The sequence below is a fragment of the Aythya fuligula genome, chromosome 9 (genome assembly GCF_009819795.1).
Source record: "Aythya fuligula isolate bAytFul2 chromosome 9, bAytFul2.pri, whole genome shotgun sequence".
NCBI lineage: Eukaryota > Metazoa > Chordata > Aves > Anseriformes > Anatidae > Aythya > Aythya fuligula.
The window spans coordinates 12,726,398-12,936,249 of record NC_045567.1 but is presented as its reverse complement, the minus strand read 5'-3'; the positions used below and the strand labels follow the sequence as shown (position 1 = coordinate 12,936,249).

General features: G+C 45.8%; 1 protein-coding gene across 1 annotated transcript; it reads left to right on the top strand.

The window, feature by feature from the left end:
* Positions 1-20,810: 20,810 nt before the first annotated feature.
* GPC1 (glypican 1) lies at positions 20,811-209,349 on the top strand. Its single transcript, XM_032192909.1, has 9 exons — positions 20,811-21,393; positions 112,504-112,662; positions 182,599-182,990; positions 200,611-200,776; positions 204,693-204,823; positions 206,739-206,858; positions 207,429-207,562; positions 208,395-208,570; positions 209,040-209,349. Exons 1-9 carry the CDS (start codon positions 21,237-21,239, stop codon positions 209,255-209,257), a joined length of 1,653 nt encoding a protein of 550 aa, XP_032048800.1. The 5' UTR covers positions 20,811-21,236; the 3' UTR covers positions 209,258-209,349.
* The last annotated feature ends 503 nt before the right edge of the window (positions 209,350-209,852 follow it).

Below are 209,852 nucleotides of genomic sequence, written 5' to 3'. Positions count from 1 at the left end.
CTGTTAATAGCAGGTTCAGCATCAGCATCTTTTTGCCCCTGCCTCTTTAAGGGCTGGCCCTCGGAGTCCAATTTGCATATATGGTTGGCATAATTATATATTCAAATTAGACATTCTTCTTTAACTTCCTTGCATATCTGGCTAGCCCATTGGAGAGATTTAGGGGTGCCTTGCAGTCGGTGAAGTTGACTCGAACTAGCTTTTTCCACATCACACGAGCGCATGTAAGCCGTTTCAGCTGGCTCCTGACCACCAGGAATGTCTTGAACCATTTCAGGTCTGTTTTCAGCTTGTTTCTGATGGCTCAGGGCCAACATATCTGTATATAACTGTATATCCGTTTCCATTTATATAAAAATCATTTTTAATCAAGGCTTACAAAGCATTTCAAATATTTAGAAGAGAAGGGAAAGTACAAGTTTCTTTGCAATGAGGAGAACTGAGTCTCCCTTGAAAACTGAGCAGCATGATAATTTTCAACACCAGTTATCTTCAACACCAGAATTTGGCAGAACGTGATCGAATTAGGGCCTAAGGATTCGAATTCCATTTTGAGAGCATGCTGGAAGAAGGAGTCGGCAAGCACAAAGACACCGTACTTGCCGTGTAAGAACTTGGGAACAGAAGGGATAAGGTCAGGAGAAGGGGCAGCATCTCGGTGTTCATGACAGGAAACAGAGTGGCAAGCAGAAGGCCTGGCCCAGAGCCCCCTTGAAGCATGCAGCAGAGCCAGGCCGGGGCCAGCACAGCCTCCGGGTAGGGCTGCAGGCAGTGCCTGGTGGGAAGCACACTCACTGGTCAGGCTGAGGGTGAGGTGGGTTTTTCTCATCCTAGCCCACTGTTTCAACAAAGTCCTTTACTGTCAGGCTAACCCTGTACATTTTTAAAGAAACTATGACTATTCTCTCCTGGTGGTGGGATTTGGGCATTGTCAGTAAATGGAAATGAACTTTCTCTTCCATGGAGTTGAAGACCACCCAACCAAAAACAACACTAGAGGAGCTGCTGATATGTATGTGCTTAACTTGGCCCACCATTAAGCTTCAGCAACTTGCATGGTATCTTTTGATATGCTTTTGATTACTGTGTTACTTTTGTTATTAGGGAAATCTGAAAATGTTTTATTGCATCGAGATCTTTCACATAACTCGCTCTCAGTTTCTGCAGTTCATATCTCTGATGGTTCAAGAATGAGTTACAAATAGCATCATTGCTAGTGAATGCAATAACAAGGTATTATTTGCATTAATATCGGTAATATGCCTGTACTCTGGGAGAGAAAACCTTAAACACTAGAAAATTGTCCTGTTTATTTCTTTTCATTAATTAGGTTCCTATGGGAGTGCAATTAGGGCAAACAGGAACTGACGATCTTTGTGGTGCTTTCACCATACTCACAGATAGAGAGGCGTCACTTCCTTTTACAAAGCTGCTCAGCGATCGCCACTAATGTGTTTTAAATGAAAGCATAGCAACAACAGAGATGATTTTCTTGTCACTCTGAATAGGTTTGAACAGTAAGTTTTAGTGATAAAGGTTTTGCACTGCTAATGGACTTGGGTGAGATCGAGTCTCAAGCAGTCCCAAGGAGTAAACTCACCTGTGCTTCAGGGTTAGAGCTCTGCTGATAGGAACTCAGTAACTCGAGGCACATGGAGAGGGAACCATGTGCAGGAGGAGAGACCTTCAGAGAGACCTTCACCTCCCTTTCAGCACCCGGGTCTCCAGGGTTCCCGTTTCTCTCCCTGCTTTTTCTGCATCCCCCTGTTGCACTCTTCCCAGGGACAGGACTGGCACAACTCCTTATGCCCAGAGCAGGAAAAACTAAACCTTATGAAAAGGCTGCAGCAAACTTCAGAAAGGGTAAACATCTGTTTGGTTGGAATTGCCTGTAAATCCCCCAGGAGGCGGCACCCTGTAGCATGATGCGGTGCTCCAGAACACACCTGATGCACAAGCAGTTGTAAGGAGGGGACAGAATAATTGGTGTTTATTACTAACCAAAGTACTTTTTGAAAAAGAATAGCTTTTCAAAGTAGATTAAATGTGAGACGTGCTGCGTTGAGAGAGGTGCTAAGACAATAAGATACATTTCTCTCTAAAGTGCTGTAAGCATCTTGCTTTAAAAACATGCATTGTGGGGAGCTGTAAATTCAGGTCTTGGCTGTGCATCCTGGCTGGTAGGGCCCAGGGACTGTTTGGAGCCCACCTGACTCAAGTCAGGCTGCCAGTTCAGACTGCAGAATTGGACATCTGCTGAGCAAAATGTAGGGGAGAATGAAAAAGTACCCGTCTTTCTCTTGAGGATCAAAGCACAGTGAAAATGCACTTCTACAGAAAGTAACAGAATAAGATTAATTTTACATGCTACAGCTATGATTGTCCAAGTGTTACAGGGAAGGCAGGATAAATTCAGGCAGACAAGGTTTCATTAATTGAGGGAATTTCCAGGCTAATTTACAGGTGTTCAGGGACCTGACCTATTTCAATCTGAATAATGTCTGATGGCAGAGTTCGATATCCACAAACATTCTATTTAAAGAGAGGGGAGAATGTTTTGAGTTGGGTTTTCTTAATTAGCATTCCACAAATACGCCATGGTTTTGCTAAGCCCAGCTAACACTTATTTCCCTGTGAGACTTAAACTTAAAAGAAAATCAGCATATTTCACTCTGCTCTGTGTAGAAGAGAAAAATAAATTCTTGTACTGCGTCTGCATGTTGGCTTAAGTTTTTATCTGAAATAAGGAAAACAAAACTAAAATTGTCAGCTACATTTTACACATTTCCATTAACAATTGGACTCTGATTTCCAGTTTCACTTGCGTAATGGACAACTACCTTGGCCATTAACTTTATCTAAAGTGGATGTTAATTGGCACTAAATTACAGTTCCTAAGGTGCCTAAATATTGTACCCACCTGAATAGGAACAGTCACCTGCCATTTGTGGTATTGCTGAGAAGGAAACAATGAGTAAAAGGAAGAAAAGAAGCTAGGGAAGACATTTCACCACCAGCTCTGGTGTTCCAGTTAATCACTGTAACTTAAAGTTATATGCTGAATTTTAAAATGTTGACTACAATTTTTAACTTTTTTTTTTTTTTTTTTTAAGCCTACTTAGAAAGAAATAATCTTAAGCCCTTTGGGAATCAGTTAATATTAATGCTATTGTGCCTTGATGCCAAAATTGAGTGAGTAGCTAACAAAGAAATGTGTTTGACTCACAAGTTCCATTAAGAGAGGTGAGTAGTGGAAGATGTAGGTTAATTCAGCTGTTTCCAATTCACTTTTCTCTTCAGATAATACCAAATATTATACTTGCCTAAGGTGACAGTGGCACCAAGCAGTTACCTCCTGGTAACTCCTGTTTGTATTTCATTACAGCCTTGAGTTCCCAACAAAGATAGTGCTGCTGGTCCTGCCTGCTGTGCAAATACGTGGATGAGGAAAGCTCCTGTCTCTGGCATGTTTGCAGTCTTCTAGATGTAATCAGAAGGTAATGCAGTGACTTCGTAGATCTCTGTAATAAGCTTTATATAGTGGGAAGGTTACTTTAAATGTGTAGTCACTCACTGAAAACCAGGCTTAACCTTTTGTATGGTACTGCCTGGCAGAGCCATCTATCTGTTAATAATTTAGATTCTCTGCTGACTGTTTTCTAACCATTTTCATCTTTCTGCTCTGGCTTCTCTTGGCTATAAGGGAAATACAGTATTTCTCACTGTCTGACCCAAAATCTTGCCATAAATCTTCCTCAGAGGATAGAGACTCAGCATATACCAACATTTAGAAGTGGATTTGTGCTAATGCAACCCTGCTGCTAACAGACAGAGAAGTAATAAAATTGATAGGTAGACAGCCCCAAACATGTCATCAGATTAATAACAGATATCCACTATGCAAAACAATACAAACAGGCTCCTGAGAATTGCTTCTGCTCTCTGTAGGATAATTTAAGAAATTGTTAAGCATAGCCAGCTCCTGTGAATGGCATTTCTCCATCTCCTGGCAAAACATGTGCAATCATGCCCAGTTCTCATACACTGTATCACAGACAGTATATGTGACTATGACTGGGAAATATAGTTTCTGTGAAGTTAGCTAGATACCACAGCTCTCCCCAGATCTTGGCATTTGTAAAATATTAAGGTTATAAAGAATAGCGACTTTGTTTTGCACAAGAGATGAAAGTTGAGATCTCCCATGCCATCTTTATTGGTGAAGAGTTCATTCTCACAATGGCTAATCTTATTTAGCTCCTTGACTCCACTGTAAAGTAGATTTGCAACTTCTTTAATCTTTTCAGGATCAGCAAGCCAGCCAGAGGCTAAATAAGCACTGACAGCTGCTATTAGATGTGTTAATCAAATTTTTGTAACTGTTTAGAAACTTAAACATTACCAGAACAAGGTAGTTAGGACCTTTTTTTTTTTTTTTTTTTTTTTACCAGATTTATCCAGAACTCTGTATTCTGCACGTTTTCTTCTACACAGTTTCTCAGAAGTAACTTGAAATCTTTATCCTCCTCTTTCTTACACAATCATAGAAAAGACTAGGTTGGAAGGGACTTTATCTATTCCAACCTTCTGTCAAAGGCTAGGCCTACACTAGGGATGCTAGCTATCAGCTCTCATTTTGACACTGCAGGTACATATGGAGAATCAAGGGAGTGACATCCATAGAAAATGAGGCTGGACTGTGCAGTTAAGCAGATTCAGTACACTGTGGTAACTGCAATGAATGTATCCACAGTACCTGTGCATACTTGGTGAGTCCAGCTGCAGCATGCTGCCATTAATTTAGACTCCATCACCCCACCTTTGTAATTCAGGTCAAGCTAGCAAAGGAACCAATAGCTTTATAAGCTGACACAATAGCTTTATAAAGCTGAACCAGTATCTTTGCAAGCTCTGCAGGAGGAGCTGGGGTTATTCAGCCTGGAGAAGAGGAGGCTCAGGGGTGACCTTATCGCACTCTACAGGTACCTTAAAGGAGGCTGTAGCAAGGTGGGGTTAGTCTATTCTCCCACGTGCCTGGTGACAGGACTAGGGGGAATGGGCTAAAGTTGTGCTAGGGGAGGTTTAGGTTGGATGTTAGGAAGAACTTCTTAACTGAAAGGGTTGTGAGGCATTGGAATGGGCTGCCCAGGGAAGTGGTGGAGTCACCATCCCTGGAGGTCTTTAAAAGACATTTCGATATAGAGCTTAGTGATATGGTTTAGTGGAGGACTTTTTGGTGTTAGGTCAGAGGTTGGACTAGATGATCTTGGAGGTCTCTTCCAACCTAGATGATTCTGTGATTCTGTGAATTGAGATTTAAGATTGGACTACTATGGAAGTGTATGTGTTTGGCTGGTGGCAGGAAAAAACAAAGATAGTGCTTACAGTGGGTGGCTGCTATTTGTGACAAAACCAGGTCCTCTCTGTGTTTTCCGGGTGTCCCCAGGCAGGTGGAGCACAAGGAACCTGAGCCCCAAGGTGCTTCATTAATCTCATTGCTCTGCACTGAGGGAGCTGCACCAAAGACCCTCCAGCCCTGTCACTTGGACAACTCAGTGTACTGATGGGGGAGGTGCTGGGGGCTTGTGGCCAAAGCCTCCAACTGATCTGGCACACTAATGAGCCTCCAGCAAGCCAGCAAAACCCATCTTCTGCTGTCTCTGCCTGGTCCCTCATTACCATCACATCAAGTCAGATTTTCTCAGGCCCACCAGCCTTCCTTAAATCCCACCCTTCACGTAGCTGTTACTCTGGCTCCAGGAAATGAGAGCAAGCCTTGGGTCTGTCAAATGATCCCAGCAAAACTGAGATTCCTCTGGGCAATGACTCTAAAGTAGTCACATTTTTATAACAGGCATCACAAAAAGGAGTAAAAGTGAAATACCTGTTTATTCCTATGCCATCTCAAGGAACATTAAATGTGAAATCAGATCTCGGGGTTAAAACCTGGTCATTGCTGCTTGTTCCACTGTCACTTGTCAATTTGCAGCTGTTCCCCCAGGATTGCTGTGCCTCGCTGTGTCAGTTTTGCTGTGCTCCTTGTCAGCTTCACGGTAAGGAGCAAGGGGGAAAATTGGCAACAGGCACACAGGGATCAGAGGTGGAATAAATTGAGAAGGAGTGGTAGAAAAAACACCAAGGTCTTGGAGCTCAAGAGCACTGAAAACCAACACAGAATTAAAGCTGTATTTGGCGTGCAGTTAAAACTGCACAAGTTCTGAGATATCAGGTGGTGTTCTAAATTATAGCAAAAGGTGAAGAATCTGTGAACATTGCTAACCAAAGGGGTAAGATGAGAGATGGTACTTGGCTGTAGCAAAGGGAAGCAGGAAGAGACAGAAATGAAGGTAATCAATTACAAGATTACAATTTTTCAGTCAGCTGCACTGGTAAATACTAGAACAGAAGCTGTGGAAAGCCATAAGGTTTTGCAGAATAACTGCTGTGTGCCTACCTGTGGCTGCAGAGACATGGGAGTGAGTTTGGGGTACACAGTTTAAGCTATACTCATACAAACTAGGCTCATACTCAGTACAGCCATGCTGAAACCTAGGCAAGCACTGTGCTGCTGCACCTATTTCCCGCATGGGTCAGCTGCAGTTAGAGCATCACTTTGTGAAAATGTGGGAGAGATTTGGGGTGTACATTGAACAGGGGAAAAGGTTAGCAGTCTTCTGACTAGGCAAAAAGCAGTATCCATACATTTCAGTAAAAAAAAAATAATCTAATGCCTACTACCAAAGTTAGTGGTGGTTATTCAGTGTGTTAAATGTGGAAAGAGTAACGTTTTGGGGCAGAAGGGATTCTGCAGCCCAACATACTACAAAGCTCTGGCCATTTTGCTGGAAGATCCTAGCATTGATATCCCAGCATCTGTTAGAGCCGATGTATTTTTAGATGTACATATGTTATGGATTTTAAGACTTCAAGAAATGGAAACACATCCCTGAATGGGCTGCTTGCAGAGCTCCTTCCAAGGTGGTTTAAAAAAAAAAAAAAAAAGGATCTCATCTCATCTGAATTACTCCTATAAAGATTTTTGTTATGCCCTTCTCTCCCAGATAATGAAGATGTCTGGTTTGAGAGATTTCCTTCCCACAAACACATTTAGCACTAAACTCGCTCTTTAAGAGTCTCAGGGATACAGACTTTGAGCACCCTGGTCCAGTGGAAGGGACCATGGCAGGGGGCTTGGACTTAGATGATCTTTAAAGCCCCTTCCAATCCAAAGCATTGATTGCCATATATAAGGCTTGGTTTACATGTCCTACTGTAGGATTCTTTTCTTAACAGTTGTTTATCATTTTGTTGAACTGGAACCAGTTAGGTTGATTTTCCAGTCAGGGTTATATTCCAAGCTAAATGAATGCTTATGGCTGCATTACTTTTTTAGTTACTTATTGTAATTTTCAGCCAAAATTATTCAGATATTTGCAAGAATAAGCCAAGGGAAGCACATCATTTGGTTTGTTTGTTTCTAATGTTTAAAGTAAAAGAAGCTTTGACAACCATAGTTGTTATCTTTGTTGTGGAAATAAATTCCATCATGTTTTGAAGTGCTCTGATACCATCTTGCCATTTAAAAAAAAAAAAAAAAAAAAAAAAGTTCTGTCTTCAAAGCTGTTCAAAGCTGGGCTTGGTGAATGTACAGCATGCAACACAGAGTTTTGGGGGCCTTGCTGAGGGGAACGGGGTTAAGACAAAATGTTGAATAACTACCCAATGCTTATGCGCTCACTGTCTGTCTCATGGCCCAGCAGAAGTAGATGATTAATGCACCAAATACATATATCTAAAGGCTGCGTCCAAATGTTTAGCAGAGTTCATAGGCGTAGCCATTCTGTTCTTCTTATTTTTGACCCTTTAAACGGAGCTGTTTCCATGCTGTGTTGCATGTGGTGAGCCAAAGGCTACTCGCTGTGGTGCCACGGCAGGTGCCCGGTCTGCGAGCCACTGCTGCAGCTTTTCTGAAGAGCATAGGCTCCGTCAGCGGCCTTCTTTGAAGGGTGGCATGGTATCCCAGTAATGGCTCCTCCGCAATTGCTCTGCATGTATTTGAGGCCTGTTCCTGCTGCTGAGGGTTAAGATGTGCTGAGCACCACTGTCTCGCTGCGTTCAGCTGGAGCTGACAGCTCCAGATACCTTGCAAGAGTAAGCACTTGACATGTTAGAAAAGTGGAGCAATCAGCATTTTATGCATGTCAGGATGTGATCATGCTTGTTTTACTTCACTCTTCAATAGGCTTTCTCTCCAAAAAACAGCTCTTGTGCTTAATAAAGTCCATGTCTTCAACCAAAAGGCAGCGGGTTTAGTTATGGACTGGTTATGAGCAGGCTTTTGCGTGAAAAAGTTTTCTTTCACTTCAGCTGTGTGCCTAGCACATTAAATTTCAGATGAATCAAATAAGATTTTCTTTTATATTCATGTAAAATATGCACTGTCAGTTCCATGCAGGAACCATGCGTTCCAGAAATGTGGGTTCCTCACACACTTTCTTATTGAGGTGTGCTCTTAATGCCTGGTAGGAGTCATAGCCGCAGAGCACCTGTGTGCATTTACATGGCTGTGTGGCTGACAGGATTTGCCTGATGGTTAGCGGGCAGAAATGAGCACCAAAATCTTTCCTAAATCAGTTCCGCTGAGGCCTACCCAGGAGCAGAACATTCTAGAACCATTTGGACCCAGCCAGGACCAGCTGTGTCCTACAGGCCGCGCCACACCCTCCTCACACATCGCCTCACGGGCTGCCTGCTGACACGCAGCCAACAAGAGGATGTTGACACCCTGGTACAAATCCCCAACCAGCAGGACTTTGCAGCCTCCTTGGGGAGGTTCCTGGGGCCAGGAGCACCCACCCCGCACACCTTGGGGCCAGGTCAGCATGGCGCTGCCCCCCTCACAGCCCCTGAGGCGCAGAGGCAGCCCCACACAGGGCCGGGGAGCCGCACTGCTGCACCCCCATCTCCTCAGCTCGCTGCGGGCTGGCCGAGAAGGAGGTGGTGCTTGGGCAAGCAGCAACGGGGAATATGGGTTGTAACAGCCTTTGGGAAGGCTCCCAACAGTTCTTTGCTGGCTGAACTCCATTTAAATTGTGTTAATGCAGCAGAGACTTGTGTGTGTTATCTGCTGATGAGATGTGAATGATGCAATATTGATAGAGAGGGACGAAAGGGATGACTGTCTGACATGGAAATGTGAGGAGACGTAGCTGCTTTACCCTAAATCACATGATCTGTTCTTAAGACAAATTGTGTTGTGTCTAATGTGGAAGTGTTACACTGACATCTAACACCATTCCTTTCTGTGGAAGCATGAATGTTGGAAATAGACCCCTGTGATCAGTGAAAAATGTATTGAATTTAATTCCTCTTGGCACTGGAGAATCATTTGTATTGTCCCACCATGGCAAGTCAGTGATAGCAACCTTGGTTTTGAATAGAGAGCATTTTATTATTTATCATATTTAAGCATGCTCTTCTCTGAAGAAGTACTGCTTTTAATGATAGATATTTGGTGATGTGAATATAAAATACGTCACAATTTCTGGTATCTTTTTAATTTTATGGATGGCACAGCTTAAAACCGGGAACATCAAATAAAATAACTGCTGCCGAGAGTGAATGAAAGTTGGCAGGTATGGCAGTTTAAAATAGCCCAATTTTCACCCTAAATATAGGCTGGTTTAATTGAAATCTAGTGGTAGCTATGAGACAGCTGCTATATCAAAGACCAGTGACAGCCTGCTGAGGTTAAAAGAATACAGGCTGCCTGTATCTCTGCTGAGATAAAGTGGCATCACAGAGAGCAGAGCAATAGATAGATTGATAAAAAGTTGAGTTCTTTAAAACACTGATTTGTAAAGCCTTTATGCAGTTTTATTTATAGTTTGTTTGTCTCTGTCCTCCTAATAGAATAGGTTTCTGCCTAAAGTCAGAAGTGTGATGCAAATCCTTAGTTGCTCTTAACTGCTTTAGCCCAGCAGGAAAAGAAGCCACCGATATGTCCGCTCAGAAATTCTGCTGTTTAGGAACAATAATAGAAGAATTTCAACTTCTTCCTGTTAGAGACTTTCTTACAAATGGATATTTCAGCTCCATGAGGTCAGCCTTCAAATGTCACATGGTTTAGGGGAGAACCCTTAGTATATTGAAGCACAGTCCTATGCTTGCGTACCATAAACTGAGTGATCTAATATAGCGATCCTCATCCCCAGCAGTGCAGTTAGTAGCCCACTATCCGACCCCAGTAACCAATAGGACCATGTGCAAAGAGACCAGAGATTTAATTCTAGGAAGCAGTTGTCCCTGTTTGTTGCAGGTGAAAAGTGAGCATTTCTCATTATGCTGCTGCTTTCAATATTCTCTAATTAACAAGTACTTCTTTTAATTTCCATGCTTTCTGGTTATTACTATTTTTTCAACCTCATACAGTCTAAACCCTGAACTTTCAGACTTATCCTCCCTGGCAGCTATTGCCATTCTTTTTGCTTTCTACTTCTTAATTAATATTTGCCTTGTTCTTACTAAGGTAAGTCTGTATTTTTTCATTATATGAAATTAGAAGTAGATAAGCTTAGTTTCCAACTAAGAGAAGCTTTAGAAAGCTATAGGACACCTTCATATCTGGATTTATTTTCTTTATTTTGATTCTCAGAAGTGCCCCTAAGATCTTCTATCAACCCTATCAATCAAATGAATCATCGAGTCAGAGATACGGTGTCTTCCATGGCAAGTTCTGTGGTGAGTTCCTGATTTGCTTGATTATTGCACAAAAACAACACCTCTTCATGGCTATGGGTTACTGCTGAATGAATACAAAATAAGGTGATTGAAAGTTCATCGACCTCAGTATTTGTGATTGCTGTCAGGAAGATGTGATTTCAACTCCTTTTCTTGGCCTCTTATGCTCCTTGAGCTGGCAGAATCAGAAGGAACATTAGAAAGGCAAAGCAATCTGCCTAAGCAGGAGGTAGAGCATCCTAACAGCAGTCCCTCTGGCTGAGTAAAGAGCAAAACAGGTGGGCTAGGAAAGGAGGAAGAGAGCTTTCTCTATGGGAGAAAAGAGAGACAATCCACGGAATTACTGAATGGTTTGCACAGACAGGCCAACAGGTGCCGTTGTGATGGATTAATTAAGTATTCTGATTAACTTATTTGGATATTTATAACGTGTTCTTTGCTGATATCATTATACATATGTTATACAAACAAAAAGCAGTTTGGGAAGAGGAGCCAAAGATGTTGAGATACCTCAGAGGTTTTCTTGTACTCATTACTGCCCCAAAGATATTCCTAAGTATCACATCATGCAAGTATACTTCTCTCCGCTGGACTGCCATGAAAGTTAAGACATTCCAGGGAGGCTCTTTGCACACTGCAGGACGGGGCAAAGAGGTGGGAGGCCATCCCAGCATGACTGCCCCACGTGTGCAGGCTGCCCAGAGCTGAGCTGCTTGACCCCAGGAAACCAGTGTGCTTCTGCTGAGGCATCTAACTGCACAAACAGCTTCCTCCCTGGCAGTCACCTGATTTCTTAATGCTGTTGTTTATGTAACTAACTTTAAATGGTTTCAGATAACCGGATTACTAAGGTTAGACCTGTAAAGTGTATATGAGAATGCGTTAGAGTAAAAGGCTGCCTCTGACAATGACCACTAGTGGACTTAGAGAGTAGGTCGTACAGCAGTGCCTCCACACAGTGGAAGATGGTAGAGCAGAGCTTCATCAGTCTGTGCCTCAGGATATCTTCAGCCAAGAGTGATATCTGTTTAATAGCTATGTAAAATTCCCACTGATGTTTGGGTGAGTTTTTCATGAGAAAAGAGATTCCAGTCATCCCTACTGAGCAAACAAAGAAATAATTTTGCATGATTTTTCTCTGCATTTGGCCACCTCCAATTCTGCTTTTCTTACACAAAAGCAACAGTTAAAATCATGACATCAAAACTTCCAAAGCCATATGAACAGAACATTTAATCAAAACCCATAAACAGAGAAAACAAGGACTTTCACTCATAGACTACGCTGCATCTCTTGAGGAGCAGAGAGTATATTTATTAGGCTTCTTTTTGGAGGGAAGGATTTTCAGTTCCTCAAATAGATAGTTTTGAACAGTTCATTTCACAAAACATGAGAAAAGAAAGATTGGGGAAAAATTGTATTTCTCTGCCTCAAAATTGAGTTATGGGCAGAGTGTTTGCCAGCTCATTTTTCTTTCTTGTGTGAAACAGACATTTGTGAGTTGCAGAAAATGAGCAACAGGAAAAATTGTCTAAGCCTGCATAAGGAGGTTAGATATTTACCTGTATAATTTACAAGGACTTACAGACACTGCTTTGCTTTTATACCTAGGAAGGCCATTGTGGACACACTGCACAGTATTTTCACCTTATAACGAATCAAGCCAATGGCATGCCCAGATGGGTCAACTCTTGTCTGCCTTGAAGAAATGGGAGTGACAGCAGCTGTAAGTGAACCACTCTAAACTCTTAATACTCATTTTTGTAATCGAACTTGAGCTATCAGGCAGATGCAAGTAACATATTTTAGTGACTTGGCTCGCAAATAGAGCCCACAACATTTATGAGGACTTAAGAGCTCATTACACGGCCATCAGCACTCTCATTCAGATAATGGAGGGTCATAGGAGTGAAAACAGATCTTTTGGAATTACTTTCATGATGGGTGCTGCATGGGCTGGAATGGTTTGGGGTTATTTCTTTGCCAAACTCTCCACGTAGCTAATTGAACCCAGAAACACGGGGGACCACTTTGAGAAGGACACGATAAAAGGCAGTGGAATTACAGCATTCACCCTGGAAAAAAAGTGAATGCTTGAGGATGGTTTTGAGGCTGTGTTGCTGAACTGCCTGCTGGGGTAAACCCACAACAGGATGTCACAGTGGAAGGCAGGTTACAATTTTTTATAGGTAAGTACTGTATGGGCTGTTTAACTGAGATGATTGTGTGTTTGTATGTTAAGAGAGTCATGAGAGGGTTTCCTGTTTGCTGCCAGGCTGGAGCTGGGAAGGACAGCCCTTCAGAGATTGCAAAAGATCCATCTCCTTAGCAGTCGACACTGTGGATACATAGGTATCCAGTACAAGTCCTCACTTAGTTAAGCAAATGCATGCAGTTTCTAACAGTTTGGGTTTTTTTGAATGTGCCCAATAAGTAAACTCTTACTGGTCGGTTTGCCCTACAGTTGCCTTTTACTGGGTTACCTTAGAGTTAATGAACCTTGTTATCATGACAAATTTAAGAAAGCACAGAAATGGAAGTAGGCTGGTGAAATACATGGTTGTGTTTTATTACGGAAAAACTGTGAGGACAGCAAGAAAAGAGTACAGCGCTTCATTGCAGGAGCTAGTCTTTATTTTCTTAAATTCTGAAGACACGAAGTATAAAAGAATAATTTCTTCTCTTATCAATTGCATGTCCCATTAGGCAAACACTTTGTCTTTTTCAGTTTGAGGAGCTATAGTTATGAAGGCTCACAGTGCCTAATTGCTTTGGTTTAATAACAAATTCTCATACTAAAGATGTATGGTTTGTGTATATTGCATCAGCAAATAATATTTGTTAGCTGCTGCTGCACTGGAAGCAAAAGGGAACATAGCACATTAGACCTCTTGTGTTTTTGTACATCCATTTCTAAATCCACTGTTAATATTTTTGGGTTCCTTGGTAAAGGAAAGAATGCTGTATGTCATTTGGCATCTGAAAGACGGTCTCTATCAGACTGTAATTATTTTATATACGCTTAATACGTGGAAGAAAAAAAATAGCATCCTCTTTTGGGGGGAAAGAAAAAAAAGGAATGCTTCATGGGTTAGCAGTTGTGGAATGAACTCAAATCCAGAAAATCTAGCCTAGATTTTAGTCTCAAGCCTGAATCTGTGTTAAAATCTTTTCAGGGTGCAAACAGTGTGGAGAACAATACGAGGATTACGTTTGTTTTATTATAAGTTTTTTTTTTTTTTTTTTTCCTTCTTTCCCTTTAGCTCTGATGGGAAAATCAGGAGACTAAGAAAGGGAAAACAACGGTATTGATAGAGCAGAACACATCAGCCACAAATAGTCTGATATTTCATTATTTAATTTCACACTCACTAGGCTGCAGAGGCATAACAAACTGTGGGGAGAATAATCTAAGAAGGGTGTTGGTGTCTACTTGACAATGGTAACATTAGAGTTTAAAGAGGTCTGGCGGCTTTCTGAAAGTAAGTGCATGTCCTTCCTTCTCCCTCTCCTCCATTCAATATAGATTAAAGTGACCTCTGGAGATAAACTCTACCCCCTTCCCCCCCCAGTAGTTCTGCAGTGTAGTTTTTATTTGTACAGTATGTGAAAGAAGAGTTCAGATTAAATTCCTGGCCTTTCAGAAAAGTTTGTCTGTTCCTTAAAAAAAAAAAAAAAAAAAAAAAAAAAGGAAAAAAAAATAGAAAGAAACGGAAAGAAAAAAGGCTATTTTATTTTAAAGCCGGAGCCTCTTTCATGGTCCCATGATCTCATGAGTTCTTTGGCTGGCCTGTGACCTTTCAACCTTGCACTACATGTTTCTTTTCTAAATTAGCCAGTGTTGAGACATCAAGGGGGGAATATCAATGTTATTATAAAAGGCATCATTCTCTCCCAAAAATGTCAGCGTGAGTGAGTCATTGCACCTAACTGCTTAGCTTTTGTAAGGCAGCAAGGAAGATTTGAAAGTGAGATCCAGAGTCCCCCAGTCCACCAGCTTCTATTTAAGCTGCTTTAAAAAGCAATGTTCCTGCATCTGCCACAATAGAGGCAAAGGAACTAAGCTTTGCTCCATCAGCCACAGAAGAAAAGGGCTGCTTAAGGCAAAATTAAATACATGTGATATAAAAATAGGTATTGCAAATAATTTATTTTCTAGGCTACGCTCAAAAGTAACACTGTAAAAACAAGGAAACAAAAGTAAGTAAGAACTAATTGTGCTGGGTGGTTCTGTCATTTCTTACACCCAGTGTTTGTGCACCTCCTTGTATTCTGGCTTCTAGCAGGTTGAGGAAATTACATCAGATTGAGAGCTCTGTTTTTAATCTTAAGAGCACGTGTTGCCTGGCATTTTGAAAAATCTGACACTGCATGGTTCTGTGGTCCTGCCAAAATAAGTGGTACGGAGAGAGACAGTAACATTACAAGAGGATGTTGGATTATAAGAGTGCTGAATCCTCAGCAGAATAAATTGGTGTACCTGCACTGTCAGTGGGCTTGGCCTTTGAGCACCTAAAAATGTACATTCATACACTGTTGCAAAATCCATCCATCTTAAAATGAAAAGCATCTCAGACCAGATCCATTCCAAATGTAACTTTATTCACATGTAAAGTTGCATCAGGAGTGAAGCTGGCACCCATCAAAAACTGTGTCACCTATTCATCATCTTACTAACAACACGGAGAAAAATGCACGGGAAGGATGCATTTACATACTCAAAATCAGATTTTCTCCTCTGCATGTGAAAGTCTGCGAAAATTTGCTGTTAGCTGTCCTGCCAGGTCGCTTTGCTTTAGCCCTAGTTTACTCAACACTGGGTAATTTCTTTAGCGCAGGCAGTGTCTGCGTGTGAGAGCCTCTGCTCGTAACTAAAGGTATCTGGTGCTTTTCAGTACAGTGTTGTCACTTTCCTCATAGTCAATTTCTCTGTAAAAACAGGTTATGTTGTACCTAAATCTGCGTGAGAAAAAAATAAACACTTGAGCAAAACCTAAGATAATTGCATTAATTCATTCAAGTACTTTAGTCTGTAGTGTTTAATGTAGCAACAGCTGAGGATAAAGTGTCAGCTGAGAAATTCCATTAGCATTGCCAGATGCCTGTATGGCAACTGTACACATTTCTTTCTTCATGGCTGTAACTTTTTTTTCTTGCTGAAGGCTATGGGATGTCTATCCCAGTTCCGTGTGCATTGGACCAGTGCTCAGGGACATGCTTCCTTTGAACTTGTGTTCATAAGAACAGCGTGTGTTTGTTTCCACGGGCATTTTTCTTATGCCAGTGCCCAGAGATTGATGATGGTGAGAATGAGGGGAGATTTATACTTGATAAATCCCTCTAAAATATAGTCAGCTTCTGTATAGAACCTCTTAAATGATAAGAGGAAGTCCTCCAGTTGTGACTCGTGCAGGTAGTGGGAAAAATTTTGCCCTGTAGTGGCATGCTAAAATCACAGATTTCTAACCTAGTAATTTTGGGACCTATTTTGAGCCATTTCATACTATCGAGCTAAGCTCTGTTTATCAAACATAAAATAGGTTAAGTGCTGTGTCCGTCTTCTTCATTCACTGTTGCATACAATTTGGGGGAGCTTTGTTGAAAGTCATATCTACAAAGGATGAAATGTACTTCCTGGGGCAGACCCAATTAGCAGCAGTTTTTCTAATTTTATGGCCTTTATTTTATTTTTATTTTTTTTTTGGCCTTTAAGACTTCTTTCTATTGGGAAATCTCCGCATTATGTATAACACAATTACAGTCCTGCAGAATGGAGTGATTTGTAAGAGGTCAGTAAAGCAACACGTTCCCTTCAGTCACTGCTGAAAAATTGGGTTGTTCAATTCAAAATATAGCATGGGGTGGCAATTACCTACGTTAGCCACATTCTCTGTCTGAAATTATTTGGTTGTTTGTGATCTCCCTCTGAAAACTACTAACCACACACAGAGGAACTCAGCATTGCATTGAAAGGGAACTGGTCTGTGCCACTCAAGGGTGGAACAGCAGGTTGGCTGAGTCTTGGCTTACCCTGCTGCACTTGTCCTCAGTGTGCAACCCCCACAGCGTCTTTTCCTCAGCAGCCAGGTTTGTGATCATCCTCCTGGAGCCCAAGTCTGGCTCCCCTGAGATCTGGGAGGGATCTCCAGCTCTGTACACCTGTTGAGTGATATTCTGGGTTAACTAATGTGGACACGCAAATCCTAACGAGTCCTAGCATTTCTGTAGGGCAAATGGCTTCTTACCTAGACAACTGAGATCAAACTGGATTTGTCGGTTGTACATACATCCCCCAGCAATTCCAAGGGGATAGTCTGGTTTTGGTGACCAAATAAAACAGACACTCTTCCTGTGTGTGGCAGATATGCTTCAAGGGGCGAACTGAAGGTTTGCAAAGAAGGAAATCCTGTGAAGAAGTAAGCAGCTGTAGATAGCAAGGTGTTATCTGGTAAATCCTCTGGATCACTTAATTAGATTTGATTCAGCAAAACACATGTCCAGCTTCTGCTGAACACCAGCCAGTGTTGGGAAGGGGGGGAACAGGGAGAGCTTTCATGAATTCCTGTAGGAGGAGGATACAGCAGAGATGAAAAGAGGCAGAAAAGTGACTGAGATACTCCTACTTTGATGAAGATTTTTAATCTGAAGGCACCAGATTTTCTGATGTTTCTGCAGAATGAGAAGTAGCATAAAAGTAAGGGAAAGGTGCTGAGGATTCCGTTATGTGGCATCAGAGAGAGGGAGGAAGTCACAGACCACTTGGGTTTTGCACATCTCCTGTCCCTTCTTCCTCCTTGTTCTGTGCCAGCTGTGTACTTGACACAGTGAATTCAAGTGGGAATGCTCTTTTCTTTTTATGTGGCATCAGAGATACAATGCAGTTTGATAATGTACGTGGATTTTTTGCTGCTCCGGTTTTGCTCTTATTCTCCAGGTTGCAGTAACTCAGCATAGGTCCATTTTAGAACCAGATGGAGATCTGGTGGGTGTAATAGCTTTGCTGCATGAACAATTCTTGATTCGCATCAATATGAAAAAGATAAAGATGTCCAGTGAAACACAAAACTTTTTGAAAGCGCTAGAGAAACAGCAAATGTCCCTGTGAAAGCTGAGGTTGTATAAAGCCTCTGTTCACGTGTGCTGTTTTTTCAAGTGTAGCTTTCCCCATTTGTGCCAGATGATTTGGCTCTTCTTCATCATTCTTGTCTCTTCATAATGCTTGGATCAGCTTTTCAGTGGACATCACTTCTTGTCAGGACTGTCAAGAAGTGATCTCCACAGCAGGATGGATTTTCTGTCTCCCTGACTCTTGCTGGCTGCCTGCGTGCTTTTCTCTTCCTCTGCATTTTGTCTACTCATCCTGTGTTTTACTTTGCTCTTTCGTTTCTACCCCAGATCTAGCTCTTTCTGCCAGTCATTAGACAATCTTTTGTTCATATTTTCCAAGCTCCATTCTTTTAACTGAGAATATTTAGAAAGTGGATCTGGTCCTCAAAAACACAAACACATTTTTATTATGATGCTTTGAAGGTGTTTGTTTCAATGTTTGTTTGTTTGTTTGTTTTCCAAAATGTACCTAGCCACAATCCTGGGTATGCATAAAAAGTTTATCAGTGAACTAAACAGATGTGCCTCGTGTGATTTAAGATTTGTTTGCCCAGGATTGGATCCTAGTCAGGCTTACAAATAGATCCTTTGTCAAAAAGCTTAGATCGACTTTTTTTTTTTTTTTTAATTTGTCTATTTATAAGCGTCTCATTATGATATTATGTGAGCATCTCACAGGCAGATGGTCAGATAGAAGCCTTGTTATCCCTATTTAGGAGGTAAGTAACCTGATGATGGTCATTTAATCAAGAAAGTTTGTGGCAGAGCTTGTACTTCTAGTTGTGCCTCCTGAAGTGGGTTGGGGAGTTACCAGCGTAATCTGTGCTGGCGGTTGGTGGCCTCGTGTTTCACCAGAGGAAGAGCAGAGTGCATGTGAATAAGCAGTGTGTGCTGAGGTCTTAGAATTTTATCAGCAATTACATGACTTCAGTCCTTGCCATGGGCACTGTTGTCACCCAGCTTGGGGAAGTGAGATGTATATGAACAAGGGAAATACCTTTGTCTAGGAAATGATCTACAGCTCAGGGGATGGTTCACAAGGCCAAAAATCAGAGGTTTCAGTCCCAGTTCTTTCCTTGTCAGCAGTTAATATTTCAATGCACTTCAGCAGCTGTATGACTGCAGAGGGCTTTGTGCTGCAACCCGAGGGTGCAGCCGTAGCTCACAGAGCTTCCCCAAGGTTGCTCCAGGCAGAGCTGGAAGCAAGCCCACTGTAGACAGCAACTATCCAACCTCGGGCTTGGAGAAGAACAGAAAAGCAGGTATTACTGGGGTCCCTTGTGTGATCCCAAGTCACTGTGTATCAGCCAGACCAGATAAGAGGTTTCTGACTCTGCCTTTCTTCACTATCAAGTACTTTGTCTCTTCAGAGTTTGTATTCCTAGGGTCTGTTCCCCTCTACAACCCCAAGTGAGAGGGTTGTTAACGGTCTGTCTGGAAGTATTTAATTTTCACTCTGGTAGCAGGAGGAGAAACCAAGATCCTGGTGTTCTGTAGTCCTGGCAGTACAGATTCTTGTATGGATTCCTCTGGTGCTTGTAGTCCGCTGGCACAGTAGTTGGATTAATTAAACAAGATCTCTGAGATAGGTCTCTAAGTGCTGTGTTCAAAGCCCAGGGTGTTGAAAGGGCGAGAGAATCATAGAATCACCTAGGTCGGGAAAGACCTTCAAGGGCATCAAGTCCAGCCATCAACCTGACCTACCAAGTCCCCATGAGTATAAAATTAGAATAAACACCCAGGAGTGAGGATTGAAATAACCCCACATTGTGTAACAGACTTGGTAACCTGTCACATATGCGGTACTCTTGTGCTTACAAAAGAAGTCCTTTTTAAAAACAGGCTGGATCAGACTTTATATTATCCATGGCATATTTTTCCATGTATTTCTGGGAACAAGACCTATTTCCATGCTCCAGAAAGCCCACAAAGTGAGCTTCTGGCTGAGACACACCAAGCTTCGGGCAACTCCAAGCCTCAGGTTTCCAAACTGTGTGCACCACTGAGAGATGCAGCAGGGGACCAGCAGGCGTGACCATCAGATTTCCTAGGAAAGCGACAACTTTCTTCTTCCTTACTGCCATCCTTCTCCCCGGGGCTATTATTTTGCTGTCACTTCTCTCTTACTCATTCCTCCAGAGAGGAAGCAGTTCTGAAGAAGCAAGCTGGATGACCCTGCTTTCCTGTGAATTTTCACAGCTGAGAGGTTTGCCCAAAAGCTATGATCTCCCAAAAACTGTGCTGGTTTGGTGCCTGTGCATGGCCGCGGTGGTTTTTCCGTGAGGGTTTTCTGACACCTCTTGCGGTGTAAGCTCACGCGAGTGCTTCAGCTGAAGGTACGAGTAGGTTCCTCTCCTTTTTCCAGCGAACACAACTGCTCTTGGAGAAGCAATCGGTGGGTTCTCCCCGCGTTGTCAGATGTGCCAGACGGCGGCCACAAGCTTGCGGGCTCATCTGTCGGCAACTCTTGGCCATCACCCCACCGCACGGGGGGGGGGTCGCAGAAGCCTCGGTTCTGCGGGCGGCGGGCAGAAGAGCCCCAGGAGGGCACCGTGCGCCGAGAACGAAACTCCACAGCAGGGACCGCGGCTGCAACTCCCCTCGCTTGCCCCGCTCTCTTCTCTATCAGGGGCACCCGGCGCCTCCCGGTGTTCCGCACCCCGACCCGGCACGGCGGCTGAGACCTCGGCCCCTCCCGCGGCCGGGGCAAGTCGGGGGGGGCTCCGTGCCGCCGGCTCGCATCCCGCCCGCCTTCAGCCCCTTCCCCAGCCCGGGGGCTGCCCGGGGCCCCCCGGCGGGACCCGCTGCGGGCGGGGCGGGGCCGGGCGGAGGCGGGGGCGAGGGCGGAGCGCGGGGCCGGGCCGGGCGCGGGATTGGCGGCGGGCGCGTGATGCCACGTCCGGCGGGGGGAGCCCGGCCTCGCTCCGGAGCCTCCCCGGAGCCTCCCCGGAGCCTCCCCGCCGCCCGGCTCGGCGCGCAGGTGGAGCGGTGCCGCCGCACGCACGGAGCGGCCCGGAGCGGCGCAGCCCAGCCGCGGGAGCAGCCCCGCAGCCTGCTCTGCACGGCCCGGCTCGGCTCGGCTCCGCTCCGCTCGGCAGCATCGCGGCGGGACTGCCCGGGGATGCAGCCGCGCTAAGAACAAAAGCCGTCTCCGCGGTCACGCTCCGGGCTCTCCGAGCGCGCCGGGGAAGCGGCCCGGCCGGCTTGGGGTCTGCGCCCCCCCGGCCCGCTGCGCTCCGCCCGGGCTGAGCTCCCGGCAGCCGGGCTCCCCCTCGGCCAGCCGTCCCGCAGGGCTGCCCGGGGACGGGGCCGCGCCCCCACCCCCGGCCCCCGCCGCGGGACCTTGGCTTTGCCCTTCGCACGGCAGGTGGCGGGGCCAGCGCAGAAGGATGCGTTTCTTCCCGTGGGGATTTTGGCTGCTGTGTGTCGCCTCCGCCCCGGCTCGCGGTGACAGCGGCAGCAAGGCGAGGAGCTGCGCCGAGGTCCGGCAGCTGTATGGGGCCAAGGGCTTCAGCCTCAGCGGCGTGCCCCAGGCCGAGATCTCCGGTGAGTGCGGCGGGGAGGCGCCCCCCGAGCACCCCGCGCCGTGGGCTCGGGGCTGGGCTCGGGGCTGGGCTCGGGGCGCTTTCTTCATTGTCTCCTTTCTGCTTCGAGCACGAGCGAAACGGGTTTGGGCTTCGGGGGCAGAAATCGGGATAATGAAACTGTAACGGGTTTCGGTCTTAGAGCCGGAAAATGCTCCCAGCTTACGAGAGAGAAGAATTGTGTGGTTTTTTTTAATCTTTTCTTAGAGGGGAAGCAAACCCGTAAACGGCGCGTGGCAGTTGTTAAAAATGAAATGGGAGTAAAGTGACCCTGTGTCAAGTGTGTAAAGCGCTGAGGAAACCTGAGCAACCTACATCAGTGTGCGTCTTGCCTACCTTTGTTTTTTGTTGGTGTTCTGAGAAATCCTGCTTAATTTCATTTTCTTTACAGAAAACCTCCAAATTACCAAAGAATATTCAAAGTCTGATTTATGTTTGGTTTTTGTTATTGCTGTTGCTGTTCCTCCCTATGCTTTCCCTCAGAAAGCTTAGGGAAAATATATTAAGGCTTTTTTCTTTTTTTTTTTTAAATCTTGTACAAGTTTTGATACGCTAACATGTGACCCATATCTGAGAGCTTTCTCCTCACTTGCGGGAGCTTCTTTCTTCAGACAAAGCATAAAACATGCAGGCGTACGTGCCGAAGCCAACCTACAGGGACATCCCAGTAAAATTGCAGTTTGTAGTTCGCATCTAAGCTACAGAATGCCTTATGTTGAATATTTCATTGTGTAGTTTTACAGGGAAACCAATTCATTGTTTGACCCGTGAGTGGGAAAGGCTGAACCATATAAATGTCTCATAAATGTGAACAAATTAATACTTTCTTAAGTTACAACCAAGAGTGAATATCCAAAATAAAATGAGCAGTCCTTGAGGTTAAACAATGGGGAATTTCAAAATCGTTTGAACATCACTATTAATAGAACAGTAATTCAGTTAAGCAAGAAAGCGGCTTGCTGTAAATTTGCATCTACTTATTAAAAATGTGAATGCATTAGCAGTCATGTTTCAAGTGGAAAGTTCGTGGAAGACAAACTGCCTTGTTTACAAATACTTGGGGAGATGGCAGTGGCATTGTATGCAGCGATAGTACTGGGGGGGGGCAGTCAGGATCTTGTGAGCTGCAGTTATGAGCAGCACAGAGCAGAGGTTAGCTGTGAGTAAATTGTCCCTACACGTTGTTGTGATTCAAAAAGCGACACAGGACACAAGTGCTCCTAGGAATCAGGAGTTTTGTCTCCTGGGTGCTTTGAGTGCTCACCTTGTTTGTCTTAAGCATCAGTAGTTAAAATTGTAGTCTCAAAATGGGCATCTCTGGTTGTTGCTGTAAGCAGGGGAACTTTACAGATAAATGCTATAAAAATTTGAGGAATACCACATGGAAAATAATATAAAGAAGTCCTTGTAGGGAAAAAGGTTTGACGTGCAAACTTGGCTCTGCTGCTGTTATTAGCCTGGTCTTTAGAATGGCTAACGGACTTAATGATTTTCATTAGTAATTATCATGTCTATCTTATGACTGATAAATATCCAGGAACGCCCTTTTCTGTTGCTGTAGTACTCACCCAGTGCAGTTAAAACATCAGTGTGCTTTAATACTAGCCTCATAAGCGTTCCTATTAACGTGTAGTGTTGTGTGTTGTCCATGCCTTTTAGCAGTTGTGCAGGTTAGTGCAGAAGTTAATTCAGGTTTTGTTGTCTAAAAGGAAGAATCTTGAGACCTTCCTGTGGTATCCCCACAAGTAGTAAGTACAGTATCATGCAGTGTCTAACTCGACACTTTGATGGATCACTTAAGGCTGGTTTTAACAGATCTAGTTCAGTTTGTTGATGATGGGGGTTGTAATCTGTAGAGAGTCTTGTCAAGTTGCACATGATTGACACCTGTAAGTGCCTATTTTAAAATGCTGTTGAAGATGGTTTGTTGATGGCTCCAGTTGGACACGTGTCAGGTTTCCTAATGGTGGCCTTTTCTGTGTTGTTAGAGATGTTCAAGAGCTACCCCAAGAACCGTGTTCTTATCTCATTTCCAAGTGCCCCAGAGGCAACAGCCCTTCTCTTCCCCCGTCTCCAAGAGGATCTTTCTACTCCTTCTCTTTCCATTGCATTGCAAAGGGGAAAACTCATTCCTTAGCACTGTGGCCTCTTCCCCGAAGCAGCGCTGCCCTGCTGGGCTGACCGTCCTCCTCCCTGCTTTCAGCTGGCTCCAGGTGTGGGTTGCTGTCGCACCAGCCTGGCACCAGGAGCCAAACCACTCGCTGCGTGCACCCCCGGAGCTGGAGTTCAAAAGGAGTTTAGTGTGCTCCCATGATGTAGACCGTGACTCAGGCTGGAATGGCTGTGTTTGTGTTGGTTTTAGCATATTTATTGCATGCTTTACACCTTCTAATCTGTGTTCTTTGTTATGATTTAAGAGGATTATGAGTAATACAAAGTCTCCACAGCTCAGCAGAAGGTAGTCCCTGCTTATGACTGTTCAGATCAGTTACAGAAGCAGTCACACAACTATTAGCTGGCTAACAGATAGGCATCTGATTTAGGGACAGACTCTTGGCGTACCACATTTCTTACAAAACACCTAGATGGGGGTGCCTGTTTTTTTTACTAGTACAGAATGCCTTTAGCGTGCCTCAGCACTTAAAATGTGTCAGGTACTGCTATTAAGTGTGTTTAGGGAATACGCAAGGTGTTATATATCTGCTTTGAAGTCAATGGCAAAATTCCCAAACGTGAAAGAAGCGTCTGTTCATATTAGTAATCCTGACAGGCCCATGTACACCCAGATTCTCAGGTGCAGATCTGCCTAGAAGAGAGTTTCTGATGCTGGGGGAAGTGCTCCCTGCCCCTTGGGTTTGGGAGTTACAGCATTTGCTTCCTATGAAGCCAAACTATCTGGAGCAGGGTTTTTCTGGGTGGGAGTGTTCCAGCTCACTGTCTGGGTGACCTGCGCCCACCTTCCATGATTCCTAAAAAATACGGGTAAATGCTTCAAGAGCTACCAGTTCTTCTATTTCTCTTGACTCTTCTGGAGGTAGCAGACCTGTGTCTGCTTTCCCATATTCTCACTAACCATGTGCTGTTGCAGGTCTCCTCTGGTGACTGAGCCCTGCTCTAGGTCTGCCTCTTAGTGCCAGTGCTAGGGCTGGTGGTCTTCTTGGGTTCACAGTAAGGTTTGTGACCAAAGAGAGAGCCTACTGCAGAAAATACTGCTCTTTGGGGAGCATATCCAGCTTTCTCTGATGCCTTATGTGAGTGCCTTAGCGTTGTTGATGGTGATTGCTCTCAGTGTCTCAAGCTGTGGTAGTTCTCCTCTGTCCTGGAGAAGACTTAAGAATTTTAATTCGACATGGATATCCTTGGCCCTTGCTCTCTGCTTAGGCTAGACTTGTGCTTTTTACTTCTGTTTCTTTATTTCTAAGATTAATCCTTCTTTGACTTGCCTTACCCTTGGGTTTTGCTGGTTGGTGTGGGGATGGGTATAATGTGTCAAAAGAGCAGGGCACAGAAGAACTCCAGGCAGTGGTATCACTGTTGGTTCAGTTAAGTGTCACAAGACTTTCCCTGGTTCCTTAGCTGAAAGGTGTCAGAACCAAACTGTTTCTATCTTCCAGTCCTTACAGGCCACATAAAGCCTTGGTGTAAGGAAAGCATTGCCAAGCACGTGTGTGAAGAGTCATTTGGTGGAATGTTAGCGAAGTAAAGAACAGGTCTGGCTACAAGGCTGGGCTGGACGAGACTCTCAGAGTATAAAGAGGGTAATGAAATGAAATATTGGGCATTTCAAATTCCGACAGATGCAGTACAAAAGGCATAAATACAAGGATGGGCAAACCTGCATCTGTGGTACAAAAATTCAGATCTGGGGCTCCTCCACTCCCAAGGAAGGATCTTCGCTGCTTAATTGAAAGGGGAGCCTCTCTGAGGTTGTTGCCACGTTTGGTTTGTGTTTACTCGAGGCAGACACAACTTCTCAAGGTTAGCTGCTATACGGTGAACTCCTGGATGCAATATGAACCAGTTTATGCTAATTAATCTAAGGGAAAATTGGAATGGCCATTTTAGCCTGCTGGGTTTAGAATGCTATTTTTGATGAAGCAAAGCACGCTGAATTGTGCCTTTTCCTCCATCTGGTAAATACATTGGTGCGAATGTTGGAGTAGGCTTTGCTTGAACTGTGCATCTCCATTTCTGTTTAACATATACAAGTTTATATGAATATGTATAGTTTGTTTTACACTTTGATTGTTGTGTTAATTTGTCAGCACAGAATGTGTGCATACAAAACAATTATGAAAATTAGATTTATGGAGAAAAATGGGCTCCCTCTAGTGGTTAGCTGTCGTTCGGAGCAGCGCGTGTTTTAGCGGACCGAGAGCTTGCCTCTGCTACATTTGAAATCTGGAAAGCTTTATACTTAGATATTCTTTAGAGTTCTGTGTTGGTGACGTTATTTTAAGAGAAGCTGCCTTTCTGTCACTGTGATATGGATGACTAAGCTCTCAGCACATAATTATCCTTATCAGCTGTGTCTGACAAAACTATTTCAACAGCTCCTTTTTGTTGGTGAAGCAAAACATGATTAAGCCTGATATTTTCCAAAAAATTTGCATGCATATATAGCTGGAGACGCCTACCACCTTGTGAAACTAGTGCTCACCTTGTCTCTGCCTTTTCTGTTCTTGCCCTGTGAATGCCCTGCTTTGTGTACGAACAGATGTCAGTCAATCTCTAGATATGCCGGATGTGTTTGAAAGGAGATGCGCAGCTTTTGGCAGGGATCGTGAAACAGTTGGTTTAATGTTCTATCGCTTGCAGTACGATTGTCTCGCATTGAGGGGACCGGATAGAGGTATTCCTCTGGGTAATTTCAATAATTAAGTGTGCTTTGACTTAACCAAAGGCAGGGAGGGAGCTGCTAACTTGATTATCAAAAACGTCGACGTAGAGCCAGAGGTTTTATTTTCCTCACAGATCACAGCACTCGCTGAAAAGAGGGGGCACAGAGCACCTACCCATCACCGGCTGCTGAGCGCAGGCTCTGCACCCGCCTGGGGTGAAGGACTGAGCATCGTGGGCTTTTAGTGCAGCACCAAATCACATTGGGTACAGTATGGACAATGAGGGCAGGACAACAGGATGGCTGCTGCCTCACGGAGCTGTTGGTCTGAGGGGCGATCTGCCCCTGCCGTGTGCCACAGTCCTGGCCCTGTGTGCCCAGGTCAGTGCAGTGCCGTGCTGCAGTCTTGCAGCTGGCCCAGGGGTCGAGCATCACCATGCTGTAGTTCAGGTGTTCCTGTTGCTTGTTTTGTGGGATTGTGGAAGTGAAGAACAAAGTAGGCGGGGGGGGAATTGCCAGGTGTGGCTGGTATAGGGAGAATTCCTGCATCTATTTTGTGTTCTGTGGAGCTGGAAGTAGTGGTTGGGAATTTCAAACAGGGAAACAAACATCACAATTCTGTGCAAACCTGCAGGCTTCCTTGGAGAAAACAGGTTTAATTGCTGTTTGCTGCCCTGGCAGCTACTGAGCACAACATTTTTCTGTATATTGGGTTTCTTTCTTTGTCCTGTGTCTTGCTTTTTTGTACACCTGGTGGCTGGTAGCCGTACCAAGGGGGTGGTGTCAAGCAGCATGCTGCTCCGGTGTTCAGCTCGCCCTGCCCAGCTTCTGTGCTGGGGCTTATGTTGCCGCCAAATGCAATTGCTTTCCTGCAAGAAGCTTCCAAGTTGGTGTGTGCACGTGTTGCTGCTGCTCAGAGAAGCAGTAACGAAGCCGCCCCCCCCCCAGCAGGCTGTCTCCAGTGAGGCTCCCCATCCTGCAGCAGCTGCACACACCGAGCTCCCTGTGCTTGCTGGGCTGCGCAGCTGCTGCCTGTGCCACCTGGGCTCAGCTCTGATCGTCTTTGATGTAGGCTAAGGTCCTCCAATATCCACTTGAATGTTTTGTGCTGCTGCAGGCACATAGCAAATGTATAGAGTCACCTATTCTGCTTTTCCCATGGAAGAGTGTCTGTGGTAGTTGGGTGTTCTTTCAGAAAAGCACTGGAAGCGCTGCTTCCCGTGGCGTGCCAGTAAAGGTGAGGGGGGTGAGTGGTGCTCACTTTCATCCGTCCCTTCTGAACTGTTTGCATAGATTGAGTCTTTCTAAAAAATCCTAAGCAAGTTCCTCACTTCAGTGTCTCCACCTCTATAATTTTGGTCAGAGTTGGGCTTTTTCAGCGCTTCTCCAAATGCACAGGTGTCTGTTACATGTGTAGGAGCTGACTACCAGTCACGGCTGTAAGAAGGAAAGTGATTCAGTGGGCAGCATGCTGGGGTGGCCACACCATCTGCTTGGGTGGTGGCATGAAACAAGTCAGTGCACAGACTCTTCATCTTTAAATCCCCCTAGAAGAATTACATTCTTGCTTTTTTTATCTGTTCAACGAGGATCGACAGTGTCATCCTGGCAGCTGTGAGAATGGATCTGTCTCATCATGATAGGGGGAGACCTGCAGAAGTAAGAATGTGAAGCTTGCCAAAAGTGTAGTAGCAGTTGCTAGAATTTTACGCCATCCTGTCTTGGAGTTTGTAGAAAGTTGCCTTAGCTTCAGTTGTGTTAGGACCTTTACCCTTGAAGTTACCAAAAATAAAATAAAATAAAAAAATACATGTTTTTGGTTTAACTTTTACACATGTGAAGGACGGAGTACTCTCTTCTGTGCTGCCAATGTGCTTTGATGCTTTATTGCTCACAATACGCTATATCCCCTACAGGTGAAACCTGTCTTTAAGAAAGCTTTGATTCCCAGGGAATCAGATTACCTCCATTACCAGATTGTTTCACAAAAAATAGCAAAGCTTTAGACTGTAGAAAGTTAACATGCTTGTCTAGATGTGACAGAGCTGTGAGTTGGGTCTGTGACGTCTTCCCAGTAATGTGTTCCTGTCTTATGTGGAATTTTTCAGACATGAAAAAGTCTGAAAATTTCAGAAAACTTTTTTTTTCCTTTTATACAATTTGAATAAGCAGACCGTGCTGTGAAAGTTATCCACAGTGTTGTAGCTCTGTGTTTTAGAAAAATAAATTAGTTTTATAATCTCTGTACAGTCAGCACAATGGTGATTAATATCATGTTTTGTGCCTTTTCATTTACAGTGCAGAGTGAATCAAAAGGACAGGATTACCCAGCTGTTAAGAACTCCTATGCTAGCAACATGAGTAAAACAAGTTCTTAAATTGCTGTGCATTCTTCTGAAGTATTAAAAAAACAACAACTAAAGTTTCACTTTTACTGCATCTTTTTGGGAACGATGTGATAGTACGTACACACACAGTCAATCTTTTATATGACTAAAATGAAATTCTCTATGACAAATAGTTTTGGCTTGCAAAAAAAAAAAATTGGTATTTTATAGGATTGTAAAATGATACTGTGTAATTTAGTTGGCGTGTTTCCACTAGTTTTACCCAAGTCTCTTGCCTTTCAACTGGAGCAGACAGGCATGTTTCTAAAATAGAAGCATTTTAGAAATTCTTCTGTCTGTACATTTTTGTTCATAAATAAAAATATAAAAGTGCTGTCAGGAATTAAAATTAATTTTAAGTTTTTAATACAGATAAGAAACTACTTCAGTCCCTTCTGGTCCCGGTTCATATCATTGCAGTGAATCCTGCAGTGCTGGGGTTGATCCTGCAGTGAGGGCCACGTGGAGCATTGGGGGAATTTTGTACAGGTGGCAAAGCAGGGCTGTTGTGTTAGCATCTCCTGTCTGTTTCTGCTGTCTTTGCAGATGAGCCAAAATCAGGTGACATAAAATGTGGCAATCAGGTGCTGTAATTACCCCGGGGTCTGGTGGGATGGACATCTGAGTACTGGTTCCCATCTGTTTGCAGATTTTCACTGTCAACCTGGAAAAGCCTCTTCAGTTGTTTCTATCCGGTGGATTCCTCCAGTGTAAACGCTATATTGGGATGAGATAGCGTGAATAACTTACAGGAAGTTGGGTTTATTAAGGTGTATATCAAATCCCTAGATGTAACAACACCTTAAGAGAGCCGCAGTGTTCTTCCCTGATGCAGTTGCTTGGCTGTGCACAGCTGTGTGAGTTTAAAACAGTTGTATAACAGTTTATATTTCACAAACATCTGTTTGGCTTTGTGACAGACTCCAAACAAGCCCTGCAAAACTCTCACTCCCCTTTCATTTGTGGGAGGTCTCATAGAGGCTTACACACTGAAGGAGGATGGTATTTTTATTAGAGAGGCTCTTTAAGGCCAAACCAAACTTGAGACTCATCTGCTGTGAGTTTAAGGAAGGGCTGCACAATAGTGGGAACCCGTGGGCAGAAGTCTCATTGATGCAGGGACAGCCTCCCCAGGGCTTGTGCCCCCTTCTGTCTGGTGGGGAGCATCCTGGCTGCTTGTGCTTTGGGGCAGAGGGAAATGCCCGGGGAGGTCAGAAAAGGCAAACTGGAATGCTTCTTCCTTTCATCTGCCACTAGTGTGTACCGTAAATTAGTTTAAGCTCAGATGAGCAAAAGTGATGATACGATGTTATATGAATATATGCATGAATCTCTGTAACATGTCGGGTAGCAGAGTACCTGCACGGAGAGCAAGAGCAGGGAAACCTTGTTCCTCAGTGCTACTGCCCTCAGGTACCTCCTGCCACTACAGGGCAGAGGCTGTGTTATGTCTTCCTAGGTGAGTCTGTGCATTTGTCCTCTTTCTAGGCTCTGCATTATGCTGGTTCATGTCAGTGACTGTTGGACTTGCTGTGTCTTGGGAAGTTGTATTTGATTTTACTTGATCAGTTAATAGTAAACAATGACTGAAGTATCTCTGTGACACATTAATGTTAGGGGCAGGAAGTCTGGGTAGGGGAAGTATGGCTTAAACTGTTCCGTGCGCTAGAGTTTATTTTGGTGATGATATGTGATAGACGTGGGAAGATGGAATGAGGTGTGGGAGAGTAGGGCAGAGTGCTGTGAATTGCTCTTCAGGTTTGGTTTACCTGGTGAGCATCTTAGTTGACAGCTGCAGTGTGAGGGAAGTGAGTTATCATGCTAGAGAATGACTTGCTGAGGTAACGGATGTCCAACCTCAGGCATACACTGGGCTGGTGGCCCAGCCTGTGCTCTTCTATTCATGAAATATCAGAGCCACTTCTTGCCTTCTTGACCTGCAGCTTGGCTGTTCTGTGCCCGAAATACAAGCATCTGTAGGTGCATGGTGCATGTAGGCTGGGCTTGTGATGAAGGGGAGCCCTGTGTTCATAAACAAGCAACTGGGTAAGTCACCACTGCTTATGGTACGCTACTGAGATGTAGCATGCACCTGGGACTTAGTAGTGTGCGTGAGGAGCCACTGGTACGGCTTAAAACGTGTCCATAAATGCTGAAAGGATTCATCCCATTGCAAGGCCAGGGCTCTGATGCTTCACTTCCAGTTCTGGTGCCATTAGCCATGGAAGCAATTTTGTGTTTGAAAGGGACAGAACATACAGCTAGGTTTCAATGAAAATCTGGCGGCTGCTGTTGTATGAAATAATGTCATGAGAGGTTAGCACATATTGCCATGAAACACTTCCTGGGTTAAAGGCAATTTTAACAAGCCTCTTTTGAGCCCACTGAGCAATGTAAACTGGTCCGTTGTCAGCTTTGGCTGGGTGAGGGGCTGTGGCCTATTCTAGGCTTCTAGGTTTCTTCCTGGTGCTCCTGGTTCAGCCCAGCCTGTTCTCCGACCTGCAGAGGCCTCCCAACGTGAAGGTGAGCGGTTACACGCAGAGCCCTGCACGTTTCTGACGCCAAACAGGCTGTCTCATCCTGGCAGCAGCATGGGAGGCAGTTGATTTTGCCTTGTCCACACAGACTGCTCTGCAAATGCTTTTTGTGTCAGGATCACTGCCTGTTGCTGAGTGAACCGACTTTGCTGCTCCGTGGGACAGTACTTTAGGGGGAAACCTAAAACAAATGTTGACAGCACTTCTGTAGAGATAATTAAAGTGAAATTTTCATCAGTAAATCTTCACAGGTACTAGCAAAGATGATGCTGTGACTTTGCTCTTACTAAAGCAAACAGAGAGCAAATACCTTCTGATAGCAGGTGCATTTCAATTGAAAACCAGGAAAGAAAGCCACCATGTTTAACTGCTGTACTGTTTGTCCCAGCACCCTGGATCAGCTGTCTGGGGACATGAGTTGTCTTAATAAGTGACACTGCCACTACTGTTTGTGTTGCACTGAAGCAATCTCCTGTCACGGTCATACATTAAGTATTTTTTACTGTTAATAATACACTATGCAACAGCGTTTGGGACACAAACTCCTAAATATATCTACTGATATATGTATATCCAGCACCGTGGTGTCTCATGTTACCCTGCTGTCACTGATGCATTTTGACCATGTTACATCACTGAGGCTGACAGGGCTACCCTTTTTGCCAGCTAGAGAAAAAGGCATCCCAAACGCCCTGTTCTCAAATTCGCTGCTGGAGCAGCGGTTGCTCTCAGAAACTGATGTGTCTGTGTGTACTGAGACCCCAGCAGAAGTGAAATTCCAGAAGTGGAATACAAAAACAACGTTCCTGTGCTGTTTTGTGAAGTGAAACAAAGCAATAATAGTTGATTAAAGAAAATAACTATTTGCATGCTTCATAGAAAAGAAAAAGGGGGGAGTGGGGCAATTAAATTTTACCCTTCTGTTCAGCACTTGTGAGATTGTATGCGGAGCACGATGCCTGGTTTGGGGCTATCCTGTAAAAGAAAGGTATGGCTGTACTGGAACAAGTCCAGCAGAGGCCACCAAGATGTCTAGGGTGCTACACTACTTGAAGTACTAGGGGAAGCGGTGAAACCTAGACTTGTTCAGTGTTGAGGAGTAAGGTCTAGAAAATCTGCTCTGGTTTGTTCTGCTCTGAGCAAGGGTTGGGTTAGATGGCTACAGAGGGCCCTTCTGCTTAAATTATCCCGTGTTTCTGTGTAAATGATGCATCCATGTCACATGTACGTAAATTGGGGATGCGTAGGTGAAGCTCCTTCATTAATGAAGGTCTTCAGAGGAGTAGGGGTGAAAGGAAATCCTTCCAGTAATACCCTGCAATGGTTGTGTTTTCTGAATTTACTTGTTAGTTTATGAAATACGATATCTAGTAAAATCAAGGAGGAGAAGCAAAGTTCTCATATGTAAGACAAAACCTGTGCTGGTTCTCCAGAGATGGGAGTTCAGGTTTCTGCTTTGGCACACATCTAGCATGACCTTGGGCAAGTTGCTTAATCTCTGTATCTCCAATCCCCATCTGTGCGTTACCGTCTTTAAATTATAATATCTTGGGTTTGTAATTTGTCTTTGAATTACAAAGTCTTGGAGTACTGCATCTCACTGTTCCACTATATTTCACTGTACAGTACTTATCACAATGGGACCATAAATCTCATCAGTCCCATGGTACATGAATAATAAACAGTAAGGACATAATTTAGGGCCACACTCCGCCTCTGTTACTCATCTATAAAGACGATTTTTTTGGTTTATTAAGATGCTGTGCTGTTCAACTCAACCAAAATGCATGGGCCTCACTAAACAGATTTTTACAAGCCTGTTGTTGGTGGCTCTTCTCTTGTTTTTGTTTTCCATTGTTATTAATTGATTACAGATATCTAAATTTAGTTAGATCAGATAAAAAATTCCTCAAATCTGTATCTATTTCAGTTTAATTATCATTAACTCATTGCTTAGTGCTTGGTTCAGCAGATAATGAACTCTGCTCACTGTGGGAGAAGAAAGTTGCACTACTCAATGAGAGCTGGATTCTCCAGTTCTTCTGAAGATACAAACGAAAATCGCAGAGTCACTGAATGTTAGCTCTGGGTTACGTTAAAGTGTAGGTGTACAGCTGGTACCTTTGCAGGCTTCAATATAGGTTAACATTATTTCGGTTGGTTCTGTGCCTGGCACTGCACTACATTTGTTGCTTTATTTTTAAGTCAGCTGAGAAACTGGTGACTGCATGTAGCTGGCTATTTTTATCTTGGTTATAAGATAGCATCTAATAAAACCATATGTAGTAGAATCCTAATTATCACAGACAGACTTTCCATTTGTGACTGTGGTAATACTTACTGTGTTAAACTGCTTCCTGCAAAGTTTAATAAAGTGTTCAGACCTTCCCATTTCAGCTATAGCCAAGGGAATAGAAAACTCACTGAGGGTGCTGCAATCTCTGGTGCTATGCCCCTGAGCATGTGCAACGTGCTTATAGATTCCCCATTTCTTTGTTTTTTTTCCATCGTGAAGCTGTCATAGTCTTTCCATTGTGAGACTTGGTGAGCAATGTGTGGCAGGCTCGGGCTGTGGTGCTGCATCGTACCAGCAAGACGCGCTTGATGCCGTGGTGGCAGTGCTCCGGAGGCTGTTGCTGACCCAAGAGAGCATCGGGGTCACCCCTGTTGCTTCCTTTTCATGTCAGCACCTCCGCTCAGCCCCCGAGGCCAGCATCTGCACTGTGGCATGTAACAGAAATCCAACTACATCAGCCTATTTTTAAACACCTTCTTTATGTATGTTTAGCTTTCTTCCTAAGACTAAAAGCTGAACACCAGAAGTTACTGGCGAGTAGGGGAGTGATGTACCAGGGTATGTGTGGAGTAACCCTAAAAATGAGGAGGAGATTGTTCATTAATTGCAGCCTGCTCTCATGCCCTGGCAGGCTGCTTCACACACACGTGCCTCTATCAGTTCTGCAGCTGTTCGTACAGGAATTTGAAAGAGGGGAAAAAGTACTACCAAGGCTTTCCCTTTATTGCTGAAGCCGAGGCTCTGGAGAAGCCCGCGAAGCTTGCAAACACAGTTGCTGTTGTTAGAAATGTAATTTTCCTATCAGGGTATTATCAGCTTTTTCAACTAGACTGAGATAAAGGGAACAGAGATTTCTGTAGGAAACCGCTCTGAATGGCTGCTGAGGGTTTGGCAGCGTGTCACGGAAAGGTTGAGTACGGCTGTACGTCAAAGATCAGTGCTGAAATGTTTATTATGGGCTTGCTACTGTATTCTGCTCAGTCATCGGGAGAAAACAGTTGGTGGCACTTCTACTGTCTGACCATTTTCAGCCCAAATTTAATGCAATAGGCTTTCTTGCAAAATAAGCAAGGAGAGAGATCCTGTGCGTCCTAGAATACTAAGCTGCTGCTCTGGAGATGTTTCTCCACTCCTAGGGAAGGAGTTGTGCTTTGCACCGTGCCCCCCACAAAAGCCCTCTTAATATAAATGATGTTACCCAGCGTTTGTAGAAAGAAAATGACACTTGCCAAATTTACAAATCACAGTTGTGTTTCTGTCAGCTTTGGCAGTTACATGGCTTCTGGTAACACTAATGAAGACAATCTGCTTTTAATTTAAAATCCTCCCTGAAGAAAAAAAAGCTGGCAGTTGAGGGATTCGGCAGTGTCCTTGTGTGAAACTCCTCTTTCCTTGTTTTCTATGGTTTGCTTTAGCCAAGGAGAAACAGTTAATTAAAAACTATTCCAAAAGTAGCCAAATATGCAGGAATGTACTTATGCAACAACTACCTGTACCAGTTCTGCAGTAAATCATTCCTTTGTTTTCATTTGATGAGCAATTCTAATTAACCAAATAAAAATACTGCTTGCTTTGCACTTAACTCAGCATGTTTGCTGCTTCTAATATGATTGAGGAACTGAGGATGGAGGGGTTTGTTTAGGTGACTTTTTTTGGATTCAGCAGAGCTAAGGTGGTCCAGCAGCATAAGGAGGGGAAAATGCCAGAGGAAAACTTGGCCTGCAGAGTAGTTTCTTCTGGTTGGGATGAGCAGGCAGGAGCTCTGAAGGCTGCAGACCACCCCAAAAGGCATTGCTTAAGGTGTGCGCCCTTCTTGGTGCAGAGGGGACAGTCAGAGAAGGGGTGGGAGAAGACACGTTGTTCAGACCACATCGAATGAAGTTTGTTTGAAGTTATTTTCCTTAGTTTAGAAGGATCAAATTGTGGATCCTGTCAGAATAATTCTGTGCTTTGTACAATGGTGAAGTTGGTGCCTGGAGGAAAGCATAAAGAAAGTGTGTCTACGTGTAAAGAAGCCCTTGTACAGTGATGTTGACGTGGCCCTGCAGCAGAATCATCCAGAACTGTGTAAAGTGCCTGTGTGTGGTGCTCACTTGCTTCAGTTCTGCCCTAAACCCTTTGCAGCAGTCGAGATGAGCTGCAGATAGGATCTTCAGCATGGCATTCTGCCTTTTTCTGCTCTACAGAGTTTAGGACACATTTGAAGCTGTAGAAATTTGGGGTTTTTGCAGGGAATGTCAGAAGATTTCTTAGCAAGTGTAAAGCCATCAGAATGGCTGGTCAACAGTGTGATGATCCACGTGTGGTGCTTTCATAGGTGTCATTTAATAAAGCACCATTGGCTGGAGCCTGCGTGCCAGCACAGAGAGCAATAGTGTGTGTTTTTTTTTCCCCTTTCTTTAGTGAGAATTGCCTCTTTAGCTCTAGGATAAGCAAAGTAAAATCTGTGAAGTTGTCTTGAGCTACTCAATAACTAGGGTATCTATGCTTCAGAAGCATTTACAGTGCCAGATGATAAAAGCATTTTGCACTTTGTTGGACTGTAGTGGCTTCTTCAGCATCGCATTTCATGTGGAAGAAGGGTTTGGTTTGTTTCACGAGTATTTCACAATGATTTGAAAAGTATGTGTTCCTTTTTTTTTTTTTTTTTATCACAAGTGAAAATGTCCCAAGCTGTTATACCCATAGCTTACTTCCTCACACTGACACCCCTTTCGAAAAGGATGGGGAGCTATTGAAAGTGCTGATTCAACCTGGGGTGGAGTACTGGCAGCCTTTGCTGTAACAGAAGGGATTGCTGTAAGTCAGAAGCTGGAGCAAATCTCTCTCCCTAAAGTTTGGTCATCCCCTGAGAGCCCAGGCCCCTCGGCCAGTGCCAGGGGAGCAGCAGCTGGGACAAAGCTCCAGAGCTGCGGCTGCCCCCAGGCAGCTGAGAAGCTGGCTGCAGCACTTCAGGGCTGCACACGAACCGTGGTTTGCTCAACAGCACTGACTCCGTGCTCCCATCTGCTCTAAGGCTGTACCAGAGGGAGGAAATTCTGGTCTTATTGCCTTCTTTCTGAGGATTTATCTCGGAATTTTGAAACCTAACCTCCTGCTCCAGCCCTAAATTTAAATCCATGGCTTCTGACTGAAGACAGAGCCATATGCCAGTGAAGCACTGGGGCACAGCCGTCCTCTGTGTATTTATAATCTCCTGTTGCATTAGGAGCTTGCCATAGAAACAGGAGGTGGAAGAGGCACCAGCATTTTATGGGATGTTCACTAGGGCTGCTGCTCTGCTGCCCCATTAATGGGCATGCAATTAGCCTCTTCTGTGCTTGGCAGTGGAGTGCTGGGAGTGGTGCAGAGACATTTGGCATCTCACCCAAAGGGCACCTGAGGTAATCCAAGAGCGTTCTTCTGTTCTGTGGAGGTGCCAGGGTCGTGTTTCCAGAAGCAGCCATGGGCTGGAGCCTCAGTGCACGGCAGGAGGGGCTTGAGCAGAGCGTGCACAGCCCCAGTGTGGCCTTGGGGAGGCTGCAGGCCCACTGCATCTTCCCTGGTGACCTTGGGGGGGGCAAATACCTAACAGATGGAGAGAATGTATCCTTGTAATTAGTTGGTGATGGGCTCCTCCTAAGCAGAGGTCTGTTTTTTTAATTAATTAGCTGTTTAATATGTTTGTGCAGCGGCATGCCTAACTATCTTGCAGTTACTATGAATACACATACAAACGGTAGCGCTGGGTGCAGATGGCCCTAATTACCCATGTTGATTTCTGCAGTAATCACACATGCAGCACATCAAATCGGGCATAAAAAACAGTGTGTTGGGTGACTTTTTTCCCCAGCCCACCCCTGCATTGTGCATGGACGTGTTTGCACGACCATCCTCTGTACAGCTGCGTTCCCTGGACTTGCTGCTGAGCTGCACCCACCAAAGTGAGACACATGCTTTAGATGTTAATGGGTGTGCAAACAACTCAGAACGAAGAAGACTAGTTTAGCTTCTTTCTGCGGTGCTTTGGGCTGTGGGTTTTGCCTGATGGTGGTACAGAAGCAGGGCTCAGCAGCTTCTGAGGGTTTCATGGTGTCTAACCCTCACAGGGCAGCTGTTCTTGCTCTTACAGCCAAGCCTAGGAGTGGCACATCAGGGGCTTTGGTACCCTGCAGTTGCCTGATATGAGCATAAGAAGCATCTGACTGGGTCAAATCGTGGTCTGTGTGGCTGGGCAGCCTCTCACAGTGATGGCAGAAGCTGGCATTTAGGGAGGGAGTGTGGTCGTGGCACCCTTCTGAAGCCTCTCACTTTGTAGTCCCCAACATCTACAGTTTCTGAAGGGGAAATATCAGCAAGTACATCCCTTGCCCGTCCTTTAATGGACCATGAATCTAATCTGTTGTCAGGCCTGATGGGTACTGTCTGCTTCCACAGAGCCAATGGCAGCAGGCTCCAGAAGTTTACCACCCAGTGTGTCAAGAAGCACTTTCTTTCATCTGTTTTAAACTGAAAAGGTGTGCAAGCTTGCATGGCTCTTCTTCATTTGGATCATCCGGTCAGCTGAATCCATTAAAGGCCTTTACTAATAAAGCTTAAATGGTAGGGAATGGTCACACCCTCTTTTCCCCAGGGAGATGACCAGGGGAAGAGGCAATACCAGCTGGGCATAGTGGTACAGCTTTCAAAATGAAATGGAGAGGCTTAAGGAGTTTGAGGATCTAGAAGATCCTGGTTGGCAACAGGAGTGGCTGCTGCCAGAAGCATTTTGCTCCCACACTGAATAGTACTTGTCTGCATCGGATGATGGTCTCTCCTCAAGCCTGGTGACTGCGAATCTACTCATCTCTGAAGCTGAACTAGTCTAGGAAATGTCAAAGACAAGTTAGGAAAAGTATTTCTGGGATTGCTAAGCACTGCTCCAGGTATAAGCACCCAATGCCATCTGCTCAGGGGTAGCTCAGCGTGGAGGAGGAAAAGCTCTGGAAACTGCTGTTGCTCTGAGCGTTGCAGATCCAGGGGGAAGCAAAACCAAGAGGGAGCTGCCGGCTGCTGCCTTTCACCCTCGAGGCGGCTCCATTCCAGCGGCAGGGTGTGTGCGTGTACCTGCCTTGCAAACTGCCGGGGGCAAAAGGCTCTGTCAGAATGAAAGACCTGTGGATAATTCATGTGTCTGCACTTCTTTGTAGAGTGGCATTAATCTTTGCATCAGGAGACTGCTCCTTTGTCTCCTAGGGTTAAATCTTGAAGGTTTGTGATGGCAGTTAAAAAGCTGGGGCTACAAAGGGAAGTTTAAAGAAGACTTGTAGGAGAAATTCGTGTCAGGGAGTGAATAGTCTGTAGACTGTGCGGTGTAATGGAGAGCTGATCCCGGGCTGATGACTTAACGTAGGCAGTAGTGCAGAAAAGAACTGTAAGTACTTCCAAATCCTATGGCCGTGCTTTCTTTGTACAGCAAAAAAATCTCTTTTGTGATCAGTTTTTTTTGGGATGCTTTTTGTTTTTCTCTTAGTAGAAAAGGGGACTGTTAAATATTTACATTTCAACTAATGCTTTTCCCTATCTGGTTAATTTGTTTAGGGCCACTGTTTCTTGTTTGTTTGAAGCCTGTTTCGTTAGGCAGCTGGGTAAGCCTTCCTATTTTGACAGCCTTTTTACTCATTCTTTAAAGCTGCTCTTTGATGTGAGCTCAGAATCACAGATCTTATTCTTTTCATCGTTTTCCCCTGTCAGTTTAAAACCAGTTATGAGTACCACAAACTATTGAAAACAATCTAAGCTAACCTCTCAAGTGACAGATATTCGGGGCCTATCTCTTATTTTCAGGACTGTCTACAGAGCAGGCTTTGGCTTTGTGGAAACAAGAAAGGATGCTCCTTGATAAAGAAACATGATTGGAGCAGCTCAAAAAGCTGTTTTGTAAAATGCATCTGGAAAAAGGCAGAGTAGTGAGATGTCCTGAGTTTAATATACCCAGAAATTAACTCTCCCTGTGGTTGTGCCTATTCTGAATTTGATTTTTACAGTGTAGCTGATTCTTTTTGGTAAATACAATTTACTGGACTTCATTCCTGCCTCAGACAAGAAGGATTAAGTCTGGCAGGCTAGCTCGTAAATACATAGAGTGGGAAAGAACAACTGGATCATGAAACGTAGTCCTGTGATATCCCATTCAGCCTCATGCACGAAGATCTGATGAATGTCTTCACATGTATTCAAGACACCCCCAGCCATGAAATGCTGCACGGATCGATAACAGGCCAAAAGAGAAGAGATGACAGGTGAGATCAAAAGCATCGCTGTTGTCCTGGCACATGTTAAAAATGAAACTGTAGAGAAGAGTTCCCCAGCCTTTTAACCTTCCTTCATGAGACAGCAACTATGCAGTTCTCCTAATGACCTGTCTTTGCCGCTCCATGGGACAGATGTTTATGGTGGTACAAACTGAGGAAGGTTGTACACTGTCTGGCTCTGCTGCTGGTTTTTGCAAATAATTCCTGCCATCCTGGAGGCAGGTCTCTTTCTGAAGAGCAGTGTGCTGACAACCCCTCATCGCATACATCAAAAATGTCCCTGCAGGCCCAGAATTGTCCACAGCACAACCAAACACTGCCACTCTAACCCAGGGCTTTTCATTGTAACCCAGGAAACTTGCAGATGTAAGTTGTCCTGCTCAGGGCAGGGCAGGCCATCCTGCAGAGGGTCCTCAGTGCTGTGGGAGTCTGTTCAGTGTAGGAAAATTAAAGGATTCTTGGCATCTGTGAACCTTGGTAAAATACTCAACTTTCCAGACTTTTTGTCCACCAGAAGTCTGCCAGGTCCTAGTCCTAGGCTGACTGGTAATGACAGCTGGTAGTGGAGGATAAGAGGGCCAAGCATAGCACCAGCAAAAGGATATCAGCTTTTAATATTTCCACTAGAAGACTTCGATGTCTCTTCAAAAGTAACTTTTCTTACATCCACAGACATCTCAACTCTTAGGTGGACTCATGCAAGTGGATGGTGGGGGACAAAAACCATAAATGTTTTAAACAAACAAAACAAAAAAACAACAAAATATTCTAAGTAGATAGATTAATTACTTTTTTTTTTTTCCAAATGTAAGTATACTTGCATATAAATTTTTTGAACTGGTTTACAGTTACCCAGCATTGCTCAGCCGTCCCTGGTGTGCTGGGAAAGCTGTTTCTCTAGGAGCTCGCTGTTCGGAGGTGCTGCCGTAGCTGTGAACAGCAGCAGCTGGGCTGAGCTTGGCTGGTTCAGGGCTCTGGCAGGCCAGAGCAGTGTCTTTCAACTCTATCAGATTGAAAGTCTGGATACTGGGAAATCCAGTAAGTGGGGCTTGTAGCTTTACTCTCAGAAGATCTGCCAAGCTCTTTCGCTCCTGCCTTTTTGGTCTGAATTAAGCATTTTCTTATGGGCAACTTCCTCGTATTCCTTCTCCACAGCTGTTTGACAGCACTTCACAGACATCTGCAAAAGCTGGGGTGTTTGTTTGCAATATGCTGTACGTGTTTGAGTTGCCAAATCCCATGGGGCCCTTTACCCCAAAATGGGGCTTACTTCCTAAGGTCACTTCACCACCTCTCAGTCTTCCGCTGATAGCATACCGCGTTTTCAGATGCTTTGCCCGTGATGCCTTCTTCCAGCTTCGTTCCCACGGCAGGATTTTGCAAGGCTCTTGGCACCGAGCACCTCGCAGGAGGAGGGGGACCTCTCCCAGCAGCGTCACGGGGTGAGGCTGTGGAAGGGGGAGCAATGGAGCTGGGCGGCTCTGACCCAAGTGCCATTGCCAGAGCTCTCCCCAGTGGCCCACGTTTCGCTCTCAGCTGCCGCTCTCAGCTGCTTGTGGACACGGGCAGCTGCTGTTGTGTCAGCGTGAGTTTTGCTTTGTTTTGTTTTAATCTGTCCACTTCATTTATGTGCCTGAATCAGAGCTGAGCTCTTTGAAGATCTAACTGCTTGTTAAGATCCGTATGGGAGTACTTTTGAAAGTCTGGCCCTTAGCCTCTCAAAAAAAATCTTTGATTATAAACTCACACCAGATTGGAGAATGAGGTGTCTCGGCGTGTTTTTTTCTACCTCTTCCCTGGCATTTATCTGAGCATCAGGATATTTGGCATTTGCTAGATCAGAGAGCTTATCTATAATTCATAACGGAAAGCTCTCTACCTTGTCCACTCTGGTAGTTTAACAGCTCCTTTTAAAAAGCGCTTCGAAGGCACAACCTGATCATAGATCCTAACCTCTGTTTAAGCTCTCAGGGCTGTCTGTCACCGCTGCAGCCTCTGCTTTCACTTTGTTTACATAAACACCAGTCTCATGCAAAGAAACCAGAAGTCTAGACAAATTGAAGCTGCTTCCTGCTTGTCCAGATCACAGCTTACAGGGCTTCCCAACCCAGCTGTCTGTCTGGGCTCCTCTGCTCTCAGCAGTATTTCTGCAGCATTCGGTGAGGCCCCAGGAGGTCTGCCCGTGGTGCGCAAGGACAGTCTGTAAAGACCCTTTGTCAGGATTGACAAGGTGAAAATCTGACTTGTCACACACAGAGGTCAGGGGCTTGAGTTTTATTGAATTTAGTCACGAGGAAAGGATACGCACTAATGGTTCTGGAGCCAGAAATCTTCTCTTTCTGCAACAGAATCACAGGCAGGGGTTTATGATTTCCTTGGTAACTTTGAGCAGAAGCAGGTCAGTCTTCGTGTTTGTTTTGCATCCTCTCACATACACCCCTGTCAGCTATCAAAGCTCGGGGCAGGCAGGAGGTCGAGTGCTCAGAACAAATGGGGAAGAGCAACTGGGCTGAAGCCTTAAGGCTTCTCTGTTGGCCAATTCAGTTACTGGCACACAGAACGCTTCAGGAGCAGGCTTTCCAAAACCACCATACTCTGCAGTTTCAGCCTTGCACCTGTTGCCAGAGACACGACGCTTATATGGGAGCATGCAAATCATCAGTCACACGTCTGCCTGTGCTAGGGAAGCATCGTGTCACCGATACATAGGAACCACCAGAATCCACTACCAAATGCATACAGTACTACCACAGCATCAAGAAAACTCTAAACTCAAACATTGTGTGGCAAATAGTGGATTTGGCACAGGCTGCCTGAATGTCTCTCCATCTGCAGAGCCTGGCTTCAGAGGGTTTGGTCTGGTGATTTGGCACAGCGAGATGGGACCACTGACGGGGGTTTGTGAGGAGGAGTGAAGGACCAGGGTGACAATATTGGGGTTATTTGCCCCACAGTACTCTAACAGACTTGAGATTTGTGGCTACAGGTAGGTCAGGGTTTAACAGCCTTTTTGGAGTTTTCCTTTAGGACTGCAGAACGAGTACTGCACAGTGTATTAAGGCAGTTTCAAGCACCTTTTCTCTGCTACCTCGGGACAGAGAAATACAGCACATGAATTACTGCACAAATTCTTTCATCCTGTCAGAGAGTAAGTAAATTAAGAGGTCTGCCCATCTAAAATACCAGATCCCATTTCGTCAACCCAAGCACATGAAATAGCAGTGCAGTTGGTATACTCTTCAATTTCAAGTCTCCTTGAATTTCTTTCTAAGAGAGAAATTTGCTGCAGAAAAGTTCATCTGTTTCTGTGCGGTGGGTGCTGGCTGCCTGCAGCCCGAGGGGCCGTAGCTGCACAATTACACCTGGCAGAAGCAGTCCTCGGGCTGAGGAGTCCGTGTTCATGGCTTTTCAGGGACCAGATGTGTCTTCCACCACAAATGGAGAGTGTTAAGTGTGCCTTCTGCTGCCTAAAGGGCATGTAAGGATCATTTCTTTGGGCCATCTTTACCATGTGCTGACTGCGTGACTTTTTTTTTTTTTTTTCTTCAATTCATATTTCTTTTGTCAAGGAGATGGTCTGATATGCTGTCCCTTTGCCCTATGGCCTGCAATTATGATTCCTTCATTCCCTTTCTGCTGCTGAGACTCTAGTTTCTTGGAATTAATTCCCTGTCTAATGTCTTCCATTGCTAATGTAGTTGTAAGTGATCCCTAGACAGCCACAGCTATAAATGCATGTAGGTGGCTGGGCGATTTGTCAGGGCTGTGTCGCTAGGAAGATAGTTTCAGTACTTTTACAAAGTATTTTAAATAGTATCGTCTCTTTTACGTCTGCACAATGAAGCAATCCTGAAATATTGTTTTTATTTTCATTTTTAAGCTCAAACTTGCTGATTTCTATTAGCGGTTCCAGTTTTCTGTCCTGCCTGAACCATCCATTTCAAAACCTGGCCATCTCTGAGAGCAGGGCTGGTTGTGCCCTGCTCAGTGCAAGCAGCCCACAGGAGCACTGTCACCTTTCGGCCTCGTGGATGCATTCGTGTGAACCTGAGCAAGAAACATCCCTTGCTTCGCTCCTGGCTGGCACAGCTGTTGTGGCTGGCTGGTGCCTTGGCCTTCCAGACGCCCCTGGAAATCCTGCTTAAGACATGCCCCTCACTGATACAGTTTTCACTTTCTGGCCCTCAGCAGTCTCCACATGCCTCCCATTCAAAATCCATCTTCATTATGCGGTTGAATTGACTAAATAGTTCCTTGTTAAAGGGTCTTGCATGGACCTGGGCTGCCTGCCTTTAATAGTTTAAGAAAAGATGGAGAAAGTCTACTGGGAGGTAATTTGAAAATTAAGCATTTAGGAAATGTACTCCATCTAGTGCTAACAATTTTAGCTGGAGACATTTATGCAATGTTTTGCAGGCTTATTAGGACCTCTGTTCCCACAGGTCATAAAAGTATCTGCTGTCTTCTGCCTTTGAAGGATATTTGTTTCTTCATGTTCCTCCAGGCCGTAAAACAGGGATGTTTCTAGTGACTAGCAATAAGGAGGAACTGGCCCAAGCTGGTAAAATAAGATCCTGCCTCAACTATGCGTGATGGTTTTCATGCTATGGGCTGTAATTGTGCCTACAGGAGGAAGGAGCTCATGTTGTTACACTTCCAGAGCTACTGTCCTGAAGCAAATTTTCTTTTTGATTCCATTACTGCATTGCTGCTCTACCATATTGGAATCCCAGCATGTTTAGGCACTTGAATGTATTATACGTGCATACACATACATAAGTATATATAAAAAAAATTCTTCATCAAGTTTTCTATCTGCAAAGCATATCCTAAGAGACTTAAGAATAGCTGCTTAACTAAAGTAACAGCAAAGTTATTTGCTGTCCTGTTTTGTGGTTTGGGAAATCAAGTTGCTGTGACATGAAACGATTTACTCAAGGTTCTGTTGAGAGCTCAGTGTTCAGAATTCAAGTTTCTGAAATTCTTTGATTTCCATGAGTAGGATTTCACTGTTTATGGTGTTCTTAAGCTTTGTAAGTTTCTGCGGATAAAAACTAGTGATGCAGGATGCTAAGACAGACGTTTGAGATTCAGACAGGATAAGAATAAAATGGGGCTATATCTGCCACATAGACAACACAGAAATAATACTTCTTTCTCTTCTTGTACCAGTGCAGCTTTAGGCTTGCATTTAGCATTGCCTTGTCTCAGGACAGCAGCAGGGTTCATGACTGGCCATGTCATGAATCCAGCTGTTCCCAAACTGGAGATGCAGAAGAGGATCCAGACAGGCCATATATTCAGGGATGCCATAAAGAGCCCAAAGGGATAAAAACCTGTGCTACAAACAAACGTGCTAGAATGCTAAATAACTGAGATTGTACAGCTATGGTGGTGCTAATTAATGTTAAGTGAGAATCAGGTTTTGCATGATTTATAGCTTAGCATGAAATTAATTAGCCTTTAGTGCAGACCACGAATAGGTAGAACCATTTTTCACTGACGCTATGACAGTCTCTGTTGTGTTGCTGGCCAGGACTGGGGACCTGAGAGCCTGCACCATGCAGAGCTGTCCCCTGTGGGCATCACCGCACACTGGGGCATTTCTGCGTGGAAGATGTCGCCTCTAGCTGCGGTTCAGCCAAGCAGCAAGCACACCTCTCACCTGTGCTGGGGCGTGTGATGCTCTGAATAAGCCCCTTCTAAAAATATGTTGTCTGGATGACCCTTAGCATTTCCCCAGGAAAGCCAAGTGGTGGAGAGGCTGCAGTGGTCCTGACTGTCTCACAAGCAAGGGGCAGATTCCTTCCATGTGTCCCATGTAGCTGCGGTGTCTCCGGTCCATTTGTGACATTGGTGTGAGGACAGGAGAGGAGCCGGGCCTATGGGTAGGAAGGGAAGGCTAGGGAGTAACCGGTTTCGTTTCTCATTGAGCCCATGTCATGTATGGCACATGTTACAGCTGCAGTCAGGCTGCCAGCCTCCTGGTGACCTGCTGCCTGAACTAAAGGCAAATGATGTTTCTCAGCTTCTCCTGCAAAGGTGGTTTTGTGCAGGGCTTGCTGGTCTCCAGCTGCAGTGGAGAGAAGTGTTGGGAACAGTGATAAAAACTACGCATACAGCCTGTAAGGAAAGGAGGAAGGCAAAGGTCCATGTCAAAATGACATAATCCTCATTTTGGTTACCCTCAATTTACAGACAAAGAGATCATACACCATATTTTCCTAGAGCGTGAGAAAAGCATATCTTGTATCAACACAAATGTTCAATTTGTCATGTATCTTAATGGGATATCCCCTTCAGTGTAGCCTGGTCATTGAGTTGGTTCCAGCTGCTGAACCAACACTTTATGAAACGCCATTAAAAACAACAACAAAAAACCCTCTGTATGTTTCCGTACTTTCATATGTCCACTATAATGTTTCAGAAATGGACCTCCAGGGCAGCACCTTTGTGGGAAAACATCTGCTTTTTCACGTGGACCTATCTCATGGTGATAGCAACATTAAACGTGAGGGGTAGGTGGTCCTTCTAACTATGAGGAAAGCTGTAAAGCCCGGAAGAGACAAGCTGCTATGAATCATGTGTGTAAATTTAAGTGTGTGTACAAGAGCTCGTAGATTTTAAGGCCAGGAAGATTGTCCCTTTTTTAGATGGATCATTGTTCCCTGGAGAACTGCAAAAAGATTCGAAGGATAGTGGGCTGTGAATTATTATTAATCGTTGTGTTAAGGTGGTGTGTTTAAAAAAAAGTAAACAAAAGCACTCACCAGTTATTATGAAAGGAAAACAAGATAAAAATCAAAATCAATACAGTTAAGTGATTCTAAACACATTTTTCCTTAAGTGCTGGTCTTGAAATTTTACCCATTGTTTCAACTGTCAGTGGCTTTTATGAAGATAGATGAGCCATGAAACGAATCAAGCTTTCAGAAAGTTTGATAAAATCTCCTTTTTTTTTTTTAATCACCTTGCATAGCTCTGTGTGTAAAATTTACACAGAACAGAGTTTGTAGATTCAGAGACTAAGTAATCATTTTTCCTGGGTTGTAAAGCAAGCCCCAGAGAGCTGTTAGACATTCTAAAATAAATAAATACCGACCTCAGGGGAAAAATGAGTGCATAATTACCTGAGGTCTCACTTTTGTGTCCTCTCAGAAACTTAATTTAAACTTCAGATAGCTGAAAGCTCTCTGCAAGAAAGGGGACACAGTTGGTGCTGACTTCCACCATTATGCTTGTGAAGAGATGAACATGTGGTTGCTCAGGAGAAACAGACTTCAAACACGTTCAGTTAAACAAATGCGAGTCATTGGCACGCTGCAAGTATTGAGTACAGAAACAAAATAGAGAGTTGAATTGTGTGGTCAGGCTTTGGGAGACTTGTATGAGCCAGTTACTCTTCAAATCTGGTGTCACATCATCATGCGCTGATGCAGTCAGACCTTGCAAATCCCATTTGCTGTGGTGGGAATATCCTCCTCTAAAACTCAGCAGTTCACTGGGGAGGAGCGGAAGCTCACTGCACATTTATTTTCAATGTGTATTTGACAGTGTACTAACTGATCCCTCCTAATTCCTCTCAAAGTATTTCTACTGCAGCAGTCAGCCCAGACTTGAAGATTTGAGTAGAAAACTGAAGTGCTGGGTTTCCTTTTTCTTGCTATTTTTAATCCCTTCGTCGTCATTGTATCCAAGCATGGGCTTGGCAAGCGCAGGAACCAGGTTGTGTTCCTTTGGTCATTTCCTTCACTTCTGTTCAACCTTCCAGTCTTTTTATATTTTGCCTGCTTAAGGCAAGCAGCAGCTCTAGCTCTAGCCCAGTGTGGAGGAGGTGGCAATTTCTGCATGTTGGGCACATAAATACTTCTGTTCGTTCTCCTAACGTTACAGCAAGAGAGGAGTAACTGGTGTCATGATTTGTTACTGCTGCAGCTTTTGAAGCTCTGCCCAGGTCTCCGAATCACATAACGCAGCAGAGCTGGGCTGTAACGGGAACACTGCGGCTCACGAGCAGCGTCCTTGGGGCAGGGAGCCATGCCTGCCCTGGACACCTTGGGAGCAAGTGAGGGAGGATCCAGGTTTTTGACTGGAGCTCCGAGATCCTAGCCAAGTAGTAGTAAAACACCAAATCTGTAGGGTGGCTGCATCCAACACAAAGAGCTGAGTACTATGCAGACACAGCTGCAGCTGTGAGGAAGAGGGAGGGTTTCACCACCCCACCCCAAGCCACCAAGCAGTGCGCAGCTGGTGCTGTGACTTAGAGAAGCTCCAGGATTTCTTGTGATACTCAGGGGAGTGCCTTGAAGGTGTTGGTGAGTGAGCACCAGATCATTTTTCAAACCTACCATATACAGTGATGCATATGAGGCTCCACCAGACTAGTGCTTTTTTGTTCCTCGTGCTAATCCCATTTATCTTTTAGACAGCAGAGCCCGACAATCCCATGCCACTTTTAGAGTCCCCACATTCAGAAACATTGCACAAGATTTGGCCATTTGAGATGCTCGGTTTGGGAGATTTTCCGAAGGTGTTCTTGTTATTTCAGATGCGAACGTTCTGTACCAACAGAAGAGAAAAGGTCAGTGAACCTGCATTTCTTTTCCAGCTACTGAAGCAAGTGGCAATAGTTCAGTGCCTCAGCAGCGATGCTCAGAGGAGGACATTATTTTTATCCTTTCACGTTTGCAGAATTGCCTTGTTTTTTGGAGAAGATATCTAAGCTATTGCGAACAAGATGCTCGGATCCCAACTGTGCCTCTTGTAAATGTGTCTGTGCGGCCTTTGGACAGTGTGGGGGGTTATCACTCACGAGATTTGTCTCTTTCAGTGCCTTTCACTGCTATACAAGTGCATTAGCACTAACTAGGGTGTTTTTTATCATAGGCTTAAGCACATCCAAACTCACAGGAAAATCTTGGTAAAAATCCTGTACCCCAACAGCACTACGCAGCAAAACCCATGTAAGGCTGTGGATTTTGCATTTTTATAGAGCAAGAAGTCATCTTAAGCTGCTCTGAATTGAAAACAGAACCTGAAGAAATGTTTGTGCTGTGAAAATACTTCTGTTGCCCCCATTTGGCACAGTGGTTGACTGTTGCATTTGAGCACGTACCTGGTTGTCTGTAAAACTCAGAGGAATACTTCCACAAATGCAAGTGTTTCCACGTTTCACCAAAATTCACCCAGGTAATATGGGATTCTGGCACCTAACTTCCAAAGTCATGCAAGAAGATCATGGTCTTGATCATTAGTTATTGAATTAGCTGTTGTATTTCATGTGCATATCATGAAGAAGGCAAAGTGCAAAGGTTACCTTGCACGGATGCTCCTGGCCCTGGCTTGTGCATGGTTGTACTGCCTGTTGGAGTCTGATTTGAACTGACAGATTTGAAGTCATTAATTCCTGCACCGTCTTAATGCTCTTGGTCCTTTTTGCATACTGTCCTCGTTTTTATAAGTCAGGAATTTGAAACCATTCGAAATGAGGAGCTAGACTTTGCTAGAGCTTCTTTAACCTGAAAAGCACCACCTGTTTGCGTTGGCAGTACGGAGCTGTACAAAGCCCTCCTTTTAAAATGCAATTCTTCATACAGCACTCAACTTTAAAACCCTGCACACAGACTTAGATAGAAAATATGAGGGGTTATAAGTCTAGGTATAATGACTGTGTATCAATGTGTAGAAATAAGGGCAGCTCAAAATGTGTTCCTCTGCTGTATGTACCATTTATGACCGTTCTGTATTGTTTCTGCTTCAGTTAAAATGAAATCTCTCTGGGGAATAGACAATATCTTCTCCATTTCTACATTAGAAAGCACACCATTGTGGTCTATAAAAAATAACTGTTTATATAGCATTCGCCTTTAACCTTTCCATTCCCTTTGCAAATAAATAACAGTGTTGCTGTATTTGCAGTATTCTTTATATTAAGCATTGGGAGAAATATTGTTATGTAAAAAGTAAGGTAAATTGCAGCTTCAGGGCACAATATATTTAGTGTGAATGACCACTGCAGTAGTTTCTGGTTTATAATGAAGGAAGACAAGATTTAAAACTAGTGATTGATGGTTAATAGAAGACTATTGCAGAAGTCCTGTGATTAAAAATACACAATTTGCATAGATCTCTCTGGACACTTTCCAGATCTTCAGTTTAGAAGGCACTATTACTACTCTATCATTTATTTTTCCTGGCTGCTTTCATTAGAACATAACAAGGTGCTTTGCAGCAAGTGTCACTCATGAAGTTCATGACCAGTATGAAAGTGCACAGGAAATACCCATCTCGAGCTCCAGAGGCTGGCAGAAGCCCCACCAGGATGCTGGTGTAGGAATGTGGTGACACACTACACTGACATCCCTTTCTGCCTTCTTTCTTGGGCCCCCTTTGAAACCAACAGACCCAGCATAAGGGAGTATGCCCAGGCAGTGCCACTGCAGAGGGACAGTTGTTTCTCTTCACTTTAATTATAAGTAAATAGGACTGATGATGGGGAGCACATGCTTACATGGCTATCCACATTCATTGCTACTTCTTCCCTCACATCACCTCCATTTTAAGTCAGCTGAGACAAGCCAGTGGCTATGAAAGTGAATTACTGCAGGGGTCTGTGCCCGGCACATCTGGGCTCCAGTTTCTATTGTGCTTTATGTTGTGGGCTTTTGCAGTGAATTTCCTTACTGCTTAAGTAGAATCCACAAGTTTGCGTTTCTTAAGCACTCAGTACTTTCAGGACTTCTTAGTGTCCTTTTCATTACCAACTAGAAGGACATCGCTCACCTGAAGATGGGAAGCACTGAATACACATGGGAGTTTTCCCTGCCACTCAGTAAGCTTTATTTGATTGTAAAGACCAAGTCTGTAACGCCTTTCTGTCAAATATCTGGGCTGAAAATGAGAGCAAACAGCTGAGTGATGAGCTTGCATTTCCAGGCTTCACCAAAGGGCTCCAGAGTTGAAGAGGACTACTAAGTGATGCATCTGCCCTTTTCTTACCTGTGCAAGCCAAGCTTTGGAAGTTTATAGTGTTTACATAACCTGATGATGGCATACAATGTATAGGGAATTCTTGAAATACTTAACAAGATTACCTATAATGCCAGAGACTGGAGACCAAAATGTGGTTCTGCATGTGCAATTTCTGCCATATAAGAGAGGGTGAAAAACCAAAGGGCGGTCCTGGTGGTCAGTGTGACTTCGGGGAGCTGATCTGGAATTGATAGGACTTACCTTCACATGTGATGCCATACCATACACAGAAAGCTAATCACAGGGCCATCTCCCTGTATTGTACACAGGCCAGCCTGTGTTTGGGTCTTCCTGCTGCCCAATTTCTGATCCGTCTCCATCAATTATACAAGGAAATTAGCCTCCTAAAATGGAGCCTTAAAATTTGTCAGGGTAAATATGCAATCAATGCTACTGTATATTTATCATTTACTTACCTGTAATGCTTTCACTTTGACTTACTTTCTCACCTGTGAGAACAAGGAGTAACATGGAAATCTTTTTCATTACGTCCCTGCATATGTGTGTATAATGTGGCTTGCACAGTAAATGCAGGTATAAATTCAGTCTCCCAGGCATATTGGCTTTTGAAGTCCTGAAACTGCTGGATCTCTACACACAGAGCAATCCAGCCCCTTGGTTTAGGGAAGGTTCCTTGAGGTATTTATGCTGAGGCTCCCTGTAGCAGTGTATAAAAAAATTGCTGTTGTTTACCTCCAGTCTGACCTCTAAAGCTGTGCTTCTTTACCACAGTAAGTTTCTTTCTGGGAGAAAGTAGCACAGCTTTGGCATCCAGTCCCAAAACTGCATGGGGGTGGGGATGACTCCTTTTACTGAGTGCTCTGTAGTGCCTTGAGCCACTGAACAGACTCAGAGTTGAATAAAATGACTGTCTTGCGCTAAAACTTCTGCCCAAATAAACCCTTTACAGCCGAGCAAGCTCTCCTCGCTGGTGGTATGCTACATCCACGAGCGTTAATGGCAACTACACAAAGCAATAGAGAGAGGTATTTTTCCTTTGAATTCTTGAAACAAGCGTTGGGAATTAGCGCTTGCAGCTTATAAATAAAATATTATTTTACATGCAACTGTTCATTTGATTGGAGGTCTAAAAATGCATGTGAAAAAGGTAACTGGTGGCACATACCCAGTTTTCTGGGGGGAAATTTCCATTAAGTCAAACCACCACATCACAATCACAGAGAAGAAAAGAAATTAAGAGAACAAAGAAGGTTTTGAGGACAGTTTGGAAGCAGTTGAAGGACTGATGTAGCTGACGGATAAGAGGGCTATTACAGGCAGCAGAGGTAGGCAATCGGGGATGCTTTTTTATGAGTGGTGGTTAAGTAATCTGAAGGGGTAAGATAGAGGGTAGAGAGATGACCTGGGAGAAAGGGAAATGTGCTTTGCATTGAAAACACAGACCCAGTGTCCACTGAGCAAATGGGAGTTTCCTGCCTTGTCCAGAATTTGATTTGTCAGCTGCCATTGACTGTAGATCGGCTGAGGAGAAAATACTTTGCAAAATACATCATTCCGCTGTGATATTTACAACAGTTTTCTTTGTTGCTTTAAAAAAAAATTTAAAAAAAATGTGGATGGAGAATATTTGGTAGCCTTTCAAAGAGCCTCAGGTGATAGTTTAAGGGTAGTTTCACCACTGTTAATTAGCTGATGGTATGCAACTGTGATGGTAGCACAAACAAATAATATTAGAGATTGAGTTCAAAGTAAACAACTGTTCTTTCTCTTCTGATATACAAGATGTGCAACATTGAGTGAAAACCGGTTTTGAGTGTCAAAATGCAGTTTCTGATGTATAGAAAGGTATTTTCTTGCTGCTATAAAACTTGTAGTGAACTGTTTAGCTGCAGCCTTGGTATTGGATGACGTGACTCTGAAAGAGAAGCGTGTATTTTATCTTGTTAAATTCATAAAACACCAAAATGGTTTCAAGAGTTAAGTACTGTAAAAATTTGAGATCTGATTATTGTGGGGAAGATACTGTGAAAAGTGATCCTAAGGAATATTAGCTCACCTAAAGGCAATTTTCTTAAGAGAAAGGAGTAGGAGCAGGTGACCTTGGAGTTAGTTCTGTGGACAGAGGTCACGCTGTGAAACACCTGAAACCATTGAACTGGTGATTGTGCTAAATGAAGCACTAACTCTTGATGATGCCAGTGCACAGCTGCTCTAGGAAAACAAATTTGCTCCTCACAGAGGAGGACAGTATATGATTTAGGGTTTTTCTTTGAAGACTCTGCTCCATCCAGCGCTTGGATGAACTGGAATGACCAACAGGTATGAGTACAGTGTATTTGCTGTCTTTGTGTGACTTTTCCTCTCCTGTTCCCTTTGTACATGGAAGTAATTAATGTGTTAGTGCCTTTGCAGATTTAATGAGCCTCCCTTCTACTGGATTTGTCCAGCTGGCTTTAGCTATATTCATTGTGTAATAATCACTCTGATATAATGCAACAGGATGGCAGGTCTGCTGTGGTTTGTCCAATAATAGGTTTTAGATAGAATACTGAAGCAAATAAGACCTTTCTTTGCAGAGCAAACATTTTGTTTTTAAAACAACCCACAGGAACAGGAGGGCAGTACTAGCTAGGAGGAGGGGAAAGGATAAAGCTTTCCTGATGTGGTGATTTATGTCTAGTAGCCTTTCAGAAAACCGCACTGACTTCAAAGCGGTATGCTTTGTGCTGACACGTACCTTGAAATGGAGGTTAGCACTGCCAGGTGTTGTCTTGTGTTACTGTTAGTCGTTTGTATTGCAACAGCACTTGGTGGCCTTGTTCAAAGCAAGTGGTGTTCAGCATGGCTCGGCTTTGGCCACAACAACCCCCTGCAGTGCTACAGGCTGGGGGCAGAGTGGCTGGAAAACTGTGCAGAGGGAAGGGATCTGGGGGTGCTGGTTGATGCTCACCTGAACATGAGCCAGCAGTGTGCCCATGTGGCCAAGAAGGCCAACGGCATCCTGGCTGTGTCAGGAGCAGTGCAGCCAGCAGGGCTGGGGAGACATTTCTGCTCAGAAAGAGCAGTCAGGCATTGGGACGGGTTGCCCAGGGAAGTGGTGGAATCACCGTCTCTGGGGGTGTTCAAGGTAAGGTTGGACATGGTTTAGTGGGTGACATTGGTGATGGGGTGATGGTTGGACCAGGTGATCTTGGGGGGCTTTTCCAGCCTTTATGATTCTATGGCACCACGCGGAGTTCTGCTGCGGCTGAAGGAGCAGCCCAGTCCTTACTGCTGAGCAGAGGAGGTGAGCAAAGGATGAAAAGGGATGCAGAAATGGAAAGACGTGTCTTGTCCCAGGTCGTTAAACGAGTCATTGGCGGAGCTATGAATAAATCGTGGTTCTTATGAGACTAAAAATAAATAACACATGGGTAATATCAGTTTTAGCGCTTATTCCCAATGTAGTGCACCATTTCATAGTTTAAGGTGTTTGATTCGATCCTCTTTAAAGATTTGATATCTTTAATCTCAATGTTTGTGAGTTTATGGAAAAAGTTGGAAATGTAACAGGAAGATGGCAGTCTCTTGAATTTGTTTTAATCCCACGCGTTACAGTAAATTTGTGGTGGAAGCATATTGCATATCATGGTGCTGTGCATGACTGCCCAGCTCTGTCCTTCCCATGCTAAAAACTTCAGTCTGGTTAATCTATATTCCTGTCTGATGAATACAGAGCAGTGCTGGCTGAAGGATTAGGGAAGAATTAAGTATTTGTTCTCTAATTCTGAATGCTTATAAATCAATATTAATTACTTTAAAAGGAAGCGTTCATAGTTGAGTGCTTTTAAAGAGTTTACATCCCAGTTTTTGTAATAATTTCATCATCCATCTGGCTAATAAAAATACGCTGCAAGAGAAGAAATAAAATCTGTTCCTGCAAAGGGGAAACATACAGATCTTTTGCTTAATGGGGGCTAATTGCTGTTATTACGGATTATTATAAGTTAAAAATAATAATGGGTCTAGCCACATCTCACAGCACCGACTGTAAACAGGTTGCATAGATTCAGTGCTGTCTGGGGTGGGAGGGGAGAAAGGAAAGCAGAACCCAGGCCATTTGGGCCCTCGGTTTCTAGAAGTGAACTTCCCCTTAAAAGTGCTGGATGTGTGTTTGTTGTGGTTGCGTTTGTTTTTTTCCCAGTGCAAAGCGGGTAACTCCCGGGGATGTCAGAGGGAAATGAGCATCCTGCAGGGTTTGTCAGCTGGCTGGCAGTGGCATGGCAGGCACTGTGCTGTAGTGCAGCAGTGCTGAGGAATGGGGTGGCAGGAGGGAAGATGGAAGTCGTCTTCCCAGTGATAAGGGCGGTGGTCTTAAGGAAAAGAAAATGGGGCTGGGCTGGAGCAGGAAAGCTTGCCCTAAGCATTAGCCGGGCTATTGATTGCCCCAGATTCAGCATTTAATCCTTCCTTTAACCACAAATCAATTCCACAGCATGTTTGAGTTTTTTAAACTTTTCCTCCACGTGCTTCAGAGTGCAGAACAGCTCAGTGTGGGGCTCGGAGGTGTTGTAGCCCACCAACAGCAGGTATTCCTGCTGCCTCGGTGCAACCAGGAAAAAAGACATTTTGTACAAGCACATCTATCAGGGCTTGCTGTGTTTGTGTCTTTATCTTGGAAGGAAGGGGATATTTAATACTTTTCTTACAGTCCTTAATCAACTGGGATTTTGCTAGAAAGAGTATTTGTTTTTCTCCCCTTTGATCTGCATTTAGCTCGCAGGATAAGTGGGCTGAAAAGGGTTGCACTCCTCCTGTGTAATGCTCAATCTGCTGTATTAGCTTCTTACACTCAGCCCCAGAGCTCGGCTTTTGGGCCTGCTGGGAAACAGCAGAGCTGAAAAAACAGCATGAGTATGTGTGAATCAACACGGCACGCTGCCGTGCTTCCAGGATTTCCACGTTTGCTGCTGCCCCAGCTTTTCCTGGCATTAGGATGCATCTCATTGCAATTTCTGTAGAAGTGGTGTCGTTCAGCCTGGGTACCTGGACCTGCGTCCTGCTGCTGACACATCTGCCACCAGCAAAACAGCAACAGGCTTGTGGAGTGCAATCGGCCTGCTGACAGCTTGCTCTTAAGGTCCTGTTTCCAGTGCATTGGGTAGCTCATATTCATTACTCTTTTACACTGAATGAGAGGGAAGTGACTCAATTGTCATGCGTATATATCGCAGAAGTGCTTTACAATGGCTAAATAATAATCTCTATGAGAGGAAAATTACCTGAGAGAAGAGAAAAACTTTGAAATTTAAACTTATTTTATGGTAATATATCAGGTGTATCAATCTGACTGGAACATATTATACAAAGAACTGAAGCTCAAGGCTTTTTTTTTTAAATTATTTTTATATATAGCTAAATATTTCTCTTTATTTCTCTTGGACTTGCTTAGTGGGGTTGGTGGCCATGTCCACATTCATGGTTTCTGCATCGAAAGCAGGGTGCATAGCCATGTTGGAGAGGGTGCAGCAGTCTGTACCGTGTTCAGGGGGCTCTGCGTGCTGGGGATCACAGTGCTGCTTTAGGGCAAGGCAGCTCTGCACTGTCCCAAGCCCCAGACCTGCAGCAACACTTTAAACCGTAGCACGACACTTGTGCGTCCCCTTGCCTATCGCCGCTGTGTAGCACAAATACTTGGTATGATTCATTAAGCCGTCAGTCTTGTTTGAAGCCTTTTTCATGCCTGGTTTTATTTACTAGCTTCTCATAAAATGTTTTGAACCTCTTTTCTATGCTGATAAAATGCACCTGCCTGTATGGAGGCAGGGGAGAAAAGTAACGAGGTGACTATGGGTATTTAGGTTTGTTTGTTTGTTTTATTGCCATGGTTTTGACACTAGCATGTGACTTCCAAGCAAGACAGCCACTGTTGAGTTACAGAGTTGTCCTTGTAGTAAAACTCCAGATTTTACAGTGCCTCATGCCTTCATGTTTGTGTTTGTGCTACATCTATTTGGTAGCTTTAACTGTCATCTGGCTTCAGTATTTTCTTCTCTTTTCTTGTGCTGTAGTAGAAGGCATGACATTCACTGGGCAAGCATTGGTGTTGATATTGATATTATGTTGGAACATGACAGTGAAAGGTTCTCTAGATCGCTTATTTGGCTGGTGGTACAGCTGAAATGTGGACTGCTGTCTTGGTTACAGAGCAAGGTCCTAACTGATGGACCCTGCTGCTCGAGAACTAGCAGCTGTGTTGCAGTATTCTTGTAGGTTTGCATCCCTTCTGGCCATGTTTTGCAGGTGTTTATCATCTGTCTTGTAAGAGGCTGTGGAATGGTTTTTAAATGTCAATCTTGACATCACCAGAGATGCGCCAGACTGTTCTCCTTTTCCACCATTCTGACATGCCAGCCACTGAGACACAGATAAAAATAAGGGACACCTATATAGGGTGCACCCAAGCTGGGGAGTGCATCTGTTTGAGCTGGGTGGTTGTTTTGCTGTTGATATATGGGGGGAATATTTTAATAGCTTGCAAATAGTTTTTATTATACACTAATACTCCGTGTAGCTTTTCTTTACTCAAACCCTGACACCACAAGAAGTCTCTTAACCCCAAGCCTATCAGAGTCAACAGGAATTTGGGTTTTCTGTACTGAGTTTGATACTGCCTCATCCTGAATGTCCTTGCCTGAATAGCCCCCCTAAACAGTGTAGTTTTAAGAAATGCCAAATTGGTCTTAAACACTCCCTTGTAGGTCCCCATTTATTAACGGCTTGTCCTCCTTGTCTTAAGTTTCCTGCAGTATTGCTTTGACATCAGAGGCCTCTCTGAAGAAGTAGGTGGACTCTGAGGACAGGATAACCCTGACATAAAAATAAACACAGAAATGGAAAAGGAAACTGCCTTTAGCAATTGGCAAAAGGAAGAGTGTGAAAGGTGATGAATGGTGGAAGGTATAAAGGGCTGATTCTCAGCTTCTGAATTGTGCTGGCATGCGGTACTCAGCAGCACTGTGATGTATGAAAATAACAACACTCAGGCAGAGGCTTCGCTTCCGAAGCAGCAAGCTAAGGGCACCGAGTCACGTTAAATTTTAATGAGAACTGAGATTCAGCTCTATGTATGTCACTGCTTGAAAAACAACGCTCAAGACTGGTAACTGCAGAGAGCCTGCGAGTTAACACCTGCAACCCAGCGTGCGGCCTTGGAGCTGAAACCGTGGCCACTCTGCGAGGAGTTCGGGGGGAAGCAGATCCCCGGGCCAAGCCCCCTGAGCTGCTGTGCAGGTGCTTTGGCTGCTGTAGCACCTGTGGTGGCTTAAATGGCAGGTGGGGCCTGCCTCCCAAAGGGAGGACCAGTGCTCATCGTTCCTCTCCAGCCCAGAGTCAGAGGTACGCGAGCAGAAGAGTGAAGCCTTGGGGTTTTTCACTACTGCAGTCGTAGCTTGGTCAATATGTAATATTTTGGGGTTTGTTGTTGGCTGTGGGGGCGGAGAGGTGAGGTCTTACCTTCTTCTCGTTTCTTGGCATGTTTGCTTAACAGGATCCTATTTTTGTGCCAGGCCTGCCTCTTTCTGAGGTGTTTGCAAGAACTGAAGTGTTCCTCCGCTCCTCAGGTGTAGAAAGCAGCATAATAAGAACGACATCATTCAAGTGAATGAAATTTGTGAAAACACCTCTATTTTTAATAAGTTTTTGCAAAAGAGCGTTTGTGAGGGCTGAGAGGAAGGAGAAGGGGGATAAGAAAGCTAAACTATTTCAAAGCATCACTTTAAATTCTTTAAAGTACCAATACTCCGTCATTCTTTTGGCGTGTATTAGAATAATATTAATCCTGATGAACTGAAATGGTATTAGTGCAAATGTCATAAGTACTTCTACAGGCATTCAACTATAATTTAGCATCAATTAACTAGACTATTATTTGAAAGTGTTATTTTAATACATTAAATTTCCCAGTGTGTCCTCAGGCAGTTGCTAGAGCTGCTGTTAACTTCTCTTATCACTCTTCATTTTTCTTTGTAGCTGTCATTCCTGTTCTGCTTTACTTGACAGTGTCGGCATCACACAGCCACAGGACTCCTCATGGGTGGCTGGAAGTGTGGTTTCACATTCTGCTGAAGCTAGTTTAGCTGTAGGAGGCTGAGAGGGATGGTCCTGCCTTTCCCCACACCCTCTCCTCATATTCTTTTCTCCTCTGCACAACATCCAGTGTTTCCCAAGCTGGGATTTTGGAAGCTTGAGAGCAACTTGGAAAATGGATCTCAGGAAGTTCCGCACCAACACGTGAAAGAACTTCTTCACGGTGAGGGTGACGGAGCACTGGGACAGGCTGCCCAGGGAGGTTGTGGAGTCTCCTTCTCTGGAGATATTCAAGGCCCGTCTGGACGCCTACCTGGGCAGCCTGCTCTAGGGAACTGCTTTGGCAGCGGGGTTGGACCCGATGATCTCTTGAGGTCCCTTCCAACCCCTACAATTCTGTGATTCTGTAACTTTTGATCCGTTTTGTGACTTTGAATGTGTCTTCTGGGCCACAGCAATGTGGCTCTGTGCAGCAGTGTGCTAGGGGCTGTGTAGCCAGCACCCAGAAATGTTTGTTCCTGTCCCCACACAGAGATGCATGGAGATGTCACTGGTGTGCTGGAGGCTTTGTAGCTGTGCGTGTGCCCTGCTGGAAGGGGCTGTGTAACTCCACTGGTCAAGGTGCAGTAGCAAAGCAGCTTCTTGCCTGATGCCTGGGAGCACCTGGGCCTCCAACTGCAAAGCAGGTGCACTCTGTCTTTCTTCTTGGAGAATGTCCTAAAAACAGCTTCTGCATTCAAAGATGGACTCTTACAACATATGTGTATTATGCCTTGTGCAGCAAAATCCTCACAGAAAGTTGCTCAGTGTTTCTATAAGCTTTTGTAGTACAAGTTAATAATAAGACTCTGGTATGTGGGAGTGAAACAACCTTTTTCCCCCTAAAAGCTATAAGGGCTAATTCTGCAGTTGCTCACCACTGTAGAACAGTCCGCAGTTTTGCATGAAGGAGTTTAGGATGTGTTGGGTGTTCTCATCTCAAGAAAATACAGCTGCTGCCTTGACTTTCCCCAGCAGCCTAATTGATGGACCTCTTGGTTGGCGTGTGGGGAGCAGGGATGCCACGTGTGGCGAAGGGCAGAGCCCTGCAGACACCTGTACTGCCATTTGGATCTGCTCTCCTGAGGCTCATGAAGCTCCCAGAGAAGCTTCAAACAAGCTCCTGCTGTGCCTGGCAGCTCCTGCCTGATGAGAGCTGTTTCAGGGCACATGCGACATGTTAAGCAAAATACCACATTTGTTAAAAGTGGTGTTAAATGCTTTCTTTAGCCTCTGCCTCCAGCTGCTTCTTCCCATTCACTCCCTTTGGAAGATAAATCTGTGTCCCCTCTGGGAAGGAACTTAAGGGTTGAGTTAACGCCTGCAGCAAGCAGGGGAGTGGCGTTGTGGAGACGGTGACCTCTGGGTCTGGCTTTTACCCACAGGGACAGACTTCTGTCTGTCTTTCTCACTCATCTCTAGCAGTGTTTCAACTTGCTCTGTTCAGTCATGATGTAGAGATGTATTGTTAGGGTTTTCTGTTATATTTTCTTCCAGTTTTACTGATTGTTGCCGGTTTGGAGTATGACAGAACAAGACCATAAGCAGGGCTAGTTTTGCAGGGAATGTAATACCCCCCCCAAAACCAGCTGATAAAGTTAAGAAAATACAGCTCCTAACCCTTTCCTTAGGTCTCAAATGGGAGTTCCTCCAAGCTGTCCTTCAATCAATACCCTCAATATTTTTACAGTTGTCATAGTAAGCAATTTTTTTTGTGAGTAGTAGCAGACCATGCCAAATCATTGAATATAAAACTTATAAACATACAACAATTGCTATGAAAAACTCCTCGTTTTCAATAGAACCATCAAAATCACTGAAATAAGATGTGCTCGCAACATTAGCGGACTTCATCTGCTGTACCAGATGCTTTTTAGAGACTGTTGTAGATGAAAGCAAACAACTGAATGAACTCTGAAGTCATCTATAGAGGACAGAAATAACCCATTTACTAGTGGGAGAATATTTTTCAGCAAACCGCTACACCACCTCATTCTTCTCAGTAGCAATCTTCATAGGAGAGCAGTGAAACAAATCTGTAAATGAAAATTTGTAACTCCACTAAATCTATGATTTTTAGTTGCAGTAAAGATGATGGGTTCTATGATATTGTGGGTTGTCTTTTTTACCCACACTCCTCACCTTCCTCATTTATCCCTGATATGTGGACAGTAATAGATGGTCTCTCCCTTCTTTTTCTAGAAACACTTTGCTCTTAAACAAGATCAAAGTAAGTAGTGTTCTTAATCTGTAGTTAGCTTTTTTTTTTTTTTTTTGCTTCAGTTTTAGACTTCAGGGAGGCCCTGTGACCGTGGAAGTTTGTCATTTTCCATTAAGCTGATAATGATACCTCTCGCTACCATGTATTCCTCCTGCATTTAGTTATGTTTCATTTGGTACCAACATTAGTTTGTATATGCTGTATTTTTTGCCTTTTAAGCACTAAGAAAGGGTGTTTTGCAACTCCTCCTTTGCAAAGGGGAAGTGAGTGGTGTTTCCCCTGCTTCTCTTTATAGGAATGTCAGTTCTAGTGGACATTGAGCATCAGCGCTGTTTATCGGGCTGGGACTTTGGTCTGCCATCTGGCCTATGCACTTGATTGTGTTTTTCCACATAGTAATGTGGACTGAGATACTTCAAAAATGATGGTCTTTTGTGTTGTTTTGCATGAATATCTAATCAGTCGTTTTGTAATTAAACCCCTATGAGCAATACAGTGGTTTCACTTTATGCACTTGTGGCTTTCATACAGGCTTCTGTGTGCTGGGCTTGCTTGAGTATTTCAGGTTTTGTTTTGTAAACCAGCAGCATCCCCTGTCACTGATGGCATCTCCCTGCCTCTGTGGCTCCTCCTGTTGGACTTCTTGCAGCCAGTCCAGGCTGACATCACGTCTTCTAAAGATTTCATCACAGTGAGAACAGAGTTATTAGCTTCCATCTTTTGTCTTCGTGAACATCAAAGAGTTGCAAGTTCCAGCAAGTGAGGTCCCAGAGAGTGAGGTTTGGTTCAAAATTCCCATAAAGCCAAATTGGCAAGTTTGGTTGTTTTTACTTTGCAAATTGCATCAGGAGTCTCTTCTCAAACATCTGAATGGAGCAGCGGCTGTTGTTTGTCTGTCTCTCTCCGACCCAGCTGCTTCTTGCTGGTGCCCGTAGGTGCTAAAATGGTAGCTGACAGTATAACTTATGCTTTCTGAAAATTCATGTAATAAAACACTGGGAGCTGACATTAGAGTAGCAATCCCAAGCGGCAGCTACTACCTTGTCTGTAACCATTGGTTATGGCTTTTGGAAATCTGGAAGTAGCTCAAGTGATCAAGAGGTCAGACACTGGCATTTATGAGGGCAACCCGCACAAGTAAATCTGTATATCATAAAAATAAGTCAGTATCTAAGGCCCTCGTTGCAGAATTAAGGGATTTTCTAGTTTTACTGTTTGAAAGCAGAATAGATCTCTTATTCAATTTCTGATACACACAGTCAATTGGGATGTTCTTTACTTATTTTGATGTTGAGGATAGGCTGCGCTGTAATGCTCCCTGGAGACATTCAGCTGTCTCATCTGTTCTGTTCAGGTTTTGATGTTGCCATCACTGTGGTTTTTGAGTACCTTCCAACCGCGTGTTAAGCAATATAACTAGCATATGTCTCATTTAATTTCTTTCAGGTCCTTGGGGATGAAACCATTTTGGATATATTTCGCTAGTTTTTTTTGTTTTTTTTTTTTTTTTTTTTTCAAATTTCTCATTTTTAATGAGCTACAGATGTGGCCAGTTGAGCCAGTAAAATCTGACCAGTTGACTTAACAATGTCAGTCTGCTGTGCATTTGTAAAGTTGCTGTTCCTAAAGGTTAATCTCAAGATGTGCTGAGTGTCTGCAGCTCCTCTTACCTTCAAGAATGGCAGTGGGTGCTCAATGCCTCTCAAATTCAGCTCCCAGACTTTATACCACCCCATGGCCAATTTGTTGAGATGCTTTCATTATGCAACATTCATGATATGTAGAACTGAATTAGTCTGAGGGCTTGTTACAGTTCATTGAGATGAAACAGCCTATGAATTTTTATCTCTGAAGGACTTGTTAGGCTGCCTATCCTATTCATCAATTTTAGTAGAATTGTTTTTTCCTCGTTTTGCAAATAGTGCTGTAATATGGACTGCAACTGAATACTTGAAAATACTTAAGCTATTTTGTGGTCCTGTGTCTGTCAGTTCAGCTGTATGCTTGTGTTGTCTTACCGTGGTCTAACAGCCTTCAAAGTTCAGTGGTTAGAGCTTTTACAAACAGAATTACACAGATACTCTCTGCCCAACCCAGCGATCAATGTTCTCACTCAACGTTTCATAGTGGAGATTGCAGAGCTTGAAGTTATGTTTTAACTGCTTACATTATAGCATCAAGATAGGTGGTATCAGGAAAAAATAATCTTTCTGATAAAATTTGCTGCTTCATTGATGCTCAAGTTGAAATAGAAGGTTATGGGGAAGCATGGAGGTCTCGACCTCCTGTTAAGCACGCTTGTAGTCAGATGACTGTGTAGAGGGAGAGATCTGGAGCGGGTGCCGGTCATCCTGCCTGTTATTTGCTATTGCATTGTGGTAACTTGCAACTTGTCATCTTTTCAACTTAATGTAAAGACATTCTCTGAGCTGTTGGCTCTCTGTTGTTCTTGCACAAATTGAGTGTAATCCTTGAAATGGTCGCATCGCTGCCACATCTCTCAGAGTACCCCTGGAGACATTTGTGCATCGGTGACTTCCCGAAGAAATGTGTGACAGCTTCCCTCAACCCTCAACTTACCTTTAAGATAGTCCCCTTGAATTGTGGCTGATTCCTGTAGCTGCAGGCAAGGGGGGAGCCCTGAGGAGGCTGCAGGGACGGAGAGGTGCCATGGAAGCAGCACGGGTGTACGGGACACTGGGGAGCAGAGTGGGGAGGTTTTTGGGTCAGGATCATACTCATTAACTCACATGATGTCACTGGACAAAAGAGGAGATTTGAGGAGAAACTGGTGTGGACAAGCAAGGAAGGACAACGCTAACAATGATAGCCAGGTGCAGCGCAGTGATGAGGAACCCATTTATGTCTTAGTTACAATGCAGAGCCACACGTGTTTTCTCTGGGCTGTGCAGCTATGTAAGCAGATTGCAGGTTTTCTCTAGAGACAGCTTAGTTCCAGCATGTCTTTGGTGCTTACTCATGGAGAGCTCCAGGAGCAGCACCAGGAAGATGCTGAATTTCAGTCTGATGAAGTGACTTTCCTGCTGGTTATGAACTACAGCAGGGTCAGGATGTGAAGGCCCAAAAGACAACGGCTGGTGCTTAGTCACGTAAAGAGGTGAGGATGTGCAGCATCTTTTTGTGAATGGCCGCTCGATATGTGGCTGCTGAAGTCCTTCTCTGAGCCCATCTCTACTGGCAGAGTTCTTAACTGCAAACTGGACTGCTGGGTGGAGAAACAGCCCAGACTTCTACACGTGTGTGACTGATAGCTTTGTCATAGCTGTGCTGCGGCCAGGGTCTGAACGGGAAGCTTTTGTCCTCTGCTGCTCTGTGTAAGTCCCAGTGCTTGGTAACTCATGAGGTTTCATCACAAGCCTGATGATAGGGAACATTTGATTGCCTAGAATGGGCTTTGTGAGAAGTCTGGCTCTGAGTAAAACAAAATCTCATACAATAGGAAACACAACCTCCTCATGATAAAGAGGAAGAGTTAAAAGATACAACCCAAAGCATTAAACTCTGGAAGGCACTTACAAAAGGAAAGTATAAACCATACAATGCTGCTTGTGTATTGATTTTGTGTGTGTGCTGTTTCTTTTAATTCCCTTCCGTAATTTGCTTAAATCTTGGGATTTTCTGATTTATTTTTTTAAGGTCTTGAAGTGCCTTTCACTTTTTGAGTGTTCTAGGTTTTACAATTCTTGGGATCAGCTCCACTGAAATATTCATCTCTGTAAAAATGGATCTTGGCGTTCTCTGCTGGACGTGCTGCCCTTCCAGAAAAACAATGAAGGGATGGACAGAGGCAGGAGGACAGGGTTCAACCCCATGGCTCTTGGCTTTGCTTCAGGTACCCCTTGGCTCCCGTACCAGAAGTGGCTATGCAGTGCAGCAGATCACATATTGATGCCGTGGCACCGGAGGGGTGCCAGGTACGCTGTCCCTCTGTGTCTGACGAACCAGACAGGCACACAGTTGGTCGTCTTGCCTTAGTGGACGCCTTCCAGCAGGATGGCAGGTGGATGCTCCACACTCTTCATACTCATCTCTGGTTCTCTGCAAGACCTAGTCTGAAAAGGGGTGATTTGGGGTCCTTTTCAAAAAAATCACTTAAACACTCTCCTTTGGCATGTCTTGCTGATTGTCCATATTTGCTGAATAGAGAAATTCTCATTTTATTCCTTTGGTTTTGATCACTGCAATCAAGTGAGGGTAATTTTAAAAAGAAAGAGCACTGTTACGCGTCGCTGAACAAATAATGACTGACTACTTAGATGGAGATAACGGGTGGTAGGAGAAAGAGATTTGAGGGGGGGAATGGATTCAGGAACTAAATAAATGTAATGAATACCATCTTTCAGAACTCTCTGATGCAACTTTAAATAAAAATCTTCATCTGGCATATGAAGTAATCAAGAATTTCATATAAAAGTCTATACAGAAATTGAGTTGAACTTTCAGACTGTGGCTAGATGTGACATTCTCCATTCATTCAGACTCGCTTTCATTACTGTGATCTTACTGTGAGCACTGCTGAAGTGGGATCTGCCCACACAGAGCATATTGCTGCTTCAGTGCTGAAAGCAGAATTCATCCGCTTTCATATCTGAATTTGTTCAGGGGTGCGGGAATCCCCTCTCTCCTGGATAGCAGATGCCAGTTCTCTGTGCCCGCAGCTCCTAGAGTGAGCTCTGCCTGGCTCGTGTTGACATAAAACTTCCTCCTTTGTGCTTCCTCCACTGAAGCCAGCCTTCATGGTGCGGCTCTGTCAGAACAAACTCCCCTCTCCTCAGGGAGGGGAGAGGAGAAGCAGGATTTTATGCTTCTTCACTGGACGGATGATGCAGCCTGATGAAAGGAGCCATGTCCACGGCTGCCTGCACTCAGCCTTCAGGACAACTGCCCAGCACCAGGTGCAAGGCCTTGCAAGCCTCCTGTGCTTACCTTCAGCCAAAGCCCTGTGTACCTGCCCTCTGCGAGAGCTGTTAATGCTCCCCCAGCCCTGCCCTGGGAGCAAAATTGCAGATGGCCACATAACTAAGCCAGAAACACTTAAGTGTTTTCTGGAATAGCCTTTGGCTGCAGTATTGAATGGGAAACCCTCAAAGTGTTGTGGGTTTGTTCAGAGAGGAAAGGTTAAGTGTGTGGTGGGTGAGCAGCCTGTCCGCATGGGCTGCTCACATGGGGACCTCGCTGCTGCAGGCAGGCTCACATTTTCCCTTCCAAGGGGCAGCCTGCACTCTCAGAAGACAGACTAACTGTGCTGCAGAATTTGTACCCGCAGGGCTTTCATGGATATGTATATATATTTCTTTTTCCCTGTAACAAATCATGCCTTGAAGTAGCAAGGTTCTGCCTCAGCCAGGCTGAAAATTACCTTGTGATCTTAATGACTTGAAGTTTTAGAAATTAAATTCCAGCAGCAATTGATGTGGCAGATGCAGCTTCCTCAAATATGGAAGAATTGATGAAAAGTAAAGAGGAATGAATAGATTATTGTTTTTATTTAAAGTACTATGGAGGAAGAAATTCTTTTCATGAACAAACTTTTTCTTCTTCCCATCCTCTCCATAGATCATTGCCACAGTGGCAGTTAACACTGTCAGGAGTCTTGCTCAGTAACGTTTCAGATTGGAAGAAAGAAATCCATATAACAAAACAAGCTGCCTCTGCACACATCATAAGAGCTACTATAGTTTAGAGAAAGTAAAATATTTACCATCTGATTCACATAATAGGTGAGATAAAGATTGAATGTTAAGGTGAGGAGAATAGCCTGATGGCATAAACCACTCCTACTGATGCCAGCCTGGATTAAAGAATGACCTTTGTTTTGCTTGATTTTCTTCACTTTGTACGTGAAAGCCTTAGCTGCAGTAACTTCAGACTGTAATCAGATTGACTTGAAAACTGAAATATCTGCAAAGAGCTACTCAGATCATGAAGGAGGTGCATGAACTTCTTGTCCCCCCCCTCTAAGCATGTGTCACCTTCAACAAGCGGCAAAATAATTTCAGCATCTAATAAAATGAAAGAAACTTAGGAGGTTGGATAGAAAGACACGGCAGTGTTAATGTAGAGAAAGACAGAGCATCATGGCTTCTTCAGCATGACAGAAGCACACGAACTGTTTTGTTCATTAAAAAACAGAGGTTTTTGAATGGCAGCGTGATTTTTAAAATGGTGTTTGCCTACCCTAAGTTGCAGTACTTACTGTTGGGATAAATAGATTTGATCAAACGGTATTCTTTGAACTTAATTAGACCCCAGAAAAAACACTTCCTAGGCCATAAGAAGAGCAGTTTGATGATTATCTCAGTCTTCTTAACGTGTGTATTTTCAGTGGCCACTAGATTTTATGTAATGCTCTTACACTTCTAGTAAGGTGTGTGTGACGTTATTAGACAAATGTTTAGGATCCGTGCTCCCCTCTCTCTAGTGCTGTTATTACAGACATCTGATGTTGCTCAGCAGCTCAGGAAGATCGCCCCTTAACACTAGCATGCCGAAAGCTCAGATGCGTTTAGACACCGTTCCATAGAGTCAAACTCCCACGGGCTCTAGGGAAAAGAATTGAGTTTGAGGTAACCGAACTAAATGTCTAGAGCAGTTCATCTTGCAAAACCGTGCTCCCTGGGGAAGCTTTGCCCACAAGTAATCCAATTTTTGCTTGAAATGAGCTTCAGGTGGCTGCAGAGCTAGTTTGCCTTGGCTTTTCTTTGACAGCACCCGGGAGAGGGCTGCCGACCTCTGAGCCCTGCCTGCATCATCCCTCCCCCCCAGTACCACAACTGGTCGGATTGCAAGAGAATCGATTTGCTTGAAAACCCACGTTTTGAGGGGGTGAAGCTGTCACGGGGAAAGCTGAAAAATAGGTTTGATCACTTCTTTTCCTGTGTGGTGGGGTAACCTGGAGGAAGGCCCCAGTGCCTGTAGTTTTTGCCTGCCCGCCCCTGCCAGCTGCAGCATGGTGCAGCACCAGCACCACCACAGTGCTCCGGGTGTGGGCTAAGGGCTCGGACAAGGTCTGGCAAATAAGGGCAGGAATTTTACAGCAAAGTTGAATGTGAAGTCTATAAACTTAATGGGGCTTGTGTTTTGCATTACAGTGGAATAAGTTTTCCTTAAGAAGAGAAATTGTCTCACTGCCGACTTTCTCATGTGTTTTACAGGGTTACAAAGGAAAATTCTGAGTGTGTTTTGGCGTGGTTCACATTCTGTGGTTCTGAAGGTTCAGAAGATCTTTTTAATTTCCCTCTACAGTTAGCTTCCTCTCAGGGCATCTCCACTGGCTACCTTTTTGTGTTAAGCCCCTAGGAAGTCAGCAGTACCCTTAAAACTTCACATACGTTTGTAGCAAAGGCTCCTGTTGGGACATATGAGTGTGATCAGATGTGAAACTGAGTTTGAGTGATTTCTCCTCTTGAGATCACTTACCTTCAGTTTAAATGAGACAAGTTGACCCCCAAAGGGTCCTTTGAAGAGTTTCTCTTGCATGTTCAGATGAGGTACCTGAAGGAAGAAGAGTTAGTCCGGTGGTAGGAGGCCAGAGGTTAGCAGGCATATTGTATGTTGCCGTGATTTTTTTTTTGGTGCAGGTGGAATGCAGGACCAAATTTACCTCGGGTACCTCACCTTTGAAGTTAATGCTCTTCTTTGGCTGCCCTCCCAAGTGCCTGTTAATGAGCTAACCAGTGGCAGCATTGGCACCCGTGTGCCACCCAACTGAAGGCAGCATTGGCGCTGTGTGGAGACCGAGCCCCACGCCCCCTACATCGTGTGGCAGGGGGCTCTGCAGTGGAAACGTGCAGCCTGGCCTCCGAGGAGGGGGGATAAAATAAAAAAGAGAAAATAATGCAACCTGTAGTCATCATGGATGTCTGTATTAAAGAAGGTGGCAGTTGTGGTGTGCTGCCTAGCACATATAGCATAAGCACAGGCTGCTCCCCCCCTACGCGGAGGGCTTTGAACGCAGCCCAGGTGCAGGGGCTGGGGGCTGCTGCCGCTCACTGGCCTCCCCGCGGAGTGTGGTTATCAATAGTGCCATTCGCTTCTGCCTTTCTGGGACTCCGTGCTTCCTATTCTCTTTCTGCCCAAATTCAAATATCAAAGGTCAATATAAGTTCATGTTACTGTTTTACCACAGGAGTATTTTCTGGTTATTGGGAAATAACAAGAAAGAAAGGTAATGAGGGTCTTCTGCATACGTGGTCTCCTTTGAGGAGGCATCAGTTTGTTCTCACGTTATCGCTGGCGAATGTATTGCTATGATCTTGAACAGAATGCTCTTAAGTGCCTTTATATATCTTCTAGATGCTATGCCTGTGACTTTATTTTCTAGCTTATTTGCGCTGTCCCTCCTCTCGGTGGTAAAGTGGAAACAGTGAAATTCCCATGCACCACTTGTAACATACAGCTCTGGTAATGAATTTTGGTTTAGTCTCTAATGAATTGCAGTGGAGTTGAAGGAATGAAAATAAACGTGGAGAGCAAACACCTGTTTTCTCAGGGGGCAGCAGTAATATGCGGCTCTTTCCCGTAAGTCCAGTGCCTTTGGGTGCTTATGGAAATACTGGAATATTGTGGCTATTTAAAGTGCTTAGCATTAAAGGTTAAAAGAGAGGGCTCACCTCAATATCCACAGGTTTCTGGCTTTCCGTCAGCCACAAAACCTGCTTGGCTTAAAGCAGCCCCATTCCCCACCCAGCTGTGGTAGGAAATCTCAGCCCCCTACTTTAACGTCAGTGTCACTGTGTGGCTTCTTTTGAGAGTACGCTGCAAACAGATGGAGGCCTGTAAAGTCCCTGTAGAGGAATGAGCTGAATGCTCCAGCTTAGAGCAACACAGCACTATGGGACCTTACCCCTAAATGGGGTTTCCTAACAGCAGTCCCTTTAAAGTGTTTTCTGATAAAGAACTGATGCAGCATAGAAGAGACTTAACGAAAGTAAAAGGAATAAAAGTCAAATTTGGGAAGGAAATAAAAAAAAAAAAAAAAAGTAAAGACCAAGAAATGAAAGAGGAACTGTGCACTAGGGTGAATGTGGGAGAGAGTAGGAACTGAGATGAAGGGGGGAAGAAAGGAAAGAGAAGAAATCTAAGAAAATTTAAGAAATAATTCAGCTCTTGATTAATACCAACTTAGGTGAGGGAAGGTGGCCTGAAAGTAGCATCTAGGTCTATGGAAAATTATTAATTTTCATAATGTAGGAGCATATAAAAGTCTGAGCCACACATGCCTTTTAAGTATTTTTTCTTTCCAAGTAAAGAGCTACATAATTCTAGAATTACTGGACTGATGCATCTCCAGACTCATTTCCTACTCCTCCGCTCTTCAGTTTGACATAGGCTTATCTCAAGAAATAAATGTTTGAAAACAAACCAGTAAATAACACTGTTGTGTAAAAATTCTCTTGGATAAAGGTTTGTTTAGCTCTGGGTGTGGATCCAGGCAGCAGAGACAATACTATGCCTTGTTGTTTAAGATTCTTCATTTGGAGAATTGTCCTGGTTCAACTTGGTTTCTACTCCTTGATGTTCACTAATGTTTTTATGACTTTTGTTTGTTTGTTTTTCTTTTAGAACATGAATAAGAAGCTAAGGGTCAGTATCACATGTTGGGTTTGTGTTAGAGTTCTGGACTCTGCCAAATTCATTTCCTGTCCTAGTCATGACTTAGTTTTTTGAAGCTTATTGCAAGTCAGGTCACACAGTCCTGTCTCATTTCTTCCTGATGGACCTGAATAAATCTCTTCCAGACCAAGAGGTGCAATGACTGCACCCAGCTCGCTTTCACCTCTGCCTGATTTAGCTTTGTAATCGTGTAGGACCTCTGGTGAATATTGGGTAGTTGCTTCCTAGGTTCCTGGTGTTTATGGTACAAGTCTTATGGTACAACCTCTGTCCTCTTGTGTCCCATTGTGGCCCCAAATGCCCTTCTCTTGAGTCTGTTAGCCTGATCGATGTGCGAGGGGTTTGCTTATGTGCTGGTGGGATCAGATCTGGCTGTTTATGCCAAGTCCAGAGTGTCTGTCCGTGCGCGTGTATGCACAAAAAGAGCCTTGGAGATACTGATTGCAACTTCTGTGAGCAATTCCTTTGTCCCATTCTTCTCTTACAAATGCTCAGTTGCATTTGTGGAACAGCATGGAGAAGCGGGGTCAACTCCAGGCGGGGAGATGTAAAGCAGAGGAGAACACACCTCACCTTGCACTAATTGGCCTTCACAGTGCTTGACTTTATGGAGAGGTCAGGGAGCAAACAGGCAAGGTGATTACATATTTCATAGGCTTCAGAGACTGAAAAGATGTAATAAGATCTGCAGACCATATTGATTTGAAATAGGACTGTGTTATCTTTTTAGCTATCTTCCAGCCCAGTTCCAACTAGCTGTCTATTAGCGGTACTTTTGGGACACCATTGTGTTGTCTGACACATCTCAGCACTACACTTCCCTGATGCTCGGTCAGAATTTATTTCTGCTGGTTGTTTTCATCGTATTTTACTTCCCAATACAACCTACTATTCCACCTGAGCTGTTCTTTCCTCTCCTGTGAGCCAGTCCAGTTTCCATTTGGGATGTGCTGTAACAACGCAGCTCGCAGGGTCTTGCACCAGGCTGCTGCCTGCCATGTATCAATTGCTGTTTCAGCACCTCTTTGGTGGGTTGTGACACTGGGGCTGGGCAACTAACAACAGGCTGTTCTGTTTAGGTGGAATTAGGGGCACGAGATGCCACACTGATCAGGGATGAGCTAGCAAGGAGGCATTTGCAGCATTTCCTCCTTCAGTAAATATCGTAGGGGGCAGGTCGCCAACAACCGCTTCATATTGCGCTGTATGATTAACTGCAAACCACTCTGCTGGCCTCTGTCCCCCATTTATATAGAACAAAACAAACTGCTAAGAGCACTCTTTGATTATAACAGTTCAGAAAATAAGTGTATAAAGAAATGCTGTGTCCCGTAACTGCTAGCTTTTAGGTACCACCATGTTTTTCTCATCAGACTCGCTGGCAGGCACAGCTTTAGTCAAAGCCTCCCTGCCTTGACAGTCCTCTGCTCCTTCCCCAAGAGAGGGAATATTCTTCAGCCGTCAGCACAATCCCTCTGTCATGCTGAGGAGTGGCAAGCCCACAACACAGCTGAAAACGTAGGAACTGTACTTAGTTCCTGGCAAAATGCATTGGAAGGAAGGGAGATGATTATCCTGTTCTTTTCCATGTGTATATCAAAAAAAAAAAAAAAAAAAAAAGTGCTCAGAATTCTAATATAAGGTACTTTCTTCCCTAGCTAAAAACTGCACTGTTCTGGTCGGACATGAAAGAAGTTGGTCGTTGCATTGCTTGACTATAAAAGTGCTGCTTATGTTCCAGAGCTGCAGTTGCTGGTTTGAATCAGAACCAGAGTGGTGGTGACCAGAAGTTTAGCGGTGTAATAGCTGTTCATCTGCATCCAGTATGTGCTCTGAATTACTGACCCCGCTCCAGTTTCTAGCGGACAGTCTTCCACATCACAGCAATACCCACCTGGCAGTGTTACGGGGAGCCTCGGCTGGGAAGCCAGGGAATGGAGGGACCTGGAGGTGTGGAGGATTCCGGGTGCCAGAAGCGGTCCTTTTGGATCAAGATTAAAGCACAGTAGTGCATAGAATTCTGATTCCACGCTGCCTATAAGGTGTGTGTCCTAGCTATCAGTAACTTTACTGATAATTTGCTGCCAGCACAGATTTAAGGGGAATATATTTCTGAAAGCAGTTACTAACATGTCAGATTTCACTACTCAAAAATCTTTATTGTATTTCTGGTATCACTTATCTCCTGTATGCTTTCCTCTAGCAGAGTTTGCGCCAGCTTTCCAGTAACCTGAGTCAAGATCTTGTTTCTATCTTCTTCCTACGCCTCAGACCCTGCTAGCGGGGAGATCATGTTTTATTTTCCCTCTTTGGCCAGACATTGGTGGCTCTGCAGCCCCGTGAATGCCAGCTCATTCCAGCAGCCAAAACTTATTTTATCAGTCTCTCAGTTGTGGAGCATTTTGCAGTCAAAAATGTCCTGTTTGGACTTTTTCTCCCTCTCTAAATTCCTCTATAGTTAGCTTTTCCATGTTGTTTAGCCAGACTTAACTTTTGAAGTGGCTGTGTTCTGTGTAATTACAGTGCTGCAGGGTCCCCTGAGGAGTCGGGGCTTGGAGCTCCCTGTGCGCGATGAGGAGCAGGGGACAGGGCTGGTCTGGCAGCGCGCTGGGACTCAGTGCAGAAAGTGTCCCTAGTGCCACATCAGCAGAGTGGGAGGGAAGTGGCCCCTTGTGCTTTATTTTTTTATCATTAGTGAAACTAATTCCAGACCCTCAAAAGAGATGTCTCAACCCTTTGTTCATTCTTCCCTTTTTTTTTTTTTTTAAGCAAGCCTTAAGAAACGTGCAGGCACCCACACGTGCACAGAGTTAGATTTCAAGTTCGAACAGGACATGTGTAATCTGCTTGAAGATTAAAGTACCAAGTGCTTCTCTTAAGATTGGGAACCTGACACGGATGTGATTATGAATTAGAGATTGCTTTGTGGTATCAGTAGAGAAGAAAAATTAATGTGAAAATAGAAGGGTACAGACTTGTTGAGTTCTGCAACTGTCTTCAAACAGATATGTGAAGCCTGGAGGTTTTGGATCTGAGGGCATGTGCGGAAGTAAAGGCAGAGTGTTACAAGAACACATTTTTCCCTTTTGGTAAGATTCTGTGATAGGAGAAAAGTACAAGTTTTGGATAAAATGCTGCAGAGCAGATGTCTGAACACGTGTCCTCAACATTGAAGGTTAAAGGTGTAGTAAGTCAGTTTTCAAAGAAGAGTTCCTTGCTGCTGTAACTCAGTAGGGCAAAGGAACCTTCCCTGCTCTTAAAGCAGGGGTGGCAGAGAAGATAGCACCATCCAGCCAGGGGCGGGCCTGCTGCTGTCTGGGGAACAGAGTGCAGTGGCTGACAGATTACACCAAGTTGACTCCTGCTGCCTACTTCTACGAGCTAAAAATAAACCTCGTCAAAGAGTACCCCAGCAGAGTTGGAAGGTTTGTACCTAGCTTACAAGATGAAGCCAAACTACAAAGTGGTGAGCCAGCAGGTTCAGGTGCTCTGCCTGGTGACAGCTCTGCCCATCGCGACGGGATGCTGACCTCAGTCACTGGACACTTGCCCAGCCGCCAGCACAGTAGGAGCTGGTGTTCTGTCATGGAGCATGGATCTGCAGAGCGAGCAGCTCTCTCTGAGTTTGCTGGAGCTGATTCCTAACTATATCCTTCGTTTGCAAAGTATACAAATGTCTTCTGTACAAAGTCCTTCTTTGTTTTTTAGCATGGATTCAGGTCTAGTCAAGGAAGTTGCAAGGTCTGAGAGGAGCCTTGAGCACAGTGTTAATGCGCTAATTACTTTAATCACCTTTAGAGGGTATAAAGCTCTGGGTTTCTGTTGTTTCTTTTAACTAGAATGCATTTGGGTTGGGGGAGGCCCTTTCCTGCAGATGGGCTGGCCAGTAATGCAGGAGCGTGCCTGGCACGTGCATACGCAAACAGGCGCCGGCAGAGTATGTGCTGACCTCCGCACCCCAGCTTATCACAGCCCCGGCATTTTATCTTGTGACGTCCGTATCGCCTGTGGGGTATCTTAATGGGATTCTGTTCCTGTGCAGTGCTGTCAGGCTGCTGCGTATACAAAGAGCAGCGAGTTGTGTTCTCCCCGTCCCACATGGCAGGTGTTGCAGCATGAGCACAGTAAACCAGGGAAGGCAAAGCTGCACCCTCACTGCTGGCAAAGCCCAGCCCTTGTGTTCTCTGGCCCTGAAGATTCCTTAGAGAAAGAAATGTGGTTATGCAGGCAGGTGTATGCAGAAGAGGGGTATCTCGGCGTTAGCCCTTCTGGGTGCTGGGCTCCCAAAGAGGTCCCTGCTCAATGTAGCCCCTGGTCTCTCGCATGGATGCTGCCTGGGACTGCCTGTGTTGAGGCCGGGAGAGTGGCTAAGCAGTCTCTGAGACAGGTGGGCAGCTGTCTGCTATGGCAGCACTGCAGGAGCACAGATTCGTTTACTTGGAGAGTCTCTGCATTCAAAGTGGGTTTTGAAAAGGATTTCTGAATAGCTGAGAAGTTACAATACTGCTTGTTTTTCTCTGATTTTTAAATTAGAGCATGAGTCCAATCCACAGCATCTTCCTCTGAGCTGACTGCCAGTACTGCGATGGACTCTAAGGACAATCTGACCAGTAAGTTTAGGAACTGAAAGAATTATAATTAGAAAGGAAAGCTAAAAGAACAAGGATACCTGTTTCTGAAAGAACAAATGTATGATGAAAGGCAGTTTCTATTGCTTTCCCCAAAGAATTAAGACTGGCCGTAGATCTGCAAGGAAGGAGTCACAGAAGTAACAAGCTGCCTAGTGCGCCTCAGGGTGAACGGTCCACGTAGCAGTGGTTTGCCCCCTCGTAATGATGGGGACAGCCACTAAATACGCTCATATCCGTCACTTGCTCTTCTAGAACAATTTGCCTACTGCAGGCTTTGCTCAGGAGCTGCCTTTCTCTTGGTTCACCCGTGCTGGCTTATTTTGTTTGGCACCTCTATTCTTCACCTTACTTCTTAGCTCTGCTGCATCCTGTCTGCTTTCCACCAGCCTTCCCTGCTATCTGAAACGAGCCGGGCCCTGAGAGATGCTGAGCACAGATGTCAGGTCTGGACCATGTTGGGTGTGTGTCTGAGCTATATCCCACATTTGGTCCTTCCACCAACCCCATCCCAGCCACCCTGTTTCTTGGTGTCTGGGCCAGAGATGGGCTGGATGAGGGGCTCCTGTGGCCGCTGGCAGGAGCAGGAGAGCTCCTGCTGCATCCTTAACCATGGCCAGGAGGCCCTGCAGACCAGCCGTGCTGGACTGCTTGGCTCACTGGCTCGGTGGCATCACCAACATAATCACCTGGGTATACTGGCAAGATCTAGCTGCCGAATCTGTCCTCTCCTCTCCGTTCTCCTTGGCATCAGATCTGAGAAAAGCCAGCTCTCTCATTGCCGAAGAGGTGCTCTGAGCTGATGACTGATGGGCATATTATTGTAGCTGCTCCCTTCCCCCATTCTGTTCCATTATTTATTCTCATAAGGGCAGGATGAACCCAGTCAGCCCCAATAATAGAAATGTCACAGACTGCCGAGGATTTGCTGAGATAAATGCTTATTGGAATTTTAACATGGCAGGAAGCATCAATTCCGATAGTAATTTCCTTTGTGGAAGAACTTGCTTGATTTCTTATTTAGGTATGGTTTTGTTCCATCTAGACTCCTTCTAAAAAGTGTTTTAAAATCCAGATTTTTTTTAAATGAAACCAAAAACCTATCAATATTGCAACACATCAATATTAATTCACTGATGCTGAAGTCTAGGGAAGTGCTGGAGCTGCTGTCATGACTTTTTTTGTTGTTGTTGTTGTTTTCCGTTCTTGTGATACTGTTTCCTTCCAGAAGCAACAGAATAAATAATTACCAGAATTATCAGAAAATATTTAAGGAAAACAAGAAACGTGCTCGCATTTTAAGCCTTTCTACCTTGATTGTGTACATGAGAAAGCTGTTGTATTAAGATGATGTCCGCTGTTGTAACCTTGCACGTAACCTTCCCTTATATGCTCACTGCAAGAGCACCTGGGGACAATGGGGGAGGTTTCTGGGATTTCTTTTTTATTCTTTCTTGGTTTTGTTTGTCTTTTTAGCACCCAAATCTGTTGAGAAATATAAATCATAGTGTCACAGCTCCCTTGCTACAAAGTAAAGCAAACCTAACGGTTGTTATCAGCTTATGTGTTTGGAAACCAAGTGCTGCGAAGTCTTGATGTAATTTGTGATTTTGGAAGAAGTGGAGAAGCAGAAGAGAAAGCAGTATCTGCCAGGACAGAAAAATTGAAGATGAAAGAACAAAGATCTTCCTGGACTGGTGTGTGCTGGTAGGCTCACCTGGGGGTCAAAGCCGGTATCAAAGTGTCATGCTTTGGGACCAAGCCCAGGAGAGAGATTTTGAGTATAGCTCTGTTAGTTTTCATTGGGATGTTGTTGTTTGGGTCTTTCTAACCCAGCACAGAGAGACTCGGGAGTTCTTGTACAGGTGAATGTACCCCATGAGGCCAAAGGGACCTCTGCCACTTTTCATCCTCTTTGCAAAGCACAGCTTCGGTGGTTTTTGTTTGTTTTTCCTTGGTCAGGCTGCTTTGTGGATAGCTTTGAACCAGAGCATCCTCACCCCTCGGTCAAGGATTCCCAGGGAGTGGCCCTGTCAATGTTGGTTTTTGTTTGTTTGTTTATTTGTTGTTGTTGTTTTAAGTATTTGGACACTGGGACACAGACCTGCAACATCTGCGGTGTCCTGCAGTGTGTGCAACCAGTTGTGAAGGCTTTGTGGAAACTTCTTGATCCCTTTGAGTGCTAAAGAAAAACAGGATCTCTGAGTCTCTCTGATACATGGCTGCATCTTCTCCTGCTGCTCTGCTTTCATTCCATGGTTTTGCTCAGGGTCCGTGGTGTCCCTGATGTATGGGTAGTCAATGGTGGCAGCATCTTCTGATTCTCTCACTCGTCCTTGGAATGAATCCCGAGGAGCTGAGCAGCCATCCGTTTCCAACAATCACAAGCATTTCACTGTCATCCCTCTTCCACGGAGATAGCGGGCTCATTTCCCCCCTGGGATGGTTCTGTGCTGACGTGCCTGCAGCGGCATTTCGGCTGCCAGGGGATGACGTCCCACCGCGAGCCTGTGCTGGGCTGATGCGTGCTGACAGCTGGGGGGGGGGGCTCCAAAGCTGCTGCCCTGTTTGCAGGGGTCACTGACTGCCTGGGGGCTTGCAGAAGGAGAGCAAACCCTCGGGAGTTTATTGCTGTGTCCTGAGCCTGCTGGAGGGACTGCCTGCCTTGAGCCTCTGCCCCGCTCTGTCAGCACTGGCACCCTCTGGGTTGCCACTGCCTCCTCCCTGCATGCCCACTGAGGGCATGCAGCGTTTGTGCCAGTCCTGCACGCTAAATGAGGCTAATTTGTTTTGCACTTGGCCGCCTACCTCAAGTGCTTACTTGGATGTGAAGGTTAAGTTGCATTATTACCGAAGGATTGATTTCACGTAGGCTTACTGGAGAGATTTACTACTCGTACGGCTGAGGATTTCTCTGCACATCTCTCCACACAAGCACACCTTAATCAAGTACTTACTTGAATGTAAGAAGTGCCTTCGCCAAGAGGGCTGGCATTTCGAAGATGCCCTTTGCTTAATTCCAGTTGTCTGCTTAATTAGACATTTGAGAGTGCCGTTAATTGATTGATGAACAATTAAAACAGCTCCAGCTTTTCCCTGACTAAGATGCATTCAGCAACTAACCCTTCTTGTCTTCCCCTCTGGGGATTTGCTCTGCTGTTGGTTAGATGTTACCTTGCCTGTTTTGGTCTGTAGCTCTAGAAACACACAACACAAACACGTTGGAGGTGTCTCTAAATAAACACACGTTAATGTTCTGCACTCGCCATGCACTCGGAGCCACAGTTACGCCCTGGGAAAAGCAAGCTGGAATGGGAAAGAGTGGAAGCTGCAGAAGCCAGGGTTTTTCTTCGCCGGGATCCTGTGCTGGTGGTTCCGCATTATATTTTATAATTAGACTCAGGGTCATGGAGATGTTGTGACAGTTATGCCAACTCTAAATTGTCCTTTATCAAAACAGGGGAAAAAAACCTGAGTGAGCATGTATTAATTAACTCCAGTTCAGGCTCTCCGTGACCGTCAGCCTCACCCTAGTTTCTGTTGCTGGCTGTATTGTAATAACCCTTTTCGCTTAATATTTAGAATCCCTGAGGGATTTGGCAATCCGAAGACATTTAACAGCTGAAGGGATGGCATTAGAGGAAAAGGCTCAGCAGAGAGCTTGCACAAAGCATGCGTGAAGCCCAGCCTGTGTCCAGCCTGCGGAGCAGCCCCAGCACGCAGTGGGGACACACGGTGGCCGCTGATGGCTGCAGCGGTGCCAACATGTGTGGGCAGGCTGGGGCTGGCTGCCCTGGGAGGAGCACACCGAGGGATCCAGGCACCCTGGGCAAAAGAAGAAAACCTCAATTAAAATTAAGATTAGATAACAGAGCGAGCAGCTGCTCTGAAGTGTGCTCTTCACAACAGCCTCAGGGGCATCTATTCCTTCCTTCTCCCACACAGCTTTGTAACTGAGATCTTTGCTGAAAAACAAACCCCGCTGGAAGGCTTTTGGTACTTTTCTGGAGAATGTGGCAGGCTCATTTCCAAGCCGAGGAGCCTTTCTACTTCTTTGGGTTGTTTTCCCCTGTTTGTAACTGTGATCTGTAGCTGCCGTATCCCAGCCTGCAGAGGAGTGAGCTGGCTGTGACTGACAGCTTATTTCCAAGGCCAAGCGTGCCTTTGTGTGCTGGGCAGGAAACAAGGTGTATGCACGCTTCCATTGCTCTTACTGTGCACTGGCCTCAGGCTGGCACAGTGCTTTGCCGTTGTCTTACAGATAGGCCTCAATTCTCTTTTTGCTAGAAATAAAAAGTATTTTTAAGAGGTGAGGATGAGCTGGCAGGCATGTGAGGGACCACCTCGTGTGGGTTCCCCATCAGCAGTTCAGTAGCTGAAGAGCGGTGGATACAGCTGGAGGGTTGGGATGATGTTGGGAGAAAGGAGCAGGCTTCTCCTCCTTAGCTGTCTGTATTTTCATCATTGTTTCATATGAAAACAGCATTGGCAGAGTTTTCCACAAAGCCTTGCCTTCTGTAGCATTCAGTCTCCCCCAGCACGCCTTTGGCTGCGTTCCCCTGAAGATTAGAGGTCTGTCCATCTTTGACAGTAGAGTGAGACTAAGTGGACTATTTGTTCTCTTTTTTCCAGCAGTGAAAACACAGTCAGCCTCTGTTTGTGTTGCTGCCTTTATCTCAGTTTTTCTGGAGCTGCGCTGTGCTTTCCTACTACAAGATATGTCACACGAAGCAGTTGGCAGTTTAGAAAAGCTGTTAGGTTTGGACAGGGCTTGTAAATGGGTAGAAAATCATCTTGTCTGCCTTATGCTATGAGCCTATGGCTTCAGGAGGGTGTTCCTGTTCCGTAGAAGCTGTTAAGTTCCATTTTCTTGGTTTTATTTTCTACAGGATGCTCATCGATGATTCTCAGCAGTTTGTGAAACCTGCCTACATGATATTAAAAGGTGGGGAGTGGGCGGTAGGGGAGTTAGCTAAAACATGAAGCAAGATCAGAATGTGTTTTAATGAATTTTCTTGTTCAGACAGATGTGATTGAAGTCCCTCTTAAGTGGAAAATAAATATATCTGCCATGCTTGAAAAAATTCTCTTGACTATTGCAGAGTCCTTGCTAAAGAAAGGAAGAGGATACTCTCCGTGATTGGTCACAGGTTGTGATGTTACAGGCTGATCTTACTCTTTACAAGGCAAAAAAAAAAAAAAAAAAAAAAAAAAAAAGTCATTGCATTTAGAAGCATTAATAGAAAAGCCCAACAGAAGATAAGAACCTTTTTTGGATGCCGAGCTGACCAAGGACTCAAGGGCTTGGCTCTTCACCCCTGAATGCCTCCCCAGCTGCTCTGGTTTCCCACCAGGCGATGGGAGGTGAAGCTTTCACCACAGGCTCAGAGGTGTAAGGTTCACTTGGTTTTAGGGCTGGTTAATAGCCTTCATGTTTCGGTGATGTTAACATTGGAAGTCCAAAGTTGGGTTTGTCCGTGGTTTTGATGAACAGTACTTTGCACCTCTTCCTCTCAGGTAACTCTGCCACAGGAACAGCTATAGCATTTTCTGATTTTCTTTCCTACTCCCAGTTTTGTCAGACCATCTTTCGGGTTGAAGGTGTAATGGCTTATGTGAAGCTTGGGGCACTGCACTGGAAGAGCTTGTAGTAGCCTTGACATGAGTGTGTATTGTATATACAGATCTTCAAACGGGAAAACTGAAACTCAGCTCATTTGACCCAAATTTAGGAATTTCACTCAATTTCAGAAGGGCGGACTACTCAATAGGCTCCAGAGGTCTGTATATCTCTTGGTATGACTCTAATTTTAAACTTCTGCACTCAAAACCTTAATGGTTTATTTCTGAAGCTTTGAAAACCATGACGAGGTCTGTGTTTGGGGAATTAACATTGTGCTAACCACTGGAAATCCTTTGTTTGCCCTTTCTACGTGTATAACAACGTGAGCTCTCACTGAAGCCCCATTTCAGTGCCTGGATTGCCAAAATCTCCACAGATAGAGGACTTCCCACTGCGGCAGAACAGCCATGGGAGCGGGCTTCCTGTGGCCCTTGGGTGGAGTCCCCTGAAGCATGTTCAGAAATATGAATGATGTTAATGTTTAATTCATACCGCTGAAGGAAATTTTGTTGGGATGCTGGGTGTGAGTCAGCTTGTGAGCAGTACTACAACCAGGTTTGAAATTTGTTGTTAGCAGCTCACTTCAAGTAGGACATTTTCTATTTTTGCAGACAGAGTGGATGTTGATCTGATACCGCATTTCTCTGTCAACAGCTGACCTTCAGTGCCTTTGTAGCAAGATAACAAATAGCACAGTGGATATAATTTTGATCTAATTATATGGTGCCACTTCGTAATGTTGTGAAAAGCTCTCTTCTTTTTTTGGCTTAATACAAGCTCAAGTTGCAGTGCTTATTGCAGCAGTAGTCAACAAGAGCAACTTTGGAACAGTGTTTTTTTTTTATTTATTTGGGTTTATAAAGTGGCTTATGCAAAAATAAGGACTAGTTTTACAAAGCAGTTGTCATAGACTAAATACCAGATTCCCCAAACATCTGTTCCAAAAACCCTGTTAAATTCTCTTTCCATTCCACAGGGAAAGCCTGAGAAAAAACAGGCAGACCTTTCAGTATAAGCTAAAGGAAATTAATTGCAGACTAAGGGAGGAAGGGAGTTGAGGTTCCCAGGAACGCTGTCCTCCTCTGATGTTTGCTGTGGTGAACTGTTGGCTGGAAAATTCCAGCTGCCACAAATGTAAATGGACAGAAAGCCAGTCAGTCTGTGAAACGCATGCATCTTTAAAAATAAAATAATTTACTTAACCTACGCATAGATGGGAAACGTCTAATTTATTAAGACAGACACCTGCCCTCACACATGCTCCATTTTAAGCCAACGTGCCCAGTTGTGCATGTGTGCTGACGCTGTTGGAGATGCTCTGAAGTGGCTTTTGTGATGCTGAGGCCAGAATATAGTCCCATGCACAAGTCCAATTTATGTAGTCGTGTGCCCTTTCCTTCACGTTTAGTTGTGCAGCTGAATCACCAGTCCTCATTCAGCCTTCTGATGCATAGACAAAATGGCAGCACTGACTCTCTGATTCCTTAATTTTCTGAAAACACAGCAGAAATGCTATTATTTGAACTCAAATGGACACATAATACGTACAGTGCATACCAAGTGCAGCTCAGGTGGTACAACCAAGTCAACTGCTGTAGAGAAGTGGTGCATCTCAATTTTCAAAATCTCTCCTTTCTTAATCCCCACATCCTAGACTATATTGAGAATTTAATAAACAGCATTAGTCTAGTAAACTGGTTCAGATAGTTCCTTTCTCCAGCTTCCAGCTTTTAATCATAGTCTATGTTTTCATGTTAATAAAAGAGCAACTTATATAAGCAATTTCACTAATATCAGCCCCAGGCCTCTCTCTGCTGAAAGTTTTGCAGTACTGAGCTATTCTTTGAATCCCAAAGCTATGTGTAATTGTGTGATACAAAATTCAGCTCACCATATGCACCTTATATAATTGAGAAAATGCACTTAATTTTTTCTGCTATTAAAACACAGCTTTGAATGAGAAATTAAACTAATTAATACAATGGACAATTCCTCCCAGCTCTAATGAACTCTGTGTTTATGTTTGGTTGGGATCAAGCAGGGTTTTGTTTTTTGTTTTTTGTTTTTTTTTTATTAAGGGAGAAGAAATATGGCTGGACAGCCTTGCCGTTTAGTCAGCGGACTAAAGGATAGACAGGATTAAAAGGTATTGCTGACTGACCAAATGAAGTTAGACAAACAAACATTATTCTCTGAGATCTTGGGTAGGTGTCAAGTGATGCCTTACTTACTTTGATTGGAATGATAGACGGGGTACTTCCAAAGCAGCCTATGTGGGGCAGGAAGGACAGTGCCAGGCCCATTTATATTACTTAGAACTTTCTGGGGTTGTTTTTTCTCCATGTTCTCCTGCTAGGCTATAGTCTAGCCAAAAATAAGAATGGGTATGGTCCCGGACTCAGAATTCAACAGATAAAACTGCCATTAATATTGAGTTAGATAATGCCCACCATTTCCCCCACCAACAGTTGTCATAATCCAATGATGTTAAAAATAATAATAATAATGTACTGCATCAATATCTGACTTTGCCCATGTTTCTGGTTGGTAGAAGTTGCATTTGTCACACTTGCTGCATGCAAGTCACAATCTACTTTGCCGGCAGCTAGTAGAACAATTTCTTGTAACAACCTTTGCCTTTAAAGTTGACCTGCTCTTTCTGTTGTTGGCCTCCACAATGAGTTACTGGCTTCTCCGCATCTCTCCCAACATGTGAGCGAGGTTGGCTGGGGTGCGCCAGGTGGGGGCACATCTGTCAGCTCCTGCTTCTGCTCCCTTGGTGGAGACCTCGGCGTGGAATAGCAGGTGGAGAAGTTGCTTCCCTGAGCCTGCATGATGTGTGCTTGCTGTTCTTTTGGCTTAATTAAATAATTTAGTCAAGGTATCGATCCAAATACTTCTCGCTCGTTACCCACAGTGGCAAAGGGTGCTGTTTCTGATGTGTAGGGTGAGCAGCATGTTGTCAGATCTTCAGTCACAGTAAGCAAATAAAAAGTGTGATTGATTGCTGTCTGAAAAGTTTTTCCCAATAAATTAATCTCCTTCATTTCATTAACTCTGTTGACTGGGTACCAAGCGGTCACTGTGAGCCCTTCTCTGTGGAATATGGTTTAATTTTGCTCTCCTGCTCGTGACTGGCAAATCTACCTCTCAGTTAATAACTGATGTAACAAGATAGTGGAAATAATGTGTTTGACTAAAATATATTCAAAACAGGTTCCCAGCTAAGTAAACCCTCTGGTAACTCGGTGTTTGATATTAAGGCAGTAAGAAGATTAAATAAGATTTTAAATCTATATTTGACCTTTAATTGGCCTCAGCAAGGCAGAGTTGAATTAGGGTTGTGCATCTAAACAAAGATTTTGATTTCCAGAACAGTGTGTGAGCCTTGATATCATTCTGCAATTTTGGAAGCCGTGGCCTAGTAATGAAAATCGCTCCCCCACTCTAGCCCAGCCTGCCTGTTTGTGGAGTAAATGTTAATGACACATTTCTCCCCCTTTTATGGGCTTTTACTTGTGAGTGCTATATCTGATACCATGCTCCATGGCTGCACTCACTTGGCGTATAAATTAGGATTTATAACATGGTTTAACTCTTCCTAATGATTGCAAGGTCAGAGGTGACTGCTGCTTTATGGTATGGTTTCCAGCACAGAATATTGTGATGTTTCAGCCCTGGTAGGAGAGTTTATTATATGAGCTTCCTGTGGTAACACAATATTTAAGAGGAAAATAATTCTGTGCATCCTGGTAGCTCTAAACAAGAAAAAGGCTTTGCTGAACAATATGTACATGGCTGTCTTCAATCTTTGATACCTTAGTGAGGCATTTAATATATGTGGCATTTGGAGGGGGTTGGTCGCAGTGGAGAACACTGTGCAGAGTGGCTGCTTCATTGCTCTTCAGAGGCATTGGAGTGATCTCAGTAGATACAAAGGGAAAGAATAACTTTTTTTTTTTTTTTTTAATTTATCTCCAAGGCTGGGAAGGGGGCTTGGGGCAGCTCCAACAAGTTCCACAAAATGGCCCAGCTGGGGCAAACGCCAAGCCATCAGGCAGTAGAGCCAGCCTAGGTCCTGTTAGTGAGGATGGAAATGAATGCATTTTGGCACACGCATCAGCATGCTTATTTTGTTGAGCTGATTTGTGATTTTTATTTTTTTATTTTTTTGGACAAGGGACAAGGAAATTGATACAAGGGAGCTGGAAGTGGCCTCAGCAGAGGGTTTATCATTAGAATTTAAGTGCAGAGATAAGAGTCCTGCTTCTGTCTTCATAACTCTTCAGTTTATATAATTTGCTGTGCTTGTGGTTTCTCTGAGCTTTTGTTTAAGAACATGGGAACACGTGAATGTTTATGTAGAAAGGTTTTAAAAATGACTTGGCTAAGAAATTCCTTAAATAACGGGAGCAGTGAGCCCCAGAAAGATGAAGTGTTTTTGTTTATTTGTTTTTTTACAATTACTGCAGTTTGAGTCAATGAAGACCGCCTGCTTTTAGTCGGAGAAACTGTGACTAGGACATGAAAAAACACTGCAAGGACTGTTAAGGGATTTTTAAGATCCTCTGAGCCCAGGAGGCTTTCAGAACGTTGTTGTTGTTGTTATCATTATTATTATTATTATTATTAAGTTGTTTTATATTGTGCTTGGTCGTTATATGGAATACCAGAACTGTCAATGCTTCAAACTCTAATTAAGTTGAAGAGAGTTACTGGGCTCAGTAGAGGGAAATAGTACTTTACAAGTGGTCACATTCAATGATCCAGTGGCCCCCTTCTGGTCATAAAAATGTAGGATTTTTTTCCCATTATCCTCAAATGTAAAATAAGCACTGTGCTCTTTGTTCGCCTTTAAATCAAGTTACAGAAGGTGCTGAAAGCAAAGCTGGAGTTTTATACCAGATTATGAGAAGTATGAAGAGAATGAAAATGGGAAACAAAGCATGTCTAAAACGAGCCCATACCCAGCATGGGAGAGCTAAATCTGTCTGATATATTATCAGGCCTGAATACAACACAAAGCATAGCAAACTGCTTTATGAATTGCCATGCCTTCTGCTTGCTGTATTGCTCTGATGCTCTGCCACCCACAGGTAGGCCTGCATGAGGTGCCATGAGGGCTTGGTAAACCCAGAAGGTCAGGAAACCTTCTCTGCCCCTGGAACATTGCCTTATTTGCCTCATTTGCCTTGACTGCTTGTCCTCTGTACAGTGTCACCAACAAGACACTTTCCAGGATTTCCCCACAGCTCACTCAGCTCGCCACAGTGCCCCGGGGAGCGTGTGCCAGCAGGCTGTGGGTGCCATGGCCTACACACCTCCCTCGTGAGGGTGTTCTGGTGGGGGCTGCAGCACAGTGCTCGGGGCTGGAGGGCCTTGTCAAAGGCGCTCAGCACTGAAGGGCTCTAAGTTACATTCTGCTACGTAACGCGAGCACAGGACTTGTTAGTGACAGTGGGAGTCAGCCCGGCCTTGACCGCTGCCACACCTTGAGGTTAGGAGTTCTACAGCTAAGTCTGTGCCTTGCATCTGCTCATACGCTGTCAGTAAAAGGCTCTGGGCTTTCGTTTGTGACCTAATGTTGTCTTAGGTTTAAAGATGATTTGAGTTTTTGAGGAAATGCTTGGTAAAGCTGAAGTGTATTCCTAGTGGCGTGAATGTGCCCACCTGTGGCTGTGTGAGACTGAGTGGAGAACGTTGGCGGGAAAGAGAAGTCACTGAGGTAATTTAAACCAGATAATTTAGCAACCAAAAAAAAAAAAAAAAAGAAAGAAATCTGTATGCACCAGATTTCTGCACAAAGCAAACTGTTTTGAAGCAGCTTGGCCTTACACCTCAGAAAACAACATCTTTCCGTATAACCCCCCGTGAGAGCCTGGAGTGCGCTAGTTGTTAGCTCAGCTGCAGTAGGAACTGGCCAGGTGCTTCTCCCACCGCCTCAAGCTGTGGCAGCACTGTCCCTGGTTGCTCAGTCAGATTTCCTGGCTTTTTGTCCTCAAGAATCTCTTTGGAAAGCTTAGTTCTCGCTGTGCAGTTTATGGGCTAGGTGAGAAAACGTAATCCTCTCTTCTTATTACATCATTATTTTCTTGTGAGTTACAAGGTCTGTCCAGACACACACGTAATGAGCCAGGCAGTCTGTTTTGTATAAGCTGTGATCACACCATTGAGCTACTTCTCCCAGAAGGCCTTCAGTCCTTAGTTGCTCCAGACCGCTTCCTTCTGGACTTGCTGCCTATCCCAAATGGCAGGCTGGGATTTCTGCTCATGCTGAGAGGTCAAAGACTCTAAAATAGCCACTAAAATGACGTTGACTGTAGTCCAAGGTGTGTGAGCAGAATCCAAATCCACCACGATTTGACCTGCAGATGGTGGGAACAGGTCACAGATGTTTATGTCTCTGCTGATGTCGGTGGCAGAAAGGTGGCCTCTAGCAATCTCTGTGACGGTTAATAATTTTGCCTTCTCCTTCCTCTTTTCCATCTAGTAATAGTCTCTCAACTCATGAATAAGGCTCAGAAAACTGTCAGGCATGCTTAATACGCTGCTTGAAACCTTTTTCAGGCGTGATGTCCCTGTGTTTGGATGTCTGGGCAGAGGTTTCACTTTAAATATATTGGCGTTAACTGCACTGCCCTGGTGAGCGAGTACAGATATTTCAGACAGCTTTTAGAAAGGGGGAGGGGAGGCAGGAGGAGAAAATGCTGCACAATTGTTTGATGTGCTGATCAAAAGATAAACTAGAATCAAATTAAAAACCCCAAGGGTTTGTACAACCTTGCTTATGTTTTATGCAAACCCTCCTGTACAAAAGGCAATGGTGTTTTATTTCCTTTTGAGGCAGATGGGGTGCAAATGATGAGCAATTTTTTCCTATTTTATTCAGCTGCTTACATTGTTGTTTTATGGTTTCTTCTTACCTGTACCACTTCATTTCTGATCGCTAGGAACACAGATATGGTACTTGCTACTCATTCTACCACTTCAAATTAGGAACAAAGTTTTTTTTGGATAGTTTAAATTGCCATAATAGTGGGTCTCCGCTGAATTCAAACGTGAAAATCTGGCTCATGGTATCCCATACACTGAGGATTGTGAGCTTTCTCCTGTCTTTCACTAATGCATGGTATATGCTTAGAAATATGGCATGTCACTTTATACAGAGAGCAACCTTATACAATATTTGTGCTGCTTTGTTCTGGAATATGTTAAACACTGATGTAACCTGCCATCTCCCTCCTGGGACTGAACGGCTCAAACAGCCTTAAGCCAAGATCCACGCAGTGGATTCCCCCTCTCATTGCAGCATTTGGATTTCACTGAAGTTTCCTGAGATATAAGAGGCACTAGAGGTGAGGTATAATCGAGATGGCAGCTTCTAAAAAGTCTCAGTGCTGACATGAGTCATGAAAAATCTTTCCTTTTCCAGCCTTTATAGATTAGTGCCTGGATTTCACAGCCCGCAAGGCACATGTGTTTGGTTGGCACTGGGCTGGGTTTGCATGTCAACGTTGTGGATGCTGCAGCAGACGTGACAGCTTTTCCTTGTCACACCTATTGTGATGGAGCCATTTTTCTCTTGGCTTCTCATCAAAAGGCTAAAAGTGCACAGCTGGAGGGCATGGAGGCATTTCTTTTTATAATTTTGTTTGAAATGCAAGGGGAAGTCGAGAAGTGGACTCTGTCAAAGGCAGACATAAAATCTCAGAATGTGGCGGGGTATTTCTCTCAACTGAAACACCTCTCAAATGTTCTAGGTCACCTAAAAGCACCATGAAAGCATGTAAGAAGCAGTTTGCCTTGGGTATGGACAAGCCTGAGAATGTCTCAGAACTGGAATTGACAGTGCTGCAGATAAACATGGGGCCTCTCTGTAAAGCAAGAGAGTATCAATCTTACAGCTCAACGTACAGCACAGTAAAAGGCTATTTCAGTGGGCATACTGGGGCTGGCTGCTTCCTGCTTATCTCATTTGCAATGTAGTTAAGAGTTCAGCTTGTGTCAGGAGAGCCATATTGGATGTACACAATGGTTTCCATCTCAAGAGCCATACTTCCAGCTCTCCTTTCCAAATATCAGGAATCAGTGTTTTCTTTGGACAAAGGACAGTATCAGTCAGTGCTTTCAAATTTCTGGTTCTTTATCTTATCATAAAGTACTGCAAGATGGTTTTATGAAGGTGGCTATTGTCGTAACTACTGTGATCATTTTACTTGCTTATCTGTATTCCTGGCCTTTTGTCTTTTGTTAGCTGACAGACGAAATACTAAAAAAGCTGCTTGTGGGTTAAATCCACAAAATGGCAATAAAGGGAGATGTAGGCAGGATTGAGACACAGTCTCATTTTTGATGATACTGCGCGTGCCCCTTCTTTACTGATGCCAGCATACTTAATGTTTGAGAATAGCTGTGTGCTGGCCCTGGATATTTTACTCCTACAGGACAGGGATGCACTGCTGGTGGAACACAGCTGATACACCAGCATTTTGCTGTTGTAGTCTTTGCATCTGTTAAGGCTGCTGCAGCTGGGTGAGTGCTATGGATGGGAAAGGTAAAGCAGAGATTATGGTTTGCAATGTAACGCAGTATGCACTGGGTACGGGAGATGTCCCTCCCCTGTGCTAGGTGTGCCAGTTTTTTCTGGGCTCTCATACCGGGGGGATGTGCTGAAGTGCATTCTTTGGTACTGCACTTCCCTTCCAAGCATCTGAGTTTGTTGAACATGTTTAAAAGAAAACAGATGAATACAAAGTAATGAGAAATTCAAGGGGCTGAAACTGCTCAAGACTGTTAACTCCAAACTGTTTTTTAATCTTTAAATTGCTTCTTCTTTTTTTTTAACATCTTTTAAATTCCCACTGCCATAGCAATCGGTGTACAGACGGTGATAATATGGAAATGATGACATTCAGAGAACCTTTTTCTATCACAAAAATTCTGTATAAAGTTGAAGTTTCCAGATTCTGGATCTGGATATACTGCATTTTCCTAACCTGTGCAGATGGCCATTCTTTGTACACTTCTGTCAGTCACAGCACAAGGATCCACGAAGAACAGGCCTGGTGGTTAAAGAGCAAATACAAGATGCAGGAGCAGTAGCTCTGCATTTTCTGGCTCTGGTGCAGTGTTCCTATGTAAACTTGAGTAAATTGGTACTCCTTCTGCTCTGCCTTCATCTGCCCTTTTCCTGTCATGTCCAGTTAGGCTGTAAATTCTTTGGTATGTAGACAGACTTTTTTTGGAGCTCAGAAAACACTTTTGTGTGTCCATACAAGCATCCAGCCAGATCGCACGTTAGATGTGGGTGGCTCTGACAGTAGTGATCTAGTCGCTCATGAGGAGCGAGCGCTTCCCCATCTGCCTGCCCTCCTGGAATTTGCCCCTGGACTCCCTTGGAGCAGGTCTTGCAAGGACCAGGCAGTCGCACAGCTCCTTCCAAACCATCTCTTATCTATGCCTTCTCTCTCCAATCCATGCACAAGGAGATGAAAAGCTCTTCCTTGGCAGTGGCATGGAGGAGATTTGCTTGGGATTAGCCCTTGCCATGGAAGTTTGTGACAGTGGAAAATGATGCAGTGCAGTTCCCTTGCATTTGTGCAGCACTTATACATACTCCTCTGCAATAAGGATAATTAATGGATGCTAGCTATTAGTAAATGAGGGCCAGCTGAATTGTTCTGGCTCATACCAGCCAATTCTCTGTATCAGAACTGCATCCATTAGTAACAGTCTGTTGCTTTTGTTACTGTTAATGAAGGTTAGATTTGGGCCTGACATCCACCTGGCCATCCTTGACTATTATTCAAAAAAATAAAAATAAAAAATCAATCCAGGTATAGAGGAATGAATTTTTAAAGCAGCACCACACACACTGCTAATGGGGCCAGATCCCATATCCAACAACTCTGTGCTGAGCTTACTTTTCATCTGAGACATGTACGTGGTGTCCCCTGGGTCAGCCTGCTTCGTCTGTGGCACAGGTGGGTTATCGATATGCACAGGAGTTGGGATCCTGCAGCCTTCAGTAATGTGTCGGCTCGGAGGAGCAGAGCAGACAGGTGGAGGACAGGGAAGGCATGGTGGAAACCAGGACTTGAAAATATGCTCACCAGTAGTGAGCTGAAGGAAAGCCACAGGACAGGAGTCCGCAGCCGAGCACAGGCTTTCCTTGGGGAGCAAGGGCTTTTTTGCCATGGTGTAAGTGGTAAGCCAGCCGCAAATCTGCTGCTTCTAACTGCAAGGTAGAAAAAAAAGACAGGGAGTTAGGCCTTGCACGAAGGACACAAAATTATTTGAACAAGAAACATAGGGCACAGAAGTGGCTGAAGGTAGAAAGGTGACAAACTCTTTCCTTTGGACTGTGAATCTTAATGTTTCCCTACACAGTGTGTCAAATTTCAATTTAAGTGAACTGATACTTTCAAAAAACACATCCAGTTCTTAAATATTGTTTTCCAACTGGTGAAGCATGCAGTGGTTTCCAGTGAAGCATTTAATGGTCAGGAGTAATCACAATTATCTGTCAGCTGTTGTTGTCATTTGGGGGGGGGCAATAAACAGAAGGCGGGACATGCAGTTTGGTGGGGACATGTCCTTTGTCCATCCTTCAGGATGGCGTTGGCTGTATTGAATGAGGAATGGTAAGTTCACAAGAAAAAGTGGTGTAGCAAGAATTCAGCATCACGGTCTGTGTTGGGGGACTGTAGGACACTGAGCAATTTCAAACTGGGCCGTTGCAATCGCAGGTTGCAAAAAGCTGTGGGGCTCAAACGTCTGATTTTAAGTGAGAAACATTTACCCGTCTGTGTCCCAGCCTGTGCTGCCAGCCTGCCTGCTGCATCTTCTCTGTCATTCGGTCGTAATGTTGTTTGACAAGGATTTTTCTCTCTGGAAAACTTGGAAGAATTAGGCTTTCATGTTCATTCATGGAGATCATTTAGTGGCACCAGTACTGGGTCCTTGGTAGATTTGAAGCAGTTTATGTGCAATAGGCCCTGAAGTAACTGCCTGGGTGCACTGCTGTTTTGCAGGGCACTCTTACGTGATTTAGTTTAAACAAACAAAAAAAAAACTTGGTTAAAAGTCCTGAAGAACAGTTCTGCTCTGAAAAACGACTGTGTACAATAGATGTGCAGGTAGGCTGCATTAGGAGTCAGACTTGCTGAAGTATAGGGCAAAATAAACAAATGTTGCTGTTTGCACACTGCACGGCGTAAAGCCCTCCGTAGCCCTGAGGATGAGCAGGGTTTGTTTCTGGGTTTCATGTCTTCAGGAAAGGGTTTACCCAGTGCCAGCCAGGAAATGGTGTGACTGTACCAGGCCTGCTGAACCCTTTTGTTTGTTCTATTGGTTTAGTAGTTAGAGCAGATTTGGGGTACTGAGGGGAGCCTCCCACGACTCCAGTTTGGAAGATAACCAGCCGGGGAAGGAGTACAGCCGCACGTGTGCCTGCACACACAGGTGCGTGCGTGTGCCTCCTCCCCGAGCCCTCTGCAGGAACGGGGCCACCACACTGCAGTCAGAGGGAAGGAGGGTCAGCCCCTACTCACTCATGAGCTGTTGTGCTTGTGAAACAGCCCTCACTGAAACGTGACAGGCATCAGGCTGCAGACCACGGTGCCGTGCAGGTTATACAGGTGCTGAGGAAGGCAGTGGTAGAGATGTATTCAGCGTGGATGAACTCTGCTCAATGCTTGATGTAAATGACAGCTTTCACAGTGCCGGGGGAGCATCGGGGGACTGGGGATTTGGCAGGAAGGCTGTCTCTTGTTGCCACTTGAGTGATTTGGATGAAACAAGAAGATATACAGGCTTAACTCCGTGGCGTGCCTTTGCAGCTGAACAGTGGCTATGCAATTGCTCTCACGGTGGTCAGCAGGCGAGGCTGAAAGCAGGGGGGAAGATGAAGCGTTGGTTCTTGAACTTCTCTCATGGCGTTGCAGTGAATTGAAAAGGTGTTTTGAAAGGTTCCTGGTGTGTGCTGCTGGAAGTGAGCTGACGGGTGGATGAGGAGAATTTAATCTCATCAATAATGGCTTGAAAAGAGGCACTGGAAAAAAGAACGCAGGGGAGGCGATGTCTTTGGAAACAAGCAGTGTATTTGATCTGCAGTGCCCATGCTGGGCTGAATGCATAGGATTGTGGCTAATCCTGCAAGCAAAGCAGTTCTAGCCCTGTCCAGAGCTTGGATGGGAGATGAGAAAGAAATTGCAGATATTGTTGGCATGTGGGAGGGAGTCTTGGAGGCAGAACTAGGCTGCAGAAATGAAGGGAGTCAGGACTGCATTTTGGGTACTGTGGTTTCTGGAGAATGAGGGGTGGTAGGGAAGGAGGCACATGCTGTAGTCTGAAGTGCCTTGGGTGGTTTAGAAAGGGCTTTTCAGATGCTTTTGTTCTTGCTTTTGGATTTTTGAAGCTGCAAGTATTTTCTAAGTCCAGTTACTGACTTAAATGCTTTCTTTACATGTAAATTCCTTGTTTATGTATAGCCCAAGCAAAGAACTGATAAAAAAAAAAAAAAAATAGATATGCAGAGCTGTGTCACATACAAGAACGTGTGGCCGGTGATGTCTTTTCTCAGAGCTGTTCCTCTGGATAAACCTAAACAGCAAAGAGCAAACTATCCCTCTGTGTCCTAGTGCACATTTTCCCAAAAGGTGATTTAGAAAGGAACTTTGATTGGCAGTGGTAGGTGATATCTTTAAAGCAACCTTAGCTCAGGGAAAAGCCTGCTATTGTAATGTCAAGAATGCTGGGTTTATGACTGCTTAAACCAAGCCAGTTCTACCTGGGAGCCATTGGACACCACTTGCGCTGTCTTTGCAACTTACCTACTATAGTTCGTTATATTAGTCTATTAAAATATGTAAAACCAGCATAAAATGAATACACACTGTATATGAACTTCACACCTTTCCCTCCCATGCCATTCACAAATTGTCACCGTATGGAAAACCCTAGCACAGTATATGTTTGAAATGCTCCTTGAATCAAGAACACCCATTTCAGCTGATCTAAGGAAGTCATGTAGGAGATGGCAAAGTTGGGGGCATTTCCTGGCAAGATGCTGCCCACTGTCCTGTATGGTTATGACTGTTTGCTCACCGTGCACTTCGTGCTGCCATGGGAGCTGCAGTCTGCTCTCTAAAACCGAACCCCCCAGAGGCTCCTCAGCTCCGTGTGTGCAGCTAGCACCCATGAGCTTAGGGTTTTTACCCCCACAGGACTACAGAGAATCTCGTTTGGAGATGAGCCAGCACATGAAGCGGGAGCCGCCCGGGAGCAGTGCTCCCCATGGGAGGATCAGCAGCCAGGCTGGTGGCAGGGGACACTGCTGGGTGGCTCTGTGGCGTGGCTGCAGGGCAGGGGCTGGCTGTGGGGCCAGCAGGCTGGGGAAGCTGGCAGCAACCTTGTGGCTGTGAGCAGTGGAGCAGTTATAAGGACAGGGAGATGCACTGTGGAGTCCTGGCAGTTGTCTGAGGAAAGTTTTGAACTCATCCAAATGACCCAGCGATGCCTCCAGGGCTTGCGGCACGCACCCAGGGTGGAGCAGGAGGGTGTGTGGGGAGGGAAGCAGCTTTGGGCTGGCTTTGGCTCTGTGTGGTGGGTGATGGCTTCCCTCAGCATGGCCTTCTGCCCCCTGAGCAACCAGAGCCGCTCAGCTCATGGCTGCGTGATTCGGGCTCAGCAGCATCATGTATAAGCCCACCGCTGTCCTTAAAGACACCACTTAGCTCCCTAGTGCTTTCTAAAAGGCTTCATGTGGTGATTTCTCTCCTGTCTCTGAGCAACATCTGCTATTCCCAATCAGTACTGATCCAAAGCCTCTGCTCGGCCAGGAGCTGTGGCGGCACGCCTGCTCTGCACCCTCTGCTGTGCCCCTCCTTGGGATCGGCCTGCATGGCTGAGTCCCGCCTGGGAGGCGCAGTTCAAAGTACGTTGCAGCCCTCGTTGTGCTCAGAGAAGATCTGTTCTTCCCTTGTGGCGAGGACTTCAGTTTTGCTGTCCCAGCACAGCTGCTCGCCGCCTCACTGTGCTGGGAGAAAGGCACACCCTGTGGGTGACTTGTGTCCTCAGGGATTTTGAAGGTGTTGACAAGGCGCCTGCCGGGGAGCCATGCCCCAGGTAAGCTGGCAGCTGCCACGCTGCTTTCTTCTCCTGCTCACTCAGCGTCCCAGGCCCAGCCACCTGGCCGGCCTGTCAGGAGCATGCTGAGGGCCCTCCTGTGTCCTCACCTCAGCAGGCAGAAGGGCAGGAGCATGGGCCGCCCCAGCTGGCTTGAAGGGACAGTGAGGTGCTCAGCCTGTTTTTTCTCCACGAGTACTTCGTTTTTTTTTCTCAAGAGGGAATTTTTAAAAGAAATTCAGCTGGATTGGTAACATGGGAAGCGTGGAAAAGGGTCCAGAAGCATGGCTGCTCCTGAGCAGCACGTGCTTCTCATTTTCATCATTTGTTCCCAAACGGCTCCTTCCATTGCCTTAACTTGTTGAGTGTGCTGCGACAAGGAAGGCTCTGAATTTTGGAAGGTGAGCTGCAGCACTTTTTGAAAACAAGGCCTCTTTAAGATGCCTGAAGTTCACTCAAAATAACACGATATTCTTGAAAATGTTGATCAGCTTATCTTAACAGGTAGGCACCCTGAGGGGCAGGAGAGTAGACTCTAAGTATCCAGACTCAGGAATTCCCTTACCTCGTTACCTGCCCTGATCTCAAGACATGTTTAATGACCTCTGTGCTTCAGGCCAGCCCAGTGCTGCTTTGTAGCAGTGACCATGCAGAGTGCCCCGAATCTATTGCCCCAAGCAATACAAGTTTTCACAGATTCAACTTCAGGATTCTGGGTGTGATCTAGAAGCAAAGGGACAGCAGCTGCTTCCCTGCAGAGCCTTTCAGACCCGGGGTGCTGACTCTAAATCAGCCATGCAGGTCTGAAGGGTGTGAGGGATACACACACGAGCTGAAAAGCCTGAGCTCTGGAGCTAGGCGTTTGTTGTTAGTAAGGCCCTGGGGGAAGAACGTGACTGACCAGTGGGAGATACAAACACCAGATACTGCTTAATTTCCTGGCACAGAGGTTATTGGCAAGGGAGCTGAACCAAGAGCAAAGCAGGGGCTGTGCTGCTGGGAAAGGCGAGGGTGCTAAGCTCTGGTAAGGGCCTCCCAGAACCTTACTTTCATCGGTTAGGATAAAGAAAAAACACAGCCTAGCTGACAGCAACCCTCTACTATGCAGGAAACAAATTGTGATCACAAGCAGGAATGACAGACAGCCCAGGACTGTGCTTTCTACGTCTGAATAGAGCTGTTAAGCAGCTTCTGAAGGGCTTGAGCAAGGATGATTAAAATAGATGCTATCTCCCAAACCAAGCAGGCTACAAAAGGCGTATTTTCAATGGCTAAATCCTGAAACAGTTGTGGCCTGTAGTGTAGACAGGTTATTTCTTACTTTTCTGATGGTCTGCTGGCAAAATCCATTTTCTTAAACAAGGTTTGTCATGTCTAATGCTTCCACGGAAAGGTGGTGTTACTGTTTTTATGTGTGTGGTGGTGAGGATCAAAATAAACATTGCAGGCTTTGCTAAAACTGCGTAGGCTTGTAATTAATACCCCGTTCCTTGGGGAAGTGATATTTTCACTCAGGTTATGGAGAGAATTATTGCTCACTATGTCAAGAGTGCTGCGGATTGTGCATACTCCAGCTTTCCCACCCCACGTCCACTCTGTATAAGCAGACTGGACGTTCACATGGGAATTGTTGGACTCGTCCCCACTGGGTTCTCCAGCTGCTTCTCCAGGGGAGGGGGAATCACTGCACAAGACAGTGGCATGGGTGTGTGTCTGTGCACAATTGCATTGCCTGTGGATGGGTGGCTGTGCTGACACGACCCCTAACTCCATGGCAGATTTCCACGGGGAATGTGATGATGAGGATGTGGTCATTTTTTTCTCCTCCTGGTCCATGACTATCTTTTCCAGTCAATTTGTTGTTCGCATCCAAAATGGATGTCGTGTCAAAGGCTTTAACCAGCACCATGCCTCTCACCTGAGGTGGACGGTCTGCGGGTGCGGTGCCAGCTGGCAGAAGTTCACTATGGGGACTCCCCTGAGCCTGCCGGGGGCTGAGGATGCACAGCAGCACTGCATCTTAGATCTGCAGCTCAAAGTAGGGAAGCGGTGCCTTTGCATTGCTTTTATTTTTTTTTGGTGAAGATAAGCACAATTTACTGTTACAAACCACTTGACTGTAAACCTCAGTGCAACATGCACTTTCAGCAAGCCTGTTCCATTAAATGTTTCTTTTCTGAGATGCTGAGAGCTTTCCTATGGGAAGTTTGTTTCCTTTTAAAAGGAAGCACTGCAGGGTTGCCCATTTGCCTTGCAGAGACAATGAATTCATAGCAGTGCAGCTGATGGGTTTTACTTCATCCTAGTAAGCAAATGACCTCAATGTTGCATTCAGGTAATTGAAATTGCTAGTGTGCCTTCGTCCAGCTGCTTATTTATGAGGCAAGCAAAAAGGGACAGATGATGGCAAAGAAGCTTGAATGGCTGAAAGTAGAGGAAGAGAGATGGACAAGAGATGCAAGAGAGAGACAGCCTGCCAGGAAGCAGAAAGGTTGACTGAATGGCACGGGTTACTGTAATGCAGAAGTTTCCCAGCAGTAAACTAGGAAGGCCTCAGGTGGGGAAGCCACAAGGGCTGTGATCTTCTGGGGTGCCCTCCTGTATGACCTGAACCACAGGACCACTGTGCATTCATTTCATGTTAGAGCAAAGCCTCCCTGCTGGCATCTGCTCTCAGCCCCCTGCAGCTGAGCAGGGAGAGGATTCCTGCTGGAAAGGGAGCCGTGACCCACTGCCATGAGCAGTGAGGGTTTGTTCAGGGGGAGCTAAGAAAGTAAATAACCTGAAGGGTATGGAAAGGAGAGCCAGGATTGATGCCACAGAAAATGAGTGGGCAAGTGGTCTTTGTACTTAGTCCTTGGTTTGTTTCTGCTTGTTGCGCTCAGGAGCGGCCTGGCCTGGTACTTGCTGATATATTGGGGTTTTAGAGAAAAGGTTTACATGAACAGCTTTCCCACTCTCCATTTAGTTAGGAGAATGTGTGAGTATGGTAGAGAGTGTTTTCCAAAGGCAACAGAGATCCATCAGAACTAGAATAGACTTTTGTTGTTGGTATGATGATGCATCTGGGCAGCAGCAGAGGGGGAGTAGGGTATTCCAAAATGACATCAGTCCTGAAAAATACAGTGCTTGTGCTGCATTGCAGGCTGCTCTGTATGGCTTCTCTGAATACAAATCAGCAGTGAAAGTGGACTCTACTAGGAGTTAAAGGGGACAGTGTGAAAAAGGGATACATTGAAAAGTGCCAGTGTTATTGATAAGGCTTTGGGATCATTTTCCCATCCCAAAACTGTTGTCTTGTTTTGCTTTCATGTGAAATTTTGGTAGCTTTGAACTGCCTGAGGAAATCTGTTAACTTGTTCTTGTGAGCCTTGTATTCCTTTATTGAACTGTCACGTTTCAGGCTGAAAAAAATATTCTAAAATCCATCTAGAAGGCCCTTTTGGCAAACAAAAGTATGAAATCAAAATACTATCAGGACTTGTGAAGGAAGCTCATCTTTCCCAGTTCCTTTCATCGCAGAGTCTAAAGGGCCATAGCTAGGAACAAGTTAGCTGCTTGGGGCAGAGAGTGCAAAGTCTGTCTTGGAGGAAATGTTGGGTTTGGCCAAGAGTGTTTATAGAGAACCTTACTTGCAGCATGCTTCCCTTCTGAAACACGGCACTTTGTTCAAGCTCCTGACATCAGGACAAATTGCTGTGTAGTGGTAGTGATTAAAATAATTGAGCAAAAGGCCTTTCCCTGTGTTTTGGTGAACCTCTCTGCTGCTCAGAAAAGGGTTGATGGATATGAAAGCCCTCCCCAGTTTGACCAACATGCTGTTAAACACGTAGGTGGGACATAAAAGAGTTGAAGGCACTGAGGGCCCTGTCCCTCTGCCTTTGAAGTCAGCAGGAGTTATGCCGTTGACTCTAAAGGAAGCAGCTTCAGGTGCTGGGTGGGCAAAAACGTGAAGTCCCAGCTAGTGCTTTGCATCACGTTGGAAAGGCACCGGATTTTTAACAGCAGCTCCTCTGCAAGTAGGTCTGATCCCTTCACGTTTGTTTCCAGTGTCAGCTGTTGCTTCAGAAGTCAGCAGTTCAGTGTGTCTGTCGGCTTGAGGCAAGCACCGATCAAAGTGTGGGTTTTGTTAATTGTGCACCCTAAGTCTCTCATTAAGGCGAAGGCAAAAGTTAGAGTGTGGAGGGAAGAGCTCGTTGTTGGTAGGGGCTGAGGGAGCACTGAGGAAGCTCAGGGAGCCAGTCACACGCAGAGGGAAGGAAGGGGCTTATCCCACCTGCAGGGGTGTCCACTGCCATTTTCCTGCTGGAGCAAGGCCAAGCGGTGCACATCACACATCCCAGGGGGCTTTCTGCAGGCATGGGAGGAGTGTGCTCTGCTGATGGTGAGGATTTCACCAGGATCAAAAATGGCATGTGAAGTGAATTAATGAAGGGGGTTTCATCTCTCACGGCCAAAGAGGATGCAAGTAAAGGTGCAGATCTTGCTGCTCCCTTTTATTTCTAATGCTGCCTCAGTATGCCTGACTGTCGCTGTCCCAGCCTGATGGATCTGTTGTCTGCATTCACAGACAAGCTGCAAGAGCCTCCCTTATGATCTCTACTATTGCCTGACACCACAGCCAGGGAGATGGGCAGGTCATAACACCTTGGGAAATGGAGGATGAAAAAGTCCTCTGAGACCGTGTGATCTCAGCGAACGCAGCAAATACAGAGCTGATCTGTAGGATATAGAGAGAGCTGTTTGCCCAGCCTGTTTCTCAGCATCCCCAGTGACAGCAGCTGTTCCCATGAGATTTCCACTCGGATTTTCTCCCGTCTAGGTTCACTGCGACTCACTGTGACTGGCGTTCAAGCTGTGTGAGCACATATGGTGGGTGGGGAACAGTCCCCTAGCAGTACTCTGGGGAAGCCTGAAGACTGGAACATGACTTGCTTATAAACACCTAAAGCAAGAGAACTGTGTAGCAGTTACTTCCATGAGTGCTCAGAGAAGCAAATCCTCTCCAGTTTGCTATCCAGCCGGTCAGTGATGGCCAGGTAGCTAACTGGTGGGAGGCAAGCTACCTGCACACAAGTGTGATTGCTCTGCAGAGTGCAGCCCTTTGCTCTGGGAGCCTTTGCTTGTCTGTGGATACCTGGTTTTATATCAGCAGCTTAGGAGTAAGCTGAGAAGTGTGTAGGGAAAGAATACTGCAGGGCAGTGCTGGAAAACATTGATTGTGGTGGTAGTTGTAGTGGCATTTACTTACTGGTCAGACTGGTGGTATACTTCTTCTAGGATCTCACAAAAAGAAAAGGTGAATTACATTTATGAATTGGGTCAGTGTTAATAGAGGCCAGACTGGTGAACATGTGGAGATGGTGGATTGCATCTTCAAGAGTGCCAAGGACATTTCTAACCGGCTTAGCTGAATCTGGAAGTGGCGTTAATTTGCAGACTTGACAAAACTGCTCTCTGAATCCTGGGGTTGGTCCCTTCTTTCTTTCTAGGACAAGAAAGAAAAATCTGGTGATAATTCAAGAGAAAAACATAAGAGCGAGCTCCTAAAACAAAGGATCAAAAGGGAGTGTTTGCCACTTTTACTGGGATCCTGGATTTCAGGCTAGTTAAGTACCTGGGACTTAGTGTATGAAATACACTTTGAAATGCTACAGATTTTCTCAAATGGAAGTAACATAGCTGCTTGGATACACAGTACTGGGAGAGCTAAATTCATGTTTTCGTGTTTTTCATTATTCATGTTTTAAAAGTGCTGTCTTACTGACTGGCCCATAAAGTCTTTTAAGGTGGCTGCTGAATACTGAAAGCTTGTGTTCTGAGGAAAAGAGGTAAAGAAAAAAAAGTGCAGTTTGTATTTTACCTGAATCTGCTGTTCCTTGGTGACACTCAAGTGAAAAAGACCCAATAACCAACCTGTGAAGAATGGACCTTTTTCAAGTTTTAAATGCCTGAAATTGCAGCGCTTTTCTGTCACCCATCTTTATGCATTTAGCAGAGTACTTAATGAATGGCAGCTTCTCCAAGATACTCCCTAATCATAACTATTCTCTGTGGAGACTAGTTAAAGCATCGTTATCATCTGTTACTCTAAGAACATGTTATGTCAGGGTAATAATTGTTGCAGTGGGAAGTGTGATCCAGCCCTCTGAAGCCAAGGTCTTGCTAACATTCCTGTAAATGATTGAAGGTACATGAGCAATCTTATTGCCTCTGAATTCCTAACTACCACCTTGAAAAGCAGTTTCAAGTGTAGCTGGGAATTTTGCCTTGTTCTTTTTAAGGCACGGGAGTAGTCCAGATCCTCACTGCAACATAAATAGGGTGGTTGCTAGAATTTGTGGCACAGGTAAGTATGTTCAGTCCCAATCAGAAATGATAGGATGGTGTTGTGAGGCCTGGTTCTAGTCCTCTGAAAGTACATTGAGGTTGCAGAGTGCGCTGGTGGCAGCTGCACAGTGCCTTCAGTGCCTTTCAGGCACTCTCATCTTTGTCACTTCTGGCTGGCTGAGGGGAAGGAGGCTCAGTGCCAGCACAGGGATCTCCAAGGATAGCAAGAGTACTGTGAGGTGTTCAGACCTCAGAGGTGGACAAGTTTCCCATATGCCAGCATGAAGGTCCAGGAGCACAGGGTTTGAAACATGGTGTTTCAGATGACATCTGTTTCACTGGAAAATGAAATTGTGTGGACAAATTACAGGTTTTTAAAAGCCTGTGTACCAAAGATTTCAGTATGAATACTCAGCATATTCACACTAATACAGTTCCAAACTGAGTCTTGTAAGTCTTTAAGCTCACAATTTTACACTGTTGTGTTTTTTTCTGAGCCGGGCAACTGTTCTCTGAGCTGGGATTGCCCTCGAAGCAGCTACCTTCTGATGTGCGCTGCTTGTGGCACACAGCAACAGCCAGGCATAGTGCCCAGAGACTGCTGCACCTTGCTAGAGCATGGTCCGTGTGTGTGAAAGTAAAACTCTTCTGTAGCTGGGGGTGCTCAATCTCCACGAGGCTTCACCCAGAGCTAGTTGGAGAAGAACAAATGCATTTTGTTGATGTTCTTAGGCATACAAACAGCGGTAAATTTCTCATAAATGGTTGAAAATGTCGTGAAAGTCTCTATTTAATATTGCCTGGGAATGTCCTATCAAGGTATTTCTCCTTTCCCTTTGTCTTGTTTCCTCTTCAGCAGCCCCAGCCATGCCTGTGTGCATGTCAAAATGTGAGCCCTAAGGGAAGAGCCAGGCGGGTGGGGAGGCAGCAGCTGGGGGAATGTAGGGCTTAGGGGCGAGTCCAGTAGAAAGTAATCTTTTATAAACCCTGGAAAATGTTGTTTCAAAGAAGGACGTAAAGGAATGTAAAGAAATCAACAGCTCTATCCCATGAAGAGTAAACCCATCTTTGGTTTCTCTAGGTGGATATGCAGGGTTTACTCTGAAAGTAAAGGCACCGTAATGCATAGTAATCAGCACCTTAGATAGTAATACTTTGAAACGTGTCCAAAGGAAAATTGAGCTGTAATTGTGGGAATCATAACTTCAAATTTTTAAGACTTCTGTAGTTGGAGATCCCAGCTACATTTACATTTTGGTCCCATTAACCACACAGAGACATGCACAGAAACCAGACATCAAAAAGAAGAGTTTCTCTGTTTCTTTTACTACTGCTGCTACAGCCCCAGGAATACGAGAGGAATTGAAAAGTGGGAAAAACATTTTTAAATAGTTTAAAAATAAATAATCCAAGCTCTAGAATTTCTCCTGCCAGATTTCATCATAGACTAATTTCTTGCAGCTGAGCTGCAAACCTCCATGAAAATAGGGGTTTACAGTGGAAACACTGACTAACTATAGCTGTGCAGCACCATGAATAATGACGCTGTAATTACGCCTTGTAACTTCCCAAGACCTGGTTTCTATATAGTTTGTGAGCTTTTGCTGTGTGCTGGTTTGGGGAGCAAGGTTTTTTTAACTGTGGTTTGCTTCCTTTTGTTCGTATGATGTTGGCAGATACTTCTTGAAAAGCATTCCTCTGGAGGGAGCTGGGCAGACAGCTATGATTAAGTATGAAATGATTGGGTGAGCTGTTTGTCAAAGTTATAAATAGGATACCACACAAACCCGACACTAATCTCGCTGAAAGACAGATACTGGCAACATTTCTTAGTCATCTGTTCCTTGCACTCTGGGGAGAACAACTACACTTCCATTAAGTTTTCAAACAGAAGTTGCCTAAAATAAATTTCTCTGGTAAAATTTTAGGCATATGCTCTGTGAGCCACGTTGAGATCCAGCAGCGCTGTGGCGTTTGAATGCTGAGCCAGGTTAAGCCTGGTCCCAAGTTACCACGTAGGGGTGAAAGGTGATGTTTGGCTGTTGTGGAAAGGGACTCTGCTCACAAAATAGTGGTGCTATGGCTAGAGCAGGGCCCTCGTCTCTTCATACCCTGGGATTAGTTTTAAGAGTAGCAACCACCTTTGGGTTTATAGCCAGCTTTCTGTAATCTGCTTGGCAGTTCGGCAGATCAGACGGAGGCATAAATAGAAGAACGAGGGCACGGGTTTCACTGACGTGCTTCTGCGAGCAGGGGTGAAAGGCAGCAGAATTCCTACCGATGCTGAGCTCTTGCGTGGTCGGAGGCTTCTGCGGCCCCCGGCCTTGATCACAGTACTCGTTCCTCTAACTTCTGCATCAGCTGCACAAGTCTGGTCCAACTGGAAGTCTGCAATTCATGTTCCCACAAGATGACCCCATACTTTCCATTTCCTTTCATGGTGGCTTAAATTGTAGGAAAGAGCTCTGCAGTCTTGCTGCCTGCCAAAACATTCGCAAAACAAAGCAAAGCAATAGCTAAGGGGAAATGGAGCGTTTCTGGAGCTGACAAAAGCTTTGAGTTGTAAAGGGAAAAAGCCCACTGCACCTAGAACTTGTCCCCCTCAATCCTGCACCTTCGTACATCCCTGCCAACACATAGAGCAAACAGTTTTGGAAGAGGTATAATCACTCCTCATTTACAGCATAAACCAACAAATTTGCATAGGGAAAGTCTCTTAAATTTCTGCAGAGATCTGAAAAGGGTAATCTTGAATTCGTGGCATTCAGACAATTCATTACGTGCATCTTTATACTTCCAAAATTAAGAATACGCATTTATAGAATTCAAGATTAATGACTGTCATTAAATGTAATTTCTTTAATTTTTAGGCATAGGCATTTTATTTTTGCAAACTCTTAAAATCAGATTCTGATCCAATAGCTTCATTTGTTTAATGACTATTTAAAGACCGAGCTTTTTTGTATGCTCACGAGTCATTTTCACTCTTACCAGCAGACAGAGCGGTTGGGTTTTTTAGTTGTGTTTATTTTCCCTTGGGAGATCTGTGCTGCTGGAAGAGAAGATCCTTCTTGGACATATGCATTCTCCTGCAGGGAAGGAATGAGCCAGCCCTGCAGCCCTGGTGATGCTGGGCAGGAGGGAGGCAGTGCCTGGTCCTCGCAGGGGCAGCCTTCTGTTGGGTGTCCTGTCCTGCCTTCATCCCCTCTGCTGGGTCTGTCCCATCGCAGCATCCTGTGGGGTGACAGAGGCTGAGAAATAGGGGGGTGCCTTGCAGGAGCTGGGTGCTTGGCACGTGCCTGAAGCCCAGGAAGGTGACTGTCATCTCTTTGCATCAGTATCTACTGCTTGAGGAGCTTTGCTTTGAGTAAAAGGAAATGGTCCCTAAGTGGTAGCTCCCATACAAGAGTCCAGATGTTCCTGTTTTTTCCACTGAAATGATTGGGACTGGCCACTGGCCACAAGCACTCATTGTTCTTCAGCAACAGTCCTGTAGGCTTGCTTTCTGCCTCTTTATCCCAAAGCGCAGTGTTACCATTTCCCTTGCAGGGTTTCAGCAAGGGGACTGGAGAAACCTTTCTTTTTGGACCAAACCCAAGTTGTGGATTGTATGAATAATTGTCTTGACGCAGTTGCTGCTACGTGTTTGTTTTTTGTTACTGAAGAATAAAGGAAAAGCTATCACCCTATCACCTCTTAAACCTCTTAGTGGGGACTGCATCTTTACTCTTAGTTTAGTACCAAGATTTCCTTTTCCAGACTGATGGAAAAAAGCTAGTAGAAATTTTTCTGAGAAGAAATTGAAAAAGATTGGTTAATGAATTGCTTTGCCCCTTATGTGCTAACATATTTACGTAGTTACAAATGAAACTGCATCCGATAAGAGTGACAGGTTTCCAGTTTGATCTTATTTTAGTTTGCAGCGAGCTGAGGATAAAAGGACTCTTTGTTTCAAGAAGAAGAAAAAAAATAAATGAAAACATCTGGCGAGAAGCTGATGTGCTCAGGACAACTTTGAAAGAGGTTGATAGTGATGGATTATGACACACAGCTTCAATACATCCCCACAAGTGTTATCTGAAGAGACAAGATAATTCTTCCCTTGTCTGAGGCTCTTTTTAAGGAGTTTTTTGCTTTTCAGAGAAAGGGAAAGAGCGTAACAGTCAGCTCCCTGTGCGTTCCTCCATGATCCTTGCAACTTTTCTAGCCTGAACTGAAGGCTTCTTCCAAGACTGATATATTTGGAGGGTGCTAATTGTAGACCATGACATGGCTCCCTTATGAAGCCTTTCATGTTGGATCACTTCTCCTGGAGCAGAGAATTGCTTGGCAGCTCCCTGCCAGTGGGTCCAGTGTCTGGGAGAGGATTTTGGGAGCACAAGGTCTCGGTGTGTTCAGGCAGCACTGTGTAATAGGGGTTACCTTGCTCGTGGTACATGCGGATTTGGCCTTAAAGCATTCCTTCATTCCTCCCTCAAACCACTGAAAAAGATATTTTCTACTGCAAATTATAAAGCGCTTCCTGCTTTGTCCTTAAACATAGGCTTGGATCACTGCACCCTGCACTGATTTCTGCTGCGTGTGCACAGCTTAGAGTCAGAGAGGAGTCAGGCCCCTGTGGCTAAGGGCACATCCAGACCCAATGAGAAACTGGGGGGGGGGAAGTTGATGGGAAGGGGTATTCTGGAGTGGTGTGTTCATTTGGAATGGTGCTCCCAGAACCCAAAGGAGCAATGAGTGGGTAAAGTGCTTTCATGCAGAGCTTTTCACTAAGAATCAAGCCTGTTGTCAGCACTTGTGACATTTTCTCTGTTCCCTTCCTTTGGGCAGTTTGCCACAGAGACATACACAGATGACATTAGGATTGTCAGACTGTCATTTCTGAAGGCTCTCTTATCTACTCTGCACTTAATATTTTTCTAGGACACGAAGGTGGCTTTTTCTCCTCTGTTAATTAACTTTTTTTTGCCCATGTTTGCCTGCTTTATAAATTCCTCTGACATCAGGGTCTAGGATTAAACAAATTGATACCACACTTCCCATGTGTGAGCATGACACTGAGCTGACAGCTTGGAGTCTGAGCTATTTCAATACACGAGCAGAGCAAATAGGAGGAAATTCCCATCGAGCCCTACCTGCGCTCTCCCAGCTGGCTTGCCGAGAGCCAGGCTCCTGGTTTGGAGGGCTGTGGTCTGCAGGAGATGGGGCAGCCCCAAAGCCTCACACCCCTTTTTGGTCTTGTGCCCAGAGTATGCCAGTTGTGGTCTTTCTCAGAAATACCTGTGTCTCTTCCCCGTGTCAGGGTTTCGCTGTCTGGGTTTCACTGTAATGCAATTACAGGGCAGTGCTGCCCTGGGCCGGAGCCAAATCCACCCAGCAGCCAGATTAAGTTGTCTTATTTGGTTAACAGTGTTTTGATAGTTTATTAAATCTTGGTAGGAGTAAAAAGGAAAGGAGTGGAACAAGCAGATCTCACGGATTATCTGCCCTTGGATTTTCACTTTTGTTAGTATAATCCTGGTCTGAACGATGAGCTGTGTGAGCAAGCATTCAGTGTTTGCTGATGTCTCGTCTTAGACGTGTGCATTGCTTAAACAGAAGCAGCATATTCTCTAGCTTTTTTTTTTTTTTTTTTTTTTTTTTCCAGTTTGCTGTTTTTATCACTGATGTGGAACATAGTGCTTGTTTTCTTTATCTGGAATGAAAACATTAGTTCATCTCAGATAGCACAAGCCATTTGATCAGCCATCAGATGGTAAGACATTATAAAAGCTGCTGACACAGGACAAATTCAGACCTGTGGTGTGCAGCTTGAAAAGACTCCATGCCTTTGTTGTCAGCCCTCTGAGAAACCCAGCTGCTCCCTCAGCAGCACCACAGAGAAACAGGGATGGGCTGTGATAGAGCCAAGTCCCCCCGCGTGGGGAGGTCGGCGTGGGCAAAGGAGGCAGGGCAGCACCTGCCTTGCCCCGTAGTCCTCAGCCCATGAGCCATGCCACTGCTCCAAGGTGGCCTTGGGCTGGCTGAGGTTAACCCAAGTCCTGCTACGTGCTGAGGTCTGCGCGGGGTTCCTGCCGGCTGCTGGAGAAGCAGACAGCTCCTCGCTGGCTCTCCTCTCCCCCAGTGATGAGCCAAAGCTGCCCCTCTCAGCATTGGCTCCCATATTCACTAACCTGTGTTCGTTGTCCTCCTGTTCCTTGACCAGCCCCTGCCAGCCACCATGTGCATCCTCGTTTGTGGGTATTGCACCTATAGGTTGGTGCATTTTGATCAAAGCTTGCAATTTTGCCACACAATACTTAATATTCAGGCCTGCTATGCCTCCCCTGGTGTTATGTGCAAAGCTAAGCCAAACGGGCCGATACTCTTAATACATAACCTGAAAATAGAAGATAGCACACTTTGCCAGCAGCTAACTGCAAATCAAAGAAGCTGGCCGCCCAGCACTTAGCTGACACCAGCCTCTGCAATATGGGAAACCTCCTGAGTTGCCCTCCCCTTACCAGAGCAGCGTGGCTTTCAGTTCAGTCTGATGCCAGCAGTTCCTGCGAGAGACCGGCTGTGTCCCCCACCACCTTACACAGATGTTATGGGGCAATGGTGTTAGGAAGAGGCTTGCCAGCTGGTGCATCTGGAATGAAAAGTGCAGAGGGAGAAGACCACTGAGCCCAGTGCCTACCAGGGACAGCAGGAGAGGAGCGGAGCTCACCCTGTGCTCTCACTGCTTCCCTGGCTGCACCTAGTCCCAGGGCTGCGTCCTGGCTTCCCCATGCTGCGTGCAGGGGGGTCTCAGCAGTGTGGGATTAAAGCAAGCCTGGCTGTGTGAGACCTGCCCACCCTAAGGAGGGGGTTTGGGTGGGAGGTGCCAAGGGAGCTCTTGGGGGTCAGATTTGGATTAGGAGCATGAGACGAGTTTCTGGAGCAGTTTGGAAAATGAATGGGATGAGTGTTACAAATAGGTGGGAAGACTTGTGATGGATTTATCACAGCCTGAAATAAATTATTCTTCCCAGAGTTTAATTTTGTAATAATTTGCATTTAGATACTCTAACACATCCAAATAACCCCAAACCTTCTGCAAACACTGTGATGAATTCAGTCTCCTACGTCATGTAGGATAGAAATAGCACTGTTTACATGGCCGGAGGGAGCTGAGGGCTTTGTTATCAGCATTGCATGGTAAACTCATGGGTCTTCCCTTTTCCCCCCATGGGCTGGGGGCTGCAGTTGCCTTGGGACCTGGGGAGAAGTGGGGTGGTGAACCCACTCCTTCTTGCCCATCCTGGCTCTTCTCGGGGGGCCCTGCACAAAGCACCCGGTTCTGTCCCTGAGGAGGGAGTGGTGAAGTGATTTAATAGTCAGCACTCTCAAACACAGTAATGAATTTGATAGACAAAATGATCTGTAAACCCAGCTGGCTGAGAGGGTATCTGAAGGACAATCCAAGCCCGTAACCAGGCAGTGTGATATTTTCTTGTCATCAGCCTCCTGTCTCTTCCTTTCCACTCCAGGGCAGTTAATCATAAGCAAGATATTTGTTTGATGCTGTTCTCATGCATGCTGTGCCCTGTCTCCATTTCCAGGAGACAGTACAGTCTGTGGGTTTCGTCCCCTCCCAGCTTCGGCAGCTTCTTGCCATGTCTGTGGGAGAGCCAGCTCTTCCAGCGGGCCACAGGCCACTTTCCGAACCGCACATTTTTGGCTGCTTAAGGTAGGGTAAGCTGATAGCTTTGTGAGGGAAAGCTGAGTATCCCAAAGTGCAGCTTCTTGTACTTACAAGTTCGTGTCTTAAATCTGGAGCGTGTAAGACAGCATGGAGCTGGTGCTACCTGAGCCACCCAAGATGCGCCGGGTGCCTCTGCCATGCTGCCCAGCGCAGCTACTCCTGTTCGAAGGCTGGGCAGAGAAGGCTGGTTTGGAGTTACAGGCTCTCATGGGACAGCATAATCCCCCTTGGACCTCATCAAGTTGGTCTGAGTCACAGGCAATATATCCGTCATCTTCAAGGGGATTTGGCCCAGCCTCTGTTGGCTGCCAGTTTGGCTTCTGTCATGCTCACTTGTTTTCTGCAAAGCTCTGCCCAGGCTGGGAGCATGCGCTATGAAGCAAGCAGTTCGCAGTGTGTCAGCTGCAGACAACGGGAAATTTCTGACACAGCAACAGAGGAAAGCACGCTGTGTCTTGCAGATTTACTCCTTGTAAAACACCTCTAATTTTCCATAGATATCTGCAGGTAATCTCCAGCCAAGTGAACCCAGAGGTATTTATAGCACAGCTTCGGCAGTGACATAATGGCAAGTTAGCAAACAAATGAACTTTGATATATAGGGAAAGCAAAAGTATGGCCTAGAGTATGTTTATTTTGAAGTCAATAAAAAAAAAAGTTGAAATAATAATAGTGAGTGTTTCCAGGGTGGGTCAGGTTAAAAAGTAAAGCAAGTGAAGCGTTCTCATAGTACTGTAAGACTGTTTTGTACACACCAAGGTTGAAATACAAAAACAAATCATGAAAACTTTGCTTCCCACTGATATAAAATGCTGTGGTGCTGAGTACCATATGAACGCCTGTAGAAAGCTAAAATAAATGTTGCATCAAAAGGAATTGAGACTGCTCTGAATTTAAGCATTTTGAAAAACTATATTCAGTTCCCAAAGCTGTGTAAAATGAGGCAATTTTAGTTACTTCTCTCTTTTTTTCCCCTTTTTTCCCCTCCAGTTCTTTGCTATCTGGTGGCTGCAGGTTATCTGATGCTCTGTTAAGGAAGGCTTGGAGCGATGCCACTTTGCGGAGACACACCCTGGGCTGGGAGCGTGGAGGTTTCTGTCTGGTCCTGTCATGTTTTAATTAGCACGCCTCAGACGTGTGCTGCTCCCCTTTGCCGGTGGGGAACTCGGGCGCAGCATGGGGCTCTTCCTCCCAGGACACCCTTCTCCTCCTCCTCTGGGACAGGCCCCATGGATGTTTTGTCCCCGTGTTTCATTTCTGGAGTCCAACGTTTGCTCTCCACGGCTTCAGACTTGGCAGCCACAGCTGTCTGGGTGACCTGTCCCCCTGCCCAAACGGGCTGCAGCTTGAGGGAGAGGGGCAGGAGGCCCTGACAAGGCTGAGGCCTGCGTGCTGGCAGCGGGTCAGGAGAAAGGGGGCTCCCCAAGTGTTGGGTTTCCACCGCTTTATTTTGGCTTACCAAAACGTGGGGATTTATAAAGGGTGGGTGGTGGCCTAGGCTGACCCTGCGGGCTGTGGTGCTGCAGGGGCCATCAGCTCAGCAGGCCTTTCAGGCGGCCTGGCGCTGACGAGGCCTCGCTTTGTCCTCAGACGATAAGGGTGGCGTGGAAGGACGGGTACCACAGTAAAACAACTGGAAATAAAGCCTTGATCCTCATCAGGAATCCTGTGGAAGCAGAAAGCAGACAGAAGAGGCTGGGCAAAAAGAAAGTTTTTAATTTGCTGTGACAGGAAACAAAGCTGTGTCTTGTCAGAAAATTCCAGCTCCCTTTTCATGCCTGTCTGTTGCGTGTCAGCAGTCCTCACAACAACTTTCTCGTACAAATGCAGCTTGAGAGAAGTGAGCTCGGAAGTAAATTCCAGGAATCTGCTTTATGAAAGGAAACACATGAGAGAAAGTCTCGGCCGAATGTTATAACTTGAATTTCATTTGGTATGGGAAGCCTTGGGTGACATGGTGCTCTTAGTTGGCTCTGTTCTTATATCGGGTGATGGTGGTGCTTCTCCTGCTGCTCTGCACCTGCAGGGCTGGCAGCCAGCAGGGCCCGCTGCTCTCCTTAATTACATGATATCAACAAGGGTAGGACCCGTGCCCGATTTTAAAGACCCTTTAACTCGAGGCACCTGTTTGCTAAGGGCTCTGTGCTGGATATAGTTTGGGACTTTAATGGGAAACTGGAGGACTGTGCAGGTTCGGGATTTGAAGCTGTCAGTGCACACAAGATAAAACTTGATCTTAAATATATGTTTCAGCTCAGCTCTGACATTAAGACAGCAGTCCTGTAAAATTGCCAGCAAAATCACTGGCAATCGCAATCAAATTAGATTAAGCACATTAACTTCTTTGTAATTGGTTTATCTCCATGCGTGCTTGAAACAAGGGGGTTTTTATTCTTTAAAAAAATAACTGTGATGTTTGATTTCATTCAAATGAATTCTTACTGCTGGATAAGGAGAAATGTGGGGTGTATTTTCAGGTGGATTTGTCTTTGTTTGTAAGGACTTATAAGAACTTAGGCAATTATTTTCAAAATGATGCTGACTCTGCCCATGTAAATGTTTGCCTCTTCACAACAAAGAGGTTGTGGAGGGACAGGAGGAGCTCCCATACTGAAGAATTTTTTAATTTAACATCTGAGTCATTTTACCTTTCCTGTCCTTCTTCCATAGCAAGGGGTATATTCAATCAGTACTCGTCATAGCAACCTTTTTTCTTTTTTTTTTTTTTTTGGTGCGGTTCTCTCTCTTTCTGGGAGATAAGATTTTTCATCAAAAAGAAAAAGAGTTAGTGGACAAATTTCCAAATGTGTGGATGGGAATTAGTCAACCAAGTTCTAGTGGCATTCAGCATACCTTTGTCTTTTGAAAACTTCTATTCTCATCTCTCTGGTTATGGAAATCCCTTCTCAGGATAGGGATAGTGTTTAGGGAGGTTGTTTTTTGTTTCATTCTGTGTTGTGTTTTTTTTGGCAAAGTAGTTTCAAACAGTTGCTCTAAGAGATGTGAAGTCTAACGAGGACAATTAATGTGTCATTTAATGAGAGACTTTTATGTCTTCTAGGCTCTGTCTAGGGCAGACAGAGAAGGAGTTACTTTTATTTCCCTTTTACTGGCCCAACACATGGATTTTATCTCCTTCACTTTTGCTTCCCTCACAGTCTCCAATGAGAGAACCTCTACCTGTTTTCAGACCAACTACTACAGTAATAAAGGATAGCTCAAACTAGTGGGTAGGCACGTAAGCAGCTCCAGGTTACCAGGGAGTTGGAAAGTTTTTATGCTGAGTTCAGCTGGGTTGAAGTCCTTCCCTTTCCAGAGCTGGCCATTCACCTGTGTATTTTCTCATTTAAGGGGAGCACCTGCGAATCTGCCCACAAGGCTATACCTGCTGCACCAGCGAGATGGAGGAAAACTTTGCAAACAAAAGCCGAAGTGAATTTGAAGCCATGATGAAAGAGGCCGGTCGCTCTGTGCAGACGATCCTAACGGCGCAGTACAGAAGCTTTGACAGTAAGTAACACCTGATCTGTTCACTTTCTGCTCAGAATCCAGTCACTGTGTAGCTTCCCAGGTGCTGTTAGAGCAAGGGGTTCATGTTCGATACTCATTCTTCTGCAACTTGTTCAATAGTTTGTGTAAAACGTTGGCCTTCAATAGCAATTGTACCTCAGGCTGTGTCTTTGCAAGGGCAAGTCATTTTGAGAACTCCACTTTGGTGAAGCCATGGCAGGAGGCTGGCTGGCACTCATACCAACAAAGTGTGTACCTTGGCACAGATGCAGCTTTTACAAGCATAGCATAATCAGGTCTTACCACAGCAGCATAACTTCAGAGGTAGTGATGTAAGACTTGGCACTGTGCCTTGAGCTGTATAATCTGAAGAATATGGTAAAGGTGACTGGATAGTCCTCAGCAGAGGGGTAGGATATAAGAAGGCATGGATTTTTCTTGTTCGTTCCATACAGATTGCAAATGAAAAGGAGGTAAGTTTGTGTTAGTTGCTTATAACTTTGAGCGTCCTACAAACATCCAGAAGTGGTGTACAGCAGTGAAGATCTTAGAGGTCATTGCGCTTTAGATATTGTGGACAAACATGCCCTCCTAATGTGCTAAGGATGGCTCTCTTACTTTTATTGTTCCCTGAAGAAAACATTTTGCAGTGCACAGGAAGCCTCAGGGTCTGAAGGCTGCTGGAAGTAAATGGTTTATTGGCAAAATTGAGGTGACCTATGAATCAGAAACTGTATCTATTATCAGATTTTAAAGAAGGTCGGTCATTTAGAATCATGGTGGTCTTAACGTTATCAACAGTCGTCATATGGAGTTACTGTGAGAAGAATAGGAGTTGGAGAAAGAAGCTATAATAGCCAGAAAGGTGGAACTGGAAATTTCAAGCAGTACATAATAGATCTAAAGAAATAAACCTGACCTTCAGGGAGCTGATAACCAAGATTAAGTGCTTTTGCACTGAATAGAAAGAAAAGGCAATGCATCTCTGCAAAATGTATTGTGACTGTGTGGCCAGGGTTGACCACAGCAAAGGCATTCTTTTAAAAGCCCAAAATTAATTGATTTTCACCTGCATTAAAAAGCGATAGCCAAGACTTTCTAAAGAGCCTTACAATGCTGGTTGCTCAGGCTGGCACCTGAATGGGCCCTGATGTAGCTGTTGCTGCTGAGCACATTCACTGACCTCTGAAATCCAACCCCTCACGGAGATTAATGCAGAACATCCACCAGACCTCAGCACACTTTCCCTCTTCTGCCTGTTTTGGCAGATTTTGGCTGGTACATCTGGCCTTTACTTTTTGCCCCAGACACTCCAACATCCTTCTATCTGTATCACGTGAGTGTAAAACTTGGTGGAAAGCTTTGAGATCACGTTGCTGAGCAGAAATTAGCTAGTGAAGGACCAGTTTAATGTGAGTGCGATGGTTTGGTGGATTAATAATAACAGCAATAAAAATAATAGTATGCAAAAACAAGCTTATCGGGGGTGGGGGATGCTTATGTTGAGAAGCCAATTAAGACATGTGAGGGTTTTCTCTATTTTTTTTCTAGTATTTTACAAAAATATACATTAATTTTTGTGGTACGTAGCCAAGGGTTTGGGGTTTTCTTTGTTTTGTTTGTGTTTGTTTTTTTAAACATCGAACAATATATACGTTCAATAAGCTAAGTATTACTTCAGCAGACCATAATGCACTGATCACTGGTGCTCTGCAGTGGGAATAACCTCCATTGAGCCCTCAAGGCCAGGAAAACGTTTCCTGCTCCCATTATACCTTTTTCTGTTTAATAATTATCCTTGCAATCAATAGAGAGCTTATAATTTATGCAAGACAAGATTAAAAAAAAACAGTATTCATCATATTTTGTCTGCATTTCAAGCACAGGTTTGGCTATAATAAGCAGTTGTTTGGGTTTTGGATTTTTTTGTAGCTATTGTATAGATGGTTTAAAATTAAGGTAGTTCTGGTGATGTGGCAGTGCAATCATACCAGCTGCTGAAACACTGCAGTAGAAACCACCCAATTTCTAAATTAACTTTACACTTACTAAGACTTCTTGCAGGTAGCGCTATTTAAAGCTGTTGAATAGAAAATCATAGAATCATAGAATATCCCGAGTTGGAAGGGACCCTTAAGGATCATCAAGTCCAACTCTTGACACCGCACAGGTCTACCCAAAAGTTCAGACCATGTGCCTAAGTTCACAGTCCAATCTCTTCTTAAATTCAGACAGGCTCGGTGCAGTGACCACTTCCCTGGGGAGCCTGTTCCAAAATCTTTTTAATGTCACAAGATCTAGTTTTTCTGCCACTGGATGCCTGGTTTTGTTGGATTTTCTTATCAGAGGTTTCTGTGGTTACTTGAATAACAGAGACCTTTCGTTGCCTTTGTTTTGCACATAGCCCTTCATCTGGCAATAATGTGATATTGCTTTCTCACAGGTGCTTGTCTGTTGTATTCTGGAAGGGTTTTTCCTTTCCACTTTCCCCATGTCTGTGTTTGCCCTGCAGGGGAGAGTGCAGCTTTTGAGGTTGCAGAGATATCGATGCACGGCTTGTCTTTATACTCGCAATTTGGTTTGGCTGCAGGAGGACATAGCAGAGGGCTCCACAGGCTGGGGATGTCCAACCCTCCCTCAAAGTATTTGCAGCCTGGAGGTCAGATTATTCATATGTTCTCCACTAGCAGGTGTGGCACATTGAACTTTAGGCCTGGAGCTCTCTTCTTCAGATTCATCACAGCAAATCTTGATTTTGTAATCTCACTGCTGATCGTGGCAATAGTCCCTACTTGCAAATTGCCCTGAAGCTCCAGCTAGAAAATAGCAAGGCTACAGCAATCTGCTTCTGAAGTAGTATTCCCCATGCTGCTGTTCAACACTTTGCATTGGAGAATAATTCATCCTGCAGGTGGTGATCTGCAAAGCTTAAGTTATCAGAGGGCCTCTTTTCTGAGCCATGTTTTTCTCCCATCACAAGGAATTATAGAATCTGTAGTTCTGGTCTCACTGGCTGCTTTGGGGACAAACACTTTGTGGCCAAGAGTGGATTGTCCTTTTCCTTATACAAAGTACTTGTAGGGAAAATATATATATGAAATACGGATGACATATGATAGGTAGAGACGTATATAAAACTGATGTATGTGGAAGAGGATCCCATGGTTTGACTGCTCTCCCTGCATAGCAGAGGACACATGGCTTCTGGGATGCCCTTCCCGAGGATCTGCCAGGGCTAAATTTAAAGTTTAACAGCCTACTGTACAGCGTATCTCCTTTCCAGAGCATTTGTTGTTTTGCTTTAGTTTAGTTAGCAGGATGTGGGGGCATCAGATTTGAGCTCTGCTTACGGTCATTGCCTTGCTGTTAACCTTTTTGGTTGAAAAGCTGGTGTTTTGCTCCACAACCGATCGTTTTTAATTAATAAAAACCACACACACACACACACAGAAACACAGACCACAAATGATGAGAGCATATGCTTTTGTTAAAAAAGTGCTAGGGCAAACAGAGATCCGAGTAGTGGTACTTCATTAGCAGGATTATGTGCACGGCTGCTTTGTTAATTGTGATGTCCCAGGTCTCCTGCTCAGGCAAGGAGCAGCCCATGCGACTGGAGGCTGCTAGGTGGGTTTTAGGAAGAGTTTACTTGTCTGGAAAACTGTACATAGCCCAGACCTTGAAAGCAAGCTGTGAATAATACAGGTGATAACAGTATTGGGAGTCTTGGCGGGAGCTGGGATGGTCTCTGTTGAGAATGGTACCAAATACTGTTTTAAAGATGCTACCAGCATTAGAAATACTTCTGAGATTTTAACTGCAGAATGTGTTTGTTTTAAAACTGGTATCATCTCAGTGGATTGGAAACTTTCAGTACATAATATTATAAAATGAGATACTTTGACAAGGAACTTTGCTCAAGTAGATGATTTCAAGAAACGGATGAGAGCTGCATGTTGCCCCCTCTGCCGGCTAGAGAAGAGGAGCTAGCCCCTGAAGTGCTTTGACTTCATGAATTGTGCCAGGAGAGGGTTATAAACACTGGGCAGGCTGTGGGGATCTCCCTTGGGAAAATTAATGTTTTTTCTGGCGTATCACACAGCTGTATGTCAGCGTTACACAAAGCCATGGGAGTTTTGAACTCCCATTTCTCAGTGAATCTTGTGCCTCTGTAAGCAGTTAGAAATCAGCATGAGAGACCCCTGCACCGCAGGAAGGGCTGGAGGAGTGATGGCTGATGACACGGCACTGGGTGCAGGAGGTCACGATGCGAGTGCAGCCTGAAAGCCCCTATCTGCTGGGACACCCCCACAGGCTGGGGTGGCAGAAACAGAGCAGGAGCAAGTGGCACTTGGGGTGACAGCGAGGGGCTGCGAGCAGCAAGGCACAGGGCTGTTTTTCTGGTCTTCGTGAAAGCTCACTTGTCATGAGTCTAATCCATGCCTGTCTCTCTCTCCTCTCCCTTTTCCTCCATTTAAGTAACTTTTTAACTGTATTGCAATATTGTGCCAATCTTTCCTTCCCAATCATTTGGTACGCTTAGCAAGCACTCCCTGTGTGGCTGCTGACCTTTAGCTGTGAGCCAGCAAATCTGTCCTTTCAGAATTGTTTCCTTTTTTTAGGAAGTATCAACAGGCTGGATCAAAAATCTCTGCTTTTATTCCACATTGCACAGTCTAAAAACTATTTGTAGCTCTTGCAATTCTGCGATTTTTAAGCTGTAGCAATCAACTGCAAATTAAAATGTATGCATTTTATAGGTAGCTGCCCATTGGAAAGCTGGTGTCATGTGAAAGCTTTCATAACTTCAACGGGTGGTAGCTGGAAATCGCATATGTTGGAACACAGACTGTACAGATAATTAACATTATTTGAGAGTTAGTTTTAGACAGTTACATATTTCTTGTGAAAATGAATCGTTGTTTTAAATGTTACAAGGTGGGGAACATCCTAGAAGCTGTTACACACTGATGGTAAAATTTTAGAGATTTCTAAAGGCTTCTGTTTTAAAGTTCAAGCAAATATGGCTTTGTCAGAGGAACTGATTTATTTGACCAGCAGTGCGTGGGGTTTCAGTCCCTAAAAGGCAGTCTGGGGCTGCTCCCTTGAGCCAGGCGTTTGGGTGTGGACTGTAAATGTATTGCTTTTGACCCAGAAGCCCCTAATTAGCTGGGGACGCTTTTTTTTTTTTTTTTTTTTTTTTGGTGGCAATTCCCCATGCCAGGGCTCTGCCCCTGTGGTTTGGGTGTGTGGGCTCAGCTCTGCAGGAGAGAGCCGATGTCTGGGATGTCCCCGGGCAGACGGGAGGTGGCAGTGGGTCCCAGCTTGCCAGGTGGCTCAAGGATGGAGGAACAAATAGGGGGGTCCTTGGAGGCCTCCTTAGGAGGAAGGCGGCAGGCGCTTGCATTTGCTTCCTCCCTTGTTTCCCCTCAAGGAGCCACCTTAAGGAAACCCCGGCATCCCAGCATGAGGTGGGATTTATGCTAGTCCCTGCAATCGTGCTCTGCAGCAAGAAGATGCTTTCATGTGTGGTGCTGAGCCTCTCGGTTGGTATTTATGGTTTCCTGGAATGGGGTGCGGCGTCTATCAAGGTGCATTCCTGGGCTCGGCAAGATTACTCCTGACAGGTAGCTGCCTCAGGGAGGCAAACGCTTAGGCTCACCTGTAACAGCTCCAGCACCTGGAGTTTTCTCTCCCCTTACAGCCACTTCTCTTCACATTTAATCTGCAAGTCTGTTGTGTGCTGCAGGGTATCTCACGATGTACGTGCAGCACTTTTCTGAACAGATGGCATAGGCACAATATTCTCCTTAATAAAAACAAAACAAACAAATAAATAAGGCACTGGCACTGGGACAGGGGCACTGAATCGGGCTGCCTTCTGCAACGGCTTGCACACCCCAAAAAGGTGAGCTACTTCATCCCTGCAGAAGTCGGATTAAGAGAAAAGTTAGATCAGGCATCTGAGTTTCAACAGCTGTCACCGCGTTTGTCACACACACAAGAAGCGCCTACGAGTGCTCAGAAAACATGGAAATGTGCATCTGCTTGAGGACATGAAAGAAATCACCTGCTCTTCTGAGATACCGAACGCCGCAGGCATATTTTGCAAGAAATTAGTGATGACCACATAATCATTTGAGAAAAATGTCTGGGCAGAGTTTATTTTACCGTTCACGAGTCTCTGAAAACCTGTGATTTCCCACTGTCAGCAATCCATCGGCCAGGCGTTTATGACGAACGCTGGGTGCTGCCCTCTGTGGCTGAGGCAGCATTGCACAGAGGCTTCAGTCAGATGGCCCAATGGAGGGCAGCGCGGTGAAGCAGGAGGTGAACAGCTGAGGTTTTTCTGCATGGCTCAGCAGAGGAGCCTGTTTCTTGAACCAGTTTACACTCAGCCATATTCCAATTAGTTGACTAATTTCTACATGAAGTGGTTCCCCCCTTTTGGCTCTCTGCTGTTCCATCTTTCTCATAAGAGGAAAATAGTGGACTTTCCTGGTCTACTGCTACTGCAAAGACTTGGAGGTGTTCTGAATCTGCTCGTGAGCTGGTAATTCCCCCACAGCTTGGCATGAATCAAGTCTCTCTTCTTGGTCAGGTGCTGTGGTAATTTGGGAGCATTGAGGGCTGCAGAGGCAAGGTGCTGTCCCAGCACAGCGATCAGCACACACGATAAGCTTGAAAACACGATACTGAAGTATGTGGCGTGTCCTGACATAGGAGGTTGTGCTATTTTGTGTGCTTTGAGATAGCTGTTCTCATGTGAGATGATAGAAGCACTTTGTTCTTTCTAACTAGAAATGCTCGCAGCAAACTGTTGATTCTGCTTTATTAGTTATTGCCATTGAAGAAGCACATCCATTCAGCCCAGAAGTTTCTTGTTACTGTAATGCACCTCAGGGCATCCTGTCTGTCTGAGACTCTATGGTCCAAAGCCTTTGTTTAAAAAAATAAAAAAAAAAATCAAACGGGTTTGGGTGAGTGGACTGTGGAGAAAGTGATGCATTGTGCAGTAGGTTTGTGCTAGAGGAGAGAACAGAGCCTGGGTCCCCAGAAATCCCTCTCGTCCATAAAAAGCAGTGATCCTCTTCTTGCAAGAGAGCAGAACACTTCCAGTCATCCCAACTCTTACAGGGGTTTATCAGATTTCCATACATTCATTCTCAGCACCTCCCACCTAAGAAAAAATAGGTACTTTTTCTGAATGCTCCTTTAGTTGTTGTTATGTGTGGGTTATTTGCAAGGCCCCTTCCAAAGTGTATGTAATGCTCAAAGTCATGCGAGAGGTCTGCAAACAACCTGTAGAAATGGGTGCAGGGAAGGAACAGAGTTTTTTGGCATGTGGAACCCTGTGGGATTAGGGAGTGGGGCTGATTTTTAGAGATTAGCATGAGTAACAGCAGTGCAAGCAGGAGCTTGAAGGTGCTTTGTGCCTACAAAAGCTGCCAAGGAATGATTTATCTATAAGGAGAATCAAAGGTAATCCCTTTTTGGGGTAGAAAGAAGCAGGATAGCTTCACTGACAAGAATTTCACCTTTACATCTGCCATGGCTGCTTACAAATGCTTCCCTTCTCCCCTCCTTTCCTGTTCTCATTTAATTTCCTCCCTTCAGACCAACACAGCCTCTCAGATTTAAGAGCACAGCTAACATGCCGTAATGTGTGCAGAGCTTTTTCCAGTGCCTCACTTCCCTTAGTTCCTATAGCTCTGGCTGTGTCAGGGTGTTTTGATTCCATTGCTTGTATTTTCTGAAATTAGACAGGTTAGTGAGGGAAAAATAATTTTTTACAGTTTGTGGCGGATTTGGCCAAGACACCAGTGAGCTGGGTTTGTTCTGCCACTAAGAGAAATGGGAATCAGCTGACCCAGCTTTCAAAGAACCTGAATCCACCTAACTGGAGTTGCAGATTCCTCAGGTGCAAGCTATGTAAATCTGATAATTCAGTTGTGAGCCTGTAAGGGTCTCTCTTTAGTACTTCTCCCTCTGATCCACTGCTCTCCCAGCGGGAGCTGTCCTTGCAGAAAGCCTCTCCGTGCTGCTCAGCAGTGATCCCTGCTGATCGAGGGGTAACATCAGCACGCGCTGTGCCTGGAGATTGGCTTGGAGGCAGCTTGTGCAAGAGCCCTGGCTAGAAGACAGTGAGAGCACTCACTAGCAGGCAAAAGAAATAAGGACACTTTCTTCTTTTTTTCCTCTGAAACACATCTTCATTAATTATCTAGCTTTATTTTTGCATGTAATGCTGGAAATACTGTCTCTGCTTGCCATAGCTACATCTCCAAGAGGGATACATACATTTCAGTGCTGATTGCTACACCTGCTGCTTAAAACAACAGGCATAATCTCTTTCCCAGGCTCAACCTGTAAAAGCTGCCAAATGATGGTCTGAAACAAACCTAAACAAAATAGGAAAAATGATCATAAAGAGAATGAAATTGCTTGGATTTTCATTCTTACTCCAAGCTGCATGGCGGTGGTAAAATAAAGAAAACCCAACTCCCCAACACTCCCCAGAATCCTGAGGCAGCTGCAAGCTGTGGATCAGACTGTTGGTTGGCTCATCAAGGCTCTGGGAAATAATGTTTGTTACAGTTTAAGCTCAGTATAAGGTCTGGATTCAGCTGTTAATACACTGGAGATAATTGCGCGGCTTCCTGCAGCCCCAGCAGTACAGCGATTCACTTGTGAAATGCAACCTCTGTTTTAATGCTGCTAAAAAGGAATAAATTGGTCCTCGAGGACTAATGAATGCCAATGAAAGTGTTGTGCGGCGGCATGTAGTAAACTTGTCCCAGGGGAAATGGCTGGAAGAGCGCAGGATTTCGGCTCGCTTCAGGTGTGGTGGGACCATGCCCGGAGCCTGCCCCCCCGGTCAGTTGAAGCAGGGCCACCCCTGGCCCCACGTGGCTCGGCCTCTGTCCTGGGGGGCTCTTGAGATGAGGGACACGGGGCCATGGGAGCAGCAATGGGGCTGGGGGTGAGGGTTTGCCAGCATGCATGTGCAAGGGCACCTGGGGTAAGGGTGGCTGCCAGCAGGGTTGGGGTGAGGAGGGAGCACTGGGGTGATCCCTCGAGCCACCTGGACCTTCAGGTGGGACCTCTGAGCTTACAGGCAGTGATAGCCAAAAGCTGTTTCCCTCAAGCTGGGAGCAAATCTGTCTGAGCAAGCGGGGACAAAGGAAGAAGGCATCAGCTTGGACAGGGTTTTTTTTGAGTTGAGAAGTACATTTCCACTCGAGGCATGTGTGTTTGCACATATGCGTGTGTATGCATACATCCTCCCCTCCCTCAGGCAGAAATATCCAAGAATAATGTATAGCAACAGTTTGTTGGCTCTGTGCTGTATTTGTGACATTTGAGGGCAGAAGTAGAGCATCCTGTTTTTCTTGGTTTGCCGTAAATTGAGGACTTGTTTGGGTCTTCACCAATTTAGCTCCTTACAATTAAGAACAGCAGAGAGGTGGCATTCCTGCTCCTCCAACCCTCACTGTGTCAATGGCAGCAAGTACCCGGCAGCACATCGATGGCATCAAATGCAGGTAACACAGAAGGCTCTGCCCACGAGGGACACAACCAGCATGTTAAACTCTGGGCATGTGTTTCCTGAAGCAAAAAAATCATGGCTAAATCAAACCTAAATGTTGTCCATCTTGAGGAGCTCTTTGAAAGCAGTGTGATTGTTCTTGTTTCTGCAGGACTTGGCATTCTCTGCTGTTGGTGTCAGTTGGAGTGGGGTTTAGCCAGGGTGGAGAGGACATGTTTGAGCTGACCTGGGTAGCTTTCCCCCAGTCCCCTCGCCCCATTGGGCTCATGGTGAAGCCCTACCTGGTGGCGTGTTTGCCTTTCTGGTAGTGCCAAACCTGTCACATTAGGTCACGGGGCTGCTCTGCAGTGCAGCTTGTGTTTGATCATGTCTGCTGTATGAAACAGATCAGAAACTCAAAATATTTTCATGTTTACGTAGTCCATCCTGAAAAATCTAGAAGGCAAAAGACTAAAACTGAGATAGATTTCTTGTGCAGTCTCAGTTTGTACCTCCCTCGCTGGTACCAATACTCTATGATATTCACTCTTTAATGATGTGATCCTAGACTTTTTTTTTTTTCTGCAGGCCTCTGGCCTCTTGCAGGGCATGTGATAGATGATGCCTGCTGAATCATCATCATTTATTGTGTAGCATCGTGCATTATTTACTGTACAGCAGCCAAATCTTGCACTCGGTACATAATTATTAATTTCCTCATAGGCTAATTAAGGATTGTATCATAATGCATACACATCAGGGAGCTGAATTAAGGGTTCAGGACCTACTCGAATTTTTTCATTTCCCTAAGTGTCTCCACACTTAGCTTGGTTTGCAATTATAAGGTGAGACTTTTCCCTTGCAGAGGTGATGTAGAGCCCTGCTTTCAGCCCAGAGGCTCTGGTTTGTGGCAGCAGCGACCAGCTGGGGCTGAACCACCGCAGCAGCCCCTGCCCAGGGCTGGGGAGGCTGCATCATCAAAAAGCAAAGGCAGCTATCAGGTACTGTTGTAACACACCAACTCTTTCACCTTTTCACAGCCTTAACATGTTTTGTTGTTTTTTTCCCAAAAAAAATCAGCCTAGTGCAGATCTCCCACATGGATGATCTGGGTAAAATGGGTAACTCAAGTTCGCTGTTGGTTGTATAATGACGGCAGCAGAGTAGTCAGGGGGCTTTTCAGTCTGCCTGTCAGAAGTCTGCACCAAGTATGATGACTTAAGTGAAATCTTTAAAGATCTCTTTATTTGATTGCCCCCTTGTTGCTGTTGTCTAAAAGAGAGAAAACCATATATTTAGATAGGAAAAGCTTTGGAGAGGGAGTGATTTTATTTTATTTTATTCTATGTTCTTTCGGTGTTTGGCACAGTGGTGTTGAGAGCTTCCAGCCTATAAAAATTATAATAAATGTTCATTGCCAGTGAAATTTTATTTTTGTACTTCAGACATCACAGGTAAACTGATAGAGACTCAAACTGCTACCAAAAAATAGCTTTTCTTTGTAGTTCCCTTTAAACTCTGATAAGCATTTCTGCTAGAGAATGAACAAGTGGGGGTTTTTTTTGTGTTTTTTTTTTTTTTGCATTTTTAAAGTTAATGCCCCAAAAGTCTTCAGTTGATTAGCAGAGGTCTTGTGTAGGATGGCTGTTTCATTACCCAGAGTTTAAGTGAGCTATAAATATATTTTATGTCCTTGTACAAGTTCAGAGCGCCATGAAATATAATTAAAAGATTCTGAGCACATTGAGCATAGGAACAACATAGGAAATAAATGTTTGACCTCTCTTACCTTTGGTCACCAGTAAGCAATTGCTCTCCATGCTTCCTGCCTACATTACTTACTGTTTTGGCTTAAATGCAAGAGGAAGCTGCCTACTGAGAGTGCTGAATGAATGTTCACAATTCAGTACTTCTTCCGTCTGTATTTTTTTTTTTCTTCTCTAGAAGGTGCAGTGGAAAATGCCAAGCTATTAAGAAGCTAACAATTACCTTTAATTATGCGGGACACCTTCAGTAATGAACAAGAGAAAGATTTGGAGTCTGTTGTTGTTTCCTTTTATTTCTGAAAACAAAACAAAAAAATGCTAATCAAGAAATTTTGTACAGCTGAAGCAGAGTGTGTCTGAAGGAGTTCTCTTTTATTTCTGGCCAAGGAAAGCACCGTGCATGTATCACACCGTGGTAGGATCCACCTGCAGATTTACATCCCTGAAGGTGCAGTGGGAAGCTGGCTCACCAACGGGCCCTTCCTGTGAAGTGTTTTGGCACTGGACAAGTCAGTGTAACTGGGTTAGGACACGGCCTGATGATTTTCAGGTTTGCACTAGGGAATAAAGTTGTGACGGATGTTATCATTCTGAAAGAAACCCAGAAAATTAAATACACAGCAGCAAAAATAAAATACTGTCTCTCAGGACCAAAGAAAATGGAACAAACCCTTGTCTGCTGTGTGTAAGGCAGAGGAGAGAAAGTATTGGTCAGCTGAGCTAAAGAAAAGGAGTTTACAGGATCTGATTGCCTGGTATTTGGCTCTGTAGTTACTGAGCTCAGGGAGCGTGTCTGTAGGGCTTGCGGAGCTCTCCATGCTCTGCCTGCTGCTATAGGGTTTTCTCAGCCCTCCTCTGGGCTGTTCCTTGCCCCCGCTGTGCCACCAGCAGGACTGCTGCACAACCTCAACGTCTGGGGGCTCGGGGGGATTCCAGTCAGCATTGGTGGTGCTCCAGAAAGAGCCGACAGCACGCGTGGCAGCAGCTCCTGCTGGAGGTGCTGGCAGCCAGGCTCGGTGGGCACTTGCCTCGAGGGTCCCCGGAGGGAAGGGAGGAGGCAGCCAGCTCGAAACACTTGCAGTAAACCCGCTCTCGCTGCCCAGCTGCCTTGGGAGCATGCCCAGGTGGGTGAGGGTGCAATGTGAGCCATCCTGAGAAATCATCCCATCGAACTGGCTGCTGAGCAAGCAGCAACAGCAGAAATACGGTGGTGGGGATAAACGCCTTTATTACACCAGAGGGAAGCATTGTGGCGAGGATTACTGCAGGAGGGTTATGGGTACGGCCATTAAGTGGTTGTAGTGCCAGGGGGCAGTGATCCCTGGAGCCGCTGACCTTGCCTCAGCACGGGTGCTGGTGGGGTGCAGGGGTAGGGAGGATGCCTCGCATCCTGGCTGTGTGGCACGGCCAGGCACCTCCATCAGGGGAGCTCAGACTTCTCCCCACAGCAGGCAGAAATGTGCACCACCAAAAAAAAGGCTATAGAGGCAAACTGGGCAGGCGTCCCAACAATTCTCTCTCTGCTCTTTGTTCCGATCCGAGTAGATACACTGCTAGTGCCACGGCCCTTCTGATGGGGTGTGAAGCCTCCCTTCTGCTGAAGTAAACGGGACACACAGCAAGGATCTGATCCAGAGGTTGTGGGAATTGCTGGAGGGGTGCTTCCTTGTGGGCACGGCGTGGGTGAGGTGAAAAATCACCTTGAGGTTTGCATGTGAAGAAGTTAGAAAGGCTGAGTTTTAACAGGGAGTCCCTCCTGGGCATCAGGGCTGAGGATTTTGTGGCTTCGCAGGCGTTTACAGATCAGGAGGATTCTGTGGAAGGTGACTGTTCTCTGAAGATGGGGGTAGCTTAACGCCAGGAGAATACATAAATAACCTGTAGCCAGTAACACCTGCACACTCTTGATTCCAGCTTTTTAGAGGCAAAATCCTGAGCACACAGGAGGAAGACATTGGCAGACAGAAATCAGGAGGAAATAGCGTGATGAGCAGTAGTCATGTTGGGACATCGGTGGGGCTGGGGTATGTAGGCAAAGAAAGAAAAGAGATGTTTTGCAGACATAAAAAGCACATTAAAATGAGTTAGGAGAGAGATACAGAACTCTGTCAGCATAGTTTAGGTTTGGTCTTTTTCCATTTATAAAAAAAAAAAAGATTAATTTTCTTTAAAAGGACTGAAAGATTTGGAATCTGTGCTGTCAGAAAGCTTGCAGCTCTCTGTTAAGCAGCATACTTTAAAAGGACGGGCATTTTTGATAACGGACGGTATCAGTGCAAACCACAAACCACAGTATGGATAAAACGCTTCCCTGCCAGACTGGAGTGATGGGTCGCAGTGTGTTGACTGAGCACTTTCATCACTGTAATTGGACTGTTTGATATTTGTTGTGCTCTGCACCAAAGCTTCCCAAGCAACCCAGGAAGCAAGCAGCCACCAACAGCACATTTAAATCTTTTCAGGCCTTTCCTGCAGTCAGAGCCCTGCAGTAAATCGTGCTAATTATTTCACTAGAGTTTTGTCCTCTTTGTATGTAAACCCAGACATTTATCTGTAGAGTCGCAGATTTAGGGTATTTCATAGCAGTGTTAAACTAGAAATAAAGCGCGTTTTCTCTCCAGAGATTCACAATGAACTGAAACAATCTGGAACCTAAAATCAAATGTTAGGAACTCTTTTTCTCCTGATAATAGAAATTTGCTCTGTTAAGCTAAGCTGATAAAATACCTCCATTTCAGATTGCTGCAAACAGGCAATTCAGGCAAGGAAGCAGTCACTCTTTGAACTCCTATTAGGAATAAAATTACTTTGCAGTGCTGTCAAATTAGCAAAACTAATATCCAAGGAATAATTTGTAATTATTTACAAGCATTGAAGTTCTGTTGTACAGGAGCTGTGTTCATGTTCTGAGGGACCAGTATTGTGAACAAGCTAGCAAGTTAATGTTTGAGACAAAGCGGACAGTGCAAGTCCAAACAACCCATATAATCCCTTATAGGCAAGCTCCAGTCTTCATCCTGCATACCCTCAACGCTCATGCAAATGTCAGAGTTGTGTTCATAGCTGAATACAACCTCCCCTGTTTGTCATATCCTAGAGTATCTCAAGTTCATAAATAAATAAATAAATCACCTTACAATATTAAGCCAATTTTCACATGTGCACAAGCTAATAAAATATTTATCTTAGTCTGGAAATAGATTATTTTTTTTCTCAACTCCCACTTTAGGGAATTTAAGTGGTCAATTTCCAGACAAAATTCTGTGGCTTTTAAGTAACAGGCATCCAAGACAGTCTGTTTTTCAAATGTTGAAAAGGCATTGAAAGTATTCAGGTAGTTAGCTTTGGATGATTTAATACTTGGCTTAATTTAAATCCTGGGAAGACTGAACTAACTCATGTATCTGAAGAGGCAGTCGCTTAGTGGAAGTGGAAAATCCCATCTCTTCTTCATCCAAAGGTGCATGCCTGCGGCAATTAAGACGGAACAGTAATTTGGGGTTACTCTAGGCTCCTTGGTGACCATGCAGGAACAAATCGCATCTTCCTCTGGTTATAGTAAGTAAAAATATTCCACCCATGTTGTCCAGAGGAACACCTAGCCCCTGCAGGTGGCTCGGTGTCTTTCTGTCAGCAGGCTTGCGGTGCTCTGCCTGAGCTGAGAGGCGCACAGCAGCTGTGTGCGTGAAGCACAGCTTTGAGACTGATCGCTTTGTGTCTTTTGGCAGACCATGTGCCGTTACCTCGTGGCAGACTGGCTCCCTGTTTGCTTTTGGGAAGGCTGACGTTCGAAATAGATGCCTGTGTTTGTAAGCAGGGTATGTTTAGACGAATTCCCAAGTGCGGAGGACAGCAGCTACGCTGCTCCTGTTGTTCCCCGGGTGGGTGGCTGGCCTGTTTTGTACATCTGTTGCTCAGAATTGGGCAGAGAACTGGTAGAGCCCTGTAGGGAAGATGGAAATTTCCTTTCTAAGGCATTTGTGCCTGAAAGGGTGCGTGCGTGCAGGTGCTGTGTGCCTGGGCACACTCCGCTTCGGAGAAGCCGCTTCTCCAGTGCTTCTGCAGAACAAAGCAAAGTGCAAAGGGCAAGAAAAGTCCATTTGCTGCTCTGTGGAAAAAGAAATCAGGAGTGTTGAGCTAAATAAGAGATTAGTTAGAGTTATTTGTGGGACTCTTATGCAGAGCCTTTGGGGAGAAAACTGAGCTGAAGTAAAGCAGAGTGTGTCAAGAGAGTTGTATCCAGTGTGCCAGCAGTTGAAAGCTATTAACGGAGAGATGTGCGGGCAGAAGAGAATGACATGATTTTTACCTTATCTAATTTCTTCATCCTTTAGCAATGTGAGACTGGATCAAAAGGTCCAGAACTGAGCCCCCCAGCCACAGTCATGAGACTCTCAAGAGTTCCCTGCTTCATTTAAGATGTCCTTTGTGGTTTTAGGGACGCAGTGGAGGCTCAGAGCTAGAAAAGCCATGGGGCAGCTAATCCCATTTATCTCAGTGGCAGGCCCCTAAATATCTCTGATGTTCTGAGCCAGAGACTCTAATAGGACTTTCCCAGCTCCCACAGGTATTATGAAGACAGATAGACTAAAAAAGTGCACACATCCTTTAGTAACAAGAGCCATATAAGTATCTCAGATGTACTTAATTATGCATGGAAGGAGTGGGATACAGGAAGGATAACATTATGTGTTAAAAATAGAGAATAGCTCTTTTAAAAAGGAACAGCTGAGAAATAAGCAATAGCCAGGAGAAATCATCTGAAGTGTTTTTTCAGACATGCCTCTGCCTCATTTTTCGTGTACCTTATTTCTCTGTGTTCCAAAATAAAGTGACTGTTTCCTTTCAGAAGGCCCAGTAACTGGAAATCCGGCTGAAAACATGACTGTACAGAATGAGGGAGAACCTAAAGGACATCATCATAACTCTGTGAGGTAATTTCCAGAGCTTGATGGTCCTACGTTTGTAAATGTTCAGCTTACAAAGCTGTTCACTTACAGCTTTCTGTGACTGTCTGGGTTATAGGATCCTTACCATACAGAAATATCTGTTCGTCTCTGCCTGATTTCAGAGGTGTGTAACAGAGCTCAGGTACTCACCGGTGTCATTTTGGGTGCTCTGCACTCCCACCAAAAGCAATGGGTGTTCAAAGGGAGGCTCAGGACGGCCCAGGACGGGCACAGTAATTACAACTAAAAGACATTTCCTAAAGCTTTGAAGTGCTTGCAGTGACGGTACTTGTAAATGGATTTCACTCAACATAAGCACGCTGGGAAGATGAAACTAAATCTCTAGGAAGTAAAGCTTTTTTATATTCTTCACATTTTAAGGATATTTTGGGTTAAAAGGCTGTCAAACTTATGCATTAGGAAGGAAACTATATGCAGTCAGGCCTCTTTATGCACTAGTGCTTCATGGGGCATTTTTCTGTCTTGCTTCCATATACTCTGAGGAAATAATAAAACGAAGACAATGAATTTAGCATTAATTCTGGAAACAAAACCGAGGCAATTTTAATATTTTCATTTACATCCACTTTTGTTAGCTGTTCAGCCTGCAGTAAATTGTATGCAATTCTATCTCGCTATAGCCTTATCAAGTGGAGTTGTATGCAAAGATTTGCAAAGCATCCACAGCACAGGCTATATAGACTTTTTTTTTTAATTTAAATAGATGCAGAAATCAAGCCACAGTGAGCGTGTCAAAAAATAGTCCTTGAAATATTTCCTCTTCCAGCTCAGAAAGTAATAACATTTCTACTGCAGCTAAGCCCAAGCCCGGCAAATAGTTTTCTGTCATTAAAATAAGCATTTCCCAATGCTATTTCCTTCCTGTCACACTGAGTATTAGGCTATAATTCTCCCCACTGCTGTTTTTCCTTGTGAGCAGGTGTAGGGGTCTAGACAGGCTGTAGTTTTGCAGGCACACTCTTAGTTTATGTCCCCGAAGTATATAGGTCTGATCTATAGAGTCCAGCAGGTGTTTGGTGGAGGTATCTCCTTTGCTATTTGTTTGAGGTTACATATCCTACTCTTTGCTTTTGCAAATAGACCCTTGGAGCCAGTGGGAGTAGTTGTGTGCTTTAGGCAAACAAGATTTGGTCTTAATATAACAAAATAGCAAATGTGCAAGTTCAAATGGATGGCTCAGTGGATGAAAGTACCAAAAAGTACCTATAAGAATTAGTTGCTCACGGATTAGAAATTTCATGCCCTGCAACCCTCGCTGTAATCCCATCTATTTCTCACATATTTCAGGAGAGATACCATTTAGTTTACATTAGCATGAATGATGAGTGCTAATCTGAGATGACAGAGCAATTTAAAACTGGCAATAAATTGCTGCGGCAATATTTAAAATGTGAAGTATCTCATTCATTAGGAGAGGTGAAGACAAAGAGCTGAACTGCACCCACTCTCAAACTGGTTTTATGCCAAGGCAGGTCTGCTGGGTTTTGTAACGTCTGTGCTCTTTTCATACTGCCTTCAGTTCAGATTAGAGTCAAGGTCCAGACCTCACTTTCTTCATAGTAGCTCAGCAAGGTGGATACAGAAACCCAGAGATGTAGATACGTCAGCAAAAATCAAACCAAAAATGCTAACAAGGACTCCACCCTTTCTTTTCCTAGCAACAGGTAAGGTACAGAGGGCAATCCGAGAAAAATTAGGTCTCTTAGGCGAGGCTGTCTGCTTCCTGTCTTCAGAGAAAGGGCATGACAGCTGTCCTTCTCCTTGAAAGCACAAATGACACGGGGGCACAGCTGGCATAATTCAGTTTTAGGTGGATGTGCAACTTTTCATTACAGGCCTCACTAAATGATCCTGGCCAGAAACATAAGACCATATGGCAGTAGAGCTCTTTTCCCTATAAGATTACAAAGTGCCACTGTTTGCGATCTCAGCAGCTGAGAGATTATAAATTACCGGTACAACTGGTCACTGCTTTTTCAAGCTCGTTTTTTTGATGCATTGGGGGTCCTTAATTTTCTCATGATAATATCTTCAACTTAGACGTGTCAGTGCTTACTGGTTGCCTGTTTTAGCTCTTACCCCCCACCCCTCTTTGCTGTGAAATTGGTGTGATGTTGCATCCTCATCTTTAACCCTTCCTTGTGCTGGTTGTCTGCCATCCATGGGTTTTCTCCATGTTTTCACCCTGTTTATTGATTGTGGTGCCTTCTTCTGGCCCGTGTGTTTGCCTTCAGTGAGTATCTTTAGACTTTTGCTAACTGCGACACGGGCTAGGATGTTCTCTGCTGACATGCAGGCACTGGATAGGAAGCAGTGCTTTCTTTGCTGTTTGCATGTGCTTAAATGATGATTTCAGTAGGCAGTTCTATCAATTAGCCCCGTCGGTCCATATCAGGCTGCTTCGTAATACTGTGGAAAACAAGGATGAAAAAACTGTATTGTGGATTCCTCACTAATTCCAGGGATGTTTTTAAGTCAGCTCTAGAAGTGTTACATGATCCCAGAGAAACAGAGGAAGAAGTTCAGGGGTTGAGTGAAAGAGGATTTATGGGTGTAACCTGTACTTTGGAAAGATGCCTTTCATCCCTCTGCATTTCCAGTGGCATAGCAAATGAAACTGAGCTTTTCTGTGGGGTGGGACGCAATTAGTTTCTTACAGGTTTAATAGCAGCAATATTTTTCAAATGTGATGTTTGAAAATGTCTGCCTCTGCTGAAATCCTTTGAAATGGAAATGAAAAATACTGCGTTTGCTGGCCCACTAACCCTAGTTAAGCACGAAGCACACCAAGTCTTAAGAAAATAGGTTTAGAGGACCAGAAATAGGTTTCTCATTAAGCATTCCAAAGAACGTTTTGCAGATATGTATTAAAAGACATCTCCTATCTATATACACGTTTGTTTATTGCCTGTAATTTTCTCTGCACCATAATTCTGCTTGCACAGTGCAGCTGGGCATAAATCTCATTTTTAAGAGCCCTGCTCGTGTTATGTTTCTTGACTTTCTATAATAACGAGAAATGGGATGCTCTGGGGTAATCCAAAGGAGCATGGAATGTAATACCATGGAGAAGAGTTGCAAAGGGCTCGTTAATGCAAGTAGACCTAATGGCTGAAGCCAGATCCTCTTTCTGATGTGAAGGTGACCTGAACTGGAAAACAGTTGAAGTTGCGCTGGCCAAAATGTCCATTTGAACTCCAAAGCAAGGTACCAGGTGCAAGGTGCCAGGAGTTGGACTCGATGATCCTTATGGGTCCCTTCCAACTCAGGATATTTTATGATGCTATAATGTGAATAAGTATCAGCTGGCCTGCATGTAAAAGAAGGTACTGTCTGGGCATGTGGCTGTGGGGCCAGGAAGGTGGAATAGAGTGGGGGAAAACTATGCCAAAAGATTGAGGAGGTGAGTGAGAACAGAGCTAGACCAGAGCCAGGATGAGCAGAAGTGGTGGTGGTGTAAGGGGCTGTTCAGGGGTGGACCCAGGGAACGGGCAGGAGAGAAGGTGGCCCCTGAGTAAGTGGAACAATTTCATCACTACATTATAGCATTATTATAATTACTATTGTTGCTGTTGTTGTTATTAGTGCTGTGGGTGTTAGTGTACATTAGGGGAGTGCCAGAGTCTGGCCCTTCCTTGTCTTCACCCCTGCATCTCATCCCCTACACCCATGTTAGCCCTGTGTGTGACCCAAGGCAGATCGTGGCAGAGGAGAGAAGAAAATCAAGCTTTATGTATGCAAGCAGTGATTAATTCTAGCTGTGCTTGAACTGATTGTGGAGGGAAAAAGGAATCAAAGCTGGGATTAGAGGCTTAGCAAGCCCGAGTGCATACTTGAGCAGCTACTGCTCTTTTACAACTCTGCTGCACTTGGATGTTGCTGTAGTGGTATTGTGCTATTGTCAAAAGGCACCTGCAGAAGTCCCAGTGGCTGCACCAATTGAAAAAAGCATCGTGGTTGTTCTTGGCTTCCTGATGCTCTTCTGTCATGGCCTGCTGGAGACAGGCTTGCTTACTTCCTAATAACCTTCTGTATTACATTTTGTTATCCCCTTTGTGCTAGGCTGATTTTCACCTGCTCCTGGATGTGAGGGATTGCAATTTTATGTGCAGGTGAAATTTTAAGAGTCCAGAAAAGTTCCTTGATAATAGTCATTGGCTGCCCCAGTGACTGCTCATAGCCTGCTATGTTTTGCATTAATGCTTTACGCTTAGAGTTGATCTCTCCAGTACCAGCCTGGAAAAGTTGTTGCCTCTTTGCGCATGTCATACTGCAAAATAAGGTCAATGTTGGCTATGGACCACCCTCATCCCACCCGGCCCAGCACGTTTGCTTTCCTTGGAGCACATCCTTCCTGCACCCTGCTGGTACCCCACCAGCTGTGTGCTCAGAGCCAGCACCCGTCTGGCTCTGCGGGGCAGCATGAGGACATGGAGCCCAGCTGGTGCTGCCCGCAATCCTATAGAATGTCCCACGTTGGAAGGGACCCATAAGGATCATCGAGCCCAACTCCTGGCTCCACACAGCTCTACCCAAAAACTCGTCATACATCTTCCCCTCTGGGCCCTCCACCATCTTCGTAGCCCTCCTCTGGACACTCTCCAACAGTTTCACGTCCCTTCTGTACTGCGGTGCTCAGAAGTGCACACAGTGCTCGAGGTGAGGCTGCACCAGCGCAGGGCACAGCACAGGGAAGTGGATCACCTGCTCCTGCCTGCAGGGACTGCCATGGTATCGGCCATCTCCACACAGCCGTGCCAGCCTCCAGCCGGCTTCTTTCCCACTGGGCGGTCTGCGAGGGGCCCGGGCAGCTCCCAGGCACACACCTCCACCTCACTGTTAGTGCCATAGCTGTGCAGCTGAGGGGGGGATACCTGAGAATAATAAGCAGAAATGAGGCATATACCAAATAAGTGCCTTTTTCTATTTAATTAAAGAACTACAGACGTTTCCTCCCTGGAGTACAGGAAGGACAGACAAGGAGCAAGTGTTGGAGTCACTGTTGTCAATGAAGCGCGGTGGCTGTTGTACGGGAGCTGCCCACAGCCCTGGAGCACCGGCCCTCAGGGACAGGATGGGGCAGGGGAAGCTCGGCGGGGATGAGGAGCATCCGTGAGGTTGGGTGGCTGGGCTGATTTTTGTGTAGTGTATCTTCCTGGGGTGACATGCTCCAATACCCAATTCATCTGAGTCGTCAACAGCTTTCACAGAAATTGTGTTTCAGGCAGCCAGGAAACACGGGCATAAGTTATCTCCCAAGTCAAGATTTGATAGTTTGTAGAGGTTCCTGGGCTTCGTCTGCCTCCAACCCCCATTTTAAGTAAATTAATAATTGTCAAGTTTGATCTTTGTTCTTTGCAAGAAGATCTTTATGGAAAAAGTATTAACAAAAGTTTATTCAGAGAAATTTGCTTTAACTTGCTGGTTAACTTGGTGTGCAGGTATTCTTAGAATTCGCTGAATATTAGCAGGCAGTGTTTTCTGAGCAGCAGAAGAGTTCTCTGAAGTTGCTCTGAACATTCTAAAACATTACTTAAATAGGATCAAAAATCTTGGGAAAAAATAATTGTTGTAGGCTTTACATTGTTGCCTCTCATACCTTTGCATGTCTGTTTTTCAAGCAGCATTTTTTAATCTGCGGTAAGCCCTGAAGGGTGCATAGCTGTTACAGTTTGACTTAATATGATCTAAAAATGGTTAGTAATAAATCCAGTCATTTCCATGTAAAGGAAACGTGGGATTGGATCAGTGGAACTCTTATACCTCACTTGAGGGATGAGCCAATAAATCCAATTTATTTGTTCAGATCCAAAGTACCCCACTTAATTTGGCACAAGGGGGGGAATTAAAAAACACAAACCTATTTTTTGACATACAGTACGTCAATATTGGGAACAATCTCTCAGGCTATATAGCTGAGAGAGGGGCAAGAGGGAGAGAGGAACGAGGTTTGGTGTGGTAAATACCACACTGGGGATACAGCAAGGAAAACAGAGCCGTCTCCCAGAGGCTGTTGATCTCTGCTCTGGGCACCTGGCCAGTCTATCTGTCTGCTGAAATGATTGTAATTTCCTGAATTATACAGAGCCAAACTTCCACTTTTGAAAAGGACAAATTAGGCCATAGGAGAATCGCTTGTCTTTACAGCTTGTGACAAAGTGCTCCCAGCTTAGAGGTTGGCCTCACCTTTCCTTGATTTTATAGAGCTCTTATTGGCAAGTACTAGTCTTGTTATGGTTTAATCAATATTAATCTCAGTTGGAAGGATACTTCTGGTTGCTAATTGAGATCAGGTTCAATTCTATCTCGTCATATTTGCTGTATAATTATTAGATGCTTTACATCATGTCAAAAGAGTCTTGGCTAATAGCATCAGTACAACGTTCCCATATGCTGGCACGATGTACAGCACAGAAAAAGCTTTTGCGAACTCGTCGCTGTGTAGGTTAGGGTATAATTCACTGCAGTTCTCCAAACTATGGGAAGGTTCACAAAACCTCGCAGCAGCTCTCCTGTTTCTCGTAAGCACATATTGGTGCTCTCTCATTTATAGCTTAGTTCTTCTAAATACTCGAACGTGATGAGATGGCTGGATATTTCTGATATGTAGTAAGAACATTATAACCTTCCCTGCATGCTTTCCTTCAAATGAAAAACAGGTTACTGTGAGAGAAAAGATAATTGATCGGTACCACCTCTAAGATATCTGTGATGTGAGAGATGTATATATCAGAAATAATATTTGTCTGCAACCATTTTTTCTCTTTGGAAAATAAAAGCCCCCGCAGAGCATGGGGTATCACACCGTCCAGCTGTCTGCATGCCACATGCAGCAGAGATCATGCACGTTTTCATCATTCAGTCTCATCTGACCATCTGCATATCATAAGCAATTTTAGTCTGCACAGGTGCTCCCAAAGAACTCTCTTCTCTCTCGGGAACATCTGCTTCCTGGGATGCACCCGCATTCCTGCTGCGCATGTTGCACCCCAGCTGCTTGCTCCTGTCCTGCTGCCGGATTTCCTGGCTCTGGCTCTGTATTTTTCGAGAGCGCTGCCGGATCCACTGCTGGGTTGTGCAAATGGTTCAGCCATCTATGTGAGCTCGCAGATTCAGGAGCGTGCAGGAGCATGGCGGTGCCAGCAGGGCCCTGGGACACCCACTGGGCAGCTGTGAAAAGCCCAGGCTGGAAATGCTGTCCTGGGAAAGCCTAACTCCACATCGTCATGCTGTGGTTTGCTTGAAAATACACAGCCTAATCCTGTTAAGCTGCTGTTCAGGAGACCAGTTTCTTTGATGCCAGTGGGATAGCTTCATCCCTAGGTGGCTGGCGCCAGGTTTGGAAGTGGTGTGCGCCAGGGGGAGCGGCTGCAGTCAGTGCTTGTAGCTGCTTTGGTTCCCTCCTCAAGGTGTGCGATGTGTCCATACCAAGGGAGTCGGTTTGGAGGTATGGGGCTGTGTCAGGCAGGAAAAAACATAGCTATTGCCTCCTCAGATGTAATGTTCTTGCTCAGTGAACTGAACAATTTCGGTGAAAACTGGAAGGTTTTGACAAGAGCGAGATTTATTTTTTCCCCCTCTTTGGCACGGCTGCGCAGCCGTGGCTCTGCCAAGCACTGAGTCAGGCCTGTGAGTGACAGGCTGGCTCTAGCCAAACGACTGAGATGAACCCAGAGCAGGGAGCCCGTTTTGGCATCTCTGTGAAATGAGAGGCAGCCGTGGGCCTGGGGGAGCCTCTTGATGTGGTGGGTGAAGGGGGTCCAAGACGGGGCTCAGGGCAGGTTGGGGGCTCCCCAGCCCCGGGTACCGTGGGCTGGGATGCGGTCCCAGTGCAGGGACTGAATCCATCCTTTAAAGAACAGGCTGTGCCTCGCGGGAGCTGGGATGCCGAGCAGTCTGGCCACAGTCTTGGGGGATGCACACGGGTATTTTTAGACCAGTATATTGCAACATGTGCAAATTTATTAGAGCTTGTTAATTAAAATTACTGTGGGGACTGCTCGTTACTATATCTGACCCAAAAGCCTCCACAGGCAGTTGAAAGAAAAACCACCGAAACCCACAACGTTAGTGCAAATGCAGGTTGGTGACTAACATGGAATACCTAAAAATAGTTGCACTGCGAGTAAGTTAGGTACTTGTGTGGTGGATTTGCTTCTTTTTCTGCTTTCATTTTATGGGTTTCTTTAAAGATTTTTCTGGTTTCTTTTTTGTCATAAATATTTTTGTATTCATATGTCCAGAATCCGTTTTTATCTCCATGATATTGATCCAGATGTACAGCAGACAGCATTGATTTCTGCTTGTATGTAATACATACACATTAACAATGTCATCGACCTTTTGGAATAGCAAGAACCTGGCTGACTGTGTCTATAAAAAGACTGAAGTGATTTTGTAGGATGAAGTCTAGGTGTAGGCAGGGATACAGATCGCAGAAGAGTTATCTCACCAGTGTGGACTATTATAAATGGGAATTTCACAACTGATTTCTAAAGAAATCCACATGAAAAACAAATAGATGAGGGAAATTTAAACGTAGAAGAGCAAGGAAGAGAACACAAATGAGTATGAATATTAGGACAAAGAAATGGCATTTGAGAAGCCTAGGAAACTAGAGAGGGTACAAAGAGGCCAAAGCAGCCCTGTCTCTAGCATCCCTCCAGTGTCTCTCATGTGTCCTTAGCTCTTCTCTGCAGCAGGGCAGCCCCCACCGCTCGGACGTGACTGCTCAGAGGTCCCGCTGGCCAGGCCATGAGGCAAGGGAGAGCCCTGGGGATGGTGCTGGGCCTGCATTTTCACCTGCGAGATCGCTCTCCTGCCAGAATTCCCCGGGCTGCACTCCCCCTTGCTGCGATGGGGCTTTGAGCTGGAGCTTGCAGAGTGACTCCGGTGGTTTTCACCCTTACGATTAACGCATGACTTGATCCTCTTCACCGACTAGTCACTGGCTATCATCGCAGCTTTTTCTTCTGGCAGAAAAGCTTTTTGTAGGTAGCTGCCTGCATTGAGTTGCTCTGGCAGGCCCCACACAAGTGTTCATCTTTTAATTCCTTACGAGTCGAGCCCCACATCAGCCGGGGCACTGGCATGGGGCTGTATCTACTCATTTATTTCCTTCAGTTTTTGTTCAACACGCACAGTTTCCTTCTTCTGAAATTAATCCAGTGCTTTATGGGTTACTAAAATAACTATAAAAGCTACCACAGTTTTAGACATCACATCACAGATACTGTGTAGCCTACGTGTTGTTGTTTTTTTTTTAATGTGCTATTTCAGTTTTTACTGCTTTACCTTTACTACTGGAATGAGAAATACTTGGTCATCAACCTGTGATGGCGCTGCATTCATCTGTATTTCTAAATAAGGAGTAAATAAAATTACTGTCTCCTTTGCGTTATCCTGGGCAATTGTGCTAATTCTGCACAGAAGTAGCTCCGTGCAATTACGGAGGTTTTTTTCAGGATGCTTAAGCTTTTTTCTTAAAATCTTTGTCTTTTTTGCTTCTGGCTATAAATTTCTTCTCCTCCCTTTCTTCTGCAGTGGAGCATGGGCCAGTTGGGGCTATAAACATGAGAAGCCTCACTCAGAGGGTCTGTCAAAGGAATTCTGTGGGACACCTATTTTATTCAGGTCATGCTTTCATTCTTCTACAGTCCACAGTAATTATTATTTTTAATAAGCAGCTGCAAAGGAGAGACAAGTAAGGAGATCTCTCGCTATCAGCTTCAAGGAGGACTGGAGAAAATGCTTTTTTAAGGTCTTTCCTACCCTGAGGTAATGTTGCGTTTGAACATGAACTTTGAAGACTATTCTGTCAGAGGTTTTTGGAGTGCAGGACTGCGCTGCTGACAGACGGCATTGCTCGCTGTGCCTGACGCTCCTTGAAAGCTCGTCCAAAAGGCAAAGTCACCAAGCCAGCCCTTGTGCGTGATAGAAAGGAGAGGCTGCCTGAACCCTGCTGAAAGCACAGGATGCTTAAGCAGGGAGAAGGGAGGTGCCTGTTCACTTCTAAGGCACACGTTAAATATTAAACAAGGTTTCATTGTTCTCGAGGTGTCAGAAAGCCTCAACCAAAGCCTCTGGGATTGAGTGACCCCAGAACTTTACAAAAACCACATCATGGCTGGAAATAAGAATTGTGTGGTGCAGCTCAGCGCTGCTTCATGCAAGAACCTGGTGAGCACAGGCAGCCTTGCTGCAGCCCTTCACATGTTTGTCTGCAAGCACTGGGACCTCGTGGATGAGAACATGAGAAGGGTTTGTGACTGTGTGTTTGTCTCACAGCTGTGTAGCGTTTAAAAGTCATTATTTCTTACAGTACCCAGCCGTGTGCCAGGCACTCCACAGCAAGATGATGCCATACAGGCTTCTCTGTCAGGACAAGTTGTAACAGTACAGAAGATAGGGTGGGTGCAAGGTGTAGAATAAGAAAATACCTCTGATAACCAGAGCTCTGCATAGACACATACACAGCGGGGAGCATGGTTTTGAAGAAACACAATAAATTGCAGAGTAATGGAAGAGAAGAGGGAGGAGGAAGGGAGCAGTGGCGGAAGAAAGAGCAAGATGACTGTGAGAGGAACAAACATAGCTTTGAGGATTCACCTTACGCCTTTTGTGGGTATTTCTGAGTTGCCTTCGGGCAGTTCGGGATATGTAAGAGAAACGGGGAGATCAGAAGTGGGTGAATAAAAAGTCTGTGCTCAGCCTCCTTCATCACGAAGCACAGCCTGTTTACATGTCTGGTGGATCTGCTCACACTGGGCTCTTCTTGCAGCCAAAGAAAAGGCTTTTTTCATGTGTTTTTTTTTTTTTTGTTTTTTTTTTGTTTTTAAGGTTTCTTGTTATTTTCTTGCAAAGGATAAATACATGGTAGGGCTGAGCAAATGACTTAGAAACGTGGGCCTGGAAAGGCCAGCTCTGCATGATGGCAGGTGAGTCTCGCGGCAGCACAGGGGCTGGGAGGCAGATGCAGAGCAGCCCCGAAGCAGGAGGAGAGCTGTGGCACACAGCGGGCACAGCACCCTGCCGGGCAGCACTGGAAGCTGGGCACGCTGTCCCACCCTGGGGATGTGCTGTCTGGGAGCAAACAGGCACAGTGGTACCAGCTGGCAAGTGTAAAAATCAAGATAACTTCTTACTGCAGCGTTGCAAAGCATGGACTTGATCCATCGGGGTGGGTTCTCAAGAGCTGTGGACATGGCAGGTGCACGGCCTGTATTTTCTCAGGTGTCCCGTGTGAATGCTCAGTCAGGGCTTCTCGTGGAGACATACATTGTAAATGTACTTTAAAATTCAGAGCTGGTTATCAGAAGTAATTGGGGAAGAAGAAAATGTAACTGTAGCCAGTGGTCACTTCAGCTGTGTCAGCATTGCCTCAAAAGTGACCTCCCTGGACCGCGGGATGTTTGCTGTCACTGAGCGTTAGTGTCTTGGAAGAGCCTCTCGTCAGATGGTTTTTATTCATTATTCCCCGTTCCAATCACATTCCCTGTTAATGCCATTCATCACGTTGTCTCTTGAAGAAGAAATCCCAATATCACATGTATTCTTAGAGTTGAAAAAAATTATTAATAGCTGGAAATGAGACAGTAATACCATTTTCTCGTCCTTCTGTGAGACATCATTCAGCTAGATCTGAGGAACCTGCCTGATGTCAGGCTGATGGGACCAGTGACCTGACCTGAATCCCCTCGGCCCAGCAGGTACACCGCAGGGCCTGTTTGTCACAAGTGTTTGCTCAGGAAGGAGCTGCCTGCCTGAAAAGCAAGCAGGTTGCAGCCTGTTAAGCACTGCTTTTAGAGGCCATTTGTCAGCAGGCCTGAATTTATGGAATATTTCAGTGAACCCAGGGAAAAGAAAAAAAAAAAAAAAAAAAACTGCGTCAGAGTTTTCTGTAAACATATTTGTCTTTTCAACTGCAAATTGAACGTTACAGATGTAATTGCAAATGAAACATCGGGCCAAAACCCAGACTGCTGCTATCTGGCAGCGGTGCCAGGAGCTGCGGCTGCCTGCTGGGGCCAGGGGCAGCGCTGCCCAGTGCGGTGCGGTGGCCCCAGGGATGCACCTGGGCTCCTTCCATGGACAAAGACATTTTTTCAAACTGTGTGTCAAAAGCTTTCTTCCATCGCTACAAGTTCCTGAAGAAAAAAAAAAAGAATACCATCCTTTTCCATTAAAAAAAAAAGGCAAAGTAATCCGTACCTGTTATTTTATAGAGGGTGATGGCCATACCAGCCCCAGGCAACAGACCCACACATTGTCTGTACGAGCAATAGCTAGATGTGTTCTCTTAGTTATAAACTAAATAATTTTTCTTCATTGTGGTAATGATTAACAATAGGAACAAATTCTGTTGTGACAGCAAATCATTGCAAAATATTAAGATGAAATTATGCTAAAATGTGTTGTAAATAAGAATCCATAACTTATCAAAATTGCATAGGTTATTGAATTTTTCCTTAGTCCCAGGGCAAAAAAAAAAAAAAAAAAAAAAGAAAGAAATTTTATTAAATGTCTTTTTGCCTCTGAAAGCCTAAAGTTCACATTGCTTTCATTTTTACTAATAAATTCAAGATGTCCATATTAGCTTAACTTGAAATGAATTTGCTTTATTGCTGAAACTGAAATTCCCCTGTGAAAGTCTCGGTGGATTTGATGTACGGAGGTTATATTCTTCTGTGATTAAGTTTTTATTGATTTTTTTTTTTAAGCCAGTCAGTTTATGCATGTTGCTCCTCGCCACCCGCCCGTATTCTGCTGTACCGCCCTTGACACGTCAAAAAGGATGATGCGTATTTAATTTACTTGGTTTGTCAAGAAGTTATTTATCTCTGTTTAATGCTCCTGGAGGTATGCTAATTTGGTCTCTAGACTGGATGGTGTTTTAATGCGTCAGGATTCACCCAGCGCTGCTAATCAGCAAACACTGCAGCCCTTTCTTCTCCTGTCCTCTTTGTGAACCGCAGCAAAGAGCGGCCGTTCCTTCTTGCCTCCCGTGTCTCTGTGATGCTGCGAGCAGAGATGGCACCGTCTGTGTGCTGCTGGCTGGCCCTGGGGCTGCCTCTCCCTCTGTCCTTTCCAGGAAGGTCCGGGCTGTGCTGGGAAGGGATTGGAAGCAGTGGCCAGGGTTCTCTTCAGCAGAAAAAATTCCCCTTTCAAAGCTGATTAAAATCAGCTATGGTCAAGCATTTTGGAAGGGAAAAAAATAACTGGACTTTGCTGAGCCTTGGTGTGTATTGTGCTCCTGCAGTGCTGAGCTCCAGAACCACAGAGCTGAATCCAGTACAGAGTGTTGTGCAGGAGTGACCATCCCAGCACTGCATGCTTATGCCCAATAAATACCAGGAGTCATCAGATGTTTCTCTGTGTTTGATTCAGATAATCCCTATCAGTATCCACTGCCTGAAATGATTTTCTTCCCAGATAACATGAAATAGCTGAGTTACTTTTTCCATTAGGTCATGACTCAGTAGCAAGGATTTGAGCATTGAGCACTTGAGCATTGCTTTTTTTCATCCTCACCTAGCGAAATGCACTCTTTGCTTCAGCACAAACTAAAAGGCTTTACTAGTAATAGGGTCATACCTTGCACTCTGCAGAACTCACACAGTTGTACATCTCCCTTAGCTGCATGTGTCACGCAGCAGGAGTCCAGGTCCTTAAAGCACTGGGTCAAGTCTTGTTTGGCATTGTTGTTTTGCTTTGTTTTGTTTTCCCCTGTCAGAAAAATTCATAGCTACTTGAGCAGATTAGTGATCCTGATTGTCTCCATCACATGGAATAATTTAGAGGGAGGAGTACCACGAGGAGATCTGCCCAAATGTGCATTAAAAACCATTCTGCTAGGAAGAAAGACTATTGAGATGCAAATATTGTTTTCCTACAATTTGAAGGTCATTTTCACACCGCACGGAGATTATCAAAACGCATCCACGTATAACTCATTGCCTGTTAGCATTCTGCTATCATAAATTTATATTGATTGTCCTCTGTAAAGATTTTTAATAACAGCAGTAACATAAATTCACCTAATGTGAATAAAGGCTAATTAAGAACAAATGTGCTGGTCTTGTTAGGAAGCTATTTATCACTAATTACGTACCCTTCATCTGTGACTTGCCATATGTACTCTCTTCTAAGCTGTCACTCCAAACAAGCCAGTCCTACCTGTAGGTAAGTGGGCTGCCCCTGCATCAGCAGGAGGAAGGGGCAGGCCAGCCCCTGGGTGGGAGCCAGAGCATCTGCCAGCGGAATCCGGCTCCGCTGGGAGAGCTGAGGGAAGCTTTGGTTCTAACAAGAAGACCTTTTGTACACTTGAACATACTTTGGCCATGTAAAACCCCTGAGAAATGTGTGCAGATGTCTCAGCCCGCTGCGAGTATCGCCAAGTGATGGCCCTCAGTGTCTGTGTTTTGAAATCATTATTCTTTAGACATTTTCTCTCCTTTGCGCAGCTGAGACAGGGGGCTTGATTTGCAACAGGGCCATGCAGAAGAGAGTTTAAAATGTGCCCGCTCAAGCATTTCTGTTGGCATTAGCATTTCCTCCAAATCAAGGGACACTGCTCTACAAAGACCTGCTGAGGAGCCCTGGCGTCAGGCAGGAAAATGGCTCAGGGCAGCAGCTGCCAGCACCTTTTGCCCTTACCCGTCCCGTCCTTTTTCTGGGATAGGTGCCTCTGCCAATGTAGCTGGCCCTGAAAGGAGAAAGGTACCTTGTGCTGCTTGTCCACCACCTTTCCCTCAGCTGTTGAAAAGCTCCAAAGCTTTCTCAGGTCCTCTGATCCAGCTGGGGAGCTGAACCTGGAGCTGGAGAGACCGGCACTCCCTGGAGTTCATAATACAAAGCCACAGTTCTGTGCAAACAGTCTGTGTTAAAGGTACTAAAATGAAAAAAGCTCATAAGAAATATTAGATATCTTGAAATAAAAAGACAGTACAGAAGAAGGATCATTAATTAAATAACAGTGTAGTTTTTCTTCTCTGTAACACGGTTATTTGTCCCTTGTCACAGGTTCTTAAGTCAGATTTTGTACAGGAATAAAACCCATTGTTTAGCTTTTCACAGGAATGCACGTCTGTTCTTGGGCAGTGCCGTGTTATTGCAACACGCCTTTTGCTATCGACTTGTTTATTTGCTTGGAGCAGGGAGCCTGTGTGTGCTGTTGAGGATATCCTTCATCTGCAGCCCTTTCCTGGCTCTCCCAGGACTTCGCCTTGCAGCAGGGAGGTGCTGCCTGTCCTGGTGCACATGGTGCCCCCGGTGGGCCTGGCAGCTGAAGGGAGCTGGCTCACCAAGGGAATGCTTGAGACTTTCCCACCGCAGCTGTATTGACAAGGAGTGAAGCTTGGGTTTAAACAATGCTGTGCTGGTTTTGAAGGATGATCTCCAGTCACTGGTGCAATAACAGCGTGATATCATGTTGTCCAGTGAAATCCCTTAGCAACCGATTCAATATTTACAGGAAAACTGTCCAACTGGTGGAGGCCAAGGCTGCTGACTGACTGTGCCCCAGCTTACGAAGCTCATGGCCAACTCTTCCTCATGGTGGTTTTTTTGCCCATTGGATCCTCAGAGCTTCTGGGAAGCTTTTCAGACGTGATGGTGCAGCGGTACCTGTAGATAACAAACTGATTATTTATTGCTTTTTTAACTAACATTTGTTTAGTGTCTGAAGCTTGGCTGGCAGATGCCTGTACCATCTGAAATGCCCCAAGCTCACATTTCGGTGGCACAGCATGGGGAGGCTCACTGGGGACTGCCCTGTGCTGAAAGGCGCAGGTCTGGGGGAAGCATGCAATGGCTGTGACATTTCCCCTAACAAAGAAACGCGGGTTTATCAATGTAGCACAGCGGACCATAATAATGCCTGGCTGATGTTTGAGGCTGTTCTTGTAAGGGTTTTCTCTCTACCTAGTCTTTATGCTTGGTTTTGTTGTGTTTTTGTTGTTTGTTTTTTTTTATTCTTTCATATTAGTGGGAATGAGGAGAAAAAATTTCTCTCGAATCCGATGGGACCTCAGCAACCCGTGGTGTTCTAGGGGGTTTTAAGATCTATTGCACAAACCATTCTGAAAAACCATGACCACACCTGCCATGCACTCCCCAGGAGCTGGGGGAGGAGCACAGGTTGCCATTCAGTGCTGAGAGACCCCCAAAGAAATGGAGCAGGTTCTCCAAGTGGTTGAGAGCTTCCATCCTGGTTGAAGACATTCAGAGTGTTCATCATCATGGGCTGTAACGAGCAAGCCTGTTAATTTGAGGTGAAACAAACTTTCTGAAACCCAGCTAGGGTCAGGCAAACAAGCAGGATTGCTGAGCTGGGGAAGGGGAAACCTTGGGACCCATAGCTGGGGCAGCAAGCAGGTCACACAGGATTTTGGATATGTTCTACATCTAGTTCTTTTTGGAGGTTGTGCTCTTAGAAATATTCAGGAGTGGTGACAGAAATGGGATACATGAATCCTGCCTTTCACCACAAAGCGTCTTCCTTGTCTTCCCCATCATCTCATCCTATATTAGCGCTGTCAGCACTTCTGCCTTCCTTACTCTCCAGTTTGTTTTCTTTTTGGCCCAGCCATCTTTATCTCTTCTCCTGTCTTAAGCTTTTTGAGTGCTTGTCACTTTCCTCATTCCTCCCCCCTCTCCTTTCAGCCTGAGAACACGCTGTAATTCTTCTTTATCTGATTTCTCTTTGGCGATATCTGGCTGGGGAGTACTGAGGCAGCTGTCAATAGCACGCTTCCATCGCACTGTTCAGACTGTTGGTTACGACAAAGAGGCTTAAGCTTTGTGTTTTGAAGTGTATGTTCTGTCCGGTCACTTGGACGTTGACATCTTCCCTTATCTACTGCTTCTGAAAATGCATATTCCTGTTCTGCTTGTCTTCCTTGCAGTGTTGAAATTTGGAATTTGAGGGGTGGAAGGGGAAGTCAAACACGACTATTTAACAATAAAAGCAAGCATAGAAAAAATACGAAAAAAATTAACATTGTTTTCTCAATGCCTTCTGGTTGTACTTGTCTATTTCAGTTATAAGAGGTTTTGATTTGGTTTGATATGCCTGTTTTGATAGTGGAATTTTATAGGTTTTTTAATAGCATGACACTGCATAGGCTGAAACTTCCTCAAAAAGGAAGGCTGTGATCTTATCATGAGGCTGGTGTAACAACAGTGACTAGTTCTCTTTCTAAACCACAGGTAGGATAGATAGCAAAAATTTTGGGGCACGTTCAGCATTTAGGCTTTTTAATCAATTGTCCTTGATAAGCAACCTCCTTTAAAAATGCACTGCAGGAGCCATCTGCAGTAATTATTGGTTTCATTTTAATGCACATGAAAGGAGAAACCAAACCAAGATGTAATATTTTTGTTACATTTGTTGGGTTGTTTTGGTGTGTTTGCTTTTGACTTCATAGGATGTTGTGGCACAGTTGCCATGCATTCCTTCAGGTTGACCTGTGGCAAAGGGTACTGGACATCAGCAAAGCTCTGCTGCAGATTTGCCCCTCTGATCCAAGTAGTTCTACACAGCTGCAAAAAGATCTGCTCCAAGCGTACTGGGGGCTTGTCCGACTGAATACCAGCTGATTCGATTTTGCTCCAGATTTCCAGAAACAGGGAAGGTTGAATGATGAAGGGAAAAAAAAAAAAAGCAATGAAGGCTCAGTCAACCAGAGATATCTCAGGCATATTCTCTGTTTCGCCTCTCCAGTGGTCTCTGAAGAACCCTTACTGTTATGTGGGTTTTCAGAGATGGGAATTAACCTGTGGTGCCCTTGGTGAAAAAGCTGAGCACGTGCCTTCTCCTTTGGCACACTGCTCAAAGCAGGCAGCTGTGTTACGTGGGCTGCTGGGAAAAGCACAGAGATGTGGGATGCTGCCATGGAAGAAGTCTTGAGGTCTCCTTTCCCAGAGGAACTGTTTTCTCCAGAGGAGGAGAAGGTCAGTGTCCCTCTCTGTGTACTTCCATGGGCCCATCCCCAGAAGCTGGATGTTCAGAGGATCATCAGGAAACTGATGCCGTTTGTGTCAGCTTGGTCTTAGCAAGCTATGGCACACCAGCCATTTCAGCTGCCAGGCAGTTTGATGAGCCCAAAATGAGCTCATGCATGCTGGTATACACTCTCAGCTCCTAAATGTTTGTGGACATGTTAGGAACAATTGGAATAAGCATTTGGTTTGGGAAACATGCTTCACCCTCAATTACAGTTCCAGGATCGCAAGCTTATTGAGGCATTTTTTCCTGTAACCTTCTGTATTCATTGCCCTACTTTCATTTCCACTTTCAGAACTGAAGTACGCACACTAACATGTTAGCAACAACTTCTGCCAAACTTCTTATGCTCTCTGAAGCCTCCATTTCCATAGGTGTTCGCTCTCTTTGGTGAGTCCTTGGTATCTTCCTACTCCCAGGCTATTCTTTAGTTCGTGATGGTGAACCCCTTGTTTCCCTTACTGGCACCTTGTTTCCCTTACAGTTCCCTTCAGAAACCTCATCACTGAAGTCACCTTGCTCTTTGTGCAGGGAGTGGAGGATTTTCAGACTGCCACTCCATTAGCAATGTGCCTGTGTTTGCTGAAAGCTGGATCAGGGTGGATAACAGTACAGATGTGTTAGCAGGACCAGGGCAATACGTGCCCACCGTGCAGCCTGTGCCTGGAAGGACCAGGCCAGTGTGGGAAGAGCTTTTACTTCACTCTTCTCATGCAGAGGGGTACAAAGGTTCGACACATTAAGTCTCTTAAAAGTCATCTTTCTAAATCATTTGATGCTTTTAAAGATCACGTTTCTGCATTAACTTCCAACTTAAAACCAATCTTCTTGAGCAACCCGTGAAGTCAGAGAGGGAAGGAGAGGACAGCTGGCTCTCACGCAGCACACCTCGTTAGTGTGACCTGGCAGCACGCTTTCCTCGCTCTGCAGTGATCAAAGCCCTCGCTACGCCAGGCACCAGAGGTATCGCTGAGCTGCCTCGCTAACAGAGGGCTCTCAGCAGGGCTCGGGGCTGGCTCCCTGGGGCAGGGCTGCTGGCGCAGGGAGGTGCGCTGGGGAGGAGGCCATGCACTGGTGGGGTCCGTGTCATTGAGCCACGTCTTGCTCTTCCCCTCACACTCCTTAAACTGCTTTCCTTGGCACGTTTGTCCTTTGCTGTAAAGATACCGGGTCATTTGGAGGAAAATCCCAATTTCAAGACCAGCCCCACTGAAGGCATCAACTCTTGGCTGTTTGAGAAATAACAGAGTTTTTGGATACAAGCACTGTTTCCTGGAGCTTTTCCCTGAAAATAAAAGCAATATCTTTTTTTTTTTTCTTTCATTTTTTTCTAAAAATAACAACCCACATTTCCAGGAGAAATATAGGGCCAATGTGTTTGTTCACGTAAGAGTAAGCCACATGTTCAGGAGCTTGGCAGCCTTGGTTACAGGTTTGAAACAGGAGTGTGATGCAGTCCCCTGGTACAAGAAGGGCTCTTGTCAGCCTTGTGGCCAAAGACACTATTATTTCTGGTGACCGGCCATTCCTTTCCATCGTGGAGGGTGTTTTTGGTTATTATTGCACCAGAAAAAGGCTGGTGCAATAAAAATCCCTTTGCAAAAAAAAATCCTTTTCCAAAGGCATTCCCTTCCCTACAGGGCTGCTGGTCACCAGCCTGTTCTTCGGGGGAAAAAACTGCACCTTTGGAAAAGGATTTCAATAATTAAATTACAACTTACAAGACCCTGTGGGATTTGGGTTGTTAATGTTCCTGAGCATATAAATTACCTTGTTGAGAGATTTTTATTTTTGCCCCACTGGCGTTTTTTTCCTTCAGCGTGTTGTGTCCAACTGCTCCTCCAGATGGGGGAGAGGAGCGGTCGCAGCCCCCTCTGCAATGGGACCGGGATGGCGGCGGTCAGCGGGGAGCTGCCGTGGCACAGCTCTTCTGCTGCAGGCCTGCAAGATGCCTGGGCAGCCACAGCCACGGCTCCCAGTGCCATCACCAGAAGGTTAGATGGTGAGACTGGTTTGTCAGCGGCTGGACGCATGGCTTGTGGCCCCTTGGAAGGCGTGCCTGTCTGCCAAAGCCCAGCTGGTAGGCAAGTTTTGGAGGCACGGTATTTGTGCTGGCTATGTTAGGTTTTTCCATATTCTGGCTGCTCTTAGAAAAAAAAGAAAAAGCATAAGGAAAGAGCAAAGTCCTGGAGATCCTTCCTACACACTGCTCGTCTTTTCCATAATGTTATTTCTGATGTGGAGAAGCCTTTCTGGGGAGTAGGTAGGGATTTTATCCAGAACCGTTACTGTCATTTCTGCTTCCCATCAGGACCTAGCCTGGCATGCAGTGTCCAGCAGGTGTCAGCAAGCCTTCCTTGATCCTCTCAAGCAACTTGGCCTTGGTCAGTTTGTTGAGGTAGTGCAGTTCCCCTGCAACTCGAGCCTGTTTCATCCTTATGGTTCCCAATGGGCTACTTTCAAGGTGAAAATTCCTCCAGAGTTTGATACCAATTTTTACCCCTCCTGTCTTCTCAAGTTTTTCATTCCAAAGTACGATTATACCTTTTCTAATTCATAAGGTTGATACAATGCTATATCATACTTTGTGTGTCCAAATTAGCTAATGTTCTGTGTTTTGTATCGTTCACTACACCTTGTGGGGACAGGGAAAGGGTTTCAGAAGCAGAATAGATGCCATTCAAAATTCTGCCTTTGCATCAGGTCATGTGAAGTTTGTACTGAAACCCAAAGCACAGTGAAAAGGGATGAGGGCAAGACAAAGCTGGCAGTCATCATCCAGGCTCAAGTCAACCGGCGTTACCTTAGCATTTCTGGCAAGGAGACAGAGCAGCATGGAGCTACCAGGCAGTAGGCTTCTCCTGGAGGTACCAGGGCAGAGCTTGGCTCAGAGCAGTGCTCCATCTCACAGCCTTTCACACATAGGTAGTATTTTTCTCATTCGTGTCTTCCCATTACACTCTGTAGACTGAAGACTACCTCAGGCAGAGACGAGCCTTGATTAGAGAGAGATGTGAAGCCTTTGGGATTGTGATGGTTTTGTCTTCCCTTCCAGTCCATTTCCAGGTCTCTCTCCCTGCCATTACTTTCCACCTGACTTTGATTTTATGTGCTGCATCCCATCAAATTGTGTTTATCCAGACTCTAAAGGTACCTTTCCCCTTTGATTTTGCTTGATTGTAAATCAAACCTGACCATGTGTTCTCTTGTAGTGCTTTCCCATGTCTTCAGGTCCAGCCTAGTTTGTATTTCCCCTTTCAGACACCACAGGCAGGAGGCTCAGTACCTGTGAAACTCATCCTTGCTCTCCTTAGGGCTGTCACATTCTAGTGCATTTCCTTTCCTCCACTGACACAGCAGTGAATTGTTTTCGTGTCATTGTGATTCTTCTTCCAGCACTGCACCATCTGAATAAAGTTAGTGAAGTCGTTACTGGCATAAGACACAAGATGCTTACCTGATAGGAGGCAGCCATGCGATGCTGAGATCTGCCAGGCTGCACCGTCAGGGGGACCTGGCTCTGAGGCTGAAACGGCACAAGCATAATTGAATATGGTGAGTGGATGTAGATGGGGACACAGATGGTACAAGAAGCTCCAAATTCCCTTTAGCCAAAGGCACTTGACGAACAGGACAGCTTTTCTCAGCCTGTCTCGTAATATTTATGCATTCTACATATGTGAGATGTTCCAAACTTTCATCTCCAGAATAGCAGTAACAGAATGAGTAGCACTGCCAGCCAAAGGAAAATTAAATCCCTAAAGAAGTGATTTATAGGATGTAAATCACTTACGATAATGAATGTAATCCCGTCGAACAAGTTCTTCATTATAATAACTTAACAGTCATCTGTTGATTTTTTTTTATCATATCATAAATGCAGTCTCTGCAGTTTTGTAACAGCATTTATTCTCAAATGATGTTGAAAAATATCTGTCAGAGTAAGTCTCATCCTATACACAAAGGGCAAAGCTCTGCATTCTTTCTAATTTTTTAAGAAGAGCTTGTGAGGCTGCCCATTCTTCCCGTCTGTGTTGAGCACTGGTTCTGTGTGCAGCATCTCTGCAGCACCAGTCTCTTGCTGTGAGCTGTAATAAGCACACACGTAGTAAGGTTGTCCAACGTCGTGTGGAATAAGTCAGTCAGCAGAGACCCACATAGCAGTTTTCAGCAAAGGGTATGTGCGTGTGGTGGGCAAATAAGTAATTATAATGCTGAGAGCTACAATTAGAAGTTAGATATTTATTTTGCAGACTTAGCTGTGATGTGCTAATCCCTTTCTTAGTACAGAAGAATATTTATTTTCTTCTGTACCTAGCGTTCAGCTTTGAAGTTGTGCAATAACATCTGCTGCTGACCAGAGAAGATGTTTTAATTCTAATACATCAATTGCAGCTTAGACTTTAGTTGAGACTCTATTAGAAGCCTTGCTTTTCTGTCAATTCCCTGGTTTGAATCAACATCCTTTTCCCTCTGAAGACCCTAACCCTTAAGGCAATGGATAAAAATCTCGTATTTTTTGGTGCTACGCTAATTAGCTATTTTAATGAGCATTTAATTACCTGACTGCTTAAAACACTGTTTATGATGTCAGGAGAAAACTTCAAGTAAGAAAAAGGAAACACAATTTAAACAAAATCAGAATCCATCCCAAGTTCTTTATCCTAACCTGAACTAAACACGAGCACATTTGGAGAGCTGGAAATCGGACAATACTTTTATGGCTGTTGTATCAGCTTGTTTTCCTGCACCTCATCTGGACATGGAAATACAGCTGCATCAAAAGAGCAAGTAGGAAGGACAAATGTGAGCAGCATAAGAAAAGCAACGTGGATGTGTTTGCATGTATGAGATTAAGCAGTGATTTTTCTGCCTGTTTCTCTGAATCCAGACTTTTGAATAGGTTTGTGTGCAGACCAGGAAGCCTGTAGTTGAATTTTTGTGCCTTACGGTGTGAGAACCTGAAGCCATAGCTCAGGCTCTCAGCTGTTTCTGAGCTGTGTTCCCCATCAACAAACTACCCAGTCAGTCTTAAGAGTGCGAATGATTTGTTTCCATTTTTTAATCTTGATTTTTACTTCAGTAGTTCCTCTTGCTTATCTCTTTCATTTTACCCTCTCCTATTTTTTCTGTTTTTAAAGTTTTTAAAAGGAAACACTTTTGAGTATTAATGATTGTGTATGTTTACATCCATCATATGATGAAGGGTAGAATTTAGGATCTGCTGGATGTTTTCTGAAATCCCACTGAATTTAGTAGGAACACTTCTGTTTTCAGTTGGACCTCTAGCTGTGAATACTGCCTCCCTTTTCACAAAAATAGCTACTGCTAAGCAGCTAGCAGTGTCTTGTTTCATTCAACCTATTATACTGTTTTTTATATCTGTTGCATTTCTTTTCTTTCTTGACATGCATTAAGGACTTTTTTTATGGTTTGGTTAATGCCTTTATGGAAAGCACTGTGTGCAGTGCAGATACAATTAGAGCACGTTCAGCAGACTGCATATGTGCAGCAGCATCTGGCTTTATGTGTGGGGTGTGTTTATTTCTAAGCTCAGCTCAAACATTTTTCTTTGACTACTTTTTTTTTTCTTCCATGTGCAGCAATTACATATCTGATTTTGCTGAAAAGTATAACCGTATCTTGAGGAGCATCATGCTAAGGGAAGTGTCTGTAATCCTCTGTTAACGTTAAAATGGGTTCTGCCATGAATACAGTTTATTTTCCTGAGCTGATACATAACAAACTGATTCATCTTGACAGACTCACTTGTATAGCAGCACATCATCCAAGTGGTTCCCACTGTGGCATCGCTTGCATTTAATTATAAAAAAATGTTTTGAACAGTTGAGAATGGAAAATGTTGGCTTAAGTACAGGTTCAAATCCCAGAACATCACTGAAAAATTAAAAGATCTGAGCTGACATGGGAACATTCACATGCACAGAAGTATTCCTGAGGTTTAGACCTCACTGCTCATCTGTTACACTCCCAGGAAGCTTTTTAAATGTTTTGATATAATTAGTTTTCTCAACTGGGAACAGGGATGAGGTTATGAAGAGAAGTCTGATGCGCAAGCTGAATTACATTAAAGACTGTGAAAAGTAAGTGATTTTAATGAAAACAACCGAGAAGTGTTATTCCCTACCACAGAGCCCTCCATGCCCTTGGCTTTCAGCGTGGACACTATTCATCTGGCAAAGGCGCAAATTCCAGATTTCCTGCTGAAGAAGAAAAAATACTAAATGTTGCTGTAGGCAACTTGCCATTGCACATTATTTCTTATGAAACATGTTTTTGTAGCTTGAGTTTTGAGTCATGCCATTTTTTAAGGAACGTGGAGGGTGTGTCAGGGTAGTGGGGCTTGTACTCAGTGTGAGATTGGGCAACGCACCGCCAAGCTTCACATCAGCTTTTTTTGTTCTCTTTCTTATCTGTCTGTCACTTGCCTCTATCTTATGAATCATTTGCCTGAAGGGCATTTTATAAAACCCCCCACAACAGGTGCCTAATGCTAGATTTAAGTATAAGAGGGCTTTTTAAATTTTTATCTTTAATACTCTGCTTTTCTCGTTAGCTTTAGGCTTAGCAAGCCCCTGAATTACGCAGCCTCACCTGGAGGCTCTCCTTGAGGTTACCACAATGCTTTAGTCATGGCTTTGTATGTAACAGACACGTTATAATGAAAGCAACCCCAAATCCTGTCTGTTAAAGCCCAAATCTTGTCATTATTATTTCTTTGTATCTATGTGCATGTATACATGAAACAGCATAATATATATATATATATATATGAACTTCAGGAAAAAAAAAACACCACCACCACCAAAAAAAACAAAAGCATATACCATATGTAAAATACACCCTAGAAATTTTCCTGGGAAATTAAACTCAAAATTAAATACTGTTATGTCCAAATCTTGCTGCATTGGCACAGTGCTCATTGAGCACTATCAGCAAGGCTGTAATTTCACCACTGCACTCCACCCTCAACCTCACCTTGGCCAACCTACTCTTGCAGCTTTTTATGTAACGGATCTTTTGGCAGCTTCTCACTCATTCTCTTTTCGCCTTCACCAAGCAGCTTGCATTCCTGGCTCACCACTTTTGCCCTGCTTAAATGGTTATGGTAGACCTGTCATAAGCATCAAGCTCTGTTAGCTGGAAGCAGGCTAAGGAGGAGCACAGGCAGCTGAGTGTGCATTATGTAGGCATGGGCGCAAACAGGTAGGCGGACAATCCCAAGGAAGATTTGTCAGGTCATGGATAAATTATTGACAACACGTAAAACAATGGCTAAATTAATATTTCACTGGTTCCAGAGGTCACTTTCAGTTGCTTCTTTTTTTTTTGTTTGCTTGTTTAAACCTTGCATACCTTGCTGGGTTGTGACTTGGCATGAAGGGGCAACACTTGGGAAGCGTTGCAGCTTAAGTAGCCAAGACTCAGGAGTGGCTCCATTATAGGGTTATATTATATATTGTGTTTTCAGTTAGCTGCCCAGAGTGAAAAAGACATATGGAAAGTTTGCTGTCTGCCTTTAGCTGCTGCTATATCTGCTTTTGTTTGCTAGGTCTTAAAGTCAGCCCTAAAAAAGCATTATGTGCAGGCCAGGCCAGTACACGCCTCCTGAAACCCCATTTCTCCAGTAATGAACTGGTAAGAAAAAGCCAAGCCTTTGTGATTTATGAGCTGATTGCTGGTAATGCGGTGTCAGTAAGGTGGTAATTTGCATGACTTATCCAAAGTTATGTGGAAAAATTGTAGCTGAGTGTTAAAATTGAATAAAGGTACCTTTAAAAAGTAGGTTAAAGGACTAAAGAGTTTCCAGTGCTGCTGCCCAGTACTCAAAAGTGATTCTCACCCAGCTCTAAATGTACATTTCCCTTGACAGAAACATGCATCGGTAACAAATGGAATGGTTGGTTTGCTGGTTTGTATACGGTAACAATTACAGAGCATGCTGCTATCTTGCTCAGGAGGAGAAAAGGACTCTTTTGTTTGTACTTGCTGTCACGTATGGCAGGTGATGGCCCTCTGTTTGCCATTTTCTATTCAGGGTGGCCGTGGGCTGGTCCCCAAGCCACCGTATTGGCCTTGTGCGGGTGCGAGACATTTTCCCCCTCCACAGCATGGATGCCACAGGAAACCGTGGAGCCTGGCAGGGTGAGGGGGGATGCAATCCATGGCTGCAAGTAGAAAAGATCGATGGCATTTTGGGGATTGGTTTTTATGGAAAAAAGCATAGGTCAGAAGGAGCAGCCCCTGTGCTCTCAGTGAGGCTGGGATACGCACGTCAGCCTTGCTCGGAAAACAGCATGTGCCAGCTTTCCCCAGGTGGGATAAGCTTGTCACATTATTCCAAGGTGGTAAATACCCAGTAACAAACAACTGGGAGCTGATTTGTTGAGGGTCTTAGTTTTGGTTGACAGATCTCTATTGCTTCTAAATGGCTGCATCTTTTTGAAACGGTCAGGCACTAATTTGGGCTTGTTACAGCTGCAAAACAGCCTTCTGTGGGCAGGTGCTCTGATGCTGCCCAGGGCTGAGGCTGAGTTTCGGAATGACGTGTGGCAGCCTCTCACCAACTATCAGCGCTTGCCAAGGAGCGCCTGAAAAATGCAGGTTTCTTTCACTGAGATCATAAAGAACCTAACAAAAAGACACACTTCTCAGACAAAACAGGGGGGATTACATCAGTTAGAAAGCATGCTATGCTGAAACCTCCAACTCAAACCAGCTGATGTAAGCACAACATATCTGATTCCACCTAGGTTATAGAGCTGTCATCAGCTTTGGTAGGCTGCAGGTACTGGGAATATTTCTGTAATGACCACGGGCACCAGCACTCTCGGGTCCTGGAGAAAAAGAGGGCTTGTTTGGGAGGGTAAAGAACTGTTGAAGAGGTGTGGGATGAAGAAATGCATTTCTGCTATTCCTTGGCACCATTTGCTGTAGAACTGCAAGCACATGGTTTAAAAGAAATAAATATATCCCTCCAGAGAAGATAAACATACTAGAGTAAATGTTCATGTTGTTGCTGAGAGATTCTGTAACAGGATTGAATGTGTGCTGAGAGAGAGATGTAACACTTGTTCGAGCTTCAATTCAAACGTAATGGGTGCTGTTTAAGCACAGGACAATGAAGCAGCCCTTGGTCCTCACAGAAAATGCAGTAGGGGACAGGGTGGAAATGCTAATCTGAAAGACACAATCACAGCATCGCTGATACTTTGGCAGGCTTAGAATGATTTAGAAGAGAGGAATTGCATGGATACTTGTGTAAAACATGCCTTACATCCTGGTTGGCCAAGTACTGCAGACAGGATTGCTCCAGAATACAGTGGTGACCCTCACCTCTGTCCCTGGGGTCTGAGATGTTCCCTGTATCCTAAAGAGAGCGAAACTCTGCTTTCCGCTAAACTCCTAGACAAGCACTTCCCCACCAGAAACGCAAGTTTCTACACTTCTTGGGATACAACTGATGAAATCTAACTGCCTGTGGCATGAAAGAAGGTCAGGCTCTGTGACCTCCAGGCACTTCTGCGTGCAGGCTCTCTGCAGCTGGGAAAGCATCATGCTGATGGGGACTTGAATTTCCTTGTCAGCAGCTTGTTCTTGGAAGTGCCCTGCTTCCCAGAACCCAGCTTCAGTCCGTGAGACAGGCTGGGTCTAAGGGACTCGTTGCAAGATGAGGGTGATGCGGTGCTCGGAAAGATAGGCTTTGGGGGCAGGCATAGCAGGTCTGATGGTTTCAGTTCCTGTGCAGCCTGCAATGTTTAAACCTATGTTATCAGTGCAGTGCGGGGGGAGGACTGTTTGTAAGCCTCATCCAGCAGATCCTTGCTCTTAATGAAACACATCACAGGATCTCCAGCTTTTACCATGCCAGCTTCTACGTGAAGGAAATACCTGGAGGCAAACCTGTCTGGCAGGGAAGTAGGTGCTTCTCTTCTCCAACAGCTATTGAGTCCCGCAGGGTTTGCTTTATATGGGCGGCTGTTCTTTGAGGCTTTTCTTCTAAAAGCAACATCTGCAGTGTTTCTGTGATGCATTGATTTCATCTGGAGAAATGCAATTTATTGTTGCCATCAGCTTTTGAAGAAAGAAAAGGATTGTTTAGCATGGGACCCCATAGATTAGGTCAGTTAAAGCAGATGTCTCCTGAGGTTTCTTTAACAAAAAGAGTGGAACCATTAAATTGATGAGGAGTCTCCTTTGCCAAAGCTATGTAAATTCTTTATGAGCAGCTTATGGTTAGCTCCTGTACAAGTTGATGGCACTAAGTAGAATGAATACATTGAGTGGACCCCATCAAAACCCCACAAAAGCAATTCTCACTTCCCAGTGACGTGGTGCGCAGTGTGTGGCGCGTGCTGGCAGAGCTTGCACCTGCTGGCCCCTGGGTGTCAGTGTTCCTGAGCAGGAGCTCAGGTTGGCCTGAACCCTGCGTGAGCAGTCAGTGTTAGGCTGTGAAGCTGCAGATTCACTTCTCTGGGAGAGGAGCTCCCTGGTTTGGTTTGCAGTTGTGTTTGTGTTTGCTGTTTTTATCCCACGGGAGAGTCTTGGGTTGTGACTCAGCCAAATCTCTTGGTGCTTCTCGAATGTTAGGTGGGACCAAAATTCCTGGGAGCTGGTGGTTAGTTGGTAATGTAACAGAGCTTTCTGGCTAGCAAACTGCACCGAAAGTTTATTGAGTACTTCTGCAGAAGAATCTTCTTGAGTGCAGTCAGTACCCACGTCAGTCTGTTCTTCGAGGCAATGAGATGGTTTGAAAAAGCCACGCTGTAAACCATGCTTTGCTGGTTCTGTTGCACAGGAGGAAACCCCCCTGAGCAGCAGAGAAGTTGCTTCACCAGGCTGGTGCCAGTTTGTGGATTGTCCCTGGGAACACTGGCCACAGCTTGCACAGGAGATGAGGAGTGTCAAGCATAGGAGAGACTTGCCAGTTAGGGTGTAAAATGACTCTAGTCAGATATTTGTAATTCATCCAATCAGTTCATGAAAAGGCTGGGACGGAGGAGTTGTCAGAGCTTTGTAAAAGAGTAGACCTGATTTGAATGTCAGCCCGGGATAGATTCATAGTCCTTTCCTGAAGAGGTTCTGCCTGCTGGCATCTCGCGGCCTGCCCTCAGGACCTGTGTGTATGCTGGTGTGGTTGGTAGCTGGAAGTTGACTCTAAGTGCTGCTGGTGCAAGGTGAAGCACAGGAACACAAACAGCAACAGCAACAAAGTTCATGTCGAACCTCTTGAAAAGTCAAAAAGCAGGGCCTCAGGTGCAGGGTCATGTTTCTTAAGATAGAGGTGCACTTAAGCAAATCATTTCTCTTTATTGTCTTTAAGCAATGTTTCACGTATCTTGGGCAAAACCATGGCTCAGAGGCAAAGTGCCTCACACAGTGCTTGGCTTAACCCAGCTGGCAGCGCAGCACCACGCGGCCGGGTGCTCCCCCCCCCATGGGATGGGGCAGAGAACTGGAAAAAGGGTAAAACCTGTGGGTTGTGTGACCAGCATCATGCTCATCCTGAATCCAAACCTCAGCACCGTACCGGCTGCTGGGAGGAAAATTAACTCTCTCCCAGCCAAAACCAGGACACTCATTAAGGCTGGAGATTGTATGTCAGCTGCACGGTCTCAAACACGTTTACACTGTTTAGACTTGAAGTTACCAGCTCATTTCTTCAGTGATAACTTTCTCGAAATGTTCTCATCTTCCCCACAGAGTTCCCTCAGGGCGAGGAATACTTTGCAGTACGTGGGAATTGAAGGGATTCGTCTTCATACAATGTTTTGTTAGTCCCATTGTTTGTATGCACTGGATTGCCTAGGAAACCCTAATAATCTCGTTAAAATAAAGATTTAATCTTTCTGCAGCGTTAGGGCTAGTTCAAAAAGCCAGGCTCACATCGGCTGCTCGTCCCCCTTAGAGAGCACGTTCCTTTGGATGGGCTCGCTGCCTGGAGACCCCGCAGAGCTTGTCACAGGCAGCTGCCCAAGGCTTTGGTCGGGCAGAGGCTAAGCACCCGCAAGGACCGGCTGCACAGACTGCTGTTTGGACAGGGCCATGTGCAGCTGGAGGAAGCCTCCAGGAGAGCCCAGGGCCCAGGATGAGCAGATTTTTGTGTGGTGGCCACTCCTCAGGATGCCCAGCCGGCTGCAGCAGTGCCCAGCTGGTGGCTGTCTCCCCAGACCTCTCCTGCTCCCAGCAGAACTGGAAGCGGTGGCAGCCGCATTGCTCTGCATTTCCCAGGCTGGTGTGGCCAGATCCATCAGCCACCCCTCACGGTGCTAAAACACCGCAGTTGGCTCTTCCTCCTTTCTTGGCCATAGCTCTTAATTTTGGATTGCGCTGGGTCATTTGTCCACGCGTAGTTAAGAAATCAAAACCAAAGCGCTGACCTCTGTTGACATCCAGCAGCTCCTTCAGACAGCCCCATCCTTTCTTCTCTTTCCCGTTTCTTCATTTGCACTTTAAAGAGCAGGCTGCTGCTCCGAAGGCTACTGAGCTGCTGATGGAATAAAACCTGCCACAGTTTGAAGATAATCAACAAAGTTAGTCCATGAAACAATTTCTAAGATATAAACAAGATCAAAGCACTATCAGATGTGGACACCAACAGGCTAGGCTTTGATAATTTAATCTACAAATTACCAGTTTTAAGGCAGTTGATGTGTTATTTCTGCAAACTAGGGGACAGACCCTGCTGTACTTTCTTAATCCATTAAAAATAGAAGAGATTATGCCCGAGGAATGTGCCACTCAGGCTGAGTGAGGCTGGTTAACCCTTTCTCTGAATATCCCTGATTGCAGCTTGCTGTTTCCCTCTATGCCGATCTAACTGTGTGCTCAGCAAGGTTGGTGCAGACAAGGCGAACACACGGCAGCTCTCAGGAGTGTGTGCATTCCGTGGGAAAGACCTGTGATGATCTCAGCAACTTCTTCCTTTGCTGGATGTGCCTTTCTCACTTCTGCTCTCAGCCCAAGAGACCCATCCTGCTTATTCGCAGCCTGTCTCTGGTTGTTTTCAGCACATCTCCTCACTCTCCTTTCTGCCTGTCCCATCTCACGCTAACCCCTTGCTCTTATTTTCCACCTCCAAGCAAAGCTGTACCCACTGCCCCATTCTCTCCCCCTGGGAGGGACAAGCAAGGTTTGTGTCTGGGTGGGAGGGGAAGAGGAGCCGTGCAGCTCGGTGCGAGGCGAGCAGTGCTGCAGGACTCAGCTCAGGTGTCCAGGGCCTGCTCTGCTCAGCTCCGCTGGGTGCTCTGGTGCCTCTCCTGGTGAACTGGTGGTGATCCCGGCGGCGACAAAAGCCATTCACCTTGCACCTCTGGGTGGAGGAGGCTGATGAGGAGGTGGGCAGGTCTGCGAGCATTTCCCTCTGCTGGGCTGAGAGCTGGTGTTTGGCCTGGCCGCTTCCCATGCTGAGGGCTGTTTGGAGAACGTCCCGTGGGGAAGGGAGGTGTCTTCAAGCGGCTGCGAGTTTTCTTTTCTTTTAGATATAATAATACAGAGTAACCCCTCTCATTTTGTAAGTCAGTCTGTTTTATTGTCTGTATTTGCTCAGCCCAAATTAATTCAGTGTGTTCTCAAGCCAAGAGAGGTTAACTGGGCCCCGCCAAAAGTCAACAGTGAATCTGGTAGTAGATACATTCTTTTCTTTCAGTAATGAAAACACATTAAAGATCAGGAGGAGCAGCTCTGAGGGAATGGATTTTGCTGTGGAAGAGAGACTTGGAAGAATTGTAAACCTCAGGGCAGAGAGCCTGGGAGAAGCAAAGAGATGACACATCTCCTGCTGCCCTGCTTCCTCCCCAGTGTCCCGAGAGCTGCTCTTGAAACACTTCCTCCTGCTGCTGACGAGCATTTATTGTGGCCTTTTTATGAGAGAAAGTTCAGGAGTGAGCATTTCTATTTCTGATTATCAGTGCCAGCCTCTTCCCAACCGTGTGCCACCCAGCACCCTTCTGCCAATTAATTTTCTCAGTAATTTCCTCCCGTGCAAATGCAGCCCTTACGGGGTGATGTGCCAGTGTCACCGTGTGGCCGTGTCATTGCAGAAGGACAGGCACCGGCACCCTGGCTTTTTGCACCTGCTCGCATTGAAAAAAGCAATTTTGGCAGCCTGCAGGGTTGCAAACAAAGCAAAAGCGAGTGGGATGCAGCTTAACATGCAGCCCTGTGCCATAAAACAAGGCAGGCTGTGTGTTTGAAGGAAACATCGCGTGTTCAGGGCAGCTCTTCCCATGTAGCTGATGCCTCCGTCCCTGCCAGCTCTGGCCACGCACTGCCATCGTCCTGGCGAGCACGGTGACATGGGGACTTCATTTAACCATGTGCCCAGGGCTGGCACCAAGGGATTATGGTGTTTTTTAAAAACAAAAGAGTTCCCAGGCCTTCAGAGTGTAATGACTGACCCATCCAGCAAACACACATAAAAATAACAAAGCCTTTGGTTTTTAGAGATCCAAAGGGGTGCCTCAAGAACCCTCTTTAGCCTGAGCTAAAACCTGGCCCAGCAGCAGGCAGCGCTGCATCAAGGGGTTTCCCAATAGGAAGACAAAAGGATTCACTGCCGTGGCTCCTCACCACCGGGACCTGGCAGCCTGCAGCTCCGTGCTGAGCTCCTGATCCCATATATATTAGGATTCTCCCTTTCACACAGCCGTTGTGCCGCACAAAGTTTCCCGTCGCTCCTGCCCGATCCGGCAGGCAGTACAGCAGTGGGGCAGTGAGGCTGCAGGACCCCGCACGCCCTTGGTTTTATGGCTGGGTAGGGCAGCAAGTGCCACGCTCGGCTGCAACCGCAGCAGCAGTGTCACAGGTAGAATGTAAATGACAGCAATTAGCTTCCATGGGGTTTGATCATGTGATTTATGGTGCCATTAATAATAACTGGGTGTTTGTTATTGCAGTAGATCAACAGAGCTGCAATCCATCAGATCTATACCAGACATGAAATTATAGATTATGGGTGTGGAGAAAATTGGAAAAGGAAAGAAATGTTTGTAAAATCTGCTGATCTTACACATTCAGCGAATATTCCTGGGGACACTTTGCTATCTGTTGTTTGCTGTATGAAAGCACCAACATCCTCACTGAGCCACTGGGGATCCTTTCTCTTTCGTGCTTGCCTCAGGAAACCTTTTGCCCTTGTTGCTCAGACCTGATGTACTTAGCACACACCAATTAACCACTCCAGAGAGCAGGTTTGGTAATGTTCCCCCCTAGGTGGAGGGGCGCGGAGGTGCAGGGGGGCTCTGCAGCTTCCCCCCCACACCTCCATGAATGTCACTGCAGTGGCCCAAGGTGCCGTGGTGCCAGGGGTCCCTCCCTGGGGGTGTTTTGCCCTGCCACACAGAGAAGCGAGATTGGTGCTGGCACATGGGGACTGGTACAGGGCAGGGGAAGGTGAGGGCAGCAGTCAGGGGACTCCCAGGGGTGCTTGCCTGCACCCTAAGGCCCAGGGCTGTTGGCGCTGTCTGCAGTGCTTGAGAGCATCCCTGGTGGCAGTGCTCTTCTCCCTGGGGGCCGGTTTCCAGCCAGCAGCTTTGCCGTGCTGTTTGTTAACAAGAGGGCCCTTCGTGTCCCAGGGTGTGTTCGGTCTGGCCCCTGTTCTTCATGCTCAGGGACCTGTGTGCCAGGGCCCTGTCAGCAGCATGGAGCAGTTGAAGGCAGTGCTAGTGAAAATCGCTTCTAAAAAAGCTTCTCCTGAGGCTTTCTGAAATGGTTTAGGAATTGTTTACAACTGCGCTTCATGTTAAAACTGGTAGTAAGCTCCAGCACAAAGGCTGGTGTTCCCCCCCCACCTCCAATCACCCCCCTGCCCCACGAGAGCCATGCCACCCAAACCTATCAAAACCTGTGGCAGGCAATGAGAAAACAAAAGCAAACTACAAACAAAGGCTGTAGTCCTACAAAGCTCAGATCTCACAACTGGTTAAACTGAGACCTCTCCCATTGCCTCCTGTAGGACAACCAGCATGCTGCAGGTTAAGCACAGGCACACATTGTTCCTGAAAATGTCAATTTGTGGAACAAATAAGTTGTAAGTTCAATAGGAAATGGCATCTGCGTTAGTTTAAGAAAAGCTGTATGTGTACCAAGCGAGCAGAACGGGTGCTTGGTGGTCTGGAGTGGGAACTGAGGTGGGCTCCCAAGGTGCGGGGTGGAGGCACCGCTGCACTGCAGAGTTCCTGTTGCGTGCCCAGAGGATGCACAGGCTGTCAGCCTGTGGTCTTGCTATCACTTGAGTGGTTTAGTGGGAGGATTTAGTGCACTGTGAAGCCCCGGGCTTGCTTTTTTCAACTTACAGAAACATCCAAAATGTAGAAGTAGAAGACCTATGTGATGACCCTGACGTTCTTTTAGGAATTAATGGCACCCAATGTAGCCTTTTAAGACTGTTGAACAGCAAAGAAGGAGTAGAATTATGACAGTAAATGAAGAGAAGTTTCATATTTTAAAAAGATTTAAGGTCTATTAATGGAACAGTTTCAGGCAGAGCCCTCTGCCCATGTTGGCTCCTAAACCTTCATGAGCCTGAACACAACACCTCGGGCTGCAAGTTCGACATTGCTAAAAGCTTGCGAGCCACAGGACTGCGAAACTTTCCTTGTAGCCATAAATGATTATTTTGTCTTCCCTTGCAGAAAATTGTGCCTTAAATGCAGTGTTAGCCAGGGGCTGTACCTGCAGCGTTCACTTAGTGGGTTGGGATGCCTCAACCACCATGCAGGGATGTGGCAGATGCCCGCTGCGGCCCTCGGGGCACGGAGCAAGGCCTACAAAAATGGTTTTTTATTACTGTGCTGCCAAATTCTAATAAGTAATATCTTAGCAAAACAAAAATCTTTAAAAAAAACTGTGAATGCTGTTTTCAAAAGTCATGGTTCTGTATGCAGTGTTTGTATCAATAGCAGTGTTGATATCAATAGCAAACACAGTGAAGTATTTGGAAAACTCAGTACTGCAATGAATTGATATTTTTCATATCAAAACAAACAGAAATCCTAAAGCTGATTTGATTAAATCGAAGAAACTGATATTACAGATTTTTCATTTGCTTTTTTTTTTTTTTTCATTTGCTTTTATGTGTAGAAATTGAATGTCATCTAATTTTGCTTCTATTTGTGAAATTTCATGTTTGCCGAAACCAGCTCTTTCCAATCATTCCCTCCTTCCCCTGGGATAGAGCGGTGTTAAAACGCAACACCACACATCATTTAAGTAAAAGCAATTAGCGGTTTTGCTTTGTTTATGGACAAGATGAGCAGTACTTGATATCCTACCTAAATTATCACAGATTTGACTTTTATGTAGTGTGACGTTACTGGAGAACCGAGCCTTCTGCAGTGGCAGATGACCCAAGTTTGCAATAAATTCTCAGGGAAAAGAGTTCTACCACATGTTCTTCACCCGTTCCTTGTGTCTGCCAAATGCTTCCTCAGTAGCATGGGTTTTGTAGGAAAAAAAAAAAAGGCAGAAAACAGCACAGGCAGCAGTGCTCCCTCATTCCTGCAGGGAGTGCTGCAGCAGGAGATGTTAGGATGGGGCTGGTTGCTGCCCCAGTGGGTCCTTGCTGGCTGTTTTCAAGTGGAAAAGGCGTATGGGCTGGGTGTCAGAGGAAGACCTTTGAAGTGACACAACCTGCGGAGTAGTGCCCTCTTATTTATGCAGTAAATATACCGTGAGTTTTATATTCAGTGACATATGGTGATTTAAAGGACTCTGAATTGCTAAGGAAAACTAATTTAATTGAAGTCAAACATGAAAGTACAGGGCAGAACCAAATACCACTTTAGAAAGCAATTCAGAGTATTCAGCTGATCTTACTCTAATAAGGATTTATTTTCGACTTTATGATTATGGATTTTTATAGTGTCACATCAACATAAAGGGCTTTCTTCACAGCAAGAGCAGAACAGAGGAAGTCCAAGTATATGAGACCCAGTGTCCTTCAGGGAGTCAGTGGTAAACATGGTCTCCGAGGCAGAAAAGTTCAAATATAAACCAACTGTGCTCACTGTGGGGAGGAAAAAGAATACAGTGGCGTGATTATACTTGAGAATACAGCTGGTTGAAGACCAAAATCAGTATCATTATCTCCAATGCCTACTACTACAGAGATATTTCAGAAACCCATTCAACCCTCATGTGGCACACAGAGACAAAAATAAATCTGGAAGTGATCCGGCATTGTTTTCGAGAGGCCTATTCTTGGATATCTGTTTAATACCGGACAGCAAAAGCCCTTCAAACCCATTCAAAGCCACAAGAGGGAGAAAAAAAAAAAAGTGGATGGGGGAAGGGAGGGCAAGGCAAGGCAAGGCTTGGGTTTAGGGGAAGTTCTGTAAAACCTAATAATGTACATGGCTGGGGGTGTTCAAAATGAAGCTCCAGGTCAGGGACCTGTACTAGATCCTCACCAAATGGCTGCCATGGGGAGCTGCTCAGAGCCAGGGAGCCTCTCACCTCTTCGTTAGCAGCGGCTGTGGCTTGGCGTCATTAGGCACTTTAGATAAAATTAGCAAGGAGGCACAAGTCTTGTGATTCAACCTACACTTGCTTTTCATCTAATTGTCATCCTGCTAATGAGCACCAAATAGCTTTGCTAGTAATAACAACGCTTTAGCATGCTCTAAGCATCATCTCGAGTGAACCTTTTAAACAGCCTGTGTTAAAAGGATTAGAAAAAGGAGTGCTGGTAGATCAAACCAAATGATAGAAACGCCATGGGCTAAAAATGTTAATTAGACTTAGTTAAACATTTCAGTAATGCAGCTGAAAGTTAGTTACAAAGCACAAGCTTTTGGCAGTGCGTGTCTTCTCCAAGCAGTCTCACCCATGTGTCTGTTGTATGACTGGAGCATCTGCAGGCAGGGGAGCAGAGAGGAATGGCTCGGCTTATGTCTGGTTAAAACTGAACCCACATTTCTTTCTCCCATCTCACACTGAAGCACAAACTGTTGCTGTAATTTAACAAAGTTAAAAATTCAGCAAATATTCCTTTCCTTCCCATGGTCAGCAGGGAATTATAACACTGGACATGTGTGGGGCTCCAGCTGCTTTGGTAGGAAGGTGCTCACACCTGATTGCCTAGATCCCATCTGTGCTGGTGGGCTCAGGGGTTATCAACCCTTCAGACATTGATGGCCTCATGCTCTGATGGAAGGCAGCTTCGTTTCTTGCTGCTGTTAGTGTATTTACAGGAAAACACGGATGAGCTTTGTTCCCAGCCACTCGCATTCAAGGCTCAATTCAATTGCATTCCCATGCGATCTGCCAAATTAGAAGTATGTTAGTAAGAGTGTAACAGTTCCTGCTCGGCCTTACGGGTTAGCTGTTAGACTTGACAAAGTAGTACAGCATAATCAAAAAATAATAATAATCACAGATAAGGTCTCCTTTAATGTTCCTACCAATTATTTCACTCTAAGGCACTTCTTTAAGGAAACAGCTTTTGCTTTCTCATTTGTTGAGCATGAATTGGTACAGTAGTTCCCAGGGCCATTTATTCAAGAGATCTCTAATAAGTAAGTTGCAGCTATTTGGCTTCTCTTTCTTGTTCTGACTCTTTAGCTCCTGGACACGTAGATCCATTCCGCCAATATTTTGTGACAAGTTTTTCTGTTGCTTTTTTTTTTAATGTATCACGCAAGTAGTTCTGTCAGCATAAGAACAAATGAAGTCAGTTTTTCAAGGGGATTGTATTTCATGCACAATTGACTTTCATATCAAAGAAGGTGCAGGATTCCAGTGGAGCTGTTCCCGCACTCAGTACGTTTGTATCAGCTGCCTCCTGCCTAAGTCCTTCGGGAGTCAGTAGGCTGAAAGCTCGCCAAGCCTTTCCCATGCAGGCAGCGTGCTGAGGGTCCTCCTCCAACTCCTGGCCTGCTCGTCCTCATTTCACAAAGCTGGTAGGAGCTGTTATCTCACTCCCTCTCTCTGTGTTGGTTGGAATCTGCCTGCAAGTTCCAGCTCCATGCTAGAGGACAGAGCCACCCAGGCAGGAAAGGGCTCTGTTGCTTTTTCCTGCTTACTCTATCTAGTTGCTCTGATTTCCTTGTGCATGTACAGCCTTCTGTGACAATTCATCTTGTTTGAGAGATGCTGCAGACACATTGCACGCTGTCAGCTACATCAGCTACATGAGATTGCACACACACACACACACACAAAAAAAAAAAAGCTTGTGAATGAGAGCCAAAGCCTGTGTTACAAATCAAGCAGCTACAAAGACCTTAAATGACTTCACCCATTTTGTCAACACCACAAAGAAGCAGTGGTTTGTGTCACTGTAAGATGCTGATTAAAGGAACTGAAGCAGTAACAGGCTTGCAAATGGCAGGGTTTTCCTTCCCGAGACATTTATAATGAAGGGCAGCAAGCTGGCCCCCAGGATTATAGCATGTTAATGTAATTGATTGACTAGGAGACTGAAGACTGAGGGTGGGTTTCATCTCACCTCAGCTAAGGCCTCCAGGTTTCTCATCATCACAATTGCCTAAACTTCCTCTGAAGTTAGTAAAAAGAGGTGTCTGCACTACTGATAAAGTTACGCTTAATGTTAGAGGAGGGCTTGGGGAGATGGAGATCACGCAAAGCAATTCTTTGTTTGTCAAGAGAAAATGACACCTAAAGATCAAGACAGCCATGCCAAATGCTTCAAAGGCTGAAGGTTTGGTTATCTGGTACATGAAACGGGGATGTTTCTCTTCTCTTCAGCTTACTGACAGGGCCACACAAATGCTACCCACTCCTTATGGTCCTTATCCTTTTCCATATGAGAGCTGTAAATGAAGCTAAATTGGCTTTTACCTCATTAGCAAGGCGCTGAGCTGCCTTTCCCTATTTAAGCGTGGTGGAGCTGTGTAAACAGAGAGTTGCCAAGCACGTGATTGAAGTGGGAATTAAAAGGGTGGAAAGCCTGCCATGTAAGTTGGTGGTTATATGCAGCAGTTAAACGGTGTAAGCAGGGATTTGGAAAATGGACAGTGAGAGCACGAGCCCCAGTCAGGGCAGGGGGGTTGTTCTCCTCCAGGGCCCCTCTGGCCAGCAGCTTCTGCATCCACCATGTGCTGGGAGAGGATTTTCTGCTCCCTGGAGCATCAGGAGAGGGCTTTTGGTTTGCTTGATCCATATTCAAACTGCACAGAAAAGTATTGTGTGTCCTTTTGAAAAGCTCACGGAACATAACCCCCTAATTGGTTTTCCCTGACACAAATGACTCAGATGAAATTCTCTGGGGAATGTACATCACTTGGCCACCTGAACATGCCCAAAATATATGACTGCTTTAAAGTCCTCCTGTTGAAAGGAGACTGGAGCTGAAACAGATGATTGGGCCATTGATCTGAACCCAGATGGAGCATCCTGAGGGAATCAAAGGAAAATTGTCAAATTACTGCCCACCCCAACAGGCACGAAAATGTCAATACCTAGGAGGTTCCCCTTAACAGAGTTCTAACGGGTACTGCTCAGCTTGGCTTCTCATCTAGTGCCTCTGCCCAAGGCCAACAGTAAGCCCCATTTCTTATCATCACAGTGGTAGCAAGACATCTTTGTGGGTTTACTTGGATACGTACACATGCAGAGGAGATTTTCAAGTGTTACCAGTGCATTTGTAAAGAAAAGGCCACAGCTGTGTCACCTGAATAAGCTACTAATGAGTTTTAGGTTATAGCATGCTCTGTTCCACCCAGTCTGAGCTAACATTAGAAAGTGTGCCTGCAGATCATAACCTGCTGGAGTATCACAGCCTTCCATTAACGGGAGATACAGAAGTTGCTATCATAATTAAGTTAATCACTTGTGGGTTATAGAAAATGCCTGGGGATGCATTTACTTACAGTGAATGCATGGCGCAGAGATGTCACAGGAGGGGAATTGCAGCCGAAAGAGCTTGTCCGAGCCCCGGGACCTGGTTACAGTAGGCTGCCGGGCTGCCTCAGCCCTGGTGAGCCAAGCAAGACCCCGCAGTGGCTCTGGGGAACTACTTGGGGCCAGCACAGTGTGGGCTCTGAGCGTAGTGAGGAACTGCTGAACTCTTCTTCCCTTAGAATCAAATTCACCTTGGTTGTTTGTATCGATGTTGACAGCCTCCCAGAGTGGTGCAGGTAGCGGCAGGGCGATTAATAGGGTTCATCCACGCTTAGGGAACAAGGAGTAGAGAGAGAGAGGTGTCTTCGGCCTCACTCTGCGCTCTGCGGCTCCTCTGCTACCCTGGACACCCTGTTCATTCTGTTTTATGTCCACCACATAGACTTCCTTTCTCTGATTTGGTCATCTTTTGAATTTATTTTAGTCTCCAGCATCCAGGACATTTTGTGACAAGGACAGGGCATCCATAATTTGTCTGTCGGACGCAGTATTTCTTTTGGGCTATTTTAAATCTTCTGCCAGATCTGAGATTTCTCTGATTCTCCCCAAGCTCTTGTGTTAAGAGAAAAGGTGAATGACAGTTTCTCATCGTCATCAGCTCTGCATATCCCCCCTTTCTTTATTGAGTTTGAGCAGCTAAGTGAGTTAATTTATCTAACTGTTTAATGAGGATTTCAACCTAAGTTCATGGGAGAGCATTTAAAAGAGGTCAGAACTTATTACCCACATCCAATTCCTTGGTGCAGTGTACTTGAGATAACACTTGACACACAAAACAAAAAAAAAAAAAAAAAAAAAGGAAAGAAGAGTTTAAGTTGGCTAAAGTGGGACAAGTACGTGCTTCTAACAAGCATCCACTTCTCCCATCTTTCTAACTTGGACATGAGCCAGAGGTGCCTCAATGGCAGCAGAAACTCCAACTCAGGCATGAGGAGAGTTGCCAACATCTTGGGGTATCCAGAGCCTTTTTACCATTATTCTAGATGAATTTTTAAAGAGGAGGAGCAAATGTAGTTTCCTCTCTTTTTTTTTTTTTTTTTTTTGCATAACTGCAGTCAGACTGTGGTTAGCATTCCAGTTCTCAGCTAATATTTTCTTTCATATACATTTTCGATCTCCGTTCTGTGAGCATGATGACAGCCCATGGGGGATGCAGATGTTTTTAGTCATTGATGTATCCAGCTGATAGTCCTGAGAGGCACAAGGCATCCAAGCAGGTCGTCTTCCAAGGCTTTGTAATGTTTGCAATCTCTAGGGTGATTTATGTTTGATTCATATAAAAGTATAAATACATGTATTATACATACATCTTAAAATGAAATTAGTGAGGCTGGGAGACCAGAGACATTTCTCAAATTCTCCCAGACTCTTTCCCAAGTCTTAAAATTATATTTCCTCCAGACGAGGTCCTGATGAGGTCTAAATGTCTGCAGATAGCACGGAGGTGTCGGGAGGTCTGGAAGTCAGCCCTGGCTGAGGGAAGCATGCTTGGTTTCTGCTTTGCTTTACTGGGGCCCCTAAATAAGGATTGAAGATGCCGCATGGGCCAGTAAAAATGCAAATGTCCCATCTGCCCTATTTATACAGAGCGAAGGCTGAGGGAGCAGAATTCCCTCTCGCCATGTGTATAGGTTGCTGCTGCTTTACACACCGCTACCAGATATACGTGGCTGTACGCAGTGATGTTTCTGAATTGCTGGATGGGGACCTGTCACTCAGCACACCTCATCTGAGAGTGGTGTCAGTGAACAGCTGAGGGGTGGGGGTTCTCTAGATGTAGTTAAGATGAAATGGCAGCTTCCTCCGTCATGCAGCTTTCCAAAGCAAATAGATTTTGTGGCAGAATTTCCATGCTGGTCACAGTCACGATGTGATTTTACTTTACAGATTTATTTACAAGTAGTAAGTCAAACTAGTAATATGTAATGTATATATTCCACCGACAAACAAAAATATGTTTTACACCCATTGATGCCTGTTAGAAAGCACATTGAGACGTAGTTGGAAAAGGCCTAAACACTGGGCAGGATACTTCTGTGACTCTCAACAAGGTGCAGTGAAATCAGCTAGCATTACTCAGTAGTAGCTGTAGTAAAATACCAACTGATAATAGTGTTACTCACATAACAGCTATGCCTAGTATTGTGTGTGTGTACATTCTTGGCACTTCCAGCTGTCAGATACACATACATATACGCATAGTTTTGTTTGGCTGCTAACAGTAGTTCTCTTGTCTCATCTTCACTTACTTCTCCTTTTCATACTGGTTCTGTGAGTGGGAATGTCCTAAGCAAAATTTTTTTCCAAATAGACAAGGAGGTTCCTTTCTGATGGCACTGAAAGAGGAGGGAGAGCTAGAGATTAAGAGCTTTATGTGGACTTAGATAAACTCCTTCAGTAATAACATGGGAACTTGGTCTGTCCAGAATATAATCCATACAGCTGGCAATTTCTGTCTTGCTTGCTCTTTTGGGAAAGCCCATGTGTCAGATACTCAAGATGTTTAGATATTCAAGCAACATGTGTCTGAGATACTCTATACTGCAAAAAGGTAGTGGCAAGCTTAGATTCAACGACCTAATTAACCCAACAATAAATAGTTTGTCTGGAGGCCGTTTTGAGCAGGGGGCAACACTAATGAAAAAGATAAAATGCTGAAGTTAGTTCTGCCTCACTGCCACCTGAGACCTGTCACTTCTGAAAACTTAAAGAAGTTTTGACCTTGAAAAATATGCAGTGAGGATGTGCGAGTGCCTAAGTCCATCTTTGAATGTGGAAAGCGTCAAAGATAGGCACAAACCACGTTTTTCTTCCTCTGCCTTTTTTTTGCAGAGACAATGAAATGCATTAAATTTTAAAGAGAATCATTCACCAATGCTTTGCTCAATTAAAATATTAATGCATTATAAGAGCCTGGCTTAATGACAATTTGACTCCTGATAATGGTATATTTTATAAGTAAGGAAGAAGTTAGAAAATGCATACTGAAAGTTACGAACGCTTCATTATTTTCAACCTTTGACAGTGCCTAATTTGAGGAGAGGGGTGGGAGCTGAGATATTGTGTCCTGGGAGTTTCCTTTTTGAAGCATCTGCTGTCTGGCGCTTGCTAAGAGGGACAGAAAGTCAAATCAAGCCGCTGCGAGACTGAGCAGAAGATGTTGGAAACGTGACAATCTGCACTGGTGTCTCTGGAGCCACAGAGCCTCTCCTCTCCTCCATGATGTGTCTCTTCAGCTGGTTGCACGTTGTGAAGGTTGAAAGTTGCCTTGGTGTGCAGGTTGCCTTGGCGGTGTCCTGGTAAAACACATTGCGTGTGCCCGTTTCTGTGTACCTGCTGCCTTCTTCCAGCGGGTTGAAAGGAACACTTTTCTTCCTGGAGTGAAAAATACCCCTGCCTCATAGATATGTACCGTGCATTTATCCAGCGTGTACATCACACCTTTTATAACCGCCAGCAACCCTCGGTACTGGAAGTTACTTTGGTTTATTGTGCTGCTGGAGAAATACAGCCCTTCAGATCTCACTGAATAAGCCTGGAAAGGAACAGGCGGTGCTAACAATTACTTTTACCACCTTTCATGTTTCCGTCAGTGATAGCTATGACACTTGTTGGTTCGCCTTTAAATTAGTCTTTCTTAGAAAGGAAAAAAAAGAACAAGAGTGGAATTGATCTCACAAAATTTCATTTATCCACAAGCTTAGCCTAGTCTCCCTTCATTATCCCAGCTCCTGCGGTCGCTGGAGAGAGACGAGCAGCCCTACAGAGGTGCTGAGGTGCCTCGGGAGGTGCCTCTGCTGCCTTCAGCACAACGCCTGCTTGGTGGAGCCCACCCACGCACCTCCCCGGCCCTTATCTTGCAATGGGATTGCCACAAGATCGGTTTGATAAGAGCCTGCTGGGGCAATGCTCGCAGTTCAGTGTTTGCTGCAAGTCTGTAGTTGCAGCGCAGATATATTTAGCAGGAGCCCTGATTAAAATCCCTTGCCAGCTCAGATCCTGGGAATGCATGTAAAGATTCTCATCTTTTGTGCTTGCTTATCCCACCCTGGATGCAGTCAGACCACATCCCTCCTGCAAAGGCTTCCAGCCTCCAGCAGGTTCCCCGCAGGGCAGGCTGCAGCACCACGTCCCTCTGTGGGGAGCGGGGACCTCATGTCCCGCTGGGCTTCTGAGCTTCCTGCACTGCCAGAGGAGCTCGTGCTGGGGAGAAGAAGGGCGACAGTAAAGAAAATGGAAGGATGTGCTTACTTTCCATTGGTAAGGCTCTTCAGCTTAGCAAAGGCATGGAGGTATGGCAGAGGTCTGTGAAACATTTAGAGATGGCAAGTAAGGGTGAATGTGTTCTGTTTCTCACACTAGAAGGTGTGTGGTGTGCCTGTGGTACAGAAAAGATTTAAAACCAGCAGAGGAAAGTACTTTTTCCCAGAAAACATAACTAAACATGGGCCTCAGTGCAAGAGCCTAGTGGGGTAGCTCAGCCCAGATGGGCTCCGACAAGCCCACGTACACTGCTGACCAGCAGCAACTCTTAAACACAGAGCTTTGGTCGGGAAACTTCGGGAAACACGGGTGTGTTTTGAGAGGCAAGATCCTCCCTTGCGCTGTTGTTGGTGCCTTCACGCAGCACACAGGGTCACCTCCTTCAGGGGCCAGACCACATAGCTGGGGCAGGACCCAGTGTAGCCCCATATGTAAATACTCAGCATATCCAGAGAGGACATGCGTTTCTCTGGCACGTTGCACTGTACTGGATTACGGGCTTCACACAACAGAAGGTTTGAGAAATGTGCAGGGTTCAAATTCAACACAGAAACCACGTAAATAATCGAGCATCTGGGCAGTTTGTCTTTCAGTCTCACGCACGTGGCCAGGGTCGCACACAACTTTTTGAGTATTTCCAGCCGTGTGTGTACAAGGGGCCGTGTACACGCCACATGCAGCCCCTCTGGCTGTTTGATCCCGCAGGGGCACACGCAGGCTTGGTGCAGCTGTGCCCGGCACAGAGCAGGCGCTGAGCCGCCCTCTCCCGTGGCTCCCTTCCTCCTGCCACAGGGTCACACCGCAGCAAACTTCCTAAAATGGCGATTTCAAGCCCAAACAATAGAGGAGCGACCCAGGCAAATGCTTTGGATGTCAGCTGCGTTATGTTTCATGGCATGTTATATCCCACGGTCTGCGAGGGTGTTGTGTGGCGCCTGGAATCGCTTTCCGAGCAGGTGCATGCCATTTGCTCTTGCTCCCTCCTTATTATTTTTCCACCAGGCAGAAGGGAATCGCGCTCCAGCGTGGGGATGCTGGCTCCTGTTAATGCTGCAGCGTGCACGCAGGCTTTGCTCGCCTGTCCTGCCACTCATACAGCCTACTCAGTCTTCTCTGCCCCGCACCACCACCTTTTTTGCTTTGTACTTGCAAAGTTGTTACGTGAACTTGTATTCAGGGAAGTCTTCAGATTTGCACAGACATGTTGCCAGGGGACATCAGGAAGGTAATGCTGAGTGCATCAGAACTGACAAATTCTGTAAAGTGGTTTCTTGATGAGGCAGGCTTTGGAGAGAGCTGCTGCTGAGGCTGGGCAGGGTCTCAGAGGCTGCGTTTATGACACCCAGGCTTGTTGCTGTCACCTTGGGTGACTTTCACTAGGTCCCCAGCAGCTGTGTCCCCAGCATCCTCACCAGGAGGATGAGCAGAATGCCTGCCTCGCTGCAATTCCTCATGTGAGGATCACTTCTTTCCTCTGAAGAGCTTTCCACCAGGGAGCTTCCTCTCCTCCCTCACTTCAGTGGCTGGGATCCACGTCTGCCGTCCCTTGACACATGCAAACTATCTCAGCAAATCACACAAACAGAGGGGGAATATGTAGAATAAAAAATAGGTGCAGATAATTGCATCTCTTTGACTGCCATGCAAAACAGTGCCAAATGGGCACAAAGCTTGCATTATAAAGGACAAAAGCATTATCCAAGTGCTGGCTGAACAAGAGCGCTTTCCCTTGGAAGTGACTGGAGGTGCTTACTCCCTGTGCTGTCACTTGGAGAGCCATGTTCCAAAATGGTGTTTCATGCAATAGCAATTTTTTTTTTTGTAAGAAGTTTCTTCGTTTTCTGAAAAAGCTTCTTTCTTCCTAACAAAAGAAAGCATCTGTCTGCATCCGAGCCTAAAATCAGTTTAAGCAAGGCCATGTTTAACTCTCACCCAAAGCCAGCTATTGCAGAGATTAGGCAAAATCCTATATAGCTACCTGCTTTCACTGCTGCTCATGTGGTGCTGGTTCTATCAACTAATCTTATCTTCGGAGACTTCAAAGGCAATTGCATCTGTGCCTAGAGAAGTTAATTAAACTGAAGAAGAAGGAAATTAGTAGAGGAATTATCAGGTGAAGACCTAGCAAAGGGGGAGGCAGCAATACGCTGTGTGGAAAGAGGAGCTCTTGGGCTGGAGGGAGACCCCAGTTGTGGGGGTCAAAGACAGCCCAGGTAAAGGCTGGAACAAATGACAGTAAATGTGCTCATGAAATCAGTTGATGACACAGTGCTGGGAAAAAGTTGTTACTAGAGAAGAGGGATAACCACAAAGACTGAAATAATAGAAACAGAATGATACTCTGTGTTCCGAAGTGCAAGGCATACGGCTGGGGACAAATTGGTTGTAAATAAAGGAGAAGGGTTTGGGACATACCCCGTTTGGTGGCACAAAGTCTGTGAAATGCTAATGTGATGCATTCCTAAACAGGGTCAGTGCAGTCCTTGCAGTATTCACAGCACTATTTCCAGTGGTGGAAAGGAGCTGTTCCTTGTAGTTCTGATCACCCACAGTTAGGAAAAGTTAGTGCCATCCAGAGGAGGAGAGTTAGTGGGATGATCAGAGAACTGGAGAGTCCTTAAGTGGGAAAAGTGAAAAGTGGGAAGGACCTCCACTTGTATAAGCAAGACAGCACAGATACTGAGAAAACAGAGGCCTTTGGGTATGAGTATCTCAGAGTGAACCCCAGGAAACAAAACCCCCATTGAAACTAGAGGTGCACACTGGCAAAGATGAAGCAGCTACAGAAGAAGCCTAGGCCAGAAGGTAAGGAGAGGAGTCCCTCTGTCTGAGGAGGACGATCGGGACCAGCCTGCCAGTAGGAGCAGTGAGGGCAGAACCTGTCTGCTCTTCTGCTGGGCACTGAGCAAGCTGAGGAGAGCACTAAATGGGGTGATTGCTCACTGACCACATCTCTCCTGTGCTATGTCACTCAGGCTCCCCCAAGTATCTGGCTCCCCACTAAACGCAAAGTGGCTTTTTGGAGAGTAGTCTAAAAGTTAGCATTTGTGTTACCTAAAAGCATCCTAACTCCTGCATCCTTCTATGTTTCTTCACACTGCTTGTCCTTTGGCTTGTAGATATAAGCTAATTTTATCTCCGTTTGTTTGGGCTTTTTGAAGTCTGAGTCTCGGTTTGTCATTATGCCTCTTAGGTCACAGCCACAGCGCAAAAGGGCAATGTGCAACGTGGGAGGGATGTCATAGGTGAGAGTGATCCAGCATATGCAGGGAGGGACTGCATTCTCCAGGGCGGGTGGGGACTAAGGAGAGGCTGCCACAAGCGTGGCTGCTTCACAGGAATGTGAAACTGTGAAGGGAGAGGTGACCTCCAAAGGAAAATGCCATCAGGACTGCTACATGCCAGGCTGTTCGCACAGGGAACCTGAGCCTGCTGGGACTCACAGTGGTTACTGCCTTTGATAAGAGCCAGCTAAGGTGCAAACCAGAGCATGTTGCTGCTGTTGTATCAGTATCAGCTCTTCAGGCTAGGCATGGGTAGTACTTAAATTAATAATGAGTAATAACAATGTTATAAATAAAATATCACCGTACTAGCTGAAGTGAATAAAATAGACATGAATACATTAGCGTTGGATTTTAATGGCTTAAGCCTATTGCTGAATTATTCTCTTCTAATATTAGTTTGACTGCAAGGACAGTATTAAAACCAACCAGAGAACCAAATTGGTATCGGGATGTGCGGCAGTATATTAAATGGGAATGCAGCCCAAGAAAACACCGTGCCTCTGTGCCTCTGCTCAGACCGACACGGCCGGCTCAGAGCAGGTCTGCTCTACTAAGCATCTCCAGGCTGTTTCTTTCCCTGCTTCTGCTGATGTACAGGATACCACAGAGTTGGCTTATTTTTCTCTCCTGTTAGTCCAGTCTTCTCAGAACATGAGAGTGGTGTTAATGGTGAGCACATTTCACTTGGACGCCCATCAGGGCTGCAGAGATGCTCCCTGGCCCTGCGTGAAGTCCTCCAGAGCCTTGTGTACTTGCTCAAACTTGAGAAGCTGCAGTATGACATTTGGTACTTCCTCCTCACACTGCAAGTCTAACTTGCCATGCAAAACTTTGAAGCCAGCAAGTTCTCACCTTGCCCAGCTGCTGAAAACTTTCAGTAGCGTTTGCACAAGGCCAGCACCTCTGCAGCCATACAGCACTGCGGGGTCTCTGTAAGCTGCTGGCACTTCCCACAGGGACTGCTCCAGGCTTCTCAGAAGCAGAACCAAAATGAATTTTGCAGTCCAGGAGCAGTCTGCTCTTGTCTTGAGACAGGCAGAAGTAGGGGAGAGCTTGGATCTGGAAGGTGGAGGCCTGGCAGAGCCCTGGGTGCTGCTTCTGCTGCCCTCAGGGAAGGTGAGGGGCTCAAGGTGTCGCCTGCCACAGGCTCCCCCCTGCTGGGGGCTGACTGACTGCGGGTGGGCGAGGAGATGGTCACTCCACATCTTCACCACATGTGGTCATCCAGTGCTAAACTTGCCTTTAGGAACTGCTTTCTTCTCAAAACCCGGGATTAACGTCCCCAACTGAGCAACGTGTTCTCCTCCCTTGTCTCTTCCAATCTGGTTGCACTCCTCCCAGTCGGTCATAAAACTGTTTATGCTTCAGTTTTCCGCTTAAGGCTTAAGTAATATTCAGATTGAAAATAATTCAACTGCCTTTCTCCTGATTTCATATTTTTCTTCTAACATGGCCTCTGTTCTGTAGGTTTTGAAGAAACCCAGGTCTGCTGCTTGCCCAAAGAGCATTTGGATGCTCATCTTTCAGTGGCCTCTTTGTTTTCCCCTACAGTCATTCCCACTCCATCACCATTTTAGTTGAAGGTACCCCAGTGTCTTCCAGATGTTGAGTGATCAAATGGCATCAAAGAGCTTGGGAAAGTATTTAATGGTGGCAGAGGGAGCTCAAAACTTGCTGTCTTCACAGAGAGGAACTGCTGGGCCCTGCCTTGCTCTTCACAGATTCCCAGTCTGAATCCAGAGTTGTGAAAATGTGGAAACTGTGAAAATATGGGCTGTGAACACTGGGAAGCTGTGAAGCGGAATGGGTGGGGATTTCCAATCGCTATCAAATGCTAAGTTTATAGATTCTGCTTGAAAACTTAATTCTCTGATAAGTAGCTTTTTGTCACTACAACAGCAGAAGAAACAGTGGCCAAGGCTGCAGAATTGTTTCCCTTGTAAAACCTTTCAATTCTTTCATCAGAGTTTTTTGGCATTTTTAAATTTCAGGCAGAAGCTTTTGAGGCCTGGCCTCTGACAAAAGGCAAATTTTATTTGAGCAAAACCTGTTGTCTTCTTTCTCAGCCTGGAAATGAAAAGAAATAATAATAATAATAATAATAATAATAATAATAATAATAATAATAATAATAATAATAATAATAATAATAATAATAATAATAATAATAATAGCGATGCAGGCTCCCGTTGTGTGATTTTTCTTTTGCATAATTTTGCAGCTAAATTGCAAATGTGATGTTTTACATAGAAACTGCTTTGGCAGAGGAGCTGTGGCCTTTCACTGGCCCAGGGAAAACGGAGGTTGGTTTGGCTGGAGGACTGGCTCTAGAAAAGCAGTGGCGTGGCTGTGCCTCACAGGCAGCAAGGAAGGACTCAGCTGCCCAATGGCTCTTTGAGAAAACCCTTTAGGAAGAGCAGGAGTACAGATTTAGCAGGTGGCTCACAGGATGTACCTCTGGCTAATCTGCGTCTATTGGAAAATTTTTGAGAAAAATTAGAAATTCTGCTTTTTTTTTTTTCTTTTTTTTTTTTTTAAGCTCTTTCTTGCGTCTCAGAGCAGAAACAGCTGCATGAGTTGCGATGTTGGCAGAGCTCAGGGGCCCTGGGGATGTGTCAGGGCTGTGGCTGGGCTCGAGCTGCCTCTGCACACCCATGCCCTGCCTGTGCTCATCACCCTCGCTGTCTCTTAGGAGCCAGGGCAGACCCAGCAGAGGCAGGCCCAAGCAGAGTTAATAAATCCAAGGGACCCCCAGGGGGTTATTTTAACTTCTTATATGAATAGTGGGGCGGCTGAACTACAAGAAGCTTCACACCTCCCCATGTGCCCGAGGGCACCCCCCTCCACCCAACAGCTGCAGATGCTGGGCTGCTTAACCCAGGGTAAATCATTGCTTCTACCTGAAACCAGTAAACCCAGGTGCCTGGACTGGGCTTCAGCAGTTTGTTTGATCTGGAGGCCCTGCACATCCTTTTTGACACGCAGCTAATTACATGGAAGGAGGCAGGGGACGTTAAGGAGGCGATGCAGAGTTAATTGGAGGTGGCTGTACTGAAGCCACAAGCAGTGCAGGCTGAGGTGGTGCTGGGGAGCAGGGCACTCAGCATCTCTCAGAGCATCCCTCTTGACAAACCCCACTTCTTAGTGCCTTCTAATGCTGCAAAATGTGCATTTCAATTCCCTGCCAGATTGGCTATTCATCACAAACACATTTAGGCTTAATTGCTAATTAATTTTCCCTAGATAGTGTAGATATATTTTTTCTCACTGTGTGAAATCTAGAAGAACTTTCTGAGAACCAGCCACAAATGAGTTGATTGTAATTGGTGTTCTCTCTCACTTACGTGAGCAGTAACAGTTCATCAGCTCTTAATTAGGTTGGACTTTTTTGAGAGCAGTTTCCATTTTTTTGACAGAAAGATATACATCTTGTTTCTCCTATTTCAATAATAGTAATAATAATAAGTCATTTTACCTTGAATTGACAAATCAGGCTGTGTTTGCTGGTGTTTTATTCCTCCTGATCGTGAGTGCCAAGCTGCATGTAATACCTGGATTGCTGAGCAATTTATTCAGTTAGTGTCACTTGTCACAAAGCAAATAGAACTGTTTGTGCAAGAAAGAAAGTCTGCACTCATTGGAATTAAATTGTGAATGGTTGACCAGCAGTCTTGGGAGTGATACCCTGAGATGTGGAGTGCCTGTAGGTGTCTCACAGCATCAGAAGAACTCTGAATTTTGTGCCTGTTGTCACTGAACTCTCTTCAGGCCATTACACAGGTAGGAAAGCCGTGGCAGCAGAAAAATGAAGCCACCTCAGATGAATCTGATTATTAAACTGTATTAGCAACCCGTGGTGCAGATGCAGAAGGCATTTTCATTTGTTCAGTCCACTTGCCGAGTTTTAGCTTCACTCAAATCTGAGAAACCACAGGGAAAATAATAATGTAGGAAAGACTGTACCATCCTTCCAGTGAAAATAAGGCCTGGAGAAAAGAGTTGTGCTAGTTATAAAGTTTCAGAGATGTCTACTTGTAGTCAGTGGCACTCCCTCAAAAAATAATTCCTTTTAATAAAGCTTTGTATGTGCAGTATGCATTTTTCAGAAGCCTTTCTTTCTTTTCTTCTATACCTTACACAGTGAAGTTAATTTATATACCTTAGATGCATGCTGCTTGATTATTAATGCATTTTAATTGAATAATGGTTTCCTTCCAACTGCAGCTTATCGTACATCACCCCAAAAAAATGGGGTAGCTTAGATTTAAAGAACAAGATAATCAGGTTTGCTTCAAAAAAAGCCCCAAAAAGCACAAATGTAATTGAAATGAAAATGATACTTTGAATCATTTTTCCTCTCACAGACTTAAATGATGATTACAGTTCCTCGTGTAAATCAATAAATTAAATCAGGCCGTTCCTGCTATGAGTTCCCCGCGGTGTAGTCTGAAGGTAGCTGGCAGAATGGGAATACCTGCAGATGTTAGAAAGGGAAGAATTTAATCTGCCGTCTTCACCCTGCTGTGTGTACAGAGACGAAGTCCCGTTTCTGTCGCTTCTGTACCTACTGAACCTAGGATGTAAAACCATTCAGTCGTTTATACCTAAACAAAAGCAGGATGCAAATCCAAATAAGCAAATTAATGAACAGGCTAGAACTGCAAACACGTTAACATTGGCATCGGTTCAAACCCACGTGAGCCTGACCCTGGCATGGCAAACATAGTAAGATGTGCCCATTCTGCAGCAGCGCGTGGGACTGGGACACATGCTCAGGGGGCTTCGAGGCAGAGAGGCTGCGATGGCTGAGGTGGCTCTCTGGAAGGGCTGGCACCACTGTTGGTGGCAGCCCTGCTCCACCTCTGCAGGGCTTTGGCAAAAACGTGCTAGCTAACAAGCACCCATGCGCTCGTCTGACTAACTGCAGGCACTGCAGGGTGGGCCTCCATCACCTGCATGGCATCCGGGCCTCCTTGTGTGCACTCAGAGCTTTCTGGTGATGTTTAACAAGCACCAGCTTCTGTGCCAGAAACATCGAGTTCTTGATTCAGGCTTGAGTGCCTCCTGTGGTGGTAGCTGACACTTGTGGCATGTTATGGGGTATGTAAGCAGTGTCAGTTGACATGTTCTGTAAGGAAAACCTAGAAGTAACACTATGGCACTTTACTTTTTCTCCTCAGTTATATAAGAAATTCCTCAGATTAATGATACCCAAGTTCCTGTCTTCACTAATCAGTTGAGGTTTTGTGTGGTAGCCTGAAAACTACCTGTGTGATTAGCTGCTTATTAAAGCCTCCTGAAAGCCACCGGGAGTTCATGCAGTTGTGTGTGTGTCTCCGATGGGCAGTCCCACATGTCTGGCCCGGTGAAGTGAGCACCAGCACGATTCTTCTGTGGATTTAGGCAGATTCAAAAAGTGCCAGTGCTAGCACTTAGTGCTTGACTAAAACCAAATGTTGTGTCTAAACATTAAGAACTAACACGAGGATTTTGCTATTTGGAGCCTTAATGTTGAGCCTACTAAAAAATCCATTGTGGTATGGTTTGGAAGAAATACAAAAAAATATGTTCATTTGCTATTAATGTGCTTAAGGACAACGTGTTTGTTTCATATCTGCTTGGCATCTTTTATTGCATAGAAACCTTTCCTAGTGAATCAAGTAAGAAAGTAATCAAGCAAATATGTAAAAAGTAATCAAGTAAACTGTAAACTGATTTAGTTTACATATGTACAGTTTACATATGTGTAAGTACGGTTAGTCAGGCAGAAATAAAGATGGCATTTGGTGATGACAAGGCATGATTGTTGTAAGATTTCTGTAGGCTGCACTTGTACGTGCCTACATAAACCCCACTGGTCGTGAGCCCTGGCTGGCCTAATGCCTGGCTAGGGACTGACCAGGGGAAACAGGATCCTGCAGGTATCAGCCTGGCCTTTTGCTGCTGTAGCAATGCAGGGAGCCCTTGGGAAACACCCTCGGGGAAGAGTCTCGGTTGTGTGGCCACCAGAAGAGGTGGAGAGGCCTGGCCCCCAGTGCCCTGGTACTGGCAGTGAGGGGTTCTCCTTCAGTCTCCTCGGCCAAGGCTCGGGACGGAGAGGGTGGGTGAGATCAGCTGGAGGAAAAGCTCTGTTAGTGCCTTCTTATTTCAGGGCAGTCAGTTGTGCTGCCAGACAGCGCGGCCTGTTAAATTCCTGCTTGTCCAACTGATCTCCTTTTTCCTCTCTCTTCAGGTTATTTCCAGGATTTGTTGAACAAGTCAGAAAAAGCCCTTTATGATGCTTTCCCAAGCCTGTACGGAGAATTGTACACTCAAAACATGAAGGTCTTCAAGGACTTGTACAGTGAGCTACGCCGCTATTACAGGGGCTCCAACATCAACTTGGAAGAGGCCCTCAATGAGTTCTGGACACGCTTGTTGGAGCGGCTCTTCAAGCTGATGAACCCCCAGTACCATATCACGGATGAGTATCTAGACTGCATGGTGAAACATGCAGAGCAGCACAAACCCTTTGGGGAAGTTCCCAGGGACCTGAAGGTGAAGGCAACCCGAGCCTTCATCGCAGCACGTTCCTACGCGCAGGGCTTTCTTGTGGGCAGCGACGTGGTCAAAAAGGTCTCTCAGGTATGTCGGGGTTCTTCCTTCTCTTCCATCCTCAATTTGGTTGGAGCCAGTCAACTACTTTTGGTCAGGGACAGGAGGATTTATTTGCCGTTAAGTTTTCGTTACAAGGCAAGCAGATATTTTTAAGTTTTGTAAAACAAACTGCTTGAGGGTAACCCATCAGTGGAAGGGAGCAGCAAGCCTGGGCTTCTACAGTCACTGGAAGCGCTGAAGAAGCAAGGTATAACTCACCGCAAGTCAGACTTTACCTCATTTTAACCTGTGTGGCAGAGTGCCAAGGAGATGTCAGTCGCCCAGGCTGAAAAGCTGTTTCGTTGCTTGCCCAGATTCCTCGCGTTTCCCTGGCAGGGAAATGACATGCCTCTAAATCACACTGCCTTAGTTTTCTCCTTGATGGAGATATGATGTAGGGTATGCAGAACTGGCTTGCCAAGAGTGTGCTGGGAATACGTGCAGAGAGATGTGTCTCGGTGGCTGGTGACAGGATTCCTTTGGCTGTTTCTGTAGCCGTGTATATTCGTACAGCCTCTGTGTACAGAAAGGGTGAGTCTGAAGAGTGTACTGGGATCTTCAGGGATGAAAGGTGCTATATAAATGTAAATTAATGTGGCTGAATCCAGGGTTTCAGGAGGAGGAAAATTGTCTATATTCTTTACTGCAGAAGCAGCCTTTCATAGCTAGAAGGTGATTGTCCTGAAACAACATATTCAGGCATTTCACACAAGTAGCAAAGAGAAAATCCATACTAAAAAATGACTGCATACTGCATGTGGCGATGGCAGTCAGCAGGTATGAGAACCAGGGTGTGATTAAACTGTGAATGTAAAAATATGGAATCACAATTAATTTCCTTGCAAGGTAATGTGTAGCAGAGGACGGTACTATTTGATGCAGCAAATCCAGACTTTGATCTCAGGAAGAAACATTAATGTAGTAACAGTGACAAATGCTTTAATTTATCAATGTGGGACTATAAAACCGTTCAGCTACCCAACAGCCTTTGTACATCTCATTAACATCACACTCTCCTGACACTTAAGACAGATAAAAGAGGAGAATGGTGTAATTTCAGAGAGACCAAAGTAAAACATTTTTCATAAATGCTCTGAATGACAGAGAGCATTCCAGCTTGCCATGCGTCGCTGCCTTTTGCCAGGTGCGGTGGGTAAAGCAGACTGGTAGGGCAACTGCAGTCTTGGTGTCAGTGGAAGGGAAGGACCCAAGGTATGGATGTGCAGAGTATATTGGTGAAGAACCTCTTCCTGATGTCCAGCCTGAACCTCCCCTGCGTCAGCTTGACACCATTCCCGTTAGTCCTAGCACTGGTGACTAAGGTGAATAGATCAGCACCTGCCTCTCCACTCCCCCTCGCGAGGAAGTTGTAGACCACGATGAGGTCCCCCCTCAGCCTCCTCTTTTCCAGGCTGAACAGGCCCAGTGCCCTCAGCCGCTCCTTGTATATCTTCCCCTCTAGGCCCTTCACCATCCTTATAACCCTCCTCTGGATGCTCTCCAGCAGTTTTACATCCTTGTTGTACTGTGCTGCCCAGAACTGCACACAGTGCTCAAGGTGAGGCCAGACCAGCACAGAGCAGAGCGGGACAATCACCTCTCTCGACCGACTGGCACTGCCATGCTTGATGCACCCCAGGGTAGGGTTGGCCCCCCTGGCTGCCAGGACACACTGCTGGCTCATGTCCAGCTTGCTATCAACCATAAACACCGGATCCCTCTCCTCATGACTGCTCTCCAGTGTCTCGTCCCCCAGTTCCTACGCAGAATTTTTGTAGAATTTCAATTCTGGCTCTCTTTTTCTGAATCCTTCTTGGCTCACCTACCATATGGCGCATGGACAGAGCAAAGGGCAGACGTTCCTCTTCCTTCTGCCTCCCTGCTCTCCCAAGGCATCCCACCCTGTTCCTCCTGGCTGTTCCTCTCGCAGCAGCACTCCCTGGGCTTGCAGTTAACCCAGCAGGTTGCTGTTGTAACACAGTCTGCAGGAACTGAGTCAGGAAACCTCAGAGCTCATTTTGTAATGAAGGCCAAAACCGGCCCATCTTCCCTGTCTTCAGGAATGGGTTTACTTAAGGCAATGGGGGATGAGAATGCTGAGGTGGGAAATTCATTTTGTGCCTGCCCCGGTGGCCCTCAGCCATGTCTGAAATAAAAAGCCTGATTTACCCACTTTCTCTCACCTGATGTGGACTTAAACCAGTGCCAACTGGAGTGCAGCGCTGTGGCTGACACACGGGTTGATTTTTGTGAATGGCCAAATGCCTGCACGAGATATAGGGCATGAGTGCTGTCTTTTGAGGGATTTTCAGTAAATCCCCTGTCAGTAAGTACGAATTTTCCTTCTTTTTGTCCTGATGACAAGTTCCAAATTTTACCTCGTAGCTATTTGTCTCATTGCCCCGATTCAGAGCCCCTGCGCAGCCGAGAGCGGCTCTGCCCTCCCCAAAGGGAGAAGCTGTCCCCGCTCAGCCTGCAAGCGCAGCCGCAGAGCATCCTCTTCACCCGAACAGGATCTGCAACTGGGGCTTTGATTTTAGTCATTTTTCATCTTGCTTTATATTTATGACATTCAGCGAAAGCTTGCAAGATCAGAGGCTGGGATCAGACTTTCCTGGCAGCTGGCAGTGTTCTCTAAAAATAACTCTTTGAGCTGAAACTTCTCACAGAGCACTGGCATTTTGGTCAAGAAGTCTGGGGACAGCCTGTTGAAGTGGACATACAGAAATAAATTATCCAGCTTTGTGCTTCTGAAAAAAAAAATAGATTAATTAGTTTTTATTTGCGTGTATAGTTGCAAATCTCAGAAAAGCCACTGATTTCTAGTAAATGACATCCTTGGCATGCAGCTTGCCCTCAGCAAGGAATAAAATGCTCTAAGATCAGGAAAGTGTTTCTTCAGCAGCCAGGGAGGCTGCGCTGCAGACAGTTGCTGCAAGTGCACATTGCGCATTGTCTTCAGAGGGTCAGACGCTCTCAGGAGATACCTGCCCGGCGGATGGTGGGGACAGGGAGGCTGAATGCTCATGTGGGTGTTTTCCCACATGCCAGCTCCATCTGAAACAGATCCCTCTGCAGTCCTCCTGGTTTCAGCAGCTCAGGCGGTTTCATGTCAGTGTTTGTCACCTGCATCCTACCAGTAGCCCAGGTCCTCAAGCAGAATACTGCAGAGGCCGTCATCCCATTGAAAGACTGAAGCTGTTGGCCACACGTTGTAAAACGGGGAAGAGTCTGCCCAGACGGAAAGACAGGCAGGATTCTGTGACATTTCTTTAATCTCTGCTGCCTCTCCTCCTTGCCCCAGGGGCTCTTCTTCCTCAGCCTCCCTTCCCCGGGCTGATAGGAAGCCGTGGCTGCAGGCCCGTGTGCGCACACTGCCTGCGAGCGGGGCTGCTGGGGGCTGGCAGCGGGGGATGAAGAGATGGGGGGCAGCAGGAGGGAAAATGGCAAGAGCGTTTTTCATCTTTACTGCCGTCCTGGCTTTTAAGGCAAAGTCACCCTGACGAACTCCAGGCTCCGACACCAAGATCTAAAGCTTTTAATGCTGTGGTTCCTGCCACCAACCTGGCCCCACGCTGACAGCAGCGGAAGCTCTGCCATCTGCACAGCGGCTGCGGGAGGGGGCCGGGCACGCAGGCAGCTGGGGCTGCTCTCAGCAGCCCTCACGGGGCAGCCAGCACGGGGATGGATGTGCTCGGAGCAGGGCTCGGCTGTGCTGCTGTGCCATGATGGGTGGGGGTGTTGGGGCGGCATCTTTGTGACCGCATTCGGGTTGCGTGTTTCTGTAGCTAGTCTGTTAGCCCCTGGTGCAGGTTTTCCCTTCGGTTACAAAACAGGAATTCATTTTTCATGGTCTGCATGGAGAGGCAGCTACCAAAACAGCAGCAGCCACAGAATCCCTGGTGAAGGGCACACAGAGTAAGGAGATCCCCCAGCGCTGCGTGCCTCCACTGCCTGCTGGGGCAAGGCAGACAAAATACCCCCGTTTTGTTTAGGATTCTTTTTTTTCGTTGTGTGATTGGCACCTGTCCCAAACCACCATTTGCTGCGACACGGAGCTTCCTTTGGACAGGTGAAGGCCTTGTGCTGGGTGGCTCGCTGGCTGCCAGCTGCTTCCCCAGGGACCCCACACTTAGTTCGAGTGATCGTCAAGTTCAGCGACGAGAGCATGAATCTGTGCTCCTGTGACATATGGGGTGCAGGTGCACTGAGATAAGGCTGGAGGGGAAGCAAAGCTGAGACAGTAAAAATGGCAGTGGTTGGGAGATAACCCCTTAAACCAAGGCAGAAAGTCTTTGGAGAGATGCACCATGATGAACAGGAGGATCCTGTCTGCTTTTGTTATCTGTTGCTCTCACAGTATAGCCCAGATATCTAAGTCTTATGTCAGGACTTCTGCACAAAGTGCCGTGGGGACAGGTAGCAGAGGTGATCTCATTTTCAGCAGGGCACCCCAAATTTTAGTGAGGCTGCATGTGGGTCATTACTGGCCTCCTGCATCTCAACGTGGGAGCAGGGGCTGCACCAAGGGCAGGGAGGAGAGCTGCTCCCCACGTCAGAAGATGTCCGGTGGTCTGGACACCTCAACTTCCCCTTGGAGACCTGGACACCCTGCAAATGTTGGGTCAGAGTGTGGAAAAAGTGAAGCAATAATGCTCATTGAATCATAGAATCACTAAGGTTGGAAAAGCCCTTCAAGACCTCTAGTCCAACCACCCCCCTACCACCACTGTCACCACTGAACCCTGTCCCCAAGCACCACATCCAGCCTTGCCTTGAACACCCCCAGGGATGGTGACTCCACCACCTCCCTGGGCAACCCGTCCCAGTGCCTGACTGCTCTTTCTGAGCAGAAATGTCTCCTCATTTCCACCCTGAACCTCCCCTGGCACAACTTGAGGCCGTTCCCAGGTCCTATCACTGGTTACCTGTGAGAAGAGGCCGACCCCCAGCTCCCCACAGCTTCCTTTCAGGCAGTTGCAGAGAGCAATGAGGCCTCCCCTGAGCCTCCTCTTCTTCAGACCAAACGCCCCCAGCTCCCTCAGCTGCTCCTCACAGCACTTGTGTCCCAGGCCCTTCCCCAGCTTATGTCAATCATCAGTTTTAAGAGTTGTTTGCATTTATTTTCCTAAGAAGATGTTCTTAAAGAAGGCAACTTTTCCTTCAAGGTTGAAACAAAGTATGATGATTTTCTTTACTAATTATAAGCTTTTTCACTAAATCCTGTATTTCATTTTACTGATGGAAGTCGTCTATCAGTACAGTTTTATTTAAGCAATGCTGTGTCTCGCCATATATTTCAGTCTCCTTTTTTAAACTTTTATGTTGGTATAAGGTAAGTGGCAGATTTCCTATTTACCATATGAGTAATTTTTAAACACATGGTAGGTCAAGCTACACTTGGAACAAAATTGAATTCCAATTAAAAAGGCCCCAAAATAGAATTTTTAGAAGTGTTTTTAATCGTTAAATGGGTGTGCTGGATGCATACGGAAAATAATGATTATCCAAATATGCTTTACACTTCCAACAAGTCAATAATTTAACAAAGACAATATGGTCATCCCTGGTATTCCTGTCCTTTAAGGCTGTGGCTGTTGTTCGTATCTTGGGTTTTTCATAGGTTGGCAGGACATAGTTGGTTTCTGCCTTTGAGCTTGCAGTTGCTTTTTGGGTGAATTAGCCATAAAATTGATCAGAATAAAAATGAAGTGAAGAATATAATCTCTTTCCCACAGATATGAAATCACTTTGCTAAAACAGCTTGAGTGCAGTGAATTCCTGTCCCATCTGCACAGTGACACATCTCCATCCTTTCAGTGGCTTATCTTTATTCAGAGCATCGGCAACAAGTACATACAACCATAAGTAATACTTTATTTCACCTAAAGGCTTTCACTTTTTTAATAAAGTTACATATTTATAAGAAGTGCCCTCCCCTTGATCCAGAAAAGACAATAAAGCCCAGCTGGCTTACTGTTTGTACATAAATGTTCTGAGAATGTTGTCCCGTGGTGGAGCATCAGCAAGTGGCAATATTTATTATTTCCTTCTCACGGAGCGGTGTCCCACCTCTTGCTCTGGGGCTGTTCGTTTCTTGCATGGCAGAGGTGTGTTTTTGTGTTATGGCACTCAGCGGCAGGATACCATTGTGCAGAGACTGTCTTAGCCCCAAGGAGCCATTAGAAGCCAAAGTAAATTCGCTCTCCAGCTGACGTGCTGCTTTGTAGAGCCAGAAGCTCTCTCCTGGGACCTGCTTTCACCAGGGGAGGTATCATTCCCTTCAGAGAGATCATCTGTTGCTCTCCTGGGATTTAATAAGCCTCCCCCGTTCAGACTGCAGTACCTGTGCTATAGACAGCTCTGCAGGTCTTAGTAAGACGCTGTTCATCCAGTTCAGCCTTGGACCTTAAAAGATAAAGGGTGATGAGACAGAACCCTGCAGGATCTTCGCGTGGGGTGCAGGCAGAGGAGAGCAGCAGGGCCCGTGGGTGCTGGCATCCCCAGAGGGGACAGAGGTGGCATGCAGCTTGTCCCAGCCAGGTACAAACAATTGACAGAGCCTGCTGCTGCCCATGGGATGCAGCCACCTCCAGCAGGAACCTGGAGCAGGGAGGAGGAGTGCCTCAGCTGCACGCTGAGAAATCACATCCTAGCCAAGGAGCTGGAGGGGAAGCAGCTCCTGGGAGGGGGATTCGTTTCCTGCCTTTTGACTGTCAGGGGTCTGGATAAAGATATTGCAGTTTTCCAGAACGAGAATCATTTTAGATTAAAAATATTTATTTTTTTTCTCCATACTGTCATTGCAAACCACTGATTTTTGAGTTTCCTGCAAACGAGCTGGTCAGTGATTGTGCTAAGAGTTTGTGCTCCTCCAGACCCAGCAGCAAGTCATAGGATGGGAAACGCCACGGGCAGCCTTGGCGGATCTGGCTGTGTTCAAGAAGAGGAGGACTGAAATCCCTGTGGCTGGGAAGCCTGTGGTACTTCAGATGCCTCTGCCTGCGAACAGCATCTTGCACTACAGGCTGAAATAAGCTGCTACACTTCGGGGACCGGTTCTGTACTCAGTCCTCCTGCCCAAACCTCTGCCTTTCCCCACTGAGGTCAGGGCTGCCTCTGAGGAAGCCTCCCATGTCCTTGGAGAGCCCTCCTCCCTGGGCGGTGGGTAACTGGGATTGCATGGCTTAACATGTCTCAGATGTAAGTCCCAGTCAGCCAGATCCCTCTGCAAACCCAGAAGCCTAATGTCCCTTTCCCAGAACGATTTCACAGGGCTCCGCAGAAACAGGCCGTGCCTGCCTGAGGGAGCAGCCCGCCAGCAGGTCCCTCTGTGCTTCAACCAGCCTGGCTCAGCCGCAGACCCACCGACACCGCTCGGAGCCCGCTGCTCTCTTCCAGCACTGCTGCCTGTAAAGCTGGGGAGAGTTGTGCAAGGAAGTCGGGATTTGTTTGGGCAGATTCAGATGGAGCTGCATGGGGTGCACACGGTGTTGAACATCAGACCTTATGTTTCTCAGGTGGTGCTTTCCAGTATTTCTATCCTGTGTTACATTTAAATCACAAACCTTCAGAGATAAAAGCCTGTAGGTGTTCCGGATATAATAGAAATGGCGCAGGCAAACAGGTACTCGTCTCCCATACGTATCTGGTGGTTAAAATCAATTGAATAAGGTTTTCAAAGGATTGAAAATTGTACCAGCTGGAAATCACTGCGTCAGGTGGAAGGAGAAGGGAGTGTGTTGAACAGGCAGCAGTGGCTTGCAGTATTTTTCTCCAGAGGGAGAGGAGCGTGGCAGCCAGCCATCTAACCTCATCAGTCTTCCACTCATTTTAGTGTCTGGACAAAGGGGAGCACTGGGCAGGAACCCCAAGGCCTGCATCCTCCCAGGTGGCTGCAGCTCCTGTCCTCTGCTCTGGTTTCCCCGTGAACCGTGCTGCCTGCTGGGGCTGGGAGTCATCATTGCTGCTCGCAGGAGGTGCCGTGATGCTGGCTGCAGTGGGGCTGGGACTGACTGCTCCCCAATCAGCTGCCTCCGTTTGGGTTGCTCTAGCCTTCGTTTCTTTCCTTTTTTCTTTTTTTTTTTTTTTGAGTTTGCAAAATGGCCATTTGGCTGCTGGGCTGGCCTCGCTTCTGTCCTGAGCTGGGAAGAAGCCAGGCAGTCTGTCTGTCCTCAGGCTCAGCACCAGCTCTGGTCCACTGGAGCGCGAAGGGCACAGCTTTGGCACCAGTCTTTATCTTCCGCATCCCTCACCCTGTGCTGAGCTGATCGCAGCGAGGAAAAGCATGAGGGTCACTACCTGCAGGGTCATCTCTGCCCTGCTGCTGCACCCCAGCCCGACTGTTTGCTTTGGGATCCCTGAAAGAGTTTTTGGAAGCACGGTTGATGCATCTTGAGTGATGGACTTGGTGAAGCTCAGAACTCACCGTGCTCCATGGACTGATTGGTGTGCATTTGTGTAAGGGAGATAATGACTGAAGTGATTATACAATTCATTAGACTTCGAAAGAATCATATTTGTCAGCCCTGCAGCTGTTCCTTACAGAGTTTTATTCTAAAAGATGGGAAACCTTGGTTCATTTAACACACACCGAGGTGCTAATTATATCAGGACTGGCACAAATATGCTCAAGGCAGCTGCTGACCATGTGAAGGAGGGAGCCAAGGCTGCTCCTGCACAGGTGAGCTGGGTGCTTACAGCCCTGTGCACACAGCAGCCAGGCCCCAGTTTCCAGCTTGCACACCTGGAAACAGAACCCGCAGCACCCCCCTGCTTGTTTTGATCACAGTGCTCAAGAGTCCTTCCTTGGAAAGACTGAAAATGAAATGCTTCCCAGCTCGTAGTTGCCACGTTGCAGGCAGCCCCCGTCACGGAGCCAGGCGGCCACAGACCCGTCCTCCAGGTGCCCTTCGTGGAACAGAAGCGAGGGCCGTGGTTGCGTAGCGTGCTGCTGGGCTCTGCCACTGGCACGCTTGGCAGCACCTGCTCCCCTGCTCGCCATTTCTTTGTAGCTGCGTTTTTTCATGCTGACAACCTTATCCCAGCAGTACAATTCAGGCTGAGGGGTTTGGAGTAATTCGAGTGGCTCTGAACAACCTTCCCAGTGCACACAGCCAGATCTGTGAATTGAAGAGTTGACCTAATTTCTCTTAAATATTACTCCAGAATGTGTGTGGGGTTTGTTGTTGTTGTTGTTGTTGTTGTTGTTGTTGTTGTTGTTTCAGCTGGCAATAAAAAACTTCCCTTACTTCCATGGGTTGCCTTTAAAATACCCCTCAGGAAAGTGGGCAAGGGTGCCACAAACTCAGCTGCCCATGGAGCCGCCTGCCTTCAGCCCCTGAGGCCTCCTCCAAAGGACGGGGAGCAGAGCCCGCTCTGATCCCAGCCCCATGTCAGGAGCTGTTCTCGCAGTTTGTAAAACTACAGGTCGATGGGTGAGTTTTAAAAACATGCAGTGAACAAGAACAGCGGTAAACTTGCTGCGGAGGCATCCGGCTCTAGGTGCGTTCTCCCACTGGCTGTCAGGACATGCACCTGCCTCAGGTTTAGAAAGCTGCCTCTAAGCTGCTGGCTTTAAAGCATCGGTAGGTTTGGGAACCCAAGCTGCCCGATGTTGCTGGGTTCAATTGGTGTTTCTGGAGGTCAAAATGGCCATTCAGACAGTCAGATATTCTACCTGGAAAAACACACCTGTGAGTTAGTGCAGGCACTTTTTGTCATATATTTGACGTTTCTGGAGGTATTTTGTATTCTCCTCAACCATCCCCACGTCGTGTCAGAACAACAGCCTGGTGCTGCAGGTCCATGTGCCTGTGTGCGTACCTCAGACCTGTGCTGCTCCTGGGCAGAGAGGGCTGGGAAGGGACACGACAGGCTGGGACCTGATCCCACATGGTGAGCACCGACAGCACCCCGCTCTGCAGGGAGCTCCCTGGGGCAAAATGTTTCAAGGGGAGAGGGCCGAGAGAGCTACACCTCCGCCAGAGGCGTTATGGGCTGGCTTGGTCTTCTCCTTCCATCAGTCAACCTGCCTGCACCCACTGTATTTATCACCCAGGCCTCTCTTCATCCTCAGATCTCTCCCCCCTACCTGACCCTGGCTCCTGGGGAAGCAAGGCACAGATGGCTCCCAGCAGCCTGGGGCTGAACATGCAATGGGAGAGGGGGGTAGGAAAATAGCAGCAAGAGCTGCGCTTCATTTATTGGTGTTAAATACCTTTCAGATGTACTTAAAGGCCCTCGAAGGCCAAGGAGTCCCATCACATTGCAGCTCAGCTGCAGGTTCTCATTTGCTTCTAAGCCAGACTTCAAAAGGAGAAAGGATTTGGGTGGGGATTTTTGTTTGTTTTTGTTTTGCTTTTTTTTTTCTTTCCCTTGATTGAAGCCAACATTTCAAAAGCATCTGCAGCTTGGCCACAGGTTCTGGGTGCTGAAGAAGCTGCCTACCTCCTCATGGGCACACAAGGAGCTTTACCAGGGGCTGCAGGAGCAGCAGAGCTGGGCTCACCCCTTGCAGCTGGCCAGAGCCAGGCCTGCTCTGCTCGTGCTGGGGGTAGCAGCGTGACGCTGCCGCTGCTGAAGTGGCCTTCCAGGTGCCTGCAGCTTCCTTCAGCCTTTCTCCAGAACTCAGAAAGCTGGGGAGTGGGAGGGAGGATCAATGCTCGATCCAAAAATCCTGGATGTGATGATACAGAGCTTGTCCCGGCACCAGCACCTCGTTGTCACTTGTGCCCGGGGCCATCCGCTCTGCATCCCAAACTTCGTTCTTTGGTCTTTCCAGGCACCTTCACAGAAAATAATTGGCTTGCATAAAGAAATGTGTTTTGGATTGAAGGTGTAGCAGCTTTTAGCTAAAAAAGAAAGACTTTGTTAAAAAAAAAAAAAAAAAAAAAAAAAAGAAAGAAAGACATGGTAATGCATTAAAATTTAAGGCTTCTATCATTACTTCAACAGGCCCTTTTGTGAGGGTGTTACCCTCAAATATTTTCCAAGCCATAGGCATTAAGGTAACAGCAGAAAACACGGCTTTTCTTTGCATCTCTCTGTTCTTCTCTGTGACCTGTCCTATGAGGCTCCAGTTACTAAGGGTGAAAAAAACCTTCCACTGTGATAGTTTTAGAGCAGTCCAGTTCTGTGCCAGGAGGAATTGCGCCGTGCTTTCACACCCCGTGTAGCTTGCACCAAACCTTACACTGAGATATCTACAAACCAGGCGATGTTGTTTGGAAAATGAACAGATAGCCTGGGTGAGTGATTCACTGGGAAAAGAACAGGTGATGGTGGGGTTCCAAGAGGAGTATCCCATGGCTCTGTAAAACATGCTTTACATGTTTTGTAACATGTTTTTTACATATTTACATAGATGCTTTTAGTATCTATGAGCATGTGTATTTGTGCAAAGATGGGTGACTTGGACTGAACATGAAAAACACAAGTTTGAGCTGTTCTTTTAAGGCTCAGAGGAAGGATAAGAAGGCTTTTTCCTGTGCTCTGGAAAAATCTAGCCATTTCAGCCAGAGTGCTTCCCAGTTGTGCATCCCACAGAGACCAAGGCCTTGGCAGATCCAAGAGTTGTCTGCACTCAGGTGTTTTCGGTGCCTCCAGTGTTGATGCAGGAGAGCCTCACGTGGTTGAGCTCTTTCTCCCATTCTACAAGTAGTTTCGCCTCACCTGCGTCTTCCCTTCAAAAGTTTATCCTGGATGTATGTTTTAGGTAATAGTAAGGACAGCTCAGTTCTCCTTGAGCATGTCTCAGTGCCAGGAGACAGAGTAGGTGACTGCTCGTCCCTCAGCTCCCTGCATTTCTGTGATTCTCTGCCTTGAATCATAGAATCATAGAATCATAGAATATCCTGAGTTGGAAGGGACCCTTAAGGATCATCAAGTCCAACTCTTGACACCGCACAGGTCTACCCAAAAGTTCAGACCATGTGCCTAAGTTCACAGTCCAATCTCTTCTTAAATTCAGACAGGCTTGGTGCAGTGACCACTTCCCTGGGGAGCCTGTTCCAGTGTGCAACCACCCTCTCTGTGAAGAACCCCCTCCTGACGTCAAGAATAATGCCTTGGAAGCATATTAGTAAACTACCTGGCAGGGGCCTTTTTGGTCAGGAGCCTTCCAGGCTGAATGTTTTCTAAATTGTCTGTTGTGGTTGCAGGGAACCCAGCCTGGGACTAATCCCCCAGCCTATCCTCTCAACAAATTGCTTGCAAAAGTCATTAATTTTGCTGTAATTGATTTAAACATTGCTCAGGAGGAGGAAAAATGAGGGAAACAAATGCCACTTTGAATGCTGAGGACGACGTGTTCTCAATTTTCTGTCGTATTATCTCCACATGTGCTCATTCCCTGCTGGCTCTTCCGCAAGCGCCGGTGCCGAACAGTCGCGCGGTGAGTCCCAGCTCAGCGGCTGCGCCGTGCGGTGGTGCCACGAGCCGTGCAAACCCACGAGCTCCCCTCCCACCCCAGACATGATACGAGGGAGTCTGCGGAGATTTTTTGCTCTGGCGAAGTGCTTGCCTCCGGCAATTCACATCTGCTCGGGTGGCTCCATCTACCACGCATGGGAACATCAGGCTTTGGAAAGTAGCCATGGAAAAGCACAGAGCTGGGCTCTCGATGCGAGCCGCAGTCGCAGGATAATACCTGATGACAAGCTCCTTGAAATGTCAGTGCCGATGGTGAAACGGTGCTTTTTATGAAGCAGCCACCTGTTCCCGTCGCATTAGCTCATTGCTACTCAAATCAACTACTGTATCCCCAGCTGTAAAGTAGCTTTAATTAAAATGAGTCATTGCTCAATACCAAGTTGTCCCCCATTTTGGGTATTTCTTAGAAATTATATTAGTTTTTCCTTATCACTTCATCACTGGGCTTAGGCTTTCAGGGACTGCACCCACTGATGTCATTGGGATCAGAATACAGTACACAGATTTTAACTGAGCAATGACATAGGAAAAATGTATTTTTAAGTTGGGCTTAGCTTTGTTTGGCATATTTATTTATATCTCTGACAACTGAATGAGGAGTGCCCTGGCTCCAAGCCATATCTCTCAGTAATGTTCTTTTTTCAGATCCTTGGTAAATGGCTTCTCAAATGTATTGTGCATTTCTTCCTGACATCTTTATGCAGTTTCTAGGTCACTGACCTAAGACGGGACTATAGGTGCCACTGAAGCTAAAGGAGAGCCATGTCAGCATGGAGAAGCAAGGTTGTTACTGAGACCCTGCAGTTGGAAATCATGTCTGTGTAAGATGAGCTCTAATACGTGTATATCAAGATGTGCAGCATGTTTAGTAAACGCACTGGCATGAATCAGAAGATGCAGGAGATGGGATCCTGGCTGCCTGGGGCCGGCTGGGTGGACTGTCTTAAGCTGCTGTGGGTGGGCCTGGTTTCTGTGGAGGTGAACAGTTTGAGTAATGGCACCACAAAGACGTAAGACATTGGGCCTCTCAGCTGATTCTTGGTAGGAGTAGGTGGTCAACTTACACTTGCTTTTTGTTTGCAGGCATCATGTGTTTTAGCCAATTTATAAGCAGGTCTTTTAATTAGGCCTTCCCACCAGGAAACTTAAGGAAAACATCCACCACTGACACCGAAGAGTCCCTCTTTGATTCTTCTCTTAGATTCTAAGTCACACGGAGCAGGTCTGCACCAAGCAGCATCCTCTGCAGCTCTGTGCTGTGGCCAGGCAGGGAGCAGAGCCGTGCAGGCCCTTCTGCCAGCTGCGAGATGAGGGAGGGATGTCAGGGCTGGGCTTGCACTGAGGTGGCATTGCTGGTTTTCCTGCCTGACTTGCTAGCTGCTATTAGGGAAAGTTTGAGTCCTGACGACTTGGTGTTTCCCAAAGTGCCCTAATGAAAGCCCCCTTGTAGTGACAGCGGCCCTGGTGGGAGCTCAGTCAGGCACCCCCAGAAGTCACAGGCTGGGCCAGACCAATAGTACTCAGAGAAAGCAACTGCTGTCATGTCCTGTCATCACGCTGTGCCAGCTCATTAACGATGAACACACGATGTTAGCTTTCACTTCATCTGCAAGAGTTCGCACACTGCTGCTTCCAGGCCACCTGTGCTGCACAGAGGACGTCGCTGATTGATCCATCGGTTATTGCAGGGCTGGAAGGGCAGAGGGGCTCGGCAGCAGGTTGTTAGCTGCTGAGCAGGGGGGTGGTCAGAATGTTTTAGGGCCTTTTGAAGGCTTTAGGAAAAAAACAGAACAAGGGAGTGTCTTAGAGTATGAGGGTGTTGGTGGGTGGGGTCCTTTATTTTGGATTTTTTCCTCTTGTTGTGTTGGCTCCTTTGTCTGTGCTGCTCTGTAGCAGTTTCAGGGAAAGGTGAACGGGCTCTTGGTTAGGGCCAAGAGACAGAGAAGCACTTTGGACATCCTACACCAATGGGCTTTCCATTCTAGCTCTCCAAGAGCACATCAGCTGAACTAGCAATGCTCTGGTAGCAGTGGCCAAGGGAAATTAATACCCACCCTTCCCTGGGAAGGTCTCTATCAGGGCAGCTGTACTTGTGTCTGTTGTGGGTGAGGTGCTACCTGAAAAAAAAATGGGAGTTTACTTCAACAGGGACTAAAGAGCTGTGAAGGGCTCTATTCCAAAACATGCTCCAAGACCCACAGAGGGACGGTGCAGGGTCAGTGCCAGGAGGAGCTCTGGGAGCCCCATCCCCTCCCTCTCCTCTCCTCTGTGTGGAGCAAAAGTCCATGGGCTGGGCTGTGGGGAATGATGGGGAGCTGAGCTCCAGCCAAGCGAAACATGCTGAAAATGCTCTGAAATTCCTCCTTGTGCCCTCTCATCCCTTTGTTTTCAGTTCACCTCTGCAGTCCACCTATGAAAAAGGAGTGCTGCTGCAAACATAGGTGGCTTGAGTAATTCTTTGGAGAAAGGGCACGGAGCCCGGCCTCTTCCACCTGCGAAAATTGACACTTATCATTTCTGCCACGAGGTTAAGTTGAACACTTGGCCCCTGCCAGGTTCAGCAGAGCAGCAGTTGTGCAGACATGTGGCCTGTTTGGCCCAGGGGACAGGCTGCAGGGACAGAGCCACCTCTCCCAGGCACCACAGTGCCCCCATGCCTGGGGCAGTGCGGCCCTCCCCTGTCCTCCAGGAGGCAAAGCCACCTTGGGACAGTGACAGGCAGGCCCTTTGGATAATGGCAGGGCTCGGGTGACCCTGGTTAATTACTGTCCCTCCTGTGGCACTCACCAGTGGACGAGGTAGCGCTGCCCTCCAGTTGCAAAGGTCCTCTCTGTTTTGTTGGGAAAAAATAAATAATAAATAAATAAATACATACATACATAGATAAATAAATGAATAAAAGAGTAAATCCTGCAAGCAGAAATGCCAGTGAAAAGCCTGCTGGGTGCACTGCACACTTCGTTTCAGTACAGCCTCACTGCATTCACGTGAGTAGCACCAGTACAGCTGCTGGGTTTACACAGTGCTTTAAAGCCAAGCGTGGTGTAGATGCTTTTCTGAGCCACGATCTGTCACTTATCTCTGTCTCGGTCCCCCGTGGGATCTGGCCGGGCACTGAGTAGCTTTGTTTTCTAAATATTGGTGGCTTTCCTCTCCACTGCTGGACGGCCAGCCTTCACCTGCCCAGAGGGGAATCCTTGGTGGGCAGCGAGCAACCCCACTGTCCTGCTTCCAAGCCCAAGTGGGTCAGCCTCCTGCACATCACAAGGCCTCGCGGTGCCACCACTCACCCAGGACAGGCACGAACATGGCAGCATCCAACCCAGCCGGCCACCTCCCAAAGGTTTCCCATTGCCCCTGCTGACAGTCCCCATCTCATCTGGGTGCCCAGATGGGACATGGCAGGTCCCAGGGCACGCTTCGCCAGGCTGAGAGGGGGGTGCCTGTAAAACAGCGAGACAAAGTTGTCTTCAGGACATCTTCATGCTGCGGAGGGAGAGCTTGCAGCTCCTTTCCTAGCTGCACCTCCTGCTTTATATGTAAACATTCTGCTTTCGGAAGGTCTTCACCACTGAGTGTGTTAGCAGTCAGTGCATTCAGACCTGCTGCCTTTTTGGGTACTGTTCAGTCGCGGCTATTTACACCCCGAGCCAAGAACAGCCCTGAGGCTGTTCTGTTCGCCTGTCCCTCTGCCCGGCTGTCCCCACGCATCATGGGGCCCTGGTGCTGCCTCCTCCCTCAGTGCTGGCTGCGATGCGTGCGGCCCTGCTGGCTTCTGTGGGACGAAGCCTCCATCTCCTGGCGGCACGGCCACACCGCAGCCACCACCAGCTGCTGGTGGGAACTGGCCCAGAAACGCAGCAGAAAGCGCTCCCGGAAAGCAGAGCACGGCCTGGGCTCACTCGGTGTTTCCGTCAGGCCGCGCAGGAGGAGGGCTGTGTTCAGCCCAAAGCGTCTCAGGGTGCGTGCTGGTGGTGAAGTGTTCCGAGTGTGGGTTCTCTCTGCGAGACCCAGAAAGTCTTAGCCTGGTTCCCAAAAGGTCCCCACGAGGCTCTCTTAGTGCATTCCTGCCAGACAAAGCCCAGCACCGTGCCACCTCTCTCGTCTGAGGCTGGCTGGAGGTGAGGTGCTGCACCACAGGCAGCTGAGGGGAGGGGGAACTCTGCAGGGGTTTCTCTCTCAGCCTAGGAACTGGATTTTTCTTCCCAGAATTTCTTCTTCCAGAAGAAGCTTGAAAGGCTGTGTTTGAGTATCTGTCACAGTCAGTGAAGAGGTCAGGGGCTGTTCCCAGCCCTGCAGCAGCAGCCGCCCCCAGAGTTACCCCTGAAGAGCATCGGCTGCACGTGCGGGCTCTACAGACTGCTCACACCGTGTGCTGGCCCACTTCACTGGCTCCTGCAGCTCCTCAGATGCTTCCAGAGAGCAATCTCTCTCCAGTGTCAAGTGCTCTCAACAGCAGGCAGTTCCAGAATTCCCCATGGTTTTGCAATTGTTCAAATCTTTCTCCAACACCATCCTCCTTTCCAAAGATGCCAGCTGAGAACTTTTCACGTCCTGGCCCCTGCTGTGCTTCCACCGGGAGCCCGGAGCTGCGGTTTGTGGTGGGACACCTGCACCTGCAGCAGCATCCATCCTGCAGGGAGGGCACGGCTCACACTGGGCACGTGGCAGGGTCACACAGCCAGAGCCTGCGGTCACAGCACCGGGAGGGACGGGCTCAGTTAGCACAAGCCTGACCTCACCACCACAGTGCTCAGCCTTTAAACGTGGTGTGATGGCGTGCTGGGGCCCAGTGCTGCCGAGCCCCGTGTCCCTCAGCTGTGGTGATGAATCTGAAGGGGCTCTTTGGTTTCAGTCTTGTGCTTGTTCCCTTTTTGTCTGCTGGGGGGCAGGCCTGGCCTGGAAGGGGGATGGTGCCTAATTAACAGTTTTTTCCTGTTACAGTGAAAAATGATGGTGCCCACTTACAGTTTTTCCCTGTTTTTCCCCAGCAGGACTCTGAGGTCCCATCCCTCCAGTGAGGGGTGACACCGAGGGCGGGTGGGGGGAAGGAGAGGTGGTGAGAGGGGACTCAGCCTTCCCAGGGCCACACACCTGGGAAGCCACACTGCCTTTTGGAGCAACGCCTTCTCCCCCTCGCCTGCCAGTGTTTCTGACTGTGATTCGTCTCCCCCAGGTATCCCTCAGCCACGAGTGCACCCGCGCCATCATGAAGCTGATGTACTGCCCGCACTGCCGGGGCATGTCCAGCGTGAAGCCGTGCAACAACTACTGCCTGAACGTCGTGAAGGGCTGCCTGGCCAACCAGGCGGACCTCAACACCGAGTGGAAGTACCTGATGGGTAAGGAGGCCTTAGCCACAGCACAGCCACCTCTGGTGGCGCCTCTTGAACTCTCTGAGGTAGCGTTTGGCAAGTAAAGAAAGTGCCATTGGAAGCACTCAAGAAGGCTCTTACACTTCTGTTTCTCTGCCCATGATCCAAAGTCTAGAAGCTATTGCAGGACATTTTGCTGGGCTTTAAGACCATCAGAAAGTGACACTGGTATGGCTACCAAAGAGTTCAGGCATTTTCATCTTCTCTATCTTTGTTAGGGGTTGCCTACACACAGCATTCAACTAACTTGTCCTTCCCTCCCAAATAGTGAGGCTCAGGGACACGTCCTGCTGCCACACTGTCCAAGCTGCCTCCTCATCCATATGAGACCATTTCTGAGAGCACATGGGAAGCTCTGGGCAGCCCTCTTTGGGAGGTCATCTGGAAACGTGAAGCCATAAACTTTTTCCATGGGTGGAGAGCAAAGGGATCAGAATTACTGCTAAATGGAAAGAGGCCTCTTATGTGCATGGGAGGGAGGGACTAAGGTCACATGAGGAATGGGAAAATTAGACTTGTATTTTAAATGAGAAAAGAGCTCATTTCTCTTCTGTTTGGTCACACAGCTCAGTGGGTTGTATGTGTATAGAGGTGTCCATTTCATTGAGTTTAAAGGCAGAAATATCGCTGTGCTGCTGTGATCTGATCTCCCGTGCAACACAGACCAGAGAATTTCTACCAGGCATTTCCATAAAAAGTTCTGCATTGCCTGAACAAACTTGAGTGCCTCCTTCAAGAAGACCTTGCGTATCATTCAGCTGCTTTTCCAGAGGCTGTGGCCTCTGGTCTAAAAGTGAACAACTGTCAAGAGTGGCTTTGCAGAGCTGGAGTTTGTGGTTTAAGGCTGGCAAGGGTCTGCATTTAGAAAGTGGTGTGACGGTGTTACAGCACGTCCTTTCCCAGCTGCAGGCCATCAGGGAGGTTGTTTGCATTAGTAAAGCTCTCACTGCTCCTTGTGTGCCCAGGAAGCTCCCATTTCTCTCCCTGGTTATACATTCTGACCCAGAGTGATCTGAGACCAAGGGAGCCTTGGTGTGACGGTCTGGGCTCACAGTTTGCAGCAGCAGGGCAGATCAGCTTCAGGCTTGGCCTTTCCCCTTTTTGGTGCCCACTGCCAGGCCATTGGGACGCCAGCTCCAGCAGCCAGCTGCAACCCCGTGGGCGGGCTGGGGACTGAGGTGTGGTGGTGCTGACAGGGAGAGTCCCGCTGAAGCTCAAGGAGTGTCACCTACCTCCCCAGGGACACGGCACACTAAAGATCAAACTGCTGCAAACAGAGGCCAGGGCACTTACTGAGGGAGGTGCATTGGCCAGCTGCCTGCCCCCTGCTAGGGGCTAACGAACCAAAGGGCGATGCACTGCAGCTAATTGCTCGTGCTCCCCGTGAGAGCAGCTTGGGAGCCTGCTGTAAAAGAGGGGGAGGAATATTCCCTTCCCCTGGGGCTTTATACCAGGATTTTGATTAAGCTTTGGCCTTTTGGACCAGAGCAAGCCAGTTGTTACCTGTCAGTGCTCTCCTGGCAGGGTGACTGCCCATCTCCTGCAAGGTCAAGGTACCGCTCTCGCTGATGGACAGGGAGCCAATTCTGGGCGCGTTTTGCAATTATTGTGGGTTCCTCTTGCCCAAGAGACACCGGTCTTGTCAGGAGCTGATGGCTAGGAGGAAATTGGAGCTTCTTACAAATGGCAGCTGTACCTTTCAATGTCATAGTTTGATCAAAGACTGGAGCAAGACATGCAGGCAAAGGTAGAAGCTCACTGGCATTGTCCATTCTGCACCATTAGGCACTTCCACGTAGCTGGAGAGGACTTTGTTAACTAGATAGCGTTACTCCTTCAATTTGGCAAATTAGGGCCAGTCAAACTAAAGGAAGTCCTTACAGTATGTGGTCAAATATAATCTATCACTAATCTGAGGATGCAGCCTTTGATTTAAATGTCTGTATTTCAAGCTTAGCACATCTTCAGGCTAAAATTGTCTGAAAAAATATAGTCTTGAAGATGACACCACAAGTCCAGAGTGGCAGCAGAGTTAGACTGCAAGCTCTTTAATGGTGCAGGAGATGGTATTACCCAGCATACAAAAGACATTTCTGCCTTGTATGGCACATTTAGCTTTAGAAATCAGTACTGCCATAAGACTGTGTTGCAAGAAAAGAGAGTATATTAACTCAGGAACTCTGGCCCTTGTTTCCATTCTTACTCAAGCTAATGGGCAAAACCTTTTTTTTTTTTTTTTTAAGTGCTGAAAGTAAATACATACTGTTCCCAGTCTGTGCATGTTGTTAAATCCCACATTATGGACCTGAGCACAGGCTGTGAGCTCTGTGGGCATGATCTGGTATCTTCTGTGCATTTGTGCTGTCCTGTCTCTAGTACTTGCACAGTCTGGTCGTTCTCTGAGAGCTGTCAGGGTGCAAACATCAGACATGGAATAGCAAAGAGAAAATATTTGTGAGGATTGTGCATGCTGTTCCACTGGCAGCGCTGGGCTCAGGATCAGGCCTTCCTTGTTGGTATAATATTTCCAGGGTGGACCCAGTGCTTCTGCACAACATCACCTAGACCTCATGGAAGGTCACTTGGGGTTTTCTGGACAAGTCCTGCTGCCTTGCACAGGACAGTGACCGAACACTTTCCTAGCAAGTTTGAAGTGGTGTGTTGGTCCCTCTTAGTGGCCTGGCTGGCCAGACTCCTGCTCACAGGAAATCTGCTGTGCAGCCCAGAGGGAAGCCTCGGTGCTTCAAAGTGTTGTCATACGTGGCACCTACACACTGTGGGACGCTGTAGGATGAAGGACACATTTTACTGGTACGCTCTTGAACTGCTGGGTGTAATTCACCTGGTGGTCTCATTGCTTGTGGACAATATCAGCAGAATGGACTCGTGCTGAATAAGCTTTCTGCAGCATCACACCATCTGCAATGACAGCCTCATGCCAGGCTGATGGGTAAGGTATAAGGATTTAGGACAGAAAATTAATCACTCCTAATGAATGACTTCATTTACATACTACACAGTTCTCCAACGTAGACCCTGAGAATTGACCCTTTTTGTGCAGAAAAGAAAAATCAACATGAAGCTGTCACAGGTGTTTTTTCCATATGGAGAGGCCACAGGAACATGAAACACTTCCTTCTCTAAATGAGCATGGACCACCCCTGTGCTCTGCAAGATCCCTTGTCCTGCCAGGAAGCTTCTGGTGTCCCCTAGGGGATGCAGACCACACTGGAGCCATCGGAGGTCACAAGTAACTGAACGCCAGGTCCCTAAATCCTGATGAAGCTTATGCATGGTCTGGCCTCAGGGCTACTAAAGCAGACATGGTAGAAAACAGAGGCAGTAGCAGCTTAGCAGTGGCTTTCAGAATTAAATTTTTTGACTCACAAAGTTAGACCTGGTTAAGATCCTACTTCAGGTATCTAAAAACAATTTGGGTCCTGTCCTAAGGTCCTCTTTAACTCCTGCTGGACACCTTTGGCACTTTCTGTCGACTTAGCTGAAGACATGCTGTGAGTTAGGAGGGTTAGGTCCAAGTACAGCTATGTATTACTTTATAGTTCTGCATCAATTTTCCCTTTTTCCTTTCTGCAGCACCCCCAGAAATGTTTCTCACTTTGTATGAGCACAGGCTGGATTTGCCATTTTCAGGAGATGACTGCTGGTCCTCTGCTACTGAGGATGGCTCTACCTGCGTGCTGGGAAGCAGCGAGCCCCTCTGCGATCAGTCCTGTTCCAGAGCAAAAGGAGCATAGGCTTGGGCAGTAGTGAAAATGGAGAGATGGCTTCCAGCAAGCCTGCCAAGGGGCCTGCCCCACCCACAATGAGCATGAGCTTTAACTTGGTTTGTCTGAGAGAGGATGTCTCTGTCTTATTTCACTAGATTCCCTGGTCGTAGTGGCTGATCGGATTGATGGACCATACAACGTAGACACGGTAATAGGGACTATTCACATGAGGATCTCTGAAGCTATTTCTAACTTGCAAGAAAACAAAGATTCAATCACAGCCAAGGTAAGAGTGTGTGCCTGGGCCTGGCTGAGGATATACCATGTGTAACCGTCAGGACCAAATGTTTTTTGCACTCAGTGTTCAACTGAATTAAAGGAGATGAAGGATGAAAGAGAGAGATAAAATCCCTGCTCTTTTAATGATAGCAAACCACTGTCTTACACAGACAAAAACCTTCTCAGGTATTTCCAAATGCTGCTCCCTGCCGCAGCCAGCTGCCTTTAGGTACAGACGTGCAGGTGGGACTGCATATGCAAGGACTGTGGGAGGCATGGTGCATTTGCTCTCAGATGCATCTGTGTCTGAAGAGCCTTGAATTATTTTGGCTGAGCTGAGGCAGTTAGAGAAAGTGCACAGTCCTCCTTACGCTAGTGACAGAAGGCAGCTGCTTCAGCCTGCCTTGGGGTGATGTTGTGCAATAGAAACACTAGGCTATCAGGTTGGATCTGTGGGACAGAGCTGCAATCTGGCAGTCCATCTGGAGAATACAAAACAGGCTCTCCTGATGCTCACCTGGCTTTCAAGAAGCATATCGTGAAGCTTTCTTGTGTTGGTCTTCTATTTTTAGTATATTTATCCACTTAACCACAATCATTTTGATAGCTGCAGGTGAGAGAAGCTTTGGGAACAAAAACAGCCCTCCAGGGCTTCTGATTTTGCCCAGGCATTCCCCAGATCCTGCAGCTATCCCACAGTTAGGGCAAAGATGCAGATGAAAGGTGTGGGGCAGGCCCTAACTGGATCTTGGAGAAGGGAAGGGCCAAAAATATTGCTTAGCCAAGCAGGAATTCACTGGCACGCATCACAGACTAACAGGAGCATGCATCTAAGTGCTCATTTATGTTTCTTTTCTAACATGAAAGGCCATGTTCCTTCTCTCATTGTTAGGCGAGACTAAGGTTGTCCACATAAAAGCAAGTCCGTGATGACATCATCTGCAAATAAAGGTGTTTCCGAGGGACTTAGAGTAGATCTGATAAAATCGAAAGGGGGTAAGAATAGTCTAGCCTAACCAGAGCAACCAAACGTATTTGATAAACTTCTCAGTAAGATCTGGTGACCAGGGGAATGTGGCAGCCTTTGCTGGTGGCACTGGCAACAGAGCTCTGCAGCTGCAAGCTGCTGCAGCTGCGGGCTCTGGCTTTGAGTATGGCAAAATGATGATCAGATAAAGAGTATTGTCAGGTGAGCTCAGGGTTAGCCCAGGCTTCTGCTCTCCTTTGGCTACAAATGGTGACTGGGCTGGCATTAGGATGACAGGAAGTACCCGAAGTTAACAGATAAATCAGTCCATCATCCTCATTTGGCCTTGAAACATCCAGCCTGACAGATGTGGACACCTCCTCACACAGCGCTCTCCTGGTCTGAGGGGGTATCAGATCGCTGAAGTGTGCTCGCCTGTTGCAGGAGTCCTTGGGGTGGTCCCACCTCGGTCTGTATCCGGATCAGAGCAGCTCACGTGCTCTGCAGTCTTAAAGCTCACGCCACTGGTGTGAGCAACTCCCATCTTGTTCTTCTAAGACTTCCCAAAATTTTATTTGTAAATCATCATAGGAATAGATGAAATTGCTGGATGTAATTTAATATCAACATTAGTGACTCATCCAAAAACATGCTAGTTTTTGTTGTTTTTCTGAACATTTTGCCTGACTGTGGTAACTAAAAACAGTTACAGTGTGTTGAGAACAAGTCTTGGCACAAGAGTAACCTGACCAGAAACTAAACCAGAATCTTAGGGATCTTCCAAGTAGGAAAGATGATTATACTTTAATAATAATAATAATAATAATAATAATAATAATAATAATAATAATAATAATAATAATAATAATAATAATAATAATAAGTACTGTGGAGTGCTAATTAATTAAGTAAATAGTTTCAGAGCATGGAGTAGAGAGTTTGGTTTGTTTTTCAGGTTTTCCAAGGCTGTGGAAATCCCAAAATCAGCACAAAAGGCTCCAGCAGTGAGGACAAGAAAAGGCGGGGGAAGGTCGCATTAGAAGCAAAATCCTCTGCAGTAGCACTGGAGATGCTGGTGAGTTTGTCTTCCCCGCTGGTGTGTCAGGGTGGCCATGCTTGCAAGCTGCATCCAGCCTGGACTGCTGGACCACAGGGCCCTGGCTGTGTGGAGAGCAGTCCCTTTGTGTTTCTGGGACCCGAGGCTTTGTTGTTGTGAGAGCACCAACCGCTCTGTGGGGGATTTGGGTTCTGTGGGTGATGGGCTGTGTGAGCTGCTATGGTCCCACATTTCAGAGGCTCCTCCATCATAGACATCAGCACATCCCACCCTGGCAGACCTCAGCTGGCTGCCACTAAGGCTGCTTCTTGGCATTACCCTCGTGATCTAGAAAATGATCTTCTCCTGGTCAAGTCTGCAGTACCAGAACAGTCCTTGGCATGTAACCGTTGGTCCTGGGTGCTTGGGTTGAGGGCTGGTCTGTAGGGGAAAGTTGGTGACACTTCACTGTCAGCATAAAAACAGACTATGTGATGAAAAGACATCACTATGTGATGGCCATGTGGTAAGATGAAAACATAGCCAGAATCTTTGTCCTTCTAACAACCATGGGGCACTCCTGGCCTTGAGCATCCTCTTTCTTTATAGGTTTTAGATGCCAAAGGGAATCTGACAGCTCTCAAGTCGTACTGGGTCACCCTGCCCAGCGTCCTGTGCAGCAAAAGAGTAATGGCCAGCTCAGCATCGGATGACAAGTGTTGGAATGGGATGACCAAGGGCAGGTATGGAGAGGGTCAGGGTGCCAGAACAGCACTGGGAGACACAGGGTTTAAGGTTTATTTTGCTATGTGTTGAAGGGTTAAGCATCAAGATGCTTTTGCCAAAAAATGACTAAGTAGTTTTGTACTAATTGAGCAATTTTGCAATACTGCATGCAATTGTAAGACAGAAGGGCTGGATTTGCCTCCCAAACTCTAGGGCTGTTACTGAGAATTGCATGCAGGTCTTTAACCATGCCTGCTCTGCAATGCTGCCACCTCAGCAGAGGAGGCACCCAGGTGACATCCAGCAGCTGCAGAAACACCCCTCACCCATGACTGATGGTTAGGAATGGCTGCAAGGGAAGATGGGCAGCTGCTGCACCTCCCCATAGTCCTCATGGAGCAGGTCAGCACTGCAGGAGTGAGCAGCGCAGTGCTGTTTGCTGGCCAACAGTTTCCAGTTCTCTGAAGCCTCCCTGGGGACCTGTCTGGTCTTCGTGGGGCACAGGGATTCGGTCATCCCAGGTGCCAGTCATTTAACCAGAGCAGGCAGATGGCAGCAGAGCTTGGCCATCCCTAGAGCTGGCTGCATCGTCGTAAACATGAGAGCCTTCCTGCATGGACTTTACTCTCCATAGCCTTAGTGTGGCCAGATGCAGAGCCCCTCCTGCTCAGCTTGCAGCAGGCACAGGCATTCAGTCTCCTTCCCCTGCCTGAGGCTGTCAGACAAGCTGACGCCACTGACTGCAGCTTCTTTGTGCTTCAAAGAGGCTGCGTTATCACGGGTGTCTGTAGTGGGGAGAGCTGAGCTTAGCTGGGCGCAGACATCTAAACCTGTCACCTTCCTCCGCAGTTACCTGCCTGAAGTGATGGGGGACGGCTTAGCTAACCAGATTAACAACCCGGAGGTGGAGGTGGACATCACCAAGCCAGACATGACCATTCGCCAGCAAATCATGCAGCTAAAGATCATGACAAACCGTCTGGGCAACGCTAACATCGGGAATGACGTGGATTTCCAAGACGCGAGTGAGTAGCAGAACTGGACCAGGGCTGAGCAGTCCGTCCCGGCAGCCCGCAGCCCTCATGCACACCCGCAGCAGGGAGGTGTCACCGTGACCTGGCTTCTGGCTCCGGGCTGCAGAGGGTCTTGTCTGAGTGCATCCGACTTGCTGCAGGGTGGCCAGGGCTCTCAGCACCGTGCTGAAACCTTGGGTGCTCTCCCCAGGCTCAGCCTAGCCTCGCTGATGAGGCCACTGCTCCGATCTGCTCCAAAAGCTCTCTGAAGCTGTCCTTTGTCCCTGCTGTGGCCAGTGTCACTCTTTCGCTGTTTGGTGGGGTGGGACAAGTCCACAAGGGTTCGCTCCTTTCCATGTGGACAGCTTACACTAGCTCTTAGACACCACCTAGGCAGAGTGGCGCAGGGGCACAAGGAGGAGACAGGGCCATCACCAGCAGGAGGGCAGGCTGGGCTCACCCCCTTGTTGTCTCCCCACAGGTGATGACATGAGTGGCTCTGGCAGTGGTGACAGCTGTCCTGATGACGTCTGTGGCAAAAGACTTTCTAAGAGCCCCAGCACCAGGCAGCCAGAAACGCACGCTATTCCTAAGCAGTCTGGACACGGCATCAGTGGGGCCAGCAGCAGATCTTTGCCTTCTACCTTCCTCCTCTTCCTTTCAGTGGCTTTCATCGCTGTGCAGCACTTGTGGCGGTAACTCACTAGCACAGCCGGGAAAAAGACTGCGTCTGAGGGCTTCACTTTGCCAAAACCAACCAACCAACAAAAGGACATAATTAATTCACCTTGGCAAAAAAAAAAAAAAAAAAAGAAAAAAGAAAATGAAAAAAAAAAAAAAAGTGGGAGGAGAAAAAGGTTTCAGTTGTTTGCTATTTCTGGCAGTGCTCGAGCTATTTTCTTCTTTCTTGGTCTCTTCCCCAGTGCTGGGCCCTTCTTTCCATACCTCATTGTTTGAATTTTGTTATTGCCACAGACTGGCTCTTGGGGCTGAAACAAACCTTTGCAGAGGGGGCTCTTGGGGAAACCCAGCCAGCCCCTCAGAGGGCAGCTCTTTTGCTGCCCGCAGTGGAATATGCAATTTCCCTGATCTTGTTACCCAGCCGCTGGCCAGAGCACTGCTTAACACACTGCTGCATAAAGCACGCCGGGGGCTGAGAACATCACCGCTGCGTAACGCGGAGGGTCTGAGGTCACAGCACTGCTCAAGTGCTGCGTTCAGGGACTGTTTTGGGGTTTCCTTCTGTACTTCTGCAACAGGCAGAGGTGACCCTTCTCTTCCATCTGTGTACGCG

Excerpts from the sequence above, each read along its gene's own strand:
- GPC1 (XM_032192909.1), top strand. The coding sequence starts at position 21,237 with ATGCGTTTCTTCCCGTGGGGATTTTGGCTGCTGTGTGTCGCCTCCGCC. Across the intron at positions 200,777-204,692 it reads CGAGTGGAAGTACCTGATGG|ATTCCCTGGTCGTAGTGGCT; the intron begins GTAAGGAGGCCT and ends TTATTTCACTAG. Across the intron at positions 204,824-206,738 it reads AAGATTCAATCACAGCCAAG|GTTTTCCAAGGCTGTGGAAA; the intron begins GTAAGAGTGTGT and ends TTTGTTTTTCAG.